Source organism: Mesoplodon mirus (genome assembly GCF_964341445.2).
Source record: "Mesoplodon mirus genome assembly, chromosome: 4".
In the NCBI taxonomy this organism is placed as follows: Eukaryota; Metazoa; Chordata; class Mammalia; order Artiodactyla; family Ziphiidae; genus Mesoplodon; species Mesoplodon mirus.
The window spans coordinates 180,929,064-181,217,421 of record NC_138979.1 but is presented as its reverse complement, the minus strand read 5'-3'; the positions used below and the strand labels follow the sequence as shown (position 1 = coordinate 181,217,421).

The following is a 288,358-nucleotide window of genomic DNA, read 5'->3' as shown; positions in this document are numbered from 1 at the left end:
GTTGTGTGAATGAGTGAGCTACTCAGAGAGCATTTCCTCCATCTCTTTATTAGTGAAAACTGTGGCATCTGAAATTTATTGCCATTGGAGTTTTGATGAAGAATTTTAGCAAGCCAGAGTCTTCTTGATAACATGCAAATCGCAGAGAATCAGCCTGCCCGGCCAACTGCTAGCTCCTTCTGATTCTACAGCAAGACCAACGAGTCTCTGTTTCATTCGTTACATTATTCCTACATAAGACAAAACAGAGTGCAAAAAACTCACCACTCTGGAGAACTAAGGGCCTGGCTTGTGTTTGGAAAATTGTTCTTGGACAATGCTTTAAATATTCTACATCTTAATGTGTGTTAGCTGTGTGTCATGTGAAATCTTCCTAAATCCCTCTATGCTAAAGTAATAAATGGAATTAACTTCATTTTTACAAAGAAAAGCTTCATAGGCTACTTTCTTCAAACAGAAATTCCGACCTCAGAATTAAACCCTCACCCTAGAATCCAAGCTGGTGACACTGATTCTAACTGGACTTGAATGGGTGGGAAAAGAACTCAAATCAGCTTAACTTTGAATGAGATATGTCAGCCATTTTTGGATCCAAACAAGAAATGTTTGAACCTCTTCTAGAACAGCCCACGTTAAAGGCCGTCAGCTGTCTCCAGGGAAGAGCACTTCCGAGCCTTGGTGCTCATTCCATGGTTGACTACCTTCAACTGATAACATCTTGGTCCTAGTGGACCAAAATCTGCCTGTTTGTGTCTTCCATCTTTGGCCCCCATAACCTACAACACAAGCTTAATCATCCTTCTGCTCCACAGCAGTTCAGGTCTTTGACACTAACGCTCTTGCCGCCTCCATCCTACTTTCTTTATCACCTGCTCACACCAGACTAGATATGATTTGTCAATGTCCTTTTTTTTTTTTTTTTTTTTTTTTTTTTGCGGTACGCGGGCCTCTCACTGTTGTGGCCTCTCCCATTGTGGAGCACAGCCTCCAGACGCACAGGCTCAGAGGCCATGGCTCACGGGCCCAGCCGCTCTGCGGCATGCGGAATCTTCCCGGACCGGGGCATGAACCCGTGTCCCCTGCATCAGCAGGCAGACTCTCAACCACTGCACCACCAGGGAAGCCCTCAATGTCCCTTTTAAGAAGTGTAGTGACCACCAGGAATCCCAGTGTGGGCCAATCCACAGAGTGGAGAATGAAACATCCCCCCCTCCTCTTGTTCTGGCTGATATACTATTAAAGCCATTTTAGACACCACTAGTCCAACTAGAAATGGGAATCCCAAAGGTCAATTCAAAGATCTCCTTCCTATGCATTAATTGGTACCTGAAATGCCCAATAAAACATTTAACCTGAATTTGACTACAAAGATGTTGACCCTTACTATAAATGGAGAAAATCCTTCCTAGCCATGAATGGGTAGATTTGACTGAATTAGAAGAAAATGCTAATATGTTTATCTGTCCGTAGAATGGAGACACTGGAGTGAGGTCGAGCAGGGGTCAGCACACTTTTTTCCAAAAAGTGAGTGTTTCAGGCTTTGCAGGCTGAAGAGTTGCCATCACAATCACTCTCCTCTGCTGCTGTAGCATAAAATCAGCCCCAGATATGACACAAACAAAATGGCATGGCTGTGTACCCTTACAACCTTTTTTATGGGCACCAAAATTTGAATTCCATATAATTTTCATGTGTCTTTCTGATTTCTTGTACTATTTAAAAATGTAAAATCTAAACTTGAGGGCCATACGAAAACAGGTGGCAGGTCAGATTTACGCCAAGGGCTGTATTTAGAGGATCCCCTTGGCATCCCCACCGGATCCGCAAAGCCAGTCTTGGAGAAGAGTGACATGATCTGGGTTCTATCCCCAGTTCAATCTCCAACTCGCTGGAGGCCCAGAGCAAACCACCTCCACCCAGGACCCTCCTTCTTCCAACAGTAAGTGAAGGGTTGCAACACCTTGGTCTCATATCACCTTCCCCCCTCAGAAGGCTCTCAGATCTAAGAAGGGAGAAATCACTGGTAATCGAACTTTATCATGAAAAACATTGACCTAGAGCTTCACTGCCTATTCCAAGGGAGGTCGTAGTGGGGGAGGGATCACCCTGGAAACATTCTGACAGAACGGAGGATGGGACGCATTTCTGCATGGACAATGCAAGGGTTCACCTAAAATCAAAATAAAGGCTATCGAGAGCACATGAAAAAAACACAGTATCCCACTTGCCGTTTCAAATAAAGAAAGAAAACCTATGCTTTCTTCAAAGCGAACTAAAAACAGCAGGATTAATATTGATGCAGCGATGAGAAAAAGCAAACAGACAGGCAGGGACAAGACTGCATCCAGCCTCCAAAACACATGTAAAGTTGGAGCTAAAATGTCATATGCATATGTAATTTATATGCAAAACTCTCCTATAACAGGGCCGCTGGCTGCCAAGTCTCCTTTTGCTACTTCCTCGATCCCCGCTGAAACTCTCTAATTTCATATGATCAGTCACCTACCAAGGGCAAGTCTGTCTGAGGAGAAGACTGAAACTTTCTTAAGGCCAGGGTATTAAATTCTTCTCGCACATCGCCTTCCCGGTATCTCAGCAGGTTTCGGCAGGAAGACCTATTTTTGCTCCTGCGCGGGCTCTGTCCCTGGCAGTGAATGACTGGAACAGACTGCAGGCAGCTCTGCCAAGAATCTGAGGCTCTGATGATGTGAGCCAACCTCAGACTAATAATTTTATATCTCAATATAAGCAAAAGAGTTCCACAAAAATAGACCGTTTTTAACAGGATGGTATTCTGCGCTGAGTGAGGGCTGAAGAGAGCGGGTGCCATGCGAATATTCCTCCTATCTGCGGTACCTAAGTTTAGCATCACCCATATGTCTATCTGTCTGATTGCTGAACTTGGGGAAAGAATGTTGAATGAGATATGACTCTTCGGACTCCACCCCCCGGGATCCTTCGGAGGTGAAATACCTATCAGTGTGGGGATAACACTTCCTTCTTTCGAGTTCCCAGGAAATGGAAAACAAACAAACGCAAGGCTCAGACTACTATTCTTCATTAAATGTAGACGCACAGGAGACCACGTGCGCGCGGTTCTGTTTGTAAATTAACAAGAAAAATAGTGATGTGGGGGGCGGGGGGGTAGTGGTGGAATGGCCTGGGAACATTAAAGTATCTCCTTCAATGTTCAAAGCGATGATAAAATTCACCGGAGTCTCTCTGATGGCCAAATCTCACGGCACACACGCCGACTCACGTGGTTTCTCCCTAGTAAGTTTCCCCAGGGGCAGGTGGGAGAGGTCCGTTCTCGGGTGGAGCTCCAAGACTGGAGGATACAGAGGGAGAGGCAGAAACACCAAAGAATGGTCATTCTTTTCTCTTGGTGGAAGAGGAAGCCCAAGAATCAGCCTCTGTAACCAACAAGGACCTACCGTATAGCACAGGCAACTCTACTTAGTATTTTGTAATTAACCTATATGGGAAAAGTATCTGAAAAAGAATGAATATATGTATATGTATAACTGAATCACTTTGCTGTACACCTGATACAAACACGATGTTGTAAATCAACTATACTCCAATAAAATTAAAAAAAAAATTCAGCTTCTAGAGAACAAACCAGCTGCCCTGAAAGGTAGGTGGAGTAAAGGGAGGGTGTAATGTCTCTCAGGGCCTTGTGCATCAGTCAGAGTTCTCCAGAGAAGCAGGACCTTTATATTTATATAAAGAGATTTATTTTAAGGGATTGACTCATGGAACTGTGGGCACTGGCAAGTCCAAAATCCACAAGGCAGGCTGGAAATGCAACAAAAGTTGACCTTGAGGAACTGAGTTTGAAATCTATAGGGCAGGCCAACAGGCTGGAAACTCAACTTGCAGTCTTGAAGCAGAATTTCTTCTTCTTCTGGAAACCTGAGTTTGGGCTCTTAAAGCCTTCCCGCTGCTTGGATGAGATCCTCCCACATGATGGAGGGTAATCTCCTTTACTTAAAGTCCACTGATTATAGATGTCAAGTGCATCTACAAAATACCTTCTCAGCAGCACCTCCATTCGTGTTTGATGAAATAACCCACCAAACCAAGTTGACACATAAAACTCCCCAGCACACCTTGCTTGCAGAAATTAAATTAGGCAAAGCTCAGGGAAAGGATCTGTTCAGCCGGAAGGAAATGGGAGGTGGACCTGGATGCACATCTGAGATATGGGAAGGCACCTGTTCTGAGGCTCCACCGGGCAGAGTGGGCTGAGCCCTTCCTTGAACCAAGCACCATGCTTGACGCGGGGAGTTGGAGATGGAGCGTCTAGTGCCAGCGGAAGAGAGACCAGGAGACCGCCACTGATGATCACTGGATAAGACAACGAATATAATGTTATATCAATCATTATATTTCTTGATAACAAGTCATACCCCTAGGAATGACCTCCCACATTTGCATAACACTTTTCAATTTTAAAGCAGTTTTACAGCCACAGTCTCTCTGAAGTCTCACATCCCTGTCACACTGTACGAGGGTCTTAAAATAGTGTTTTGACAAACTTATGGTTACCAAAGGGGAAAAGGGGGGTGATAAATTAGGAGTTTGGGATGAACAGATACACACTACTATATATAAAATACATGTAAAATAGATAACCAACAAGGACAACTGCACAGGGAACTCTACTCAATATTCTGTAATAACCTAAATGGGAAAAGAATCTGAAAAAGAATAGATATCTGTATATGTATAACTGAATCACTTTGCTGTATACCTGAAACTAAAGCAACAGTGTAAATTAACTATATTCTAATATGAAATTTTAAAAAATTTTTAAATAGTGTTTTGAAATTGAAAAGCATCTCATTGAACATAGTGGAGACCCTCAGGTTCTGTCACCCTGGCAGACATCTGGCCGGGCCAGGGAGTGAGGAACCCACATCGAATGCAAGGAACTCGGGCAGATGCAGGATAGTCACCATCACCTGAACATCTTCCTCCATTTTTATGTATGTGCTTTCTTTGGGTCTAGGTAAAGAAAAGGAAGGAAAGAGCTGATATCTTAGATGTAGGGAGTGATGGTCCCTTTGGGCCTGGGTATCCAAATCTTCCTGGGAACATAAGTCCCTATGTTAAGGGCACCTCTAGAATACAGGCAATACAGAGATCCATAAATATTTGCATAAAATACAAGTGCATTGTGTGATAACTTTGCAAGAGAAGTTAAATGTGATGATTTAAACACCTCATACTAATATAGGAAACCCATGGAAAGAAGTAATAGAAAAGAAGGAAAAAGGCAAACAGTACTGATGCTCATTTCTTTTTTTTTTTCCTTCCTGGGCTGAAGGATGTAATCCTCCCTCGTATTGCCCTCTGTCTTCTGAACTTGGTGATACCTCAAAAATGGATGTTATATGAAATGCGATCTTGACATTTTTCCTGAGATTTCTTCAAATTAGGACTTGTATCTCCCCAAAATACATTAAATAACATAACCAAGAATGGCCATTCCAACTTGACTGTGGAAAGCCCATGGAGTAGGGAGAGGAAAATAGGATTTAGAAGCAGGAGATTTGGATCAGAGTTCCATCCTGGCCAATGATGAGCCATGCCCCCAGGGCAAGGCATTCAGCCCAGAAAGCAGTGGGTGCTGGTGGTTAACATTTGAAGTTCTGGAGCCAACCTGCCTGGGCTCCAACGCCAGCCCAACCACTTGCTGGCTGTGTGATTTCAGGCGAATTGCTCCAACTCTCTGATCCTCAGTTTCTTATCTGTTAAATGGGAAAAAAGATGGTACCTATGTCTGGCATCATAGTGAGGATGAGATGGTCCCTGTAGAGAGCTCAGCACAGAAGCTGACTTGGAGTTAGTGGCTCTTTTTTCACATCTTTAAGTGGAAACAGTTACAACAGTATTTACTGTACCTATTTCCAAAATTTATTGAAGAATCAAAATTAGATGATATGATGCTACAACATGTCTGAACCTTGAAGACATTATACTAAGTGAAAGCAGCCAGACAGAAAAGACCATATATTGTAGGATTCCATTTAGATGAAAGGTCAAGAATAGGCAACTATTTAGAGACAGAGAGAAGACTAAAAGTAGATTCATGATTGCCTAGAGCTGGAAGGCTGGGAAGGAATGGCAGGGAGACGACTGCTAAAGGGTTTGGGGTTTCTTTTTGGGTTGATGAAAACGTTTCAAACTTGACAGTGATGATGGTTGCATTCTGTGACTAATTAGTGACTCTGTGAATGTACTAAAAGCCATTGAATTGTATATCTTAAAGAAATGATCGTGGGATATGAGAATTAAATTTCAAATAAAAATAACAAAGGAAAAAAGTTAGATGATGTGAGTGAAGGCTAAATAAATGCAAGCCAGGCACTATGCAAACAAGTGTCAGCTATGATTCTACGAACAGCTTGTAACTGGATTGAGTCTCTGAGACCAATTCAGACCAGTTTCATTCCGGGTGACGGTGGCTGTTCTCTCCCTCAGTGACCCTTCTGCAAACTCTCTTCTTCCTTTTTCTGCTACTTCTTCCCAGCTGCTGCCAGTGATCTAGGCAGCTGTCCTGTCACCTCTAGCAACTGAGACAGGATGCCCTCAGGGACATCGGCGTGGTTCTGTCTCCCTTAGTCTGCTGCTGCCTGCCCTGCCCGGAGGCTGCCAGGAAAAATTCTCACCCAGCCATTACCAAGCATGACGGGGGTCCTGAGGGGTCATGGGCTAGGAGGCTGGAAACCCCATCTGCTGTCTCCAACGCCAGTGGCACATGGTCTAGAAGCCTGTATTGTATGTCTGTTGTTTGGTTGACTGATTGCTTGACTTTCTGTATATTATAATGTTTTGGCATCTTAAAAAATCTTTCTGGCTGGAGAAAGACTGTCCCTCACCAGGGTAGCCAATTCTTAGGGGTAGCAAAGAATTCAGCCTAGAAGATGCCTTTGATGTGCAAACTGACCAATCCAGAGCCCTACCTTCTCTATCTGGTCTGCACACCCCAGGAGGCAATAGCCGCTGCCTAATTTTCCCAGGGCCTGGTTCCAACTAGAGACCACCCTTATGGCTGAGTCCACTGAAATTATTCACACTAGGTAATCCTAAATTGGTCACCCTGCACCGCCTTGCCTTTCTTACAGAAATGCCAATAAAGGCCTCATCTAAGTGCACCCTTTTCTCCCATCTTCTGCTTCCTAACAACCTTGGTGTTTCTGGATGGTCCTGTGTGCCTCCTGTCTCTAGGATCTATGAGTATAATAAACTTTGGCTTTTTTTTTTTTTCTGAGCTTCTCTTGACCATACCTGATTGACTATCACTTAACAGAATACAAAACAAACCCATCACCCCCACCAGGACCTCTGTTTTTTCCTTTCTGCTGCATGAAGTTTTATCCTAGATAGTCGTTCTCAACCTTTTATATGACAATACACCTGGTGGGGTCTGGGAGATGGTCCAGAGAACAGGAAAAGGTCTTCAGCAGACAAACCTGTGGTCCCAGCCACAGCACTAACCAGGAAACTATTTCCTCATCTGTAAAATGGAGATAATAATAGTGAACTATCTCATAGGATTCTATGTGCTAAGGTTAACAAGTCATTATGTGCAAAGCTCTTAGAATAAAGTCTGGCACATAAGGAACACTTATTAAATGTTAGCTTGCATAACTTAATATTAAAACTATGACATATTATCTCATTTTGTCTCATATCCTAGAGCTCATTTAATTTTCCCAACAACCTTATGAATAGGCTACTATTATTTCACAGATGATAAAACTGAGGCACAGTGAGGTTAAAAGATTTTTCCAAGGCCAGGCAGTCAGTAAGTGATTAAACTAGGAACCAAACCAGATAATCTGGCTCCAGAAGCCATGCTCTCAAGCTCACACTATGTGTCTTTTCATTCTTTGCCATAACTACAAATATATGGGAGACAAACAAAAGGGTAAGAATCATCCATGTAGAGGGCTGGTTCTGAGATCATTCCAACCTAGATCTTAGATTAGATTAGAACTTCTAATTCTAACCTTGATTGAGCTCCTACTGTCTTCCTTCATGTTACTATATAAATTAAGCCATGGAGGAGTAAACCAGGTCCAGATCCCCAAGAGAAGGGCAGGAGGACAGGGTCAAGCTGAACTTCCCCATTTCTGGTCCCAAATTCACCAATCAGGTACACATTCTGCCCACTTAAGAAGAGTTGGGATAAGACGAGAGATCAAGAGTATTACTCTAGGGAACTTCCCTGGTTGCACAGTGGTAAAGAATCCACCTGCCAGTGCAGGGGACACAGGTTCAAGCCCTGGTCCCAGAAGATCCCACATGCCACAGAGCAACTAAGCCCGTGAGCCACAACTACTGAAGTCCATGCATCTAGAGCCCATGTTCCACAACAAGAGAAGCCACCACAATGAGAAGCCCGTGCACCACAACAAAGAGTAGCCCCTGCTCACTGAAACTAGAGAAAGCTTGTGCACAGCAACGAAGACACAACACAGCCAAATAAATAAATAAATTTATTTATTTATTTATTTAAAAAAAGATTATTACTCTAATAGGTATCTGTCTACTGTGAAGGAAACATCAAGAGTGGAGAAAAAGTGCTAACACTTATAACCCATTCCAGCTAACAATCTCTATCATGAAATCTTTCATAATACATATTATAGACCTTCCAACGAATTCATCTTGCCTCATCCCATCCCTCCATCCTCTGCCTAAGCATGACCAGGAGAAGGATGTTGGCCAACTTATTTATTATTTGCAAATAATCACTATTCACTTATGGAAAAAGAATACTGTGTTTTAAGGTGGTTTACAATATTTGGGCACAGTTAAGAGAGGATGTGACAAAACTTCCACTTCTGGCCATGATGGAATAACTGGTACTAGGTTATTTCTCTTGATGAAAACACCTGTAGTACTGGGTAATATATATGAAGCAACTGTCTTCAGATATTGCACAAGAGTCTTCAGAAGATTGTGATCCCTGAAAAAAATAAATACTTGAGGTAAGTGCCACAATTTCTTTGGCTTTCTGCCTGAAGGCACTTTATGTTCCACAGCCCCGGAAGGTGCAGCCCAAGGAAATATGATCATGTTGCTGAATGGAGGAAGCAGAGCTCAGAGTTTAGGGCTGTTGTGGGCACTGGAATTTTGGGGGCAGAATACCAAAGAGGAGGGAGTGTCATGCAAAAAGGAAATTCAGAAATCTGTATAAATGTCCTTCTAAGTCTTTGGCCAGATATTAAGCTGTACATGTGCAGGAAAAAACTCCACTGTGACCTGGCAGGTAAAACTACTGGAAGCTGAAAGCTGAATAGAGATTTTAAAGATTGCACAGTGCTGGTACGTATTAACACTCTGAACAGCCAAGGTAGAAGAACTCAATAAACCCTCCAGGCATTCAGCTGAATCTCCAGAAAGGCCACACCTTAGATATAAAGGTCACACTAGCCCTTAAGTAAAGTCTACACAAGACCCACAATAACAAAGTTTAAAAACAAGCCTCAAAGGGGTAAAGCTGATCCATCAATAAATTCACTGGCAGCTGAAACAAAACCCAACAATCTTTAAAGGGAAAAAACAAAATCCAGACTCTCATCAATGTAACAGCTGCAATATCCAGCATAAAATCAAAATTCACTAGACATGAGAAGCAGAAAAATATAGCCAATAGCCAAGAGAAAAAGTCAGTTGACACAGATCAAAATATGACAGAGATCTTGGAATTAGCAGAAAATAAGAAACATAAAATATATTTAAGGATTTAAACAAAATAATAGACATAATGAGGAAATAAATGGGAAAACTCTGTAGAGAAACAAACTATTTTTAAAAAGAAGTAAATGGAAATTCTTGAACTGAAATATAAAACATCTGAATTGAAAAATTTACTGGATGCTTTTATAGCAAATTGGACAATGCAGGAAAAAACTAGTAAAATTGAAGAAATGGCAATACAAATTATTCAAACTGATAAGAGAAAATGAGGGTGGGAAAAAATGATAAGAGCCTAAGTGACCTGTGAACAGTATCAACTGATCTAACACAAGTATAGGTAGAGTCCCCAAAAGAGAAGAGAGATTGGAGTAGAAGAAAATATTTGAAAGTATAATGACCCAGAGTTTCCAAATTTGATTAAAACTATCAACCCATAATTTAAGAAGTTCAATAAACTCTAAGCAGACTAAACCAAAACAATAACAACAGAAACAAAAATAAATCACACTTCCAGGCACATCATAATCAAATTGCTGAAAATGTAAGATAAAGGGAAAATTTTAAAGTAGCCAAAGGAAAAACTCATTACATAGAGAGGAACCACAAAAGAGTGACTACTGTCCTCACCCAAAATAATGCTAACCAGAATATAATTGAACAACATCTTTAAAATGCTGGGGGAGTGGATGGAATTGATCTATTTGGAATTCTGAATCCAGCTAAAATATCCTTCAAAATGAAGGCAAAATAAAAACATATTCAGATAAACAAAATCCAAGAGAATTCATCACTATCAGACCTGAGGCTCTAAGAAATGTTAACAAGACTTCTTTATGTTAAAGAAAAATTACACTAGATGGAAGCTTGAATCTACCTAAAGGATAGAAGAGCCCCAGAAATGGTAAAAAATTTTACCTTTTTTTTTAAAGTTTTCTTGTTTCTTAATTTCCTTAAAAGATAATCATCTAAAGCAAAATTAACAACACTATATTGTTAATTTGTAATTTGTAGCATATGAGGAAGTACAGTGCATGACAACAATAATGCAAAGTGTTAAAAGGGTAAATGACACTTTACTGTTATAAGGTTCTAACAGTATATTTTAAGTGGCATAATATTAATTCATGACAGATTTTGATAAGTTAAAGATGCATATTACAAATCTTAGAGCAACCATTTTTTAAAATAACATAAAGAGGTATAGATGAAGAGCCAAAGTAGGAGAGAAAATCAAATACTAAAAACATTACTACTCAAACCAAAAAAAAAAAAAAAAGAAACAGATGGAACAAGCAGAAAATGAATAGCAAGATGACAGATTTAAACCCAACCACAACAAAAATTACATTAAATATAAATTGACTATGTATTCCAACTAAAAGGCAGAGATTTTTCAGACTGGATTAAGAAACATTAAGACCCACTTGTATGCTTTTCACAAAAGGTGCACTTTAAATAGAAAAGAAGAATATATCCTAAGCATGGAGTTTCTGGGTGCCTCAGGAAATGCAGAAGGGGAAGGGTAAGCTGTGACAAAGCGAGAGAGAGGCATGGACATATATACACGACCAAATGTAAAATAGATAGCTAGTGGGAAGCAGCCACATAGCACAGGGAGATCAGCTCGGCGCTTTGTGACCAGCTAGAAGGGTGAGATAGGGAGAGTGGGAGGGAGACGCAAGAGGGAAGAGATATGGGGACATATGTATATGTATAACTAATTAACTTTGTTATAAAGCAGAAACTAACAGAACATTGTAAAGCAATTATACTCCAATAAAATTGATTTAAAAAAAAAAGAAAGAAAGACAAGGTGAGGTAACTGGGCAGACAGTAGAGTGGGAATCTGAAAAGGGTCCCCAGGTCAGGATAATTGAGCCATGGTGGAGTGAACTGGGATGTGACTTGGATCCTTTCTGGAACCCAACATATACACCTACTCTATCTGATTCTTAGCATGGCTGGAAACCCAGTTTTTTATTTATTCATTTCCTTTACTATTTCACAATAAATTCGTGGCAATGTATAAAAATATATTCGACACTAAAGAAGACAATATGCTCTTGAGGAGATCAAGCAGAGAGAGGATAGAGAAGTGAAATCATAAAGCTTGGGGTCTGCACACAGAATAGACTCACAGAATTTTTAGAATTGAGCCCAAGAAACTGCTTTTAAGACTCCAAGAGCCAAGGCAAACAAAGAAAAACAGCAGGCCCCTCTAGGCAGCAGGTTGGGGACACAGCTGGACCAGTTCACAAGTCAAACAGAATGAAAACTATGAATGGGGTCCATCTATTATTGTTTATGTATAAGGAGCCTCCCCCAGACGGGACCAGAGAAAAACACCAGGGACTGATATTTTGCAAACTGTGTGAATTCCTTTAAGAAGTCATTATGGAATATATCCTAGATGCCAAGCACTGGGCTAGGCACAGGGGAATTATGATGAACAAAACAAGAGATCCCTGCCCCCATGGACATTAGAGTCTAGCAGAGTGGCATGTTTTTCATTCTTCTTGGGCATCTAGATGCTGATCTAGATGCTGAGTTACAACAATGAACAAATAATCAGAAACATTAATGTCGCAAGGGTCATGAGGGAACAGTGCAGACAAATCAGGGGACCGTGACATGGAATCAGTGACCTGATCAGGCCTTAGAGAAAGCAAGAAGTGATGTTTGATCTGAGCTTTGAGAAATACAGAGGGGATTAACCAGATAGATATAAGGGACTGTTCCAGACAGGGTCAAGTGCACTCAAGAAGGACACAAACAGGAAGATGCATGATGTGTCTGGGGAGCAGAAGGGGCCAGTGGGGCTGGAGCCCAGAGTGTGAAGGCAGAAAGGGGTGTGTTAGGACTCAAGTCTAAGCCATGGGGACTGAAGGATTTTAAGTTGGGGGACAGTGCTATAATCAGATTTGTATTTCTGTAAGACTTTTCTGATCACTGCAAGGGGAAGGGGTTGGAGGAGAGCAGGAGTGGAAGCAAGGAGAACAAATAGAAGGTTCTTTCAGTAAATCCAAGAGAGAGACAAGGCAGCCTGAATCAGGGTGGAGGGGCTAGAGCTGGAGACAAATGGATGGATGCAAGAGGTTTTCAGGAAGCAGAAAAACAGGCTTGGACTTCACATTTTCAACCTCTCTTATAACCTCACATTGACTCAGAGGGTGTCCATGGCACCCAAGGGATCCCTGGGATGGTGGAAGCAGGTGTACAGTGATTAAGAGCTAAAGTCATGGTCAAGATCCTCAACCTCTCCCCAGGCCTCAACCATCTCTGTGACACTGATACAGGCTGGGACCTGGGACCTGGGACACTTTGCTGCAGTGCTTGCCCCAGGACAAACGTTTCCTCAAGCAATAAAATATGAAGAAACTATTAAGGGAGTGAAAATAACTGTGTGCATGCACAGTAGGTGCAAATGACAGAAAACAATGTACGAAAAGACCAAAAACCCAGCTGCCACTTCTGAAGAGCCGGAAGCAAAAGCAGGGTACTGCACGTGCCCCCTGCACTCACACCACAGAAAGGGTGGGCGAAACACCTGAGCCACCCCTCTGGCCCGACCCCTGGACCCCATAGTATAAGGAACCAACCCCCCTCAGTGAGCAAGGGAGCCTGTTGTTTGTTCTCGCTCCCCCCTGCTGCAGCAGGAGCCCAAATAAAGCCTTGCCTGAATTTCTTGTCTGGCTTCTTATCAATTCCTATTGATTAAGGAGGCCAAGGACCCTCGTCGGAAACATACTAACAACATTACCTCGCAGTGGGTCTCTGAGGAATAAATATGATGACCTCCTTTCTGTTCTCCTGACACAAGGACATGCTCGCCTCTGGCCCTTTGCACATACCGTTCTGTCTGCCCTTCCCCCTACAGCCACGAGTCTCACCTCCTCACCTCCTCAAATGCTCATCTCCCACCTCCTCTGATGGTCCTTTGTAAAAATGCAAACTATGCCTCACCAGGTTATCCTACCCCGCTTCCCTCACTTATTTTTCTGCAACAGTCATCACATTCAACAAAATCGACTTATTTGTATATCCTCCACCAAAATAAAAGCTCCATGAAAGCGGGCATGTTTGCCTGATTTGTTCACCATGTCCACAGCAGATGGCATACAGTAGGCATTCAAAACATAGTTGTTGAATGAATAAATAAATCATGTTCAAAAATCATGTCACCATGGGCTTTGCTGGTGGCGCAGTGGTTGAGAATCTGCCTGCTAATGCAGGGGACACGGGTTCGAGCCCTGGTCTGGGAGGATCCCACATGCTGTGGAGGAACTAGGCCCATGTGCCACAACTACTGAGCCTGCGCGTCTGGAGCCTGTGCTCCGCAACAAGAGGGGCCGCTATAGTGAGAGGCCCGTGCACCGCGATGAAGAGTGGCCCCTGCTCGCCACAACTAGAGAAAACCTTTGCACAGAAACGAAGACCCAACACAGCAAAAATAAATAAATTAATTAATAAACTCCTACCCCCAACATCTTCTTTAAAAAAAAAAAAAAAATCATGTCACCCATACACATTGCTCAAGAAATAAAAGCTATGAGTCTTTTGACAACACCAGTAATACTAATTTTAAAATGTATCATATAAGTCCCCCCATCATTCCAGTTTTCTGGTTGGAACCATTTCTTTCATCACAACAACTGCTCTTTCAGCAACTTCCTTTGAAAGAACAGATCTTTCTTGGTGGCCTACGCTTGTTAATTAAAACCATGACCTGACTTTTCTAGTTAAAGAAGCAGAACCCCACAGCATTCTAGGTTTACAGAAGGACCACAGGCCAAGGCTTTGACTTCATTTGTTTGCCTCTCTTAGGAAGACAAGCTCACAGAGGTCTCCGATTTCTGTCAAACTGCCCCAAAGCCCACTTTAGAATCGCAGGGTTTACCTGAGGCTGGGGGTTGCATCTCAGCTGCTAACCAATGCATTATCTATTTATATATGTTGCCATTGAGTGGAAGGAGATGGAGTTAGAAAGAAGGTAAATAGCACATCTTGATTCTGAGTTATATTTTCCCAGAGCACAATTGAAATGCCATGCAATCCATTCTTACTGCATTGATCGGTAAATTTCATTTTCTAATTTCAAATAAAACCTCGCAGTCAAAGCGAGACGCTCCTGCGTGTAACTTCACAGTTCATTTTAGCTTCATAGCTTAAAGACGTTCTGTTACCATCGGTCTTAAGTAGTAATTCCACTTTTCCAATTAGATTGTGGGAACGCACCAGATAAATGGACTCTTATGCCCCGAGCCATAATCTCAGCCTAACCATCAAGTCTGGGACAATGAACAACCCAGAAGCTCTTCCCTTCGTTTTGCTCCACAGCCAAACCCTCCCTCCCTTTAGCCCCTCCCGAATGAGCTACACTTTGAGGTGCAGGAGCGTTTTTGGAAAGCTGACTCAAGTGATTTGAAGAGTTCTCATACCCACCATGACAAAGGCCTGGACCAAGTACACCTGGGCTGTTGGCAGCATCCTCTAAAAAGTCATCTTCTCTACCATTCTTTCTCACCCCCCTCATCAAGACACACCCACCCCATCAACCTCAACTGCAAGTAGGAAGTCAGCGATGTCGTAGTAGAAAAAGGAAGAGGTTGCATGTCATAGACATGAATTTGGGCCTCGGTTCCACCATGGAACTTTGAGCAAGTCACCTCCTTCTTTTATGTGTGGGTTTTCTGTATTCGTAAAATGAACAGACATAAAACATATCTAACACACAGGACTATGGGGAGAGTAAAGTAACAGGATACACACGAAAGCATCATGAAACACGAGATCAAAAGGCAACCTGGTGGGCTTCCCTGGTGGCGCAGTGGTTGAGAGTCCACCTGCCGACGCAGGGGATATGGGTTTGTGCCCCGGTCTGGGAAGATCCCACATGCCGCGGAGCGGCTGGGCCTGTGAGCCATGGCCTCTGAGCCTGCGCGTCTGGAGCCTGTGCTCCGCAACGGGAGAGGCCACGACAGTGAGAGGCCCGCATACCGAAAAAGAAAAAAAGGCAATCTGGTGGGTGGCAAAAGCATGGCCTCGAGAACCCAGTAGGCCTGTGAATGTTCTTTTATTCCGTGTCATTTCTGCAGCCCCACTAGACTCTGGTTCTTCAAGGACAAGATGGAGATGGTCATTCTTGTCCTCAGTATCTCCATAGTCTGCTGTCAAGACTAAGTGACATTTTGTATGTGAAAGAACATTAAAAACAAATGCCATGTGAATACATTATGGTTGTGTCAATATTATTTAATAACATTACTCAAAGATGTATTTGGTGCATTCTACAGTGACCACATGACAAGGATGCCTGATTTGAAGCACGGCGTAGGGACAAAGATAAATGCTCCCCTGAGAATGGACACGATGAAAACACAATCACATCTGGAGGACGGGCTGTAGGACAGAGAGACTCCATCCCCTTTTCCTCCTTGGCTTCTGGCTGATTTCTTTCCTCTGAACGCCCCTGGCCCCTGTATCTGTGGGCTAGACTATGACATCACATCTCTCTCCTTTATGCATGACCACAAATGATTCTCTCTGAGGTCCTAAGTTAGATTTCCTTTCCTCCGTGCTTTATGAATCTAGGGTGCCAACTCTGTTTCTTCAGTGACATTTACCTGGTTTCTCAACGTCCTCCTTACTTTGCCTCGTGAGGGCAAACATGAATTTTTCACACAATACAAAGAGGAAGAAAAAGTCAATGAAGGGATGTCTTGGATAAAGTAGTTTCTCCACCTTTCTGCCCCAGGGAGTCCCTGGCAGATCCTTAGAACCTCCAACTCGGTGTTACAGAGAAGAGGACTTTGGAGCCAGCAGCCCCAATATGAATTCTGGCTCCGCCCATTATACTTTGAATGACCTTGGGCCAGTTATTTCACCCCTTGAGTATCCATTTCCTCCACTCTAAGTGGGAATAACACCAGCCTCAGAAGGCCCTAGTGAGGAACCAATGAAATAATGAATGTGAAATGCCTTTCAGGGTGAAACGAATGCTAATTTCTTTCTTACTCTCCTTCCTTCAGGTACCAGAGGATGGTTCCGGGGAGGGAGAGAGGGAGAGTAAAACCATCAGAAAAGAAGTGAAAGGCCTATAAAAGAGAGATGGAATTCGCTGAAAATCAACTTCAAACCCGACAAGACTCACATTTGGAAGCATGACTCCAAGGGACAGCCATGCACACCTTCCGGGCAGGTGAACAGGCTGAGATCTCCCTGCCTTTGCATGTGCATCACTTCCTTCAGCCAAATCCCATGACCTCTCTGGACCTCAGTTTACTGGACCCTGAAAAGGGATAGTTACTCCATTTCACATCCGTGCTATGAGGACCCAGCAAGGGAGGGAGATGCTGTTCACACCTGGATCTGCAGACACCTTGGTGCACACGGCCAAGAAGTGGTCCATGAATGGATCTTCTTGTTTCGTCTTCTCGTTGGAAAGATCATGCAAAATATTACCATGTAGAGAGTCAAGGTCTCTTTCACAGTACTGATGTGCAATTTTAAAATATATTCAGAGAATAAGACTATAATTTCTTACAGTTTCTCATTGCTTCTTGGGGTCCTTAAGACTGTTTGTGTCATAAAGCACAAAAGGCAGGTCTAGGAAACACCGAAGGAAGATGCAGAGCCTGAGGCCCCCTGACACCCACCCCGATGCCACAGTCCCCCTCCGGTGCACTGGAGGCCACCAGGGCCACTCTGCCCTAGGCACGTTTGATGGCACTACTCAGAGTTTCAATTTTGACAGTGCACTCTGGAATACAAAAGAACTTTCTGGAGAGAGAACTCTTTAAAAGGGTGAGGGTCTCCAGGCTGCTGGGAGGAAAGAGGGGAAGGAGGTGGGTGGGGAGGGGACCCCTCAGAGAAGAGGTATCCCTCCTGCAGGCCACTCTCTGGGAAATGCAGCCCTTTCCCTGGGGCTGAGATGGAAACAGTTTCTGTCTCCAATTGTATCAGGGGGCAGCCCAGCAGGGGCTGGGCCTAGGGACACCACGGCAGCCATCATGCATCTCGGCATTAACACGTATCAGTATGCAAATCAGCATCTTGGATGGACCCTTCTCCATTAACCCCGGGTCAGTGGTCCTCAGTGGCAGAGGGGCATCTGTGCGGAAGAGGCAACTTAAAGACCACCGTTGGCCTCTCCTTCTCTGGGCCCAGGGTGAGTCTCCTTGGCCAGGTCAGGGATGCAGGAGGGAGTCTTTAGGGCTCTGTGTGTTTGGAAGGTAGGGGCCAGGAAGAACTCAGCACAACTCTCAGCCTCTTGAATTTAGCAAGAGCCACAGATACAGAGCCGCGGGCCCAGGACAGAGCTGGCGAGCAGGCGGATGCCCAGGGAAGGGCTGGCAGCTCTTCCTGCCCAGCTCTCATGACTTGATGGTATGATTCCAAAGCAGCAGGGATTGGGCCACACCCTGGGGACCAAGGAGGCCATGTAGATGCCCACCTGGCAGGCAGCCTGCATCACCAGCTACTGTGCCAAGCTACAGGGAGACAGGAAACCTGGATGGAAGGGGAGAGGATGCCCAGGGCTCACCAAGAGCTGGCAACTTTGGCGGGAGTGAGAGTCCACACCCGAGGGGGGCCAGCACGAGGTGGCCCCAAACCTCATTATCCTTCATCTGAAAGGGAAGGGACGCTGGCCGCAGAGAGAAGAGGCGAAGGCGGACACCAGCCCCTCGACACCCAGCAGCTGGGACTCCAGGCTCCGGAGGTTGTCAGGGGCTTTGCTGTGCTCAGAGGAAGGCACCCAGGGAAGAGAGACATTCGGGGCAGCACCTGAGCACCCCCAAACACACAGTGGCCTGAGAGGCAGGGACTGACAGTGGCCTGACAGTCGCGTGGCTAAACGTGGCCCTTCTGAGGCAAAAGGGACTTGTTCCTGGCTTGCTGAGCAGTCACGAGCTGGCATCTGCTGAGGCTGGGCTCCCGCTGGGTGCAAGTGAGGACAGTGGTCCTCGGAGCCCCATCTCAATGCTCTCAGGGTCTCAATCCCAACATCACATTTTCAGGGAGCCTCCTGATGCCCCAGCCAGATCAGATCACTAGCACTGAGCTCACCAGCTCATTGAACTTATGTGTGTATGAGATAATATTCACGTAACATAAAATCCACCCTTTTAACCACTTCACAGCGTCCAGTCCAGTGGTTGTTAGTACATCCACATTGTCATGCACCACCCCCACCATCCAGTTCCAGAACATTCATCACCCCAAGAAGAAACCCCATGCCCACAAGCAGTCTCTCCCTGTTCCCACCTTCCCCAGCCCGGGCAACCACAAATCCACTATCTGTCTCTAGGGGTTCGACTCTCCTGGACATTTCATTTCTATGGAATCATATGACGTGTGACTCTTGCTTCTCTCCCTAAGCTCAATGTGGTCAGGGTTCACCCATGTTGGATCCTGTATCAGTGTTCATTCCCCCCTTTTGGCTGAATAGCATTCCATTGTGTGGATATATGGCTTTTTGTTCATCCATCCATCAGTGATGGACATTTGGGCTGTTACTACCTTTTGGCTGATGTGTCTAGAGCTGCAAGGAGCATTTGAGTGCAAGCCTTCATCTGAGCACCTGTCCTCAGTTCTTTGGGGTGGATCCTCCTGGCGGAATCACTGGGTCACGCAGAAACTCTATGTTTAACTTATGGAAGAACTGCCAAGCTGTTCCACGGTGGCTGAGAACTTATTTTTTAAATAGCACTTGCCATCGTGTGTAACACACATTTGAGTGTGATCAATAGCTGTCTTGCCTCAGTAGGGTGCAAGCTCCAGCGGGCAGGGACCGTCTAAGTCTCCTTGATTTCTGTCCTTCTAGGATCTCACGCAGTGGGCCCAGGATGGGCGCCAATAAATACTCATGGAGAGAGGGAAGGAATAGAAACGCAGGGAGGGAGGGAGGATTGTTTGCAAAAATAGCCACAATTATTCCCTTCCCTCTATCCACTCCACCTTGCGTCTGACTTTGCATCTCTTCCTACCAAGAGGTGGAATCTCTCCCGATCAAGATCACTTGAATTGGGCTTGCCTTATGACTCGTTTTGACCACTAGAATGAGCTGGGGTGACAGTGTACCCATTCTAAGCTTTGGCTTCAAGAGCCTAGGTGTTTCTGTCCTGTCCCCTAGCCAGCTGCAAAGCGGACAGGCCAGGGCCAGCCTGGTGGATGGAGTTATGTGGTCCATTCACCTCCATCACCCTGGCCAGTGGCCAGACATGAGTGAGGCCATCCTGGACCACCAGTCACCTCCCCCCACTGCCGACATACCAGCTGACCACAAAGGAACCCAGCATGTGAGGTGAGCAGAGACTGACCCAAGACAGCAGAACCACCAAGATGACCCATGAACTCCTGAGCCCTAATAAACGCGAATTATTTTGAGTCATTAGGTTTAGGAGTGGCCTGTTACACAATAGATAATGTACACAGAAATTTTTCTTAAAATGTATCCCTGTGTTCATACGTCCCCTCACTTTTTTTTTTTTTTTTTTGCGCTATGTGGGCCTCTCACTGTTGTGGCCTCTCCCGTCACGGAGCACAGGCTCCGGACGCGCAGGCTCAGCGGCCATGGCTCACGGGCCCAGCTGCTCCGCGGCATGTGGGATCTTCCCAGACTGGGGCACGAACCCATGTCCCCTGCATCGGCAGGCGGACTTCATCCACTGCGCCACCAGGGAAGCCCCGTCCCCTCACTTTTAAGACCTCCTCCCAATCCTCCATCTCCTCTGAATCCTGTTTATTGATCAATGTTCCGCCTAGTCCCCCTCCTCCAGGTAGCCTTCCCTGACTTCCCCAGACCACACTGCGCTTTTCTAAACTCCTGCAGCACCCGGCGGCATAGTTCCTTGTTCAAAACTCACTCCCAGACTGTCTGGGTTTGTGCCTTAAGGTGATGGGTAAGCAACTGGTTTTAAACTCTGAGAGGGCCAGGAATTGATTTCTCTCTCATTTGAACAGGCTTTGGAGGAGTCCTAAGGATTGAGTGTGAATGGCCTCCTTCCCTCTCACCTTAAGGACCTTGTCCGTCTGCATTCAGGTACAAAGGGCCCTGGACTGGAAAGCAGAAGCTCTGGGTTTGAATCTGGTTGTGCCCCTTCCTACTCGGGTGACCTCAGTGCAATCACATGATGACTTGGACTTCGGTTCCCTGTCTGCTAAATGGGCACAATAATTCTCCCAGAGTGCCCTGCCATCTAGGTGGGTTTGTATATTAATATTCAGTACGAGTGAAGCCCTAAACAGATGTAAGAATTTATTCGCAGCCTCCCATCACCTCCCTTGCCCCTTTGACCTGACTTCTTGATAAAACTGGCTTGCAAGAGAAAGCAAGGGCCACAGCACCTGACCCTACACGATCCAGTTATCCTGGACACCAAGGCAAGTGCCATGACCCTAGGAGAGGGAAAAGGGTACCAAGAGCTACAGGGGCTACAGCCTCCCGGGTCTCTGCCCTGTAGGCTGGCTGCCCTTCCAACAGGCGCTTTGCCTTCTGCTGCTTCTGTTAGAAGAGTGGTTCTCAGCCTCTCACCCAGAGAGGCCAGTTCGCTTAGCCTGGATAGGCCCCAGGCACAGATATTGTGAGAAGCTCCCTGGGTGATTCTGACATGCAGCCAGAGTTGAGAAGCCCAGCTTCAGAGCAAGCATTGCTTCAATGATGCTTTCATTGTACTGTTTGTCAAATATTTATTGAGCATATGCTATAGGCCGAGTCAAGCATAGGTGCAGGAATCCCAGCGTGTAAAAAAGTGAAAAGTCCATGATGGATGCTCAATAAATGTCCATGAAGGGAGGGAAAGATGGAGGAAGGAAGGAAGGGAAGGAGGGAGGGAGGAAGCCACCATGATCAGAGAGGTTAAATCCCTTGCTGGCAAGGAGCAGCAGTGTCAAGATCTCCTGATGCCAAGTCAACGTTCTTTCCAGGGTGCCTGACGCAAAGTGGGCCACGTGCCTTCACCTCTTCTGTTACGACAGCAACTGCTACCATTTCCGAGCTTCTTCTGTGCCAAGCACTGTGCTCATAAGAGCTTTTCATGCACTAATCCTATTTAATCCTCCCTTCTGTAGACTGAATGTTTGTGTCCCCTCCCAAAGCCATAGTCAAAATCCTAACCCCCCTTTGTTGTTATTAGGAGGTGGGGCCTTTGGGAGGTGATCAGGTCTTGATGGTGGAGCCCTCATGAATGGGATTAGTGCCCTTATAAAAGGGACCCTGGAGGGAGAGCTCCCTCGCCCCTTCGCTTGTGAGGACACAGCGAGAAGACAGCCACCTGTGACCAAGGAAGTGGACACTGAATCTGCTGGTGGCTTGACCTTGGACTTCCAGCCTCCAGAACTGTGAGAAATAAATATCTGTTGTTTATAAGCCCCTCAGTCTCTGGTATTCTTTTATAGCAGCCAGAGTTGACTAAGACATTTACCTAGAGGTGGGTGTTATTATCCCCTTTCAGGGTCAAGGAAATGAGGCTCAGAGCAAACAGTCGTCCTGGACCCCCTTAGAAGCGGGGCTCCTGGAGGAAGAGTGGATGTGCTTTCCTTTACTCCAAGGCTGGACAGTCTCCACTGCACACACATCCCCCTTTGCTGTGGCTCGCTGCCTTTGTTATCTCTGAGATCCCAGCAACTTGCACCCTGTCTGGCCACAGACGCACACTCACTAAGTCTTTGGCTGAACTTGACTAGCACTTATCATGATTGATCATTATATATTCATTGGGTGTTTGTTTCACACTAATCTCTGTCACCAGCCTGTAAATCCCTCATGGACAAGAACCAGCTCTGTTTTCTGCACCTGGCGCATCCAGCATCCCCCCACCAGGCCCCCAGCCAACAGTTGTTGAATGGATGGACGCGTGGCTCCGTAGAGATTGGGGTGAAAAGCTGGAACACAGGCCATATCTGCTGTCTGACCCAATAGCTGCCTTCAGCCACCATAGAAATTGGAGGTCCCCAAAGTAAAGGAACAAGCAGAGACCCCGGAGGGCAGGGAGCTCCTGCACAGCCAGGTAAGAATCATGACTGGAGGAAGAAACAGCTTTCCTGGCTCGACTTCCAGGTGGGGCTTCTTACCCTTCATGCCCCACCCAGCCCAGGTGGTCAACAGGCAGCCAGGTGTCAGGTTCAAAGCACTAGCTGTCACTCGGACACCCAGAATATTGGCAGCAGGTCAGATCACCCCCACCCAGCGAGCAACTGCTCCCTGGCTCTGGATGTAGCCCACACCATGGTTGTGTTAAATGGTTTTTGCCCTTTATTCACCCAGTTTCAAGGTTAAACTCAAATCCATCAAGAGAGACAAAAGCAGTAACCAATGGACACCCTCTCGCTGTCCTTTTCATGGAGATTACAGGTGCGTGACCCTCCCCTGCACAAAAAGCTGTTGCCATGGAAACCACATAGGATGCCAACTTGACAACAAGTGACATTCAAACCAAGAGTGCCATTGACCTGATCCCCACTACACACACACACACACACACACACACACAGAGTCGCCAGGGGGAAAGGTACAAAAGAATGTCCTTTCCTTTACCTAAAGCACTGACCTATTCATATTCATTAAATGAGAATGACAAAGACGTAACTTCCATCACAATTTTCTATGGGGTGGGTTGGGGAAATCAGAGATGGTGGAGGGTGTCATTGTTCTAAGCCTCCTTGGATCCCGGGCAGGTGAGAGAGTGCAGTCATCCTTATCATTAGCCCTGGGCAGGGCAGGCAAAGGAACAGCTCCCTCAAAATCAGGCTGTCCCTAATCAATAAAGGAAAAGCCACACTGTTATTTCTCGAGAGATTTTTCTCCTGTTATCCTGTCCAGCCTCACAGGGCTTTTGCCCAGGAAACCTACATGGCTTGGGCAGGGGGCTGTACTGTTTCCTAGGGCCCTTGATCTGAGACTGGTTTTTACACGGGCGAAAAAGAAACCAAAAGATTTTGTGACACCTGAAAATGATAGGAACTCTCTATTTCCGTGTCCATCAATAAGGTTTCATTGGACACAGTGCGCCCACAACTATGCATGGCCCACAACTGTTTCTGCACTGCGGCAAAGCAGGGAGACCACTCCACGAAGCACAGCAGGCCCAGTGCCTGGGGCCCGAGTGACTTTCAGGTGCCCATGGAAATAGTTCAATTTTAACCTATTTTAAAATCAGAAGAAAAACGTAACTATAAAAATAATGAATCCAGCCTGGGCTATATTCATCTCAATATCCATGCAGTTGTAAAATGTAAGGTTTAATATTTCCTTATGGAGGAGGAGACCCAAGAAGGCAAAAGTGTTCAGGGTCCACGGAAGTCTTAATGAGGCCCTGCTTCATGTTTCACTCTTTGGATCTTTACAGAAAAATGTGCGGGCACCTGGCCCAGCAGATCTCATCCTCAACTGGGACTCCGGAAACCAAGGTGCTGGTCCATCTCTGACATGCTGGATGACTTGAAACAACTGGCTTGCCCTCTCTGGATTTCTGAGAGTCTCGAGCAGTGTCCTGGTGAACTTTGACGTGTGATTGGATGTCTGGGTAAATGTGAATGATGACAGCCCCACCTTATAGGGCTGGGGTAAGGCTGGGTGAGGATGACCCACCCGAACTCAGTGGCGTCCTGGTACTTATATATCAGTTAATTCTGGGTGCCCAAGAAGTGTGACAAGCCCCTGCTCTGTGTTGGACACAGAGCCAGACCTCTTATCCATTTGGAAATCCTGTCTTACAAAGGGATCAGGGCTGGGAAGTCCTTACATGTAGGGAAAGACCCAGGAAGACCTTCAATAGCTCCACAGGTTCAAGGGGACCCCCATAGGTGATGGGACCCCCATGGCCTCACCCCCGTGGGTGCAGCCCCCTGGACTCCGGGGGGCCTTTCTGCATCTGGAAGCCTCCGCCTTGTAATCTCTACATAACCTTTGCAACACGCCGGCATATTTCACCCTTCCTGGAAAGCACTCCCATTTTTTTTGTCATTCCAATTTCATTTCCCGGGCTGTGTGGACTGCGGGCTCAGCAGTCGCTCGGTCTGAAGTGACTCCTGGGACCTCCTCACTGTTCTATATGCAAATGGCCTTGCACCTGGGCAGCCGAGCGGGCGCGCAGACAGTTTAGTTATGCAAATCTGATTGATCGAGAGCATATTGCAGGAGAGCGCGCGCGCAGGCCCGGGACACTGGCAGCTCTATTTCACTGGCTAAATTCCCGAAGAAGGGGGGAATAAATTAAATGCCAGGCATTTTGATGCATATTCCCTCTCAACCCCTGTAGTGCAATAGTGTTTATTTCTGAATGTGTTCAACACTCGGGTTAGACGTTGCTAATGCAATTTTTGCGTGCGGGGTGTGTTACTGCTGAATTAACAGAAGGCTTGTTTTCGGTGTAAAAAAGCCCGTTGCTGTGATGTCACAAGCACAATAGGTCTGTCAGTTGATTTGAAATAATTCCCCAGGCAAATACAGTAAAAGGCGGTGTTAAAAATAATTAGGTCCTTTGGCCTCCAAATGCTCACCCAAGTGGGGGGAGTAGCGAAAGTTACACCCGACTTTATTCTCTTCTACAACAAAAGGTGAAATAAACCACTAGGATGCTGATTACATATTGTCCTGCTAGGTCGAATGGTTTGTCTGTTTCCCAAACCCGGGGGTTTAAAGATGGGAGATAGAGCATAGAGCAGCCGCTGCAACCTTGAACGAAATCTTTTTAAAAAAAATTTTTTTAAACCTCGAATCTACTTGACTCTGCTTAAAATAATAAATTCTGCATCAGACACATTGCATTCATACATGTTGACGTCTGTAACTCTAGCGGCTTGGGAAGCCTGGCTGGCTGGCTTTTCTGCCTTCTCCTTATTGATTTATAATCACTGATAAATAAGATACACCTACATGGCAGACGGTCCTTGCAGAAGGAAAAAGAAAGCTATTTTTGCCAGCGTCTTTCCCAACCACCCCTCCGCCACCCACGGATCAAAATTAAAAATAAATCAGTGTGATGCGGGGGAGAGGAAGGTGATAGGAGAGAAGTAGGAAGAGTCAGTTTCTCCCTGCATCTCCAGCATCATTCATGGGGCTCTGCAAAGCAGGTCTTGAAAACGGCAAACCCTTGAGAGAAGAGAGCGTGGACGGTGCACCTTGATTCAGGAGTTAAACAGGCTGTGCAGAACGGCATTAATGTCAAAGACAGAAATGCAGGCCATCATTCACTCATGCGTTCACATCCATTGCCTTATCCTTCGCAGCGGACTTGGCCCATGTTAATATGCATGTGTATATAGGCATTGAGCTATCCCCAGGTACTCATGTGGACACATCCTGTACACACGGATATTCACATGCAAGATGCTTGTATTTGGCTGCGAAAAAACAAAGGGGGAAAAGAAGATTGAAAGGCATACTTATGGCCGGGTTTTGCCACTGGTGGGGCGGCACAAATCCTTTGTTTGCCCCCCGTCCCTGGTTTCTCACTGCCTGGCATGGACACACACACACACACACACACACACACACATACACACACACACAGACTCTCCCTCTCTCACATGCACACATAGGCATATGCCCACGTGTGTACGCACGCACCCACATACACACGAGTATCACACACATCTGTGTGCACCCTTGCACACCTCACACATACACACGTGCACTCCCATGCTCACAGAGGTGCACACACACACCAGCACACACAAGTACAAGTGCATGCATACATACACACGGGCACACGTGTACCCATGTGTACACACATACATACCTTTTTTAAAAAAACGGCCATCTATCTGACAGGCAAAGCCCATCCAGAGGGTCAAAAGTGAAGAGCCTGGGAAAGGTCAAGTTTAATCTCTCCCCACATTGGCCCTGCCTGCCCCTCCCACCACTGACTAACAAAAGGGCCTCAGCCCTGTGACTGACAGAATTCTTAATTGTATCCACTCACTCATGACAATTTGATTAAAATATTACGCCAAAGTCTCACCCCCTGTTTGCTTCGATCCTCCAAATCTAATTTTGAATTTTCAGAAAGGAGATTACCTCCACAAGCATGACTGGGATGCTATTAACTTCTACTTAATCTTTATTACTGACGTGAATTTAACATATGTACGGCTTCACTCTGCTCCTGTCGTTTGCCTCTCGAAAGTAACGTCTAGGAGATAGCCCAGCGACAGGCGTTCATTTTCACTCCGCTATCCTCTCGGAGTCCAGCTCTCTCCCATCTCCATCGTAGGACCAGATGAGGACAGTAACCTCCACCTTCCCCTCCCTCCCAAAGCCCACCTCGCGGCAGCAGAAGCCAGGACTGGCCGTGCTGTAGAACTCAAGGCTTTGCAAAATCGGAGACGAGAGGCTGGCAGCCTCCCTTCTCTGCGTGGATGAGAATGAACAGATTTTAATCAGCGTTGGAGGGGCTGGAAAGGGCCAGTGGGTCCAGAGCTCTGCACACAATGGGTCTCACAGTCCAGCCCCTTGCTTCTGAGTCCCTCCAGAGCAGAGGTACCCTTGTCTCACTGACCAGGAAAGAAATCAACAAAGAAACAAAATAAAAATTTAAACATTGACAAGGAGGCTTTGTGTTTTAAAGGGTTTCTCTCTTTTTTCCCATGTTTTTAGATGTATCTTTTTTTTTAAATTTTGTCTCTCATAATAGATGAGTATGTGTGGGTATATCGGCAAGGTTTGGAGAAGCATAGAAGAATCTGGCGTTGATAGCAATTGTTTCATACAGGGGTTGGCTAGAAGAAGACAAAGGTCACAAGGGAGCAAAGGAAGCTTCTTCTATTATGCCTCTGACTCTATGTTATGGGTAAAATTGTGTCCCCTACAAATTCAGGCGTTGAAGTCCTAACCCCCAGAACCTCAGAAGTGACATTTGGAAGTAGGGTGGCTGCAAATGTAATTAGTTAGGTTTGGTTGAGCCACTCTGGAGCAGGGTAGGCCCTCATCCGATGTGACTGGTGTCCTTACAAAAGGGAGCAATTTGGACCCAGACAGGGACACAGGGAGGACACCATGTGAAGATCCAAGGTAAACGGACACAAGCCAGGAAACTACCAGAAGCTGGGTGGAGGGGGGAAGCCTGGAGCACGTCCTCCCCTAGAGCCTTCAGACGGACTTGATCTCAGGCTTCTGGCCTCCAGACCTGTGGGACGATACATTGCTGTTGCCTAAGTCACTCAGTTTGTGGCAATTTGTTACGGCAGCCCTAGGAAGCTGATACACTACCCATTCCTATATTTTTTGAATTGGGCTTCCCAGGATTGCTCTTGAAATCTTTAAAGAAGTAAATATATTTATTTTAATCCCCACAAATTACAAACCTGCCTTAGTGTGTATTGCACCCAAGTCGGGAGGCCTCTGCTGGGAGGGATGGAGCCAGATGCTCAGCATTTGTTGTCTCAGGGCCCTGAATTTGTGCCTCTGATATGCCTCTTAACCAGGCAGGTGAACCAGGGGAGTAATTCCCCTGCCCTTGACCGCTGTGTTCCCTCCTAGAAACAAGGGTGGAAGCCTTGCCCTGCCCTCCTCAAGAGGCCACAGTGAGGGTCAGCCAATGCCCTTGATACATTCAGAGAAGTAACATTTCGTTCAACTAATTCCACGAATCTCCACAGAGCATTTGCTAGACGCCGGGCCCTGCAGGCACAGGGTCTCAGAGAAGCCCCAGATGCCTCTTGTTCAGCAGGAGCTCACAGTTTGGGGTCAAAGAGATCCATAAGCCAATTAGCATGCAAGAGAGAGCAAGGGCTCTGAAGCATCAGCACAGGGCTCAGTGGAGCTCCAGGGAGAGAAAGGGGTCCTTCCCCCCAGAGAGCTGGGTGGCTTCGTGGAGGGGGAGAGGGGCTATCATTGGAGGGTCAGAGTGTATCCAGCCAAAGGTGAGATGGTGGAGGGGGGAGGGGAGGCAAGACAGCGCAGCACCTGGAAACATAGATCCGAGTGGTCGGGGGCTGGGATGTGGGACCCCAGAATGCGGAGATCTTGCCTGACTCTGTCACTGTCGGATCCTCGGTCCTAGAACAGTGCCAGGCACACAGTTGGGGTTCACTAAATATTTTCAGGGTGAATGAATGAACGAATGAAGTTATGGGGGCAGGATGACCGGGATGATGCTAGAGGAACAGACAGGGATTAAACCCCTACGAGCCTTGGAGGCTTTAGAAAGGAACTAACACTCTGTCCTGAGCCACTGGAAGGGTTTGGTATCATCCTGGTCGTGGCAGAAAACAGGTGGACACTTAGATGGATTTATCTGAAAAGAATCTGATCCAGAGGCTCCTTAGAAAAGTGTGGGCAGAAAGGACAATAAGTACGTGGCAGCCTCTTGGCTTGGACACGGGGAGCAATTTTTGAAGGCTGGTGGAGGGTGCAGTTCTGGAACTTGAGGCAGAGGCCTCCCATAAGCTGCGACCTGCAGAGGGCACAGCAAGCCCACCACACCCGGGAGGGAGCCAGAGGGGCTCCCACTGGCCAGACCCAACCAAGACCAGAGGGAATGGAAGCCCTTGATGAAATTCTCAACACAGTTCCCACGGGTTGGCTCCCAAGGCTCTGAGCAGGGGGATAAGGGGTGACGGGGGGTCTGAAGAGGCAAAGGGAAGACAGAGAACTTACACTTGGAGGTGCATTTGTCCATTTAGAAAAATCACTTTGGCACTGAGGTAAAAAACACTTCTATTACAGGACTGTGCGTTGAAAATTGAGGAGATGAGCTATAGACAAAGAAATGTATGTTCCAATCAGAAAGAAGGGGAGAGGAAACAGAATCTACCCCAACTGGAAAAGGGGCCATTGGCCACTGGCGAACGTGGGTTCTGAGTTTCTGGCACATAGAAATACCCATTAAATATTTGTTGATCAAAAAATATTTGTCCATCCCAGTGAACATAGGATTTAAGCTGTAGCGCTCTCTGACCATACCATGGGTCCTGTAAGTGAACAGAGAACTACTTCCCAGTCCTCAGCTACACTGTGGCAGATTCATCCCTCAGTGTGACTCTCCTTGCCTTCATGGAGAAGCACATGCTCTCAGTATAAAGACCACACTTCCCAGCTTCCCTTGCAGCAAGGAGTGGCCATGTGACTACATCCAGGACAAATACGAATGAAGTGATACATGCAACCCTAGGTCCTGCCTTGAGAAGAAGGGAGTTTGTCCCCTGCCCTTTCCTACTGGCTGGAGTGTAGGGATGTGAGCAGGCCAATAGAGGGCAGAGCAACAAAACAGAAGGTCCACAGGTCCCTGCACCACACAGCCACCTTGCCAGCCCTGGAATGATGTTGCCCAGCCTGGGAGAGAGATAAATCTCTACATTGGGTATCCACTAACAGACAGTGAGCTTACACCCTAACTGAGATGTGTGTTCTCCTTGTCTGGCCTCCATGCCCTTGCTTGTCCCATTCCCAGTGCCTGGAAAACCATCATCTATCTTTCAGTGCCTGGTTCAGATGCTACCTTATCTGTATTGGTCAGCTTAAGGTACGTATACGCAGTAACAAAGAAACCTAAATCCCGGTGGTTTACAACAACAGAGATTCATTCCAGCCTGAGCTGAAGCAACAGCCACCAGCCGGGATAGGTGGGGCTGTGGCAGAGGGGAAAGAGCACAGGTTGGCTCCTATGGTTCCTTCCTAGCAGTGGCACAGGACACTCCCATTCTCCATGTCAGTGGCCAGCGCAGGCCACGTGGCCACGCATGATGTCAACAAGAAGTGTAATCATATCTCAAGAATAAGGATACAATTTGCCTTGTGGTACATGTCTCTTTCTGAATTATGGTTTTCTCAGGGTATACGCCCAGTAGTGGGATTTCAGCACTATTTCCAATAGCCAGGACATGGAACCAACCTAAGTGTCCATCGACAGATGAATGGATAAAGAAGATGTGGCACATGTATACAATGGAATATTACTCAGCCATAAAAAGAAACAAAATTGAGTTATTTGTAATGAGGTGGGTGGACTAGGGTCTGTCATACAGAATAAAGTAAGTCAGAAAGAGAAAAACAAATACTGTATGCTAACACATATATATGGAATCCAAAAAAAAACAACAAAAAAAGTGGTACTGATAAACCCAGTGGCAGGGCAGCAGGAATAAAGACATAGACGTAGAGAATGGACTTGAGGACATGGAGTGGGAGGGGGAAGCTGAGGCGAAGTGAGAGACTTATATACACTACCGAAAGTAAAATAGATAGCTAGTGGGAAGCAGCAGCATAGCACAGGGAGATCAGCTCTGTGCTTTGTGACCACCTAGAGGGGTGGGATAGGGGGGTGGGAGGGAGGGAGATGCAAGAGGGAGGGGATATGGGGACATATGTATGCATATGGCTGATTCACTCTGGTGTACAACAGAAACTAACACAGTATTGTGAAGCAATTATACTCCAATAAATATCTACAAAAAAAAGAGAAAAGAATAAGGATACAATTTGCCACAAGTTCCTCCAACAGAGACTCTCTGTGTGTTTGTCCGTCCTTGGGCCATCCCTCTGGGCCATCGTCATTTGCACTTCCTAGCCCCAGGAAAACAATCAGTGTTTGGACATTAGGGGGAAATGGAGCACAACTGGAATAAACTAATTAAAGATTCTCTTCCCAAAATCGAGCACAGCCCAGATGCTTCCATGGGCTTCTTAGCTATAAAATGGGGGTGTCAGACATCCCTGACATGTAGCCTAGAGCAAAGTGGACCCTCAGTCAATACTTGTTGAATAAATGGGTGAATGAATGGTTGTGGGAGTTCACTCATTCATTCATCAAACCCATGTGGAGTCCCCACTGTGTGCCAGGCGCTGGGTGCTTAGCCCTCACAGTTCTCCTCCTCAGTGACCAGAGCCCAGGAAGAAATGGGAAACTTCTGGAAGGAGAAACTGAAGACGCCGTTCCCGGGACCAGTCAGAGCCCAGTCCACATCCCAGCAATGAATTCAGCCACAACCCACTCAATGCTGCTGGAAGCAGCAACCCCCCAAAACCAAAAAAGCAAGGATTTGTTTGCTTATTTAAAAGCATTTCTTGTTTCGTTTTCCTGTGATTTGTAGCAAACCCTCCTGATGAGGGCCTTTTTATAGACTTTTTAAAAATCTGTTTATAACATTCAAGACTAAAAGATCACAAAACTTTTCATTGTTTCCTATTTCATGACCTTCTCCTACTTGGCAAACACTGGATTATTCTGGGTCCTGTTTTCAAGGGAGCTGAAACTAACACCATCAGATCAACTCAGGACTCAGGAACCATCTGTAGGGTCAGCAGGCAGTTTGTCCTTTGGCTCAGGGCAGGGCACAGAGCAGCCCGGCCCTGAGGGATCTGGTGGAAACAGACTCTGCCCCTGCTCTGGGCTTGGTGGGAAAAGTAAGAAGCCGAAAATGCCTTACCCCAGGGGTTATATCCAAAACTCCAAAATATTTAGCAACCGGTAGAGCAGGACACAGAACAATCAGAATGAACCCTTGCCACCTGCTACAGCTGGTCTCCAAGCCCCCACTCACCCCCCACCCAATTCCCTCCCCGCTCGCTCAGGCATTAACCCTTTAACGGATGAATTAAGGGCAGTCCTGAGGGAGGTTTGGGGGCAGCCAGAGCAGTGGGGATAGTCACTGCAATAGCGATTTTGCAAACAATGGAGAAGTATCTCAGCAGGTAAACACCTGTAAGTCACACCAGGGCCTCCCAGCTAATGGGAGCCTGCCTTCTCCTCAAGGAAGTCACCAAAGCTGGGACAGGGAGATGAGAACTCAGAATAGTCTATTAAAAACTCTGGGGTTTCCCTGGTGGCGCAGTTGTTGAGAGTCCGCCTGCTGATGCAGGGGATACGGGTTCATGCCCCGGTCTGGGAAGATCCCACATGCCATGGAGCGGCTGGGCCCGTGAGCCATGGCCACTGAGCCTGTGCTCCACAACGGGAGAGGCCACAACAGTGAGAGGCCCGCGTACTGCAAAAACAAAACAAAACAAAAACAAACAAACAAAAAAACTCTGAACATCCCTGTGGTCTTGGGCACATGTATGAGTTTCTTGTGGCTACTGTAACAAATTCCCACATATCTGATGGCTTCGAGGAACACAAATTGATTCTCTTAAAGTTCTGGAGATAAGTTCAAAATCAGTTTCTGGGCGCTAATGTCAAGGTGGCTGGTTCCTTCTGCAGGCTCTTGGGGGAAATAGGTCTCCTTGCCTAGTTTCTAGAAGCTGCCTAAATTTCTCTGATCATGACCCCTTTCCCACATTGTTCCAACCTCTTATTTCTGTCCTCACATCTCCTTCTCCCCTGTGTGTCAAACCTCATTCTGTCGGAGAAAAGGGAACCCTCGTACACTGTTGGTGGGAATGTGCATGGGTGTAGCCACTATGGAGAACAGTATGGAGGTTTCTCAGAAAACTGAAAATAGAACTACCATATGACCCAGCAATTCCACTGCTGCGTATATATCCAAACACAAAAACAAAAACACTAATTCAGAAAGATACATGCACCCTAATATTCATAGGAGTATTATTTGCAATTGCCAAAATATGGAAGCAACTTAAGTGTTCATCAACAGATGAATGGATAATGAAGACGGGGTATATAGATATACAATGGAGTACTACTCAGCCATAATGAAGAATGAAGTTTTGCCATTTGCAGCAACATGGATGGACTTGGAGGGTATTATGCTAAGTGAAATCAATCAGACAGAGAAAGACAAATGATATCTCTTATATGTGGAATCTAAAAAATACAACAAACTAGTGAATACAACAAAAAAGAATCTGACTCACGGATATAGAGAACAAGCTAGCGATTACCAGCGGGAAGTGGGAAGGGGGAGGGGCAACATAGGGGATAGGAGAGTGGGAGTTACAAACTATTAGGTTTAAAATAATCTACAAAGATATATTGTACAATGTGGGGAATATCACACATATTTTATAATAACTACAAATAACCTTTAAAACTTGTGAATCGCTATATTGTACACCTGAAGTTTATACAATATTATACAACAACTGTACTTCCATTTTTTAAAAAAATCTCATTCTGTCTCTCTCTATAAGGACATTTATGATTACATTTAGGGCACAAGTGATAATCCAAGGTCATCTCCCCATCTAGAGAGCCTTAACTTAATCATATCTGCAATGTCCCTTTTAACATATTAAGTAACATTTCCAGTTTCCAGAGATCAGGATGTGACATCTTTGGGGTCATTATTCAGCCTCCCACAGCGAATCACTTAACGTCTCCAAGGTCTCTTCCCTTCTGAGCATGCTCCCACCTCAGGGCCTTTGCACAGCCACTTTGTCAATAAAGGACTTTCTCCAGATATTGACCCCCTTTCCTTCCTCAAGTTTATTCAAGACCCCACTCAAATGAACATCTCCAGAGAGGCCTCCTCTGAGCACCTCTTCCCTGTGCAAAACAAAACAAATAGCTATGCGTGGTGTTTCTGAGTTATAGGCGCCTCATAGTTTTAACCCATGTGAAGAACTTAAGACAGAGCCTGCCTTCTAGTCAATGTACTCAATATGTGTTATCTATTGGTAAAAAGGGTTCCTGGCCCCAATTCTAATGTGTGTGTGCGTGTGTGTGTGTGTGTGTGTGTCCACACCAACAAGCAAGGTGTGTATGAGAATACAACAGGGTGTATGAGAATTCAACTCAACTCTGACGCTACCTAGCTGGAAATAAAATCAGATAGAATCAGATTCCACAGGTAAAGGGCTCAGTCCTACAAGTCTGCCCTCCGCTTCAGACACCAGTTGAAAACATAGATTTTACCTGTACTTCTGTTCTACTGGCTGTAAATCAGAGGTTCCACAATTACCTCTCCTTGGGTTCAGTTAATTCGCTGGAAAGGCTCACAGAACTCAGGAAAACCCATTTACTCACTAGGTTACAGATTTATTATACAGGATGTTAAAGGATACAATCCACAGCCAGATGAAGAGATGCACAGGGCAAGGTATGGGAAAGGGACACGGAACTCCCACGTTCTCTCTATCCCAGACCCCAGTCCCCAAGTCCACATGTTCACCAACTCAGAAGCTCTCTGAGCCCATCCTTTTGGGTTTTTATGGAGTTTTCTTTACATAATCACGATTCATTAAATCATTGGCCTTTGGTGATTGATTCCACCTCCAGCCCCTCTTCTTCTCCCTGGAGGTCAGGGGTAGGGGGGGAAACTGAAATCCCATCCCTCAAATCACCTGGTTGGTTCTCCTGGCAACCAGCTCCCACCCTGGGGTGGGATTCAAAAGCTACCTTCCCTAAAGAGTTCAGGAATGGAGGACAAAAGACCAAATAACCCAGCGCTCAGGAAATTCCAAGGGTTTTAGAAGCTGTGAGTCAGAAACTGTGGCTGAAGATTCAATATATATTTCTCATATACATTTGCTTATCTGAATGACCAAATATGTATTTTTCCTGTAAATCACGATATCACACTGCTGTTATTACCTGGAGGTTTTTAAGATTACTTCTGCTACTACACTGCAGGAAAGGGATTGGAGAGAGTTCTGGTCTGGCACCATAATCCCTGACCCCGCTCTTGGTTCCCACTCTCTGAGCCTCTGCCTGCCTCCCTCAAATTGATGCTCTGGTGGCTCTTTGCCTGGCTTATCACACACCCTGGGGCCAGACACAGAGACATTTCTTTCTTCCTTTTACTGGCACGATCTTTAATCCCCACAGTAGCAGTTTGCGTTGAGGCTTAGGAAGGGTCAGTACCTGTTCAAGGTCACCAAGCGAGTAAACCTGAAACAGCTCTGTCTGGCTTCAGAGTTCCATTCTCTATCCCAATGGGACACAGGACCCTGCCTGGGCTCATTTCTGGTGGCTGGTGTCTGGGCGAATCCCATCTCACCTGAACTCAGCCCTGGCTTCCAGGCCCTCTGCCCAAGTTCAAGGCCTGTCAGGGCAGGGGTTCAGGACACCCAGCGTGTAGAAGTTATCATATCAGCTCTGGAGGAGGGAGGGGATGGGGAGGGACCCATGTGGCAGAAACCCCAGCCATGTCCCCAGGCCTGAAGGAACCTGCAGGCTCCTTGAAGATGCCAAAGGCAGCACCTGAGGAAAAAGCTAAGGCTTAGACAGACAGGTGCCAACACCTGCCAGCCTTGTGCAGCCCCATCTGACATCTCGGGAAATGCAGGAGTGAGAATGGAGACCAGCTACAGGCCTGTAAACCCAGCATCAAGCTCACTATGGCTTTTGCAAAGCAGAGTGAGGGTAGAGATGTTCTCTTCCAACACAAGGCACAAATGCTAGGTAATGTCTACTCAAGCTGCTCTTTCTTGAGAAATGCTCTCTCTTTCTCCCTGTTGCTCTCTTGGGGTATAAATAGGCAGTGGAGACAGATAACTTGGAAGTCTTTGAGCCTCTGACAGCAGATACAGTGAAACACTCAAGTTCTGGGAAATCCGAAGGACCACGCTCAGTGGCCCTCAGCATGACAGTCCACTTCTCTGAGCCTCAGTGTTCTCATCAGGAAAGTGGACATAAAAGCCTTTTGCCTAGTAGGATTGCTGTGAGGTTTAGCAGTAACCTATAGGGCCAGCCCTGAATAAGACATCCATAAACTGTAGCTGTTGTAAATATATTATTATCACTACCCTATAGTCACCTAAAACAATGGATAGCATTTCACGCGTTTTTCTTTGTTTCAATTGTGTCTTTGGACACACACACTTTTGTGACTTTCTTGAATGTTTCACTTGTTCTGACCTGTTTGCATCAGAAGGACCTTTTGCACATCCTTTGTAGACACCCCAGTGTCTGTCACCAGCTCACACATTGCTTTGAGCGAGAAAGACTCAGCAAACACGAACCCAGCGGTTACAATTTATAGACCGACTTTGCCTGCATTTGTCTTTTATGATTCTCCCTCAAAACCCTCAGAGGAATGCAGGGGAAGGGCTCTTAGCCTCATTTTGCAGATGAGAACACAGAGAAGCAAAAAGAGCGAAACAAACATGACCAAGGACACATGGCTAATAAATGGCCAGGATCTGACCATGGATTTTATGACTCCCCGTTGACACACTGGGTGAGTTTGCATAAGAAGCCATGAATTCCACACCTAATGAAAAGCACACATCTTGAGTCATCGGAAGTTTCAGCGAGATGCGCGAGCCCCATGGCTAGTCTGATGGGAAAGTCTCACCAGTCCAGATGTGCAAAATGACCTCCACCAAACCCACCCTGCTCCGAAGTACCCCGATGTCAGGGTTAATCCAGGCACTGTGTTCATTTTGTAAGTCTTCGCAAACAATATATTTTTTAAAATTCATTTTAGACCTTGATACATCATTAAGTGGAAAAATGCAAGTTACAGAATGGTATGCATAGCATCATGATATTTGTTTTAAAGTATAAACATATATATTCCCTGGTGAGTGCTACGTGAGCACTGAACTACCTGGAAGGATACACAGAGTTCACAGGGATTCGTGGTGGGAAAAGTGTAGAAAGGTACAGAGAAAGGGTTCAAGGGAGATGTTTAATTTTTACTTTATATACTTTGGAACTGTGGCTTCAGCTGAGACAGGGAGGGTCTTCACAGAGATGAAAAGTCCCCAAATCAAATTCCAGATCAGCGTTCCTGGTACTGAGGAAGAGCCATGAAAATTAAAATACCAAAACCAGGGGCTTCCCTGGTGGCGCAGTGGTTGAGAGTCTGCCTGCCGATGCAGGGGACACGGGTTCGTGCCCCGGTCCAGGAAGACCTCACATGCTGTGGAGCGGCTGGGCCCGTGAGCCATGGCCGCTGAGCCTGCACGTCCGGAACCTGTGCTCCGCAATGGGAGAGGCCACAGCAGTGAGAGGCCCGCGGACCGCAAAAAAAAAAAACCCAAACCCAGTCAGTGGTGGGTTGAAGATGGCGGCAATGTCTCGGTCATTCCTGCTGTGGACAGGTGGGTTTATGTCCACTACCCTTGAATCAGAGAAAGCTCTTGATGGTTTGGACCAATCAAATATGGCAGAAGTGATGCTGAGCCCAGGCCTTACCAGCCTAGCGGCTTCCACTTTTCCTCCTGGACCCAGAGCTGCCGAGTGACAAGTAAAGACCACGTGGAGAGGGCCAAGGGTCTAGCTGAGCTCAGCCCTCCAGGCCCTCTCATCCAAGTAGCAGATACCTTAAACCCTCCAAACCAGCCTGTCCACCAGCTGAGTACCACCAGGGGACCCCACCAACACCTCATGGAGCAGACCGATTGCCCAGCTGAGTCCTGACCACATTTCTGACCCACAGAATCGTAGGATAAAATCAAGCAGTTGTTGTTGAGTTTTTTATGGAAATAGAGTTAACTTATAATGTTGTGTTAATTTCTGCTATACTGCAAAGTGATTCAGTTATACATGTACATATGCACTCTTTTTTTTAATGTTCTTTTCCATTATGGTTGTGGGGTATTTTATGAGGCAGCCATAGATACCTGGAAAGGAGGGCCTCATACATGAATCCATGGAGGCCAGAAGGAGGGGCTTGAATCTCTACCCCTGCTTCGAAGGGGCTTACACGTCTAGTTGGGAAGAATGGACATTGTTGAGGACAACTGGTTATTTGTTCACTGGATTATAAACACTTCAAAGGCAGAGATCATGGTCTCTTTTGTTCACTTATATATCTCAAGTGCCTAGAACTCTGCCTGACACATAGCAAATGCCCAATGTTCATCAGTGGAACCACTGAATGAAGGCCCAGCCCTCCTGGCTCTGCTGTCTCTGACGCCCGGCTGCACTCCTGTACCCACCCTCTGCAGGGACATTCCAACCAAATGTCAAGTTGGATGGTGGAGACAGACAAGTCTAAAATATTTCCACAGGTGTAGGCACTCAAGACAGACATTCTTTTTTTTTCTATAACATTTTTACCCATAGCTTGATTGAGGTGTAATTTACATACCATAAAATTTACCTGTTGTAAGTCTACAATTCAACAGTTTTTAATTTATTTACAAATTTGTGCCACCACCATCACAATCTAATAGTAGAACATTTCATGATGCTCCATGTGAGTAAGATACGGTAGAGGTAACTGGTGTCAAGGTCAGTTGGAAATGCCCTTTTGGAAGGGAGTTTGGCAAAATGTGGCAAAGCTTAATTCCACCCCTGAAAACATGAAAACCTTTCAAAGTGATAAGCTCTACTACATGTAAAAGCTATAGGCACAAGGCTGTTCATTTTAGATTTGGCTACCGCTGAGAACTGGAAAGATTCTAAATCCTGCCAAATTCAGAAATGCTTGCCTAAATATGTCACTTCCCCATCACAGAATATTATATTGTCACCGATAATAATAATTATCATGTTACCGAGGTCTACGTAAAGACTTCTAGAATGTAAAGTTGGGGAAAAAAGTTTTATGATATAATGTCGAAAGGAAAACAGAATGCAAAATTCAACACAACAGACGAGAAGACTGCATTCCAAATGAGAATAGTCAGTAGAGGGTAGAGAACTTTGAGTATGTATTTTGTCCTCCGTTTTCATTCATTCATTCAGCAGGCTGGTATTCAAAGCCCACTGCATGCCACACACCACAGACAACTGGTCACCCAGGGAGTTCCTGCCCCCATGGGCAACACCCACTCCCACCATAACCTAACCTCATACCTTCCCTTCTTGGGTAATTTAGGGTTTCAATGAATACATCCATATTTTTCTGAGAGAGCTATGAACAGTAACTGGCCAGAAAATTAAAGGAAAAAAAGTAAAAGAGGCATCTGATTGGGTCCAATGCTGCACAAAGAACGGGAGTCAGATGAGTGCACACACATTCACCACCACCACCACCCCACACACACACACGTCTGGTGCCCGCTAAGGATGCTGTTAGTGTGTAACCAACAACGCTTTCAATTCAAGGTATGTCGAATGGTTTGTGCTTATTTTAAGCAGTGACAATCTGGGGGGGGGGGGCAGTTCATCAATTCCTTCTACTGTCAATTGAGTGACGAGCCAGTGTAGATTTCAAGCCACTGGGGTCCACCTGCGTTGTCTCAAGTCTGGGCACAGCAAGTGGAGGCATGGCGGTGTTCTATGTACAGAAGACAGCGCCCCCCAATCTTAATGTCCCTCTGTTCTCTGTCACCCCTGGTCCCGAGATGGGCCTGCCTGGGTGACAGCCATGGTGAACTCAGCCAAAAAGCAAGTTCAACTGTCAGATTCCATAGCAGACACAAAGGCTGGGGAAGCCCCAGCCATATTCCATGAGCAGGCAGCTGAGAAAGGATGGCTTCCAACCTGCCCGGCGAGATTCTCGGCAACACAAGGCCTCCTCCAACACAATTCCCAAGGAGCTGCTTCAAACCCAGGCTTGGAGAAGGAAGATGACAACTTGGAATCAAAATCCCCTCTGTTTTGGAGGAGGGAATGTGCCGTGATGAAAACGAGCCGCTGGCTGTGCTGGAGTTTCCCATGATTCCTGTGATTTCCCAGAAAGTATATATTGAGACCTAATGTGTTCTCAAGCCTCCTGATAGGTTTAAAGACGAGAAGACAGTGCCTCTGCATCTTTCTTCTTTGCCATGGGCCCCCAGCCCTGGCTCTCTCTTCCTCACGCTGGTTCCTTCCCCAGACGTTCCCTGAGTACCTGGGAGGGATGCTAAGTGTACTGGGTACTGGAGACAAAAAGGTGAGGAAGACATGATCTGGGTGTGAACAGAGGGCTGAGTAGTCCTCCTAGGAAAGAGGAAGTCAGGTACGCCAAGGGCATCCGATGATTACAGAGGGGATGGATGAAAACAAGGTGGTGGAAACAGTCAGGAGCGGGTTCTGGTGTCACACAGCTCTTCCCACAGTATTTTAGCCAAAGTCACCAGTTATCTAGACTCACACCAAGCATATGTGTAGATTCCCTGGAGGTAGGAACCATGACTGCTTGTTCATCGCTCTTAGTGTGAAGCACCTGCTGGGCAGAAAGTAGGTGTTCAGTAAAAATTGCAGAGGTCCACTGAGCAGTGAGGTTGTTGCTGGCATCCATCAGACTTCTCAGAAATCCATCCTTGCTTTTTTTTTTTTTTTTTTTTTTGCGGTACGTGGGCCTCTCACTGTTGTGGCCTCTCCCGTTGCGGAGGCTCTGGACACGCAGGCTCAGTGGCCATGGCTCATGGACCCAGCCGCTCCACGGCATGTGGGATCTTCCCAGACCAGGGCACGAACCCGTGTCCCCTGCATCGGAAGGCAGACTCTCAACCACTGCGCCACCAGGGAAGCCCCATCCTTGCTTTCTGAGAGGAGGGAGTGAATGCAAGTTTTGCTTTGTGGCCAGGCCAGTCCACCTTCAAACACAACTTCTTCATTATGAGACAGTGGTTCTTCCACTGGAGAATCATTCTGTTCCGTGTCGTCGGCCTGGTTAGCCTCCAAACCCTTAGCTCACTCCTCACATTGCTTTCCATGGAATGTTGTCTTATGCTTCCCCATCCCCCAATTCAGTATTTGGGAGGCTCAGGGCTGGGTGAGCCCAGGAAGGAAGGCAAACACCCCTTTCAGAACCACATCTGGGAATTTCGTCTTCGGGGGCTTTGTCCTGACTCTGATGAGTGAGCCATGCTGAGGAAAGATTTAAGGGATGAATCTGAGAGCTGGAGAGGCCCCAGAAGGAAGACTAGGATTTTCCATGATGGCTCCAGTGAACCAAACCAGAGGAGAGTCATCATAGGTCCAATCAGAGCTCAAAAAAGGTGAACTCTGTCACATTCAGAACGATCTGCAAAAGAAAAGGGCTATGATCCTGGGGGATGGAATTCCCCAGGAAAGGAGAGAAATCTGCAAGCAGAGCCTGGCTCGCTCTCTACCACAGATGCTTACTCATTCCGCAATCGCTGTGCACCCCACATGCCCAGCACCGTGGTGGGTGCTCTTGATAAAGCAGCAGGAGATCTACCCATTTCAATAAAGCTTATGTGCCGGTGCGTGAGGCAGTCCACCTATCAACAAATGGACAGGTGTTGCCAAAGGCTTCACACTCAGGTGTGTAAACAGCATTTACTTATTTATTTATTTACTTACTTACTTATTTACTTATTTATTTAATTCTGAGCCACGCGGCTCAGAAGCACAAGGTGGGCGCTGCACAACTATGAATCAGTTCTTATAGGTGTAATTTGGCCTCCCTTCCTACTCCTGGCCTCATTCCTCTCCTCCAAATCACATCTGGGGACATGAAGAGGGGCTCAGGCTAGTCCTTGGCAGGTGCATCCCCTGAGGACATTCCATGGAGTTCCATCCCTGGGCCTTTTGCTGGCCGTCACTGCTCACAACTGAAGCTGATGGATCGTGGTCTTTCCTGGCTGGGTCAGAACCTGGTGTCCCCACTCTGCTGCCTTAGTCCCCCTTCACCCTTCCTGGGGCTCTTCTGGAACTACTGGAACCTCCCATGTGGCCTCTGCACGATCACTTCAGCCCCGACACTGCAGCCCCCAAGGTGCATGCACTTATCCCCATCATCTCCCACCCCTTATATGTGGGTGACCCTCATAATCCAGCCTCACCCACTCTGCTCTCATTCTACTCAACACACACTTCCTGGGGACCTACCTGTTTCTACTGGCCATTTATCCCGTAACATCTTCCACACTGAAACCTGAATAAAGACCCCCTGCTGACCTCAAACACAGGTGCCAAATGCCTCTGGTACCCACAGCCCTAAGAGGCAGCTGAAGTGCATCCCTTCCCTCAGGCCTGCTCCCTGCCACCTGACTTCATGAATGGCACCACCTACCTAGTTGTCCAAGGTCTTGTTTTTTTTGGATGCTCTCCATGTCCCACACATCCCAGCAGTCATAGAGCCCTGCAAATCCTGCCTCTTTCATTTTTCTTGAATGTCTCATCTTAGACACTGTGTTCTCCACGAAGTTTCTCTCCCTGCTCCTACGTGGGTGTATCCTGGACTTGCCTGGGAGCCAGGTGAGGGCAGGGACTGGGGTTCACCCCCAGTGCTCACCAATCACACCTAGGGGGGGAACGAAGCTCAAGTGAATGCACACTCATCCAACACAGGAAGAAATGACTAGGCAAATCAGCAGCGTGTACTCTCAGGCTCGGGGGTTTGCTACTCCACCTCAGTGAAGAGCCGGAAATCATGGGTGTTGGTCGCGGTCCATTTGCATCAAAAGTCCTACAAGAACAGTTGGCTTTGTTTCCATCTTCAATGGGGAGACGTGGGGTGGGGACAGAGGGCGCGGGTGGGAATTCTGTACTTCCTGCTCAGTTTGTAAACCTACAACTGCTCCAACAATAAGGTCCATTCATTTTTGTAAGTGTTACTTTGAGAACAAGAACAATTAGGCAGAAAATTCAACCATTCATTCCCTCCCATGCACACTCCCCTCCCCTCCCCAGGTAACACACACAGGCACACACGCTCGCGTGCACACGTGTGCACAAGGGAATGCTTTTTGCTTAAGACATTCCTCTAATGAAGGGAAATCAGCTTCGTGGATTTGAACTTGTTCTCTCGAGGCTTCAGTTCTTCACATGTTGGCCAAGTCAGGGCCAATTTAAGTCTTTCTGTCTTGAATTCTCCAAATGTGTGGGCACTGCCACAGGCAAGAGCAGAAGGGTGTCCCCAAAAAATGCTTTCAGACCATGATGCTCTCTCCTCCCAGGAATTAGGACTCAGCAGCTGGAGTGGGATATTCTTAGATGTGGAACCTTGTACTTCTTGGGTCCAGGGTCAAAGCACTCTCTATCCTGTAATTCCTTAGCAGCTCTCCTGAGCTTCTCCTGCCAGACCATCGTGGGGAGAGATGCTGAGGTGGGAGTGGGTTACGCTTTGTCCCTGCCCTCGCCCGAGTCAGACTAATAATCACCTCCCTTTGTGCACTGGACAGCACAATGCCTGCAGGGAGAAAGGCATTCACTCTGCCCGGGAGGAGACAAAGGCACGACAGTGGGCCCGACATCCCAGCGTGCAGCAGATTTGCAAAGTGCCTGGGCGCCTTGCAAGCACCTCTCAGCCTGACAACAGCGAAGCTTACTCGTTTTCCCTGTGGACCCCGGGTGCCATGCACAGCCCATCTGGATGACCCAGGGCAGCCCTGTCGCTCCTAGCTTCTCACCCGTTTGGTGAGAAGACAGTGACCTTGGCCATTGTTTCCCATCTGCAAAATAAGATTGATCTGGAGTGAACAGAAAGCTTCAGGCATCCTTCACAACTTCACTGCCGAGCATCCCACACTCGATGACTTCAAACCCTTAATAACGCCTGGGTAAAGGCAGCAGAATGCTAGACATCTTATATGGATCCCAAAAGTTTTCTAGAAGTTCTGAGTACAGAAAAACCCCTCTCTTCCATTTCTGGGTATTTGCCCCCAAATTTCTGACCCACCTAACATAGACCCACATAGGGAGCTCTCTCCCTCAGCTGAAGCAGGCTCCGCACTATGGAAACGGGAATATTTCCCATGACTGTGCCATACCATGACTTCTCAGGGGGAAAATATAAGCTCCCTCTTTCTAGAACTGTGTTCCCCAACAGGCAACTAATGTAGGCACTGAGATATCAAGTAAACAGGAGCACCCCCCAAAGTGAGGGAAAATTGTTTAAGAAGAAGTTGATACTTGATATCAGCCTCCAAAATCATCAGAATAAAGCTCTGAGAATAAATGAGGACTTCCTGACATGCCTTACCCTTCTTTTACATATTTATTTTTTGTTTGTAATGAGATCTGGGAGTGTGGGGAGGAGCCATCCTAAGCTTTTTTTTTTTTTTTTTTTTTTTTTTTTGCAGTATGTGGGCCTCTGACTGTTGTGGCTTCTCCCGTTGCGGAGCACAGGCTCTGGACATGCAGGCTCAGTGGCCATGGTTCATGGGCCCAGCCGCTCCACGGCATATGGGATCTTCCCGGAATGGGGCATGAACCCGTGTCCCCTGCATCGGCAGGCGGACTCTCAACCACTGCGCCACCAGGGAAGCCTCCATCTTAACCTTTTTGATGCTTAAGATCTCTAAGATTTTTCTTCAATCTTCCCACTGTCATGTCTCAAAGAAGAGGCAAAGAAGCATTTGAAAGATTCTGGGTGTCCGGGCTGGCGTGGGAGCTGCAAAATGAGCACAGGGAAGAGAAGGGGGCAACTGGAGGGGTGCAGGCAGGGGAGCAGATCTGGGGGCGGTTCCACAGCCAGCCCAGGAGGCACTGCCACTCAGCAGTTAAGCATGTGGACCCCAGCCTCAAAGCCCAGCTCCATCGCTGGCTAGATGGGTGACCACCAGCATGTCACACCTTCCTCTCCCCACCTCGTAAAGCTGTTGGGATGAGTAAATGCAGGTAAAACGCAGAGAACAGAGCCTGACACATAGGCAGGCTGCTTGGATGTGGGGAGAGGAAGGAAGGAGGCCCTGAACAACTCCAGTTCCTGCCTGGGGTGTCTGAGCCGACGTTGGAGCCACCCAAGACCTGGCCGTGACCTTGCTGGAGGGGTGCGCTCTTGACTTTGGGGAGCTATTCAGGGCCCACCATGGCCTTGGAGGGGGGAACCCAATCGGTCACTGTCCCCTCTGTGCTGGCTGTTCTCCCTGTGCTGACCCACACCCACCGCCCCTGTTCTGTGCCTTGGAGCCTCGCCCATATGACCACCCCTTGCCCAGCGGCTTCAGGTGGGGCCTGGCCAACGGGAGGCACCGGTAGGCTGCAGCCAGCAGTGATTCTGTCTTCTCCAGTGGTCTGGAGGACCAGCCATCCCTCCCGGTTCTGGCCATCCCCCCTGTTTGCACTTTCAGGTAAAGGTAAATGCTCCCAGATGCTGCTGGCCCCAGTGTACTCCCTATCCCATGCTGGTTCCCTTAGCCTCTATAAATTGTCCCTTTACAGTCCCCCTGATGACCCTGTGGATTGCAGCATCTTGTCCTGCTGGGACCCCACCACCCACCCTGACACATATTCCTGTCCCCTCCTAGAGCTCCGTGCCATTCAGCGGGAAGAACAGACCGTCAAGATTCCACCAGGGGCTCTACGTCCAAGAGACAAGGGAAAGCTCAAAGCAGCATGGTAAAGGCTCAGAAAGAAACGGAGGCCGTGTGCCAGAGCCCAGGGAGCCCGGCCACAGCTCCGCAGGAGCTAGGACCCAGGTGCTGATGAGAGGAGAGGGGACAGCTTCTCCTGGGGCTGCCGTGGGTCTTGGGGCTGCCATGGCAGTGAGTCGTAAGGGAGACACAAAGGAGCTGGCCTGGGGGAACACCCCCAAAGTCCACAGGAAATCTGAGGGAGAAGGGCCCTAGGGGCGGGTGAAATAAAAGAATTTGGGGAAATGTGACCCTAACTTAGAATGAAGAAGCGTAAGGTGATCTATGGGGTCCAGGCTTGGGGTGGTAGCCCCTAAATATGGGAAACTCTCCATTAAAAGGGGACAGATGTCCTTCTTGGGGCAGGGCACTGCTGGATAAATTACTGAGCGGGGCTTCTAAATCCTAAGGGAGGTATTTGAGCAGGATTATGCAATCTCAGGAAGGATGTCCTGGAGTCAGGAAGGGCGACCATGACCCAGAGCGGAGCTACTGCTGACACATAAGCTCCAGTCCTGGGCTGTTCTCCAGTTCTCCCCAGGCTCCCTCAGCACAGCAGAGGGCGGAACGGCCCCGCCTTCCGCTCGCCCATCTGGCAGCTGCTTCTCCCATTTCCAGTCTCACCTCCTCCCTCCCCTTCAGTGTTCAGCAGTGAGAACTGCATTTCCAGCCGTGACCTTGACCCCTCTCCCTGGCAGATCTCATCTTCAAGCCCAGCCCACGCAGTCTGACTCAGGAGCCTCCACCCACCAGGCTGACCCCAGGCCCCTGAACCAAAAGCCAGACAAACTAGCCCCATCCTGTGTGTCAACTCCACTCCCAAGGAGCTCAAGTGACGAGTTAAAAGCCTGAGCGTGCTCAGCTACCCCCCAAAAATGACTCACTCGCTTCCCTGTCCCTGGAAGGATCAGCCCATTATATTCAATGGACTTTGATACTTCACACTGCAGTACATAAAGGCTATTATTAAAATGAAAGATTGTTACAGTTAAGTACCCCATCCTCGGTACTTCTGTCTTTTTAAGCCATCCAAAGCAATTGGTATCAGGACTCCTAAGTTTTTCTGATTGTCCATTGACATGAGTCTCCTAAGGGGCTGTTTGAAAGATCTTATTGACCGTATTTGTTCCCTGGGCTGGGAAGGTGCATGAGGCCATGTGCCGCAGGCAGAGGAGGGGATGATGGGGCCCATCCCCCTGCTGAGTGATTAGAGAGCATCCTTATAAGCGTATTTATGAAATAAGACCAGTGACTTGGGCTTGGCAGCTTAGAATCTAACACCATGCTGTATCTACCTTATTTGCAGGATTAGAAGCCATTAATTCCCAGAATTGTTCTCTGGAGCATAAGTGACAACAGCTGTAGCTATCTGCTCCCTGTCTTTCCACATGGGCTCCCCTGTACGAGGGACGCATGAACACACACAGTCGAATGGGGTGCTGCTGCTGATTCCATGTGACAGAGCCTGCCACGCCAGACAGACAGTCACCAGAGCCGTCACCTGGAGGTGCTAGAAAAGGGTCTCAATTCCACTCCCTATCCCCCCAGCCCGTCTCCCAGGCAGGCACAGGCTGGGAGGGGACCTTCCCAAGTGGTCTCAACATGCCAGCGTGCTCCCCTCACATCCCTCTGGCCTCACCAGGGCCAAGCATCGCCTAGCTGGTATCTAACCTCTCCCAGCCTCTGTCTCCTCACCTAAAATGAGGGACTGCCTTGACCACCTGAAGGGGTCTTCCAGGCCCTTAAAGCACAAAGCAAACTCACAAACAAAATCTCCTCTATCATCAGGACTAAGCTTTGCCAAAAGTCAGAGGGCCAAGTTGTCAGAGAAGAATTCTAAATTTCTGTTAAAACAGCAATCCTAAATGACTATTGTGTTGACATAACATTGACTCGGCTTCTGATTAGAGAAAGTTAAAGAAGAGAACAAAAATGGTTTATAATCCAACAACCAGATAACTCCTATCAGATACAGATATGGCAATGGATGGATGGATGGATGGATGGAGAGTAAGATGGATGGTAAGTAAGGTACATGTATCTTTAAGTGGTCAAATAGTACAGAAAGGAATTAAATGGATGCAAAAATCTCTCTCTATCCCTCCCCCAACCTGACTCTTCATCTTCCCCTAAAGTTACACTTTGCTAACAGTTCCATGTGTATCTCACCAAGAAAACAAAAATTTTTACACTGTTATCAGCATCTACACTAACATATGCTTACTCAAGAGGGAAACATATTTGGCTTTCTGCAAAATTTTTCAAACATACAGAAAATAATATAACAGACACCCATGTATGTACCATCCAGATTTAAGATATGTTTGCCTTATTTTATCTGCTTCAGATCCAAGGAAGGGTGGAAGGAAGGAAGGAAGGAAGGAAGAGGGAGGGAGGGAGGAAGGAGGGAAAGAAAGAAAGTGGGGAGGGAGGGAGGGGGGAGGGGAGGGAATGGGAGGGAAAATGAACATCAGAGATACAGTTCAAAGCCCTAAGTCCCATCCTGACCCCCTCTGCATGAGTAGCCACTATCCTGAATTTTGGTGTGTATAATTCTCATACATGGTTTTGTCATTTTAAGACATAGTTTTATATCTGCAAAAAATATTGATACATTGTGGTTTTATGTATATGTATTTAATATTGCATGAATAGAATGATACTGAATGTATCTTCCCAGAATTTGCTTTTCTCAATCAACATGTTTATAATCATTCATCAGTGTTGATGCAGACAGATGCAGGATATTCCTTTCAATCGCTTCTCAATGTTCCATCCTATGACTAAACCATGTTCCTTAGTTCATCCATTACTCCACCGATCCTGATAGACAATTAGGATGTTTCCCACCTTGCTCTGGCTTTTGTTTTCTTGCAATCACAAAACAAGTAATAATTGTTAGAACTCTCTCCATATTATCATCTGCATCTTTTTTGATCATCTGGGTGAACATACTGAGTAGATATACCACAATTTATTTAACCAGTCCCCTATTGATGGTCACTGAGGTTATTTTAAGGACTTTGTTCTTATAAAAAATGCCACCAGGAATAACTTTGCATCCATTTCTTGGTGTACTTCTGAGATTACATCTTCAGGGAAATTTTCTAAGCATAGAGGAGCTGGGTCGAGGAACACGAACATTTAAAATTCTGATAGATCTAACAAAAATATCCTCTGAAAAGTTTGCAGCAAATGATATTCCTACCAACAACGTAAGCAAAGGGACTGTTAACCTACAACCTCACCAATACTATACAATTTTGTCAACCTGATAGGTGAAAATGGCATCCCAAATCACATTCTAAATCACATTCAGTTTCTTATTTTCATTCCTCATTCATCAGCTGGAGATGAGTTATGATAGTATGTTGTTATTTCAGACATTTTGTGGGCACATTATTTTGCAGATCTCATATTTTAGGAATACTTCAAGCCAAGCAAGAATTCAGACTGGAAGAGGGGTGTCCTCAGCCCACCCAAATAATATCTTTCAGAAAGCTGGGCCCCTGAAATTGTTGACACCAGTTGTCACCCTGGCACCTAGGGTACGAAGGATGGATGGATGATAAATGATAAGTAAATGTATGAGAAAACATAGCTTCTCAGGGCTAACAAAGCCAGTAGTGCAGCCTTAAAAGACCATTCCCTTAAATCATGTTCAAAACTTTCCAAGGGAGGGTCTAAAAGCTCCACCAAGCCATCCCCTCAAAATTCTTCACCCATGAAATCTGCAGCTTTGTTATGGGTGATCTCTAAGGCACCTCCAGTCTCCAAAGCCTTCAAGCAGCCAAAGAATGAGCTGTGTCTGGGTTCCCCACGGTCTGTGAAGGTGAGACCCAACCACATACTTCTTGGGGAGGCCGTGGCTGAGAGTTGGAACATGGGATGGAGCCCAGAAGGAGCACCAACTGCGCAGGGGTAGAAAAGAGAACTTGGCAACTGAATCTTCCAGTTCTGAACTACGTTGTAAAACATTATTTTGTCAACTAAATGTATTTCTAGAGAAAGGTTCAATTTCCCTATTGTTTTGTTTTTCCAAAGAGAGCTCATCCCCATGGCTCCTCCCCTGCTAGACCCCTGTTGGCCAACTTTCTACTGCAGACCCCACTCTAGGTGGCACTTGTCACCTCTCCACGGGGTGGCGGAGAACAAAATCAAGCCAATGAAGCCTTGCCATGGGGGCATCAGAGTTCTGCCACTGGGCTTCCTTGAGAGATTGGGCCTCATTTACTTTTCTAGGTGAGAGATCATGGGAAGAGCTCTAAAACTTCAAAACATCTCTTCCACTTGTGTTATTCCAATCTGTTTCACTTGCAAGTGACAGACAGAATCTCAACTCAAATTAGCTTAAGGAAAAAGGAGCTGGTTGATTCACATGATGGAGGCTCCCAGGCCTGATTGGATCCAAAGGCTCAAAGAATGTCCTCGGGTCTGTCTTTCTTGTTCTTGATTTCTTCTCTGCTCCCCCCAAGCCAGTCTTGCTCCTTCTTCCTGGAAGGACAGCTGCTGGCTGTCCCAACAGCATTAAAAACTATGCTCCGTGGGAAGAAGGAAGGTTTTCCCATTAGATTCAGCAGAAAAGGCCTGTGAAGGTCTCTAGTTTTCCAGGAAGATCCTTAAACCAGTCACTGTATCTACGTGGACAGGACCTCTTGATTAGTTCCACAAGGATCAGGTTCCATACTCATAGAGAGAAGAGGGTGGGAGCCGGGATTGTCAGGCCCAGGAAGTCCACATAGAGTTAGGATATAATTCTCCAAAAAGGAAGAAGGAGGATGGGAAAATATACTGGGCTGACCAAAAATACAAAAGCAAACCAAAAAAATGCAGCTACACAGTAACCACTCTACCAGTGACAACCAGTTGGAACTGGGGAGGTGAGAAGTCCATCTCGGAAGGGAGAAGAATTTTACCATCAACAGTGTTCAGAAATGCAAGGGTACAGGGATGGTTTTGACTTGGTCTTCTAGATTGTTCTTCAATTCTCTACAGAGACTGCATGTGCTTTGTAATGGTCCATCTATCTGGTCATTGGTCATTTTTTGCATGTTGACTCTGCGATGGGCCCTGAAGATGTGGCTTCCGCCCTCAGAGAATTCATGCTTCTTGGAAGGGAGACAGTGGGAGCACCGCTGTCACTGAGGATGGAGGACTTGGTCTGGCTTGGGAGGAAGTGTCGAGATCCATTCAAAGACTTCCCAGAAAAGAGAGAATTTGAGCCGGACCTACTGTTGAAGCAGACATTTTCTAGGAAGAAGAGAAGGAAGTTTCAGACAAAAAGAAGGCCTCGAGCAAATATTCAAAGACTAGAGGGTAGCTGTGGATCACCACTGGGAAGGAGCTAGTTGTCTCTGTTACCATCAAGTGTAACAGGAGAGACATAGAGATGCTGGGAATGATGAACATCCATAGGTACCTTTCCAAGAAAAGGCCTTCATGACCTCACAAGGAGCCGTGAGGCACTGGCCGAAGGGCCCAGAGGCACGGGAGGCAGGCGGGAAGGGGTACAATGCGGGAGAAGTTAGGCTTTGATGGGCGGGCAAACGCCCAGGGCTGGGAGAAGGTGGCAAGCTAGACACTGGCCATCCTAGAGCTCCCCCTGCTGGCGGATCTCAGCCCGCACAAGGCCCATGATCTGGCCCCCTGGCTCCAACTGCATTAGTCTACTTTCTGCTCCTGGAAACACCACACAGGTTCCAGCCTCAAGCCTTCTGCATTTGCAGTTCCTGTGCCCCAGATGTTCCCTCCCCAAACCTTTGCATGGCTGGCTCTCTCCCATCATTTAGATCTTGCCCCAACTGCCATTTTCTATAGAGGCTTTCCTTGTCAACCTACGTAAAGGGATCCTCTACCCACAGTCACTTTCACATGGTCCTAATTTATCTCGTTGCCAGAAATGATTAGTTCATGTCATCAATTCATTTGACAATGTTAACTGTTCATTAACAAAGTGCCAGGTGCTATTCTGGTGCCATGGGTAAGAGCATAGCCTGACAAATCACTGCCCTCAGAGAGCTTTCATTCCACTGGTGAACATAGATAAATATAAATAATATAATACCTAGTAGTGCTGAGTGCTATAAAGAGTAATTCATAGTAAGGAGATGAGGGCTGATTGGAGGCTGCTGTTTTATTTAGATCAATCAGAGAAAATGTCCTTATGGCAGAGATGTGGATGAGCTGAGGAAGCAAGCCAGGCAAGTGCCTGGGAAGAGCATTCCAGGCAAAGGGCACAGCCAGTGTAAAGGCCCTGAGGCAGGCAAGTCCAAAGAACAGCAAGTACCAGGAGGGTTTGACAGGTGAGAGGGAAAATGGAAGGAACTAGGTGGGGTGGATTTTGGATTGAATTCCAGGTGTGATTGGAAGCTTACCAGGGTTCCATCAGGGATGTCTTCTCCACTGGATGCATGTTCCATGAGATGCAGGGTCATCAGACTCAACCGCCCCGCATCCCTGCTCCAACATGGTGTCTGGCCCATAATAAATATCACACAAATCTCTGTGGAAGGAATCAATTCATTAATACAACATCCCTCCCCTCCCCTGCAAACTCATACTAGTTGAAAGTTGACATTACAATTTGGACATTCAAATTACCTTTTTTTTTTTTCTTTTTTTTTTGCAGTACACGGGCCTCTCACTGTTGTGGCCTCTCCCGTTGCGGAGCACAGGCTCTGGACGCGCAGGCTCAGCGGCCATGGTCCACGGGCCCAGCCGCTCCGCGGCATGTGGGATCTTCCCGGACCGGGGCACAAACCCGTGTCCCCAGCATCAGCAGGCGGACTCTCAACCACTGCGCCACCAGGGAAGCCCCCAAATTACCTTTTGATCTGTCAGACGGAATCCTTCTTTTCTTGCAGCCAACTCAACTGACATCCAAAAAGCCAGTGTCTTCACAGGTCTGGAGCAGTGTAGAGAGGGACTCTGTTGCTTGTTTTTACCAGATCAGATTTTTTCAGGCAAAGGTTGGGGGAGAGAGTGTACACAGGAGATAAATGCAAAATCAAGTTTTAAGATGCAGCTCTGGCACCACCAGCCTGTTTGGCCATCCCCAAAAACTCACTTCCACTTATTTAGCACAGAAAAATCAGCGTTGTTTATGCTGTGAGGACCCCTTAAAGAAGAACGCCCCTGCCAGAAGGCCTCCCACCAGGAAGGAGAAGGGGGGATTATCCAGAGGTTTCTGACTATTAGATTCCATAAATGTCATCCCCACAGTTGGCACCTAAATGCCACTGAGTTCTCAGTAAACATGAGAGAGAATGGTTTTTGCTAAATAAGCCTTGCATCACCACCAGCATTGTAAATGTAGCACTCAACTAGATATTTTAAAAGGGGGAGTAAGAAAAAAAAAAAAAAAGGCAACACAACAGCATTCTTCCAACCAATCAAAATCAAATTATACCTGAGCAACATAATTGGAGTTTAATGAGTAGTTTTATGTTTTGCTAATCAAATGACCGTATTGATGGGGTTTATCAGCAGAAATACAATGTTAATTACTAAGGAATGATAAAAAATTAATGCAACTCTAAACGCAGCATCCCACATTACACACAGAAAGGTCCGCGTGGACGGTCGGGAGGCTGGTCATTTTTCCTTTTAATGAGTCCTATAGCTGCCAGGCACGGGAGCTCTGGCTGGACAATGTTTATTTGCCATTTTCAGTTAAACATGGTTCAAGGGCGGGATGTCATCAGTGGGTGCTAATGGGAAGTGATGCGAAGTGAACAAACTCCATCCCTGGGCTTTCATGGAGGGGAATAACCCCGTAGGTTTAAAAAACATCACCAGGACTTCCGGGTAAGATGGCGGAAGAGTAAGACGCGGAGATCACCTTCCTCCCCACGGATACACCAGAAATACAGCTACACGTGGAACAACTCCTACAGAACACCTACTGAATGCTGGCAGAAGACCCCAGACCTCCCAAAAGGCAAGAAACTCCTCACATACCTGGGTAGGGCAAAGCGGAGAGATTCCGGCACAGAGGATCGGTGCCGAGCGGCATTCACCAGCCCGAGGGGCTTGTCTGCTCGCCCGCCAGGGCGGGCGGCGCTGGAAGCTGAGGCTCGGGCTTCGGTCAGAGCGCAGGGAGAGGACTGGGGCTGGCGGCGAGAACTCAGCGTGAAGGGGGCTAATGTGCCACAGCTAGCCGGCAGGGAGTCCGGGAAAACTCTGGAGCTGCCGAAGAGGCAAGAGACTTTTTCTTCCCTCTTGGTTTCCTGGTGCGCGAGGAGAGGGGATTAAGAGCACTGCTTAAAGGGGCTCGATAGACGGGCGCGAGTCACGACTGAAAGCGCGGAGCCCAGAGACGGGCGTGGGACGCTGGGGCTGCTGCTGCCGCCGCCAAGAAGCCTGTGTGCGAGCGCAGGTCACTGTCCACACCGCCCTTCCGGGAGCCTGTGCAGCCCGCCACTGCCGGGTTCCCGGGATCCAGGGGCGGCTTCCCTGGGAGAACGCACGGCGCGCCTCGGGCTGGTGCAACGTCACGCCGACCTCTGCCGCTGCAGGCTTGCCCCGCACTCCGTGCCCCTCCCTCCCGCCCGGCCTGAGTGAGCCAGAGTCCCCGAAGAGGCTGCTCCTTTAACCCTGTCCTGTCTGAGCGAAGAACAGACGCCCTCCGGCGACCTACATGCAGAGGCGGGGCCAAATCCAAAGCTGAGACCCAGGAGCTGTGAGAACAAAGAAGAGAAAGGGAAACCTCTCCCAGCAGCCTCAGAAGCAGCGGATTAAAGCTCCACAATCAACTTGATGTACCCTGCATCTGTGGAATACATGAATAGACAACAAATCATCCCAAATTGAGGAGCCAGGAGTCAGTGCTGTGCCTCTGAGGTGGGAGAGCCAACTTCAGGACACTGGTCCACAAGAGACCTCCCAGCTCCACATAATATCAAACGGCGAAAATCTTCCAGAGATCTCCATCTCAACACCAGCACCCAGCTTCACTCAACGACCAGCAAGCTACAGTGCTGGACACCCTATGCCAAACAACTAGCAAGACAGGAACACAACGCCACCCATTAGCAGAGAGGTGGCCTAAAATCATAAAAAGTCCGCAGACACCCCAAAACACACCACCAGACGTGGACCTGCCCACCAGAAAGACAAGATCCAGCCTCATCCACCAGAACACAGGCACTAGTCCCCTCCACCAGGAAGCCTACACAACCCACTAAACCAACCTGAGCCACTGGGGACAGACACCAAAAACAACAGGAACTACGAACCTGCAGCCTGCAAAAAGGAGACCCCAAACACAGTAACATAAGCAAAATGAGAAGACAGAAAAACACACAGCAGGAGAAGGAGCAAGATAAAAACCCACCAGACCTAACAAATGAAGAGGTAATAGGCAGTCTACCTGAAAAAGAATTCAGAATAATGATGGTAAAGATGATCCAAGATTCTATTTCCCAGATCCAAAATCTTGGAAATAGAATAGACAAAATGCAAGAAACAGTTAACAAGGACCTAGAAGAACTAAAGATGAATCAAGCATCGATTAAAAACACAATAAATGAAATAAAAAATACTCTAGATGGGATCAATAGCAGAATAACTGAGGCAGAAGAACGGATAAGTGAGGTGGAAGATAAAATAGTGGAAATAACTGCTGCAGAGCAAAATAAAGAAAAAAGAATGAAAAGAACAGAGGACAGTCTCAGAGACCTCTGGGACAACATTAAACGCACCAACATTCGAATTATAGGGGTTCCAGGAGAAGAAGAGAAAAAGAAAGGGACTGAGAAAGTATTTGAAGAGATTATAGTTGAAAACTTCCCTAATATGGGAAAGGAAATAGTTAATCAAGTCCAGGAGGCACAGAGAGTCCCATACAGAATAAATCCAAGGAGAAATACGCCAAGACACATATTAATCAAACTGTCAAAAATTAAACACAAAGAAATCATATTAAAAGCAGCAGGGCAAAAACAACAAATAACACACAAGGGAATCCCCATCAGGATAACAGCTGATCTCTCAGCAGAAACTCTACAAGCCAGAAGGGAGTGGCAGGACATAATTAAAGTGATGAAAGAGAAAAACCTGCAACCAAGATTACTCTACCCAGCAAGGATCTCATTCAGATTTGATGGAGAAATTAAAACGTTTACAGACAAGCAAAAGCTGAGAGAGTTCAGCACCACCAAACCAGCTTTACAACAAATGCTAAAGGAACTTCTCTAGGCAAGAAACACAACAGAAGGAAAAGACCTACAATAACGAACCCAAAACAATTAAGAAAATGGGAATAGGAACATACATATCGATAATTACCTTAAATGTAAATGGACTAAATGCTCCCACCAAAAGACACAGATTGGCTGAATGGATACAAAAACAAGACCCATATATATGCTGTCTACAAGAGACCATTTCAGACCTAGAGACACATACAGACTGAAAGTAAGGGGATGGAAAAAGATACTCCATGCAAATGGAAACCAAAAGAAAGCTGGAGTAGCAATTCTCATATCAGACAAAATAGACTTTAAAATAAAGACTACTAGAAGAGACAAAGAAGGACACTACATAATGATCAAGGGATCGATCCAAGAAGAAGATATAACAATTGTAAATATTTATGCACCAAACATCGGAGCACCTCAATACATAAGGCAAATACTAACAGCCATAAAAGGAGAAATCAACAGTAACACAATCATAGTAGGGGACTTTAACACCCCACTTTCACCAATGGACAGATCATCCAAAATGAAAATAAATAAGGAAACACAAGCTTTAAATGATACATTAAACAAGATGGACTTAATTGATATTTATAGGACATTCAATCCAAAAACAACAGAATACACATTTTTCTCAAGTGCTCATGGAACATTCTCCAGGATAGATCATATCTTGGGTCACAAATCAAGCCTTGGTAAATTTAAGAAAATTGAAACTGTATCAAGTATCTTTTCTGACCACAATGCTATGAGACTAGATATCAATTACAGGAAAAGAGCTGTAAAAAATACAAACACATGGAGGCTAAACAATACACTACTTAATAACGAAGTGATAACTGAAGAAATCAAAGAGGAAATTAAAAAATACCTAGAAACAAATGACAATGAAAACACGACGACCCAAAACCTATAGGATGCAGCAAAAGCAGTTCTAAGAGGGAAGTTTATAGCAATACAATCCCACCTTAAGAAACAGGAAACATCTCGAATAAACAACCTAACCTTGCACCTAAAGCAATTAGAGAAAGAAGAACAAAAACATCCCAAAGTTAGCAGAAGGAAAGAAATCATAAAAATCAGATCAGAAATAAATGAAAAAGAAATGAAGGAAACGATAGCAAAGATCAATAAAACTAAAAGCTGGTTCTTTGAGAAGATAAACAAAATTGATAAACCATTAGCCAGACTCATCAAGAAAAAAAGGGAGAAGAGTCAAATCAATAGAATTAGAAATGAAAAAGGAGAAGTAACAACTGACACTGCAGAAATACAAAAGATAATGAGAGATTACTACAAGCAACTCTATGCCAATAAAATGGACAACCTGGAAGAAATGGACAAATTCTTAGAAATGCACAACCTGCCAAGACTGAATCAGGAAGAAATAGAAAATATGAACAGACCAATCACAAGCACTGAAATTGAAACTGTGATAAAAAATCTTCCAACAAACAAAAGCCCAGGACCAGATGGCTTCACAGGCGAATTCTATCAAGCATTTAGAGAAGAGCTAACACCTATCCTTCTCAAACTCTTCCAAAATATAGCAGAGGGGGGAACACTCCCAAACTCATTCTATGAGGCCACCATCACCTTGATACCAAAACCAGACAAGGATGTCACAAAGAAAGAAAACTACAGGCCAATATCACTGATGAACATAGATGCAAAAATCCTCAACAAAATACTAGCAAACAGAATCCAACAGCACATTAAAAGGATCATACACCATGATCAAGTGGGGTTTATTCCAGGAATGCAAGGATTCTTCAATATACGCAAATCAATCAACATGATACACCATATTAACAAATTGAAGGAGAAAAACCATATGATCATCTCAATAGATGCAGAGAAAGCTTTCGACAAAATTCAACACTCATTTATGATAAAAACCCTGCAGAAAGTAGGCATAGAGGGAACTTTCCTCAACATAATAAAGGCCATATATGACAAACCCACAGCCAGCATCGTCCTCAATGGTGAAAAACTGAAACCATTTCCACTAAGATCAGGAACAAGACAAGGTTGCCCACTCTCACCACTCTTATTCAACATAGTTTTGGAAGTTTTAGCCACAGCAATCAGAGAAGAAAAGGAAATAAAAGGAATCCAAATCGGAAAAGAAGTAAAGCTGTCACTGTTTGCAGATGACATGATACTATACATAGAGAATCCTAAAGATGCTACCAGAAAACTACTAGAGCTAATCAATGAATTTGGTAAAGTTGCAGGATACAAAATTAATGCACAGAAATCTCTGGCATTCCTATATACTAATGATGAAAAATCTGAAAGTGAAATCAAGGAAACACTCCCATTTACCATTGCAACAAAAATAATAAAATATCTAGGAATAAACCTACCTAAGGAGACAAAAGACCTGTATGCAGAAAATTATAAGACACTGATGAAAGACATTAAAGACGATACAAATAGATGGAGAGATGTACCATGTTCTTGGATTGGAAGAATCAACATTGTGAAAATGACTCTACTACCCAAAGCAATCTACAGATTCAATGCAATCCCTATCAAACTACCCCTGGCATTTTTCACAGAACTAGAGCAAAAAATTTCACAATTTGTATGGAAACACAAAAGACCCCGAATAGCCAAAGCAATCTTGAGAATGAAAAATGGAGCTGGAGGAATCAGGTTCCCTGACTTCAGACTCTACTACAAAGCTACAGTAATCAAGACAGTATGGTACTGGCACAAAAACAGAAAGATAGATCAATGGAACAGGATGGAAAGCCCAGAGATAAACCCACGGACATATGGTCACCTTATCTTTGATAAAGGAGGCAGGAATGTACAGTGGAGAAAGGACAGTCTCTTCAGTAAGTGGTGCTGGGAAAACTGGATAGGGACATGTAAAAGTATGAGATTAGATCACTCCCTAACACCATACACAAAAATAAGCTCAAAATGGATTAAAGACCTAAATGTAAGGCCAGACACTATCAAACTCTTAGAGGAAAACATAGGCAGAACACTCTATGACATAAATCACAGCAAGATCCTTTTTGACCCACCTCCTAGAGAAATGGAAATAAAGACAAAAATAAACACATGGGACCTAATGAAACTTCAAAGCTTTTGCACAGCAAAGGAAACCATAAACAAGACCAAAAGACAACCCTCAGAATGGGAGAAAATATTTGCAAATGAAGCAACTGACAAAGGATTAATCTCCAAAATTTATAAGCAGCTCATGCAGCTCAATAACAAAAAAACAAACAACCCAATCCAAAAATGGGCAGAAGACCTAAATAGACATTTCTCCACAGAAGATATACAGACTGCCCACAAACACATGAAAGGATGCTCAACATCTTTACTCATTAGAGAAATGCAAATCAAAACTACAATGAGATTTCATCTCACACCAGTCAGAATGGCCATCATCAAAAAATCTAGAAACAATAAATGCTGGAGAGGGTGTGGAAAAAAAGGGAACACTCTTGCACTGCTGGTGGGAATGTGAATTGGTACAGCCACTATGGAGAACGGTATGGAGGTTCCTTAAAAAACTACAAATAGAACTACCATATGACCCAGCAATCCCACTACTGGGCATATACCCTGAGAAAACCATAATTCAAAAAGAGACATGTACCAAAATGTTCATAGCAGCCCTATTTACAATAGCCCAGAGATGGAAACAACCTAAGTGTCCATCATCGGATGAATGGGTAAAGAAGATGTGGCACATATATACAATGGAATATTACTCAGCCATAAAAAGAAATGAAATTGAGCTATTTGTAATGAGGTGGATAGACCTAGAGTCTGTCATACAGAGTGAAGTAAGTCAGAAAGAGAAAGACAAATACTGTATGCTGACACATATATATGGAATTTAAGAAAAAAAATGTCATGAAGAACATAGGGGTAAGACAGGAATAAAGACACAGACCTACTATAGAATGGACTTGAGGATATGGGGAGGGGGAAGGGTAAGCTGTGACAAAGTGAAAGAGCGGCATGGACATATATACACTACCAAACGTAAGGCAGATAGCTAGTGGGAAGCAGCCGCATAGCACAGGGAGATCAGCTCGGTGCTTTGTGACCACCTGGAGGGGTGGGATAGGGAGGGTGGGAGGGAGACGCAAAAGGGAGGGGATATGGGAACATATGTATATGTATAACTGATTTAATTTGTTATAAAGCAAAAAATAAAAAAAAATAAAAAAAATAAAAAATAAAAAAAAATTAAAAAAAAAAAAAACATCACCAAATCCCTTCTCGTCAGTATTCAGGGTGTTAGGGCATCTGTCCGTTGAAAGCAAGAACAAGCCTAAATCCAAAAAATGAATAAAATAGACACAGATTGGAAAAGTCAACTAGATTTACACTCTCCATCCAGAGAAGATCTAAGAGGTCTCTCATTCCAAAGACTCAATCAATCAGGAATGACTAAATTGGCAGCTTGGTGTGGCTCAGAGATTTTTTTAAGGAATGTGTTTAGGGTTTCACTAAGTTTCACTTACTTCACTAAGAGAGTAAACAGGCCCCCAATCACCCTGCTTCTTCTGGAGTAGCCAAAAACACCCTCCTTGATGCAGAAATGTTCTACAGGAAATGAGGCTCCAGGACCCTCACAAGTGGGCTTTTTTCCTGTTCCCTGCCAAGCCCCCGAGGTCGGGGTTTCTCTTCCCAGGTTTGACGGGGGGAACGGCATTATCAAAGATGAGAAGAAAAGTTAAATAAATAAATAAAGCAAAATGAAGTTAATGGAAACTTCTCAGCCTTCCCCCTCCCCCTCCCCCCGACACTGAGACATTCTCTCATTTTCTGCAAAATACTTTATGGTGTCAGAAACAATATATGACCCCGAAGTCCAGATCTGTATATGGAGCCAAGCTCTTCCTCTCACACTCAGCAACACTCAGAACCTGAGCAGGCCTTGCCCAGCCTTCCGAACACGAGATTTCAGGGACAGTAGAGGCCTCGGGGTCACCCGGTTCACGTCTCCATCACAGGGACCAAGTGGACCTTGTAAGGTCCTGTACCCTTACGCGTTCATTTAGATCTTCAGATAACCTCGTGAGTTGGGTATCTCGTCCCCAGTTTAGTGTTGAGGAAACTGAGGTTCCCAAAGTGAGGTGACCCACCTGAGGTTACACAGCTCGAGAGCAGCAGAGTGAGAATTTCAATCGCAGCTGCCGGCTCCCGAGGAGAGAAAAGATTATTGATGCTGTCCCAGGATTGGGGGTGGAATCCATTAGCTTACAAAATAAAGCCCACACTCAACCCCACACAGAAGACCCTCCACCACTTGGCTGACCAGCCATTCCAGCCCTCCGTTCCTCTGCCCACCCTGATATATCCCCTGCTCCCATCCACAAGTTTCCTCGACAGATATCAAACCTGCCCTTTCTCTCCAACCCCATGGCTCTGTTTGCACTGGTCCGTCTCCTTGGAACACCTTTTTTCAGGGTCTCTGTACCAAGCTCCATTCCTCCTTCCTGGACCAGATCGTGCCACCTCCTCCAAGAAGCCTGCCTAGCTTCCCCTGGCCAAAAATCAGATCTCACCTCTTCCATATTCTCAAAGCTGCCTCATTGTAATTCATTCATTTGTTGTATAATTAGTTGTTTAGTGATTGTGCCTCTTTTGTGATTGCACATTGCAGGAAGCCAGGGATCTAGCACAATGTCTGGCATGTAGTGGGCACTCAAAAAAGATGTGAAGAATGAGTAAATGAATGAATGAATGAATGAAACGCTTGTTGAACCTCTCCCATGTGTCAAGCCCTGTGCCAAGCAAGTTACATACATGGTACATACTTCAGAGGGCTGTGGAGAATGAAATGAGATAAAGCAAGTAAAATGCAGAGCCTGAAGCATGACACAGGACAGATGCCTAATAATGTTTACCTCTTGTGTTTATCACCATCATTTTTATTACCATCATCATCATATTATCTCCATTTAATACTTACAACAATCCTTTTTTACCTCAAATTTCATCTCCACTCTACAGATGAGGACATTGTGGCTCAGAGACGTTAAGCATCTTTTCAAACTTCACATAGCTGGTAAGTGGTGGAGCTGGGATCTGAGCAGGAATTCAAACCCAGATTCGTCTAACAACAACAAAGTCATACCCTTTGCCATCACACTATTTCACTGCCCAGAGTTGCAGTGGGTGTCAAATCACATTGCCGAGGTAGCTCTGAGGCACAAGACCATGCTGTCCCCCACTAGCTTTAGACAAAGTACTCAGTAAGTCATGTTTATGTCAGTACCCCTTGGGATGGAAAAGGGCCTTCTACAGGGACAATTTGGGACAGAGGTGGCTTCTGTAACCACAGAGTGTTTTGCCCTTTGACCTTGCCCACTTGCCCTCATGCAGCTGAGCTCACAGGTGCCCATGATTACTGTGGACACCAATCCAGACACAACGGTTTTGAGGATGATGAGTTCAGAGAGGATGAAAGACCCAGAAGAGATGGTCGGAATGAGTGTCTCTGATTTTACAGGTGGGGAACTTGAGAACCAAAGACAGCTAGCAAATGAGTCAAGGCTCCAGACCAGATCTCAGTCCCCTGCCTGCTAGTTCAGTGCATTTCCTGCTATCCACATAAAAGAAATTTTCTCCAAATACATGGCTCCTTTTTTTTTTTGCCACTAAAATGTAAGTTCCTTGGAGGCAGGGACAAGATTATGGTCTGGTCCAAAGTCAGCATTGTCTTACCATCTGTCCTTCTAGACTCTTCCCAGTGGAGCCCATCCAAACACATGAGGCCACCAGACATGGTAGAAGGAAGCTTAGCAGAGATGTGGCTATTGCCCAGTTCTCAGTATCATTCAGCCACTGAGAGTCTGAGCTGAAAAAATTTCCAGAGATGATCTTGTCCAGTGTTGCTCACTCTTACCTTGACCATGGACCCTCTTCTCCCAAGCAAAATCTGAGGAAGTACAATTTGGAAGCAGGAGCAAGAGCATCCAGACCCTGTCCAGCACCTCCACCTTCATCCCCAAGTAGGGTCTCCGAGTGGGCTCCAAGGGCACAGTGGGGAAACCTGGGATCGCATCCACCCCATCTGTGTTGCCCAGGGAATGTTAGCCACCATGACAAGCCACGCCTACACGGAAAGTTTCTTTGTCATGACACGACTGTCCAATGCATTGGAGGTTCTGCTCCACAGAACCACTCAGGAACCCAGGATTCTCCCATCATATGGCTCCACCAATTCCCCTCCATCCCTCCAGCACAGAGAGAGTGATTGTGGAGGGTGGCACAAGAGGTTCATGCTGCTCCCACCCACATTGCACGAGCAAGAGATCAATTCCACAGCCCCACCAATGTGCATGGGAAGCTGGGAATTGTAGTCTGGGTAGCCAAGAAGAAAAGAAAATGGGGTTGGGTGAACACATAGCACTCTCTGCCACTCCATCGTTGAGAACTTTGAGGTCCAGAGAGGTGAGGTGATCATCCCCAGGTCACAAAGCTTGCCAGCATCCAGGTCTATTGACCTCCCAGTCAGGGCTTATCCACATGGTACAATCTACACCCATAGGAGGCAACACAGTAAAACAAACAACAAAAAAAATGTAAGCCTTTGCAGACAGACAAACATAAGTTCAAATCCCGACTCTACAACCTACCAACTGAGCCAAGTTGGACAAATCCCTGGTTCTCTGTGAATCTCAGTTTCCTAATCTGGAAAATGGAGGTCATAAGACTGACTTCAATGGATCATTAGGAGAATTCATTGCATATTAAACCCCTGCCCAGGGTGGAGAAGTAGCAGAGGAAATAGAATTAATAGCAGTAGTCTTTTATTGACCATTCCCTGTCCCACCCCACCTCCATTTCCCTGCTCTAATTTTCCTCCATAGCATTTATTGCCTCCTAACTAAGTACATAATTTACTGAATTGATATCTTTATTGTTTATGTCTGTCTCTCTCCCTGGAATGTAAGCCCCATGAGGGGAGGGATTTGAAGGTATTTTGTGAGTTGAATGTATGCCAAGAGCCTAGGACAGTGCCTGACACAAAGGAAGCATTCGGGAACATTTGATGAGTGAATGGGTCCCTCACTCAATCAATCAATCAATCTCAGGGTGGCTCTTTATTATGGTCATGGTCATTCATCAGTCTCTCTATGACCTGCCCTCTTAGGGCATCCACCCACTGAGAGTACCTCCCCTCTTTCCAGAAGCCGGATAGAAGAAGTGTGATTTACAATCAAACTCTTTTTTCCATGAGGAATCTGCTAAAGATGACCCTGAGCTGGTCATTCATTTCCCAGTCACACCTCCATGGAGTGTTTGGAAGCTCTTTGGAATCACAGCCCATGGCATCAGAGTGCTCAGCAGAAAAGCCATCAAAACTACGGAGAGAGATGTAAAAGTGCTTTGGATTCTCCCTTCCTCTCTCCGTCCAGTCTTAAACCAATATAAGGCCTATAGTCCCAAGTCATCCTCCACTCACTCTTTCCCCATCCTTGGCTCAATAGAGAGGATGCTGAGCCCCAAGAGGAAGCAGAGCTGAGATGGGAAGAGCCTAAATCTCTGACTTACTGCATGAAAGGCTGCCCAGCGCACATGCCCTAGGACTTTCCTTGAGTCAGAAATAAACTTCTACTGTGTTAAGCCACGAAGATTTTGGAGATTATCTGCTGTAGCTGCTACTGGGCCCTGAAATAATACAATAGGAAGATAAATAATCTATAATGACCACTTCGTTAAAACACTTCATGTATGTTAGCTCATGCGGTCATCTGGTCAACCCTGTAATGCAGGTTTTGTTCTTTCATCTTACAGTTTAGAAAATTGGGGCTCTGGGTGGTTAAATAACCCACCCTCCTATGACTAATAAATGGAGGCAGGATGAGAGGCAGGACTGTCTGACTCCAAAGCCAACGGGATCTCTAAAAAGAACACAATGTGTGCCAAGTAAGAGACAAAGAAAAGGTGCTTTGTGACATCAAAGTAAAAACAACTCACATTTGATCAGGAGGATCAGTAAACGCTCCAGGAGTAGGGAGCCTTTGAGATGGTCTTTGAAGGATGGACAGAATTGAAACTAATTAAAGCAAGCGATGCATTTCCATCAGAGGAAACAACCTGGGTGCACGGATGGAGTCTGAAAAGCATAGGACCCAGATGGAGGAGGGAGATGGAGCCCAGTTTCTCTAGCACGTGGGATGCAATAGGAGATAAAGAGGTGCAAGGCTAGTGGGTTTAAAAATCATAGAGGATCTTGGATGCCAAAAAATAATGACAAGTGAGGGAATTTGTACTTTCAACATGAAAGGTCTTTGAGTAGATTTATATAATCATAGCTGTACATCTGAAGCCTAATTTTGTACAATCTTATGTAAAAACACAAATACTGTCTTCTGATGCTTATACTGGTGAAGATAATAACACCTAGTGTTCTTCCTTATAGGTGGAGAGATTCACCAGCAATGATTTCAATAAGAACAAATGGAGCCCTTTTTTAAAGCACACTGAAGAATTTGTTTCATTCATTGATAGTTGTGTTGTCCCGGAATTTGTTGGTAGCAGAGCCTCACCTGCAACATGTATGTGTGCACATGAGTCTGCATATGTGGCATGGATAGAAACACAGGCACAGCCTGCAGAGGAAAGATGCTTTGTCTCTAGCCAGCACTGCCACCAGCGCAAACAGGATGGATGGTGGCAGCAAGACCTCCGGAAATGCTGGGGAGCTCTTTTCCATGTCACGTGACCAGCAGTCATCTCCTTTGCATTTCAAGTCCCTGTCACCTCTCCAGACATGGAGAAGATTTCCTTTTCATAAACAGAAGACCTGTGAGCCCACCCATGACCGCAAGAGCATCCCGCAATTTCAAGGTCTGAGAAGCAGCGAGACTAGGACCTGAGAGAAACACTGACGGGGAGTGTCGGATGGCTGCTGCTGGCTGAGTTCTGCCCAGTTCCATGGACACGCGGAGGGAGAGATGACCACCCACCATCCCCCACCTAAAGGAGTCAGGAGGAGGAGTAGGGAAACCTGCAGACAGTTACCATAAGGAGTGATCCTGGCTGTGGCAGACCCTGCTTTGGGTCCTGCAGAGGCAATACGGGGGGTTATTAGCCCAGCATCTTCAAGACGCCTACAAAGTCCTTTGACCCAGTCTCTCCACCCTCCCTCTTCTCCTCTCCCAGCTCCTCCACTCAAGTCCAGCCACCAAGCAGGGAGAAGAGGTTGGAGGTGGACTCATGAAGGCTTGTGACCCAGCAAAAGAAGGACAAGATTTGGACCCAGATGCCTGGGTTCAAATATTGGTTTGGCTGCTCCAAAGCTCCCTAGACTTTGAACCGGTGATTTACTCTCTTCAAACACTAGAAAATGTAGGAGAAGTAAAGTGTGAGGAATCATATTTAAGTACTGAGCACATAAAAGGAACTCGGTAAATAATGGCTATTATCAGCCATGGTTCCTTTCCTTAGTGAAAATGTTATGTTTTCATGGTGTTGCTGAGATATGTGGGACCTTGGGCAGGTGTTTCAGGAAACCAGGAGCGTCTGGGCAGTGAGTGATCTGTCTTGAGAATCTGGACCCAAGACTAAGCCACAGGATCCTTTCAAATTCGGAATTGGCAATTCATACATCAGCATTTCCTCCCCGCACTGTACCAGCTGCACATCTGATAAGAAACTTTCTATATCTTCATCTGAGTTGTCAAGAACATGATCAACAGGACAGAAGTTGGGACAGAGCCCTGAGCATAACGCAGAAAACCCCTGGTGCGGTGACATCAGTCTAACCACTGAGTCTCTCCAGGTACAATTGTTGACAACCCCTAACAATCACTGGAATTTTGCCCCCATATCCTCATCTTGTCTGCCAGGATATTCTGAGAGATTTGTTCAGTTCCTTGAGGACTCCCGCATCGGACGTGACTGTGACATTCCCCAGTGAACCAGGCCATGGAGGCCCAAGAGTAAAAGATGAGTTTTTGCTCACCAGGGGCCCATGCAGTGTTATAGTTACAGACCACACACTTGGAACCAGCTTGATGGTGATTTAAATCTTGAGTCCACCATTTACCACTTGGTACAACCTTAGGAACGTTCCAGAAGTTTTCTGAGCCCCCAATGTCTTCTTCAAAGAAATGGGAACAAGCCCAACTCATGGGCTTGAGAGGTGATTAAACAAAATAGAGTATGACTCTCAGGTAACCCCAGGCCTTGCCCTTGTCAAACAGGAGACCCCTTTGTTTCATGCCTGAGAGTCTCTGGCCAAGAACTTGTAAGGGGGGTAACACCTTCACCCTTCTAAACCAACTACACTGGCTTGTCTGATCCAGCACATCTCGGAAGGCAAGCAAAATGGCACTTATCCTAAAGACTTCTCAACATTTCACTTACTAAATCGCCTCCACGTTTTGGCAAGACATTCCAGCTTCTTGCCTACTCCCTTTAGGGTGACATTTGCCAAAGGACATCAGGATATTACCCATTAGTACAGCTGAGACCTGAGATGATTCTGGCCAAGGCCAGAGTCCCCACTTTCTCTCTAGGGGTTCCTTTCTGAATGAACAAAGGGGTGTCAGGGCTTCATTTGAATATTCCAACCATTAATCCTGAGCTCGAGCTGCAGGGCTGTTCCAGCCCTTTGGGTGTTTTGAATACATTTTAAGGATCATTGCAAATTTGATTGCCATCAATAAAATTGCAAACAATATAATTATATTTGTTTGCTTCTGTCTAAATAGATGTCCACATGTGAAATGTGAGAATATTAATATAAGTAAACAGACATGCGTATACATATCCGTGCTTTGGGGTGTATAGAGATTCCTACCCACACAGCACACCAATACACTTATATAACTTGCAAAATAATCTACTTCTTCTTCTATGCTATACCGGAAAAAAAAAATCAAATCTAAGCACGGAGGAACTGAAAAAACTACATGTATCATTCACCTGATTTCAATTGTGCCTCCCTTTGAACCTCAGCCAAATCATTTTGTACATTAAAAATTGGTCAGGGATGATAAGATTCCATTTTCATGGTTGGTAATGCAGAACCAGGGAAAGAATACAATTACAGACCCCTGAGTAAACTCTGCGAATGTCAACTTGATGTAAATGATCAAGTGTCGACAAAGGGGCCAGGGGAGGGAGGGCTCAGAGAGGAAAAGAGAGCGAACTCCGACAGAGTAAGAGACAGACAGACAGAAAGAGCAAGAGATAAGGGTAGCATCATTGTCAGACCTTCGCGGAGCTCCTGGAGCCCAGAGATTGTTTCAGCTTCACTCTAGGACCAGTCTTGAGTGTGCCAAGGTTTATCAGCTAAGTGCATTTATTCATTCCCCAAACGTATACTAAGCACCCACTTGGGCCAGTAAATGCCAAGTAATAGGAGTCAAATAGGATTGACCTCAGGCAGCTCAGATCAGTCCTATAGGATTTCCTACCGGGATGGGAATGGGAGAAGTCCAAACAGAGACACTCCACTGGTACCCGAGGTTTTCCTGCAGGTGGACACACAGACAAAAGTCCTTTTGAGAGAGAAAAATCACAGTCAGCCCATCGACCCTTCCTACAGCCATGTGGGTCAAGGGAAGGACAGTGCAAAGTACACAGGAAGGGATAAGAGAGCCACAACCTGTTGTGAGGCTGCCCCTAGTGAGACATCATAGCAAATGGGAGATAAAGGGTCTCAAGATCACATCACCCAAGAAACTCTGGAAAGAATGGAGACTGTTTGTCTTGAGAAGTGAAGTCTGGTATAAAAGTCTATTATCAAAAACTTGAAGGACTGCTAACTGGGACAGGGTAAAGTAACCTCCTAGAGTGTTTTGAATGTCAGACTCAGGACCAATGGATAGAAATGGCCAGAACAGATGTCTGTGCATCGTAACAGAGGGGCGTCCCAACATGAAACTGAGCTGCTTTGTAAGGTAGTGAGTTCCCTGTCATTCTAAGTATGACAGAAGGCTGGACAAACACTTGTTTAGAACATTGTAGGGAGCATTTCTGCATTGGAAGAGGAGGGGTATTGACAGGATGATAAGGAGAGAGGCATACATGGGGAGACAACTTGTTAGAATCTGGGTCAGTATTAGGTTTAGAGAAGAAGAAGAAGAGAGAGTCTGAAGTCATAACCTGCCTCCCACTTCTCTTACATTTGTTATCCAGGTTGCAATCTCTCCCATCCTATACATCTGTTAAACAGGGTCACACAATGAAACTCTCATGTCTTTTGTCTTAGACTGCTTCTGCATCACATTCCCCTAGTTGGCAAGCGCATTCATTCTCTGATTCAACAAGAACTGGGTACCTAAATGGCAAGCATTTCCTCTAGGCTCTGAACATACAAAGGTGCACAAGATGCTGGCAATCCCTGGTGGGTGCCTGATCTGTTGACACTGGACATAGGGATGGTCGTGCATGAACCCAAGTGTTAGCCATGAAGTCAAGATGGCAGGCATACTCCCCTCCACCTGGAAACTGCATCAGCACTCATGAGGGATATTATATGGCACATGATATCTAGAGCACAGCCAAAGACAAACTTCACTAAACGGAAGGCACAAGTCACACCTCCAAGGCTTCCCTCCACCTCTCTTGTTAGGGGATGCTGTTTGTTCCAGTGAAGGGAAGAAGGGTGGCAGAATGAAGTAGCCAGGGACCGAAATGGCAATAGGTCAATAAGGTCTAACCCCTTGAAAGGCATTGTCCACATGTGTGTTTTGAGCCAGGCTTGGGAAGTCACACTGCTACTCTTATGTGCTAGACCATCAATTCCATGTTCTGAACTTCCAGATGCCATATAGGTTTCTGTCTTCTCTCCATCACCACAGGAAGTCGGGGAGTTGGAGGTGGTTTTCTACTGTAGCTTCTATGTCTCTGGCTGTGCTTTGTATTTCTCTTTTCCTGATTCTGGCAACTTCAACTATGTCTCCTTTGACTCCAGAAATACAAAGAGTACCCAACAGGCCACTTCCCAATTGTGTCTCCCAGAATGGCTCATCAAGACAAATTGAATTACCTTGTGGTTACATGTAGGGACACCCTGGCCATCTCCCACCCACAGTAGACTCGGAAGAGTTTTCTTGTGCTTCTACCTTTCCATGAACTCTGTAGATTGATTGGAAGGAATGTTTGCTCAGCCAGGGGCCCAGTATATGAAGAGTTGGGGGGTGAGCAAGAGTCTGGAAAAGGAAGTGCCCAGACTAAGATATCAGGGGAACTTCAGGATCGAGTTTGGAGAATACGTGTGTTGAACAAAGTCACTTTTGAGGTCCCCCACCTTACTAAAGGGACCACAAATCACATCTGCAGCCTCATTATTTTTCTATCTCCCTACAGTCTCTTGTAATACTTGGGCAGTTGACTTGCTAAATAAGTGTTTGCTGAATGAATTGAAATATGATTCTATGTCTTTCCCACTGTTGCTTCAGGACCACCTCAGTGCTGACTTGGGAGGTGAGGGCAATCTGCAAAATAGAGACTTCCAAACCCACGCTCCCCATAGCCAGTCACCCTCATCCACAGAGGAGGCCCGAGTAGTTCTATGAAATTCAAGCTCAATGAGGCATGGCTGGGAGCTAGACATGCAAACAATGCCCAGAGTGGTGAAGACAGGAGAAAAGCTGACCAGGGTTGGGACCCTTTGGGGGTTGAATAGTGTGTCCTTGAAGGGACCCAAAAGAACAAACATTTTCTGGGAGAAAGAACACACATCCTCCTACCATTCCATCATCATTCAAACTCTGAGAGCAAGACTGATTTTTCCAATTTATTTTAGAATTATCAACTGAACTGATTAAAGCAGCCATCAACTTCTGTTGTTCTTTATATGTCGTCCTCATTTCACATTTCCAATGTTTTCTCGCGTGCAGGCTGCATAAATTATTGAAACATTATTTTATTTATTCATCCCCCTGTGACAGAAATAGGTTTTTCTGAAAGCAGATCTTTCCCTAATCAGTTTTGTTTTTCTTGGTTTTGCTTTCAAATAGCTCCATGAATTTTAGGCTGACAGATGTGTAACACTGGTTTGCATCTTTAGGCTGAACCAAGCCACGGTGGGAAGATAAAGAAAGTGGCTCTGGATTCTAGAGTCCCTGGAAATATATTATTGGTTCCTGGGAAATGAAACTTCCAAAACTTGACCATATAGCCTATAAGAGGGAGAAGGTATCATGAAATGATAATGCTGTGAATGGCGGCCTTGACTGCATCAGGGTTTAACCCTGGGTTAAGGACCTCCACTGAGAAGGCCCACTTTGACAGCAAGACATATTTAAAATTTGAGGTCTGCTGCATCTTCTTAAGAACATGCCTTCGATTTGGAGTATTTGGGAGATGTGGAGTCATATGCTTTGCCAAGAGAAGAAACAAGTTGATGTAAAACCCAGATGTGCCAAAGAACATCTGTAAGGTTCTCTGTGGTTTGCAAGATAAAGGACCCTGGTGGTAGATTGTGTTATTTTACCCACTTTCCCTTAAGAGGATAATTTAAAGCCATTCATTGCCATCAGCCTTCCCGCCTCCAGTGGCATCAGACTTGGCCATATGACTTGCTTTGGCCAATGGAATGTGAGTGAAGTGACAGGGGCTCTGAGAAGAAAGATCCACAGTACCACTAAGGAGTAAAACAGGAAGAACTGACCTAGCCCAGGCGTCAGGGTAGGCACCATTGAGGCCAAGATCTGCAGGCATCAGATCTAACAAAGAGAAAAAGAAATAGGATACCATTGCTTGTGCAAAGGCTCTGTGGTGGAAGGGAGCATGATGTTTTCAAAGATTTAAAACAAGGCCAATGGCTAGTGTTCAGACAACAGAGAAAGAGCAGTGTAAGTAGAGGCTGAACACCTGACTGGTGCCAGAACTGCAAAGCCTTGGAGGACATCTTAAGGATTTGGGTCTTGCTTTTAGTGTAATAGGAATGCATGGAAGTATTTGTTTCTGGGCTCTTCCATTAACAGTTTGGTACATGATTTCTCCAAGTTTCCTTCCTTGTTTGTAAAAGAATAGTGCATGTCAACATGACTTCTCCCATTCTCAAGGTTCCCCTTTTTCTGGCTCTGTTTCATGATTTTAGACCTGGGCAGAGAACAGTCCTGTAGTGAGATGCAAGTGTCCCAACCCACAGAATCTCGTCTTCGACAGTATTCACCTGAAATGTGAGTGATATTCACATTCCCCCAACTCCCAGCCATATTTCCAACCTCGGCCAATAACAAAATAAAAAATCAATTTGGTTAATCTTCTTCAAACAAAAGGAGAACACAGAAATCTCTTACTAAGAAGAAAATAGGCCTGTTTATAATCAAATGGAGAAAACCCTGCCCATAATGTTCTTTGTGCCTCAAAACTAATTTCTTGAAAATTTTTAATTTGGAGCACACAAAATAATGATTTTTTAAAATATGCAATTGCACGACTAATTCCATATTAATGAAACTCAACATCTGTGGCTTTTCACATCCAATAGAGTTAAAAATATTACCAAATTAAAGCAAGGGATTAATTTGTTTTGACTTATTAATATTGGTTAGCCATTAAAGTTTATTTTTTCCCATTTCTGGTGTTTTTTTTGTGGTCATTAAATAGTTCTGTACTGGCCTTCAACGATTTTAGAATTACAGTAATCACCTTAAGCATCTTGCCATTCATGCAAGGTATCATTATTCATAAATATGCACTCTGCTCCTTTGTAGCTGAACAAAGTCAATAGTCATAAAACATCATCATCATTTTTTCATTCAACTCAATTCCCAGCAACTTCATCTCTGAATTTCCCTTTACTTAGAATATCTGATGTCAAATGAAATTGGAGCAATTGCCAACACAAACATACATCCCTGTCCATTACACACGTGTGGCTTTTCTTCTCTGAATTTGCTACAGAACATTCTAGACCTTTTCTGAACCTTCCTCCCCAACCATTCACACTTTCCATCACCCCCACCACAATTGACTGATGCTCAGACATACCCATTGGTTTTACTATCAACTAAACCAGAGTGCTTTTAGCATCTCTTATGCATAAACCTCAGGGCTTAGCCCTACATGGGGCACGTAAAAGAACACACCTCATTGTGTCCTCCTGGTGTTCACAGTCCAAGACAGGACATGATCACAACACACGTGATTCTGAATTGAAGCAGAGGGAAGTTTTCAGCCCCAAAACTTTGCAGCCAAAAGTAAGGGTTAGGTGCTTGTCATCCTGCTACCCTTTGTCTCTCTGGTCCTCAGTTTCCCCAGCTGTAAAACTGAGATAGCAATAGTCTCTACCTCACAGGGTTATTCGACCAGATGAGACTAAGCATTGGGTTGTTGACTGACAAATGAGAGTATGCATTTATAGTATTAAGTCCAATGTTTAGCACCTAGTAAGCACTGTGTAAGTATTTTGGGGATGAATAAATAAATGTTTTCAAGTAAATCCTGTCTGGAAGGAGCTTGTAAAGGACCTTGCAGGACATTTGGTTCTATCCAAAACATCCATAAGACTTTTGATCCATACCAAAAGGTCCTTGAAATTTGGTCCTGTCCAAATGTCCATAAGATATTTGGTCCATGCCAAAAGGTCCTTGATATTTTGGTCCTGTCTAAAACTGTTTGGCGTGGACCAAATATGCTCATAGACATTTTGGACAGGACAAAATATGACCAAATATCAAGGATCTTTGGACATGGGCAAAGTGTCTTATGGATGTTTTGGACAGGACCAATGGTCCTGCAAATATCAAGGACTTTTTAGCATGGACCAAACGTTTTATGGACCATGTGTCTTATGGACCAAAAGTTTGATGGGCGTTTTAGACAGGACCAAATATCAAGGACCTCTGGACATGGATTGAATGTCTCATGGACATTTTGGACAGGACCAAAAGTCTGCTAACCATAAAAGATATCTCAGTCTCCCTTATCAAGGAAACTTACACTCTCTAGATGATGCTGAAATGATCGGTAATTTTATCAAATTCTTATGCCTAGGCTGGGGGTGGAAGAATCATGAGAAAGGGCAGAAATAAGTCTCAGAAACACTGTCATTGACTAAAACAGTCTGCATATTATCACTCTCTCTAATGACTTCCGTAATGATATTAAAACATGAGATAATGCATATGAATGTTCTTTGTAAACTATACAGTGCTTTCCAAGGCTTAGTTGAGACGGGTTACATCATCTAAGCAGATAGATAAAAATTCTATTGCCTCTTGTACCTTATAATTTTTTATTCAAAAAAACCGATTTTTTTATGGACACAAATTTCCCTCCTGATTGCCACAACACGTCTTGGCAAAAGATAGTATTGAGTTCTTTGTCTAAAGTTTGCTTAAAATTTACTTAGTTTGCCTTAGTTTAAAAAAAAAAAATCAAACCAGTTTTGTGGAAAATTCAGTACTAGGATCTGTAGGGAATTTATAATTGGCATTTCTATAACCCAGCTGTCCGGCTGTTGAATGGAACCCTAGAATAAATAAATAAACTAACAAATGAAAAAGCAAACACTCAAATTCTGTGGTATTTACAAAAAGAAAAGGCAGTACAGAATAGAAATAAACTCTCTCATGAATGAGTTTACTTAAGATGGCTTGATTGAAAGCCTCCTAGTGTTTTAAGGATTAAAAGTGACTTTTACCAACTCAAAACTATAGCAAATTGGGAAAGGCACAAGATCTTCCCAGTACCATTATTTTTTAAAAGTCCATTTTTTTCTGCCATGATTTAGGAAATATTCTGTGACTCAAAATTTTCTGGGTTTCTTTTTTTTTTTTAATTTGTCTGGATATTCTAAAATGGGCTGCCTTGGGCTCAGAGTGAAAAGGCCATTTAATAAGAACAATTAACAAGAAACAAAAGTGGGGTTCAATTTGCCATTTTATTCTGCATCACTGGAAAAAAGAGAAAAGAAGGGTTGTGAAGATTTGTGGCAGACACTGCTAATAAATATTCAAAGTCTGTTTTTCTTTTCCTCCTCACTAACAAGACCCCTATATTTTGGCAGGTAGGCAATTTACCAACTTAAAAAAAAAACATATTTCCCATTTTCCCTTGCAATATTGTGGCCCATGATATGTAGATAGAAAATGCTGAGTGGGGTTTTCTGGAAACTTCCTTAAAAGGAGCTGACTCAGCTGAGAGGAATATCCTTTAAACTTTGCCCCAGGTGACATGGACCTCATAGCTGAAGATGCAGCAGCTATTTTGGCACCATGAGGAAAAGATCAAAAAAATGTAAACATAATGACCCTGACTTCCTTAAGCTGCTGAGCCCATGCTAGCAGCTTCCTCCTTCTAAAATTTCTTCTTAAATGAAAAAAAAAAAACTTATTCATTTAAACCACAATGGTCTGTGGTTTGGAATTACTAACTGACACAGGTCCTTAGCTTGCCTTTACAATCAGAGACTATGGATTTCCAAATAAGATTAATCCAGAAAATCACAAAGCAAAGATCAATAAGTATCTAACTGTGGGTTTTTAATGTGTGCTTCTTCTTAGTCTCAGATTCACTTAATTTCAGCCAAACACTCTGAAAGGGAGCTTAGAGTATATAAAAATTTTGTGTGAAACATGAACTTTGGCTATGAAATATTTACATATATGCAAAGTTAGAGGTAGTAAAACAGTCATCTTCAGACCCACCAAACAGTTTAAGAAACAAAACGTCACCAATACAGCTGAAGCCTCCTGTGTGCATCTTCTCATCAAATCCTCTTTCCCCCTTACCCCAAAGAAACCACTTTTCTAAATTGAATGTTCATTTCTTTATGTTTTATACTCTCCGAGCAACATATAATATCTCAGGTGATTGCAAAAAAAAATAGAAGATCTGGACTCAGCTTCCTAGGTTCAAATGCCAGCTCTGACATTTACCAGCTGGGTAACCTTGAGCAAGTTACTTAACCCTCTGTGCCTCAGTTTTCACACTGGAAAATGGGGATATAATATAGTACTTACCTCATAGACATATGATGAGGATTAAATGATCTACTAAATGTAAAATCTGCTATCTACAAGGGCTATATAAGTATTAATTATTATTTTAATGAGAACACATACAACTATGATTTTTATGCATATTTTATTTAGATTCCCACAGGATTTTAAATTATAAACCATGATCTAATACAAGGATTATTGCATTTATAATGAACTATATGCAATCTATAATTTCAATATTTGATATCACATATGATAAAAAATATAATTTTTTTCACAAGTAAATTTAGTTCACCTACTACTCCAGTGTTATGTCATTGAGTAGCACCAGCATCCACTCAGGTGCACAAGCCAGAAATCCAGGTGCCATCCATGTTCATTCAATTCTCCCTCTGAAACGTCTCCATCCTCCTCTCTATCCCTGCTGCCACTCCCCAATCTCAGTCACTCGTCATCTCTTGCCTGGACCAAGCAATAGCCTTGCTTTCAAACTGTCTCCCATACCAGTTCCCAGTTAATTCTCCCCAAAGCAGTCAGAGTGCTCCTTCATGGGGAAAAAACTAACCAATCAGATTGTGTTCCTGGTTACAGACTTCCAGTAGTTCCATATTGTCCAGCAGGGCTTTTGAGACTCCACCCCTACTCAGTCTCATCCCTCACGACCTGGCCCCTCCATTTCACTCCAGCCTTAACAAACTCTATGGCAGTTCTTCCAAGGTTCCTTCTCCCCCTCCCTGGGCCACTTCTCCTTTCCTGCCTGCCACCCTGTACCCCATTTCCTGACTAACTCTTCCCCATTTTGAAGGTTTCAGCTTCCACATGATCCCTTCCCAAAGACCTCACTTACCCCCAAGCCCATGGGGTGCCATGCTGTGAGCACCCAAAGCACTTGGCACTTCCCCATTCTATCCACTCTTGTGTTCCCCCTGTGATCACTTCCTGATCACTTGACTCCCTTTCTAGACCCTGTCTCTGAGGACAGGATGGAGCCTATGCTATTCCCACTGCATGTCCTGCATCATGAGTGGATGAATAATTGAAATGCACATGTTCCTTCCTCATCTACTCTGATTTTCCCTTTTGTTATTGCCCCTTAGAGTCTATCTTTCTTCTGCTTCTTTAACCTAATACATTCACTCTCCCAGAGAGTGATAAGAACAAACATTTCAAAGGTAAATGAGCTCCATTGTTCATGAGGGGAGGGGAAATTAGAACTCAGAGTGTTAATGAAACTCTAAGTATACCTTCCAAGAGGAAGGAAATTCAATCACATCCAAAAGATATTTTTGACCTCAAAATTCCCCTTCTTGAACAATATCCTGCGAAAATATTAGAATATACATTCCTAGGAACATTTATAAGATTATACATGTTAGCATTATCTATGATAGGGAATCTAAGGACCTCCCTAAATATCTTTTAATGTAGAAATAATTAAATGAAATGAGTCATATTTGTGCTATGAAATGTTATGCAGTAGTTATAAAGAATGAGACAGATATATGGGTCTTGTTATAGAAAGACTCCATGCACATATTATTAAGTGGGAATATTTGGAAAGTATTATTATAATTTAACTTATTACAATTATTACAATTGTAAATTGTTATAATTTATGTAAAGAACAATGTAAATATCATCCTGAAAATAAATACAGACAAGTCTAAAAGAGACATTATTGTCAGTGATTGCCTCTGAGCCATTATGAGCTTGCAGAACTATAAGAAGTAAACAAAGATTTTATTTTTTAAATATATTTTTGTATTGTTTAAATCTTACACTGGCATATACATGGATATTACCTGATATTTTACCAAAATATAATAAATTTTAATTTAAAAAAGATAATAAAAGATGCAGAAGTCATGGAACTCTAAAGCTAATGGTCATCAATTCAAAGAATGAAAGGGAGTGAAAGTGACCAAGGTAAATATTTTCTTTTTCATTTTCTTCCTTATTTCAAAGACACCAATATAAACAGTCCTATGATGTAAGAAGGATTGTTTTTATCATTCTCATTTAGTACCTGAGGAAAAATATAAAACAAGCTCAAAGAAGATAAATGACCACACATGACCCCCTAACTGGCTAGCTGTAAGGCCATGCCTTCACTCAGCAAAGGTTTATTGAGCCCTTAGCACATTGCTTGAATTATCTGAGATTCAGTTTCCCCATCTTTAAGATGGAAAAAGTATTCTCTATGCTGCTTTCAGGGGTGAGATAGAATGTTACTCACTTGAAGCTTTCAATTCACTAATTCTCTCTCCAGCTGTCTCTAATCTCTTCTTTTCTCCATTCAATCTTTTTTTTAAATAACTATCTTTTATTTCCAATATTTCCTATAGGTTATTCCTCATATTTAACAACATTTTCTTCACTTTAAGGATGATATTACGACCTTAATCTAGTTGAAAATTTTTAAATCCTTTCAGATTTATCTACAGCAGTATAGGTAACATAGCATAGCAGTTAAGAATAAGGAATTCAGGGCCAGACTGTTTATATCAACTCCAGCTCTGCCACTTATAGTTATGTAATCTTGTGTTAACCTGACTGTACCTCTATTTAAGTTCTGTTTAATAATGATGATAACTACAATGCAAACTGCATAGAGTTTTTATGGAGATTAAATGAGTTGATACATGCAAATCATTTGAAGCAGTATCTAGCACATGCTCAGCCTTCAATATGATAGCTATTATTATTATTTCTATTTCTTATTATTATTTCTATTTCCTCAGATTGAATTCTTCCATGTGAGGGGTATACTGACTGTCTTTTTATTGCATTGAATTTTTTCATGTGCTTTTAAATTTTCGTTTAAGAGCTCAAATTGCATGGAATTTTTTCCATGAGTCTCTCTCTGTCAATTGGTTTCACTGGGTCTGTTTCAGCCTAGACCTCCAATTGCCCAACCTTAAAACAGGTCTCACATTGGGGGTATAGGGTTCTTCAAATTAAGATGCCATTGCTATACCTCAGCAACATGCAGTCCTGTGGAAATGAATTTTAGGCTCAATTCTTCTGATTCCACATCCTAAGTTCCTGTCACTTGTCCATACTCCTTCCCTCGCAAGTATCTCAAGGATGCAAACTAGCACCAGCTTGCAGGGGATTGGAAGGTAATGAATGGAAAGTAACAAGTAAAATGGTCACCAGTTCAGGAAACTCAGCCACCAAAATAAATAAATAAATAAACTGATATGGGCTAAAAACAAAACTGGAAAACAAGGTCAGCAGAGAACTTTTCTAAGACTAGAGAGATCTGCACATAATTAAAGATTAAATAAAAGAAGATGGAATGGTCCTCAAAGGCCTGATTTTTGTCTTAATCATTTCTATATTCCTAACATCCAACAATAAGTTGGATGCACCCAATAGGTGATTGTTGAATAATCACTAAATGAATGAAGAAGGAAAGAAAGAAAAAGAAAGAAAGAAAGAAAGAAAGAAAAGAAAGAAAGAAAGAAGAAAGAAAGTAAGTAAGAAAGAAAAAGAAAGAGAGGAAGAGAGAAAGAAAGAAGGAGAGAAGGAAGGGGAAGGGGAGGGAGGGACGGAGGGAGGAAGAGAAAAGAAAGGAAAAGAAAAGAAATGAAAGAGATAAGGGGAGAAGAAAAAAGAAAGAAAATAAGTTGGCAAGAGGACAATCAAGGTCACAAAAGAGCCTGTAAAAGAATGGCTTTCCTAAGAGTCAGTATAAAACCATGATTAAGATTTGGGGCTTTGGTGATATAGTCCTGGCTCTGCTACTTACTAGCCTATGGGGCTCAAGCAAGTTTCTTACAAGTCTGGACCTCAGTTCCCTCATCGGAGAGAAACTGAGATTGTAGACAGGACAAATTAGACAATACGTAAATTCCTTCCTTCATTCAATAACAGTCTGTTGGATGTATAGATGGCTACAAAGATGAGTAAGAGAAAAAACATGTGTTCTTCTCTTTAGAATATATTTTCCTTAATGCAGAACTTTTGATACAATCTCAATACATGGGAAATCGAACGACTAAACGAACCCATCCACATCAAGATATCGACAAAATGTAAAATCTGGGCAACTATAAGCAAAATCGTACTCTTCTGAGGGTACTGTTATCATTGCTGGGTTTGTTTTTTTTGTTTTTGTTTTTTTTGAGGTACGCGGGCCTCTCACTGTTGTGCCCTCTCCCGTTGCGGAGCACAGGCTCCAGACACGCAGGCCCAGAGGCCATGGCTCACGGGCCCAGCCGCTCTGCGACATGTGGGATCTTCCCAGACCGGGGCACGAACCCGTGTCCCCTGCATCGGCAGGCGGACTGTCAACCACTGCGCCACCAGGGAAGCCCCCATTGCTGTTATTTTAAATTTCATGATTTGTTGGTATATTTAAAGTCAAATTGGATCTGTATGCAAATACCAAGTTTCCTGCAAGGATTAAAGTTGAAGGGAACAAAATGAAAGTGAGACATTGTCTTCTCCTCTAGAAAGGGAGGGAATATAAAGTCTGTTTAGAAGACAAGATAAATTGTAGCCAATGCTGATAATCCCCTAACATCATTTGGGGTCAGATGGCTTACACCTTCCGAATGAAACTAAAACTACTCTTGTTTGGAGCCAAGAAGTGAGACCACTGGCTCCATGATCTGATTTGGTATTGATAGAATTATAAGGCTGAGGTGGGAGGAGGATTTATCGTGAACATACAGTCATTCACCTAAGCGTAAAATCGACCAATTTCAATGACTGTGGTGTTGAGGCTGAGGACCTGATCATGTGGCTTTAATCCAACTAATGATACAAGAGAGCTCAATGTACCCAAAAGAACAGCACCTTTGAAGCTAAAAAACCTAGTGTGAAGATCACCTCTGTTGTTAATTTGCTGTGTTGGCTTGGAAGACCATTTAATTTCTCTATTCCTTAATTTCCTTATTTGAAACAAATATGCAGTGATCCCCGTCATGACTTACTCATAAGAATTAAGGAAACTAACAACAAGAATATTGCTGTGTGAGATTTTCAGCAACCTACCGAGGCAAAAGCTTAGCTTTTGTCAAGGCTGCAGTTGTCCTTAATATTTTGTGAGCATTCATTTTCGTGTCCTTAGACCCTTGGAAGCTAGGGCAGAGGGCAGGAGGAGGGGTTCAATGTTAACTAATGTGTCCCCAAGCAGAATGTGGTATGGAAAGGCCTGCTGGAAATCCTCACAAGTCATTTCAGGGTGCAGGTCAGGATAAGAGAAGTTAAGGGCTTGGAGATAGACCAGGGGAGAATTTGAGGGTCACTGTTGAATCATGACCTACCATTGAAGCCAGGGATTTGGGACCAAGAGACGGAGTTGATGTGGAATTGCCATCCTCAGCGTTATAACTGTAATTGGAATTTGAGGACAACTCTAGGCCTGCCAGTCAGGCTGGCTGTATGGGTGGGACGATCACCTGGTCTAGAATCTCAGAGTCGGAGGGAACCACAATTGCCAAAAGGTGAAGCCCAGCCATTCACTGGATGCATCAACTCCTCCAGGTCCTGGTGGAGTTTGCCAGCTGGAATGTGTCAGATCTGGAGGTGATGCCCACCCTCAGAGTGCAATGACCCTACCTTGTTGGGTCACCAGCTTTCTGAACGAGGAAGTGGCCCCAAACACATTGTTTTTGTAATTGCTTATTGAAAGATCACAGTCCTGGTCATTAATTCAGTATTTCACCGAAAGCAGAGGACATGTCTTTCTGGGGATGGAGCATGAGATGATTTAGGTGGTTTATAGTACAGCATAAAAACATTAACTCACATGCGGATTACCTGTTATCCTTTCTGACACACCCCACAGACAGTTTCTGGTAAGTGCTAGTGTGACTTTAACACCTTTGTGATGTTTGTAAATCTCTCTATTTAACAAAGGGTCTGCTCTAAGCCCAACTCCGACAGTTGGTAAAAATATGTAATGTTGTATTTTCATTGTACATTTTACAGTTACCTTTAATTTATGGCATGGAATCATTCTTATTTTTCCATTTAGGATAGTATAATAAAAGTTCCTTTTTAAGTAAATATATTTAAGTGTAAAATTAAAGAAAAAATTCACTTTGTTAAAATAAATACTTGAATAAATAAAAGTACAGATGACACCTCACTATGGCAATGAACGGTGATAACTTTGGTACAGAGATGATGACAGTCTGGAGAATGAGTTAATCAAACACAGCCCCATGAGGGTAAGGCAGATGGGCAAGAGAGGAGTGAACTAGCATTTATGGAATGCCTACTATGCACCTAGGTATTGAGTGAGGCATTTTTAATACTTTGTTTTGCTCAACTGATAAACCTAGTGAATTTACAGAAGCAACATAGCAGAGATTTAAAAGTGCAGATTCTGAAAACACTCTCTAGCTGTGGGACTTTGGGTAAGTGACCAAACCTCTCTGGGTCTTAATGTAGAGTTACCAGATTTAGCAAATTAAAAATACATGATGCCCAGCTCTATTTAAACTTCAGATAAACAATGGGAAAAAAATTTTAGTCTAAGTATGTCCCATTCAGGGCTTCCCTGGTGGCGCAGTGGTTGAGAGTCTGCCTGCTAATGCAGGGGACATGGGTTCGAGCCCTGGGCTGGGGGGATCCCACATGCCGCGGAGTAACTAGGCCCGTGAGCCACGACTACTGAGCCTGCGCGTCTGGAGCCTGTGCTCCGCAGCGGGAGAGGCCGCGATAGTGGGAGGCCTGCGCACTGCAATGAAGACTGGCCCCCGCTTGCCACAACTGGAGAAAGCCCTCGCACAGAAACAAAGACCCAACACAGCAAAAATAAATAAATAAATTAATTAATTAATTAAAAAAAAAAAAGTATGTCCCATTCAATATTTTGGTCATACTTAGACTTTAAAAAGTATTATTGGGGCTTCCCTGGTGGCACAGTTGTTTAGAGTCTGCCTGCCTAGGCAGGGGACAGGGGTTCGTGCCCTGGTCTGGGAAGATCCCACATGCCGCGGAACGACTGGGCCCGTGAGCCATGGCCGCTGAGCCTGTGCGTCCGGAGCCTGTGCTCCGCAACGGGAGAGGCCAAAACTGTGGGAGGCCCGCGTACCAAAAAAAAAAAAAAAAAAAAAGAAAAAAAGAAAAAAAAGTGTTATTGATCTAAGATTTGGGTTTAACTGGGCGTCCTGTATTCAGTCTGGTAACCCTTCCACAGCTTCCTCCTCTGTAATATGGGGATAATAGCACTTCCACAGTAAGTTAATTTAGTATTTAGAACAGTGCCTGGAACATAGTTAACACTTGATAACTGTTTTATTATTATCTTTTGAATACACTCATGAGGTGGCCATTACAATTCTGTCCCTGAGACACCTCCGTGGAACCCCAGGGCTCTGTGGCCCACAGTATGGGAAACGACTCACCTCAACTCAACTTCTATTTTGAGCAAAACCAGAAGTTCCCTGAGGGCAGGGGCCAGGCCTGCCCTCCTCACCCACAAAGGCATGGATCTACACACAGTTCAAGCTCAGTTAATATTTATTGAGTAAACACTAAGAGACCATCTTGCATATAAAAAAAAAAGACTGAAATAGATGAAGACTGTGTAGCTCGTGGCCGGCCTGATGCTTAACTTTGCCAATAACTGTGTATTGAGGATGGTGTTCGGATCTCAGTGAGCTCATAGTCTGGCTAAAAAGATAAATGCTGCAAACTTCCAGGAAACAAGAGAGGACCGCAGAAAAGAGTTCCCCGATTTAGATTGTCCTTCTGGAGCCTCCAAGAATGGGGCTGTCTGTTCATGGCTCATCGTGGCCCCACTCTGTGAGGCTCTGTCCTAACACTGCCTGTCCCCGCCGTCCTATTGAATTCTCTGGATTGACTTTCGCAACGAATTTATGTAAGTCTTTAACTCATAACCAGAAAATGTTAGCCCCTACTGTGAAATCAGCCCTGCACAAGGCATGGGGCCCTTCAGAAAAGTGTAAGCCATTATGTGACCTCAAGGGCTGCATGGTCTGGTTAAAAAGAAAAGTATATAGACCGCCAGGAAACAAGAGATGAAGCATACTGTTGGATGAGAAGGGAAAAGTTGGCGTGTGCTATGTGGGCCCTGGGAAGGAAAACAGAGCCAGTGAGGAGCAGTTATAAGGAAGCATACTAGAAAGTGATTTTTAACAAGCAGAACAGAGAGGATGGCACAGGAAAGCAGTAAGTCCCCCATCACTGGAGGTGTGCAAGGGAAGTCTGGACATTCCTTCACAGGAATATTGCACAAAGGAATCCAACAGAAGCTGGACAAGTTGGTCTTTGTGTTTCCTGCTAATGCAGAGATTTCAAGAGTCTGTGCCTCTATGGGACTTGATGGAACTAAATTTGCTTCCTCCAGTTTGGGGTGGTCCAATTTGCCCAAGGACCAGGCCTGCATCTGATAATGTACTTGACAGTAAGTGCTGGGCCTGAACACATAGGAGCTGCGAGTCCTGCACCTGCTCTGTGAGGGGGACGTTCCTGCCAGTAGGAAGGCCATAGGTCACCCCTGACATTGCTCCAGCTAAACAGCCCCACGCTAAGGTGTGCTCCTGGCAAAGCTAAGCTGGGGGAAAATCTGGCCACTCACAGGGCTGGTTTTACATCAAAACTGCAACAAGATTGTACAAAAAAAATTGTGCGTGTGTGTGTGTGTGTGTGTGTGTGTCATTAGAAAATATTATCTGCGTTACATCAGAACCATCTGGAAAGGCAAGAAGGCACTCGCCTGCTGCCTGACCCTCTGCTCAGCTCAGCAGGCCTGGAGTGGACGAAGAAACGCCCTCACCAGCAATGGCTGTCCCTCCCTAGAACCTGCACGTCTCTCTAACCTGACCGTGGATACCAGCCCGCCCACGCTTCTGCACGGAAGGTGCCACCCAAATGCAACAGAAACTTGTCCATCGGACCGGACGCCTGTGCCGGCTAGGCAAGCAGAGGAGTGGCCAGGCCTGAATACTTCTTGGAAAAGCCAGTCCTGTGTCACCTTTGAGGCATAGAAAGTTGCCATCATCCAGCAAGGCTTCAAACGCAACCATTGGCGGATGTTTTTTTCTTTTAAGGGAAAAAAAATACATATGCCTTGTTTGTAAACAGCTAAGAAAAAGAGACAAAATACCTGGAAAATATATATTTACCAAAAAAAAAAAAAAAGTGCGGATCCTGGTGATGCTCTTTAATTGGGTTGGAAGGGGTTACTTCATTATGCAGCAAATTAGAAAATTCATAATTTATCATTGCACCCAGTCGAAATGCCACCCAACTGAGTCGCACCCCTGTGAAAACCATCACATAGTAGCAAACTGTCAAGCCTGCTGCAGCCGACGGGCAAAATTAATATGCAAATGTATGCAAGAAATTAAAAAGCAGAATTACCCAGGCAAATGAGGTAGCTATACTTGAATTGTTAGAATTATGAATAATTACTGCGAATTTTCTGCTCCTAATATAACTTGTTTTTTGATAAACAAAGACTTAATTATCGAGATGCGCTGGAGAATTTCCGTGGCGCTCATTAATCTTGCAAAAAAAACAAGTCCCTGGTGCCCAAGCCGTAATGAAGAGCACGTGCCCTGAATCTTCAGAAAGATCACAGGCACCAGGGTGCCAGGGCTGGAGAAAAAAAATGACAGTGCCAATGTCCCCTCCTGTACCCTGGAGTGTCATAACGTCTTCCACTAACTATCAAAGGGACTTATTTATGCCAGCAGCTGAGCTATAAGTCCAATTTACGACGCCTTGAGCAGTGGTGAAATGATCTGTTGATGTGCGGTGGAAATGCCATCTTGCAGTGGCTGCGCGGGTCCCGATGATACCAACATGATGAGGGCCCCGCGCTCGGGCGCTAATGGATGCCGCGCGACAGACCGGAATCCACAAGAGGCCCCATCTTTTAGGACCGGTCTCAGTGGTTCTCCATTAATCTTGGTTGTGCAGTTCGCTGGTGTCCATGGGAACAAGGGCATTACCATAAACACGGGTTTTAAATTTTCCCATTAAGGGTGGCAACTCCCAGAGACAAGACTGGGCAGCGGCCATGTAGCCCTCACCTTCGGCAAGGACCGGGGTCCTCGCCCGAGGATGGGTGGGTCAGGGATGCCGTCCTTTCTGCGGACTGGGGACCAGGAGGCAGAGGCAGCGGGAAGGGGCCTGTGAGGGCTGTTTGCAGCCCAGAAGAGCTGCGGGGACCCAGCAGGAGCTGAGCTCACTTACCAGAAGCTCACAGAGGGCCCATCGCCCCCAGGTCCTCCCAGCGCACAGCCGAGGGGCCTGCTGAGCGCCTATTATTACTTAAAACCTGGCATCTAAGTGGGAATGACTGTGTTCCCGTCATCATTAGGCCGATTAGCGCCATAATAAACCCTCACAGATCATAAGGCAAAATTACAAAACATCACTTTTGGAGCTCTGCGGCGGCCGAGAGGCTCCCGGCTGCCTGCATTTTCAAATACCTCCTCTCTGAATTCAAGTCCCCAAATACCCTGATGTCTTGACAGAGCCACTTCACTGTGTAGGCAAATTGTCACCCTTTACACCAGGGCATCTGTCATTCTTATACTCAATGCCTCTCACCCCCCTCCCTCCCTCCCTCCCTCTCTCTCTCTCTTTCTCCCACCCTCCGTCAAGTTTCTGTGAAAACCTCTTGGGAACACAGCACCCTATCCAGGACAGGCTTGTATATCTCCTGCATTCCACTTAATAGACAAAGAAAACACCTCTGCAACTCGGATAGGAACGGTGTATCTCTGACATCGTTATTCTTATGCAGAACTTGGAGCAGCTCCTCTCGTGGTCCCTCACCTCCCCTGAGATGAATTCCCACCAGAGACCTGTGACGGGGTTGTAGGGGTGAGAAGACAGGAAATCTCCTCCTTCACCGCTCAGCTGACTCCTGAGGGGAAGGCCTGGAATCATCACCCTCCCTCCCAAGTGGAAGGCAGACGGGAACCCTTCATCCCCTACACCTTCATCCTTCCCGTGTCGGACATGTAACCAACAGGTGAGATGGAGCTGCTACTAAGAGCCCGGCTGGCGGGACACAGTGGGATATGAGACACCAGAGAGATAGACCTGAGCTTCTTTTCAAACTCTTCCACTTCCAAAGCTGTGTGACCTGGAGCAAATCGCTTGCTGTCTCTGAGCGCGATATCATCAACGGCAAGGTGGGAGCAGAGTTGTGGCAAGAATAGAAAAACCTCATCACAGTCACAGGCGTGTGACAGATAATTCGTATGTTTGTTATTGGGCTAAAAAAAGTGAATTAGGTCCAGTCCCAGCTTACCCTCAGGAAGGGTAGAGTCCAAGCGGGGTGTGACAGGGGCCAGTACCCAAAAATTAGCCAGTGATGATGAGCCAAGCCAGGCAGCCTGGCCTTGGCAGGGGATCCTGGGGACTGGAGTAGTCGGGGAGGGTTGACAGACATCCCTCACTCCAGCTCCAACCCCTCCTCTCTGCTCCAGGACTTGGGGCCCGAGCCTTGCAAAGGGCAGGGACAGCTCCCCACCAGGCGCAGAGGAGGAAGGAGAGACTGGTGCTCCCTGTCTACTCCCTGGTCCTCCAAGCATCATCCTGGGCTTGCTTCTCCCACCACCAGCCCCACAGCAGAGGTCCTTTCCTTTGGCAGCAGCTGAATCCCATTTGCCCTTTTCTTCAACACTTCTCACACCAGCTCTCCCATGCCCCAGCCTGGGGAGACCAAGTATCAGCCCTGAAAGTCCCAGGAACACCCTATATTCTGGGCAAACCAGGATGCTTGGTCACCCGCCCCACTTCAGAGACCCCAGCACTACAAGAAGCATCCGCTAAGTGCTGGTAATTCCAGCCTCTTCCCTCATCCCCCAGACCTGGGGGCCTGCTTCCCGATCCCAGGATATCTTAATGTGCTCCTTCAATGACCCGAGAAACAATCTCATAGCCAGGTAACGCTTCTTCATTTTTAATTATGCTAAAATATACAGAACGTGGAATTTACCATTTTAACCATTTTAAGTGTACAGTTCAATGGCCTTCTGGTAAATGCACACTGGGTTGCGCAATCATCCACCACCATCCATCTCCAGAACATTCTTCATCTTGCAGAATGAAACTCTGTCACCCTTAAACAATAATTCCCCAGCCCCTGGCAACCACCATTCTGCTTTCTGTCTCTATGAATTTGACTGCTCTGGGTACCTGACAGAAGTGGAATCGTACGGTATTTGTCCTTTGGTGATGGGCTTATTTTTACTTAGCATAATGTCCTCAAGGTTCATCTGTGCTGGAGCACGTGTCAGCATGTCCTTCCTTTCTAAGGCTGAATAATATTCCATTGTATGTGTATACTGCACTGTGTTTATCCCTTGATCTGTTGATGGACACTTGGGTGGCTTCTAACTTTTGGCTATTTTAAATAGTGCTGCTATGAACGTAGGTGCGCAGATATCTGTTCTCGTCTCTGCTTTCTTTGGAGGATACACCCAGAAGGGAAGTTGCTGGACCATATGGTCATTCTATGTTTAATTTTTTGAGGACCATCATAACATTTTCTGTAGCGGCTACACTGTTTACATCCCCACCTGCAACACACAAGGGTTCTGATTTCTCTACATCTTTGCCAACACTTGTTCTCTGTTCTTCTGATCATAGCCATGCTAATAGGTGTGGAGTGGAACACTTCTTTAACTTTGCTCTGCTGGAACAACTCGTGTGGTTCCATGTCCTGTTTGGACCCTGGCCGATACAGCCTTCCTGGGGGAGGTGCAATCTGCCCAAGGCATTGGAGGCTGAGGTCCGTGGAGGGGCGTCGAGATGCAGGCAGCTGGACAGGGGACCACGAGGCAAGACCAAGCATGCAGAGAGGAGGGGGCCGGGAGGGGTGTGATCGGGCAGGGCTGGCAGGGGTTGCAGACGCTGGATTCTGTTCTCTCAGCAACCTGTCCCCATCGCTGGAGGAAGTGTCCTCTGACCGCAAACCCAGCAGTGTGCTGCAGACCAACGTCTCCCTAGGCATCCAAGGAGTCGACCTGGGAAACCTTCCAATGAAGCAAGCTGCCCGCAGAGCAGGTGAGCAGATTGAGGTCTACCGAGGGGCAGTGGGTCAGCAAAACCCAGTGAGAGCTCAGCCTCCTGATACCCTGGCCCCAGCCCCTCTCCTACAAGCCAAGCTCAGTACAGAGAGAATAACCGCCCTCTCCTTCCCAGGCCCTCACTGTGATAACAATAATCACCAGCTTTGCTCGAGCGCTCACAACAGACCAAGCCCTTTACGTGCCGAATGCAGCTGCCCAAGGTCGGCTCCATCACTGCTCCCACTTTGCAAAGGAGGAAACGGAGGCTTAGGGAGCTTGAATGACCTGTCAAGCTGGTAGAGGAAGCAGGGCCAGGATTTGAACCTGGAGGGCTGACACCCAAGCCCCTCCTCGCCACCCCTCCCTCTGCCCTATGACTGGGTGGCGGGCAGAGCAGGGCAGGTTTCCCAAGGAAGAACCGTTCCTGCAGCTGCTTGTTGGTGGGGAGCTGCAGAGGAGCTGAGAGGTGGATGCTGAGAACTTTCCAGCAACAGTTGCAGCCGGTGAGTTGACTTAGGGTTTCTATGGCAACACGTGGAGGCAGAGGCGGTAATTGGGAGAGATGGCGCGAGCCCAGAGCTGGCAGGGCAGGCCTGTCAGAAGTCCTGAACGAGGCAAGCACTTTCTCTATTATGTTTCCTGCCTGTATTTATTATTTATTTAGCAAGGTGTTTTCCCCCTAAGCTCTTTCTGTGGCTGCTGCGAGGTGGGCAGGCAGCGATGGGGGATCTGGGGCATCCCGCACTCACCCTGCACAGCGCCTGGGGTCACAGGGGTCCCGGGAGTGGACCAACGCATGGGTCGGGCCGTGACCCCTGCTCTGTGGCCGAGCAGGTGACAGCGATGAGAGACTGGCCAGCCCACAAGGCCAGGCTCCCGCAGTGCTCAGGGCCCACCATGACCCAGCCAGCTCTCCTCTCTGCCTCGGGCCTCACTGGCTTTTTAGATGAGGGTCTGCCTGAAAATTCAGTGAAAGTTCCAGACCCTCTGCTCAGGATAAGGTACTTACTTACAGGACATCGGGGCTTGTAAACCCCCCTAAAGCCGTGTGGGAAGCATCTGGGTGCACAGACCACAGGTTAAGCCCCCCTGGGCTTGATACCAGACCTCCTAGGGGTGGGCAGGCCCTAGTTCAAGGCCAAATCCGCAACACCCAGCACAGGCTTGTCACGTTGCTGGAATTCCACCTGTCTGTGGAACGATATCAGGAGTGAACTCCAGGCAGAGTCTGATGCCCATTTTGCAGATGAAAAAACTGAGGCTCGGAGAGGGTGAGCAATTGTGCAATGGCAGGTCTGACCCCAAAGCCCGGCCCCATCTTCTCAGCCTGAGAGGTTAGCATGTCTTGAGCACTTAGGCACCCAAGCACGTGGATGCTTTGTCTCCTTCTGTCCCTATAATGACCGTGGCAGCAGGTTCTAGCACTGAACCTACTTTACAGCTGAGGAGACTGAGGCACAGAGAGGTTAGGCAACTCACCCAAGGCTCTCAGCGGGTGAGTGGCAGAGCTGGGATTACAACCAAGCTGGCTGCCTCCAGGGCTCATGGGCCCACTCAGTGGCTACATCACCTTCCCCAGGGGTTTGGCTTGGGTCTTGGAAAGCGGAAACGTCCCGGCCCCCGGGACCTTTGAGAGGCCGAGCACTGAAGCCCGCCCCCCCCCATTCAACCCCCGGTGACTCCTGGCTCTAGCAGTTGCCGGCTCTAAGAGCCTTGGGCCTTAGCTTACTAAGGTGGTGAGGAGGGGTGGTTAACATAAAGACACCTACCTGAGATGTCTACAGAACGTCTGGCACAGAGCTGCACACACAGCTGGGGTGACCTCAGAAAGTGCTGAGCGCCTGGCATAGAGGGAATGGCCCTCAGCGCCGGAGGCTGCTGCCTTGTCAGTGTCATCGATGAAGACAGCCCACACCTCCACATGCATGGTGACCATGGAAAAACGGAAGCATGTGTGTGCTGGGAGGGGGGTGGGCCCACAGAGAAAGCGGTGAGCAGGAGTCTCGGGTGGGGTCTCAGCCTCTCTGTGGCTTGTCCTCTCCTGCACACCCACCCATGAACCAGGGGCGGCAGTAACATCTCCCAGCTCTGGGTGCTTCTGCGAACATTAAAGGAGATAGAACACGTGAAGTATTGAGAGCAGCTCCCGCCCTGGTAGTCCTATTCGCTGCTGGGGCCTGTTCTGTCTCACAGCTTCAGCAGAGGTGCCTTGTCAGGTCATCAGTGCACTTTTGCCAGGCCCCAGCCTGGGCACTAGGGTGGACAATGAGACACAGCCTTCAGGCTCGAGTTCACCACTGCCCGTGGACAGCAACTGCCCTTACTTAGTGCTTCTGTGAGAATGATTGAACTGAGCCCCACGAAGGTCGAGTTCTTACCACAGGACCTGGATGGGTTTAAGGAATTAGAGCTTCAGAGAGGAAAAATGGTAGGGAAAGAGCATCCCGCGCAGAAGGAACAGCACAGGTAAAGGCCCGGAGGCAGGAGGTTTGCAGGTCGCTATTCACACATAGAATGCCTTTATGCAAACTAGACAAAGGCACCCTTAACCCAGGTGCGTGCGTCCTCAGTCTAAGGGGTACAGCTTGGTGAGTGAGCACTGGGCTGGATGTCGTGCTCTACTGGCCCCCTGGCTGGGAGCCCTTGTGCAGTGAGCAACCTGCACAACCGTATGCAGCACCCCTGGGTGTTCAAGAGAATGAAGAATTGTTTGATGCTGCTGGAGTATGAAGCCCATGAGGAGAAGGGAACAATGATGGGTGAAGTTGGAAAGATCGGCTGGGGCATCTCCTAGAGCAGGGGGAGCAAACCGGGTAAGGCTGGGGCTGCCTCCAGTCCACCTGGATCGTCTGCCTAGAGTAGGATGTGGAATGCAGAGAAAGACACAGAGAAGATGCATCCGAAAGAGCGTGGAAATCGATTAGTGATGGCTGCCGGGGCACAGGAAGAGGCGGAGCCGCAGAGGCACCAGGGAACAGGTGTTGTCCTTGCCTTAGAAGGGGCGGCAACCAAAGGAGTCCCATTTCATTCCAGTGGGGCTCCCCAGAGAATTTTCCTCACGTGAGGTTTGTGTGGGGCAGAGAGAGGCCACAGCTGTATGCACCCCCAGTCTCCCTTGCATTTAATTCCCTCCCAGATAAGCAAAGGGAAGGAAAGTGGGAAGAGGGGGAAAAATCCACCAACTTTGGCAGAATGAAGCTGCAGCAGTTTCACTGAGATGGGTCTGCCTCTGCCTTATGCAGACAGATCCTTGGGCACAGACACTTGCCCCCAAGGAGTTTGTGAGATGGGAGCAGCTTTCAAAATTAATTTTTAACTGGCACGCCCTCACAGTGGGGGGGAACAGAGAAGGGAAGGAGCTGGTGGGGAGAAGCCTCTCTTTCTGCTCAGAACCCAACCTGCGTTCTGTTCTGAGACCATCTAAGCTGTGCTGTGCCCTGCAGTAGCAACGGGCTCCTGGATGCTTGAGCCCTTGAAATATGGCCAGTCCAAACCAAGATACAAGTGTTAAATAAACACTCATCAGATTTTGAGGACTTAGTACCCCCCAAAAAATTGTGAAATATCTCATTAATAATTTTTACATCAATTACATATATTGAAATGATAATATTTTGGACAATTGGATTAAATAAAACATATTGCTAAGATTTATTTCTCTTTTTTTATGTGGCTGCTAGGAATTCACAGTTCCTTATGTGGCTTGATCCATGCTTCTACTGGACCACACTGCTCTAAACACCCTGTAGAAGACTCTGGCCAGGGCTGGGACTGGATCCAGAGTTGGCATCTCTGGCCACAGATGTATTGAGAAGGGTATGTCCCCATCCTCCACTGGACCCCTTCCTCTACAGCTCAAGAATTCCAACCCAAAATCCCAAAAGAGGGCCCTTGTGGTCTCATTTCATGAGATTTGTGTTCTTCCAAGGGAATCTCTCTTTTTCTTTTAAAAATTGTATTAATAGACTTTATTTTCTAGAGTAAAAATTGAGGGCAGAGGGTTCCCATGAATCTCTCTCCCTCTTCCACTCAGAATTTCCCCTTTAATTAACATTGTGCATCAATGTTACAAATACACTTGTTACAATTGATGAACCAGTATTGATACATTATTATTAACTAAAGTCCACAGTGGACAATGGGGTTCATGCTTGGTGTTATACATTCTATGGGTTTGGGTAAATGTGTAATGACATATACCCACAATTATAACATGATACAGAATAGGTTTACTCTCCTAAAAATCTCCTGTGCTCTGTCAACTCATCCCACCCTTCCCCCAACTCTAGCAACCACTGATCTTTTTTCTGTCTCCATAATTTTGCCTTTTCCAGAATGTCATATAGTTGGAATCCTACAGTATGTGGCCATTTCAGACTGGTTTCTTTCACTTAGCAATATGCATTTAAAGCTTCTCTATGTCTCTGTGGCTTGATAAGCCTTTTCTTTTTATCACTGTATAGTATTCCATTGTCTGATGAACCCGTTTGTTTAGCCATTCACCTATAAAAAACACCTTGGTGGCTTCTAGTTTGGGGTGTTTTTTTTTTAATTGAAGTGTAGTTGATTTACAATGTTGTGTTAATTTCTGCTGTACAGCAAAGTGATTCAGTTATATATAAATATATATATATATATATTGTTTTTTATATTCTTCTCAATTATGGTTTATCTCAGGATATTGAATATATTTCCCTGTGCTATACAGGAGATCCTTGTTTTCATCTACTACCCCAAACTCCCCCCAAAAAACATAGGTATTTTCTTAATGGATTTCAAAGAACTAGATTCTTCTGTTCTCACCCTATTACTAGTTTAGCAGAATAAAAGCACAGTTTTGGACATAGTGAGAGGAACCAGGCAACCTAGTATGTGGATGGCAGGTGTGCAAACTGCTGCACCGCCCTCAAGGGTGTGACTCAGATCTCCCCCTGGGGGTGGGGGGTGTGGAGGAGAGGTGCAGAAGACGCAGGCCCAGGGGGCTGGGGCTCAGGAATGCCACTCGAGCACCTGTTGCCCCCAAAGCAAACCGGAGATACAGGACTCGAAGAAAACCGAGCTCACCGAGCTCAAAAGGGGGACCGGAGGCAGTGAAGGGTCTTCCATCAGCTGAATACGAGCCAGTGCCAGGTGACCACTGACCTTTTCATCCCCCTGCAACCCTGTGGAGTCCAAATTATTGACCCTGTTTTACAGCTCAGAGAAGCTATGTTACCTGCCTGAGGGCACACAGCAAGTTAAGCATCAGAGCTGATTTTGGATGCCAGGCCACCCGACCCCAAGGCCATGCATATCCATTCCAAAGTGATACATGCTCCTGCCCCGGGAGCCTCTTTGGGATGGAGTATCTATTTCATCTTGGGATCTTGCCCTAAATTTCCATTTCAACATCTTTTACAAGTGTAATTTCCATGAGAGTATGGTCTTGTCTGTTCTTGTCACTACTGTATCTGCAGTGCCCAGTGCAGTGCCTGTCACACAGAAGGTGATCAGTAAATATCTGTTGAGTGAATAGTGAATCAATAAGTAGGACATGATCTACTCCCTCTGGGAACTCACAGTTTAGAAGAGGAGAAAGACGAGGAACACAGCTGGTTGGAGAGCACCCTGATAGAGGGTAGAGGTAATTGGTGCAGCTCAGGTGGGTCCCCTGATCCAACCTGGGGTGTGAGGGAGGGCTTCCTGGAAGAGGTAATGGTAATTACCCGAGTCTCAAGGAGAAACAAGAGTCAGAAGAGGTGAGGGAAGGAAATCCAGAGCAGAAACGCAGGGAATAGGATCAGTAGAGTGGATGGTTGGAGGTGAAAGTTTGGACTGACCATCAGTGGCCTTGTGAGCCACAAGAAGGATGCTGGAGGCTATCCTACAGATCCAGGGCAATGATCCCCAAAGGAATGCAATCTATGTGCAGGCAGGGGGGCAGGCCCCCACATGGAGGGAGACCCAGTGCCCTGGACAGGTGTCGGAGCAGGCGAAAGCATTAGAGAAGCTGAACAGCCCCAGTCAGACCTGGGTCTGGGGCCAGCTGCAGGACATCACCTCCAGCAAGACACATCCTCACCTGTGACGTGGTAGGAATGTAAGGGTTATGGTGAAGGTTAAGCGCATTGATGCAAGCACGGGGCCTGGCACACAGGACGTGCTTGATAAATAGGAATCATTGCTATTGATAAATAGTAGATATTATCATTATTTATCAAACCAGTACATAGGGAATTTTTTTTAAGGTTGAGAAACACCGCCCTAGGGAGCTATTAAAAGGGTTTTAAGAAGGACCCTGATGGGATCTGATTTGCAATTTAGAAAGATCACTCGGGCTGCCTCGTGGAAGATGGATGAGAGGCAGGGAGTCAGACCAGCCAGGAGGCGATTTCAGCCAAGCAGGTGAGAGAGGATGGAGTCAGGTGTTGGGAGGCTGGGGAAGAGGTGCCCAGATGGAGGCAGCTCAGGCAGGGGACTCAGCAGGGCTGGCTGACGGATGGGTCTCAGGCGAGGATGGAGGTAAGCACAAGAAAGACTCATCTGGAATGTCAGTGGAGAAAGCCAGACCAGCACCCGTATTCATGTGAACAGTGAAGCAAGCAGGAGGGCTGGGGCCACCCAAAGCCAGCCCCGTCAAGGAGAGTCTGGTGGCGGCTTATGACCTCTGAGAAGGCTGTGACCATCCAGGAGTCAGAGTGACCATGGTCACATCCCCTATGGCATTCTCTCTGGAGATGAAGTGGATGCCTCTCACCACTGCTTTTTTTTTTTAAGTGAAGTATTTTAATTGATTTACAGTTTTGTGCTAGTTTCTAGTGTACAGGAAAGTGTATATATACACTTTTTTACATTCTTTTCCATTATAAGTTATTACAAGATTATGACTATAGTTCAGTAATGCCATTTGCAGCAACATAGATGGACCTAGATATGATCATACTAAGTCAAGTAAGCCAGACAGAAACAAATATATGATGTCACTTACACATGGATTCTAAACAAGATGATACAAATGAACTTGTTTACAAAACAGAAGCAGACTCACAGACGTAAAAAACAAACTACGGTTACCAAAGGGGAAAGAGAGGGGATACATTAGGAGTCTGGGAATAACAGATATACACTCCTATATGTAAAAGAGATAGACAACGAGGTCCACCATTGGTTAATTTTTGACTGATTGACTCTGCAAAGTCAGTCATAATATCTCCTAGGGTTGGCAACACCGAATGCATATTTTAGGTTTCCACAAAGCATTTGGAGTCCTTTTAGCTTGGGCTTGGGGAAAGCTCATTCAAAACACCCTATGGAACAGTCGTGTCCCAGCATTATTTACAGAACACCATTGTTCCATTCATAGAAAAGGGAACACAATATGCTCTTAGGGAAACACTCGTGTTCATTTCTGGTTCTTTTATAAAGTCATGGTCAACGGCACTTGTCAGGTGGACACGTTGATCCAGACTGACAGCCCATCCCCCCGCCCTGACATTTTTTTGTTGTGTTTTTCATTCGCATCAGTAATTACCCTCTCCTTTTGCCTTGTTCGTTCTCTCCTAGCCCTTTGCATTTAGCCATTCTTCTTAACATTCCCTATAATCATACTTAATACTTTGAAAATTAACAGCTGTTCTTTCATGATTTGTCTCTCTTTTGTGGCATCTCTCATTGCCTCTCCCAGTTCTGTGCCTGCAACATATGAAGTACACTCCCTGAATTTAAGATCCAAGCTCATAAAACTACGATACACGGGAGAAACCATTGGTGACAGCAAAACAAGGTCCCTCAAGCCCCGTTGCTCAAGGCTCAGTAACAGATGAGAGCACAAAATATCTTTGGGATAGAGTATTTACAAACTAAAGGAATTGCATGTCATTAATCACAAGTTCTTAAAAATCAGTCTTCTCTTATTTGTTCTATCTAACTAAATGGCCCTGGAAATATAGTCTGTGGTTGGCTCGATAAATGCAAGTTGAAAATCATAATGTTCTCACCCAGTTTCCAACTCATACATCGTGGTATAGATTTTTTTTTTTCTGCTAGCATTCTCCAGTCCACTAAATATTCCAGACATATGAGAGTCTTCATTTGATTCATTCTAATAACTTTTTTCATCAATATGACTTTTGAGAATGCATTGGAATAGCAAATTAAATATTATTTATGACTTTAATTTGTGTCTTATTTGGATTTTACATTCACAGGGCCAACTTGGCTATCACCATTATCATATTGTTTTAGACTACTCAGAAAATTAAAATCCACTCTCGTCTTTAAATGTTTTATTGTGCTTGTCGTCCCTGTTTTGTGCCGTACCGAGCATGATTAATTCTGTTAGCCAAGTGCATATGGTCTGCCTGGCCACCATCCATTATCTTCCTTGTGGCTGTCTGCGAATGAGCGCTTTATTATTAATTTTTTCATCTTTTCAATTACCAGATGTGCTCCCCCAATCTGGGGGTTTCTGCACTGTCCAAATCCAAATGGCTGCAGTGACCACCTGGGTGATCTGTTCCCATCCCATGTCCCCCTCCCCCTCACTCACCGCACAGGCCATCTCGGCTTCCCGTCAGTTGCTGGAATGCTCGGAGCTCTCTCTTGCCTCTGAGCATCCTCATATGCCATTCCCTCTGCCTGCAATGCTCTTCCCTCACTTTCCCTGTGGCTCCCTCTCAGCTTCCAGGTCTCTGCCTCAGAGAATTCTTCTTGGACCATTTTCTAAATTAAGCTGCACCTCCACCACCACCTCCTCCTCCATATTTCCTGCATCGTGGGGCCCTGTCCTTTCCCCTCCTAGCACACACCTCTTATTTGGAATATTTGTTTACTAATTACTCTGGATTGTCTGTCCCCCAAATGGAATGTCAGCTACTTCAGGGCAAAGATTTTGTCTTCCTTGTTTATTGCTGTGTTTCAGAGACAGTCCAGAAAACTTAGGGCCCATGAGAGAGAGGAGGGGAGTGAGGGAGGGAGCTGACAGCAAAACATCCAATACAGAGGAGGCTCCTGGCTCACATCAAGCCCAGACAATCTTTAGAAATCTCCTCTCCCTGCTTACTCTCTTCTAGAATGTCTGAGGTCTCACAAAGCAGCTCAAAGCAGAGAATGACAAGCATTTGCTCACACCCTCTGGTGAGTCTTGAACACAAAGAAATAAGTATCAAAGGGATTAAAAGGGTCTTTGGATTCCATGGCCACTTCAGGAGATATTTTTCTGATGGTAAAATTAAAATAATTCTCCATTGAATGTTGTCAGCACCAGAAAGGACTGTGGTCTCTGATTTTCCTTGGAGTTTTTAGAAATGGGCTGACAGGGCCTGGAAGCAGTGATGCCCTAGAAGCAATAAGCACACATATGCTCAGATCTTGGCTTCTAAGTACCCTTATCCACTGAAGGGAACCAAGGCTCCATAGCAAAAATGCTGATCTCAGGGCTTAGGCAGGAAATATCTAAGATGAGCCTGGAATATTTTAGCGTGCCAAAAAGTAAGAAAGTAATCAAAGAAAGATGAAAAGATGTCAGAAGGACACAGGAAGCCATTGGAAACAGCTGCCACTGGCCAACTCTGGGATAGTTGAGCAATGAAATACATAGTGATAGTAATGGGTTCTAAACCACCAAATAAAATAATTAGAATGCATGGTCCATTCTGACATTAAAAAATGAACGAATTTTTTAAAAAAGACTCACTGTAAAAGACAAAATCACCTCGTGATCAGAAACCTAGGCACAACTGCATTTAAATACCAGGTCTGCCAAAGAGTCACTGAACGGCTTTATGAAGAGTTACCTAACCTCACAGCATCTCACTTTGCTCATCTGTCAAATGGGAGCAACGTGAGCACCTGCCTCACGGGGCTGGTGTGAGAAGAAGGTGTGTGGGTCAGTGTGTTCGAAGCATTAAGCAGAGTACTTGGCACTTAGCAAGCACGCATGACTATCATTATTATGACCATGATTGTGATCATCTTTATGACTGACCCTGGACACTGACCATAGACAGACATTGACCAAAGTGACTTTGAGGAAGCTCAAGAAGGCTGTGTTCTATATTCTAGGAGAATCTCTCTGCCTGGATGCCTAGGTGTCTCCTTCAGGTAAAAGGCAGTGTCAGCCCAGTGCCAAGAGGACAGTTTTACTGCTCTTGTAAGTTCTTTCCTTCCAAAGTGGACCCTCTCAAGCACTGCAGTAAGGAGGCTCACAATTGATTAAACAAGGCAGAGGCAGTCCCAACTCTGAGGTCTCCAGAGCCCCCAGAATAGCAGTGGTTCCTGGTAGCTGTTTAACTGGCCAGAGGACCAACTACTTCACTAGAGAGCATGCTGGGAACTATGAAGGAGGATGCTATGGCATCTAAGAGTTTGTGACTTTCCCAAAGTCCCACAGCAGATCAAGCTCTGCTGCCTGTTTGGAACTCCTGTCTTGGGTATGATTAAAACTTCACAGCGACCTTCACAGCGACCATAGCAGGGCTTGATGGCGTCATGCAAAGAGTCCGTGGCGGAACCAACTGTCCTGAGCCTGGGGTCCTCCAACATGGGGATGAGCCCAAAGGGGCCTTGACAGAGAAGCAGGTCAGTGGGGGAGGGAAAACTCAGAACGCTGGTTTACAGACACACGTCTCAGGTAGGAAAAGGAGGCAAAGTCACCAAGTCAACTGCCTGAAGACTGATTTGAACTCTGATGGGCTTGGGTTCAAATAATAGCTAAACATTTAGGAATATATGATCTGGGGCAAGTTATTTAAGCTCAGTGAGCCTCTGTTTCCCCATCTGTGAAATGGGATTATATTAGTCCCACCAAGAAGGTCTTAGTGAGTGTCAGTCCTGTTCCTTCTCACACTTTTTTTTTTTTTTCGATACACGGGCTTCTCACTGTTGTGGCCTCTCCTGTTGCAGATCATGGGCTCTGGATGCGCAGGCTCAGCGTCCATGGCTCACGGGCCCAGCCGCTCCGTGGCATGTGGGATCCTCCCGGACCGGGGCATGAACCCGTGTCCCCTGCAATGGCAGGCGGACTCTCAACCACTGTGCCACCAGGGAAGCCCCCTTCTCACACTTTGTATGAAGGAGCATGGTTATAGACAGAGCAATAACTAAGGACTAACAGCTATAAACCACCCACACGAACTATCTCACTTCATTCCAATCAAACTTGCATTAATACGACTTTACATATGATTCAGCAGAGGGCAAAGAGGTTGTGCAGTGCGGTCAGTAAGAATAAGAATGAGATATATTGCATTCTGAGTTGCTTGTTTATTTTAGCATCTTTGGAAATCAGAATACCTCTAACAGTTGGTGTGTTCATACAGTTAAGTAGCAGCGCTTTTTCCTGACTTAGTGGTTCATAAAATAAACACTGTGTCTAACGAAGGAGTGATACCTTAGATATGAGGAAATATGGTTACAATTTTTAAATGTTTTATTTAGTATTTTTTATGTGCCAGGCACTCTGCTGAGTCTTTAATGGGTATGATCTAATTTAATTCTTAAATCCATTATGTGAGATAAATTCTACTAGAGCCACTTCACCAGTGAAGGAACTGAAGCCCAAAATGATCAAGTAGCCTGCACGAAGTCACATACATAATGTATCTGTCAGGGTTCCCCAGAGGAACTGAACCAGTAAGATGATAGACAGATGATAGATAGATACATGGATACATAGATACATAGATAGACAGTAGATAGACAATAGATATAGTTATGGACTGAATGTTTGTGTTCCCCCCCTAAAATTCATATGTTGAGACCTAACACCCAATGTAATGGTATTAGGAAGTGGGCCTTTGGAGATGATCAGGTCATGAGGCTGGCATCTCGTGAATGGGATTAGTGTCCCTATAAGAAAAAGCCAAAGAGCTAGCTACTCTCTCTGCCATGTGAGAATACAAGAAGGCAGCAGTCTGCAGCCCAGAAGACAACTCCCACCAGAACACACATGCTGGCACCCTGATCTTGGACTTCCAGCCTCCATAACAGGGAGAAATACATTTCTGTTGTTTATAAGCTACCCAGTTTATAGTGTTCTCTTATAGCAGCTCAAACTAAGCTAGGTGATAGATGGACACAAGGTGTCTATGTGGCCCCATCCCAGAAAAAGAGAGTTTTTTATATATTAAGATATATGTGTGTATATATATACATATATATATACACACATATATACAGTTGACCCTTGAACAATGAGGGGAGTTAGGGGTGCCAACTCTCCACACAGTCAAAAATCCACAGATAACTTTACAGTTGGCCCTTCCCATAAACAGTTCTGCATCTGCAAATTCAACCAACTGCAGATTGTGTAATATTTACTATTAAAAATAATCCACGTATAAGTGGACCCACGCAGACAAACCCATGTTGCTCAAGGGTCAACTATACAAACACACAGACACACACACATATAGCATATGTTTAGAACCAGAGAGGTAAATATCAGAAGAAACTGTTAAAACAGTTGAAAGTGGTTGCCTCTGGGGAGTAGGGATCAAGCGTGGAAAGGTGGGACCAGGGCTGTTGTTTCTCACTACAAGCTGTGTAGAATGATTTGATTCTAGAATTCATACATGTATGACCAGAATAAAAACTAGAGTATAAACAAGAAAGTTCCAGCAAGATGAACTATCACCAGTTTACATTCTATAAGTCTTACTTCAAATTCTCAGGGCGGAGTCAAGATGGCGGCGTGGGAAGACACAGAGTTCACATCTCCCCACAACTAGGGCACCTGCCAGATGCTGGTGGGAGACCCTGATGCCCAAGGAGACGGGAAGAACCTCCAAGCAAACAGGATCTTGGTTCACAAGCCAGGGGTCAGGCCAAAGTTCCTGCGGTGGGAGCTCTGAGTCCAAACCACTGGACTAACAGAGAACCTCAGTCCCCAGGGAATATTCATCGGAGTGATGTCTCCCAGAGGTCCTCATCTCAGCACCAAGGCCCAGCTCTACCCAATAGCTTACAAACTCCAGTGTTAGAAGCCTCAGGCCAAACAACCAGTAAGACAGGAACATAACCCCATTCATAAAAAAAAAAAGGAAAAAAAAATACGATGGCAAAAATATAGGTCACACGTAGAGAATGGACTTGAGGAAATGGGGAGGGAGAAGGGTAAGCTGGGACAAAGTGAGAGAGTGGCATTGACATATATACACTACCAAATGTAAAACAGATAGCTAGTGGGAAGTAGCCACATAGCACAGGGAGATCAGCTCTGTGCTTTGTGACCACCTAGAGGGGTGGGATAGGGAGGGTGGGAGGGAGGTGCAAGAGGGAGGGGATATGGGGATGTACGTATATGTATGGCTGATTCACTTTGTTACACAGCAGAAACTAACACACCATTGTAAAGCAGTTATACTCCAATAAAGATGTTAAAAAATATATATGTCACAGATAATGGAGCAAGGTAGAAACCTACAAGACCAAATAAATGAAGAGGAGATAGGCAATCTACCTGAAAAAGAATTCAGAGTAATGATAGTAAAGATGACCCAGAATCTCGGAAACAGAATGGAGTCACAGATTGAGAAAATACAAGGAATGTTTAACAAAGATCTAGAAGAACTGAAGAACAAACAGAGATGAACAACACAATAACTGAAATGAAAAATATACTAGAAGGAATCAATAACAGAATAACTGAGGCAGAAGAATGAATAAGTGAGCTGGAAGACAAAATGGTGGAAATAACTGCTGAGGAGCAGAATAAAGAAAAAAGAATGAAAAGAATTGAAGACAATCTCAGAGACCTCTGGGACAGCAATAAATGCACCAACATTCGAATTATAGGGGTCCCAGAAGAAGAGAAAAAAAAAGTGTCTGAGAAAATATGTGAAGAGATTATAGTGGAAAACTTCCCCAAAGTGGGAAAGGAAATAGTCACCCAAGTCACCCATTTTACAGATGCAGACACTGAGACACAGAAAGCCTGAGTATAGGGGCTTTCATTTATTCAGTTGAGGGCCTGCTCTTCACCAGGTTCTATGTGAAAGGAAAACACAGTCCTTTTCCTCATGGAGCTTACGAGCTACTGAGGAATAACCGGGGATAAACAAAAAAAACAGTAAATAGTACATAATTTTTAAATGTTGATAACTGTTATGTTTCGATAAGTGACAGGAGAAAATGGGAGGGGCCTCATTAAATGGGACGGTCAGGGGAAACATAGTGGCCACTGCGTAGGAGCCCTCGGGATGGGCTGGACACAGTCCTGGGAAATTTTCACACTGTTTTCTTCCTCCTCCACCTCATCGTGTCATACTGCCCCTCACACACACACACACACACACACACACACACTCACTACAGTTACCAAAACCCCCAAAGTCCCGCGGCCTTCGAGCTGAGAACTGCCATTTGAACCCAGGGCTCAGGGCCTCAGAAGCCCACGTTCTCTGCTGCTTCTTGTGCTTTTGTCCTGAAAAAAACAGGAGGGCGGGGAGAGGAGGGGAGGGAAAGGAAAAGAGAAATCAGCCAGCGTCTCTGCTAAACCCTCCTAGTGGCGGGCAGCTCGGTGATGAAATAAACTGCCAGCCAAATGACAGCCGTTTCTACTGAGAAGGGGAAAGCCACCTACCCGCTTTTAAGACTAGGCTTCAGCATAATTGAAGTGACAATTCTTATAATCCTTGTGTAATGAAGATTATTTTGAAACAAAAACTTTTTTCTTATTTTTTTCTTTTACCAACTTGCATGGAGATTTTTCTTTTCAGAGGGAGGTGTTTAAGGCTCTGAGCCGGTAACTCAGCCTCAATCCTTTACACTCGGACCCTGTGTTTTGACGGCAGATTCCAGGAGCACGGCGGGAAAGGCAGATGGAGGACCCCTAGCCCTGCTGGACGTGACAAGTTGCCCAGGGATGAGGTGATGCACTAGTGGTCACTCTCCATCCCCTGCAGAACTCACGGGGCTGGGAAGTGGCATGCAAGGCAGTAAGGGAGAAACTCATCTCTGGAAACTGCCCCTCGAGGAGGCCCACCTGAAGTCAAAACAAGAGTGAGATGTGGAATCGACTCTAGCATCATTCTGTGTCCTGGATCTCAGGGCAAGAGCTGCAGCCTCCTGGGCTTACCTTGCGAATCAATTCCATCTTCTATCGATTGTACGGCCTGTATTCACCTTTCTGAACTTTCTTTTCACTCTCCCCATGAGCATTTTCTGCTTCTAGCAATAGCTGAGAACTCCTTTAGGGCAGGGGTCCTATCCTTTTACTTTCTGTTACGGGTTGAATTGGACCACTACTCCCCCCCCAAAAAAAGATATTTAAATCCTAATCCTTCGTACCTGTAGCTGTGACCTTTTTTGGAGATAGGATCTTTGCACATGATCAGGTTAAGATGAGGTGTTAGCATGGGCCCTAATCCAATAGGACTACATCCTTATCCACGGGAGATATTTCTTCTCAGAGAAGCACACAGAGAAAATGCCACGTGAAGATGAAGGCAGAGATCGGGGTGATGCTTCTACAAGCTGAGGGACCAAGGAACACTGAGAATTGCCAGCAACACCAGGAGTCAGGAAAGAGGCAACAGATCCTCCCAAACCACCCTCAGAAAGAACTGAGGTGTCAGCTGGCTGACACCTTGATCATAACTTCTGACCTCCAGAAATGTGAGGCAATACCTTTCTGTCGTTTCAACTGCCCAATTTGAGGTACTTTGTTCCCGCAGCCCAGGGGAAAAATACAATTTCCTATTCAGGGTCCAGCCCAGCACTTGATATACAGCAATTGCCCCCAAAATGCTGGTGATGTAAATGAACATACGCGTGGCTGAGGCACCCGTGCCCGAGTTCCTTGCCGGGGTGCTGGCTATCCTATCCCCACTCACCTGGGTTATCCTTCAAGGTCAAGGTGAGCTGAGCCTCCTCTGGTCACGCGATGACTGAATGATTCCTCGATCCTCAGGTGGTCTTAGGGGACTGTTTTCTTTGACATCCCCTTTGCTCGATGGGTCACACCCCTTCTCTGCCACCTCCCAGCTGCCCTCCCCACTCTGGAGTTCCCTGAGGATTACGGTCTACCCTGGCTTTTCTCTTTGGCCCATCTCACTTCTCAGTTTTCTAGAAACCAGGGGAGGTAGGTGCTACCCAGACCTCCATCACATCCGTCACCTCCACAGAACCCCATTCCTAAGATGTGTTCACTAAGCTTTGAACAAGGTGAGCGATCACTTCTCAAAGCTTATTTGAGAAGGAAACACAAGTCATAAGTCACGTTTGAATGATTCTTTAAAGAAGTGATTTCAATTCAATGACTCTTTAAAGAAGTTAGCAGTGGTAGAATCCCCGGAAAGAAGATGCTGTGGGTTGAATTGTGTCCCCCTCCCCAGCCAGATTCATGTGCTGAAGGCCTAACCCCCAGAACCTCAGAATGTGACTTTATTTGGAGAGAGGGTCATTGCAGATGTAATCAGTCAGGTTAGGATGAAGTCACACTGGAATAGGGTGGGGCCCTGGTCTAATATGATTGGTGTCTTTATGAAAAGGAAAAATTTGGATCAGAGACAGAGAGGCACACAGGGAGGGAGGCTTGGAATACATCCTTCCCCAGCACCTTCAGAGGGAATGTGACCCTTCAGACGCCTTGACCACAGACTCCCAGCCTGCAGAAGTTTGAGACAAGAAATCTCTGCTGTCTTCAGCCACCCAGCTTGTGGCCCCAGGAAATTCATGCAGTAGATAATGTTACTTGTCTCCATTTTACAGTTGAGAAATAGAGGCTCAGGTGAAGAGGGTTGCCCAGGGCTTGGGGCTGGTAGGAGGCAGAGATGGACGGCTTACCCTAGGTCCCCAGCGACCTGAGCTGGTGGGAACCTGGTGATTTTTTTGTGACTTCCTGGGCAAGGACTGAACAAGGGGCCTTAGAGGCACAGAGACTCCCTCCAGTGGAGCCCAGGTTAGGGGGACAGAGGCCTGGAAGCCTCTGGCCTGTGTAATGAGCTGGTACTTAGCCTCCGAGAGAACCTGCGCCTTTCTCAGGCTTTTCTGCCCCCCAGGAAAGTTAAGGCCCATCTTGTGACTCCTTCTCTCATTAGATCTGCTCCTAGCCGATTCCCATGGAAAACATAAACCTAAACGTGGGAAGTTCAGGTCCTTGTGGGATCTTTTCTGCATCTTCTAAGAACCAGTCCCCAAAGGGCTGGCCTCTGAAATTACACAGGCAGGAGAGATGGTAGAAGGACCTGGTGCGGGGAGGTTCTTGCATGTGGTTGTGCAGCCCTGGGTGCGGCTGACTTAGTGACCCTCCTCCAAGACACAGGGAAGGATGGAGAACCAGCTCCAAGGAGCGGGATGTCATCTTTGGGCCCCGGCCCCGCCCTTGGTTGCATCTGAATCGTGCACCAACATCACCGACATGAAAGTACTCCCCCCGCTGCCCCACACACACACCAGCTCGGCACACTGTCTCCCCTGCTTTTCTGAGTCGTCCTGGTAAGGCAGCATGTCAGCCTCTGGCGGCTTCCCACGGCGCCATGTCACAAGCGCATCCAGAAGGGAGTTGTGACCCGGTGAGAAGGAAGGAGACCCTGGGTGGGAGGAAACAAGCAGGGGCTGAGTGGGGAAAGCCTCATTCTCACCCCTGCAGGCCACTCCTGAGCTGTGCTCCTGGCCCTGGATCAACAACAAACCTCCTTCAGGATTTAGTTCAGACAACACCACCACCCTGTCCAAACCTTCCAGGCCCCTGGTCACAGGCACGGCCGGGCTAGGTGCCCACAGGCCCTGCATCCTCTGCCCATCTACCCCTCTGGGTCATAAACATCTTGGTGCTGTTCTCCCAACAGAATGAAAGCTGCTAGGTGGGGGGTACAGCGAGTTGCTTCTTTTTGCAGGTGTGTTGGAAGTGACCCTAGGAACAGTCTCAGGGGCTGGGGGAGGACTTTGCCTGCTGGTGGCCTGAACCTCTTCACTAGTCGCCTGGTGCTTGAGTAGCAGTGGCAGTGAACAGGAAGGTTGCAGAATAATTGGGGCTGTTGGCCACGGGGTCAGGCTGCCTGGGTTCGAATCTTGCTTCTGCTACTTAATAGGGTTCAGAACTTGGGTATGTAGCTTAAAGTCTCTGTGCGTCAGTTTCCTCATCTGTAAAATGGAGAGAATAAGAATAAGTGAGTCACAGGAGCATCATGCGGCTGAAGCCCACAGAAGCCACTAGGAACAAGGTCAGAGGCGTGGCGACTGCTCAGGCAACGGCAGCTGTCCCTGCCGCCATTAACCCATCTCTCCTGTGACTCCCGAGCTCTGAACGCCTGGTGCATTACCCTCAGGCAAAGGATTTTACCTCTCTGGACGATCCCTCTTATTTATAAAACAAGGGGATTAGATGAACTGTCCACCAAGCTCCCGTCCACTCTAAATTTTTCAATTCTGGGGTGCATTTCAGACTGCCGAGTGGACAAAGTCCTTCCCCCATGCACAGGATTGTCCCCTGAGTCACTCTCAGCATTGGGAACGGAACCCACCAGCGTGGAGAGGCAGGGAGACCACAGGGAGGACAACTCTGTACTCAGATTAAAAATTCTTCTTAGAAAACCTTCCAGCCAGGTCTGTTTACCACCCCCAGGTAAGCACTTTATTTATGCCTAGAAAGCTGAGTGGTGACAATTAGGAACCAGCTCTGTAACGATGTCGCCTCCGACCGGTCGAGTCCCATCCCCACTGCTCATTAAGGTGACTCTCTCGTTAGTGGCTTCGCAAGTCGGGGACAGAAAATAATCAGAAGCAGGTGGGTGGGTGCCTGCTTGCTCCCTTGTCTCAGACCTGCGAGTGGAGACGGTTCCCTTTCTCCCAAAGCAGCCCGTGGGCCTCTCCTCTCCACCTCCCTCCTGCCCGTTTTACCTCCTGTCCCTGGGCAGGTGGGGCAAGGGCTTGTCATCCGCCTAATTGTTCAACAGGATAAAATGCTGGATTTCAAAATAATTAGGCTGATGGTAATGAGGGTTTGATGGTTTCTGTGCAATTAGACGGATGGACACAAATACTTTGTTTTTAACCTGTGCTGAGGCTAATGACCTCGGGGGGAAATACGGCAGGACTGCATTTTGAAAGAAAGGGAAAAAAATATCCTGGGAACTTCAGAGAAAACTAAATCACAGGGTGGGCTCCTGCCCACAGGTTTGTTGATCTGGATACCCGACCAGATGTTCCCCAGACATCAGTAATGAGGGATTTCAGACCAAAGGAAACGCAGCATCACAGGAGACAGCTTGTTCCAGGTTTAAATCCATTCTGCAGCTTTTATTGGCTCTGACCTGGAGCAAGTCACTTAACCCAGCTGCACTCAGATCTCCATCTGTGAAATGGGGATAATCATGCTGCCTGCACAGGGCTGTGAGTTCCTGGCACACAGTAAATGTACAAGAAAGATTTTGGTGGGGGCCTTGGGAGAGGGGAAGCTCGGTGTGGAAGTATCTAGAAGTTGAACATGACAGAGACCAGACATGGGCAGTGAGTCCTTTCCAACCAGCAAAGTAGAATGAGCATCTTCAAAGGTCCAGACAACAGCAGCTGCTTAGAACTTCTCACCAAAAGAAAAAAGAAAAGAAAAGAAACCACCGGTTTAATTGAAGCTGACACAATACAACTCACCCTTCCACCACAGCGAAGCGACGGGGCCTTGGGAAACCTCCCGACCCTCCCATGAGCCTGCTGTGCGATTTCCTGGGCAAAGAGTAGCTTCACCCTACCTGACACCACATGGCAACCAAGGTCTGCAAGGTCAGACTAGGCACAGGGATCTAGAAACAAGATGAATGGAGCAGGGTGGTCAGACAAGGTGGTGGCTGCTGGTGGGGTCCCCTGGGCTGCTATCTACAAGGCAGGTGGCAGGGTAGATGGAGAGAGAACGACCCCGGGGCCCCGGGTAGGTGGAAAGTATTGGGGAGAGGTTTACCCACCCAAGACACTTCTTCTGAGCCTTTGGTCTGTTCAGGGCCCCGTGCTCATGCTTGGGGCACAGAGATAAATAACATCCAGCCCCTGCCAGGCGCATTGTCACAATATAAAGTGATGATAGGCAATTTAAGTGAAACTTGCAAGGAGCATAGGACAGAATGATCGGCTCTGCCTGGATGCAGGGAGAGCTTCCCGGGAAGATTCAGGCTGGGCCTTGAAGGAGGAATCGGTGTGGCTGGAGCATGAGGACCCCATTTCAGGCTGGGGGTCAAGATAAACACTCCAGTCTACTCTGTAGAGGATGAGGGTGGTGGGTGCTCCCAGGAAGCACATTTCCCCTTCATTCCCAGACAGAGAGAGAGAGAGAAAAAAACAAACAAACCAAAAATTGTCTTGGCAACTGCAGTTATACGAAAGGCAATTTTCTCCGCCTCACGATTCTTTATGGCTGAGCCACTCCACCAGCCTCTGCCCAGCTGTCTCCCTGTCCTCACCGCTCCTTCACTGCCTCTCCGCCAGGCTAGAATTTCCTGGAAAAGTGAGGTCAGGAGTCACCAGCACCAAGAGAGAAGTAATGGAACCCGAGGCTGGTCAGGACCATGGGCAGAGACATGGCTTCCCTTCCGTGCCCAGAGAGGTAACCCCCAAACGCAGCTTTGTCCTGGCTGCCCACTTGGGCTTCTGTAAACTGTCTTCTTTATCCATGGATAAAGGATGTTCAGAGCCACTCTCTCCTCTTATGACATTTTGCAACACTATTAGCAAACCAGTTGCCAAAGTTTGCTGGAATCCGTTCAGATTTGCCAGACTGCACTTGGAGACTTTTTCCAGGTGCCACTTTGATCCAAACTGGAAGAAGTTCCACAGATGAAAGGGTCCTGTGACATCCTCTGTGAGTGTGGGAGTGGAAGATGGAGCCCACCAGGACTCTGATCCTGGGGCCACGGGAGGAAGAGAGGAGAGGTTTAATTGAAGGCAAGGATCTCAGGGCTCCCTGGGCCACGAGTCCCAGGCTGGTGCTCCACAGAATCCCCCCATCATAGGACAGAAGCCCAGGGGGCCTTGCTCCATGGGCTCTGACTCCCCTCTCTCCCTGGAGAGTTGCCCCTTCCACTGGAGAGCTGAGGCGGCTGCCAAGACAGTCCTGAACAAGGACTGTGCTTGAGGTCAATTCCATGGAAGAATTCAAGTTCACTGCTGAAAACTCAAGGTCAGTCTGAGGAAGTGAGGGCAGGAGGTGACACCCTGACACACCAAATCTGTCTCACCTGAGTCAGACACCTGGGTCACAAGTTCCTCTTAGGATAAGCCGACAGGAAATAGTGGAGCTCTACACTGAAGCCAAGATTTCTTTGGGAACCTTGAGCTCCTGCTTGAGATCAGGGCTTCCTTCAAGAGTCACCAGGCCAGAAGAGACAGCCAGAAAAGCCAGAAAATCTCCTGCTGGAAGTCTAGTGCTGCCAGGACTGAGCTAGGGAAAGGGGGCCCAGAGTCACTCAGCTGAGTCCTCCCAGACACAGAGGCTATGGCCTTATGGAGCAGCTGCTGGCCAAGAAGTCAGAGGCCCTGGTGCCCATGCTGTTGGGGCCACTTTTCTGGTAACCACTGTCACTCCAGAAGCTACCTTGAGGACTTATGCTTATGACACCTGCCTGAATCACAAGATGGTGGGGCAGATTATGAAAACTTACTGACCCTACAGTCGATTTTCCCTAATATCTCTCTTGTCTCTCTGGACAGAGCAGCCCATCATCCCCTCAAGACACTCCTTACACACCCACCTGTCTTTAATTCGGACACGTTGAATACCTTCCAGTAAATAGTGTTTCAATTACAGCACCTGCCAAGTGCCAGGCACCGTGCTGAATGCTGAGGCTATAATGGTGGACATGGGAAACCCATACGGTCATCCATCAAGTGTCCATATTTTATCATAAGTATCTAGTGACCCATCTGTCTCACCCAATAGACGGCGGCCGTTCAGTGTTCTAACTCCAGGGCATACCACCATGGCTAACATAGAGTAGGCTCTCCATCTTAGTTAAATGAGTGAAGACAATTAAAATTATTTTGGAAATATTCTAAAGTACTCTAAGAACGTAAATTGAGATCAACAACAGAAACAACTCTAAACGTCCTAGCCACTCAGCCAGAGGCGAGAAAACCAGAAGAAACCACCGAAGGGAACAATGAAGGACCTGCTTATGGTTCAGGTAACAGAGTGAAAGGACAACGCTGAACAGTCTAATCTGATGAGACTTTAAAGGGCTGTGGGGTGTGGGAAAAGGAAGAGGTTCTTTTCAGCTGGGGGGGTGGGGCAGGGAGCCCCTCACGGGAGGGAGGCATTTCAGCTTGGAGGTGGGGAGATGAGCTCAGGGGTCATGGCACAGGGAGGGGCGCGGGAACAGATGGGGGACAAGCGCTGGCTGGGTTTGAGCAGATCGGCAGGACTATGGCTCCACCACATCACATCACCCCGGTTCACTGTTGTGGCCTCTCCCGTTGCAGGCTCAGCGGCACGGGGCCCAGCCGCTCTGCGGCACGTCGGATCTTCCCAGACCGGGACACGAACCCGCGTCCCCTGCATCGGCAGGCAGACTCTCAACCACTGCACCACCAGGGAAGCCCACCCTGGTTCTTCTTAACGTGCAGTTTCCCAGGCCCCTTCAGAGTCAGGATCTATGAGGAATGGGCTCAGGAATCTCTGACCAAATCACTGCTCAAGACTCAGATGCAGAACCAGACCTTTGGAGAGACTCACAAGTCCATAAGGGGACGGGAGAGGGGGTGACAGGCTAAAGACAGGCCACAGTGGCCCTTGGTCACTGGTCTATAATCCGAAGTCATGAGGGAGCCACAGAGGGCTTTAGAGGGAGGGGTGCTGCCATGGGTGCTGTGAGCACAGGGGAAAGATGGATTTGGGGAAGGGAGAAACTGGAGGCATAAGTCTTCCTGGGGTGCTGTAGTAGTCCACGTATCAAGTAATGACGGCTTAAACCAGGACAAAGGCAGCTGTGATGGAGAGAAGGGAATGGAATCAAGAAATACAGAGTGGAATTGACAGGGCCTGACAACTGATTGGATGGGTGGAGGAGGGAGGCAAAGATGACTTATTCAAGATGCCTTTGGTGCTTTTAATATAAAATATAAATACAAATATGCACTATCTTATATTCTTGAATACTTATTTGAAGAAACAGCCCCCTATCTCTCAGCTCCCAAAGACTTACAATGGCTCAAGACAATATCACTAATGATGTATTTAATAGTATATGAACTTTGCCATCTGTGGTGCAGGCATCAAAAAGTCAATATGAGTAAATTGACAAGCTTGTCAATGAATGAAATTAATTTTCTTTTTCTGCTGCATCACTAAACATAATTTCAGAATGTCATGGTAATATTCACCGTCCATTATCATGGCCGTGCGACGGAGAGACAGTGAAGTTAAAATATGGAAAGAAACGGCTCTCTCATAGCATCTGATGCACGGGGGGCATGCACCCCAACGGAACCAGGCATTTGTTCCAGTGGACACACAGCCCCCAGGATCTTAGAATTTGTCACATTTGCAGCCGAAAGACCTCTGCGCCCTGAGCGTGCGAAAATGGATTTTAACACATTGCCCAGTTTTAACCTAAACCCAGTGTTCTCTGACAGAACAGATGGGCAGGCCTCGGAGGAGGCCATAAAGATCACAAGCTTCCTTTTTCGAAAAACAGGGAGAAAAAGGCTTGCCGAGGATGCCACCCAGCCAAGCCAAGACTGGAACCCAGAGCCTTCCAGCTCTGGAATCAGCCATAGCCAGTGGGCCCTGCTGAGGGTTGGGGGTGGGAGAAGGGAGAAGGGCCTTAGAGCAGCAGCAGACACAGGCCTTGAGGGGGAAGCCACTGTCTGATGGAGAGAAAACAGAGAGGCATGGTCCGTCAGGAACATGCAGAAAGGGCAGCGGTCCATTCATTCATGCAGTCGCTGGACAAGTCATCACTGAGTGGTGACCATTAGCAAACGTCGTTGTCCGCCCTGGGACCCAGCAGAGAATCCAACACACAAAGCCCTACCCTCACAGAGCCCACAGCCCAGGATGGAGAAGCCAAACAGAAATAAACCAGGTGATGAGAGCGGAGGCAGTGGAGGAGGGGGGAGGACCTCCCTAAAGGAGCATCTCCTGGTGTCCGGTCCCCCGAGCCATGCTTTCCAAATCAACGGAGAAAGAACAGCCACCGTTTCCCGAGTTCCCTTTACTAAACATGAGTTTGTTTAGAGCTTACACAACCCAAAGGGGTGGGTCCTGCTGTCCCCACTGTGCTCAGAGGGGAACTGTTTACAGTCCACATGGGTCCAGGGTCCAAACCCAGTCTGCCTGGCCCCAAAGCCTCTGTCTTTAGCCCTGCCTTGCTCAGCCAGTTTTGCTGATAAGTTCACAGCTCTTGGGGCTGTGCTTTCCTCCCAACTCTCGACTTTCCAGAATAAAGGCTTCCTAAAATGCCACGTGGCAGGATTCTCTCCTGAGACTGCGCGGATCATCAGAACCAACGGGTGCTTCAGGACCTGGCCAAAGCCAGCATCACGGCCTCGTGGTGAGAGAGGGTCCAGGATGGACAGTCAAGGCTTCAGTAAACCAGTGGCCCTGGCTGAGCCTCACTTCCTTCACCTCTGAAATGGGAATAATAACTCACCCCGCCCACATCATGGGTTCTTGGGACAGAATAGATGGGAATAGATGGGAAAGTGTACTAAAAATGTCAGCGTACCCATTGCCTTGGCCACAGCATGCTCGTGTGTGTGTGCACGCACACGCGCCAAGTGCCTGCAATGTCCCAGGCACTATAAGCATCCCCATTCTGAAGATGGGCAAGTGGAGACTCAGAATGGTCCACTGACTTGTCTGAGCTACAGAGAAAGCTAAAATCGTGTCTTTGCAAAGTCAAAACCCAGGTTCTACCTCCCTCGGGAGAAATATCCCCTTCTCAGCCAGGCAAGTATTCTCCAGGCCATCCCGGCCAGAGCTGGTGGGAGGAGTCACAGGCTTGTCCCATGTGCCAGCAGGGCTTCCTTGAGGTGTTTGGGCAGGAGGAAGACAGCCACTGACGTGCAGATGACATGCCTCATTCCAAAGCTGGGATCCCCAAGCTTCCCACGCCAGACAAAAAGACACCCAGTGCTGAGCCACGCCCACGGGCTTTCTCTTTCCTTGTTGAGAGAAGAAATTGCCTCATGAAAACCAGTGGCCTTTCTTATTTCCTCTCAGTGTTTGGAAGGGTTTTTTTTTTTTTTTTTTTTTTTGCCTTCCAGTTGACAACTCAGATGACAAAGATGGATTTTTGGAGCAAGTATTTGTGTTGTTTGTGACCACGTCTGCCCAGCAGGAGGAAGGCAGCTGGATAATGGGACCCCTTTGGGAGAGGGGCTGAGGACTGTGTTTTTTGCACCGTGGTCCTTTTGGGCCCTGCCACTAATTGGAACTTACTGTCCCATTAATGAGTTCTCTCTCCAGAGATTCATATGACCATTCCGACTCTAAAGGCCCTGGCTAATGGACTATTGAATGACGGAGAACCCACACAGCTTTGTCTCAGAAGCTCCTTATTAAATATACAGCAGTCCCCAATTAACCCCAGGTTTAAAAAAAACAGAGTGGCAAAGCGACTCTCAGGCCAGCCCTTGGAAGGAGGGCTAAATTGCTATGATGTAATTGCTCTCCCTCCCTGGAAAAGACCAGCACGGCCACCGTCTGAGCAGCGAACACCAGGCCCCTCGGTGGCCAGGAATCAATTTCCACCCTCAAGAGGCCACCTGTCCATTCCGATCATTGGGGTCCTGACGGTGACCCCGGAGGGCGAGGTTCACAGAACCAGGGTCTTCAAACAGTTCCTTGGCTACCTGGAAAATGGGTCCAGGATAAATGTGGAGCCGTCCCTAGGGATGCCCAAGGGGAAATGCAAATAAATGAGCTCCTCCCAGCTGGGTTGGGATAAGGATTTCTGCTCCAGAACCTCCTGTTTGAGTACAGTCCCTAAGCTTCCCAAAACCTCTCAGTCTAATGAAAATGCATATCTGGTCACAGTCCTTCCCTGTTCACAATCCCTCAATGGCTCCCTAATGGCCTTTGCCTAAAATCCAAGCTCCTTAGGGTATAACATAAGGCCTCAGTCTGCAGCTCCTGCCACAGGCATCCCCCGTCTCTATCTCAGGAAATGCCCATGGCTGTGCTCTTCACACGCCCTTTGCCCTTTTCTATGCTCACTCCTTTCCACCCTCCAGGTGTCGCTGCAGATTCAGCCCCTTCAGGAAAACTTCTCCCGTCAAGCCCTCAGCTCCCCCAAACCCAGTGTCAGGCTAGGGTTGAAGTTTCCTTTGCTCTGTCCCCATAACAGCTTTTATTGACCAAGGAAACTCATTCATTGCAGAGACCTGACATCATTTGTCTTGGTGTCTCTCTCCAATGAGAGCAGAGTTTCTCAGCCTCAGCACTATTGACATTTTGGTCCACTTAGTTATTTGTTGTGAGGGGACTTCATGTGCATGATGACAACCAAAATGTCCCCGTACGTGGCCAGATGTCCCCCAATGGCAGAACGGCCCTCGGCTGAGCACCACCGAGCAAGGGTAGACATGTGTGGGTGAGACCCACGCTGCCCTCCTCACCAGCTGAGTGTGACCCCAAGCAAGCTGCTTCCTCTCCTGAGCCTCAGTTTCCCCACCTGTGAAATGGGATAATGGCGCGTAGCTTGTAGGCACCGCTGCTGAGATTTACAGCAATGGTTGATACTGACAGTCAATACCTATTGCTCTGCCATTTGACTGTCTGCCATCCTTTAAATACATAGAAAATTTTGTGTTCGATTCAGAGTCACCTAACAATCACTGAGCCCTGTCAGGCTTCATCCCATTCGATTCTCACCGTTATCATCACCATTCTACAGATAAGGCAACTGAGGTCCCAGCATCAGCTGACTCTCCCAAGATCTCTGAAGTTACCTGTCGGAGCTGGGATTGGAACCCCATTTCTGGCTCCAAGATTATTGGCATCTCTTTCCTCACGCCCCCCGCCTTTACCTGCCCAACTCCCATCAACCCCTTCCATCCTCAGGCCTCAGTTTCGTGGCGATTCCTCCAGGAGTTTGGGCCCACAGCACCTGTATTCTCATTAAGACACTATCACACATCCCCACTAAGCTGTAAATCCAGGTGAGTTAGTGACCAAGCAAACACCACTTTGTTCAGTGCCTGGCAGAGCAGTGGCACTGGCTATATGTTGAATGAATGAATGAATAACACACAATGGGTAACAAAGGTGAGTTGACAGCAGTGAACTCCAACCAGGAACATGGTGGCCAGCAGGCCAGGGAGAGACCCCTCCGCTCTTGAATGGTCTTTGTGCACAGGTGTCTCCAACTTCTAAAGACACAGTCTCTTTATAACAAACACAACATACCACATACAGTGGGGACAGTCATATACAGGTAATGTCAGAGCCTGTGGTTTTTAGAAGTATGGCTCAAGTCCCTTGATATATAGTTAAGCAGATGTCAAGGCCCAGCCAGAGGCCTGCAAATGGTCAGCTCCGTGGACAAACTCACCCTACAGCTCGTCAAGTCAGTGGGTGTGGAGGAATGTCCCCGGTGCCTCTGACTTCTCCCAGCTCCTCCCCTACCCCTGTGTACTCTGAGCACCAAGCCTTGCTTCCTGCTGTTCCGGCTTCCCCCAAACACTGCGAGGTGTTTTCAAACACCTGTGCGCTCCTCCCCGTGCCCTCAGCCTCTTCCTTGATGCAGCTTCCCGGAAAGGCCATCCTTCTCTTCTGCTGTGACCAGGCTCCCGTCATGCCTTGCGTTTCCCTGGCATCAGTCTCCTTCATCTGCACCACTTACCATGGCCCTCAGCTCCTCTCACTTCTCAGCCCTTTCCCTGCAGCATCCCCAGTGCCCCACACGACACAGGTGCTCGGTAAAGATGTGGTTATGATAGTTTGAACTAGTGCATTTTGCACAGGCGCACGCATTGGGCTGCAGTGGCCTGATGCTACTGGACACTGATTTCCTGTAAATCCCTCACTTGGTTGCATGAGCACCAAGCGACCATCTGATGATGACCCCGCAGCTCTGGCGAGCTCTGCCCACGGAGAGAGAAAACCTTGGTCATCATTCAAGAATTCCGATCCACACATTTATAATCCTCACTGCAAACTAGCAACTTGGATTCTGGCCTCATAAAAACTGAAACAAGTACTGAGTGACTCCCTTGCAGAAAACCTACATGTTTGCCTGCTACCATCCTGTCTCCCAGGACCAATACTGAAATGGTTCTCCCTTTGTCTCCTCCCATCCCCCAGAAAGGCAGGCAAGGTGGGAAGGAGAGAAAATCTGCACTAACCTTGCATCTCGTTCTCATCTCTTTGTAAAAGGAAAGCAAGGTTTACTGGAAAATACCGCACAAAAGAATCTCTTCCCACAGGAAAAAAAAGTAATCATCTCTTCGGGGGAAAAAAAAAAAATACAGGTCCTTAAAAACCCAGCCATACCCCACATATGGTCTGTTTAAATGCATTTTATTAAGATTTATACCGTTTGATGATGACTTAAAGAATCGCTACATAAATAATACTATTTTAATGTAAGAGGGTTAGAATATTTCTAATTCAAGCCAGTAAAAACTCACTCCTCAGTGATTTAGGAAACTTGAGTACATTGATGTGGCAGCATTCAATTAATGTCAGGCCGTATGGATTTCAATCTGGCTTGAAATATATTTAAACAAATGAAGTAGATACAAATGTTAGCTCTTTGGCCAGCCAGAGCTGAAAAATCCATTTTCTATCCCATTTATAATAAGAACTAATTTGGATGTCATTTATCTAAAGCACAATGTTTCCTAATTTTTACATGCAACCATTACTTATAGTTTAAGTAATAGTTATATCCATGGATCTTAGTGCACTTAATTGAAAATGCATGTTATTAAAATGCAAGGCTTAATCCTTCAAAAATAAAAGCATGATCCTAAAGAATAATTGAATACTCAGATGCAGAGCCAGAGAGAACAGGGAGGGAAAAGCTTAAAAAAAAAAAAAAAAAAAGCACCTCCCCTTTAAATACAGCACTTCTCTCTTTTTACGTGGTATTAGAATTATGTCAGAGTGAAATTAGCCACCCTCGACCCGTTATTTCAGTTCAGATTACAACTGCCTCTCATCCGGGTGTCAGACTTGGCACTGGAGTCAAATCCGTCTGCCGAGGAGTGACATGTCAAGGGTGACAGTGACAAATTGTCACTAAGTGAGGAATAACACATGACAGGGCATGTGTCCGTAATGAGGCATATGCATGCCAGGACGCCTCGGGACGCGTGGGGCTGAGGACAGAATGCTGGGAGCGCTCCCGATGCCGCGTTCTCATTAGGGCTCCGCACCTCCTTGGATGGGGGTTTCCATCATTACAATAAATAAATAATAAATAAGATCCTAAATGAACAACACATGGACAAGCTCTTTTCTGTTTGTATGGTTTTTTTTTTTTTAAAGGAAATCCAAATGTTTGTAATTTTTTTTGAGGGTTGAAAATAAAATAAGACCTTTCTCTGTGACCTCTTCTTCCACATTAATGATTGGTTTCTTTATTTCTTCCTTTAACTTCACCAAGATCAAGGAAACCCACACTCCGGAATGAAATGTTTCTACCTCTGTGTGTTGGTACAAATATTTCTGTGAGCACGTTGAGAGACAGTCCAATTTCCCAAGCAGAGGCCATCACACAGACGTTTCACAAAAGCACAGAAAGAGGAGATTTCTTATTGGTCTCCAGTGCAAATGACTGTCTTCTGACCTCAAGCAAAATGCAAACTGTGAGAGGGAGAGAGAGAGCAAGCAAGCAAGCAGGTAAGAGGTATCATTATGAAAAATTAGATCAAGAGTCCACAAAAATAGGAGGCATTAAGAAGGGAAGATAGAATCCCCTATCGTTTTGTTTCTTTTTGTTATCTTTAACTTCCCATATGGCATCTCTGGAATTGTTTGTCCTTAGGCACAGTGATGTTTTTATACCCAAGTCACAGGGATGCATAAAGAAGTGCTGTTGGATTTTATTGGGTGGATGGATGGAGGAATGGATGGATAGTTGGAGGATGGATGGATGGATGGATGGTTAGTTGGATGAATGGAAGGATGGATGGATAGTTGGATGGATGGATGGATGGATGGATGGATGGGGGAATGGATGGATGGATGGATGGATGGATGGAAAGTTGGATGGATGGATGGATGGATGGATGGATGGATGGATGGATAGTTGGATGGATGGATGGATGGATGGATGGATGGATGGATGGGGGAATGGATGGATGGGTAGATTGATGGATGGGTGGATGGATGGATGGATGAGGGAATGGATGGATGGGTAGATTGATGAATGGGTGGATAGATGGATAGTGAATGGATGGTTATGTGGATGGTTGGACGGGTGGGCACAGAGGTAAGACAGGAAGTGATGAATCCACAGGTGTGACTGGGGCAGCTCCTTGAGGGAATCAAATGTCATGTAAGAGCGTGGACTGTCCAAGGTGGTGAATAATTATTGGAGGCTTTCAAGTTGGGAGTGACATGGCCAGGTCTGCGTGGTGGAGAGATCACTCTGGCTTCAGTGTGTGCAGTCAATGGGGGTAGATGAGAGCAGAGGCAGGGTGACCAGGGAGGAGGCTGCCGCAGTCTTCCAGGTATGAAATAGTGAACCCCAAGATAAAGTGCTGAAAGAGATTGGAAGAAGTAGACAGATATAAGGGGTGTTAGACAGAAATGATCAACAGAAACATGTTAACTGGTTGGATTTACAAAATGGAGATAGAAATTCTAGATGATTCCAAGGTCTCTGGTAGCACGATGGAACCAGTGACCAAGACAGCAGCACAGAGAAATAGCAAGTTTTAGAAGGAAGGAATAAACTGACCATTTGGTAAATGTTGACATCTTAGCAAAAAAAAAACAACTGGATGTGGGAGCCCTCAGCACATTGGTGGGAATTGAAGTTGCAAGAGTAGAAGAGAGAACTGTAATCAAAGACTGTATTTCCGAAAAATTGGAAAGGACCCAAGGGGCAACATTTGCACATTTCTATAGTACACACTCTATACATACAGACCTACATTTTTTAAGTGGGATCTTACTTTGTAATCTGCTTTATTTTTCTCAACAAAAGCATCATACACATTTTCCTTTATCCTTTTTCTTTGATCTCATTGGTAATGGCTATTTCAACTTATGTCATAAATAACTGAATATAGCCCCTCATGTCGGACATTTAGGTTATTTCTGTGTTTTCATGATTATAGACGGCCTCCTATCAATTTTGACTCTAATATACTGATCTTCTTTGCAAGGGTTCCCCAGAGTTCCACTGTGATAAAAGGAGACAAGAGAGGCGTGGAGAAATGCAGAAAGCCTGGATGCAGAAAGCCTGGTGAGGGTGCCTGGGGACAAGGGGTCTGATGGCGAGAGGTGACTTGGGGATCACACACCATCTGGAGTGAGGGGAAAGATGCAGATACCAGGGAGGGTCTCCTAAGAATTCCTGTCTGCATCTGCAGTTCCACAAGTTCCATGGAGCCTCACCAGGAAATTTTTTGATCAACTATTCATTTAAAAGTCACTTATGAAATTCAGTATCCAAATATCTATACATTGATTCTCACTGTGAATCAGATAGGCCAAAGTAAACAACCTAAGTGCCTCATGACTAAATGCAACCAAGTTGACTTTTTGCTCCTGCAAAATATCACCAAGTCCATCATGGATCTGCAGGAGATTCTGCTCAGGGACCCAGGCTGACAGGAGTTTCACCATCTGGAACATTCTGCCTCTTCAGTCACCACGGTGAAGGGAAAGAGGGGAGAGGATCCCACGTGGGCTTTCCCCTGGCTGGAAGTCACACACACTACTTCTGTTCATGGTCCTTGGGACGGAACGAGTCACATGACCGTGCCTACCCACACGGGGGCTGGGACACGTGGAAAGAGAAATGGAATACCCAAGGCTTTACCATCTCTGCCATAGCCTACCTGTGACAGCAGAATAAGGTCACTCTTCCATTAAATGCCCACCGTGTCATGGCAAAAGATGCAAGACAGCCAAAGTGTCCTTCAGTAGGAAACTGATTAAATGGATCTTACACCCATCAATAGAATATATTTTAATTAGAAAAAAAGAGAAGCACTCTGTGCCAATAGGAAATAATCTCAAATATATTTTGAGGTAAAGAAATTAAAGTGCAGAACAGAATGTATGGAATTGTGCCATTAGGTAGAAGGGGGAGATATACAGCTCCCTGCATGTGGATAAAATGTCTCTGACCCAGGAAGCTGGTAACACTGGCTGCCTTTAGGAAGAGAATGAACGGCTGAGAAGCAGGCAGGCAGGACCATTCTCCCAGCTCCTCTTCCCTGCCTTTTGAATGCTGAGCCATGTAAATGCATGACCTACTCACAAAATTCCTAAATCATTTTGTAAAGACCTTCATTGAAATTGACTTCCAGCATCCCCTACTCCTGCGAGAACTTGGGCACACACACACCCCATGAACACAGCCCGGCACTATGAGAAGCTCCGGGCTGCCATCTCATGCCTCTGTGGGTCGTATGTGATGCCACCACGTTGCAGCTGCCAATGGCCACCCTAAGGAGGTCACTTTCCTCTGAGCCTCTTACTCACGTGGTCACTGCTCACTTGCCCTGCCCTCTGGCCTTGGGGTGGAGCTGTTGCCTGGATTCCATCTGACACTGCTGATTCCAGGCTTTCGGCTATTTCAAGATGTCGGGGAAGGCTTGGGTGTAACAGAGAGAACTGAACATCTGCTTCTAGATTTGGGGGCCTCGGGGACCACAGACGCTGCCGAATGCTGTTCCCACCTCCACACCCAGGAGCCGCTCAGCCCACACCATGGGGATGCACCCCGCACCATTGCACCACCAAGTCTAGGCCTGGCCTCCGAGGAAGCCCAGAGGGGGAACTCCTCAGTGGGAAGCCCACCTCTCCAGCCCTCACTTCCTCCCCAAGGAGGGCCTCTCCACGGGGTAACTGACCATGGGTTTAGCCACTCCCTCTGGTGGCCTTGCCCCCTGGTCCCAGTAGGCCAGGAGCCCTGAAACCATCCAACAGCTGTGTGTCTAGCAGGTGTGCAAATGCACAAAGACTTACCTAGGAGGCTCTCTCTGACTCAGAGGAAGTGCAGCAAGGAGCGGCAGACGCATGGGACAGACCAGGGCAGGGCAGCAGGAGAAACCTTGGGACTCTTGCTGTAGGCTTGCCAGACCCAGCCTTGGCAGGGGTGAGACTCCCACCGAGAGAGAGGCTCTCGAAGGCTCTGGTCCACCAAATTAATTTCAAGTGTTTGGGGAAATCAGAGAAAATTTGCTGAAGACAAATCCCAGACCTCCCATTGGGCAACTGCTCCCCTTACTCATTTCCCCCTTAAGTCTAGTTCTGATGCAGATGCATCCCCTGCCAGCCCCGCTCCTCCTGCCAGCCCCGCCCCCCCAACACCGCGCTCAATCTCCCCTCCCTGCCAGGAGCATCCCCTGGAGGAGGTCTCCCCTGCCAGGCCTCAGACGTGAAAAGCATGGTGGCCCCAGGCTGCCACCCTCCCCACGGGCAACAAGTGAGTTCCCATATTTCCGTGGTGTGACCAGGTGTGGGATGGGTCTCGTTGGTCTGCGTGACTGCAGGGGTCCCAGCTAGGGGAGGCAAATACTGACTGCGTGCTGGGCACTCTTCTGGGCACTGGGAAAAGGGCAGTGAACAGGACAAAACCTTCCCTTGTCATGGGGCTGGAAGAGGAGACACACTACAGAAAACAAGCAAACAAGCAAGACTGACGAAGAGAATAATGACAAACCGTAATTCACTGAACCCTGGAGTTGCTCAAGAGGAGGCAGTGGAGGGGATGGGCCAGAGTCGGGTCAGGTGGTGTGAGCAGAGGGGTGCTCCTGGGAGGAGATGACCTGAGGGCAGAGGGAAGGGAGGGTATACACAGGTCGGAAATGAGAATGAGCTGGAATGTTCCAGAAACTGGAACAACCCAGAGTCCCTGAGGCAGAGTGAGCCAGGAGAGGAGCCCAAGAGGCTGGAGAGGTAGGGAGGGGCCAGGGTGGGATTGCGCTCTGATGGCAATGGGGAGCCTGTGCAGGGGTGTTAGCCCAGGGACAACCTGGCCATCGGGGCAAGTGTGGGTAGAGGGAACCCAAGCGGCATTCAAACTTAAAATTTCCAGTCATCAAAAATGTGAAAAGACAGGGCTTCCCTGGTGGCGCAGTGGTTGAGAGTCTGCCTGCCGATGCAGGGGACACGGGTTCATGCCCCAGTCTGGGACGATCCCACATGCCGTGGAGCGGCTGGGCCCGTGAGCCATGACCACTGAGCCTGCGCGTCCAGAGCCTGTGCTCCGCAACGGGAGAGGCCACAACAGTGAGAGGCCCGTGTATCGCAAAAAAAAAAAAAAAAAAAAAAAAATGTGAAAAGACAGACCACAAATATCTCATGCACATAACCAGCCAAGGCAGGGAATGATATACAAAGAAGGTCTACAAATCAGTCAAAAACAAGAAAAAACAAAACAACAGAAACAATCCAAAGAAAAGACTGTGAACAGGCTTTTCACAAAGGAAGAGACACCAAGAGACCACAAACATATACAAAGATGTTCTGCCTTGCAAATAACTGGGAGATGCAGATTTGATGCCCATGGGTTCCAGAAGTTGTGCAGGGCCTAAAGGAAGCACCCATCCCATTAGCAATCAATTGCAGTTATTTAAGAATAAAATCAGAATATATTTTTTCAATTTGTGTGTATTATTTCTTTCAGATGGCTACTAAGATGTTAGGACATAAATATGCATTAGGTCGTCTGGTCCTAATACTTAGTGAACAGAACTGTGAGGTGTTTCTTCTGGTTGAGAGGTGTGTGAGAAATTCCTGAGACACTAAGGGTGCCCTGAGCTGAGAAAGTACGGGGGGCTCTGGGTTAGAGAAGGTGGACTTTCCTGGAAAAAGGCCACGAGGCTGCCCCCCCAGGTAAAGAGAAGGCAGGACTCTGTGAGTCAGGGAGAGGGTTCTGCTAGGGGGTGTGATGGGAAAATTCCTTGGGGGCCATAATAGTTCCTGTAATGATTCCTGCAAATGGCATCCCAGCCCTTCTTCAGGAGGGTGCAGGCACAGTGTGACTGGAGGTCTGACAGGCTCAGAGGCAATGGTCCAAGTCCTGTGTAGTGAGTTGAACGAAGTCCCCCCAAAAGATAGGTCCCAGTCCTAACTTCCAGAACCTATGAATGGGACCTTACTTAGAATTAGGGGCCTTCACAGATAGAATTAAGTTGAGAATCTCCATATAAGATCATCCAGGTTTAGGGTGGGCCCTAAAAGGCAGAAGCAGATCGAAGGCCCAGAGAGGCCCAGGGGAGACGGATGATGTGCAGACCGAGATTAGAGTGTGGCTGCCACAAGCCAAGGAATGCCACCATTCACTGGGAGAGACAAGGAAGGTCCTCCCCGAGAGCCTTCCGAGGCAACGCAGCCTTGATGACACCTTGATTTAGGACTTCCGGCTCCCCAGAACTGGGAGAAAACAAATTCCCATTGTTTTAAGCCACCCAGCTGGTGGTAATTTATTGTGGCAGCCCTGGGGAAATTAACACACCCTGCTGGGACACTGCAGAGGGTCAGCCAACACAGGACCCACCTACCAGCCAAAACTGGGGAATTCAGGATGGGGTTGTTGCATCATAACTACCAGCAAACCAACCAACCGGGTCCAGCCACGTCTCACATACCATTAGCAACTCCGGCCTTGGCATAGCGGCCTTCCAATGTGGGCTCACATATTATTATGATTATTATTATTATTATTACACACAGCCTTCCTAGGTATAAGGAGAAAAAGAGCAGCAGGAGGGAGCCCTGTGCTGGTTCCCATCCTACCTTCACCATTCTGGGCTGTGTGGTCACGGATCTGTCGTTTCCCTCTCTGGGTACCCATTGGCCCATGTGCCGGTGGCCTTGCAGAGAAATGAGTTAGCAATTAGACCCTTAAAATCCATCTGAGAAGGACCCTTGTATGTGTCTGTTAGCCACAGACCACCCTGAGTCTTGTTGCCATGGTGATGGCATCTCATCCCTGGGGGAGGCAGGGTGGTTCCAGCGTGTATCAGTCAGCTAGGGCCATTGTGTTGGCCAAAAAGTTCGTTTGGATTTTTCCATAAGAGGTTATACCAAAAGCCAAATGAACTTTTTGGCCAACCCAATACCACACATTGAAGTAAACCAAGATGCATTGTCTCACAGCTCTGGAGGCCAGAGTCTTGGTTCCTTCCGAGGTTGTGAGGGAAAATCTGTTTCTGCTTCTCTCCCAGCTTCTGGAAGCTTCAAGTGTTCCTTGGCTTGTAGATGGTTTTCTCCCTGGGTCTTCACATCGTTTTCCTTCTATGGGTGTCTCTGTGTCCAGATTTCCCCCTTTATATCAGGATGAGGGGACCACCCTAAGGACCTCATTTTAACTCAGTTACCTCTGTAATGACTATCTCCAAAGAAGGTCACACTCTGAGATACTGGGGGTTAGGACTTCAACATGTCTTTTTTGGGGTGGGGGGGGACACGAGTCAACCCATAACCCTGGGACGGCAACAACAACGACAAAATGTGTTGATCTAGCTCCTCCTCACATCTAACCAACTCGAGGGTGCGGATCTTTCCAGAGGTCTGTCCACAGTTTACGACGGGAGGTGGGACCGGAGTAAAGAGGAGTCAAGGGTGGTATGTGTCGGATCATCATGATGAGCGGTCAAGTGCACGGCCACACTGCCTGGGTTTGAATTCCAAGCTTTGTCCTTAAAAAGCTCAGCGAACACAGGCAACTTTCCTACACCTTGTGAGCCTCGGTTCCTTCTTCTGCCACGTGAGAATTAGAGTTGTGGTCTCCGTCCTGTAGGGTGACTATGAGAATCTAGAGGATGCTCTAAGCGCTCAGTGCAGTGCCAGTACATGGGGCCCCCTGGATGAACCAGAACTGTTATTACCGTTTGTGTCCCCAGTTTCTGCCATACTGGGGGGTTCCATTCGTGTGTGGGGAGTGTAAGAATCAGAGAATATATAAGTGTAAACCAATACGTGGGTATGATTGTTTAAATTAATTTTTATTGGAGTATAGTTGCTTTACAATGTTGTGTTAGTTTCTGCTGTCCAGCAAAGTGAATCGAATCAGCTATACGTATACATATATCCCCTCTTGCAGAGACATGGATGGACCTAGAGACTGTCATACAGAGTGAAGTCAGAAAGAGAAAAACAAATATCATATAATATTGCTTATATATGGAATCTAGAAAAATGATACAGATGAACTTATTTCCAAAGCAGAAATAGAGACATTGGCATAATTTTTACAGGCTTAGAAATGACCACTCACCTTGCTGATGGAAATAACGAATGTGCCTGGTGAGCTGGAAAGATCGCCAGTTGCCGGTGTGGGTTTCCACCAGGGGCATCTTCCGAGGGAGACGCAGCTCCACGTTTCTTCCACTGTAGAGACTGGTAAATGTTTTATACTTGTTTACAAGGCAGAGCAATTATGTATAATTATTCCATAATGCAAACACATTATGAATACTTACAGCGCCCCTTTTCCCCCTCCTCCTAAGGAATCTGGCTGAACTACGTGTGAAAGATATTTTGTGTAATTGAAATTTGGAGCAGGTGTAGGAAGGAAAAAAAAGAGCCTTCCTGATGGAGGTGAAGGGACCTGCAGTGAGATCTCTCGTTAAAATCAGAAAGCTGTAGTAGGAAGGATTGGGGAGGGGCTCTGTCATGGAGGAATCCCACATATGAGAGCATCAAACACGATGGGCAGAGAAGTCGAGAGCTCCAAGGAAGATGTCCTCATGGCCCCAGGCACAGCATGGTCACTCCTGAGAGTATCTTCATTTGCTCCCTTGTCCGTGGCCCACCTGCCCCACTGGAAGGGGAGAATTAGGGGTCTTGTTCACCAGTGTGTCCCTATAGCCACAGCACCCCAAAGAGGGCCGGGTACATAGTAGGCACTCAATAAATGTCTGTTAAATAAGCAAGGAAGCAATGAATACATCACTGGCTGGAGGGAAGAGGAAGGGGGAAGGAATTAGCATTAAATGAGCACTTACTGTGTGGGGCAGTCGCATGATCGGGTTCGTTCCTCACACACATTCTTAGGGTTTGGGGTTTGACTCCCAGTGCACAGGGGAGGATCCTGGGGCTGGGAAACACTAAGATCACACAGGTACAAAGCCGTGGAGATGAGAGTCTCCCTCAGGCCTGGGCTCCATCCGCTGCACCCCGGACCTGTCTTCTACAGCTAATACCAACACCCTGAATAAAGGGGGCATGATGTCTGGGTGCCCAGAACATCATAAATCCCCCAAATGAACAGCACCGCCGTGATCAAAGGAGCAGTCAGAAACAAAAGCTGTTTTCAAAAAAGAAAAGGGGATCCAAGTAGCCAGGGGAGGCCGTTCATCAGGGGACCTCATTTTCCCGACAGCTGCATGGAAACTTGAACTTTGGCCTCTCAACCTGAACTTCGACTTGGCCTAATTCTATATCAAGCAACAACAGTTTGCCATCTGTCCTGGGTCTGGACGGCAGAGGACCTCAAAGGGCAGATTTCATCTCCCCTCGCTTGGCCTTGACATTCAAATCCTGTCTGTTCTTACTTAAGAAACAATAACGGCATTTATGTCCCAGCCCCTCACAGATGGCTGGACAGCCACCTGCTCCCTCGCCTGCCCCTCCATCTGAGAGAGTCAGGAAGGGACGGTCACTTTCAACTGAGGATGAAGCCGACAAAAGCCCTCGTAGACAGAGACCATTTTAATTAGGATGTGACAGATGAAACTCATGCACCTTTGCCCTAAGCGTCAACTGGAGAAGCCCCATGGAGAGAACATGGACTTGAGAGTCAGACTATTGTTGGACCCTGGCTCCCTCCATACTAGCTGTGTGACCCTGGACAAGATAATTTACTTCTCTGTTCAGCTGTCTTAGCTACAAAAATAACTCCTTCCCTGGAGTTACTGAGGATTTAATTTAATGGGATAATATATGTAAATCATCTCAGATCTGACACAGAAGGAGCTTCTTAAACAGTAGGTATTATTGTTAGTAGATTACTTAGGCTCTCAGCAAATGTGTCTTAAGCCAAGGAAGTCTCCAGGAATACAGCTGCAAATCTTTTTCTTTGTTGAACTAAGCTCTTCTCAGAACTTGTCCAGAAAGTCAGTTCATTACAGGGTTGTGAGAGACCTTAGAAGCCAGTTGATCTGCCCACTTTACAGACAGGGAAACCAAGGACCAGAGAAAAGTGTTGGCCAGGGCCACCCAGTGAGACAATGGCAGAGCCAGGAGTGGAACCCCAGATCCCTGAGTTTTCCATCTTCACTTCCCCAGCTCTTTACATTCTGTATCAGTGACTGTTGCTGCATAACAAATATCCCCCAAATTTAGTGACTTAAAACAACAACAACTGTGTTCTTATCTGTATTCATTTGCTGGGCTGCCAAAGCAAAATGCCACGGACTGGGTGGCTTAAACGACAGAGATTTATTTTCTCATAGTTCTGGAGGTTGGAAGTCCAAGATCAAGGTGTCAACAAGTTTGTTTTCTCCTGAGGCCTCTCTCCTTGTCTTGCAGATGGCCACCTTCTCGCTGTGTCCCCTTGTGTTCTTTCCTCTGTGCACACACAGCCCTGGTGTCTCTTCCTCTTCTTATTAGGACACCAGTCATATTGGAATTAGGGCCCCACCCTTATGACCTCATTTAACCTTAATCACCTCTCTTAAGGCCTGATCTCCAAATACAATCGCATTCTAAGGTACTGGGGGTTAGGACTGTAGCGTATAATGTGGAGGAGGTGGACACGATTTAGCCCATGGCAGTATCTCTCACTGTTTCTGCGGATCAGGAGTTTGGGAGGGCCCAGAGGGCAGTTCTGCTAAGGGTTTCTCATGCTATAGCGGTCAGATGGTGGCTGAGATAGAATGTTGGGGACTGGAGCATGTGGGGACTGGCAGGCACTTCTTTCTCTTCACATAGTCTCAGGGATTCTCCAGGGGGGTCTCTCCAGGGGGACTAGTTTGGGTTTCTCCAGGCGGCAGGATGGTTTACATGGCAGCACAGGGCTCTGACTCAAGTGACCAGCCAACAAGCTGGCAGGTGTGCAGTCAGGCAGGGCATCACTTCCACCCCCTTCTGTGGGTCACACGTCATGAGCTGTACGGGGTTGGAGAGTGTCCCCTCAAATCCATGTATGCCCAGAACCTCAGCATGTCAATTTATTTGGACATAGGGTCTTTGCAGATGGTTAAAATGAGGTCCTACTGGAGTAGGGTGGGCTGTCAGTCCAGTATGATGGGTGTCTTTATAAGGAGAGGGGGATTCAGATCCAGAAACACGGAGGAGACTCAAGGGGAAAAGACCACGTGAAGACAGAGGCAAAGACTGGAAGGATTCAGCCGCAAGGAACGCCAAGGATGGCCGGCCGCCATCAGAAACTAGGAAGAGGCAAAGAAGGAGTCTCCCCTAGAGCCTTCGGAGGGAGTGTGGCCCTGCCAACACCTTGAGCCATTGATGTTCCTGAATAAACAACAGGAGAATAAATTCTTGTTGTTTTAAGTCGCCCAGTTTGGGTAATTTGTTACGGCAGCCCCAGGAAACCAAAGACACAAGCCCACCCAGATTCAAAGGGAAGGGAATCAGACTCCACCTCTGGAGGGAAAGTGGTGAAGTTCTAGAAGATCACAGAACTTGCAGTGATCACCTTTCAACAGTACAATCTGCCCAGACTCTGAGTCGATTAGATGACTGTGACTTAAGTCACAGGCCTCCAGACCCACCTGAGCCAATCCAAGCTCTCTGGGGTGGACCCCCCCCCCCCCGCCCAGCCTAGGGAGCTCCTGAACCATTAACATGGTGGCAAGGATAGAGGCTGGCTCAGGTGGGCAGAGAAGCTGGGGAGGAATGGCCTCTGGACCAGCATGAAACAAGCCAACTCCCCTTGAAGCCTGAAAAGGGACATTTACCAGGCGACGCCAGGAGTCTGTCTGAGCTTAAGGAAGATCTCATCTTTCCAGGGCTGGCTGGGGCTAAAGAGGAGGGTCTTTCTGATTCTAGAGGCGCTCTGCCCACCTGGAGCTGTTCCAGGCTGCCAGCCCAAGCTGCTGTCCTGCCCTCTTACCACCACGCCCTTCACTGGGTCCAGCAGGACCTGCATTTTGATCTCAAATGCCAACCTTTAGGTTTTGGTGGGGGAGGGAGACCTCCAGCTTCCTAGGGCTACGTGCTGAGACCACTGCTCAGAGGTCTCAGCAGTAAATCCTAACCATTCAATCAGCTGGGATGCTGAGGGCTGCAATAAACCAAAGCTCTCCCTTGAGCTGCCTCGATCTCAAAGGAAATGTTTCACTTCCTAAAAGTGTAAGACCAGAAGTGGGGCAAACTTCAGGCATACTGTATTTGTTAAGGAAACCCTAGTGCAAGCAAAAGCAAACTCACAAGTGATTAATGGCTCCAGGTACCATAGAGGTTTATTTCTTATTCATGTAAAGCCCAAAACAGGATTCTGACTGGCAGGTGTCTCTTCTTCAAGGTGTGATTCAGGGACCCAGGGTCCTTCCATCCCCTGGCTTCTGTATCTTTAACATGTGGCCTCCATTATCACCACGCTCGACTGCATCACTCTTGCAGAAAGGGAAAAAGCATAAATGATAAATGATGAGCTCAAGGGTAGGGAGTTGCTTACTTCCTGTCTCCCCAACAAGAATGCAGGCTCCATGAGGGCAGAAAGTTGAGTCCGTTTTATGCTCTAATGTATCTCCAGTGCCATGCATTGCTTGGAACATTGCAGACCATCAGTAAGTCTGTGTTGGACAAATGAATAAAAGGGCTACTAGGGCAATTAGGACTGCAGGTCTCCTGACTCACACCCAGCAGGACAAGGAGAAGGGATTTAAAAATTAATGTTCCTCCAGCCATGAAATATAGGTTTTCCTTTTCTGGCTCTTGAATCTGGCCAGGCCAGTTTAGGAGGCATGCTACCCCAAGACTAGGATCCACCACCCTCAGTGAATTGGCGCTTGTTTTCAAGCTGATCCATCATGGTTGCAAGATGGCTGCCATAGCCCCAAGCATTACAACTTCACACTATAGCATCCAAAGGAAGAAATAAAACGGAGGACTCTAGCAAAAGGAGCTCCCCATATACACCTCTCTCTTCTTGTCAGAGAAGAAAATCTTTCCCAGAAGCTTTCCTGTGCACCTCATAATCCAGAATAGGAAGATATGACCTTCCCTAGCTGCAAGGGAGCTGGGCAAAGGGAATATCAGGGTTTTTGAGCCTCCAGCATGGAATGTGGGCAAGGGTGAGGGGTAGACAGCCAGTAGGGTTTGCCACACAGCCTTACGCAAGATCAGCTTAAAGTGGGGCCCTGTAGAAGCTTCATGGAGGAGGTATCCAGGCTATCCTGGGAGAGGTGTCAGGCAAGGTCAGAACCAGCACAAGCCACACAACATTCCTAGTTAATTAACCGGGGCAGAGAGGGGTCCTGTGCCCGAGTCTCCACCACCCAGCCCAGCATCCTCTCCCTAACTCCAGTAAGCCCCACTCCATGGGAAGTGGGCAGGAAGGTGCTGGGAACAGCCCATGAGCAGGCTCAGAGGTACACCCCTCCCATAAGAAGAAGCACAAGAATGGAGATAAAACACTTTGCTGCTTTTGATCAAACCCTGCACACTGTAATGGCTCCAAGGCAGAAACGCCACTGTTCACACACCTCACGGTATCCCTATGTCCTCCTGAAGCTGTTTTCCTCCTATTTAATTTCTCCCTCTTGGGGCCACTATAATATACAGTACAATATATTTCTTCCTGGAAAGGACAGCTATTCTGTCAGCATTACAAAGGCACCTTCAATTCAAATTCAACTTGTAACCACAGCTGAGGACGATCTCACTTTTAGTCACTATTATGTGGATGTTATTCATTACTTCTTCTTACTTCCAGCAATATATTTTCTATTAATGTATATCTTTTGTGACTCTTTTTCTTTTAACACGATTGAATTCTTCTCTACTGCACTCTTACGTGAGGAGAACACACGTGCTGAACTCCAGAGTGTCTTTGACTTCTTGGGAAAGAAAAAGCAAAACGGAATTGAATTGAGGCTCCTTTCCCCGGGCCCATCCTCAGGACTTGTCGAGACCCTGCTTCCTCCACCCCCTGACCGGCCTAATGAGTGCAGGGCTCTGAGGGGCCACAGGGCAGGGTCGGTCTTCCTGACCGTCCCGAGCTTTGGGGCTCAGTGGGCCATGCAAGTACAAGTCTAAGACAGAGAGGAGTTTGGTGACCCCGGACACACCCCCATGGGAGGGATAGCCTGCTCTGGCCAAGGGAGCAGTTACAAGTGATGACAAGTAGAAGCTGCCTTGGCATGTGGGAGAGTCAGGCTGGGAACAGAGCAGGAAAGCCACGGAGCCCAGGGAGCCCCCATGAGCCTCAGTGCTGGTCTCCTCAACGTGGGCTCATCCCCCAGGGCAGTGGGAAGGTCGCAGTCTCCCCTGGTCACCGTGCATGGCCACCTCTGAAGGGCAGGGCTCTCTACCTGGGAGTCTTGGCTGGTCTTCAGAAGAAGCAGAACCTGCCAACAGGGGACGCTGCTCTCAGGACCTGGTAGCTTGGGAAGGAAGAAAGGTGAGAAATGCCTCCTAACCTCAAGGCCTGGCCAATGCCACCTCCTCCAGGAAGCCTTCCTGATCCCTCCACCCCATCCCTGTTGCTCCTCTCACATTATGCACTGGGGGTCTGTGCGTCTCTGCCACACCCAAGCTTTTCTCATTCATCAGTGAAAGCCCAGAGCCTAATTTCTACTCAGTGCTCAGAAAATACTAGCTGACTTGATTGAGACAGCCAGGGATGCAGACACAGGTAAACGTAAAGTTCAACAGCATTGGCCTTGGCAGCAGCAAGTGGGTCTGGTGAGGGCTCCCTCAATACACAGCTCCTTGAAGAACTGATTTAGTGATTTAGAGGAAGGCAAGGCACATCAAGGGCCAGGTCATGGCCAAGTGGTCATTTGGAAAGCTGAATCCCATCATTTCCGCAGCACGTGGAGAGCCTGTAATTAACCAGCTCCTGGAAGGCACCTTGCCATTTACAAAGAGCTCTGGGGGACAGGCAGGAAAAATACATTTGAAATGCTTATGCTAGCATTGGGTTAATATCTAGAATGGGCACGAAACTCCTGCCAACCAGTAAGAAAAGGAGAGCAGACCTAATAGAAAAATGGACAAAAGAAAAGAACCTGCAACATACAGAGGGAGAAAACGAAAGAACCAAGAAGTAGGTGAAGAGGTGCTCAGGCACGTGAGTTTCAGGGAGATGCTGCTTAAAACAAATCTCGCACTGCACACACAGTAGACTGGAAACGGCCAGAAAGCCGAGTTATGCCAAGTGTCGGCGATGATGTGGGCAATGGCAACAATTATTCACTTTAGATTTCTGAGACTCAAACAATCCCACTTCTGGGTTCACAGCCCCAAGGAATTCTTACCCTGACCCAGAAGGGACCTTGAGGGCATTCACTGCAGCAGTACAATGTTATTACAATGTTTCACTGAAACAAAGGCTCACTGCACTTTGAGAAGCACCAGTGTTTTATGTACATCCAAGAAAGGGAAAAAAATCTGCCAGTTAAAGAAGGACAAAGTGCTTTCTTATCACTTAGATTTTTTTTTTTTTTTTTTTTTTTTTTTTGCGGTCCGCCGGCCTCTCACTGCTGTGGCCTCTCCCATTGCGGAGCACAGGCTCCGGATGCGCAGGCTCAGCGGCCATGGCTCACGGGCCCAGCCGCTCCGCGGCATGTGGGATCTTCCCAGACCGGGGCACGAACCCGTGTCCCCCGCATCGGCAGGCGGACTCTCAACCACTGCGCCACCAGGGAAGCCCCACTTAGAATTTTTATACTCATGAAAAGGGCTCTTTTTAGACTTGTTTAGACATAACTCTTCTTAAAAATTATTTGTCACTCTTAGGCACACGTAAAAAGGAAAATATGCATGAAACTAATTGAATGAAGTTTTCCTAGCCTCCTTCGTGTCCAGAGCTCACCTATGACTCAGAGTTCTCGGTACCCGTCTTTTTCCAAACTGCGTTGCTTTCAGAGAACTGATCACCAAGCGTTTCTGAAAGGACTGCTCTGCTAGTTTCTCCTGACTCTCTTCAGGCTTCAGTCGCCCTTGCACAAGCTCCAGCTCTGGTCCTGAGGATGTTTGTGAGGGGCGAGCAGTGGCAACTACATCACACCCGCCTAAGAGACCACGCGATTTCAGAGACTTTAACTAAACACGTGCATCTGAAAATCCCTGACACTTGGTATCTGTGGACTTGGCAGTCATCTGGGAATGATGGGAGAGATGAGGTGGAGACTAGGCAGTGGCTAGAAGCACTGGGCAGGATGCACACACATGACTGTTTGTGTAAATCCAAACAATAATTCTCACTAGACCTATTGGGATGGTTGTCTACTGGAGGGAAAGATAAAGAAAGAGGGGGCTGGGGAAAAAGTGGAGGAAGTAACTAAGTAAGCAACAACAGGAACAACAGTGACAAAAACAAGAGAGGGGTCTTGAAAATATCAAATATCACATGTTCTGTTCATTTAATCCTCACAACTCTGACCACCTCCAGTTGGTGAAACTGAGGTTCTCAGACAGTGGGATGGAGAAACAGGTCCAGGAAGAGGAAAACTCTCATTTATTGGGCACCTATTGTATGCCAGGTGCTCATTTAGTCTCCTAGCCATCTGCCCATGAACGTCCACACTCTATAGATGCAGAAACCGAGGTTCAGAGAGGGAAGATTTCTTGCTTGGGGACATACAGTTCATAGGGACCAGGCTGAGATTTGAGCCTGGAGATGAGACTCCAAAACTTATGTCTCTCCGCAAGTTGCCTATTTCACTGCATGCCCATTAAAGGCTCAGGGCAGGAGAGGGAGGCAGAAAAACTTCCGAGGACTTGGAGCCCAAGGCCACATCTGCAGAGCGTAGAAGAGCTCTGCACATTGGAAGAGGATGGGGATGGGGAGCTCCAGGCAGCGGAGGAGACCAACCCCACGTCACACTGTGAAACCACGAGGTCAGATGGCTTCACTCACAGGGCGTTAACATGCAGACAAATACGTGTGGCTGTAGCCACAGAGCAGGCTTGGTGGACAGACCACCGTGGGCGTCTCTGCCACATCCACACTCTGCCCGGAGCTCCAGGCAAGTCTCAGAGTATCTGAGCCCCGTGCATCCTTGCTTCCAGCCACCTTACACACACGTTTGTGCCCAGTCTTGGAGGCAGGTGGGGAGACTGGCGCCCAAGGGATGGTTCCGATACAACGGGGTTAGTATTAAATTATGTGCAAGTTGAAAGTCAGGGGGGCTTCTTGGAAGAAGCGATCTTTGAGACAGTGGGAAAGAAGAGTGACAGCGGCTCGCCAAGGGATGTTGACGGAGAGCGAACACCAAACCCAAAGGGCTGTGCCAGCACTGTCCTTGCACAGCCGCCCTGTGCCACAGGGAAGGCGTTGCCTGCATTGCACTGATGAGAGATTTGAGTCTCAGAGACACACAAGGACTCACTCTGTGTACCTCTAAACCCTGCGCCCTTTCTGCTGTATCCCAACGCCCTGCAGATATTCGAGGTAAAATAACCACTGGGGCACAGGTGCCCATCAAAAAGGAAGCAAGCTGGGGGGACCTCAAACAGCTGCCTGTAAGTGGAGCTGAAGGCTCCAACGGAGACAGTGGTCATGAGATGGGTTGGGGGGGCAGGAGGCTTTGTTCAAAGCTCTGACAAGTCCTCCCAGACCCCCGCACATAAAAGGCAGCCCCCACCCCCATCCTAGCATCCTCATTCCATTTCCAGCCAGGGAGGTAGACAAATCCCAGCTCACACCACGTAATCTCATGCCAGTCAGGCAGCTTCACTGGCCCTTGGCCTTTCCTTCCTTCCAACGTACTGGCTATTTTACTTATTTACTTGTACTGTTTCTCTCGCAGGAGAAGGGATTTGGGTCTGCTCTCTTCTTTGCCACATCTCCTGGATCTAGAACAACATTTGCATATAGGCAGCCTCGGTAAAAGCTTTATTGAATGAATGGTATCATGCCCGTCTTACACACATGCTAAGGTATTACATAGTAGCTCTTTTCCTGAGGCCCCAGAGTGGCCAGTGGAGGGTCTGAGCAGGGCTGGGACATGCTCAGATCTGCAGGAGTGGGCAATGGTTAGCAGCCAGGCTGCCAGGGTGTGACTCTTACCCCTGCAACAGGCCAGCCTTGTAATTTTGTGCAGGTCACTGAATCTTAGCTTCCTCATGTGCAAAATGGGGATGAAAATAATACGTCCTTCAGGGTGTTTTGTGAGCAAGAAATGAGTTAATACACGTGATGTTCACAACAGTGCCTGGCACTTAGTAAATGTTATACGAGTGTTAGCTATGTATCAGTTAGTGTTTGCTGTGTAACAAACTACCTAAAGTAGTGACTTAAAACGGCAATCATTTATTTAACGCACGATTCTGTCCTTTGGCAATTTGGATGTTCCTCAACTGCAAGGTCCTTCTGCTGGCCTGACTGGGCTCACTGGTGTGTGTGCTGGCAATCAGTGACCTCACTCACATGTTGTTTAAAGGGTGACCTTGGTGTGTGTCTCATCTTCTGGCAGGCTTTTTCACGTGGTGTCTCACGCTTTTTCATGTGGTGGCAGCCGTGGTGTTTCCAAGCTCCTGTTTGCATCATTTTGCTAATATCCTATTGGCCCAAATAGAGTCACCCCAGCTTCAAGGATTAGAGGAAGAGACTGTACCTCTTGATGGGAGGGCAGGGATTTGTGGCTGTTGTTGAAATCCACCGCTGCCCTTACTTGTTCAGAAAGACCAAAGGCATCTCAAGGGAACTCAGAAAACCTTTGCCAACGGCCAGATTTGATAGAAGACTGGGAGCGCTCTGGGGTGTGAGAAGTGGGAAAGCAGCCTGTCCTACTCCTTAACCTTACCTCCCAGTCCTCCGACATAAAAACCAGTTATTTTTAGTGGTGAGCTAATGCCAGAAATTGATTTCTGCTCTGTCTCAAATGGTCCTTAAACTTTGGGGGATGGCGATGGGGATGGGGACGGAGACGGGGATGGGGATGGAGATGGGAATGGGGATGGGGGTGGAGTGCAGGCTCAGAGCAGACCCTCTTTCAGAGGTTGGTCCGCTTCTGCCTGAGCCATCCTTCTGAGGGCGGCGCTCTCATCCTCAGTCTGCATGATCCAGGCTGTAAAAGCCCAATCTCAGTGCCTTCTCAAACAATAATTTGAAATCAATGAATTCTGCTCTAACGTAATCCTCCCCCATGATTACTGAGCTCTAGACGTGGGGAAACAGACATTTCTCCACTGAGCCCTCGGTCCGTGATTACCATTATTGCATAATTGGGGACATCAGAGGCAACAGAGGGCTGCAAGCTGCCAGGCCCAAGCTCCCGCTCAAATGACACCCTGAGCTCAGCTGCTGGGAGACGGGGAAATGTTGGTAATTGAGACTAAAGACTGTTCTGTGTCGCTTTCTAATTTTCTACAGTTAGTTCTTTTTCATTCTGCAGTTGGATCCTTTTGGTAATTGACTTTCATATACTACTGGTTATGTATTGCACTTAAATGGGAGTGTTACTGGCAGGGCTGAGCTGCATGATGGATCTAGAAGTGAATTTCATTAGGAGAGTCAGCTCTGCAGATCTGGCCACCCCCAACAGTGCCCGCCACATGCCAGTGCTCAAAAAACACGAGCTATACGCACATCATGATGTGCGTATAGCAACCATGCACATGATCACAGAATCCCAACGTCTTTTCTCTCACTTTACAAGACCTGGTGAGCTTAGAAGGACAAGAGATAACTGAGGAAACTGAGGCTCAGTTTCAAAGTTGGATCAGTTCTTCCCAATGCACTTTCTTGCACACTTACTTGTATGTCAAGCAGGAAATACAGACACGAATAAGGAAAGGTGTTCACAGCATGGGGGTGGGGTGGGGAGAGAGAACAAGCAAACAAATTGTAGTAATGCATCGGGAAAGTCTACATGACAGAGATTTATAGAAATGCAAGACGGGGCAGAGAGGAGAGTAACTCTCCATGGGCACTGGGCGGGGGGTAAAAATCAAGTTAAGTCTTGAAGGATATCTAGGAATCAAGCTGGTGGAGAGGGGGTTAAGGCACCCCAGTTAGAGCAGCAAACAAATGTGTGGCCTATTTCAGGGAAGGAAAGAAATTCCCCAGGATGCATGTGCCACGAGCATGGCAGAGTGGACTGATCTCAAGTCCCTGGCCTTGACAACATCCACAGTTTTTGTGGGTGTGTGCTATCCAACTGTTTTGCAAATATGTCACCCACTTCCGTGTTTACATGGAACCTTTCATGACACCCTCTTGGGAAGCCACTACTCATTTCATTGGGGCTGTCATCACTCCAACCTCATCTGGAGTCTTATTTTAGAATTGCCACTGGAGTCCATTTGTAAGCCATATAACGATTTTGTTTATATAGCAATACAATGTTTTTGATCCCAAGTGCTATATTCCTCAGCTCAACTATCCATTTTTTGCTAGATTTGGCTCCAAAGAATTCAGAACTATCTCCAAACATGAAATCCAAAAGTTGAGCATGGCCTCTGAACTGTGCATGCTCAGAGAAATGGGCAGGGGACCTGGTGCCAAAGGCTGATGATTCTGAGTGTCCATAGGTGTCTACATCATTCTGTGGGATTATTAAGCTGGCCCTGTCCCCACTCCCAACTTATTCACCCTTATCTAAACACACCCACTTTCACTTCCCATTCTTGTAGCTCAAGGTCAGCCAGAGGAGCCAAAGACCCCAAGATTTGGATTGGGGGTTAAAGAGCTATAAGAGGTTATGCTTACTTTAGGAGAGAACATACCTATTAAGATACAAATAATACAGAATGTTTGTTTCCAAAAGTCTGATGAGTAATTAAAATCTACACCTTGTACGCAGACAATGCTGGGGAGGGTAGCAAAGCATTTTCCATTAAAAACGTCAGCAAAATCTTTTTCAAGGGCACACAATCCTGAACCCAGATGCATGAACCCAGAGCCGTTTCTAGACCAACGTGAGAGTCACAAGATTCCCCTCCTGTTGTCATGCATGGGGGCGCCTCCCCACACCAGGCTGGTGTGTGGGCCCCCAGCCCAAAACCACCAACCACCCCAGGAGCATACTGCAGTTCTAGGATGCCCACCTTGGCTCTTGGAGTTACATGCTGTGAGCTATTGAATATAAAACTCTGAGACCACACAGAGCATCGGAAAGAAGGACTGGCATTTCCAGGCTGGGAATTCCAGATCAAGGCGCCTGGGTGGGGGGGTCTGTGGTCCCTGCTCCCAAGGGCAACCGGGAGCTGCCCTGCTTTCCAAGGGTGCTGACGAGCAGGATGACACCATCATTCACCAGGAAAAGTTCACTTCCCAAAATACCACACGCTGCAGGTAAACGGAAGAAAGGTCAGAGTGATGTAGGTGTGCATGTTATAAACCATCTCGTACATAAAAATTGCCTAATTACTGGGAAGATATGGAAGAGCACATACTACTCTGAGCAGCGAACCCTCGGGGCTGTGCAGGAGGGGAGAGCATCTCGGGATGTTGAGAACTTTAGACTTCCTCCAGCTGCAGAGAAGATGCCAAAATTCTTTATGCCCCCACCCCACTCCCACATTATTACATATAAGCAACCTCTGTACAAATAGCAGGGAAACGTCATGTATATTTGAATCTTTTGTATTCATTTCATACTTAAGTAATGTGACTAATCATTGCTTCTTACTCTTTGCTCTTGGATTTTCATTATGAAGATTCAATAGGTACAAATTTCATATATTAGGTTTGGAAGCATGTATAGCATGATACTTGAATGAATTACATTTTGTTGAATTCTGTCTATTTCAATCAGATTTGAAATAAAATGGGTGAACACAGTGTTGCCCATCTCCCTTTATTTTGCTGGGTACCCAATCTCTCTGTGACCCAACTCAGAAAATTTGGGTTCTTTACCAAAGATCAAATCCCTTCTGAAGCAATAAAATTCTTCTTTTAAAAATAACTTCATAATTCATTTATCCCACAAAAAAATCATTTATTAAGTGTCTCTTATGTTCTAGACATTGGGCATCATTCCAGTATTTCTGTGAGCTTTTTGGAAAAAGACAACATATAGATATGTAATTATAAAAATAGTTGTTTATAAATGTAAAGCAGGGAGCAAATAGGAGGGACATCTAAGCCAGGTTGATGGGATAAGGGAAGGCTTCCTGGAAGAAGTGAAGACAGACTCTTAAAGAATTAATAGGAATCAGTTAATTGCAAAAGACGAGAAAGGGCTTTGGGGGAAGCAGGAGTGTCCCATGCAAAGACACGGAGGTTAATGGCGGAGTAGAAGGACGTGCGCTCACTGCCTCTTGTGAGAACACCAGAATCACAACTAGCTGCTGGACAATCATCAACAGGAAGACACTGGAACTCACCAAAAAAGATACCCCACATCCAAAGACAAAGGAGAAGCCACAATGAGACGGTAGGAGGGGTGCAATCACAGTAAAATCAAATCCCATAACTGCTGGTTGGATGACTCATAGACTGGAGAACACTTATACCACAGAAGTCCACCCACTGGAGTGAAGGTTCTCAGCCCCACGTCAGGCTTCCCAACCTAGGGGTCCAGCAATGGGAGGAGGAATTCCTAGAGAAACAGACTTTGAAGCCTAGTGGGATTTGATTGCAGGACTTTGACAGGACTGGGGGAAACAGAGACTCCACTCTTGGAGGGCACACACAAAGTAGTGTGTACATTGGGACCCAGGGGAAGGAGCAGTGACCCCAGGGGAGACTGAACCAGACCTACCTGCTAGTGTTGGAGGGTCTCCTGCAGAGGTGAGGGGTGGCTGTGGCTCACTGTGGGGTCAAGGACACTGGCAGCAGAAGTTCTGGGAAGTGCTCCTTGGCATGAGCCCACCCAGAGTCTGTCATTAGCCCCACCAAAGAGCCCAGGTAGGCTCCAGTGTTGGGTCACCTCAGGCCAAACAACCAACAGGGAGGGAACCCAGACCCACTCATCAGCAGTCAAGCGGATTAAAGTTTAACTGAGCTCTGCCCACCAGAGCAACAGTCAGCTCTACCCACCACCAGTCCCTCTCATCAGGAAACTTGCACGAGCCTCTTAGATAGCCTCATCCACCAGAGGGCAGACAGCAGAAGCAAGAAGAACTACAATCCTGCAGCCTGTGGAACAAAAACCACATTCACGGAAAGACAGACAAGATGAAAATGCAGAGGGCTATGTACCAGATGAAGGAACAAGATAAAACCCCAGAGAAACAACTAAATGAAATGGAGATAGGCAACCTTCCAGAAAAAGAATTCACAATAATTATAGTAAAGATGATCCAGGACCTCGGAAAAAGAATGGAGGCAAAGATCGAGAAGATGCAAGTAATCTTTAACAAACACCTAGAAGAATTAAAGAACAAACAGAGATGAACAATACAATAACTGAAATGAAAACTACACTAGAAGGAATCAATAGCAGAATAACTGAGGCAGAAGAACACATAAGTGACCTGGAAGACAGAAAGGTGGAATTCACTGCTGCAGAACAGACTACAGAAAAAAGAACAAAAAGAAATGAAGACAGCCTAAGAGACCTCTGGGACAACATTAAATGCAACAATAGTCACATTATAGGGGTCCCAGAAGGAGAAGAGAGAGAGAAAGGACCCGAGAAAATACTTGAAGAGGTTATAGTCGAAAACTTCCCTAACATGGGAAAGGAAATAGCCACCCAAGTCCAGGAAGCGCAGAGAGTCCCATACAGGATAAACCCAAGGAGAAACATGCCGAGACACATAGTAATCAAACTGGCAAAAATTAAAGACAAAGAAAAATTATTGAAAGCAGCAAGGGAAAAATGACAAGTAATATACAAGGGAACTCCCATAAGGTTAACAGCTGATTTCTCAGCAGAAACTCTACAAGCCAGAAGGGAGTGGCATGATATACTTAAAGTGATGAAAGGGAAGAACCTACAACCAAGATTACTCTGCCCAGCAAGGATCTCATTCAGATTCGATGGAGAAATCAAAAGCTTTACAGACAAGCAAAAGTTAAGAGAATTCAGCACCACCAACCCAGCTCTACAACAAATGCTAAAGGATCTTCTCTAAGTGGGAAACACAAGAGAATAAAAGGACCTACAAAAACAAACCCAAAACAATTAAGAAAATGGTCATAGGAACATACATATCAATAATTACCTGAAATGTGAATGGATTAAATGCTCCAACCAAAAGACACAGGCTTGCTGAATGGATACAAAAACAAGACCCATATATATGCCATCTACAAGACACCCACTTCAGACCTAAGGACACATACAGACTGAAAGTGAGGGGATGGAAAAAGATATTCCATGCAAATGGAAACCAAAAGAAAGCTGGAGTAGCAATTCTCATATCAGACAAAATAGACTTTAAAATAAAGAATGTTACAAGAGACAAAGCAGGACACTACATAATGATCAAGGGATCAATCCAAGAAGAAGATATAACAATTATAAACATATATGCACCCAACATAGGAGCACCTCAATACATAAGGCAACTACTAACAGCTATAAAAGAGGAAATCGACAGTAACACAATAATAGTGGGGGACTTTAACACCTCAATTACACCAATGGACAGATCACAAGTTTTAAATGACACAATAGACCAGATAAATTTAATTGATATTTATAGGACATTGAATCCAAAAACAGCAGATTACACTTTCTTCTCAAGTGCGCATGGAACACTCTCCAGGATAGATCACATCTTGGGTCACAAATCAAGCCACAGTAAATTTAAGAAAATTAAAATCATATCAAGCATCTTTTCTGACCAAAACGCTATGAGATTAGAAATGAATTACAGGGAAAAAAACGTAAAAAACACAGACTCATGAAGGCAAAACAATACATTACTAAATAACCAAGAGATCACTGAAGAAATCAAAGAGGAAATCAAAAAATACCTAGAGACAAATGACAATGAAAACACGACGATCCAAAACCTATGGGATGCAGCAAAAGCAGTTCTAAGAGGGAAGTTTATAGGTATACAAGCCTACCTCAAGAAACAAGAAAAATCTCAAATAAACAGTCTAACCTTACACCTAAAGGAACTAGAGAAAGAAAAACAAACAAAACCCAACGTTAACAGAAGGAAAGAAATCATAAAGAGCAGAGGAGAAATAAGTGACATAGAAACAAAGAAAACAATAACAAAGGTCAATAAAACTAAAAGCTGGTTCTTTGAGAAGATAAACAAAATTGATAAACCATTAGCCAGACTCATCAAGGAAAAGACGGAGAGGACTCAAATCAATAAAATTAGAAATGAAAAAGGAGAAGTAACAACAGACACTGCAGAAATACAAAGCATCCTAAGAGACTACTACAAGCAACTCTATGCCAATAGAATGGACAACCTGGAAGAAATGGACAAATTCTTAGAAAGGCATAACCTTATGAGACTGAACCAGGAAGAAATAGAAGATATGAACAGACTAATCACAAGTAATGAAATTGAAACTGTGATTAAAAATCTTCCAACAAACTAAAGTCCAGGACCAGATAGCTTCACAGGTGAATTCTATCAAACGTTTAGAGAAGAGCTAACACCCATCCTTCTCAAACTCTTCCAAAAAATTGCAGAGGAAGGAACACTCCTAAAGTCATTCTATGAGGCCACCATCACCCTGATACCAAAATCAGACAAAGATACTACAAAACAAGAAAATTACAGACCAATATCACTGATGAATATAGATGCAAAAATCCTCAACAAAATATAGCAAAGAGAATCCAACAACACATTAAAAGGATCATACACCATGATCAAGTGGGATTTATCCCAGGGATGTAAGGATTCTTCAATATACACGAATCAATCAATGTGATACACCATATTAACAAGTTGAAGAATAAAAGCCATATGATCATCTCAATAGATGCAGAAAAAGCTTTTGACAAAATTCAACACCAATTTATGATAAAAACCCTCCAGAAAGTGGGCATAGAGGGAACCTACCTCAACATAATAAAGACCATATACTACAAACCCACAGCAAACATCATTCTCAATGGTGAAAAACTGAAAGCATTTCCTCTAAGATCAGGAAGAAGACAAGGATGTCCACTCTCCCCACTATTATTCAACATAGTTTTGGAAGTCCTAGCCATGGCAAGCAGAGAAGAAAAAGAAATAAAAGGAATAGAAATTGGAAAAGAAGAAGTAAAACTGTAACTGTTTGCAGATGACATGATACCATACATAGAGAATCCTAAAGATGCCACCAGAAAACTACTAGAGCTAATCAATGAATGGTAAAGTATCAGGATACAAAATTAATGCACAGAAGATGGCGGAAGAGTAAGACGCGGAGATCACCTTCCTCCCCACGGATACACCAGAAATACAGCTACACGTGGAACAACTCCTACAGAACACCTACTGAACGCTGGCAGAAGACCCCAGACCTCCCAAAAGGCAAGAAACTCCCCACATACCTGGGTAGGGCAAAGCGGAGAGATTCCCGCACAGAGGATCGGTGCCGAGCGGCACTCACCAGCCCGAGGGGCTTGTCTGCTCGCCCCCCGGGGCGGGCGGCGCTGGAAGCTGAGGCTCGGGCTTCGGTCAGAGCGCAGGGAGAGGACTGGGGCTGGCGGCGAGAACTCAGCCTGAAGGAGGCTAATGCGCCACAGCTAGCCAGCAGGGAGTTCGGGAAAACTCTGGAGCTGCCGAAGAGGCAAGAGACTTTTTCTTCCCTCTTGGTTTCCTGGTGCGCGAGGAGAGGGGATTAAGAGCGCTGCTTAAAGGGGCTCCACAAACGGGCGCGAGTCACAACTGAAAGCGCGGAGCCCAGTGACGGGCGTGGGACGCTGGGGCTGCTGCTGCCGCCGCCAAGAAGCCTGTGCGCGAGCGCAGGTCACTGTCCACACCGCCCTTCCGGGAGCCTGTGCAGCCCGCCACTGCCGGGTTCCCGGGATCCAGGGGCGGCTTCCCTGGGAGAACGCACGGCGCGCCTCGGGCTGGTGCAACGTCACGCCGACCTCTGCCGCTGCAGGCTCGCCCCGCACTCCGTGCCCCTCCCTCCCGCCCGGCCTGAGTGAGCCAGAGTCCCCGAAGAGGCTGCTCCTTTAACCCTGTCCTGTCTGAGCGAAGGACAGACGCCCTCCGGCGACCTACACGCAGAGGCGAGGCCAAATCCAAAGCTGAGACCCAGGAGCTGTGAGAACAAAGAAGAGAAAGGGAAACCTCTCCCAGCAGCCTCAGAAGCAGCGGATTAAAGCTCCACAATCAACTTGATGTACCCTGCATCTGTGGAATACATGAATAGACAACAAATCATCCCAAATTGAGGAGCCAGGAGTCAGTGCTGTGCCTCTGAGGTGGGAGAGCCAACTTCAGGACACTGGTCCACAAGAGACCTCCCAGCTCCACATAATATCAAACGGCGAAAATCTTCCAGAGATCTCCATCTCAACACCAGCACCCAGCTTCACTCAACGACCAGCAAGCTACAGTGCTGGACACCCTATGCCAAACAACTAGCAAGACAGGAACACAACGCCACCCATTAGCAGAGAGGTGGCCTAAAATCATAAAAAGTCCGCAGACACCCCAAAACACACCACCAGACGTGGACCTGCCCACCAGAAAGACAAGATCCAGCCTCATCCACCAGAACACAGGCACTAGTCCCCTCCACCAGGAAGCCTACACAACCCACTAAACCAACCTGAGCCACTGGGGACAGACACCAAAAACAACGGGAACTACGAACCTGCAGCCTGCAAAAAGGAGACCCCAAACACAGTAACATAAGCAAAATGAGAAGACAGAAAAACACACAGCAGGAGAAGGAGCAAGATAAAAACCCACCAGACCTAACAAATGAAGAGGTAATAGGCAGTCTACCTGAAAAAGAATTCAGAATAATGATGGTAAAGATGATCCAAGATTCTATTTCCCAGATCCAAAATCTTGGAAATAGAATAGACAAAATGCAAGAAACAGTTAACAAGGACCTAGAAGAACTAAAGATGAATCAAGCATCGATTAAAAACACAATACATGAAATAAAAAATACTCTAGATGGGATCAATAGCAGAATAACTGAGGCAGAAGAACGGATAAGTGAGGTGGAAGATAAAATAGTGGAAATAACTGCTGCAGAGCAAAATAAAGAAAAAAGAATGAAAAGAACAGAGGACAGTCTCAGAGACCTCTGGGACAACATTAAACGCACCAACATTCGAATTATAGGGGTTCCAGGAGAAGAAGAGAAAAAGAAAGGGACTGAGAAAATATTTGAAGAGATTATAGTTGAAAACTTCCCTAATATGGGAAAGGAAATAGTTAATCAAGTCCAGGAGGCACAGAGAGTCCCATACAGAATAAATCCAAGGAGAAATACGCCAAGACACATATTAATCAAACTGTCAAAAATTAAACACAAAGAAATCATATTAAAAGCAGCAAGGCAAAAACAACAAATAACACACAAGGGAATCCCCATCAGGATAACAGCTGATCTCTCAGCAGAAACTCTACAAGCCAGAAGGGAGTGGCAGGACATACTTAAAGTGATGAAGGAAAAAAACCTGCAACCAAGATTACTCTACCCAGCAAGGATCTCATTCAGATTTGATGGAGAAATTAAAACGTTTACAGACAAGCAAAAGCTGAGAGAGTTCAGCACCACCAAACCAGCTTTACAACAAATGCTAAAGGAACTTCTCTAGGCAAGAAACACAACAGAAGGAAAAGACCTACAATAACGAACCCAAAACAATTAAGAAAATGGGAATAGGAACATACATATCGATAATTACCTTAAATGTAAATGGACTAAATGCTCCCACCAAAAGACACAGATTGGCTGAATGGATACAAAAACAAGACCCATATATATGCTGTCTACAAGAGACCCACTTCAGACCTAGAGACACATACAGACCGAAAGTAAGGGGATGGAAAAAGATATTCCATGCAAATGGAAACCAAAAGAAAGCTGGAGTAGCAATTCTCATATCAGACAAAATAGACTTTAAAGTAAAGACTACTAGAAGAGACAAAGAAGGACACTACATAATGATCAAGGGATCGATCCAAGAAGAAGATATAACAATTGTAAATATTTATGCACCCAACATAGGAGCACCTCAATACATAAGGCAAATACTAACAGCCATAAAAGGAGAAATCGACAGTAACACACTCATAGTAGGGGACTTTAACACCCCACTTTCACCAATGGACAGATCATCCAAAATGAAAATAAATAAGGAAACACAAGCTTTAAATGATACATTAAACAAGATGGACTTAATTGATATTTATAGGACATTCCATCCAAAAACAACAGAATACACATTTTTCTCAAGTGCTCATGGAACATTCTCCAGGATAGATCATATCTTGGGTCACAAATCAAGCCTTGGTAAATTTAAGAAAATTGAAATTGTATCAAGTATCTTTTCCGACCACAATGCTATGAGACTAGATATCAATTACAGGAAAAGAGCTGTAAAAAATACAAACACATGGAGGCTAAACAATACACTACTTAATAACAAAGTGATCACTGAAGAAATCAAAGGGGAAATTAAAAAATACCTAGAAACAAATGACAATGGAGACACGATGACCCAAAACCAATGGGATGCAGCAAAAGCAGTTCTAAGAGGGAAGTTTATAGCAATACAATCCCACCTTAAGGAACAGGAAACATCTCGAATAAACAACCTAACCTTGCACCTAAAGCAATTAGAGAAAGAAGAACAAAAACATCCCAAAGTTAGCAGAAGGAAAGAAATCATAAAAATCAGATCAGAAATAAATGCAAAAGAAATGAAGGAAATGACAGCTAAGATCAATAAAACTAAAAGCTGGTTCTTTGAGAAGATAAACAAAATTGATAAACCATTAGCCAGAATCATCAAGAAAAAAAGGGAGAAGAGTCAAATCAATAGAATTAGAAATGAAAAAGGAGAAGTAACAACTGACACTGCAGAAATACAAAAGATAATGAGAGATTACTACAAGCAACTCTATGCCAATAAAATGGACAACCTGGAAGAAATAGACAAATTCTTAGAAATGCACAACCTGCCAAGACTGAATCAGGAAGAAATAGAAAATATGAACAGACCAATCACAAGCACTGAAATTGAAACTGTGATAAAAAATCTTCCAACAAACAAAAGCCCAGGACCAGATGGCTTCACAGGCGAATTCTATCAAGCATTTAGAGAAGAGCTAACACCTATCCTTCTCAAACTCTTCCAAAATATAGCAGAGGGAGGAACACTCCCAAACTCATTCTATGAGGCCACCATCACCTTGACACCAAAACCAGACAAGGATGTCACAAAGAAAGAAAACTACAGGCCAATATCACTGATGAACATAGATGCAAAAATCCTCAACAAAATACTAGCAAACAGAATCCAACAACACATTAAAAGGATCATACACCATGATCAAGTGGGGTTTATTCCAGGAATGCAAGGATTCTTCAATATACGCAAATCAATCAACATGATACACCATATTAACAAATTGAAGGAGAAAAACCATATGATCATCTCAATAGATGCAGAGAAAGCTTTCGACAAAATTCAACACTCATTTATGATAAAAACCCTGCAGAAAGTAGGCATAGAGGGAACTTTCCTCAACATAATAAAGGCCATATATGACAAACCCACAGCCAGCATCGTCCTCAATGGTGAAAAACTGAAACCATTTCCACTAAGATCAGGAACAAGACAAGGTTGCCCACTCTCACCACTCTTATTCAACATAGTTTTGGAAGTTTTAGCCACAGCAATCAGAGAAGAAAAGGAAATAAAAGGAATCCAAATCGGAAAAGAAGTAAAGCTGTCACTGTTTGCAGATGACATGATACTATACATAGAGAATCCTAAAGATGCTACCAGAAAACTACTAGAGCTAATCAATGAATTTGGTAAAGTTGCAGGATACAAAATTAATGCACAGAAATCTCTGGCATTCCTATATACTAATGATGAAAAATCTGAAAGTGAAATCAAGGAAACACTCCCATTTACCATTGCAACAAAAAGAATAAAATATCTAGGAATAAACCTACCTAAGGAGACAAAAGACCTGTATGCAGAAAATTATAAGACACTGGTGAAAGAAATTAAAGACGATACAAATAGATGGAGAGATGTACCATGTTCTTGGATTGGAAGAATCAACATTGTGAAAATGACTCTACTACCCAAAGCAATCTACAGATTCAATGCAATCCCTATCAAACTACCCCTGGCATTTTTCACAGAACTAGAGCAAAAAATTTCACAATTTGTATGGAAACACAAAAGACCCCGAATAGCCAAAGCAATCTTGAGAACGAAAAATGGAGCTGGAGGAATCAGGCTCCCTGACTTCAGACTCTACTACAAAGCTACAGTAATCAAGACAGTATGGTACTGGCACAAAAACAGAAAGATAGATCAATGGAACAGGATAGAAAGCCCAGAGATAAACCCACGGACATATGGTCACCTTATCTTTGATAAAGGAGGCAGGAATGTACAGTGGAGAAAGGACAGTCTCTTCAATAAGTGGTGCTGGGAAAACTGGATAGGGACATGTAAAAGTATGAGATTAGATCACTCCCTAACACCATACACAAAAATAAGCTCAAAATGGATTAAAGACCTAAATGTAAGGCCAGACACTATCAAACTCTTAGAGGAAAACATAGGCAGAACACTCTATGACATAAATCACAGCAAGATCCTTTTTGACCCACCTCCTAGAGAAATGGAAATAAAGACAAAAATAAACACATGGGACCTAATGAAACTTAAAAGCTTTTGCACAGCAAAGGAAACCATAAACAAGACCAAAAGACAACCCTCAGAATGGGAGAAAATATTTGTAAATTAAGCAACTGACAAAGGATTAATCTCCAAAATTTATAAGCAGCTCATGCAGCTCAATAACAAAAAAACAAACAACCCAATCCAAAAATGGGCAGAAGACCTAAATAGGCATTTCTCCACAGAAGATATACAGACTGCCAACAAACACATGAAAGGATGCTCAACATCTTTACTCATTAGAGAAATGCAAATCAAAACTACAATGAGATATCATCTCACACCAGTCAGAATGGCCATCATCAAAAAAATCTACAAACAGGGGCTTCCCTGGTGGCTCAGTGGTTGAGAGTCCGCCTGCCGATGAAGGGCACACGGATTCGTGCCCCGGTCCGGGAAGATACCACGTGCCGCGGAGCGGCTGAGCCTGTGAGACATGGCCGCTGGGCCTGCGCATCTGGAGCCTGTGCTCCACAACGGGAGAGGCCACAACAGTGAGAGGCCCGCGTACCGCAAAAAAATAAATAAATAAATAAATGAAAGATAAAACTTAAAAAAAAAAAATCTACAAACAATAAATGTTGGAGAGGGTGTGGGAAAAAAGGAACACTCTTGCACTGCTGGTGGGAATGTGAATTGGTACAGCCACTATGGAGAATGGTATGGAGGTTCCTTAAAAAACTACAAATAGAACTACCATATGACCCAGCAATCCCACTACTGGGCATATACCCTGAGAAAACCATAATTCAAAAAGAGACATGTACCAAAATGTTCATAGCAGCCCTATTTACAATAGCCCGGAGATGGAAACAACCTAAGTGTCCATCATCGGATGAATGGGTAAAGAAGATGTGGCACATATGTACAATGGAATATTACTCAGCCATAAAAAGAAATGAAATTGAGCTATTTGTAATGAGGTGGATGGACCTAGAGTCTGTCATACAGAGTGAAGTAAGTCAGAAAGAGAAAGACAAATACTCTATGCTGACACATATATATGGAATTTAAGAAAAAAAAATGTCATGAAGAACCTAGGGTTAAGACAGGAATACAGACACAGACCTACTAGAGAGTGGACTTGAGGATATGGGGAGGGGGAAGGGTAAGCTATGACAAAGTGAAAGAGCGGCATGGACATATATACACTACCAAACGTAAGGTAGATAGCTAGTGGGAAGCAGCCGCGTAGCACAGGGAGATCAGCTCGGTGCTTTGTGACGGCCTGGAGGGGTGGGATAGGGAGGGTGGGAGGGAGACGCAAAAGGGAGGGGATATGGGTACATATGTATATGTATAACTGATTAAATTTGTTATAAAGCAAAAAATTAAAAAAATAAAATAAAATAAATTAATGCACAGAAATCTCTTGCATTCTTATACACTAAGGATGAAAAATCTGAAAGAGAAATTAAGGAAACACTCCCATTTATCATTGCAACAAAACGCATAAAATACCTAGGAATAAACCTACCTAGGGAGACAAAAGACCTGTATGCAGAAAACTATAAGACACTGATGAAAGAAATTAAAGATGATACCAACAGATGGAGAGATATACCATGTTCTTGGATTGGAAGAATCAATACTGTGAAAATGACTCTACTACCCAAAGCAATCTACAGATTCAATGCAATCCCTATCAAATTACCAATGGCATTTTTTACAGAACTAGAACAAAAAATCTTAAAATTTGTATGGAGACACAAAAGACCCCGAATAGCCAAAGCAGTCTTGAGGGAAAAAAACGAAGTGGGAGGAATCAGACTCCCTGACTTCAGACTATACTACAAAGCTACAGTAATCAAGACAATATGGTACTGACACAAAAACAGAAACATAGATCAATGGAACAAGATAGAAAGCCCAGAGATAAACCCATGCACCTATGGTCAACTAATCTATGACAAAGGAGGCAAGGATATACAATGGAGAAAAGACAGTCTCTTCAATAAGTGGTGCTGGGAAAACTGGACAGCTACATGTAAAAGAATGAAATTAGAACACTCCCTAACACCATACACAAAAATAAACTCAAAATGGCTTCAAGACCTAAATTTAAGACCGGACACTGTAAAACTCTTAGAGGAAAACATAGGAAGAACACTCTTTGTCATAAATCACAGCAAGATCTCTTTTGATCCACCTCCTAGAGTAATGGAAATAAAAACAAAAATAAACAAATGGGACCTAATGAAACTTAAAAGCTTTTACACAGCAAAGGAGACCATAAACAAGACGAAAAGAGAACCCTCAGAATGGGAGAAAATATTTGCAAATGAGTCATCGGACAAAGGATTAATCTCCAAAATATATAAACAGCTCATGCAGCTCAATATTAATAAAACAACCCAATCAAAAAATGGGCAGAAGACCTAAATAGACATTTCCCCAAAGAAGACATACAGATGGCCAAGAAGCACATGAAAAACTGCTCAACATCACTAATTATTAGAGAAATGCAAATCAAAACTACAATGAGGTATCACCTCACACGATTTAGAATGGGCATCATCAGAAAATCTACAAACAACAAATGCTGGAGAGGGTGTGGAGAAAAGGGAACCCTCTTGCACTGTTGGTGGGAATGTAAATTGATACAGCCACTATGGAGAACAGTATGGAAGTTCCTTAAAAAACTAAAAATAGAATTACTATATGATCCAGCAATCCCACTACTCGGCATATACCCACAGAAAACCATAATTCAAAAAGACACATGCACCCCAATGTTCATTGCAGCACTATTTACAATAGCCAGGTCATGGAAGCAACCTAAATGCCCATCGACAGATGAATGGATAAAGAAGTTGTGGTACATATATACAATGGAATATTACTCAGCCATAAAAAGGAACGAAATTGGGTCATTTGTTGAGACGTGGATGGATCTAGAGACTGTCATACAGAGTGACGTAAGTCAGAAAGAGAAAAACAAATATCGTATATTAACGCATGTATGTGGAACCTAGAAAAATGGTACAGATGAACCGGTTTGCAGGGCACAAGTTGAACACAGATGTAGAGAACAAACATATGGACGCCAAGGGGGGAAAGCCATGGGGGCGTGGGGACGGTGGTATGATGAATTGGGCGATTGGGATTGACATGTATACACTGATGTGTATAAAACTGATGACTAATAAGAACCTGTTGTATAAAAAAATAAAATTAAAAAATTAAAAAAAAAAAGACATGGAGGTTAGATGGAGCAGCTCATTTGAAGAACTGCCAGCCGTTTAAGACGCATGACATCACCGTGAACTATGAGTGGCAAGCCCTTTCTTTCAGGTTAGTTTTTCCTGTGCAATAAATAGAGCTCCTTCTGGAGTCTTTTTTCTTCTTCCCCTCAGGGTGTGATGATGAATCAGTGTCAAAAGTCTATACCATTTTTTAGGAAATAGCCACGATTAGAGAGAATACATAAGCCAGGGTAACAGAGATTTCTAGGGAGATGGATGGGAGTTAGAGGACAGAGGGAACAGGGAAGCTCTTGGAAGAAGGGCTGGTGAAACGAGAATCCAGAGGCCACAGGAAGCAACCCCCTGACCATCACAGGAAAAATGGCAGATGCAAAGTCAACCATGAAAAGGGGCTGGGTTCTGCAATCCCATCTCCCCAACGTGTGTGAACACACACACACACACACACACACACACACACACACACATCTAGGGGCCACCTGGGATGGCTCTTGGGTCATTTGTTCAGGTAGAGGGTTGATTAGACCAGCAAAAGTGATTGCATGCTTGGAGAAGGAACCCCAGAAATGAGGGCTACTCTGTCAGAAAGGAACACTTGCAGAGCAGAGACTGAGTTGTATACATGCCGGGACTCACAAGGATCCAAGTCACAGTATCAAGGGTATCCCCAGGATCCTATCTGTCCACTCAGGAATGAAAGTATCGTGGCTATGGGTGAAGGGGACGACTTGACCTCTTGAGGACTTCTGGAAATGTTGACTCTGTGTGATGCCCACCCACAGACCATGTTGTGCAAATATAATCCAAGGCTTTCCATTCATTGGAACTTCTTAACTTGGTGGTGACTTTGAGCTGTTTTCTTTTTTTAAAAAATAAATTTATTTATTTTATTTTTATTTATTTTTGGCTGTGTTGGGTCTTCGTTGCTGTGCATGGGCTTTCTCTAGGTGTGGCGAGTGGGGGCTACTCTTCGTTGCAGTGTGCAAACTTCTCATTGCGGTGGCTTCTCTTGTAGTGGAGCACGGGCTCTAGAGCGCAGGCTCAGTAGTTGTGGCGCAGAGGCTTAGTTGCTCTGCGGCATGTGGGATCTTCCCTGACCAGGGTTCGAACCCATGTCCCCTGCATTGGCAGATGGATTCTTAACCACTGCACCACCAGGGAAGCCCTGAACTGTTTTCTTTATTTCTAATATTCCCATTTACCCAAAGCAAAGGGAAGTATCACAACCAGAACTCTTCTGAAAGGTCAATCTAGCCAAGGGAAATTCCTTATCAAATGTTATCAATTATGCCCACACCCGACTCAAACCATCTCTCTCAGTGGTGAGTGCTGCCGATGCTGCCTGCTGTGCGGATCACAGGAGAAACAGAGGGCCTGGGGCTGGTGCAAATGAACTCATCATCCCGGGTGGGGAAATGGGCTTTCCCATAGGAAACAGCAACACACAACACAATGCAGACAAGAGCCTGAGACGTGTGCTGAACTGGAGCCATGGTCATCAGACCTTCACTGAAAGTTCACTTGATCACTGGTTCATTCAACTCTCCATTATCTGACGTTTGCCAAGCATCTTCCAGGTGTCAAGAACCATGGGGGATGCAAGGGTGAAGCAGGGTGAACTGCTTCTTGCTGATGAGGAGCAACAAGTGAGAAGACTTGACCACCCCGTAGGATGGGGGCTTAGGAGGGCTGCACCCCCCATGCTGTGGAAACTTAGAGGAAGGAGGGCACCAGCCCGCCCTCACCCCAGGCAACCCACGTCTAATGACAGGGTGACACGGGGAAGGTCGTACAGGGGAGCACAAAGATTCGGGCCTCACCCCCTGTTTGGGACTACCCTGCAGGGTAGGCCAGCTTCCGCGGGGTTGTTGGAGCCTTTGTGTGACCGCAGCATGGTCTAACCTTACCCTCTGCCTCGCCTGGTTCCTTCACTCCCCACGGGCGCTGATGTGCTGGGGCTGATCCTGGGCACCTCTTCCCAAGTCTGCATCCAGTCACGTCAGGGCGACAGCTGGAAATCGGCCACGGGAAGAAATTTACACCATGGGAATTAGCAAACTGCAGATCAGGATTCCTCCCCACCAGGAAGTTGTGGTTAAACTTATACCTGCACATGTGCCCAACTGTCAGTCCCCACTCAGTGAACTTCCTGCAGCAAGACCCCAGTTCAGCTCAGGATCCCTTCCCCAGAGACCCGGCTTAAGTCACCAGGTGACCTTAGGTGGGGCAGCTGTGCACCCCAAACCTGACTCAACACAGGGACTTCAGGCATTTCACCTAATTGCACTGAGCCTTCTTTCTGCTTCTCCAATGAGAGGCTCGGCCTAGATGGGTGCGTTTTAGGCTGTGTTACACGGAGCACGGGATGCCCAGGGTGTCTGCAAGGCGGTGGAAAGGACACCTAATCCCAGCGAGGCCTGCCCCTAAGCCCCAGCGTCCCCATCTAGTAAATGGGGACGGGTCCCTCGGGTTGTTACAACAAATGGAGAAGACCAGCGCCCAGCCCAGGAGTGTCTCTCTGCACAGGAATGAAAGGCTCCCGGACAGTGCTCCCAAGAGGATGGAATTCGTTATTCTCCCAGAACCCAGTGGCTCAAAAACATGCCAAGTGAGTAGATGAAATAGCCGAGGCCCCTTCTCTGCAATGCAGCCCACAGCATAGAGAGAAACAGTAACCAACCAATCCAAACGCAAGATTTTCACTCCCAACTTTTTCTTCTCTGTTGCCGCTGTAAACAGAAGACAGAATTCTAGGAGAGGCTTTTAATGGCCAAAGAGTCAGTAAAACCATCTCTTTAGAACCACTCTGTTTTGTTTCTCACTGTCAGGCTACTGGCTAGTGCAGTGGAAAGGCCTGCCTTGGGCTTTGGCATCACACGCTTGCTTCAGAGAGGGGATTAGTTTTACCCCCATTTATACGCATCCAGCTACAGTTGAGGGTTCATCGTTACCTTGCAGCATGTTTGCTGCTGTGGTTCTCTCCTTGTGGAGGGTAACCCAGAGGATTTCTAGTAACCCAAGACGCAGTATCAGGCCTTTCTTGGAAGCAGATGAAAGCCATTTGTCTTTGGCATTCCGTCGTGCACCTGATTCCCAAATGATGTGTTTGGGAAGATGGTCTGAGACGTTGCTTCCACGTGGCTATTTGGCAGTGTGCCTTCCCAAGCCCTGTCTCACAGAATTTGAAAATTAGCAGCAGTTGCATTTCAGGTGGGGTGTAGCAGAAACACAAGACACCCAGCTTCATTGGAACTTCAGATAAATAATGAATCATGTTTTTAGGAGAAGCACGTCCCGGGCAGTATTGGGGAGATATGTACACTAAGAAGTTATGTGTTATCTGAAATTCAAATATAACTGGGCATCTTGTATTTTATCTGGAAACCCTCATGTTAGGGAACTTTCAGAAATCAGAAAGAGTAAGAGAAATCTGTGAGGTTCAACGTAACACAGCTGCAGCCAGTTTTCTGATTCCAGGTTATGGAAGATGTGCTTCATGTCCATTGTCTCCCCTGGCCAACACTAACTCCTTGTAGGCAGCAGCTAGAGGAGGGCCATCTATGAGAGAAGGTGGAGCATGGCAACATTCTCATGACCTGAAATGAGAACCTCCTAGCTTAGAAACATCATGAACTTTAGAGGTATTTCTGGAGTAGTAGGGAGAAAGCAGAGGAAAGAGTCCTCCAGACCCCACACACGTTGCACATGGCTTTGGCCATCTGGAATGTCTTCTAAGTGATTTTAATTACTGTCCTGTGAGCAATTCCCGCCACTTTGTCCATCATTGTCATGTTCTGCTGGAAACAGAGGGGAGCTCTGAGTTAAGAACCTCTGCCCTTTTCTAAGTTGGTTTATTTCTGGATTTGGTGCTTGATTTCCAAACAAGGACAGTGTACCACGTTATACCTGAGAAGTCAGCAGTGAGGTAGGGGGCAGGGGGGAAAGGGTAGAGGAGAGTGAGAGCCAGATCTAGAGAGATGGAGAGAGAGGGAAAGAGAGACAGAGGGGGGAGCACAGAGAGAGATCTGAAACTGTGTGTAGCACAGGACTTGCCCTCAGCTACAGACAGAAGATGCTTGATGGATTCCCACCTGTATTCCTGGACCAACTACCAGAAGAGATGGCGGGGGGTCATCCAAAAGCTTCTACACTTCTGTTGACCATAGAAGCAGTGCTATCATGGCTCACTTCTGCCACCAAGCCTTGCACCCAAGGGAGTTAATGGCTGAGGCCGTTCTTGCAGCCCATTGGTAATTATAAAATAACAAGATCACTTTCCATAAGCTACAAGGAAATTCAAGTCTCATTACTTAACATTGTTACCATTTAGGTCATGATCTGACACCAATAATTTATTGTTATTTTCAACTTCCTCCTGCTTAGGTATGAAAGCCATTCATGTTCCTCACCAAGTATTCCCAGTTCTTCCCATTGCAACCTGGGTCATGGAACCTGGAAAAGAACAACAACAACAAAACTGTGGTTTTTAAGCCACTGAGATTTTAGAATTGTTTAGAGTTGTTTGTTACCTGGCCCACACTAACTGATACAATCAGGGTTGAAAATATTTTGGAGGTGTGAGCGCCAGGATGCAATGGCTGAGCACAGCACCAAGTTACCCTCAGAGATCGTGGCCACAGGGGACAGTAGCAAAAAGGGTGGCTCGGGAGGCAGACAAGTTTGGGCTCATATCACGTTGTATAACTCATTAACTGTGTGACTGTAGGCAAGTCATTTGACCTCCTCTAAGCATCAGATTCCTGGAAAATCAGAGCAGCCTGACTTTCACTATGGTCACTTGTCACAAGGTCACTATGAAGATGAAATGAGATAATACATATAAAAGAGCACCATGCCTAGAACATAGTAAACACTCAATAAATTAATAGTAAAATTTTATATTTATTATTACAAGATGGAGGCTCTAGGATAAGAACCCCACAACGATATTACTTAACAATCTCTCTCTCTCTCTCTTTTTGGCTGCAACACACGGCTTGTGGGATCTTAGTTTCCTGACGAGGGATGTAACCCAGGCCCCCTGAAGTGAAAGCGCCAAGTCCTAACCACTGGACCGCCAGGGAAGTCCCATATTTAGCAATCTCTGCTTGAAGCTTCCAGAGGTGAGGCGTTTGCTGCCTCATTAGGGCTGCTCGTTCCCTTTGGATCTGAGAGCTATCAGTCACTTTTCTGTGTGGTCCCGTCTCCCTTTAACTTCCACCTCATCAGGCCTGGTTCTGCCTTCTCCAGGGACTGCAGTGACTCTCATTCTTCTTTCACACGACAGATTTTCAAATATTTTAGACACCAACCTTCTCCACCACACTCCCCACACTCTTCTCCAAAATAAATCATCCCAGTTTTTTTGGTGTTTCCTGGTGTGACATGGTTTCTTAAGCATCCTCCATCCTTCCCACCCTCTTTGGAAGCACCTCACTTTGTCCAGGTCCATGCAAATGGGGCACCAAGATGTGGTCTGTTGTGTGCAGAGTGGATCAGCCAAGCAGCCTCGGTGTGGACATCACCTTCCGTTGACCTGGCCCAGAAGATGGTCATCAGCTCAAGCCTCCTTCCTTTCCCCATGACCTGCTGCTGGGCCATGTCTTCTTCATCCTATTTTTGGGTAACTGATTTTTTTTTTCCTGAATATTAACACTTGGTGGATTAATTTCATTTCCCAGTTTTCCTCATCTTCCAGCCAGTCATTCATTCATTCAGCAAATATTTATCCCACATCAACCATGTGCCAGATGCTGTGCTTATTACTGAGGCTCAAAGACCAAGACGAGAGGTTCACAGGCTGCTAAGGGAGGCTGACGGACAATCAGAAAGACGTCCAGACTCTTCTGACTCTTGATATCATCCAAAGTATAAGCTGCTATGGCTAGTAAACTATTTCATCTGTAGACATGATAAGCAGGTTTCTATGTCTTTATATAGAAGACAATGGAAATGTGGACAAAAGGACTGAGCATGACAGCAGGACAGAACGGACTCCCCTGGGGGACCTCTGCCAGCCAGCTATGACTCCACCTGCTTATACAATGCCCAGCTTTCTTTCTTTTTTTTTTTTTTTTTGTTAACAGGAACATAAACATTTAATCATATATATACTACAGAGCTTTTTAGAATACCCATATATACAAATATTTACTTCAAATGTACCCTTTTCTTTTGGGAGTGTGAATAGGTAACACATTTCTTTTTCTTATATATGACATGTATATATTTTTATGAATAACTAAACATATTCATAATCTGAGACCTAAATTGTATATATATTTTAAAATTTTATTTATTTTTTATACAGCAGGTTCTTCTTAGTCATCCATTTTATACACATCAGTGTATACATGTCAATCCCAATTGCCCAGTTCATCATACCACCATCCCCAACCCCCCACGGCTTACCCCCCTTGGTGTCCATACGTTTGTTTTCTACATCTGTGTCTCAACTTCTGCCCTGCAAACCGGTTCATCTGTACCATTTTTCTAGGTTCCACATATATGCGTTAATATACGATATTTGTTTTTCTCTTTCTGACTTACGTCACTCTGTATGACAGTCTCTAGATCCAACCACGTCTCAACAAATGACCCAATTTTCTTCCTTTTTATGGCTGAGTAATATTCCATTGTATATATGTGCCACATCCCACATCTTCTTTATCCATTCATCTGTCGATGGACATTTAGGTTGCTTCCATGACCTGGCTATTGTAAATGGTGCTACAATGAACATTGGGGTGCATGTGTCTTTTTGAATTATGGTTTTCTCTGGGTATACGCCCAGTAGTGGGATTGCTGGATCATATGGTAACTCTATTTTTAGTTTTTTAAGAAACCTCCATACTGTTCTCCAGAGTGGCTGTATCAATTTACATTCCCACCAACAGTGCAAGAGGGTTCCCTTTTCTCCACACCCTCTCCAGCATTTGTTGTTTGTAGATTATCTGACGATGTGCATTCTAACTGGTGTGAGGTGATACCTTATTGTAGTTTTGATTTGCCGTTCTCTAATAATTAGTGATGTTGAACAGCTTTTCATGTGCTTCTTGAATGCCCACATTTCTGCACATTCTCCAGGACCCTTTGCCTTGCTAAAATAAAGTTTCACTCTTTATTCCTCCTAACTATTGGCAAAGTAAATATACAAGGGAGGAAGGGAGGAAGGGGGAAAGAAGAAAGGAAGGAAGGGGAAGGAAGGAAGGGAGGGAGGGAGGGAGGAGGAAGGAGGAAGGAGGAAGGAAGGAAAAGTCAAAAATTAAAAAAAAAAAGATTTAGGTTAGCATCATTTGTTTAAATAACTAAATCCAGAATATGGTGTGACAATGACATTTGAAGATTTGCCCATTCCCGGTCACTGGCATTTTTTACATTTTCCATGATTACTCAAAAATCACCATGTTTCCACTACCACATGCCAGCACATTCTGGCTGTCCCCTAGGGTGCAGGAGGTCAGTGCTTGGACACCTGGATTCATATGCCGTGTACAACTATTCCTCCCAACTCCACACTTCTCTTGAGCTTTGAGCATCCCTTAGAGAAGTATTTTTCCTTTAATAGTTCTGCTTGTCCTTTCATCTGCCAACATTTACTCAGTGCCTGGCAGACAGTGGGTGCCCACTGACCTAGCAGAGCAGAGGAAGCCCCTGAAGGGCTTCCCTGAGCAGCACAGGACTCCAGGTTCCTCGGGGAACTGGAGAGAGAGCTGCAGGGGCTGAAAACAAGGTAGCCCACTTGGACCCTAGCCTTCCTTCCCCACTCAGCATGGCCTAAAACATTTAAAATCATCTCTAAAAATGTTTAAGGATAAAATGAAGGAAACATCCCCAAAACTGGGATGAAATACATAGAGAAGAAACAGGAGAGGTCCAACAAGTAACTGCTAAGAGGTCCAAAAACATAAAACAGAGAAATTGGAGGGAAGGAAATAATCAAAGAATACTTCTCAGAACTGAGAAAGAAAGTCTTCTGGTAGGAAAGGGGCACAGAATCCAAGCTACATCATGTGAAAATCTGAAACAGCTTGCTCAGTGGTCACCGCTGGTTTCTACTCTTGTGCCTCTGCAGCCTGTTCTCCCAGAACAGCTCAGGTGGTCTTTTAAAAGGGGAAAGTGGAGCCTATCACTCCTCTGTGTGTAACTTTCCAAGTGCTTCTCATTTCGAGTAGAATAAAATCCAGACTCCTTTCCATAGCCCTATGTGATGCGATATGGCTTCTGCTGAACTGTCCAACTTCATTTTTGCCAGTCTTTTGTCCACCACCCCAGCCACACTCTACCCCCTGCACCTCAAACGCACTGAGCTCAGGAACTTCACTCTTCTATTTGCCTCTATCTAGAACCATCTTCTCCAGGTGGCCCCCTCCTTCTTGCCCTCCAGCTCTGACATCATCTTGTCAGAGGGATTTTCCCTGGTCACCCTGACTAACATAGCACCCGCTGTCCAACAGACTTTCTCCAAATTCATTTTTCTCTTTTATATTCTTCACTGTACTGTCATAATCTGAAATTATTGTAGTTATTTGTATATTTCTTATCTTTTTTTCCCTACAAGATTATAAACTCTGGAAAACCTCATCTGTCTTATTCATGCAGAACCTTCAGAGTTTTGAACAGTGCCTGGAACAAAGTGAGTGTTCAATATTTGACAAATAATTGAGCTCCCAGTACAGCAAATGACAAGAAGCCTCGCCAAGGTATGAAATATTATAACAGCAAGAGTAAAGAGAAGATCCTAAGAGTTGGAGAGAGAAAAGGGAATCAGAATTCATTGGAATTCCCCTAAGCAACACTAAATGCCAGGAGACAGTAGTGCAACATTTTAAAATATTGAAGGAAAAGACTGTTCAACCTAGGCTTCTATACCCAGCCAAACTGTCAGATGTGAAGAGACATTAAAGATATAGTTTTTCAGACATGCAAGGATTAAACAAATTAATAATAACCTCCAACACATGTTTTTAAAGAAGCTTCTGGAGGATGTACTAGTGCAAAGTAAGAGAGAAGATCAAGAAAGAAGCTATAGAAACCAGGAACAAGAGATTCAATACAACAAAATGGTAAAGAAGTTCAGTATTACAATGAGCGGGAGCCCTAGGTGAAGAGCTCTGCAGGAACTCGGGGACTAACTGGTATTCAACGGAGCAAGAAGGAAGGCTCCAGGAGGCAGGCCTCTAATTAGAAAAAGAAAGAATTTAATAGATTTTTTGATATGATTGAAATAAACAATATCTACCTAATTGAAATAATATAAACACTGACTACCAATTTATCTAAAAATATATAATTTTATTGAGATGATAGGAAAGAGTAGAAGAAAGCAAAGATCTCTCATTTTTTTAAACCATAACACGAACATAATACTTGAGTTTTAAAATTGATAACTAGTAAGTTCATTGATGTCACAAGATTCAAGATCAACACAAAAAACTTAATTACATTTCTTTATACTAACAATGAACCTGTGGAAACCAAAATTAAAAACACAACACCATTTACAATTGCTCCAGAGGAAATGAAATACTTAGGTATACACTTAGCAAAATATGTAAAGGATCTGCATACTGAAACGTAAATACTGATGAAAGAAATCAAAGACCTAAATAAATGGAGAGACACACTGTGTTCACAGGTAGGACGACTCAACATAGTAAAGATGTTGATCCTCCCAAAATTAATCAAAGTTTTAATGTCACTTCTATTAAAATTCCAGCAAATTTTTTTCGTAGACATGAGTTTATTCTAAAATTTATTATAGAAAGGCAAAGGTTCTAGAATAATTAAAACAATCTTAAAAATGCACAAAGTGGGAGGAATCATTCTACCTAACATTAAGGCTTACTATATCTTACAATAATCAAAACAGCACACTGTATTGACAGAAGGATGACCATAGAGATCAATGGAACAGAAAAGAAAATCCACAGATACACTCACTTACAAATATGTCCAACTAATTTTTGACAAAGGTGAAAAAGTAATTCAACAGAGGAGGGGCAATCTTTTCAAGAAATGGTTCTGGAACAACTGGATATCTATAGGCAAAAAAACTGAATCTTGACTTAAAACTCAGACTTTACACAAAAATTAACTCAAAATGTATGACAGACAAATGTGAAACACAAAAATAAAACTTTGGGGAAAAATAGAAAATCTAGGGCTAGGCTGAGTTCTTAGACTTGATACCAAAAGCACAATCCATACAAGGCAAAATCCACAGTGGATGGGTGTTATAGAATGTTTGTGTTCCCCCAAATTCATTATGTTCAATTCATACCCTCAATATGATGGCATTAGGAGGTGGAACCTTGGGAAGGTAGTTAGGATTAGATGAAGTCATGAGGATGGAGCCCTCATAAATGGGATTAGTGCCCTTATAAGAGTCCAAGAAAACTCACTTCCCCTCTCTGCTCTCCTCAATGTGAGGATAGAAGCAGCTTGTAGTCTGCAACCCAGAAGAGGGCCTTCATCAGAACCCGACCATGCTGGCACTCTGATCTCAGGCTTCTAATCTATTTCTCCAGAACTCTGAGAAATAAGCCACCCAGTCTCTGGTATCTTTGTTATAAGCAGCCCAAGCTAAGACAATGGAGATCTCTTAAGTTTAGCATTCATAATTCAACTCTCTGGGCAAAAGAAACTTCTCTATGGAAATGGACTAGTCCAAGCAGAAAAAACCTTAGGATAATCACATGGTAGTGCATCGCTTCAAATCCTCTCTCATTCCAGCCCAAGCTGCAGTGACAGACTCCACACAGGCTTCCACCAGCTCGTGAGTGGATGGCCCCTGATGGCCCCTCTTATATTTCCTTCTTTGGGATTTGTATGAGATGCCTGCCAGGAATAGTGGACCTTCCACATGTGCAACTCAGAAGTGTGGGAAACTTCACACCCAAAGGAAGAGAGATGGGTTGGAGATTGTGAGATGCATTTCAATGGGCTCTTTGGAAGGTTCTGCAGGATGTGAGGTCAGTCACTCTCAGGCGTAGCCAACTTGATGTTGCATCCCTGTAACTATGCTCCCTCCTTCCCTGTTTCCATTCCCTTGTCCCTCACCTCTGTTCCCTGGGACCACATTCACAAATAAATGACCTGCACATAAGCCTTCATCTCAGGTGCAGTTTCCTGAAGGTCTCAGGGTAAGGATGGGGTTCTTCTAAAAATGGCCGATTCGGCCGAGGCTGCCGCCGGAGTCGCCACCGCCGCGCCCTCGCCCACCCGCCCGCCCGCCGCTCCCGCCGCTCCCGCCGCTCCCGGCCCCGCTCGCCCCCTCCGCCGCCGCCGCCGCCCGCCCCTGCGACGACGCCGCGGCCTCCCGCCCGCGCCCGCTCGCTCCCGCGGCCCTCGCTCGCCTCGCGCCGGCAGTTTTGGGCCTACACCTCCCCGCCCCCAGCCAGCCACCAAAGACTTGACCGCGTAACGAGCCCAACTCCCCCGCACGTCGCCCGCCGCTCGCCATGGATGCCGGGGTGACCGAAAGTGGACTAAATGTGACTCTCACCATTCGGCTGCTTATGCACGGAACGGAAGTAGGAAGCATCATTGGGAAGAAAGCGGAGTCGGTTAAGAGGATCCGCGAGGAGAGTGGAGCACGGATCAACATCTCGGAGGGGAATTGCCCGGAGACAATCATCACTCTGACCGGCCCCACCAATGCCATCTTTAAGGCCTTCGCTATGATCATCGACAAGCTGGAAGAAGGTATCAACAATTCCATGACCAACAGCACGGTGGCCAGCAGGCCCCCGGTCACCCTGAGGCTGGTGGTGCCGGCCACCCAGTGCGGCTCCCTGATTGGGAAAGGCGGGTGTAAGATCAAAGAGATCCGCGAGAGTACTGGGGCCCAGGTCCAGGTGGCGGGGGATATGCTGCCCAACTCCACCGAGCGGACCATCACCGTTGCTGGCATGCCGCAGTCTGTCACCGAGTGTGTCAAGCAGATCTGCCTGGTCATGCTGGAGACGCTCTCCCAGTCTCCGCAAGGGAGAGTCAAGGCCATTCCCTACCAGCCCACGCCGGCCAGCTCTCCAGTGATCTGCGCGGGCGGCCAAGATCGGTGTAGCGACGCTGCTGGCTACCCTCACGCCACCCATGACCTGGAGGGACCACCTCTAGATGCCTGCTCGATTCAAGGACAACACACCATGTCTCCGCTCGATCTGGCCAAGCTGAACCAGGTGGCAAGACAACAGTCTCACTTTGCCATGATGCACGGCGGGACCGGATTCGCCGGAATTGGCTCCAGCTCTCCACAGGTGAAAGGCTATTGGGCAAGTTTGGATGCATCTACTCAAACTACCCATGAACTCACCATTCCAAATAACTTAATTGGCTGCATAATCGGGCGCCAAGGCACCAACATTAATGAGATCCGCCAGAGGTCTGGGGCCCAGATCAAAATTGCTAACCCAGTGGAAGGCTCTTCTGGTAGGCAGGTTACTATCACTGGTTCTGCTGCCAGTATTAGTCTGGCCCAATATCTAATCAATGCCAGGATTTCCTCTGAGAAGGGCATGGGGTTCAGCTAGAACAGTGTAGGTTCCCTCATAACCCCTTTCTGCTGTTTTCCCATGATCCAACTGTGTCATTTCTGGTCAGTGATTCCAGGTTTTAAATAATTTGTAAGTGTTCAGTTTCTACACAACTTTATCATCCGTTAAGAATTTAAAAATCACATTCTCTGTTCAGCTGTTAATGCTGGGATCCATATTTAGTTTTATAAGCTTTTCCCTGTTTTTAGTTTTGGGTTTTGGGGTCATGAATTTTATTTCTGTTTGTCGATAAGAAATGTAAGAGTGGAATGTTAATAAATTTCAGTTTAGTTCTGTAAAAAATAAAAAATAAATAAAAATAAAAATGGCCGATTCAAGTTGCTCTCCATGGAAGCCCCAAAATGCCAGCTCTAAACCCCTCCCCCTCACACACACAGACTCAGAACTCCCATTCACCTTTTAATGGCTTGCACTTATATATAAATAGACAACCAAGGAAGTGCCAGACATTTGAAGAAACCATCTAAAATAAAGTACAGGGACTTCCCTGGTGGCGCAGCGGTTGAGAATCCGCCTGCAAATGCAGGGGACACGGGTTCGAGCCCTGGTCCAGGAAGATCCTACATGCTGCCGAGCAACTAAGCCCATGTGCCACAACTACTGAGCCTGCGCTCTAGAGCCCACGAGCCACAACTACTGAGCCTGAGTGCCACAACTACTGAAGCCTGCATGCCTAGAGCCCGAGCTCTGCAACATGAGAAGCCACCGCAATAAGAAACCCACACACCACAAGAGTAAGTTGCGCTCACTGCAACTAGAGAAAGTCCTTGCACAGCAACAAAGCCCCAACAAGAAAGACCCAATGTAGCCATAAATTAATTAAATAGCTAAAATAAAATAAAGGACAAAGATCCAAACAAGATGGGGGAGTGGGAATGCAATTTGTAGAAACAGAGACTATGAAGGGACAAAAAAGCTTCCAAATACTATAATGAAAATCCTCAGAGACATAAGGAGATCCTGCACGCACAAGAAAGGACATTTGGAGAAAAAGCTCCTGGAAATTAAAAATATGACAGCCGAAATTTTAAAAAGTCCTAAGAGTTAGAAGAAAATATTGAGGAAACCTCCCAGGAAGTAGAGGGAAAAAGACAAAAGAGACAGAAAGTAGGTGGGGGGAAGGAAGAAAGCTTAGAAGATCAGCCTATGATTCCCAATATCTGAACAGAAGCTCCAGAAAGAGAGAACAGAGTAGCTTCAAGTATGCTCAACAGCAACTCTGGAACTAGAAGGTTATCAGAGTAATGCCTTCGAAACGTTGAAGAAAAATTATTTCCAATCCATAATTCTGTACAAGTCAAACTATCAGCCAAGAGGAAAGGTAGAACAAAGACATCCTCAGACATGCAAGAATTCAAAAAACTTACCTCCCACACACCTTTTTCTCAGGGAACTAATGGAGGATGTGCTCCTCCCAGTAAGAGGGGTAAACCAAGGAGAAACACACTGGGCCAGGTAACAGGTGATCCAACACGGAAGGGATGCAGAGGAAACCCGAGGGTCGGGGGGAAGAAGCGACCCAGGAAGACTGCTGCGCAAGTGGGTGAGGCTTTGAAAACCTGGGCCCCAGGCCTGCACTGGGTTCTAGAGCCAGCCACTTGCCTTCAGCATAGACAGGCAAAGCTCAGTCTCTTCTACTGATGGAATCACTATGAGATCTTCCAAGATGATAATATAAAACCGACCGAATGATGAGATGATATACACCCAAACATTGTGAGCAGTTACATTAAAATAGGTGTTTGACCTCATAGCTTGGCTAGAGCCTTTATCCCAAAAAATTGCAATATAGAAAAAATAAGTTTGCATTCTTTCTTTCCCCTTCCCCCTCCTGCCCCACCCCCCCATAAATGGATATGCAGTTTGTGGCTTTGGAAGGCTATCCAAACCTGTAACAGTTTTTATTTCTGGGGAGGGAACCTAGGGCTACGGAAAAGGAAAGGTTCTTAATTTTTTTGTCATGGATTCTTTCAGTTTTTCATGAAACAAAAACAGGATTATCTTCTATCCAGATTCCTTGGTGGTCCATAATCTTAAATTTAAGACTTCACCATTTACCTTTTTTTAATGAAAGTATTTTTATATATTCTTGATGCTGAAAGTTAATTTTTAGCATAAATATTTTATATAATATGTTCCCATATGTGATATGGTATGCTATTTTAAAATTTCTGCCAATTACTATTTTTTTCCCATCATCCTTTCTATAGTTTTTTTTTTTGCAGTTGATGTAAAATACTATATAAGTTACAGGTGTACAATATAATCACTATTTACCTTTGTTCCTACTGATTTTTATATCATGTACCATACATGTATTACCTATGAGTATCTCCTAAAAATTAGTTTAAAATAAAGTATGGGTAGGTGAGGTCTAACATATATTGCAGACATTCACTTAGAGCCCACAAAGGCCATCCATCAACGCTAGAGGGTCCCCTGAAAATCCACGGTAGGGCTGTTCCTGCCTTCAGTCTTCATGGGAGAAACCACCAACCCTGACCTCTTAGAGAGTTTGTGACCCGATTTTCAAAACCAGTTCTATCTTTATCAAAGGTCAATTCGTTACCTATACATTTTTAATAGTATATTAATTTCACTGCATATCATCTAACACTGGATAAAATGATCTTGACCTCTTCCATCAGCTTCCGACAGAGGACAAAAACCGCCAGAGAGGCCCTCCAGCCTGTTAAGACAGGTGAAGCTCTTCACCTCTGTCAAGGAGGCCACGCTCTCACTGATGGCAACCCAGCCATTTAGCCAAAGGCTAGAGAAGCAAATCCAGACAAAAGATCATATGTGAATGTGAGCTACTCAACATACTTAAAATGGAAATATAATTATAACGAACGCTTGGGTTTCACTAGAATTTGTCTGCCAGGTGGCCTTCGGTAGGGAGGGTAGCACCACCAAAGCTACAGCCTGGCAGCCCTTCTGAGTAAGAGAAAAGCTAACCAGGAGAATGGCCAGACACTGGGGAGTGCAAAGTATTCCAACCTGCCGCCTACTGCTTTAAAAATTAAGGTTAAACTACAATTCCTAACATCTTCTGAATGGGGAAATAGAAAAAGCCACCATTTGGAGTTTAAGAAAAAAAAAAAAAAGCCTGTATATTTTTGAGGTGGATAAACTATTCATTTTAAAAGAGGACATCGGCAAATTCGACAGACTGGGGGTGGAGATGTTCTTCAGGGGCACTCAGCTGAGTCAGGGTGACAGGACCTATTTGCCTAGTAGTTTCTCTCCACATCTTCATTCCCAGGGTCCTGACGGTTCAGAGAAAAAAACGTCAACTGAATGTGCCTGCACCAGTCTAGTTTCTTTTGACAGCCTGCTTCACAAATTCTAAAAAATTTTGAAAGTAAGGATCTTTGAAAATGGAAAACAGACCCACTGTCCCAATATGGAGGGAGCGGGCACTCAATGAAGAAAGTAAAGTCTTGGCAAACCAATTTGCAAAGGGTTGGGGTGGGTGTGCGTGTCAGTGTTAGAAATGATCTGAATTAGAAACCACGAACAATGGGGACTATCGGTTAGGCACGAGGGCTCTGAGCCTATGTGCTGGCTCGTCTACAATTTTTTTTTTTTTTTAACGTCTGGCAGAATGTTTTACAGACTTAAACCCAGCAAGACTACAATTCTACCAGAAGGTGCCTCAGATGGTTTTGCTAATAATTTTGATCAGCTGAAATGGAGAAAAACATCATTTCAGTTATTCACTTTTCAAACCCATCAACTTTAAGTTGGAATATTAAATGCCCCTCTTCCGCCCTGTACCGCCATCAACCAAATAAAACCAAACCCCAAAGAACCCTCACGGAGAGGAAAAGGGGGTTGGCAGTGACAGGTCTGGATATGTTCACGTACTAAAAATCTTGTTGGTGTTAATTTCTTGCCCCTCAGGAAGTTGAGTTCAGCTTATGTGTAACTTTGGGGAGAGAAAGTTCCTTTAGAGAACTAGGGGGGAGGCTGGCATTGCTCCTGCCGCAAAGATGCAAGTGCGAACCACCGTATATTGGCTTTTGTTTTAATAGCCTTTTAACCAACTTTGTTAATGGACTGAGTGCAATTTAGATATGGAACTTGGCTAAAACGTAGCTTCAACTGGCTATTAAAATTTAAGAGCCAACTAAGATAGCTAATTACAAAAAAGCTCCAGTGATAATGCTAAGCAGAATTAGTAATAGCAAATGACAGTCTGTCTGGTCTTATTCCCATAGGGAAAGAAACTCTTAACTGAAGTCAACCAGACACTGTGCAGCCAACCTAATTGCATTACTGGTATTATGGGGTACAAATCCGGCAGCTCGCTGGGACAAAACAGGGAGGGAAGTCTGTCAGACTCGAGGCAGAAAGCAACGGACCCTCTTTTCCGTACCAGTTACAGCAGGTTCTGGGAAATTTTATTTTTATTCACAGTTGATGGGGAAGTGTTCTTTCCTGAGGAAACTCCCTGTAAAAACCCTAGGGAGGAGTGAGGACGACAGGAAACAGACTCCAAAAAGCAGTTCAAAAGGAAAAGATCCTTCACCGACACAGGATGAGATTCTCCCGTTAGATACTTAGGTCTGAAAAAGACAACAATAAATATCTGACTGCTAAAAAGTTGAGCTTGTGGGGGGAAAATGTTTCACTTCTTTGCTTCATTACAGATACCCTCGTTAGGGCATCAGTGGAAGTGCAGACTAGCTCTCCCGTGAAGATTTATCATGTGTGGTGGCCACTTTGAATCGGAGGTGCCGGAGTCTTTAACATTCCCTAGTCAAGTGTCTCCCTGCTGTGCCTGTAAATGTCAGTCCAGTTTTTTCACGGCTGTGCGCACAGATTAGAAACAGCAGGAGAGCTGGGGAGTATGACTACAATACCAGTCAGGACACTTGTCTTCGTGGCACTGCTCAAGTGATTCTTGGAATGCAGGACCCTGCTGTTTTCTAATATTTACACACAACTGGAGTCATCAAGAGCAGTAAATGCAGTCCAAAGGCAGCTTGCTTCTTTTGTTAGGGACTTTACATTCAAATAGGGATATCAACAATACTACCAAAAAAAAACAAAGAAACACCCGCGGTTTTAAAAAGTTTCATATTCCTCCCCCCACCCCCAATTTTGCGGCTGAAAGACCGACCAGGTATTATCATGACTGTTCATTTAGCTCGACCCCTCCCTTCTGAACATCTTCTGTGTGCATCACACAGTTCCTTGGGAACAGCAGGGGTTCCGGATTCTTGACCTCCGATTGTGATTCTGCGGGCTGTGGCTCCTCTGACCTCGACAGGAACAGTCAGGGCCTTAGGAACCATTTTGATATAATTTCAGCCACCTTTGCTTTCTGAACACTTTGCATGACAAATCGAAGACTTATTTTGGGCCTGCAGCACCTGGAATACAGATGACTTCTTTTTCAAAAGCATAGTTAGGAAGTTTAACAAAAGGTGCCTTTTGGGGGGAAGCCCACTGTGACTGCATGTATATCTTAAGAAATGTCTAAATGGTCCTTCTTTAAATTATAAATTATAGGGTAAGTTACATATTTGTCTTAAGCTCTTAAACATCTGCCAAGGATTTTTACAGGAGAAATTTGAGGGGTGCTATTCACCTTATTAAACTTATACAGTGATGTTTGTCAATTATTTCTCAATAAAACTGGAAAAAAAAAAGAACTTCAGGGGGCTGGCAGGAGGCGATGGGGTGTTACACGGGGACCACATCACACACCTTTGCAACCAGTGTTAAGCAGGTTAGGATGGGCACTTCTCCGGCTGGACCGACTCATGCGTCAGCCCCAAAATGTTCTACAAGAGTAAGTGAAATAAAGGAAGACAAAAAAACAAAAGCTCTTTTTTGGGGGGTTGGAGGGGAGAACTAAAATGTTTAGAACATGAAAGTCTTCTTAAGGATCTTCAAGGCACATTCCTCTATCTAGAAAAGTTCAAGACGGAAACCATGACTCTCTTGGCCAGGCAATCTAACAGAGTCAACATGTACTTCCAATTGTAACCTTCCCTGGATACATACTGCCCTAGAACTTTCCAGTGTTCAGGCTTAGCAGACCCTTCAGTCACTTTACTCTTTTAAATTCATATCCGACCCTTATAAGGAAAGTTCGAGGTATCTCTCACATCTGAGAATTAGACCGAGAAGGCGCACCATGAACTTCTGTACTGTGCTTTTTATGTCAAGGTCAGAAAAAATACTAAATACAGCCATTTTTTAGTTATTAAACAACCTGTAGTCCAGGTGTTATAAGGTCTTCATTTACATAACGTGTGATCACTTTTCACTGGCTTCTAAAAGATACCAGAAGCAGAAAGACAACCTACAGAAAAATGGAAACAGATTTCAGACTACTGTCCCACTTCCTCCCCAGCCCCCCACCCAAGGCGGGATCCGTGCCTTTAATATTCCTTCCTGCCTCCGTATTCCAGGCACAAAGATTATCTTATAGACCAACTCCACTGATAACTCAGACCCCTAAAAAATGGTTGACTTAACCAAGCCAAAAGAGGAAAGAGTTTTCTGAAGATCCTTTGCAGTGGTTCATAAATAAAACTGTACTTCCTTAATGGAGAAATTTTACAGGTAACTTCATGACGAGCCAAAATTACAAAAATTCAGGAATACTACTCATAAGTTGCAAAATACTACTGCTATAATAAAACTCACCAATATATGAATAACACAGCCTTAGTACAGTGAAAATAGTAAGCATTTTATTTGTAAAGTAACACCCAAGTGATAAAGAGAGCTGCCTAAACCATCTGGTCAGCAGTATACTGCATAGAATCACTTCTTCAGTGTGTCTTGTATTCTTTCTACCAGGAGAGCTTAATGAATCAGGGGTATATATAGAATAAACTGTGGAACTTTAAAAGACACACACACGCAAAACTTCACCAATGCAACTACTACAACTAGGAAAAATTATGTCAGCATGAAACAGGACTGAAAAATAACACAGCCAAAGGACAAGCGTTTGATTTTTGTGGTGGTGGTGAGATCATAAATGAATCTTTTCTTTCATTTTGATTTCTGTTAATGTGGTTTGGGCAGTAAATAAGAATTAATAAGTAAAATGGCACTAATTAAATCAGTGTGGTGCTGGCATAAGAACAGACAGACAGATCAATGAAATTGAACTGACAGTCAGAAAGAGACCCTGGTATAAGAACTTAATCTGTAATAAAACAGGCAACACAAACCAGGATGGAAAGGGGGTGAGGAAGAGAATTTATTTAACAAATGGTAGTGGAGCTACTGGTTAGCTATTTGGAAAAAAATCCATTGTGATCCTTACTTCATGGCATACATACACCACATTAAATTTCATATGGATTAAAAATTCAGAAGCATTAAAACACAAATCCTAGAAAAAGCCCTGGTAAATATTTCTAATATCAGAATGGGAAATATTTTAAAACAGTAGCAGAAATTACAGTGAAAAAGATCAACAGATTAAAGCGATAAAAATTAAATCGTCAACAAAAAATAAACTGGAAAAAGTCAGCAACAAACATGACAGAGGTTAAGATCATTACTATACAAACAGTACAAACACACACATCAAAAAGCAAATAGAATGATTAGTTTAAAAATAAAAAATTGCTCAGGTTCACTAGCAATTAAAAAAATTTACCTTATCAAATTATAAAAATCAGTAGCACTCAAGGTTGACGAAAATGTAAGTTGAGCACTGATTTCTGGGTCAATTGTTAACTGACTGAGTTTTGCAAAGCAAGTTGATAACGTGCACCAATAACCTTCCATTTTCATAGTCTTTCACCCAATGGTTCCCTTTTGAAAATCTAAGGAAATATTTGTACATGTAGGCAAAGACTTATGCCCAATTTTATTCAAGAATATTGTTTATAATATCCCAATACTGAAAACAACTTAAACCTCCAACATTAGGGAAATGGTCATGAAAGTTATCACGAATCCATAAGAAAAAATATTATAGAAACATAAAAACTATATTTATGAAGTAGTTGTAATAACATGGAAAGTATTTAATGTTCACTTTAAAGAGCAGAATATAAACCTTTTATAAAGTATGATATTTAAAGATAAAAATGCATAGAGAAGGCTGGAAAAAAATGTGTCAAAATGTTAACAGTGGTTGTCTGTGGGTGGGAGTAATATGGCTAGTTTGTCTTTTGACACATTTCTGTGTATTCTAAATTTTCTACAATGATCAAGTACTATTAATACACTTTGATGACCAGATGAATATAGTTTTAAAGGATAAACAAGCATACACACACACGCACACAAATACATATAATGTATTTATATTTCCACCACTAATTCATTGCTGTGCAACTTAGCTCTTGATATGCACATTTAAGTTAGTAATTCAAAGAAATAATTGGGGTTTTGTTGCCCTGGCCTGTTAGTGTTTGATTTGTCTTAAAAGATCACTATTGAAGAACACCCAGAAGATATTTTACATCAGGGCTTAGATGGTTATCAAAGATTTACCAGCTGCTGTCTAGAAAATATAGCGCACATGTAGCTCCCGTTGTCTGAAGGACAAGAGCCTGCACAGGTGTGGGTCCTCAACAGACTAGAAACCCTCAGCTCACTAAGGACCTAAGAAAATGGCAGAGAAGGCAGGACACACGGGGCCAGGAGCACGTCCATACGGACGCTGGATTGTGAAGGGAGGATAAAGGAAGGCAAACCCACTGGATGCAGGGATTGGAAAGACAACAGAAACAACACAAGATAAAAAACAGTACGTATGGAACTGAAAAAGGCAAGGGGAAAAGCATAACTCTGACTGACAAGGACGTTATTAAACCACTTCTTTTAAATAAGGGGGGGTAAGAAAAACCAGCGTAAGGTAGGGAACAGAACAGCAGAACAAGGGGATGCAGCCGATGAATCAAACTGGCTACTATGGCTACTAGTTTTTCATTTCTGCAGCCCTGCCAATAGAGCAACATTTGAGAAAATGCCAGCACTTATTAAAAACAATATGTGAGGAAATGTTTGTTTTCTTAATATTTAACCAACAGGTTTTGCTATGTTTTTGTGTTCTGAAAAATAAAAAAGGCTAAGGCACATACACAAAAACACACCACACACATTTTATCCTATTTTAAGCGTAAATGTGTTTGAAACAGAACTTGCGAGTGGATTTAGATGTTACAAATAAACTTGGGACCATAACACTGATGAGGACTAAAATCCAACATTCTACAGAAAACAGGAGGAGGCTCTGCCCAAAATCCAGTTCTCTATTCTGTAAAGTCACAGAGCCCTAGAACTTCAGGAGGCATTTAAAAGGTTAACCTTCAAAGGAAAGTCGGCAGATCTGCTTTGCGTTTTTCAGTATCCGACCACTGCAGTGATAAATGCTTCGTGTGACAACTAAATACCACAACAGAGAGCCAAAAGGTAAAATCTTTGTGTTGGTTCAGAGTTGCTCAAAATTGGTACAACCCTGACAGTTTCTGACATGTCTACATCCACCTGTACTATTATTTACTTAATATTTTCTTCAAATCAACTTGCTTTTCTAAAAACTGAAATACCTACTTTAGGCTTGTCCTAAGCAATAGAGAAATCACCAGTTTAATGTGCTATTTATATTCTAAATACATATTAAATAAATGCTTACATATTTAAATAAGTGTACCTATACACCATCTAAAAACATTGTACAGGCTACAAGTGGTAAGGTGTACCACCCCTAGAAAATCCAATCCAATCCCAATTTCTCTAACAAAGTAAATCTTGAAATTGTTCATGTTGAAATTCCAAGCTTTTGTTCCCAAGGCAACTATATAGTCTATATTTTAAAATTTCTAATCACTGAAACTCTAAAGTGCTTGGTTTACTGTACAAATATTATACCATACAAAACAAAAAAAAACTTGGAAGAAAAATAACCTCCTGTGAATGAACCATAAGCCAAATATATATATATTTGACAGTATTTCCTTAAAGGAAGCCAGTCTAAAAAAATCTGTGATCTGGCCACCACTTGATAATTGCCTGTTTTCTTATCATAAAGCTTGCATACTTACATAATTCTCATGTAATCTTTCAAATACATGTATTTCATCTCTCACAGATATACTTACTATTCCATTTTTTCTTTCATAATCTTTTCTCTTCTTTGTACCTCTCATTTCCTAGAGCCGGTGCTTAATAAATGCTCGTGGAACTGAGCAAAATCAATACAAAACAAATCTTATGCCCACAACAAATTGTGTATTTGTATCAAGCAAAAAGAGACCTTTATTTTAAGTTGTGTATTTCCTTAAAAGTAAGGATTTTGCCAAACATTTTATACACTCTAGGAAATATACAACGATTAGAAAAGTGCATGTCATAGTAATATTTCTTATATGTACCCCAGAACCTCAAACACACAGCATAGGACAGCTTAAAGGGTATAACCTTAATACTGTGAAATTTTATAAATTAGGCTTTAGTAAATTCTACAAAGTATTTAATAAAAAAGAGTCTGCTTTTCAAAGACATAGATACTTCATTGTTTCTCCCACTCCACAAGACTCACATGAAAATAAAACACTTAATACAGAAAAAGAGGAAAAAGTGAAATGAAAGGAAGAAAGAGTCAAATGAAAGGAAGAAAAGAAAAACTGGTTCACAGTATTTGATTTACTTCTGGACTCTCTTCCTGGTTCTCGAACCTTGAAGAGAAAACAAAGAGATTTAAATCACTAGTCATTAACTTACAAAAGCAAAAGAACAGAAATATTTCCATATATGGTTATTAATATTTAAAAGTCTAATTGACTATGATGATTTGTGGAGACGAAATTGATACACAAAGTTATAACTGTTAATACCCTAAAAATCTTAGGAAATTGTGTTAATTTTTTAGTGTGTCAAAAAATATGCTAAAACAAAGCCAACCTTCTAGTTTGAAGTTATACAGAATGCATCCACTGGTAAAAACATACCCCATTTACACTGGTCCTGAACTATTTCTCCCCCAAATTTTTATTGTACAATTAAAAACATTAACTCCTAATGTAAACTATAGCAACAAGATAGGTATTCCATAAGCAACAAGGACCTACTGTATAGCACAGGGAAGTCTGCTCAATATTATGGGAAAAATATTTGAAAAAGAATAGGTATCTGTATATGTATATATACAGATCACTTTTCTGTACACCTGAAACTAACACAACGTTGATAATCAATTACACTCCAATATAAAATAAAAAGTTAAAACAAAAAAAAAATAGGTATTCCTTGGGGGGAAGCACGGAGGATATGCATATTATGAAAAGCAAGGCATTTTTTCTAAATGTGTTGCTTTTTAAAGCCTGATCCTTCTACTCTTTAGGCAGAAGAGCACTGGGCTAATCCAAAATGCAAAGTCTTGTCCACTAGGAATTAAACAGATCCCACTGAGTCACCTTCTAGGAAAGTATCACATCTGATACTGGCCTAAGTGCCTTATGACAGTTCCTCTCCAACTATTCCTGCGCTGGAAGAATGCAGCAGTGCTTCTCTACCGGGGGCATGTGGATCCGCCTCCCCAAAGAGACTCTGTCTCCCACCCCACCCCAGGCCACCTCCACCGCGAGCACAGCAGAGTCAGAAGGACAAGCTTAGGCCCGACCACAACTGCCTGTGCTGGCAAGAGGAGTGCACCTTCCACGGCCTCGGGCTTCCCTCTGCCAGGAGAGAGCGACAGTACCAGGGTGAGGGCAGCGTGGGGCCCACGATCAATCAATAAACACACTGAACAGCAAAGAGATCAGTACTTCTCTTCTGAAACATACAAAACATTCTTTGAATCTAGGACAAAATACCTACCACACATGTCTAATCATAAACAGTTTCTAAAGGCCTTCTGACTACAGGTTTATTTAGGTACTTAATTGGAAGATCAGTTTGTTTGTTATTTTTCCAAGTTCTAGTTTTTATTCAATTGCCATACATTTCAATTCATGCAAACTTCAAAGTTATATGAATATCTTTTTTTCTCTGCCACTCATAGTGCATGGCCTACACTATGGTGGGTTTAAACTTTTGAGTTTTTTCTTCAATTTTTGTGGTACAGACTTCTTTTAAAAATAACCCATGGTAGATTTTTAGGTTTTTACTTCAACAATTTTGAAATTAATTTTCCATAGAAAACTGAGAATGCTGTGATTGTCTGAAGTTGGAATAACAGGCTATCGCAAAATCAAGGTCCATAATCAATACTATAGTACATCTCCCTTTCAATAAAATTTGAATCTATAGTCACATTAAAAAGGACACTAAAGTCAGCGATTATCGCTATATTCTCATTAATGTCCTAATTTGACATTTTACTCTTAGATTAAATTCTGTTGCTGCTTATCCCCATTCAATCTAGATTTAAAGTTTTTCACTGCAACTAAGAATGCCATCACCACCTGCAACTTATTATATCATCATATTATGCAACTTAGAGACTTTATCAGTTCAGTATTTTTCCTAATAATCAATTCTGACTGTTGCAGAAAAAAATCTATTTCTCCTCCCATCCCATATATACTCATTTTCATAATACTTTACTAGTAAATATATACTCATTTTCATAATACTTTACTAGTGGTAAAAGGTCCAACCATAAGACTAATATATAAAACTTAATATTTGAAAAATAAAATATACAAGGTTGGGATACTCTTCTATGATTTTATAATGCAGAAGGAAAAAAACAAGTGGGAAATTTCTTTGTAGGGTGCCTTAAAAATATCTCTTTCTTGACTAGACCGTAACTATTCAAGGGGTAAACGTAAGTCATGCTTTCCTCAAAGACTCCTCAAGAATGGTCCAAAATCCAAGGTACTTCAAAAACAACACCAAGAGTAGGCTGTTGAGTTCTGTCTGTTGTGTGAACGGTAGGGACAAAGTATACTGGCCATAAATATCATGGCTGTATTAACTACTTTTTAGTACAGTTCTGAAATATTGGCATGGTTTTGAAATGCCAGAATATGTGTGGTTTTTAAAGGTTTATCATTTTGTGGGGAAAAAATTACTTGCAGCAAATTACCAAATTTCCTCAATTGGTAAAAATCATGCCTTGCATAAAAACTACAAGGATTAGAGGCCTCTGTTCTTCTTGAAAACAACCCCATCACCCTTCTCTTTCTTTGAGAAAACCTACACAAGACACATTTTGAAAGCTTTCAGAATGTGTTCTTACACAATAGACCCCCAGCTAGTCAAAATGAGTTTAGGTGTATCGAGAAAATTATACACGTTTTTTAAATGGTCTAAATAGATATTAAAGGAAAGTTGCTCCCATTTTGCTAGGCACAGCATTCTGAGAGATCACACAGTGAGAAAAATCTCTTACCATATGTAAACCATAAATCGTGTTTGAAAATAAAATTGTTAATGAAGAAACTGCCATTTCTAAAGCAGCTGTTAGAGGTGACCATTCTTGAAACATGTTTCTGACACAAAATCTAAAGCTCTAAAACACAGAATTCACTGAATTACATATTTCTTTAAAAAATTTCAAATGTAATAATGTGCCTTCTCATTCAGGTTCCTTTAAACTGATGAATACAAATACATACATTTTCATGAACCCTTGGATTGCTTTAATTTTCTTTGCTAGAAGCAATAACATTTTACTATCTCAGGTAATATTTCTCTCATTTATGAATATTTAGGTAATAAAATACCTTAACTAGACTTATACTTTAGGCGGGAAAAAAGAATTACAATTGGAAAATAACAGTATTTAATGAAAGCAATTTAGAGTTTATATGAATAAAAGAGAATTTGATTACTTTTTATCTTCATTCTTTAATATCAAAAAGAAATCTGGATTATTCTCCTTAAATTAGTGATGGGGTCTACTCTCTTCTTTGGTCATTAATAAATAAAACAAAAATACTAATATATTTTCTCACAGTAAAAACCATCAGTATAAGGACCTTAAATTAAAATTTTAGGTATAAGAAACATTTTTCGTAATTACAGTCAAATTTAAAATCATGTATGTATCAAAACAAATACCTCTGATGCTCCTTAAGCAAAGTTCGAATAACAAATGACCTCTAGGCATGAAGAGACGCGTGAGTCTTCCCTATGCACAGCTGGGAACTGGCTTTGGTGTAAATGGGTATCAACCTCACGATAACAATGTAGGCCCTTTCCTAAACTAAAATCTCCCGTTTTAAAATGTAAGGGCTCTTTTTTCAGTAAGAATATTACTCTATCTCCATAAACGCTCCTTAACTTTGCTCCCACTCACTGGCACAGCCACTGCTGCCGCCTCTGGCTGACACATGCTTTGATGTGCTGCTGCTCGGGACTCCTCACCTCCTAGTAACAGAATGAACAAGACAGGGGAGGAAGGGGAAAAAAAAACAAAAACAGGAGGGAATGGAAGATGGCAGCAGAAAAGTAAGAGGGACTACTTCAAAACCTTTAGCTTCCAGAGTGACGTCATACACTCGCTCTTCAGCTATCCCAAGGATTCTCTTGGGTAAATTCAGATAAACCTAAGGATGTACGTACTATCCATAATATATGATGAAGAAAATGTTAATAAAATCAGGGTGAAGATGATTCTCTTTGAAAGTCAATTTTTGCCTTCTGCAAACATGCATGGCTACCACCGTCAAAGGGAAGGTAAAAATACATCCCCGGCCTAACTCTACTGGGCACTTACACTTTGATGAAATTTTTACCAAAAAAAAGCCCTTTCTATTAGAAATCAGAAATATTTCAGGACCAATGAACTAATAAATAAATAAAAGGCAGACAGATAGAAGAGACATCTGGCAGAGGGTGGAAGTGGTACTGTAGCCAGCTCTGAATCTCTCCTCACTGAGGCAAGTAAACCATCTCTCATGAAACCTGGAACACATGTTCCCATCTTCTGAGCCCCACAGGTGTGCCTACACACCACAGACTGGCCATTTATTAACCAGGCCAACGTCTAACCTAGCCTTGCCCTTTGCAGGTGCTGCCTTTGCTAAGGTCACTTCTGGAACTACTCCATACTAGAACTGCCTTCAGCACCAGTACACGAGCCATTGAAGAAATGACTTTATACCTTGCTTTTTGCTTCAAGACCTTTGGGAAGTGATGATTCAAGGCTTTAATTCCTTGCATCCCAACTTGCTGAGAGAAATGAAGAGTTGGCGGACTCTGCAGTAAGCCACGTACTGACCACCTGACTCCTGGCATTCCCTCTCATGCCCAGAGTTCGGTGGTAAGTGTGGGGAACCAGAGACATAGTAGCCTGAGAGGTAAGAGTTCTGGTCTCTACGTCTAACCCTTTCACAACAGTTCTGTCATTTAAATGCTCTGTGTCTTGGGCTCCATATCTGCAAAATGAGAGTAACTCCCAGCCTCAATGATTATTGTCAACATGATTATAGTAAATAACACAATGTGAACAAAGGACATTGTGATACATACTGTATAAATATAAGATCTTCTCCTACATTTTTTAAATTATAAAATGAGAATGTTATGACCCAAATAGTTAACCCCTTATTCAGTGGGAGGAAATGAAATTTGTGTTTATTATATATAAGAAAACAGCTAATAGGTAAGACTGTTCAACTTACGGGTTTGTATGGCCTCTTCTGTCTGTGTATCTGAGCATTCCATATCTTCAACACCAGGTTGTGTGGTCTGCTCTATTTCTTTCTTTCTCTTCTTACATATAAAAATTAAAAAAAAAAAAAAGAAAGAAAGAAAGATGTGGCATGATGGTCAATTAAGAAAATATACAGGGCTTCCCTGGTGGCGCAGTGGTTGAGAGTCCGCCTGCCGATGCAGGGGACACGGGTTCGTGCCCTGGTCCGGGAAGATCCCACAAGCTGCGGAGCAGCTGGGCCCGTGAGCCATGGCCACTGAGCCTGCGCGTCTGGAGCTTGTGCTCCACAACGGGAGAGGCCACAACAGTGAGAGGCCCACCTACCGCAAAAAAAAAAAAAAAAAAAAAAGAAAATATACAAACTTATCAGATATTAGCATATATATATGAATCTATACAGGTGTGGGTGTGTCAAAACATACAGGAAGAATACACACAACTTCATGGTGGGGGTCACCTAAGGAAAGGGGCGGAGGGTGAAAGAAAAGGGGATTAAGGGAAACTTCAACTATACAGTTAGTCTGGAAGTGGGTATATTTCTTATAGCCACCTCTAACTTTTTATGCCTCATATAATTTATTATTGAAAGCCATGTTTTAACCATCAGGACTGATCATACAGAAACTCTCTTTGAAAGCCGATACTTGCTCAGGACAATGATACTTATTTTTCCCCATTTTACGCTGCATGTGTGGGGTGGGGTAAATGTACTTGATAAATAGGAAAATATGTGCCTGGCCCAGGTACTGCATCAGTGGTTATGCCCCCTAAACTGATGGGGAAATTCTGTGGATCAATAATGGCAAACTTCCAATAAATGTTTTATAATTTAAAGTTTAAGAGGGCCATAAACCTTACTGTAAAAGAAGAGTCTTAAAAGTACAAAGCTCTCCTGACATCTCAGAAACAGGCTGGATTTTCCAGCACTCTCTCAGGCCTTTCCTGTTTTCTACATATTGTTCTAGTTGACTGTTGCTTAGGAGTTAATGCCTACGTTCTGTCACCATCCATTCTTCCCAAATGTTCATACAATTTCTTTTTCTTACTTTCTATCACTACAACATTTCCTAACTAGCTCAGTCCTGTGTAAAGTTTTAAAATACTTAACATCTCTATACGTAGGTATAACTATAGAAGGACATTAGTAAGGAACTGAAAACTGCACTTTTCATACAACTTTATCCCATGTAATCTCAAATTTTAATGTGTTAAAATCTACATCAGAATTCATTACTTCTCTAGGTTGCCTAAAATAAGTCTGTAGCACTTAGGAAATCATCTGATACTTCCCAAATTTCACAGATTCACGGCACATCAGAATGTCCTCATTTATATTTTCCTAACAATATTAAGTTACACTTTGCCTAAGAATTTTCCTCACTTCGGGCCATTTTGTGCACAGCTATAAAAGGGTATAATGTCTGCTGACAGGACATTGCTCTTTTGCCTAATGGCAACCATGGGTTCTGTTCCAAAGAGAACTACGTGGGAAAGCACGACTCTACTCAAGCCGTGTTATGTTAAAACCCCCGAATGGTCAGAACTGTTATTATCTATGTATTACAGTTAATCCCACTGTTTCAAAATATTCTTACGGTGGCTGTGGAAAGATTAAACCTCAGAGATTCTCATCATGGTCCTGAAGAAAATGCTTCACACATATAAACATAACATCTTGACTAAACCTTAAAAAACTTTCAAAGGCATTCATTTAGCAGATTTGTACATGGAGGTATTACTTCTCAAAAATAGCTGGAAGAGTGGCTGTAACTTCATATAACTGATGAGAGAAGGGGAGAGTGCCTTACATCTTTCTTTTCCAAAGTGTTGCTTCATGATTACTATCTAAACCCTGCTGGGCTGAACAGATTGGTTCGATAATTACATACAATAACTGCAGTGGGCAGGTAACCCTCAGCTGGCACAGGGCAGCTCCCCTGTGAGAACTTCCATATGCAAACTGCACTGATGGAGTGCATTAGGTACATCTTTCCTGCCGGTGCACAGGCCTGATTAACGCCAGCCAAGACTCCAAGGTTAGCATGTCAGCAGATTTGTGATGCATTAGGCAGGAATAAACACAGACACTTTTGTTCGCTCGGACCAAAATTAAGGAGGAATATTTCAGTACTATATTGCTTTCCATACAGGAGAGAATGCATTTTCCAGCTTTAGGAGGGCAGATTTTTAAATGCTCATTATAAAGGGAGCTATCCAATATGTTCTACCTAAGAACCTAGTGCATTCATCTTGTTTTCAAGCTTATTTAATAAAAAGGAGCTTTCTTAATCTCCGTGCAGGTAAATTACATAGGAATGAAAATCAGACAGTATTCAACCAACAAAAGAAACACCTGTATTTCAGCAGTATGTACTGGGGAAAGCACTGAATTTCATTAATCCACACTTCAGTTGGGTATCTCTTGCCCAACTTTTCTGACAATGTATATATCAATAGTTTGGATAGAAAGGACCAACAGTCTACAGACTAAGACCAATTAACAACAACCTTCAAGTTAAAGAATATCTAAGTCTGTTATTCATTGCATAAGGTGATGAGTAAAATTCCAAACAATTTGCTGCCAGCCTCTTTCTACTAATATCACCAAATGCTTCATTTTGTTATTTGACAACTTTTGGGGCTTCAAATAGTGCATAGTTTGGTTCTCTTTAAACAGAAAATGGCTTCACAAAGTGCATTAATCTCTGATTTTGTCATATGCCATACCAGGTCTCACAGGTGCCTTTATTTACATTTATAAATGAAATCAAAATACTGCATGACACACAAGAATAATTCATAAAGTTAGGATAGAGTTTTCTTTTAATTCAGCATGGCTAAAATATCTTTGAAAACTAGGTTTATTTTAAAGGGCATTAGTGTATATATTACATATTGTATTTTTACAGTGCTCAGATATGCTAGGCTAAAACTTAGTTAATTAGCAGCTTCTCACTTCCAATTTAGAAACAGGAAGACAAATCAGCTAGATGCATCGGACTGATAATTTACTAACAATCTAAACACTGACTGGAGACTAGTTATAGACTTAAAGCTGTTTTAATGGAAAAGAGAATAAAAGTCTCCAGAGACAAAAACCAAAGACAATTCTTCACATCCCAACTCAAACACCCAAAGATACCCTCTAAATGCTTTCAACAGCATCTAAGAGAAGCCAATCAGATTCATGCTTGCATCAAAGGAGATGAGTACTGAAGAACTGTTGTTGGTTTTTTCCCCCTTATTACAAAAGTCATGAATGTTCATTATAGAAACGTAGACAGTACAGCCTAAAATGTTTAAATGGTACTGCACGTGTGTGTGTCAAAGAACAAAGAACTCTAAACACAAACATGAGACTGCAATACGCAGTAGTTAATCTTATTGGACTTATTTGATTAAGGGCACTGAAATCATCATGCAAATGTATACCCTTTAAAAATTACTATTACATTCCTTAATAGTAACCAAAAATAGAATATTTGTTACTCAGTGGTAACTAAAAAGAAAAAGGACATATCTTCTATGAAGGTAAAGAAACGTATGTGCTACACCACAATATTTACAAAACCAGTGGATTTTAGTTAAACTTCCCTATCTAGACAGAAAACACTGAGGCTGGGGACAAAAGAAAGCTGGGAGAAGCTGCTCAGTGTTTCTAGCTGGTGGTGGTGAGAAGACAAGAGCTAAGGGCTCTTGGTTCTTATTAGAACTTCCTTCCACAGAACCACGGGACTTTTCGGTGTGAAGTGGCAGTTTCCAGCGGTGGTACTTTCGTTGTAACGCATCCCTTCCTAGAGAGCTGGCGCACACATACATACATGTGTACTTGGCAAGCCCAGGGCCACACTCTACTTTCCTTCTCTCCCACCCTGGACGCTCCTGCAGGGCAAGGACTGGGGTTTTCCCCACGTGCTACTATGTACCTTACACATACACAAATATCTAGGGGTCTGCACCTGCCGAGCAACTAGTCCACTACGATTGTAGTAATAAAGAGCGGACTACGTGTTGTACCAAAAGCCCCTCAAAAACTGTGTAATGTTTAAATGGACATTAAGTAATTACAGAAAGGTTTTGAGAAAAAGCAGGAAAAGGTCAGACACAACTAAAAAGAGAACAGATGAAAAGATGGGAAGTGGGTCAGGAAATGAGTAAGTGACTTAAATGAGAGATGAATTTGAAGAATGGTCTAGAAAACTGTTACGATACACTGAAGTGATTTATTATTTTAAACAAGTTTCCATGGTAAAGGCTGCGATAAGAATAACGCACACTACAATTTCCTTCCACAGTAGCCCTGATTCTATCGGAACAGAGGTAGGAATCCCATCGTGTATTCTCTAAGCACCTACTGTGTGCTGGGCACTGTTTCAGGCTTCATTCTCATGGAGAAAAACAGACACTAACAAATCGTTAAAGCAAAAGAGTAATTTTAGCTTTTATAAAAACATTAAGCACACACAAGTTAAAATTCTAAAACTGTTTGCATTTATGTAAGCCCTATAAGAAGTCACTTCAGAGTTCCATAAATGAGTCTTTTTGAGTAAGTGACCAATGTAATCCCACACACATGGGATTTCACTCTGTGAAATATCAATCCATCTGTAAATGTAACACAGGCATGACTGCATGGCCAAACCCTGATTTTGTTTTTTGTTTAAATTTAGATATCTCTCCTGTCCACATTTCTAATTATCTATTCTGAAGGTAGTTAATAATTAACATATTACTCGAGTAATTTTATCATTTATTAGCAGGTCTGCGGGTTTAGCAAAATAAAAAAAAAGCATGACTAACAAAATGTGGAATATCTATGTCCTTCACTAGTTCAAGCTATCCCACTCTTATGCCATGAAGAACGAAGAATTTGCTGTCATTATCTGAAAATGGTGCACCAAAGATTATTGCTAACTCATGAGTTAGCAAATGATACCGATGCATTTGTATACTCTGTCAGAATAAATAAACAAATGAAAAAAAACTGCATCTAGGTGGCAAGCAGAATTGACTGCTTGCTCCATGGGCAGCACACTTTTTAGCAAAAGCACTGCTTTCACAAAATAGGCATATTTGTCTACTTGCTTATCTGGAGCGAATGTGTGTCCCTTCTGAAGTCGGGCCTACTGAGGATCTAGAAACAAGCTGCTTTACAGCCCTACCGTCACCCATCCTCCTAGAAAAAAAAACACAGCCACTGAGGAGATAATGGGCTGAAAAAAAAGTTGAACTGATCACATGATCTTCAGGAGTACTACATGACTGAGAACTTACTCTCATCGAATTTTCATATAATAATGGCAATCACAGACTGGAAAGGTCTCCCAACAGCACTTCTGAAAACAGTGAATCCATCTTCCAAAGTTGGCAACAGTGGCCTTTCGTGACTCTAATATCATTCATATCACAAGGACCACGAAACTTCCAATACAATCAAACCTGTAGTCACTTAACAACTGAGAGGTGTTTCCAGAGATTCAATAAACAAAGGTCTAAGGACTAATGTGTCACTGTATTCTCTTGATACTGGAATTAATATGACACTTCTTCACGCTTATTTTCCTCTGAAGGTTCCATGACCTGCACCATTAATGTCAAACTTTTTAGCAAAGTTAAGGTTATTTCAAGGGCAACTTATGGGGAGAGGCAAATGAGTAGCTGGTTATGGTTTAACTGTCTTTAATATTTTATACTTAAAATCACTAGGAGATTTTTAAGTGCCTTGAGCTCCTCTGAGGAAAAAAGCTATGTAAATGCATAATAATAATTAATGGTTGCATGGCCCTGGACAAGTCATCTAACCTCTTCTGAATTTCACTTTCATCATTTGTAAGCAGATGTATCTCGTATCAGTGCTGTAAAGTATATGTAAAATAATTTAATATTGACAGACTACAGAACACTATCAATACATAAATGTTCAATGATAACCTAAAGTTTAAAGGGTTGACATCCTATTACCAGCACCGAGCACCATCAAGTCCCCTGGAGAATTTTCAAACTTAAGGATTAAAAGCACCAAGACTCTGAAGCTATAACACTGCAAAATAAAGAGGCCAATATTTATAAAAATACATATTTCAATGAAAACCAAACCCTATGTATGTACTAGTGGGGAATTAAATGCTCTCAAGCCACACTTGAGCAAGTTTCTTACAAAATAAACCAGGCTACATTAGAGTTCCTATTAAAAACAGACTGCCTGACCTCCCCCCAATAAGGCTATGGCCACAAAATACATACTTCCTAAACACATAGGTAGAAAACAGTGAACACAGAATTCTCTGGCACTCAGAAGTCCTCTGCTTTATGTCAACTACCTATGGTCCTTTAGTACCAATCAACAGCTTCAAGAAAAAATATTAACTTCAAACTCATTAATGTGATTTATCCATTTTTAATATGAGTAAGTTATGGAGCTGCATTTTGGAACCTTTATTTCACAGTAATTACCATCTTGTCTTTGTTGCAAAATCAACTTTTACCAATTCCCCATCATTTACTATTCAAAACAATCAATTTGAACACACATACTCACCAAGTGAATGTAAGCCAGTCTTCATTCACATCTGCCCAATATACTCTATTTCATAAACTGAATTTTTAAGGATGTATGATCTTAGTTCAAAAGATTCAAATGAAAATGTTCTGCTATTTTCTTGACATCAAGAAACCAGAAAGACTTGAGAAAATGTAAAGTCAGTGAAACAACAGCATTAACAATATTGCAGTTAACATTTACTGATGACTTATTATGTGTTCAGCACTGTTCTAAGCACTTTCTAAATCTCATTTAACCCACACAACAATCTTATGAGCAAGATAGATAACATTATTTCCACAGAAAGACAGCTTTAAAGAAATGTATCACTTATTAAACAGAAACTCACACAAATGTTTAACATAATTCCTAAAAACTAGTCATGATATCAAAGAAAAAGGGAATCCTGCTCTAATACTGTCCTTTGTGATCTAAGTTTTGAACATATCTTATAAGCATATCTTTTTGTTATGTCAAAAAATAAATCCCCCTGGGTACCATTCAAGGCATTTATATGATGCCAAATTTCCTTCTATATCTCTTACAATAAAGATCGCAACATGGCATGTGTGAATAATTGCCTACATACATACACTGGTCATGTGGTTGATACGTACTATTATTTAAAGTCTTTTAGACTTAAATGTCCAATATCTGCTTTGCCTATTTGCAAAAGGGTTGTTTTCTACATAGAAGCTAGAATTCCAAGGTAACTCAAATTTTGGTTTGCAGTGGTTCTCAACTATGTCTGCACAATGTAATCACCTAAAAATCCTGAGGCTCAGGTCCACCCCCAAAGCTTTTGATTTAATTGGTCTGGGGTGCAATCCAGACAATGGGATTTATAAAAGCTCCCAGTTGATTTTAATATGCAGCCAAGGATGCCATCCCTGTCTTTCATCTACGTTAGAATCACCTGAGGCACTTGTGGTATGGTGCCCTCCCAGATCATAACATGCAAAAAATAGCTGAAGACTCCACTCTGAAAGAAAACAAAGTCCTCCCCTCAAAAAGAAAATTTTATAAAATGCATTAGGGCTTAAAAAAAAGATTTAAAAAATTGAGGAAATGAGAAATGATAATTTTTAAAAACCCAGAGATAAACAAGGAAATGCATAGCTAATAAATAGAAAAATAATCATTATAGAACTTATAAGTATATTAGAAACATTGAAAAACAGCAGACTGAGCTGACAACTAAATGAAATGAAGGAAAGGTGTGGGATGATTACAGAGAATAAAAAGAAATAGACTAAGAATTAAGCAGTTAGACATGGAAGATGTATATGATCTCTATATAGTGAGAGACAACTACAAACATCACTGAGATAAATGAAAGAACCTAAATAAATATAGGGGTATACCATATTCATGGAACAGAAAAGAATACTGTGAAGATGTCAGTTTTTCCCAAAATGACAGTCAGTGCAATCTCAATCAAAATCCCAGAAGAATTTTTGTGGAAATTAATAAGCTGATTCTAAAATTTATATGTCAAGTCAAAGGGCCAAAAACAGCAAAGACAATCTTAACGAAGAATAAAGTTGGAGAATTTATACTATCAAATATCATTATGAAGCCAGTAGTTCAAACAGTGTGGCATTGACCCAAATACAGATGAGCAGGCCGATGGCACAGAACAGAGGGTCCAGAAACAGACCCAAACACATATGGTTACCTGAACACCAGCTACATGTTGTGGGGACATTATAATCTTTTCAATAAATAGTTCAGATCAACTAGATATCCACAGGGGGTAAATAAACACCGACTCACACCATGCGCAAAATCAATTTCTGTTAAACTGTAGACCTAAATGAAAAAGATAAAATTTCTTGACAAAAGATTGTCTTCATGATCTTGAGGTGGACAAAATTTTCCTAAAATAGAATACACAAAGCACTAGCCATAAACAAACAAAAACCTGATAAATTCTGATTAACTGAAGTGAAGAACTTCTCTTCATCAAAAGATACCATATTAAGAGAGTGAAAAGATAAACCACAGACTGTAAAAAAAATATGTGCAATACATATAATTGTATATATATACAAAGTGCTTAACTCTGCAAATCAAAGGAAAGCAGACAACCCAAATTTTTTTTAATGGACAAAAGACTTGAAATGCACCTCACAAAAAAAGGATAATCAAGACTGACAGGCTATGAAAAGGTGCTCAAAATCAATATTCTCAAGGAGATCAAATTAAAACCATAAAGAAATACTAGTAAACATCTACCAAAATAGATGAAATTAAACATAATGCAATAGCTAGTGTCAGTGAGCAACTGGAACTCTCATAAGCTGCTGTGGGAGAGTAAACTGGGCAAATTGCTTGGCGGTATCTACTAAAGCTACTAAGCATACGTAAACCCTACGCCCCAGGAATTCTACTAGGTATACACCAAACTTGAAATAATTATATATGTTTCCTAAAAGAATTTATAAGAGTGTGCTTAACAGTATTATTGCAATCACCAAAAACTGGAAACAATGCAAACACCTACCAAGAGCAGAAGGGATAAATGAATCATGATATAGTCATATAATGGAGTACTACAGAGGAATAAAGAAACAAAAGACTTTTGTTACTTGTGACAGCAAGAAAATTCAGAAATGCAAGGCAGAAATAGAGACAGAGATGTGGAGAACAAACGTATGGACACCAAGGGGGGAAAGCGGCGTGGGAGGGGGTGGTGGAGTGATGAATTGGGAGATTGGGATTGACACGTATACGTCAATATTTATAAAATAGATAGCTAATAAGAACCTCCTGTATAAAAAAAATAAATAAAATTCAAAAAGAAAAATAAATACAAATGAACGAAAGACAGACACAAAAGCGTACAAAACGTATGGTGCTACTACTGTTTTTCTTTAATAGCAAAACTAATTTATGGTGTTAGAAGTCATAAAATTGGTGACTCTTACTGAAGGGGTAATAGCTGGGAGTAGGGCATGAGAAAGGTTTCTGGGGTTCCTGCAATGATCCATATTTTGATTTGGGTGACGTCTAAAGGCATACGTTCACTTTGTGAAGTTCAAATTCCACAATTAATTTGTGCACTTTTCTGTACATATGTCATAATCTCACTCGAAAATTTAGGGAAGAAATTACTTGACAAAATCCAACCAAATAAGACAAGATTCAAAATAAAGAACTCAATAATGGGGTATCTAAGGAAAGGAATTCTTAGTAAACACTGAATCCACTAGGATACAGAACTAAGGCTAAACTACCATTAAAAAACAGAAGGAGGGCTTCCCTGGTGGCGCAGTGGTTGGGAGCCCGCCTGCCGATGCAGGGGACACGGGTTCGTGCCCCGGTCCAGGAGGATCCCATGTGCCGTGGAGCGGCTGGGCCTGTGGGCCATGGCCGCTGAGCCTGCGCATCCGGAGGCTGTGCTCCGCTGCGGGACAGGCCACAACAGTGAGAGGCCCGCATAGCGCAAAAAAAAAAAAAAAAAAAAAAAAAAAAACCAGAAAGAAATGTATCAACTGCAACAATCTAAATTTACATAATGAAAATAGTTTCTATCATTCTATCACACAAAAACAGCTAGACAGATCTTCACCAAATTTAGATGGTATATTTGGGGCAATCTGACCTTAACTATAGGCTACATGGTATAAATTTAATACTGCATTAGGTGTGATCATCTCAAAGGATAGGAAGTTGTCCACCAGAGGAGCTGCAGGCCACTGATGTGCGTTGGAAGACCTTTCTCTGCTCCTCTTCAACTCTTTGTACCATGTTCCAGGCTGAGTGCCAGCAGGTATTTATTATTTACTTAACAATGATTTTTAAGGGCACGGTGATACTTAGTGTCTTTCTGCTTCAGATTATGTCATCCCCAAATTCTGTGCTTTAAATAATACTCTTAGGTTATTGAGAATAAAAACAGTTCAAAGTGGATACATTCATATTTCATGATAGTTTCCAAATTTACTATACCATAATCAAGCATGGCTGTAAGAAAATGGATAGAAGGCTTGCTTCATTACGTGTCGATCAATTCTTATAGGTTTTTTACCTTATCTCTTAGGAATATAAAGAGAAATATATATTGAATTGGTTAAACTTATCCCTTTCAGAGATATGAGTGTCCTAAATACAAAGAACATACACTTTTTTTTTAAGTTTTAAAAAATTATGACAGAGGAAAAGAAGGAGCAAGTATGCAATTATAAGGATTAATCCAGTTTCTATGATGAAGCATTATATTTAGCTCTGCACTTCCTAGTAACCAGAGCAAAAAAAGAATCTCAACTATATACTCCTTCCTAAAAAAGAGAAGGAATACTAATTTCTCAAAGAAGAGAGCTTTCTCTTGTTGGGAGCCCCCAGACTGAAAAGTTGGATGGAGCTCTGCTCTTATCTGTTTTAGATGTGGCGTATTTACAATTTATTTGAAGAAAATGTTCTGATGCTTTAAAAAGAAAAAGAAAGAAAGCTTAAAAAAAAAAACTGCTCTGGTCCAACTCTTTCACTTTACAAACAAAAAAAAAGGCCAACAAAATTAACAACTCACCTACAGTTACACATGATTATCAAGGAGCTTCATGATCTTACCTAATCTTAACTTTTATTAATTTCTTTTTAATACAAAAACAGTCCTATATCAGCTCTGAGGGGGAAAAAAGCAGCAAACTAATGAAGGAAATCTAACAGTTCAGTTTTTTATTCATTTTCTACCCCTAAATGAAGCTTTATACATGTAGGGGATGATCTAACAAGAAATTTCCAGCTTTCTGAACTACCCAAGGACACAAGAGAATTATAAGGTCACAGATGTTAGCTCCGCAGCAGACTGACCTATTCAGCTGTAAAGTCAGCCAACCCGCAGAGACCAAATTTTCTGTAGCATGTAGGTACAAACAACAGTGACTTGCAAAGGAAAGGGGAATGGTACTGGACAAGTTCTTACCTCAACAGAGATCTTTACTTTTCAATCAGCAAAATTTTAGAGAAAAATACTACAGAAGCCAGCTATAAATATTAACGTACAAAAATCTGTCCTGAGCAAGAAGAGGCATGCTGTATGTTTATATGTGCATGCAAACTGTAAGTTTACCACCTTACTGAAGAATTCCACTCAGCCTTCCATTTATCCTCTTCACTTAAAGCTGGATATGGCTTTCCACACGGTTGTTGACCACAAAAATGGATCAGGTGCAATTAAGACAAAATTTATGAAAGCAGAAAGATGCATATATAGATACATATGTATAATTTCAGATTCTGTGATGAAATTACAAAGAGATCTACTATTAGGCAAAAAAGTCAAATTAATGATCCAATGTCAAAATTCCTATCTCCTTTGTAAGTTCTTTTAATATGCTGCTTCTTACTTTAAAGGGAGAAAATCTGTTTTTAACTCTTTATCTCATAGTTTGGAATATAAGATTTCCAAAGGAATCTACTGGAATTTACAGAGTTAACGACAATTAGAACAGTCAATAATGTAAAAAAATATTTTTCTTCTAAAAGCAGTTTTCCTTTCCCATATAAAAGCAACTGGCACATTTTAGTAAACAATTCCAGATTAAAAAGGAAATTAAGGGCTTCCCTGGTGGTGCAGTGGTTGAGAGTCCGCCTGCCGATGCAGGGGACACGGGTTCGTGCCCCGGTCAGGGAAGATACCACATGCCGTGGAGCGGCTGGGCCCATGAGCCATGGCCACTGAGCCTGCGCATCCGGAGCCTGTGCTCCGCAACGGGAGAGGCCACAACAGTGAGAGGCCCGCGTATCGCAAAAAAAAAAAAAAACAAAAAAAAAACAAAATTAAGTTGATCAATAATTATTAAAAATAACCAATAAGTTGATGTATACCTTCAAAATCTAAATTTTAAAGTGATACCAGGAGTTATTTACATGCCTGTGCAATATTTCTACCATGAAGTTTATTATTTAACATTTCTTTCCAAAAAACTAATTCCCTTATATACAGATACACAGCTTTACATAATGAGATTTCTGTAAAGAGCAAAATAATGTTCCAATGGGAAACACAACACGACAACAAACAAGGAAACTTTCAAATGTAATTTTCAAATGGTAATTTTTCAAAACCGATTTTCAAATAGTAAATACTTGGACCACACCAATGAACAAGGAAAAAGTGAAAGACAAGATCAACCCTAAGGGGTGACGCAGGAGAAAAGAACACACAGACTGTGGATTGAGTGCCCTGCCGAAATCCCTCTGCCAGACATTAGTATCCTGAGTTAGAATCTCTTTAGGAATTTCCTAACTTGCTCCTGGACATAAGAAACACATAAATATTCATTTTTCTACCACCCTCTACAGATTTTTCCATATCATAAAGAGTTTGCTTGTATGTAATGATGATAAATATTTAATTGCGTGGCAATCTGTTATTAGTTTCTTGACTGAGTTACTGGTTCTCTTACCTAAAATTAATACTTGCTGCAATTATAGTCCCAGGACGCCCAAAGGAAAATTCAGTAACAAAGCTCACCTTTGTTATTGTCTTTGCTTTCAAACTTCCATTCTCCACGACACTGAGGTCCAGCTTGCTGTCCTCCTGACTTCCTATAGCTTTCAGTCCTTGCAAAAGAATACCTCGTAACTTTTGATAAAGAGGTTTTTCGGCATAATCCAGTAACTTCACTGTTTCCATGTACTTAGCAATTTCATCTAAAAGAATAACACAATCATTTTGTCATTTTTTGTCCTAAGTACAACGTACCTTTCTAAGAAAATGATACATGGTTATACTAAAATTAGAAGGCAAATGTATAGCTTGTTAAACATGTTTTTTTCAATCACTTCTTCAATGGAAAGTATGCTTCTGAATTCAAGAATTGTCAGATAAGTCAAATAAAAAATGTATTTTGAGAAACAATGTAAAAAACATTTTTTAATTGTGATAGTAAGACAGAAGACATGCTTAACATTTAACTATATACAAAAAAATAATTGCTGTAGTTTTAAAGCTATTTTTTAAAAGGACCTAGAATAAAGATTATAAAGTAAAATGTGCTTAAGTATACAATAAATATCATAGCCAGTATTTTTTTTTCTGCCACAGAAGACAGCTGCATTCTTTGCGTAAATAAGAAATAAAACATATGAAAAACAGCTTGAAAAAAAGAAAAAAGAAGCAAGGCCCGGTTTTCCCATAAGAGAAAAATCGACTTCTGAATGATGAAAGGTTTACTGTACACTGAGGCAGAACCAAACCCATAAAAAGAAATCTTACTAGTCAAGATCAACACTTTTCAACATCCATCTAAAAATCCATCTTTAGGCTAATGACTCATACATGTTATATCCCCAGCCCAGCCTTTCCACTGCTCTCCAGACTTGTATGTCCACTGATTTCCACTGACTCATATCAAATCCCAACAAATGCAAATCCAAACTCCTGACCAACCCCTAAAACCTGTTCTCCCTGTGGTTTTCCCTGTCTTAGTTACTGAAAATTCCATCCTTCCAGCACCTCAAGCCAAGAATCCTTTTCCCACACCCCACATCCAATAAATCAAGAGATCATGTCAGTGCTACACACACACACACACGTATATACACATTCATTCGTTCAGGTACTCATTAAGCACCCACCACATGCCAGGCATGATTCTAAATACCTGGGTAGATGAGAAAAAAGAAACAAAAATCCCTCCCTTCAACTTTCTTAATCTGAAAAAGGGGATCTATAGAAAACCTAAAGCAAATATCACCAACTATGGTAAAATACTGAACACTTCCCTGATGAGAGAAGGAAATGGCAAGGAAGTCCACTTGCACCACTCCCATTCGGCCTGAAAGTCCTGTAGTTTTTAGCCGGTACAGCAAGGCAAGAAAAGAAACAGAAGGCATCACGAGTGGAATGGAAGATGTAAAACAGTTTATTCATGAACATGACAGTGTATGCAGAAAATCCTAAGGAATCTATAAAAAAACTTCTAGAACCAATATGTAAATTTAACAAGGTCACAGGATATAAGGTAAATATTTAGAAATCTATTTTACTTCTATATACTACCAACAAGCAATTAGAAAAATAAATTTTAATAAAAATGTATCACTTAACAATAGCATCAAATACCTAGTAACAATTATAATGAAAGATGGGCAAGATTTTTTCCAGATTAAAACTATAAAACATAGATAACACAGAAACTGAGACCAAATTAAACAGAAGACATAAAGTATCAATAGTATAAAGATGCCAATGCTCCCCAGTTAGCCCACAGAGTCCATGCAATCCCACTCAGAATTCCAGCAAATTGCAGAGGGACAGGATGTGTACAGAACTGACAAGGTGATTCTAAAATGTACACAGATATACAAATGATCAAGCAAAACAGTGAAGTCAAGTATAAAGAAGAAACAGTGTTAGAGGACTTAAACTACCATGTATCAAGACTTAAGATAAAGCTACAGTAATTAAGACAGTGGGGTCCAAGAAGAGAAAAAAAGAACAATGAAAGAGCCCAGAAACAGACTCACAAATCCACACCTGATTTAACACAAAGGCGGCATCACAGGGAAAGGCTGGTCTTTTCAAGAAAGGCTGCTGTTAACTCTGTTAACTATGCAAGGTGATAGATGTATTAAATTATGTCGATCTTGGTAATCATTCTCCAGTGTGTATGTACAGGCAGGCACACCTCACAGACATTGCAGGTTCAGTTCCAGACCACCGCAATAAAGTATCACAATAAAGCAAGTCACTTTAATTTTTTTTTGTTCCCCAGTGGATATAAAAGTTATGTTTACACTATACTGTAGCCTGTTAGGTATGAAATAACATGATGTCTAAAAAAATGTAGGTACCTTAATTAAAAAACACTTTATTGCTAAAAAAAAATGCCAACCATCGTCTGAGCTTCAGTGAGTCAGAATTTTTTTGCAAGAGTAACATCAAAGATCACTGATCACAAATGACCATAATAAATAGAATAATAATGAAACCGTTTGAAATATTGTGAGAATTACCAAAATGTGACACAGACAGGAAGTGAACAAATGCTGTTGGAAAAATGGCACCAACAGACTTGCTTGACTCAGGGTTGCCACAAACCTTCAATGTGTAAAAAACACAGTATCGACAAAGTGCAATAAAGTGAACAGCGATAAAACGAGGTATGCCTGTATATCAAATCATCATGTTATACAATTATATTTTTCAGTTATTCCTCAATAAAGTTAAAAAGTAAATAAAAACATCCAAAAATGCAACAGTGGGAATTAATTTCACAAATGCAATACTGAGTGAAAGACAAAGAACTCCAATAGAAACCAGAACGTTAAAAATCCCTGCCCTCATGAAACTATCTATTTTGTTCACTCTATGATTCCATTTCTATATAGTTCAAAAACAAATCCTTAGTGTTGGAAGTTAGGCTAGTGATTCATTAGGCCAGTGGGAGAGGCTCGTGATTGGCAGGAGGCCCCAGGGGGTGTTTCTGAAAAAGCCTATAACATTCTATTTCTAGATGTGGTTGGTAGGTTGAAAGTTTAAAAGGCATAAGGTCAGGGTAGACCTCCCTGAAAAGGAGATAACTGAGCAAAGGCTTGAAAAGGCTTCGAAATATATCCACACCGACCACTCCTCACTACCTGCACCGCTACTTCCCTTGCCTGGATTATGGCAGTAGCCTCCTACCAGCTCCTGTTTGTACCCGGCCTTGCTTCCCTAGCAGTCGATCTTCAAAACAGCAGTTGGAGAGAGTTCCCTTAAAGACAGACAATTCACGTCCCTCTTCTCCTCCAAACCTCACGTGCTCCTGCTCAAAGTAAAAGCCAAAGCCCTATGATGGCTTAAAAGCAGGCATCCCTCAAGTACACCTGGCACTCACGTTCCTTCTGCCTGGAAACGCTCTTCCCCAGACTGCCCCTGAGCTCGCTCCCTATCTCCTTCCTACAACTATTCAATTGTCATCTCCTCAGTGAGGCCACCCCTGGCCACCCTATTTACAATTCCAGTCCACCTCCTCGCTTCACTCCCCAACCCATCCCCACACCCCCTAACTCTACTCGCTGCTTTCTTCTTTCTGCCACAGTACTAACCATGCAATATACTGTGAATTCACTCATTTGTTTACTGTCTACCTTTCCCCACTAGAGCTTCATGAGGATAGGAAGTTTTATTTATTTTGTTCACTGGTGTATCCCTAGTGCCTAGAATGATCCTTCGCACACAATAAAGCCTCAATAAAAGAAATAGTTGAATTACTGAATGAAATTCGGTTCCATTACTGAAAGCACTGCATAATAACTGAATAAGGCCCACCTGTGGAAAGGGACGTGCCTGTTTCAGGAGTGCAGGCTGCAGTGCAAGATGACACTTAACAATGCCTAAGCTCCTACATTAAGGGATATTCCACAGACCTCAAGACTTTTTTTCTTGCAGAAAACAAGATCCCTACGAACATTCAAGATGTCTTTTCTTACCTGGCTTGTTCTTCTCAGGAAAACATTTGTCCATCAAACCTGCGATATTTTCTCTGTATCTGTTAAAAATTAAAGGCTGAGTCACTGTTTGAAGCTTGATGCCGTGGAAAGTTATTAATATTTAGTAACGGTAAAAAGCACATTAAGCAGCATTGTGCTACATCCTAAATATGCTTATGGACATTCTTCTAAAATAAACTCAAAAGACCAAGGAATCTTACTGTTTAACAAGTACTTTCTTATTTCTACACTAGTATCAGTTAAAACTATAGTCATCAAGAAGTTCTGACTAAACATCTGCCTTATCATGATTTTGCCCAAAATAATTTATTATCAGTTTTCCTTTACCTAATTTTGGAATCTCTAACATAGTTGGGATCTTTCAAATTATCCTCCCAAGGAAGATGGCCACTAAGCCACTGGATCATGCAATAACCAAGGATTTCCAAGTCACCACGTCTTGATGGGGCTGTGAAACAAAAGAAGCAGATTCAGCACACTGAAACAATGTTTAAGGTAGAATTTCAGGTATATCTAAAGGAATAATGTAAAAGGGTCAACTCTACAGTCTTGTTTTTCATCATCAAATCTTGACTCCATTTTGAAAAAAGCATCGAATACTGGGCAGTATAAAAGAAATAATTTACCTCCAACTAATAATTTACTTTAAAACCCAAATTGGCAAACTCTACGGTTTCACACTGAGACTATTAGCCTAGGAAATAAATTATAAAACAATGACACATTAAATAGTGCCCTTGGAAAATGTGAAGATATTAAAAATGCTATAAGCTATTAAGAAGCCCAGAGAACTGGGGATTTTAGCTCCTCCACAGTGTTGGGTACAGAAGAAAAAGAAACGACTGCTGAAGAAACAGGCCAACTTAATAGGTGACAAAATAAGAGTCTACCTGTTACAAAGTTGTAGCTGCATAAGAAACTTACAGACTTTTAGGGGGGAAAAACCTCAACATTCCAATTAAGCTAAATAAAAGCAAAAGAAAGCCTTATTGCAGCTGACTGAACTACCTCTGCTACTGAAACCCTGGTGATCTTTGAAGGGTGGGAGGAAGACAGGCAGGGAACACAGGTGCCCTCACATTGCACAAATGTAGGAGCCTAGGCTCTCCCTTCTTCCCCCATCCTATCCTGCCTCTTCAGTTCTGATTTATTGTCTAAGTGTTTACTGCAGAAGAACTGTGTAGGAATTCAGTTGAAAGCACTGGCAATGTATCTCTTGTTCAGGTGCCACTGACGTACCCACACCGTTGTGCGCATCGATGCTGGTGAATTCAATCGTGCCATCGTGACATTTTTTGGGGTCTTCTTTGTATTCTTTATGAATTCCTTCTGGGCAGTACCGATAAGCAAGGCCATAATCTACCAAGTACACCTATAAATATCCAAACACCAAGACAAATTAAAGGCAAAATGACTACACATATACTCCTTTAAAGCCCAGAAACAGAATACTGTCACTTGAGGGTAGATTCATCCACAAGGCCATACTACAGCACCCCAAACAAGTTAGATCCAAAACGCAAACAACAGTAAGCACTTAATTCTGAAAGACTTTTTAAAGAAAAACGTTAAATGACCATGTAGCTAGCGTGCAGATATCATCTGACTTCTTTAGACAAGTATGTGTTACACCTGTAAATAATCTTGTCTCCTCAATTTGAGCAAGGATTATAAATCTTACACTTTTCCTTACAGTATCTAAAACAAAACTGAGCACAGAGTAAACCATCAATACTTGTTGCAATACAACTGCTACACGCTGACTGTAAGACTCCTAACTTAGTTGATACATGCTATGGTAGTTATTCCCCTCTGTCTTCACTTATAAAATAATCAAATATCAATTCACTTCATAAAAATATTTCACAGAGGGCTTCCCTGGTGGCGCAGTGGTTGAGAGTCCGCCTGCCGATGCAGGGGACACGGGTTCGTGCCCCGGTCTGGGAGGATCCCACATGCTGCAGAGCGGCTGGGCCCGTGAGCCATGGCCGCTGAGCCTGCACGTCTGGAGCCTGTGCTCCACAACGGGAGAGGCCACAACAGTGAGAGGCCCGCGTACCGCAAAAAAAAAAAAAAAAAAAAAAATATTTCACAGATTATAACAATGATCTGAAGAACTTTTAGATGAGGCTCTTAGCTACATTTAAATATTATATATTAAAGTCAAGTCTTCATAATTAGAACCAAATTTTAGTATTATATATACACTTTTCTATGGGCATGTATGTGTATATCTGATTAGCATACAAAGCTAATAAATTTGGCTTTCCTCTATTCCAGAGCCACATATTACATCTCTAATTCTGGGTAACTGTCTCACAGATGTATGTATCTGGTCACAGGAGGGAACTGAAGTAAAAATTTGGGGCTGGATCTAACACATACATCTAATACTAGAAAAATTATCCCATCCAAAACATATGCCCAAAGGATAACCAAGCTGCAAAAATACTTCCATCTAAACAAAAGGCAGCATGTTTTAGTCAACTGCAAATGGAAATAAATTATATTTGTATTTATTATACAAGTCCAGTCTACTTCAACTAATAGAATCCTTACCATTCAGGTTTCTAAGCTATGTTTTGTTCGTTTGTTTGCTTATTTTTAACCTAAACACATCTAATACAAGTTGCCTGGAAATTTTGTGATTGCCTTTAGGATTTCTCCATTAGCCTGCTCTAGACCAGAAACTTTCTTCTGCTCTGCATATACAGATCCCTTACAGCTACTGTAACAGAGATGGGGAAGGGGAGGCAAATATATGAGATGACCGGAAAACAAACGGGAGCCAAAGGAAAAAGGGAAAACTAAGCAAGAGGAAGTCAAAGTTAGGTCTGAGACAAAGAAGAATAAAGTATGGCATATCGACATACACTTTATTTAAGTTAAAATGCTTAAATATTCCTTTCTTATACAAGATCAAGTAAGAAGTGAGAAAACACACATGAAATGGATTAAATACAGTGGCCCAACTATGTCAACGAAAACTTACTTTTACCGAAATCATGGAATCAGCTTCAAGGAAATTACAAATCCTTCTACTCCAACTAAACTGACCCAAATAAAGGTATAATAACATTAGCTTTTCTCCTTTCCTTAAAAAGTGAAAATTACAAAGTGAACGTAATAGGCTTAAAAAATGCACACTTGAATTCCAAACCCTACAAAATTTAGACAGCTAAGATATTTCTGTAAATCAACTGATTTCAATAATCAACACGTTAAAGACCAAATTCTCCAAGTAACAGAACACTTACATTTGATGGATTTCTTGAACAAAGGAAATTTAAAAAATGACAAAGCAGAAAGGCAAACATAATTCATTGGTCCACTATATAATTTTAAGCTTCCACCCTCAAATAGCTATTTGAAATTCATTTTGTATCACAAGTACTTCTTCTGAATATTAATATTTAGGGCAAAATAGCCAACTTGATAAAGTGCCAACAAATCGCATCAAAAATGTAGAATGTTAACTAGATAAAAGTGTCAAGAAGAAATATTATTATTACCATATCTACCTGAAAAAGTAAAACTTCTGCATGGGTTCAAAAGTTCGTAGCAACCATATTTGTTTTCAAACAACAGGTTTTAAACGGTAAAAATTAAAGTTACAAAACTACCTGGTCAGGATTCTTGTAGCTGAGAAGAAGATTTGAGGCCTTGATATCTCCGTGTACGTACTCATGCTCATGAATATATTCCAGAATATCCAGCTATAAAAGCATCATATAGAATAAATTAATGCAGTACCTAACACCAACCAGCAGAGGACCGAACTTCAACACAACTAGCCTTCACTGGATTAAAAACGAGAAGAATGTAGCTCACATACAATTCTTAAGCTTAGTTGCAAGACAGTTTTCCGAGAAAACCTTTTGGCATTTGCTTCATATATTTTCTGAAGGTCACTCCCAAAGCGATCCATTATCATAAACCTGTAACTAAAGACAAACAAGAAAAGTCAATGAACAAAATGTAACTCAGGAAAACCTATTTTGCACTGAGTACTCTCCTTTCAAAGTAATTTTTTTCAAGGCAATGTTTACTAAGAAAGTAGAAAGACAAGACAAGGAAAGAAAGAAGGAAGGAAAGACAAAGATCTGAAACAGGTTCTTCCAACTAGAAATCTCAAGAGCTGGGAGAGCTTTCCTGTCTTGACTTTTACTTTATGGGCCTCATGGTCTCAGCAAGTTACGAGACAATATTCAATGTAAGAAAACACCACAGAGAGAAGACAACAGACACTTCACAGTAAAGATTAAATAAACTGAGCAAGATTGATGTCACTAACTTTTGTCATAGTTAATGTTAATTTATGTTTCTGTATATTAGCTTCCTGCCTGTGACTGTTATTTTTATTTTATTTTTATTTTTTTTGCGGTACGCAGGCCTCACACCTATGGAAATTGGAGCCCAAAGAAGAAACGTGACTTGGCCAAGGTGACAGAGTTGGTCTGTGGCAAAACCAAAAATCTTCATGTTTTTCCAGGACATTTACTGTTCCCCAAATCTTATTTGTTGAGTACTTAGTATGCAATTCTTTTACATCATTTAAGCAGTTTTATTGCATTTAGCTATTGTTACAGCATCTCTTGACAGTCCTGATTTTAACAGAATGTTAATACTGCTAAAATGTGCCTTAAAAATAGAGAACAGGGCTTCCCTGGTGGCGCAGTGGTTGAGAGTCCACCTGCCGATATAGGGGACACGGGTTCGTGCCCTGGTCCAGGAAGATCCCACATGCCGTGGAGCGGCTGGGCCTGTGAGCCATGGCCACTGAGCCTGCGCATCCGGAGCCTGTGCTCTGCAATGGGAGAGGCCACAACAGTGAGAGGCCTGCGTACCGGAAAAAAAAAAAAAAAAAAAAAAAGAAGGAAGAGCTAACATTTAAAAGACAACACACGAAATAAAAAATTCAAGATTCTACCTATTTTTGAAGTGGAAGAGAATTAGAGATCTTTCTATCTTTTAATGAAATAATTAATGTCTATAGCAGTAAATTGATTTGTCCAAAGTCACAGGATTAGTCAGTGGCAAAATGTCTTCATTCTTGTAAGATTTTCAGTACCCTGACCTCTAAAATATTAGAGGGAACAGTGATTTTGACTTCCTGATTTCCTCTGTACAACAGGTTTTGAGAGGTTGAGGGATGAGACCAAGGACAAATGTATACATTTGTTTTTACAAATAAGTGATGTGATTGTGTAATTATTATGAAATAATATGTAGGTAACAAGAATACAATCTCTGCTGTTACTCTGAAAGGGAGCTAAAGCACACTTGGTTAATTCAACCAGAGATCTATTAATATATTACATGAAGTAGACCTTTGTTTTTATTCACAGATCACTCCACCACTGCTCTCAACAATCCCTTAATCGCCTCACCAGGTCTAAATTATACACATCAAGTGAAGCATGATTCTGAATACTGCATATAAATTTTCACCACATTCTTCTGCAAGGATATGTCTACCACTGAGTACTAAAAGGAAAGCTACTTTTTAGTAACTCTTCTAAAGTAAAACCATTGACGTATACTTTCCTGGGGACTTGGAAAAAACAATGCAAATAATGGGAATATATAAATCAGTATAAATGATTTAATAATGATAGCAGCTAACATTTTTATGAGCCTAACATTGTTCTAAGCACTTATATTCATATCACTTCAGATGAGTTACAGGGGAAAGTAAGGATTTCTGGCAGGGGAGGAGGGCTGGAAGGACAACCTTACTTTCTATTTTTTTACTTTTGTAAGCACTTAAATGAGGGAATTCCCTGGCGGTCCAGTGGTCAGGTCTTGGCACCTTCACTCATGGGGCCCCAGGTTCAATCCCTGGTCGGGGAACTAAGATCCCACAAGACGTGCAGCACAGCCAAAAAAAAAGAACTAAGAGAACTAAAATGATTATTTTTAAGAGCTTCAACCTAAGAAGTAAATCAATATCTTATAGGTGATCAATGTTCCCATTTAGGAAATACTTCTAGGCACTCTGTGTTACAGAAGACACAGGCCGAGTTGTAAGGTCACAAGTCAATGGTGAGTCAGCTGTACCTCGAGGGTGTCTGTCCCTTTGTTCAAACACGTGCCACGTGCAGTAGCTTCCAACTACCTACTGCACACAGGCCCCAAACAGCCCTTTCCTCCCCATCTTCATTACCTGCCTCAGCCTCTCTCTCCAAGTTATTTCCTTCTCTTTCTCATGTGTGTGCAAGTCCCCCCTTTCTTTGTTAAAGAAAGATGGCCAATTATGCATAAAATAATGTCATGTCTGAAAAAAAAATTCATTAAAAAAAAAAGAAAGAGGGCCAAGAGGCCAGCCAGCAGGCCAGAAGCCTATTCTGACTGTGTGTTCATGTTACTCCCCACTTGAGATGCTATTCCTTCTCTACAGTGATTTTTTAACCCAGCAGTTCTTAATATTTAAGGGATTAAAGACCTCTTTGAGAGTAAAAGCTAACACACATATTCTAAGAGCTTTACATTTAATACCCCTTATTATGCGGATAGGTGTTACTCTATTTCACAGATGAGGAAATTGAGGCAAAAAGAAGTAACTTACCCAGTCACGCACATTTTAAGGGGCAAAGCACAGATCTGAAGCCAAGTGTCTGCCTCTAGAATCCTGACTCTTAACTTAACCCTTGCTCTATACTAGTTCTCCAGAAAATTTCTAAAAACGGTAGAAACTTGTCCCAGCAAAACCACATGTAACAAAATGTTCTCTCGTCATTCCAGGGAGCTCCCACGCTCCCTCAGAGGTGCCTGGGTTCCAGGACAAGAACTTCCTGGTGGACGACGCCGGCTGCCCCCCACCCCCAGCAGCTCCTCTGTGCTCCCTCTTCTCTGACAGAACGCCACTCTGGTTCAGCCTTTCCCCCCACTCATCACTGTGATCACTCTGACCTTGCCAGTGGCTGGTTTAAGAACGAGCAGCGATAAAACTCTGACCAAGAAGACATGGGGGGAAGTCTGCCACGAGGCCCCTGGGAAAGGTGTCCCTGCCAGGGAAGTGGAACTCACAAGAAGCAATCCCATTTTCTGCTGTTGGGTACTGTGTCTGCAGGCGAAGCCCAGAAATGGGCAGCCACCTTGAGACCATACAATGGAGAATTAATAGAGAACAAAGCCAAGAGGGCAAAAGGGCAAGATAAAGGAAGCTGGGCACTTGACAATTACTTAAGAGAGCTGAGTCAGTTTTATCTTTACCTGCAGCTGAAAGCATCCTAACCAATACACCCCAGTTCCAACTAAATCTACTCTTCAAACCTCAGCTACCAGCATTGGTGAACGATGCTCCATTCATTCATTAAATATTTTTAAAGTGTCAATTATGCATCAAAAGCATTGGAGGTTTTCTCCAACTCAACTCTGCCGGCAATATTCTCTCCATTCTGAACTCCTAAGACATGTTAAGAGTCAGCATCACACAATGTGGCACTTAACTGGCGTCTGGTTGTTTCATACAGCTTTGTTTTTTCTCTTCAGCTAGACTGAAACCTCACAAAGGTGGGCAGATTATGTATCTAACGGGAGATGCCAAATTGAAGCCTGCAGGCTCCCTTTTACATAAATAACATGGAATTTTCTGTGTGTTTGCTTATTCATTTTTAAGGGAAAAAAACAATGCAGGCCAGTTGGCTTTGTTCCTACTTGTCAGCTGGGTTCCAGGCAGCTGCTTCCACTCGGTACAAGTCCCCCAGACGAGAGAGAACACCTTGTTCATCTCTGTTGAATACATTCCACACAGCCCAGGTGAAGGCCACGCAGTACTGTACGTAGGTGCTCAGTACATAATTGTTGATTAAACAACTGAACTGCGCATGATCAAAAAGGAAGGAGAAAAACAAAACATGCATATTTTTACCTTTTTCCATTTTTGTCATGTAGACCAGACCCCCAATACTTAGGGACACCCAAGTACTTCAGGTTATGGGTACGAATCCATTTCTGAACTACAAATTAAAACACATGCTTGTGATTTCAATTTTGTTATATATCAGCAATTTTTCTCAGAAAAATCAAGAACAGAATGCCTAAGATATACATGCAATAAGATTTCACCTTTATTCATAAAAAAAGAAAGTGAACAATACATTGTACCTAACAAATGAACAGTACTTTACAATGAAATCATTTTTATTAACCCACAAAATTGTGTTATGCTGTCCTAAACATTGTCTTTAAAATGAAAAACCTGCAAAAAACATTTTTTAAAAAGTCAAACCACATTCAATTACAATTAATATCTCCAATTATGTAAATGTTTACTTGTTTCCACAGAAAGACTTACTTTTTACACCTATCTAAAAGTTTTTTTACCTCATTCTAAAAGTCCTCAACCAGGAAATCAAGCTCGAGGAGAGACAAGCCCCTCGAGAGATTCCCAAGCCTGATACCATCCTACCAGGAGATTCCGTGGATTTTCAGAGGGGACGGAAGGTGAGAAGGGGATTGGAGGACAGGAGGACAAGGGTAGCTAGAAGAGGTCCTGCTCTCTCCCTTGATAGTCTTCTAGTTCATAAGTGATGGAATCCCTGCAAGTTATGGTCTCCAGAATTTAGAAAAACACTCAAAAACAGATTGGGAGATCCTTGAGGCATACTCATGGATTAGGGTTAATTCTCAACTTTTAACAATATTTCCTAAATCATATATTATTTATAAACTCTATATTATCAATATAAGTGAAATCTTATCATAAGAAACCTGTTAAGAGATCAAAATTCTTTCATACAAATCTCATTTAAATAGAATTTATCTGTGAAGTAAAAAATAACAAAACATCACAATATAAGATCCAATGTTCTAGTCTTGGCTTAAACAAAACAAAACAAAACCAGTGTTCATTTAAAAGCACAAACATATGTGTACTGTATTTCTTACTTTGTTCTGGTTTGGCAGCTCGCTGGTAGAACTTTAATTCAGTAAAAAGAGGTCCATTGTCACTGGGTTCCTTAAAACAAAAGAGTTCATTAGCACAAGCAGTAGTTAAAATTACTGAGTAATTTTCAATGAACCTTCAAAAAAGATTAATAAATCAATTTTCTTTCCAAACAATACGATTTTGATACCTCAGTTTATAAAATATGTTTAAGAGGGGCTTCCCTGGTGGCGCAGTGGTTGAGAGTCCACCTGCCGATGCAGGGGACACGGGTTCGTGCCCCGGTCCGGGAAGATCCCACATACCGTGGAGCGGCTGGGCCCGTGAGCCATGGCCGCTGAGCCTGCGCGTCCGGAGCCTGTGCTCCGCAACGGGAGAGGCCACAACAGTGAGAGGCCCGTGTACCACAAAAAAAAAAAAAAAAAAAAACGTTTAAGATTAAGTAAAACTCTTCAAAAATGTTTCAGAGAGTCTCAGAAGAGTCCGTAAGTCTTTATTTCTCTCAAGTTCCATTTCTACATGTGATAAACTATACAACATCAGACATACAGCTCAGTCTTTGCAGAAGTTTAAGAAAAATTGTTAACCTTATTTCCATCACTATTAAGCTTTCTCTTAAGTAAAGATCAGCAACCATGTTAACTGTTTCACCAAAGGGCTACAAGATATTTCTGAGATTTACTGAATAATAAAATTTCAATACCTGATTTAATCAATTAGTGGCAAAATCCCATTCCTTTCCTGTTTCTCATTACAATTTTATCTATTATCAAAACTGGCAGAAAACCAACCTTATCACAAAGAAGAGTGTTCTGGAACTCCCAGAGCAAACAAGCACTGTCCATGTAACTGTATCCTTTCCTGACACCGATTCTCATGATTTTCAAACTAAGGAGCCCTACAATTTACTTCCCACATGATAATTTAAAGTCAAGAGGAAAATAAGGCTCAGTAAGAATTGTTTTCCATCAACTTTACTAAACTACACTTGTTTCATATTCTTAAGGGATATTAACAGTTAAAATTATTTGCAAAGACTCTTATATTCACAAAAAGCTATTTGACAAATGAGAAATATCAGCCTGTTGGGAGTTCTGCCTTGTTAAATAAATCTGGAGTGGTGAGAAAGATCTTATAATTTTGTGGACTTTTTATACAGTAAACTTTGTCTAAAATTGATTAATACTTGTTTGATATTTTATGTTGATATTATCTTGTTTATTGAGAAGCTGAGAAAAATTTTGAAAAGTAGCAAAAACTTCAAATAAGGAAGCTAACATTTCTAAACTAATTTTGGGGCTGCTTTCCTTTTAGGAAGTACGGGAAGAAAGTTATTTTGGACAGAATATCTGTGTAACTGGAGTTCCAGGGTCAGTGGAGCATTAGAAGTGATAAATGAGGTCTACTACCTTAACTGAGAGAAAATTCGTGAAAATATGTAGGTTTCTGTTACTGGAGATGCCTTCTGCAAATACATAAAATATGTTCACTTTTTTTTATTCAAGATACTCTCACTCTCAGAGAAGTTAATTTTGCTCCTTAAGGTTTAAAGAGAACTACTCTAAACGCACAGTTCTAATATCTCAGATTTCTTACAGTTCAGAAACATAGGAATCCCTAGTTAAAGTACTTATAGGAAGATTGATTAGGCAATATGCAAAGAGTCAGGCCGCAGCCAGTTAAGAATACTGGACAGCAAAAGAGCAACGTATATAGCACTGGGATCAGAACCTGAAAATAAGCTAGCCTTGTTTGTTACAAGTAAGTATACTTTACAGCCCAGCCTTGGAAGAGAATGGTATACAAGGGTTTGGCATGTCATTACCCCTTAAGAAGTAAAACCTAACAATGCACTAAGGTATGCCAAATCTCTAATTTGTGGACTCATTGCCTTGAGTTTCACCATAACCTGTGGTTCCTTTCCTTGCAGCAGTGGGAGCTAGACAGACACTTGTGAATGTTTAGAGCTCATGGCTGAGAACAGGCCTTCAGCAGGAGTAACAAACTCAGTGCAAGAATGAAAAAAGAAATGGAAATTCAGGAAAGGAAGTTTGGTAAAGTTACTCTCCAAAGGCTAACTTTTAGAGTAGCTCATTAACACAATTCAGGTCTGAAAGGGGTTTTCCTAAGACTAATCCTGGCTTATTATCATCAGTATAAAAGTCTGATTGATTCAGTTTCAATCTATGTCATATCAACTTTAATTCTCAAGCTTTCCTTCAGGCAATAACTTATTAAACTTATAGTAATGAGAATCAACCTATATAAATCAGGCTATTATACTGAAAGCCCCATTACAATGAAGGCTCTTTGAGCTCATTTCATACTTTTTCTAATCCAATAAGATTCCATTATAACAAAATAAAGGAGCTACTTCCTTGGCATTGCACTCGAGCCAAAGCTAGCTATTTCTGTTAAAGAAAATACCTTAACTCATAACTAAAATTTTATTAACATATTTCAAATCTAAAATACTTTGCCAACTCTGTAATAGCCAAGATTTAGAAAAGAAATTGGGACTGACATTTTAACTAGAATATCACTAAACGTTTCTTTAAGACTTCTAAGTGTCAAAATGAAGATGACAACAGAAAAAAGATTAAAATGTGATATCTTTCAATGGCACCGTCTAAAAGCAACTGGCTGCCATTTAAAAATGAAGCTGTATAAAGTTTCTCCTTCCCACCAAATTATGAGATATGAATTGAAACTTCAGGTCACTTCTCATAACATCAATGAGGGAAATTAAACATCAGTCTGCAAACGTTTTTCCAGAGAACTGCGGAACACAGATTTCTATCAGTACATGTTGGAACAGGACAATGATAGAAAGAACTGTTAGAATATAAGATCCAAACGGCTGGCCTCCACCTCCAGTTCTGCTATTAACTCACTGGCATGACTGCACAGGGCGGCCGAAAGAACTAAGTTATTATACAATCCATTAACCAGAAATCACAAGAGGAAATTTTTCTCCTTGCATTACCCGATAGTTTAATGATCAATGTACCATTTCTCTCTGCACATTTACTTTCCTGAACTAAAATACAGATAGTGTCTCCCAGTTATCCAGAGGCAGAGAATACACGTCTGCGATCTCTTGTGACCCAGCACCACGACTCCAAGGCTGCTCCCGTAAATCAGTAAGGATTAAGGCCCTAAACAAAACCAGACACAGTCATTCGGGAGGAGAGAAAATGTACTTAGCATGTACCGAAACACCTATCTTAAATATGTTAGTCTTAACTTCATTTCAAGACCAAATGTAAGAAACGTGTGGGTTAATATTTGGAGCTCTTTCACAGAGCAGATATCCGTATTAGAAGCAACCAAATGTTCTAACAAGTCTTCCACATTAACATGGAAGCCCTACCAGAAGCACAGGGTACTTGGTGCCGCTACTGAATAAAAGGATCCCCACACAAAGGTAAACCTGAGCATGCGCACAGGAGTCCACTGAAAATAATTAAGGTGCTCTGTGCAACAGACTCTACCAGTGGTTCTCAACCTTGATGCACAAAAGAATCCCTTGAGGAGACTTTACTAAAAATACCAATAACCAGGCCCTGTACCCAGAGATTCTAATTATCCTGTAGAACCAGAGCTGAGAACCACTGTTTGATTTGATATGCTATTACACTATTAAGTCTAATTTCACATTAAAAATCAATTTGCCGGGGCTTCCCTGGTGGCGCAGTGGTTGAGAGTCCACCTGCCGATGCAGGGGACATGGGTTCGTGCCCCGGTCTGGGAAGATCCCACATGCTGCAGAGCGGCTGGGCCCGTGAGCCGTGGCCGCTGAGCCTGCGCGTCTGGAGCCTGTGCTCCGCAACGGGAGAGGCCACAGCAGTGAGAGGCCCGCGTACCGCAAAAAAAAAAAAAAAAAAATCTATTTGGCTTTGATTATTTCTTAAATAACGTTTGCTGAGTTTTTTTCTTTCTCTAAAGATAAAGTGCTCACTTTAGAAAATCTGAAAATATTTTGATATATTTTCTCCATATATAGCTATTTTATAAAATTACCTCTATACCATAAATAATGTTGTATCTTGCTTTTCTTTGGTAATTAATTATGAAATTTCCCCAAAGAGTAGTACATGTTCTTTGAAAACATGATATTTAATAGCTTCTGAGGTTAAAATGGCAAGTGTTTGTGAAGAACAGTTCTGATTTTAATACTGGAAAGAAGTGATAATCATTTTATATATTTGGTGAAGCATTTTGACTTTTAATACTACAAAGCTCTGAGAATATAAGAACTGCAGAATAGTAATGGACAGAGCTATGGCCACGCCTATCAGAAGTGAAGGTAAATCGTGCATACAGGCCTGCACTAAAAGGCACAGACAAGAGGCAGAAGTAGGCGGCATCAGGAAGCTGCAAGGTGGTAAGCAATTATGCCTAAAAAGTTTTCAAAAGGATAACACAGGCAAGTAAGGGTGGCATAAAAAAAACAAAATTTAAAACAAGGTCCTTATCATCAAAAACTTAAAATCCAGTTAGGGAGGTAAAATAAACACTTAAACTAAAACAAGTAGTGGCCTGAAAGGATATTAGCAAGTGAAATTGTAAAATAAGTGGAAACAGAATGAGTGCTACAGAGGTTTAAATGAGTTCAGAAAAGACAGGTATTAGGGAAGAAACAAGCAAACAGCAGTCACTAAGCGGTCCCTTAGAGAGGAAAGAAAAAGTCAGCATTGTTTTGTTTATGGCATTCTTCCAGGATCACACACAAACCACAACTTTGAAAATGTTACTGAAATATTAAATGCAAAAGAGAAATCAACTGAATATTTATCATTGTCCTAATTGCAAAGAGAAGGAGTAATATAGGCTAATGGAAACAGAACTAAATTAGGAGACAGGAGACAGAGTACTGAACTAGGCTTGGTAACAAATGGTTTTAAACTTAGAAACGTAAAGTAGTTTGCTACATTAAGCAGTTAGTAAATACTGTTTCTACCCATTCTCTTTCATAACTCTGTAAGTGAAAAAGATTGTAGAACTAAAGCTACATACATTGAATAACAAATAAAACACTTAGGATTACTCATAATGAAGAAGAATATTGTCATTCTAAAATAGAACACAATTTAAAGAAGCTCAGGTTATACAGAAGAAAAAAGACATGGTGACACAGCAGCCCCACCTATGAGACACGGCTCAGGCACGCTTTCCTTCCGCGACACAGAAACGACTGTGCAGGGGAAGCAGCTGCCGTGTGGTCATAGGGAACTGTGTTTTCTGAACCTCATGAGGGTGAGAAGTCATAAGGGGACTTGCTTTCTCCTCACAATGGACACTATTTAAAGATCCTAAAAAGAAACTAATCTTACCCATAGATTTTAATATTTTAATCTGTCCTATCAAAGACAAATGCAGATAATATTCCATGCAAATTCCATGCAAATGACCCAATTTAATAGTAAGAACTTTTGTTCCTCTGATATAGCAGCAAACTAAATATTTCAAAAGGAATGCTATTCACTACGTCATGAAAAGGCATGAAGAAAAGTGAAATAGCAGGGGAAACAAACCAATAAACCCCCCCACTAAAGTTACCAGCGTTACTTCTACCTACAGGCATGTGGAATAGCCGGCATCCAATTAGCCCTCCTACTGTAAACAAATACCAAAATTGGACAAAATATAGGAAATTACTATTCTCATACATTAGACAAAATAGGCAGTATAGGATTGTGACTTCTAAAGACAGGAAACAAGCAAAGTGAGCCCCATGACAGGACACTTAGGATGCTGTGTGGCCAGAAGGGGAGACCAAACCCAGTGCACCAAAAACCCTGACACCAACACCAAACGATGAGATGAGAAATGTTTTAATCTTCAGAATATTAGAAAAAAAATGAAAGACCAATATCCCTCATGAACAAAAAATAAAAATCCTTAACAAAATATTAGCAAATCAATTCCGGCATTATGTTAAAAGCATAATACATCATAACTAAGTGGAGTGTATGTTAAGAATACAAAGTTAGTTCACCGCTCAGATATCAATCAATATAACTGCCACATTAACAGAATAAAGGAAGAACATCCTATGATCCACCTCAGTAGATGCAGAAAAAGTATTCAGAAAGTAAACAGGCAAACTACAAACTGGGAGAAAAGATTTACAACATATATATCTAAGAAAGAACTTGTATCCAGAACAACTCTCTTACTACCAAATTATAAAAAGCAAAACAACCTAGTTATTAAAAAAAAGGGGGGGGGGGCGGAGTTTGACCACAAAAGACTGAAGAGGCACTCCACAAAGGAAAATACATGAATGGCCAATAAGCATGATGAAAAAGTGCTCAAAATCAGTCATTAAGTAAATATAAACTAAAACTATGAGACACTACTGTACTCCTGATATCATGGCTAAAACAAACACACCCGACAGCTCCAAGTGTTGTTGAAGGGGAACATGGAGCACCCAGAACTCTCATACGTTACTGGTGGCTATGTAAAATGGTAAAAACCACTTTGGAAATCTGCCTGGTACTTCTTATCAATTTATAAGGTATTGATCCAAGAAAACCAAAAATACTTGTATAAGAATGTTTATAGAAGCTCTATTCATAACAGCCCAAAACTGGAAACAATCCACATGTCTGTCAACAGGAGATGGAAAACAAACTCTAGTATGGCTATGGTATAATATTACTGAGCAGTAGAACTGACCAAGCAATTGAAATGCCAACAATATAAATGAGCCTTCAAAACACTATGTTGAATGTAAGTAATCAGAGACAAAACAGTAATATACTGTATAAATACCATTTATATGACATTCTAGAACAGGAGTAACTAATCCACAGCAAAACAAAAACAAAAACAAAAAAAACATAAAAAACCTCAGCCAAACGGTTTCCTCCAAGGGTGTGGGAAATTAGGGGTTTGACCAGAAAAAGACAAAAGTAGTATTTTGGGGATGATGGAAATGCTCTATATTTTAATAGGGGTTGGGGTATACATGTATATGCATTTGTCAAAAGTATTCAAATTGTGTTTGTCTATTTCCTTGGAAAAACTATGCCTGAATAAAAAGTTGGTGAAAACAATCACTAAAACCAAAAGAGTTATTAACCCACAAGAGATCAAATATATTCTTTTTTAAAAAGAGAGTAAAATAAAACAAATCAAACCAAAAGACCTTGGGGTGATTCTAATTCGAAAATCTGTAGCCTTTAGGAAAATAAAGCAGGGTGAGGGGACTTATGTGGTAATTTGCCCAAATAACAGACCCTGTTACCTCTTCTATTTAACAAAAACATGTTCTTCACATGTATTAAAGAACTTTGAAAGAGGGGCCTTACAAATGCTGGCAAGCAAAAAGATGCATACTACCTTGCATACTAACAAAAAAAAATAGTAGTTAAAATGTCATTTAGCGCACCAATATATAAATTGACCTGGCTATTCAGAGTATGCCGACGTTAGACAGGATACTGTCTACCTTCACTCGTTACAAACTAATTTCAACGTCAGTAAAGCAAAAAGAAGTTTCAAAGTGACCACAAATAAATAATTTCATTTACTAAAATGAAAGGGGAGGAAAGATAATTGGAAATAAAAAGAAAAAATTGACCAAATGTAAGTTCAGAAGCAAATGCAAGATAAAATACAGTAAAATTTCATTAAAGTAGTACAGTCTTGCAGGATATAAACATAAAAAGCATCCCATCTGTTGTAAATATAGCTGAAATAAAAAGAACGAGCTGAATATTTTTATTCCACATCTGCAAAACTCCAGGCTTTCATTCATTTTTTCCACAGATGCTAGTGCCACTCTAACTCAAAAGAGAGGGGAGAGAATTTTTGAACTCAAATTATTTAAAACTATAAAGCTACTTTTGTGTCTCATTTAATATTTATGAAACATTACTAAAAATGTAGTACCTTATGGTTTAATTAATTCTAGTTATCAAAAAGAATGTTTTACAAAATAAATACTACAACTAAATCAACAGCAAAGAAAACAATCAGCTGAAATATTTCCTTACCACTTTTACAACACAGGGTGCATCGCTGCCCACCGATTTTGAAGAATTCACATCAGCTGTTTGAAAAAGTGACATATGTAATATCAGAACAAGAAGTAGCATTATTATCAACAGTCTGTTACTAACCCTTTATTAGTATTTAGATCTGTGTATCTATAACCTCTTAATAAATTTCAGTTCCCAAATATGTGCTTCAGGATATCACTACTGTATATTTCATCAATTTTAAAACTTTTTTTCACGATTTAACATGTCTGAAATTGGAAGGCATCTTACAATTGCTATCTTCAACATGATCATCAATTAAGTATGAAAAACTGAGTTAAAGACTTCTTTAATTCAAAAGTACTCATGGCCTTTGATATGCTAATGTATGCTGTGAATTCCCAAAAGGATGATAACTGATACAATTTCTTAAATTTAACAAACTAGGGAATCCTTTTAAGAAGGAGCATTAGAAAGGTAAGAAAAGAGGGAGCTAAAGCTCTAAAAAACTTTCGTTCGGGAGAAAAAAATTCATCAAGATCAACAGTTCAGGATACTGACACGAGAACTTTGAACTGCCATCCAGAATAATTTTAATGTGGTATCATTTTACTTCATGCAAATAAAGAAGCACAGGTGCCCTGAAATGCTGAGTTAGGAATATAAGGTTGCCCATATTCATTAAACACATATTTTTTACCAGATACCTACTACATGCCAGTTTCTAGGAAATGGATTTAGCAGTAAACAGGAAAAAACAATCTCTACTATTATGAAACTAACATTTCAGTGGTAGGACACAGACAACAATTAAAATGTAAAGTATGTTTGATGGGAGTAAGTGCTAGAGAGGAAAAATTAAGCAGGAAAGGAAGGTAGAGAGTGTTGCAAGTTAGTAAGAGAAACCTCACTGACAGGGTGTCATTGAAGCAGTGGTCTGAAGACTGTGAGGGGATAAGCCACGTAAATATCTGGGAGAACATTCCAGGCAGACCAGTAAAAAGGCCCTGATGTAGCTGGAGAAGAGTAAGTGAGGTGGAAAGTAACAGGGGTCAGATGAGAAAAGCAGCAGAGAACAAATACAGTGAACTGGATAGGTGATCTAAAGCTGTTGCTATGAATGAGACGACGAGTCACTGGAAGGTTTTAAGAGAGGAATGGTAAGCTCAGACTTTGACTTTCTAAAGAATTCTCCAGGCGGCTTTGTGGAGAATGGAGGGTGGAGGGCAAGGGCAGAGGCAGGGAGAGCAGTTAGGCTACTACAATACTCTGGGTGAGAAATGGTGGTGGCCTGAACCAGAGTGGTAGCAGACAAGGCGGTGGTAAGTGGTCACATTGTGGATGTATTTTTAAAGAAGAGCCAACAAGATTTGCTCATGAATTAGTTATAGAGGATTAGAGGGGAAAAAAGAGATAAGGATGACTCCAAGTTTTTGGCCTGAGCAACTGGAAAGAAAACGTTGCTACTTACTAAGACAGAGAAAACTGCAGGAGGAGCTGGTGCTTTGGGGTGTCTTAAGTTTGAGATGCTTATTAAACATCCAAATTCAGGTGTTAAATAGGCAGCTGACATACAAGTCTTGAGTTCAGAAAAGTGGTCCAAGTTGGAGAAAGAAATTTGAGAGTCATCAAGATAGAAATGCTATTCATTTAAAGCCATGAAAATGGAAGAGCCCCTAGGGAATGAGCGCAGACAGAGAAAAGAAGAAATCCTAGGACTGAGCCCTAAGGCATTCTCACATTAGAAGCTGAAGAGATGAAGAGGGACAGGCAAAGGAAACCAAGAAACCACCAATCAGCTGGGAAGCAGCAGTATTGTGAAAAGGCTGAAGCTAAAATACTTCAGACTACAGAAGGAACACCAAGTCATAAAAATGGCTAAATGGGCAAATGAATAAGTCTGAGCTCCTTAACGAACAGCCCCAAGGAACACATCACTTAGATACTGAATTAATAATAAAGCAAGGTTAAATTTTTTAAAATCAGCATTTAGTGCACAAAATATTAAAATAAGTATAGCATCCCAATAATACTGCACAATTCGAATGAGAAAAGGGGGAAAAGGGAAGTTCAATAATTCATTCAAACAACACATACTGCAAAATATGCCAGGCACTAGGAAAACAATAAGAAGAACTGTCTCAGTGCCAAGGAGGACATGTTTATTCTGCAAGAAAGAAAAGTAATTTCAGGGCAGCATGGAAAGTACTACGAAAGGGTTAACAGAGGGGCATTATACACAGATAGCACCTGCCCTAAGCTCAGCTTTGGAAAAATGAAGCAAAAGAAGAATCACACACAAAGATCAAGAGGCAAAGGGCAGCATGATAGTCAAAGAACAGATTTTTGAGGAAATAAAAGGGATGAAGAGAAAAGTTACATAGGGACCAAACTACGTGAAGGGTCTGGTATGCCATTCTCAAAGTTTGATACTTTATCCTAAGGGCACTGGGGAGCCATTAAAGAAGTTTAAATAGACTAGATCACTCAAGTCACAGCGTGAATAATAGGATGCAAGGGGGCAAGGCTGAGCAGAGAAAATTCACAGCCATAGTGAGAATCCAGACAAGACATGAAAATGACCTGCACTAAGGCAGTATCAGCAAAGATAGAGAGATATCAATGGGTCTGAGAAGTCAGACTGTTAAAGCAACAGGACCAGATGAAGTACTAGGAATATGAGTGAAGCAATACTTGAGAATGCCTTCCCAGTCTGGCTTGAGGGGTGTCATTCATTCAGATACTCCTCTCCTGATCATAAGAGGATCACGAGATGAAAGAGGATGATATAAATTTTAGACATGCCTGTGGGTCATCCAAATAGAGATTCCTTATAGGCCACTCACTGGCTATGGGCTTGGACACAGGGGATCACGTCCGTAGTTACAGATAAAAGATCTGGAAATCAGCAGTAAAGAGACAGTAACAGAAGCCAAGAGACTCGATGAGATCACTCGGAGAGACTAAACAGAAGGAAGAGTGAGCCAAGGACGGAAAGCTGGAGAACACAGAAGTACTTACAACGATGACTTAGCCTATCCAGAGAGGTAGGAGAAACACAGAGGTGAAAGTATGTTATCATGAAAGACAATGGAAGCAATTTTTATGGGAAAGAAAGATAAACAGTATCAAATGCTGCAGAAAGTATCTAAACAAAATTCAGAAGCAACCTTTTAGCAGAAAATTATCAGTAGAAATTGCTGATGATCTCGAATATGGCCGTTTTGGCGTCAGTGGGCACAGAGAGAAAGTGAAGGCAGCAGTATTAAAGCAAATCCCTGCTCCAGGTTGATCGATCCAGGTTTTAAAAAGCAAAGTTTTGTCACAGAAATCCGTCAAACCACTAGATTTAAAAAATATCAGGTGGTACTTTCTGATGATAAATACAAACACAAATAAAACAGCCAGCACACATGCAAAGCAAGCTGCAAATTTGCCAAAGGTGACAAAAGCCAACGAATACAAAATGAAGAGTTTACTTGCGTTAAGACAAGTTCCCATCCCTAATACAGGATGTCCTAAGTCCACACATTCTGTGGTAGGGAGAGCTTATATCATCTGCCATCTCTAAATCACAAGGTCAAAAATATAGACCTGGCTAATATAGCCCTAACCTTTCATGATTTATGAGGGCTTTCGGCTTACGTCAGATAGCCTAGTTCACTGGAATGGGTTTGGTTCCAAACAAAACGAAAGAATCAACAACTATTTCCCCAAAGACAGGTGCACTAACCTAGAGAGATTATAAAATACAGGAAAGCGCTGGTTTTTAAACTATGTTTCATGAACATACCTCTAGAGACTGCGGCTGACCAACTACAGCCCATGGGTCCCAGTTGAGTCAGACACCTCTTGAGTAAGAGCTGCTGCTCTTTCATCTATGTCAGTGGTTCTCAAACTTTCCCAGGCATCTGAATCCCCTGGAGGGCTTGTTCAATCACATTTCCTACAGGTGGGGATTTGTAGGTCTGGGGTGGGACCCGAAAATGTACAGTTCTAATAAGTTTTCCCATGACGCGAATCTAGTATTAATATTAGTATTCTGAGTTAAGATGTTGCTTGAAAATAAAAAAGCGTTCACTGCTAAAAATAAAATTTTATAAACCGCATGGCAGAAATCAAATAATGAAATCAAGATTAGAGGTGGAGTGAGAATATATAACGGAAAAGTTAGAAAGAAATAGCAAAAGCAATCACGAAATGCACTGTATCACTACTAATATTCCTGGTGAAGCAGACAGCTTTAGAAGTAATCACGTAAAATATTTTTAAAATCAACCAATTAGTTAACTTACAGAATCCCAGGGTTCCACAATGGGTCCCCCCAGATTTCAGGGTAAGTATGCTAATTAAATAGCACATTTCAGGCCTAATATGCAACTTCTAGGTCATTCTCCTAAATGCCACTATGATGACTATTAGGGCTGTATAAAAAGAAAAGGTAAATCCATACCTATTAAAGATCTGAAAATCTCCAAATTAAACCAAAACAAAGGGAATACATCCTAATTGGGTGGAGGTGGGGAAAGAAAGGTATGGCTTTCTTTGGGTCTCAAAGGAGTTTAATATTATATAGAATATCTTAAAAATCTAAAGCCATATGCTCACTAATGACAATATTACAGATATTTTATCCTGTTTCTACTGTGATTAAATCAACTGTCTTCTTCACTCCCAGGTCACAGATGCATTTTTGCCTAATTATACAATATTATGTTGACTGTAGATTATTAGAAACATCCTGTAAAAGTTTGCAATTAAGAAACTGTCAATATTTTGATAACAAAGCATACACATCTTCGGACTGACAATTAGACGTCGTCATACACTTACCAAGATATATACAACCAAAGCCGCCTTGGCCAATGGGTGATCCCAGTTTCCATTCCTTTCTGTTCATGTCAGTGATTATCTCCCCAGCTGCAAAATGTTCTGCAAGACGTCTCTTTGCAGGGCCCTGTCTTCCAGCTTGAGCTGCTTTTACACGAGGCATTTTCACTATAATACAAAACAAAGAAACATTCAAGATTATAATCCTAGAAGTGCTGAAAACCTTTTCACTACGGAAAGCTTCTGTGCAACAAAGATGCTATTCAAATTCCTACTTACTCCAAAACTTAAATAAAGGACATCTGTTAATTCTAATTTATAAGTGCTCAATCCTTTTGATTATCTCTTAACTTCGGAGAGGAAGCAATAAATAAAATGATCCATGCAATTACTTTCAAGAAAATATTTAAAGTTCCAGTGGTATAATATCATCTATGACTAAAAATGCTATTTAGCAACAACAACAAAAGAATTGCTCTATGAAGCTGAGGGGGAAAGGTACATCCAATTAGAACGCACACTCTATACAAATGAGGAGTTTACAAAGGTCAATGTTGATGGGATAAGAACACAATAGACATTGAAAACACAAGACAGTTAACATGAGAGGAAAGGGAAAGAGTATGGCAAGATAGTAGATGCTTTACACATAGGCTTCCATCCATCCTCTCAACTCCATGAAGATTACATTATCATCCCCATTTTACAGATGACGAAATTAAGGCTCAGCAAAGTTAAGCAACCTGTCCAAGGTCATATACCTACTAAGTGGCCGAACAATAGAAATCTGCACTGAGGATTCCCTGGCTCCAAAGCCTCACCAACATGACCCACAATTACAAAAGTCACCATAATGAAGGAGTGACCAGGAGAAATTACGGCTGTTTAGTCATTTGGGTTCACAGAAAAGGCAAAGCTGGTGATATCCAGCATTTGTAAGTTTCCCTTCTTACCAACTATCCTTTTGGAGATGAATTCCTATTTACTTTACTTACTAACAGACAAGCTTAGCATAGCATTCATGGAGAGCAGTGTTTTACCACGAAAAGAGCACAGGACTATAATGAAAAGACCTAGATTCGAGTGTAGGTATGAGGCCAGTTTTGGGTGATCCTGATCAAGTCACTTCTCTCTGGGCTTTAAGTGCCCTTAGACATAACTTACTTCACTGAGTGAAGGAAGGGTGGGTCAGGAATGGTGACCAGCAAGGCTAGCAAGCTGTAGAGTAAGGGCCAAGTTCTTGGGCAAGGGTAGGAACTCAGTGGCCCAGAAAAAAAGGAAGTAACACACTTAAGACTGAAGAAAAGAAAGCATGAACCAGACTGTGTGTATGTGTGGTGTGTGTGATTTCAAACTCTGAGATTAATCTATTTTAATCTATTAATTGAAAAAGATTTAAAACAAATAGTTTTTAGGATCCTATAGTTCCCTAAAACTGTATTAGAGATACAGTAAAGAGGGTGATAAGAGTTGTAAGGTAGTCTGCAACATTTGAAATGGCTATTCAGCTGAAAGATGTCTGTTAAGATCCGACAATTTACATAAGTAGTTTGGTTTTGAGCCTAGATATTCTAAATACATACATACTACATTAGATTGGAAACTTGTTAGCAAATATCCATCCATATCACTCCACATACACAAACTCCATTTATGCAAATGCTCTTTATTAATTTATTAGGGATTTTTAAATTTAACTTTTTCCTACAGAATACTGATGCATCTTCACTGTCTAAATCTTCTCTAACAAAAGAATCTTCAAAATGCATGTGTCCGTTATTTCTTCATATCAACTAATTCTCTCAATATGTTTATAATCATTATAAAACTTTCCTGAATGGAATTTCAGTTGTAACCATGACAGCCCAGACTCAAAACACCAAAAAAGGTGACTTTTAAAGCTATAGTAGATTGAGTAAAAGAAATAACTAAGCCACACAATACTTCCAAATACTAAAATGAATGCCTTCTAAATTTTATCCAGCTTTATCAAGTCATCAGAGTAATCTCCCATTTGATGATTTCCTTATTGTAAGAAGGAACTGTCTTCCTTATTAAGACAGTTTAAATGCTTTAATTCAAGAAGACTTTCCTGAACTTAAAAAAAAAAAGTGAAACCCCAAAGTGAAAGATCACACCACATACTAATCAACCCAGAATGACCAACACTAAGACACAGCCTAGTCTAGTAAAATTACTGAACTTAATAGTAAAAGAAAATATTCTTTGTGCATGCAGGCCAAAAAAAGATAGTTCGTAAGGAAAGTAAAATCATATTGTCATCACTTTGACAGCAACATTTTATGCCAGGAAAAAAAAAAGGAAGTAACATATTTAAGACTCAAGGAAAGAAAACCTGAACCAAAGAGCCTATACTCAGTTAAATTTCAAATCTAAAGACTTCAAAGTGTTATCAACACGGAAATGGGAAAAGGGAATAAGAATCTACTAGAGAACAAGCCTCAGATATCTAAAATGACTAAAGAAAAGTCACTATAAGAGCTGACAGTGAGCAGTAAATAGATACTTATTTGTAGAACTGAGTTTCAACAAGGGTTATAAAGGAGAGGCTAGAATAGATAATGGGTATATGTTCTGACAATGTGGACATAGTACAATCGCAAAAAATGGGAAAACATGCAAAAAAAAAAATCAACTTTCCAGTAATCATATTGTGGTGATACTTAGTTTTGTTAACTACAGCTATTGTGGTCACAGATGTGGAATAATGCAAATGAATAATTATGTGATGTTTTAATTCTATCATCACTGTGTCCTTAAAAATCAGGATTCAAATATGGAAGAAAAAGGATGCAGCTGAAAGAAGAGGTAGGATTATATTTGGAAGTATTTTTTTAATTCAGAAGGTACTTTATCTTTTACAGAAAGAATATATATACATACACACACACACCTTTGTATTTCCTAGCCCCATTCACAAAAATAGCTTAGAAACAATAAACAACCCAGTAGCAATGAGCATCCCTAGTACACAAACAGTATTCCTGAAATACCATTTCCTGTTAAAAAAAACCAGGTTCCTTGAAGAAATGACTGATTCCAGGTCTGGAGTTGGAAATGTACAAGATAAACCTGGAACACCTAGTCATTTCTAGATGTCAAGGAAGCTATCAAAAACTACTAGAGTTATGTCAAATATGTCTAAGGAGTCAACTTGAAAGACGTTCCCACTACCAAAGATGAGCCAATCTGAGTCAATAAATATAACCATAATGGACTGAAACACACAAAATGGGTCAATCCAAGAGTTCATAATAGTAAGAAAACTTAAGTGGTCATCTCTAGAGGATAACAGGAAACCACTCAGTTTTGAAAACTGGTAAATAAAGGGAAAGAATCCAGCATCTATCCTTTCTTTCTTACGTGAATTGTACCACTAGGTAAGCAAATAGAAGATGAAGAGAAATTTCTTATAGGAAAATTTCAGTTAATAAGTGAACAAGAATGGTTTTAGCTTAACACTAATTCCACCTCCTAATGCATTAATGGATCCAGACATTGAGCAATGATAGCTACTAACATCAAAATGAGATATCCAGACATATGCCTCCTGATAAAAAAAAACACGCCACTACCCATAAAGTAATCCTGCGAAATAAGAAATAAAAAATAAATGGACCCTGAATCTGATTTAGCCTACCAATTCACAGGATATGAAGGGAACAGAAGAATACGATAAATTGTAACACAGGAATGCAATCAGCAAAATCCTAACTGCGGGAAGCCCTACAGTGCATATAACACCATTTCTTCAACAAATAAAGGGGGAAAAAGAAGAGATGAGGGAGAAGAAAACTAGATTTAAAAAGACTTAAAACAACATATCTAACAAAATCTGGCAAATCTAAACCACAGTGTTTAGGGATGCACATCTGAGTGCTAAAACTATAAAGAAAAGAAAACGATTACCATAAAAGCTAGAACTTACTTTGGGGGGGCATAAGAAAGTTGTGATTAGGATGGGGCACATGGTGGGTTCAGTAATATCTCTTGACATAGGTGGTGGTTATAAAAGTACCGTCTAATTCATTCGGTCTATATTTGCTTAATAAGATTTTCTGTATTGTGAAATACTTTATGGTTTTTAAACATTAAAAAATTACTGCTCCTATGATTAACAATCCCCAAAGGATCAAAATTGGAAATCTTTTCATACTCCACGAGCTTGTCCAATCACACACATCCAAAAAAAAAAGAAAGAAAGAAAAGTCTCCAAAGTAAAATCTGCACTTCATTTCCTGTGAACTATTAGTAGCCTTTTGCTTTTTTATTTATAGGCACTTCTTATATATTCTATATATATTAAAGAAATTAGCTCTTTACATTGCAAATACTTCCAATTTATTTATCTTTTAATACTGTTTATTTTTAGGTTTTGGGTTTTATGTCATCCTTAGAAAGACCTCTCCCAGTCAGATTTCTTTTTTCAAACATCTCCATGTTTTCCTTTAGTTATTTTACGGTTTCATAAAATTTCTTGGTAAATTTTTTATCTGTCTACACTTATATTGGTATAAGATATGAGGTCGGAATCCAGCTTTTTTTTTTTCCTTTTAGTCAGCCTTCCATACATATTAGGGAGATCCACAGTGTTTGAGGAACTTAAATATATCAAACCAACCCAAGTAAACTAAGTACATAAAAAATTCATATAAACTTGTACAATGTAGGTCCTAGATTACGTTTCTTTGGAATGGAATGGAATGTTGGTTTACTAATTACTATTTGAAACTAACTTTATGCTTGGGTTAAAACTTCCCTCACACTTCTATCTACTCCACATGAATGTGAAGAAGTCATTTAAATATACTCTGCTGCTCTGGTAGAAAGGGGCCGCTACAACACAAAATTTTCTTTAAAATGCCCCTAAATGAAACTCCCTTCCTCCCTTTGCACAAGTGGCTTCTTGTGGAAAAAAAAGATGCGGAGGCCTCCCTTCTGCCAGCCCTACAATCTTAGGCTGGCCGCAGACAACCGACGGCCATGTCAGTGCTCAGAGGCTGGCTTCGGCTGGAAGCAAGGGGGTGGCAATGGCAGTGGATTAATAAATAAGCATTTGGTCAATAACTCATCTTTTAAAATGTAGACTTGGGGCTTCCCTGGTGGCGCAGTGGTTGAGAGTCTGCCTGCTAATGCAGGGGACATGGGTTCAAGCCCCGGTCTGGGAGGATCCCACATGCCGCGGAGTGGCTGGGCCCGTGAGCCACAGCTACTGAGCCTGCGCGTCCGGAGCCTGTGCTCCGCAACAGGAGAGGCCACAACAGTGAGAGGCCCGCGCACCGCGATGAAGAGTGGCCCCCGCTTGTCACAACTAGAGAAAGCCCTCGCACAGAAACAAAGACCCAACACAGCAAAAATAAATAAATAAATAAACTCCTACCCCAACATCTTCTTAAAAAAAAAAAAAAATGTAGACTTAAACAAATGCAGCTGGAACACCACATAGTTATGCAGGGCAATTTAACATGATAACCACCCTTTAAAAAAACATACTACCTGATTAAGGTTATGATTCTTAGAGTGTGCTGCTGGATTCTATTTACTAATATTTTATTTAGGAACAAAATTGATATTCATAAGTAAGACTGGTCTGTAGTTTTCTTTTTTCTAACATATTTATTTGTTTTGATATCAGTATTATGCTCACTTCATAAAAACCCTTTTTAAGTTTTTCTTCTCTTACCACAATATAAAGAGTTTACACAGCATTGGAATTACCCATCCCTTAAAAGTTGTGAAGATCTCAACCCCGAGAGGCTGACAGCACTGAGCGCTGGTAAGGATGTGGAGCAAGTGGAGTTCTCACGCATGGGCCAGTGCTTCAGCCATTCTGAAATCTGTTCTGCGGTAGCTGCTACCTGACCCAACAATTCCTCTTCTATGTATACATCTGAGGGAAATGAAAACATGTCCACCAAAAGGATAACAGCACCTTTACTCAAAATAGCGAAACACTGGAAACCCACATGTCCATCAACAGGAAAATGGACATAATAAAATAGATGAACCTCCCAATGCTAAGTTGAAAAAAAGAAGCCAGACACAAGACGAGACACTCATGATTCCACTGCACTAATCTGTGACGGCAGAATTCAAATAGCAGAAACCACTGGGGGGAGGAAATGACTATGAGTTGGAAGAGGAAGGTTTCTGGGGATCTGGTCATGTTCTATACCCCAGTCTGGGTGATATCTGAACTGTATGTTCACGTCATTAAAATTAATCAAGTTATACACTTATGATTTATTTCATTCTATTTTTTTCAGTTATGTAAAATTAACACAGTAAATTACACAAACCTTAAGTGTTGTAACAGGGTCCAATCAGGAGAAAAAAATGCACAAGTAACTTAAACAAGAACACTTAATATAAAAAACTATTAATTTCTAAAAGGTGGTTGACTATTAAAAGGGGTAAAAGAGAACTCTAAGGAATAGAAAAGGCAGGGAGCAGATACTATCTACAAGGTTAAGGGAGAGAACACAGAAATGAACTCTTCACTGGAAAGGCTGTGGCTACAGCCCACCGGGTGGCAGAGTTCTCTATGGTGCCAGCTGGTCCACAGGAATCCACCCACCGGGGTCCTGGTGGAAGCAAGATACTGCCCACCAGGGTACTAAAGAAAAGTCACAGAGAGTAAGCATGCTGGCATCCATACCTTAAGAGAGAGAGAGAGAAAAAAAAAAAGCACACTGCAACAGCAAGAGAAGCCCCTTCCCCACTCTGCCTGGCAGTGTCTGTCCCTCCCCCTCTACTGACTAACCTAACCTTGTGCTGGGGAAGAAAACATGTTTACAGGGTCTAGTTCAAGTATCACCAACAGAGCAAAAAAAAAGTGTATTTGGAGTTGAGAAGCAATAAATTGATAACCTGCACAAATGTATACACAGGTTGACAAATGTTTGCACATGCATACACACTTGAGCACCAACCACGCTGATCAAGATACAGAACATTTCATCATGCCATCAAGTGTCCTAGGGCCCTTTTCTGCCAACACCCATTCCTGTTCTTCCCAACAAAGGCCACTGGTTGTGCCCCTCGGGGTGGGCCACTTCCTTTGGAGAACCCTACTCTGCCAGTTTTGCCTGAGATGGGTCCCAGACCTGAGAGGGCCACCTTTCAGCATCCTCCCACAACCCCATCTGACCTTCACTGCACTTGGCAGCCCCTCCTATCTTCTGGTTCAGAGTAAAACAAGTCTCCGAGTTTCAGAGAATATGAAATCGATGTGTCTCAAATCTCCTTGTTCCTTTTCAGAGGATTTCTGAAAAGAAGAAAGGAGAATTACTTAAAACCAGAAGTCCTTGCTCAAAAACTGTAATAAATAACATGAACATAAACATTTACCTCAGTAAAGAACTTAAAATACTCATTGGAATTAAACAATTGCTTTAGTACATTATAGGTTTCTCCTAATAATGAAACCAATACCTACATTAAGGTTTCTATTAAAGGATAAAATGGAGGGCACAAACCTCTACCAAATTAAATCCTTCTGCATAATTTCTGCCCACCTGGAGCAAAGCAGGTTATGATGGCCAATCCAACAGAGAGATTTCAAAGAAAAGAAAGTTTACCGTCACTGACCATTACATAAACTGACCACTTCTTTTCCCACTGATATTAAATGAAATTCAGATGCAAGTGAAAAGCACATGAAAATGCAAATCAACACTGCCCTTTACTGAAATCACTTGCTGGTATATCCCATATTAGCATATTCACCAAAATTTAATTGTAAACAGAGTAATTATGGTACTGAAGTTATTAAATACACAAAGCAAGCTTGGAACTATACATATTCAAATAGAATTTCAGTGGCAGATCAACTTTTATATCTGAAACAATACCCTAATTAATAGTCAGCTCTGGTAATAAAATGGTCCTCTGTTTTTCAGATAACATTCCAAAAAAAGTTCTGCTGTGAATATTAAAAGTTTTGTGAAAAGAGTCTTAAAATTCCAATAGCTATATTTATCACAATATGGTACTGTATTTAGACAACTGGCATTTTCCAAGTCCTGGATTCAAGTTTGGAATATTTTTTTTCATCTTCTGCTGAGGAGAGAAAAAAGCTTGAATGAATCAAATAATGCCACTTACACTTAATGAGCTCTATGAATTTATCATACCCAAACTGGGAAATTACAATGCTGTATAAATTCTGTCACATACTGGATGACTAGTCATAAATTTTCCCTAAAACAGGTATGCACGTAAGTTCCTTTGAGGGGGTCATATATTTTTATGAAATTTTCTTTAAAGTCATAAGCTTCTCTGATGTTTTAAAACTGTATAGAGACACAGTGATTCAAGGATAATTTTCACCATGCCATTAACATGGTACCAGCGTATTCTCAGCTCCACTCTTTGTAGTAGAAAGCACTTTCTCACCCTCTCCTATCTACACTTGTGAAATCTTTTCCATATGCAAAGATCTAGTTCCTTTTTTTTTTTTACATCTTTATTGGAGTATAATTGCTTTACAGTGGTGTGTTAGTTTCTGCTTTATAACAAAGTGAATCAGTTATACATATACATATATCCCCATATCTCTTCCCTCTTGGATCTCCCTCCCTCCCACCCTCCCTATCCCACCCCTCTAGGTGGTCACAAAGCACCGAGCTGATCTCTCTGTGCTATGCGGCTGCTTCCCCCCCAAAAAAAATGGTCATGAAGAACCTAGGGGCAAGACGGGAATAAAGATGTAGACCTACTAGAGAATGAACTTGAGGATACAGGGAGGGGGAAGGGTAAGCTGGGACAAAGTGAGAGAGTGGCACAGACATACATACACTACCAAACGTAAGATCTAGCTCTTCTGCAGTCAGATACGACCTCTGAAGCTTCAGCACTGTTCTTAACTCTTATTGCATTTGATAAATGTTCCCTTAAGTTTATGAACTCACTAGGTAAGAGAGCTGTCTTACAATACACTGCACTTGGTAAGATTTCAATAAATGTGTAAAATTATACAGCAGAAAGGTTAAGTTTCTTTTCCTCAAGTACCTGACATCTAACTTTATCCTTAATATATAATCCCATTCCTTTTAAAAGCCCAGCAATTGAAATCCATGTTGAACCCTATTTATTCTCCTCAAAAGTGTAATTCCCCCTCCTAACTCATAACTCTCAACAGATGACCTCATCTGCTGGTTTAGAGAAAAAAGCCACGAACTTCAAGTGGGAATTCCTTTTATCTTTCCAAGACTCAAACCTACAAACCACCTGCACCCACTTGAGGCCTAACTTTACATCCATCTCATCCTCCTTCTGTGATCACAACTTAGGGAAGCCCTCCTCCTCCATCAAACAGCAGCTCCTTCTTCACCTGCATCCCGTCCCCTCCAACGTCCTGACATAAACCGTTAATTAACCCCTCTGTCAAATGTTCAACATCTCCCTCAACTAGATCCTTCCCATCAGCTTTTAAATATGCTCATGGCTTGCCCATTGGGAAAAAAATAAATGTTTTTTAACCCCCCTGCACTATCAACCTGTCTTCTCCCTTTCAGCACCAAACCTGGACTTATGAACGCGTCCTTTCTCCTCACCCTCCCCACACCTCACTCCATCTGGACTCTCCCTTCACAAGTCCACTCAAACTGCTCTTGCCCAGGGCACTGAACCCCCGCTCATTACCCAGCAGTGCTCGACACTGCTGTTAATTCTTTCTTTCTTGAAACGTTCTTTCCTTTTGCTTTCACAATACAACACTCTACTGGTTTTCACTCTACTGTTTCCAGCCACTCACAGTCTAGGTATTTTGGGAGACACGACGGTGAGTAACAGCTCATTCTTTCAAGGATTTTGTTCCACTTTTTGATGTATAGTTTTCCAGGATTGTATCATGCTAAAAAAGCAGACCATCGTACGTGGTCTTACATCAAATACATCAAAATACAAATTCTATAAGAATAAATTACATAAAAGAAAAACATGCCATTAAATAAAATTAAGACCTCTGGAAATAAAATTAATAGCTTTAAAATTAAGATGGAGGCATATACAAAAATATAATTAATTGATATGAATATTCCTTTAAGCTAACAGATCTGAAAAGAGTTGATAGTGTCGAAGAGATATCTGCACACCCATGTTTAGAGCAGCACTATTCACAACCACCAAAATGTGGAAGCAACCTAGGTGTCCGCCCACAGGTAAATGGATAAACAAAATGTGGTATAGATGTACAACACAGTATTATGCAGCCTTAAAAAGGAAGGGAATTCCGACTCATGTTATAACATGGAGGTACAAATACAAGTGGTATTATTTCAAAGATTGTTCTTATACATGCTAATTACATAAATCTACTTGTTTTCACAGCAATAAATAAAGGTTAACGGTGAATTATGTGAACTTATGAAGAAGAGTAATGATTTGTTCATTTATTCACTCAACAAACACTTATTGATAATCTGCCACAGGCCAAGCACTTGTTCTAGGCACTTGCTATATTTCAAGGAACAAAACAAAGGTCCTACCTTTTGACACTTATATTCGAGAAGAAAGAGACAGATAATAAAAGCTAACATAATGGGTAAGTTTTAGAGAATGGGTAATATTTTGGAGAATATAGATGCTATGTTTCAAAAAAGAAGAAAGTAGAGCAGGTTGGGGGGAGGGGATAGAGGACGGGGAGTGCAAGGGGACCGGGGGCAGCGTGCAGTATTAACGGAGAGGTCATGGTCAGCCCCACTGAGGAGGTGAGATCTGAGCAAAGATGGGACGGAGGCCACGTGAGTATCTGGGGCAGATATCCTAGGCAGAGGGATGAGTGGTGCAAAGACCCTAAGTTAGGAGCATGCCCCGCAACCAGAGAAGAGTAAGGATGCCAGTGTGACTGGTGTGGACTGAGCAAGGGGAAAGATGGAGGAGAAGTCAGAGAGGGAACACGGGAGCAACAGATCAAGTGGAGCCCCGGGAGCCACCATAAGGACTCTGACTTTAGCAAAAGGGTAAACATAATATTTGGAACGGGTTAATACTTGCATTTTAATTCAGTCCTTCAAATGAATCAAAATGAAGTCAAAATGAATCAAAATGAAAATCATACTCTGAACACTCCCACTGACCAATATCTCACCAAAATTTTTACTTTTTTTAATATTTCTGGCTAACGTGTATTATTCCATCCTCAAAATCCATTTCATCTGTAGGCTAAACTTGATATCATGATTACCAAAATCTTAAGTGCCACTGTCACTAAAGTCACCTCAAGGTAGGAATGGTTTTTATAATGGATCAACTTCCATTTCTCAAAAGTACAGGATAGGGCTAGGCCCTATTCTTCCTTTAACTTAAACTAAGTTACTTGGTAGTGCTACTAGAGTAGATGGTTGCAACTTTTTGACAAGAAATATAAAACTTTTACTATTCTATGCCTCCTTTTAAATTTAAAATAAAAATAATACTCAAACCCACAGAATTCTATATTATTACAATTCACAGTGTCTGCTTCATTAATTCATTTACTCAACAAGTATTTATTGAGCACATACTCTGTGCCAGGAATTGTCTAGAAGATGGAAATAAAGTAGTGAACAAATCAGACAAAAATCTCTGCCCTCGTTGAGCTAATATTTTGTTTAGGAGAGACATATTTTTTTTCAAAATTAAAACATGAGCTACGTCCAATGGTAATAGGTGCTAAAGGAAAAAAATAACAAAGCAGGGACATGGGTGGGGGGGCAGAGATGAAACCGAAAAGATGATCTGGTAAAGCCTCACAAGAAAGTGACATTTAAGCAAAGACCTGTAAATAAAGTGAGTGAAGTCAGCCATGCAGTGATCTAGAGGAAGAGCTCCCCACACTGAGGGAGCAGCGAGTGCAAAGGCCTAAGGCCAGGACATGCCCAGCCTGTTCTAGCAGCAGCAAGGTGGCTGGTGCATCTGGCAGAGAATGAGCCCAGGGAGAACACTAGCTGGTGTCAGAGACATAAAAGGGCAAGGTGTGGCCATCACGTCCAACATGCAGGCCCCTGTAAGGACACTGACTTTGAATCTAAGTCAGATGGGAAATCATGGGAAGGTTTGGAGCAGAGAAGTGGCATGCTCTGACTTCGGTTTTCAAAGGGTCACTCTGGTTGATGCGTCAAACAGACTGGAAGGGGCAAGGCAGAAACACCTACCAGTTACTACAATGGTGTTGCTACTGGAATAACTGCTGACTGCATTCATCCTTACTGAATAGTAAGGATGTCAATTTTTTACAAACTGAACTGATTTTAAGCTGCTAAAGAGACGGGTACAGAAGAACATAAGAGGTTTTTTAAACGTTTTTTAACTTTACACAAGCTACCCACCCCCAGAAAAACAAGTCTATAGTGCCAAGTAGAAACAAACAATATTAGTGGCAGATGGTCTAGGAAACATGCTAATCATCTCATATTCTAGATTTTCTAAGTTCTATCTTTATGGCAATTTAGTTCACCAGGAAATTAAACATTTGAACTCATTTATTACAAAGGCATTTATAAAACACCTCCAGAATATGTGCTGGAAACTGTGCTAGGGACTGGAAATATAAACACAAATAAAATGCAACCTTTGGCTTCAAGAAGCTGCACTTAGCTTCATGCAAAAACACCATCACACAGTTAATGATTTAATATTATACCATCAGCTTCAAACAAGGATCAATAAAAAGCCCTCCAGGTAAAGAATGTTTCTGAATCCTTTGATAAAACTATTTATTAAAGACAGTGAGCAGTTGTACACATCAACTCTATTAGTTTCAGGGTGGGAAAAAAGTGCCTTTTCCAGTGATGCAAGTTTTTAAGATATTAAGAGCTATGAAACTCCTGTTTCCCCTTTTTCAGTGAGTGCCTGGAAGTTCAGAGCAAAAGTATAAACTCGATTACATAACTACCCATTGTCAGAGGCAGTAATTCTCAATCCTGGCTATACATCATGGTTACCAGTGGAACTCTGAAACAGTAAAGGCCCTACTCCACAAGAGCCCCAGCATCTTCTATTTTAATCCTGCACAGGGCGGGTTGTGATGCACAGACTGGACCACTGGTCTAGATATAGTCAACCCTCAGTATCCTCAGGGGACTGGTTCCTAGACCCCCTTGAATATCAAAATCCACTCAAGTCCCTTATATAAAATGGCACAGTATTTGCATATATTCTACACACATCCTTCCATATACTTTAAATCCTATCTAGATTACTTACAATACCTAACACAATGTAAATGCTATGTAAATAATTGTCCACGTGGCAAATACAAGTTTTGCTTTTTGGTATTTTCTGGAAATTTTTTCTCAAGTTTTTTTTTTTTTTTTGCGGTACACGGGCCTCTCACTGTTGTGGCCTCTCCCGTTGCGGAGCACAGGCTCTGGATACGCAGGCTCAGCAGCCGTGGCTCATGGGCCCAGCCATTCCGTGGCATGTGGGATCTTCCCGGACCGGGGTATGAACCCGTGTCCCCTGCATCAGCAGGCGGACTCTCAACCACTGCACCACCAGGGAAGCCCTCAAGTATTTCTGATCTGCAGTTAGCTGAATTCACAGTTGACTGAACCTGTGGATGCAGAACCCACAGATATTGAGGCCAACTGTATTCTGGTACATCTTCCTTTCTTCATTAAGTCATTCATTTTCAATGTAAGGGCTCTATTACATACAACTCTATTGTATTAGAGGATTTTAGAAGTTGGGTAAAAAATATAAAATAGTGAATGAACGGTTCAGAAGGAGCCCCCCCAAAAAACACCCTTTTCCCATCCCATCATATCCCAGGCCAAAAACATTTATCCGTATTTCAAACTTATTTGAAATTAAGAAGTAATTACAGGGCTTCCCTGGTGGCACAGTGGTTAAGAATCCACCTGCCAATGCAGGGGACATGGGTTCGAGCCCTGGTCCGGGAAGATCCCACTTGCCGCGGAGCAACTAAGTCCGTGCGCCGCAACTACTGAGCCTGCGCTCTAGAGCCCGCGAGCCACAACTACTGAGCCCACGTACTACAACTACTGAAGCCCGCGTGCCTAGAGCCCGTGCTCTGCAACAAGAGAAGCCACTGCAATGAGAAGCCCACGCACCACAATGAACAGCAGCTCCCGCTCGCCGCAACTAGAGAAAAGCCTGCGCGCAGCAACAAAGACCCAACGCAGCCAAAAACAAATTAAATAAATAAATTTTTAAAAAAGAATTACATATTTTGGTGTAAATGGCTTCCTGCCAATCTACAGTAAGTCAAAGAATAAAATCAAATAGGAGATAATCAGTCAATAAAGAACTTCATCACCTCTTTTTCTAAATTACATTGTGAACAATTTGAAAGCAATACATGTAAGGACAGTCCTCTTACAAATGAGCCAGTTAATCAGAAGTTGATTAATGCATTGGATTAGTGCTAAGAAATCATATGAAAAATAAAACACAGAATCTTGAGTTTATATAGCCACTTTGCAACAATACACAGGGTCTTCTTCATATATTTACTTTTGTCCACAAATCCTACAGTTGAGACAGAACCATAAGGATGACCACAGGAATAAAAGTAGAGTTACTACCAATACCATTTAACACAAACAACTGAGACACAGGAAGGTTAACTCTGAGTTGTTAGAGACACCCAATCAGTCCCCTGGTTTCACTCAGAGAACGAGGCATATCAATAAAAGTATGAAAAACATTCACAGCTGTATGGTACCCTTAGTAACAGTAACAAAGTAAGAGTCAAATGTAACACAATGAGAATTTAGAAGTGAACCTCCAGAGATAATGATCCCATCAATTCATAGATTTATTTCTGAAAAACGTTAAGCTAAACTCAAACTGTGATACAATCTTTAGAAGCAATTGTCACACTAGTCATGTTTTCCCACTTAAGCTGGAAAGAACTAGGTGAAGACTCGAACTTCTAACTTGGAAAAATAAAGTAGATATCTTCACAGGAGAAAAATTTCTTCCTAGTCAGATTTTTTAAACTTGTATTAAAAAAATGATTAACGTTAGATTACAAAAAGTTTTGGTACAGTGAATAAAATGTTTAAAATACAGTATCAAATGTACTTCTTCAACTTTTATTTCCTTTAAATGATTTCCAAAAGTTCTAAAAGAGGAAGACTAACTGCAGAATTAATTTTTAACTGAGAACACGTAGTATGGTACAATTTCAAACACGATCCCAAGATACCTCACTGCCACCACTTCCCCCCAAAAAGGAACAATTTCATGAAGTTTTTGCTGTGCACTTCTTCTGACTTTTGATGCAGTGATTACAAGATCCATCCATGGAGTCCTAAAAGGTCTCCACGAACCAACCATGAAGAAGACACTACAGTAATATTTAGAAAACTTCCTGCTCTGTCCAGGCAAAGGCATCAAATCTAAGACAAGAACAAGCTTGAAGATGCCGACCTCAAAGGGAGGTGGGTGCCTGGCTCCTTGACCCATAAGCCCTACAAAAAGAGCTGAAAGGAACGTTTTTTTTTTTTTAATTAAATTTATTTATTATTTATTTTTGGCTGCGCTGGGTCTTTGTTGCTGCTGTGCGGGCTTTCTCTAGTTGCGGTGAGTGGAGGCTACTCTTCATTGCAGTGCACAGGCTTCTCATTGTGGTGGCTTCTCTTATTGCGGAGCATGGGCTCTAGGTGCGCGGGCTCAATAGTTGTGGCCTGCAGGCTCAGTAGTTGTGGCGCACAGGCTTAAGTTGCTCCCCAGCATGTGGGATCTTCCCGGACCAGGGCTCGAACCCGTGTTCCCTGCACTGGCAGGTGGATTCTTAACGACTGCACCACCAGGGAAGTCCCAGAACACTTCTTTATGTAAAGCAATCACAGGAGCTCTTCTAAAATTAGAAATTTTGAACTATATTGCTAATATTTTTTATAACATTTAGCACACTTTGACAATCTTGTAAATGACACATTTCCCATTAGTTCTCCTATTCTGGGGGGGGGGGGGCGGGTTGCAAAATTAACTACCAAACGTTGCTCGTGGTTAATTCTCCGGGTGTTCAGTATTAAATCTCTGCGAGATAGCTACTGAACAACATCTTTCCTTATATATTCTTGCAGCAGGGCTCAAAGGAAGACTATTTCTAAATACTCTAAAGGAAATTAGGATGACCAAATAATCAAAGTAAATCAGAAGAGTACTACAGACATTAAAAAATTCTGCATGAAAACAAAAGAACTTTGCAGAATCTCAGAAACAAGAAGGGTTTTCTAAGCAACACACAAAATAAAATACATAAGGCCTAAAGAAAACTGATAAATTTGACAAAAATTCTCCACAGGTTAAAAAATACCATAAACAAATTCAAAAGACAAATAAAAAATACCTACAAGACCTATGACAAAAGGCTAATTTTCTCAGTACATATTAAAGAATCCTTTAAATTATAAGAAAAAAAGACAGAAGCCCAACAGAAAAATGGGAAAGTGACACAGAGAGGCAAATTCATGGAAAAAGAAATACAAATGACCTAAAAAAAAAACCCCTTATTAGAGGAATTTTCAAATGCATACAAAGCAGAGATGTGATATAATGAACTACCATGTACACATCGCCAGTTTGTTTCCTCTGTATAAACAATCCACTAGACCCTACCAAGATCTGTTTAAAGCTCACCTCAAACATCATATAATTTCATATGTAAATTTTTCTAACAGGGACTTTTTAAAAATACACTCACCATATATCATTGTCACACCTAATAAAATTAACAATTCCTTAATATCACCTAATAAGTGTTCAAATCTCCCCAACTTTTTTTTTTTTTTTAAGTCTTAGAGTTAATTTTTTAGTCACTGTAACTGGCTGATGTGTCTTTGAATCTCTTTAACGGACAAGTGCCACCTCTCTCTTTAATGTTTTTCCCTTCCCCTTGTCATTTGTCCTGTAAAACTTCCCACACTTTGAATTTTGCTGATTAATTAAAATTGTCACATAAACTTTCCTCCTATATTTTTTGTTATTGCAGTTGCTCAAAGTGTCCTATCTCTGGTGTCTGCCTTTCAGCAATAGACCACCAGGAACAAACCTGTAGTTAAATAAATTGGGAGAACACACACCACAGGAACAGTGGGGCATCTCATAAGAGAATGTTGTAAAGAATCTATGATAGGATTTGGGCTTTGGTTGGGTGATTTGGGGGAGGGCTAGGGAAGCAGGGATCTCTCTAGTTTCTTTTGAATGCGGTTAGAGACTGGGGTAATTCTATGTTGGGTATCTCAATAAATCTTATCTGAGGGGAGACTAGACCCAAGATAAAGTAGTAACTGGTGAAGAAGCTGCGGTCACTCATTCTGGCCAAGTATTGTGTGGGTGCAGCAGCCTTGCTTTTGTTTGTTCTCTGTCTCATTTTTCCGTGCTCTCAGAGAAACTCTGAGGCATTCTGTGAGATTGTTTATGTTTAAATAGAGAACAGCGTAGCCTAGCGGGGACACCAGGCCAGCTTCTGAGTGCCAGGGCTGCTCTTCTTTTTCTTTTGCACTAGACAATGAAGCCCTTCAAGTTGACCACCGTGTCCCTCTTACTCGACCCCAATAGTGCTGGATATTTTCCTTGCCTCACAACCATGGACAGGCAACTTAACAGGGCCAAGATTCAAAAAATATGTAGGGCAAGTGTAATTTTTGCAAAAATGCCTTTTTTGCTAATTAACTTCAAAGTATTGAGAGTGTGCATACTGCAGAATCATTTGCAAAGTGAAACGTCTTAAAGTGGTAAAATATATGCTTTAATGACTAATAATGTAAATGTCATAAAGAGTATAAAAGACAAAACAGAAACATATTCAACGTTACTATAAATACACAGCCTAACTATTAAATAAAAAGAAGGATGACTTCCAATGATCAAAAGGACAAAATAATGAAATAAATAACTGATGTAAAGCTCTTCAGAAAAGTTTTCAGTTGTTGTTTTACTAATACAAAATGTTGACAAAAATTCAGTTGAAAAACCTTGATGTGATAAACTACTGTAGAATATATGAAAAAATAGTGAAGAAAAATAATGTATAAAAATAGTACCATTATGAGACTACAAAAGGATCTATTCCAATAACGAGCAGATGTACATTTTCCCGTCTAAGGTATTCCACAGTTACGTATTTTGCCAATGGAGGCTGTTGCCAAGAAAATGCAAAAGGGCTTGAGAGCACTCTCAACCCTCCTGCTCATTATAGAAAGAATGAATGGTCCCTGAACAAAACAGAAAAAAAAAAAAAAAAGGAAGGAAAAACATGTTTCTAGTTGAAAATAAATCAAAGTGAACATTAAAAGGTTAATGAACTCAATAATAAAAAGGCAACCCAATTTAAAAACGGACAAAGGATCTGAACAGATACTTCTCAAAACAGATAAACAACTGGCCAATAAGCACACAAAAATACGCTCGACCTCACTGGTCATTAAGAGAAATAAAGATCAAAACCGCAAAGAGGTACCACTTCATACACGCTACCATGGGTATAAAAAAAAGACAGAAAATCACAAGTACTGGTGAAGATTTGGAGAGATCTTCACTGCTACTGAAAATGTAAAATGGTGCAGTCACTTTGGAAAACAGTTTGGCAGTTCCTAAAAAAAAGTTAAACACAGAGTTACCACATGACCCAGCAATTCCATTGGTACGTATATACTCAAGAGAAATGAAAACATATGTCCACACAAAAACTTGTGCATAAATGTTCACAGATAGCAGCATTACTCATAATAGTCCAAAAGTGGAAACAACTCAAATGTCCTTCGATGGATGAATGGATAAATAAAATGTGACATACCCATACGCTGGGATTTTATTCAGCAATAAAAAGAAACGAAGCACTGATTCATGCTACAACATGGATGAACCTTAAAAACATACTAAGTGAAAGAAGCTAGTCACAAAAGACCACATATTGTATGACTCCAATTATGTAAAATTTCGAGAATAGGTAAATTTATAGAGACAAAAGCAGATAAGTAGTTTCTTAGGGCTCTGGGGGCCAGGGGGCAGTGGGTGATGGCAGAAAATGGAGAGTGACTGCTACTTTGTAGGGGAATTCTCTTAGGGTTGATGAAAATACTCTAAAATTAGATTATGGTTACAGTCCTGTGAATATACAAACACTGAACAATACCTTTTAAATGAGTGAATTGTATGATAACTGAACTGTATCTCAATGAAGCTTATTTTTTAAAAAAAGATTAATGAGAGGGGAAATGTGCTATCAATGACAAAGGAAGGAACGATAGCTATCCTGGAGTTATGACATTCTGTGTAAAGAAACTATACCTTCTGAAAGAAGGGTAGAAATCACCCCAACGCAGGCTACTCAGAACACAGAGGCACCAGCAAAGGGTACACTTAGTTATGTTACCAGTGTGGCTCACTGACTACTCCACTGAAGAGCACAGGTACAGTATGCAGCTATCTGGAGGATACGCCACCTTCCAGAGCACACATGCAACATGAGAGAGAGAATTCACTGAGACTAGAACTCATGTGATCGTGAATGACTTCTGCTGATTCCTGAAACTCTGCATTGTTATCTGTGATTCTCAGAAGTTCAAGTAGGAAACTGAAGGAAAGGACAAGCGAAATGAATAGTATATGTATATGACATTCAAACATGGAATTGGTGTCCTGAGCCACGGCTTACTAAAACAGAATGATGAGCTCCTGGCAAGGGACAGAGAATAACAACAAGATCAGAAGAACATGTGCGGGGGAGAGGACTTACCACCGTGATCAAGAAAACTCTTTCATCAGTAGCTTAGATGACAATCTAGATGGCATACTCATCGTAACTGGTGATAACATAAAACTGGGAGATATCAAGAACACATCAGATAACAGAAACGAGTTCCAAGAATATTCTGATAGGCCTAAATGAAACTGTAAGCTAGGGAGAATAATCTAACGAACTAGAGCCAGGATGAAAATCAGAAAACATTTCATTCAAATCCTTCATTTTGCAGGTGGAGCTGAGGCCACAAGGGTTTAATAACATGCCCAAGTTCAAAAGGTGCATCAAAGGTAGATTAAGGCTGAGAATACAGGAACCCTAACTCACAGGCTGGTGTTCACCTGACCCAATGCTACCTGCTACTACTCGTATAGATAAGCATATGGGGAAAAAGGGAACCTTGACCCTTACCTCACGACACACAAAAATCAACTCCTGAAAACTAAGACCTAAATGTGAAAGGTAAGATGATAAAACGTCTTGAAGATAACATAAGAAAATATCTTCATGACCACAGAGTAGCAAAAACTTTTTAAACAAGACTCAGAAAACACTAGCCATAAAGGAAAAGATGGATAAACTGAAATTGATTAAAATTTAGAATTTCAGTTCATCAACAAGACACAATCGTGAAATAGCAAGGCATAGATGGAAAGAGATTTTTACAATTCATATTTTCAACAAAGCATTCATACCCAGAATCTACAAAACTCCAACATTTCAATAAGAAAAAAGACAACCCAATTTGTTAAAAATGGGTAAAAGCCTTGAAACAGGCACTTTACAACACAGGATACCTAAATGGCTAATAGCATATGAAAAGGTGCTCAAGTCACTAGTTATCAGGGAAATGCTGATTAAACCACAATGAAATCAACACAACCACAGAATGGTTAAAATAATTTTTTTTAATGTTTAAATGACAGTACCAAGCGGAAGTGAAGTTGCAGAGCAATGGGAACTCTCAGTTTGCTGGTAGGAATATGAATTGGTACAATCATTTTGGACAACTGTTTGGGAGTAACTACCTATTAAAGCTAAAGATACATATGCACTATGACTAGCAACTCTACTCTTAGATCTACACTCAACTAAAATGAATATATATATGAAGCAAGAGATATGAACAAGAATGTTTACAGCAGCATTATTCATCAACTGCTCCAAAGGAGAAACTATTCAAATATCCATCTACAACAGAATGGATCAATTGTGGTCTATAATTTGTGGTAGTTTTTAAAAATGGTCACAAATTTTTTGACACACCTTCCATAAAGATGTGAGGTCTAAGTTCTCTCCCCTTGAATCCAGGCAGGCTTGTGTCTATTTCAACCAAAACAGTATAGTGGAAGTGATGTTATGTGACTTCCGAGGATAAGTCACTCTCGGGAAGCTTTCTCTGGGAACCCAGCCAACGTGTTTGAAAAGCCAAAGCCTCGTGGAGAATCTGCAACCAGGGCACAGCCACCTTTATAGCAACCACTATACTAGTGATAAGGTGATAAAACTTAGTCCCAAAACAGAAGAGGAAGAATATGCACTGAAGAAAATAAATATAACACCAACCTAAGCCCCTACACATGCAATGTCCAATTTAAGCTTGGTTTCTTATTACAAGGGCCCAGAATGTGGATGCAGGAGCTCATCTCCAAATTGTTGTGATTTTATCCAATACCAGAGAGACTGTGCTCACTGGATATTTCCCAAACCTCCTCTCCCTCTCAAAGGAATCTCTGCTTCTGGAAACAAACATTGACCATTATATATGATCATCAACCCCACTACAGCCTTTTCAGCAGCAAAATCTGAACACTATCCAAACAGTCCACCATGGACTCAAAAGTTGCAAAGAAGCAAAGCAAGTTTCAAGTAGAAGTTTCTGACTCTATTCAAACTGTTTTAGATATACCACTGGAAAAATAAAATAGCCACTTTCAAAAAAAAAAAACAAAACAAAACAAATTAGGTGCTCTGATCAACAATCCCAGATGAGGATTTCTCTGGTGGCGCAGTGGTTAAGAGTCCGCCTGCCAATGCAGGGGACACGGGTTTGAGCCCTGGTCCGAGAAGATCCCACATGCCGTGGAGCAACTAAGCCCATGCGCCACAACTACTGAGCCTGTGCTCTAGAGCCCGTGAGCCACAACTACTGAGCCCACGTGCCGCAACTACTGAAGCTTGCGCACCTAGAGTCCATGCTCCACAACAAGAGAAGCCGCCACAATGAGAAGCTCGTGCAGCAATGAAGAGCCAATGCAACCAAAAATAAATAAATAAATTTATAAAAAATAAAAAATTAATATGGTTGTTGTTTAACCCCAACTAAGTTTGGAGTGCTGTGTTATGTAGTAATCAATAACCAAAACTAATGTATTATGCAATAATAGATAACCAGAACTACCGAGCTATTAAAAAATAAACACACAACATACTATATGCAACAACATGGATGAATCTCAGATACAATGTTGAATAAAAGCAGCCTGGTTAAAAGGAGTACATAATATAATTCCATGTACATATAAATTCAAAACCAGGCAAAACTAAGCTATAGTTATAGAAGTCAGAAGAGTGGTTACCAGAGTGGGAATAATTACTAGAAAGGGACACAACAGAGACTTCTGGAGTGCTAGAATAGCAAATGTCTTGATCTTGGTGGTAATTATAGTGTGTTCACTACGTTAAAAAAAAAAGAAAAACAATTATTGAGCTAGCTAAGATTTATGCACTCTTCCCACTATGTATTTTTTTTGAATCAGTAGAACTTGGTAACCTAACAGTTAAGGGTATGAAGGCAAAATAAAGAATGACTCTAAGTTTTCAGGCATAATTGACTAGGTAATGCCATTCACTGAACAGTTAAACCATGGGGCAAATAAAAACAGAAGCAGAAAGCAGAGACAATGTCCTATTCATTTTGTATTCAAGTACCTACCCCAGTACTCAATACACAGTCACTCTGGCTTCCAAGATACTCTTCTCATTTCTATCCTACCTTTCTGCCCACCCCTTCTTGGTCTCCTTTGTTGCCTCCTTTGTGTCCAGCTGCCTCTTAATATTGGGATTCCTCAGGCTTCCGTCCCCAATTCCCCTTTCACAGACGTGCACACGCACAAACACACACACCTTTCTCCTGTATTTTCAATTTCAGTTGACAGCACCATCATCACCTACTTGTTCTTTTGAACTAGAAACTTCAGAGTTGACCGAGAATTGGGATTGCAGTTAGCTAAATTAAAAAAGAAAAGTTTAACAGGATAAATGTAAGTTCTCATGCTTGAGCACCAAAACGAAGGCGTAAAAACAGAATGAAGAAGACACGGCTTAAACAGATCTAGGGGTTTAATTCAACTCTAGGTTCAACTATGATGTGATTATCAAAAGGATATAGCTGATAATAAAAATGTAGTATGTAGAAGAAAGGCAATATTTTTTCCTAGGCTAATAGAAGAAAAGTGTTGTATCTAAAACAAGAGATGCAACTCAAGTTTTTACTAATCAAGCCCTGCCTGGAGTACTGCATTCAATTTTAAGCAGTACAGTTTAAACAGGGGATTAATCAAAGGAAAGTCACCAATGTGGTAAAGTGACATGAAATCATGCCTTGTAAGGAACAGTTAATGAACTAGATGGAGGTGTTTCAACTCAAAAAGACTGAGGAGACTAAATGACGGTCTTTGAGTATTTGAAAAACCATTACGTGGAATAGGAATTCAGCTTGTCCTACATGTCTCCAAAAGACAGAACTGGGTGGGAGAAATAAGAAAGTAGACTTCCACTCAATCTAAGAAAGAACTTACTAACAGTCAAAACTTTATGAAAAACAGGGACAATTTTGCCTCCCTGGCTAGGGATGCTAAACACCCAACAATTCAGAGAACAATCCCCTACAACAAAGAACAACCCATCTAAAATGTCACCAGTCACATGGTTGAAAAACCCTGTTCTAGAAGTAGTGAGCTCCCTGTCATCGGAGGCATTCCATTATAGACCAGACAATGTGATGATATCCAATACATGACTTTCAAGAATGGTGGGAAATGAGTGGAATAAAGATTTTCTGTTTCGATAACTCTCCAGAGAAAAATACCCTCAGGCATGTTACGGTGATGATGATAATGGTGATGATGATAAACACTTACTGAACACGTACAGTGGACCAGACATGATACCAAGTGATTCATTGTACGTATTTCACAGGTCATTCTCAAAACCACCTATGACATAGCTACTATTTCATGATAAAATTAGGTTGCCCTGATATCATACAGCTGTCAATCTTTGAACTCAGATCTACCTGACTCCAATTATGTGCATCCCTGTCCCAACCATAAATACTAATGACTTCAAAGCTTTCGTACTCTAGAAAACAAATGAAACAGCACATATTCTAGAAGTATCAGGACAATGTCTGAACAGGTTTGTACTCACTGCAAACCTAGTTGGCTGGGAGAAAGAGGAAAGGATAATTTGAAGTAGTCCACTGATGAAGGAGAGATCAATTATACTGACTGTCCCCAACTGCCTACTTTTATAAGAGCCAAGAAGCTCTTATATACCCATGGAATCTCAGTCAGAAGCTGAGATTAATGATGACATCCCTTTATCCATAGGCGTGAAAGCTCAGGATGGACAGACGTTTGAACATCCCCGACTGGGAATCCTGCCCTTAACAAATACACTAGATGCAGATACATGGTTTCTTGGCTGCCTCTACGCAAGCCCATCTGTCAGGATGGCAGTGTGCCTGCTCACATGTTGGTCAAACTGTCACTAGGGCATAGGTGCCAAGCAATGATAGTTTTAAATGGGCAGCTTGCATAGCACTGTAAGAGCTTGCTCTTCTGCAGGGGAAAAAAACCCAAAAACAAAAAACTCTGCTTTAATACTGAAGGGTTGCAATCACGAGTAAAACAGTCTTGGTCAATCTGAACATTTCAGTGGAAAAAAGATCTAGACTTATGGAAAAGAGTCAGACTAAGGAAATTAAATCAAACAGAAAAAGTGCTTTGAAGGCAAACAAGTGATTGCACTAAAGCTTTTCACATTGCCTATCTTTCATTAATACACGTCATGGTAATCTCTTATGCAGTAAAATCCTTTGCTCAACAAGTCATCATTGATGTTTTATAAAAATGGAATGATATGGCTTTCCATGTTCTAAATTAAAAAGTAGAAATGCATGGATATTTAGTAGTTTGACATTAAATAAGTTCTATTTGTTAAGTGGCTGTTTTTTAAATGACAGAAGTCTAATCCACATCCAAGATAATCATTTAAATGCACAAAAGAAGGCAGAAACCAAATGAGATTCCCAAAGGTGAACAGAAAAAGAAATATAATTTCTTCGGGGAAAGAAATCAAGAATGGGAAGTGGATGTTAAGAAAACAGAAACTGAGTATTTTGGGTCACAAATTAATAAATTAGGACTCGGGAGCTGTCACGTATCACATCCCCCTGACTATAAGCAAAATGTCCCTAAACTACACCTAGGTTCCTATTCTATCTCTAAAGATCCTTTGGATCACCGGCATGAAGTATCTAACATTCTTACTGCTTGGAAATTCTTCCCTCAGACTAAAACTCTAATGCTACCATTTGAGCTGTGTGTCCTTGCTCAGTCCTCGGTGATTTTGAAGAACAGCTGGTCATCATCATTCTCCATGTGGTTCTTCATATACAAGTATCAGGACATACTGATTAAATAACCCCTAAGTCTCCTCTTAGCCATGATAAATAAAAGTGATTCCATTAACTTTTCCTCACTGGACCAATTTATCAACTCTTTACGTTTTTATCATTTCAGTTGCTCACCCCTTGGACCCTTTTTAGGCCTGATAAGAAATGTCACCCACACCAACAATGAGCCAACATGCACAATTTACTAAAAGAAGCATTAAAATGACGGAGTTTGAAAGTCCAGCAGAGTTCCCAGTATCCATCACTGAGAACAGCAGCAAAAGTCTGAAATCTACCATTATTCTTCTAGGAAATACAAAGGACTTATTGTTCTAAAGTGACACCACTGTTTTGGCTTAGTGGTAGACGTCTGTAACACAAAGTACGAAGTCAAGTTCAGGGTCCTGGATAGAACCTGTTCTTCCTACCAACCTATTACTGCACTGCTATACGTGCCCCTAAAACAACTTCTCTTGAAGACCATCTCTCTCCCCTATGATTTTTCCTGCTCAAGAACCCACAGTACATTCTAGTGGCCAATGAAACTGGCCAGCGGTTTTCTAGACTCACGAACCAACTATCCTCCCCTTCACTCCCATGACTCCCCAGAACAGCCAGTTCTTACTTATTTTCTCTAGGACGTAACTTTGCTCATGCTATTCTCTAAAATGTTTTCCCACTTCCTCTCAAATCTATACATAAATTTTTTTCAAGACTTAAGGCATGAGTCTTCATACCTTCATACACCTTCATAAATCTGTATTAATTTTCATCCTTACTTGCTTACTCATTTCCTCCTATCTTCATTTTGTATGCAGTTTACAGTATACAGCCAGCTGATTTTTGATAAAGGTTAAAAAAAATGATTCAGTGGAGAAAGGGTAGTCTTTGCAACAAATGGTTTGGAACAGTTGGACATCCACAGACAAAAGAAAAAAAAAAAAAAGAACCAAGACCTAAACGTCAAACCCTCTACAAAAATTAACCCAAAATGGATTCATTGATCAAAATGTAAGACATAAAATTGTAAAACAGAAGAAAACTTGGAACATCTACTTGACCTAGGGTTTGGTGAAGAGTTCTGAGACATGCATGACACCAAAAACGATCCATACATTGGCAAGTTGAACTTCATCAAAATTAAAAACTTTTGTGCTGCAGAAGACACTGTAAGAGAATGAAAAAACAAGCCACAGACTGAGAGAATATATATACAAATCACATATCTGGCAAAGGACTTGTATTCAGAATATATAAAGGATACTCTAAACTCAACAATAAGAAAACAAATTAGAAAATGGGCAAAAGATTTGAACAGACAAATCACCAAATGAGATATGAATGTGTGGGAGTGAAAAAAAATTTCCCACTACTCTTCTAGGTTCTTTTGGCTGGTATATTAATTAAATTGATATATGACAGATTAGCAGGAGAAAAACAAATTTAATTACACCTCCATAAAAATATGGGACCAAGGGTAAGTTGGGCAGTTGAGGCTAATATACCATCCTGAGCTAAGGAAGGGGACAGGGGCCTGGGACTTCAAAGGGGAGGAAGGTAATTCAGACAATAAGATCAGATGTTTTGTTATTAGATGCCAAACAGATAGGGCTTTCAGATAAAAGTTATCTCTGGTAATAGCTCTCTCTGAGCCAGGCTCCCTAACTAAATTCATTTGGCAGCTGAGGTGGAGGTAAAAAGCTCTTGAGTCTTTTGGGTCTCCACTGTCTTTGGCTTAAGATAATCTGCATGCCATAACAGCACATTTGGGGGAGGCTTTTTCTGAAACCCTTCAAATGGCAAATAAGCACATGTAAAGATGTTCAACATCATTAGCCATTAGGAAAATGCAAATTAAAGCCATTATGAAATACCAATACACACCTATTAAAATGGCTGACATAAAAAATACTGCTGGGCTTCCCTGGTGGTGCAGTGGTTGAGAGTCCGCCTGCCAATGCAGGGGACATGGGTTCGTGCCCCGGTCTGGGAAGAACCCACATGCCGCGGAGCGGCTGGGCCCGTGAGCCATGGCCGCTGAGCCTGTGCGTCCGGAGCATGTGCTCCGCAACGGGAGAGGCCACAACAGTGAGAGGCCCGCGTACCGCAAAAAAAAAAAAAAAAAAAAAAAAAAAATACTGCTAACACCAAATGCTGGTAAAGATGTGGAGAAACTGATCTCTCATGTAGTGATGGTAAGACTGTAAAATGGTACACCTCTGGGAAAGTTTGCAGTTTCTTAACAGTTTAAACACACACTTACCTCTACAACCCAACAGTTGCACTGGAGTATTTATCCTAGAAAAACGAAAACTTATATTCATACTAAAACCGGTACATGAGTGCTCATAGCAGCTTTATTTGTAATAGCCAAAAACTAGACAAACCACGACCTTCAATGGATGAATATTATGTGGCAAAGCCATACAAAGGATGAGCATAATACAATTGATCAAAACTAGGAAACTGACATTGATAGACTGTTAGTAATAAAAGTACTTACTCAAATTTCAGTTTTTACATTGTGTGTGTGTGTGTGTGTGTGAGTGCACATACACACACGTGTATGGTCCTGTGACATTTCATCACCTATAAAGATTCTTATAACCGTCACAATAAACAGGACATACAACTGTTCAATCACCCCAAAGAAACTCCCTCATGCTCCCCCTCTATAGTCACACCATACCCCCAGCCCTCACCTTAGCAAAACTGATCTCTTCTCCATTTCTATAATTTTATCATTTTGAGAATACTATATAATGGAATTCTAATCACACAACCTTTTCAGGTTGGCTTTTTTCACTCAGTACTATGCCCTTAAGCTCTATCCAAATTGTTGCTTGTGTCAATAGTTTGTTCCTTTTTGTTATGAGTGGTGTTCCATTATATGGCTATACCACATTTTATTTGACCATTTACCCACCGAAGGATGCGCTGGGTTGTCTCTGAGTTTTGGCTATTATAAACAAAGCCGCTAGGAACATTCATATACAGGTCTTTGTATGAACATAAGTTTCTATTTTCCGAGGATAAATGCCCAGGGTGCAATTGCTGGGTCATGTGTTTGGAGTATATTTAACTTTTTAAGAAACTGCCAAACGAATTCCCAGAGTGGCTGTACCATTTTACATGTGCAGCAACACATGAGGTGATGAAAATGTGAAAGTCACAATTTCTACAATGCCTTCTAAAAGCCTGTAAAACAAGTAAGATTAAGCCTCTTAAATGTTATAATCTGACCTTAGTATTTTTTAAATGAATTTTTAAAACTTTTTTCCTGATTCCCAAAAAAAGACTTCTTCTTTATTACCGCTAATGAAGAATGTATAATTAGATATAATCTGTATGTTGATAGCTCTGTTGCTGTATCATATAATAAGCTGCAGTAAGAAGTGGAACAAAAGCAACATTGCCAATAGAAACAGCAAAGTTTGTTTCTCTATGTTCCTGACGCAGTCTATGAAGACTAAAGGCTTAACAGCACTTTCTAACACACAATGTGATCACAATCCATTTATATACAGTATCAACAATGGCAGTTTGTTCAGCTGTTACTTGGTAAGACAATTTGAGGAAAGCAATTAATCTGAAATAAAGCTGTAGTTATCTTAGCTATAAGATTCCTAACTTCATGACTTTTTTTTTTAATTTTGGATATAATTGACAATTAGATAGATAATGGAGTCTCTCTGGGATTCCTGAAACAAGGAGCTAGATCTGAAGCAGACATATCTATCCCAAATGTAAACAGCAATAAGTCTGCCAGTCTGCAGAGAAAACAAAATAAATGCACAAAAAGAAACTATAAAGCCGTGAAAAGGGTGGGATGGTGCTGCCATTGTGCCCACTGACTTTCCAGTTCTCATTCAGTCCCTTTCAGGACCAACTATGTAATTCTGGATATTGAGCTCCATTAAGACAAATGTGTCCTTACAATATGATAGAACATTGCCAAATCTCAAATTAATAACCTTGCAACTTAATTACATGACTTCCATCTAGTGTATCTTCCCACTTAATATATGTGGCTTATTGATAAACATTTTAGTATGTGTATATATTTAATACTCATCCTAAATATTGGCCAGTGTGGACAGCATCTATATAATTTTCAAATCTGAGAGTACCGGTTTCTGTCCCTTGGAGAGAGAGGAGTTATTGCAAAGAATCATCAAAATCCATGTACCTACACTAAGACTAAATAAATAATACAATTCAAACCAAGCTGACAAAAATGTTGTGGCTAATAAAATTCCCTTTTTTTTTTGGCCTCACCGCACAGCATGCAGAACTTCCCTGACCAGGGATCGAACCTGTGCTCCCTGCATTGGAAGCATGGAGTCTTAATCACTGGACCACCAGGGAAGTCCCTAAAATTCTTAATAAATTTACTCACCAATGTTACTAGAAGTAGTTTCTTGTCATTAGTATTTACTGGTGAATATTAAAAATCAAATTCTAATTATGGGGGGGAAGGGCAGACTTCATACCTCTCCAGACTCTCTAGAGAGCTTTTCTTTCATCAAGTGTGGTCCATATGTCATCCAGAAAAGAAGAGCAGAGTGTGCTTGAGTTTGAGTGTAAAGATTTAAGAGGACATTGGGAGAGATGGAGCAGGAATAATTGGGCAAGTGCATGAAATTATTTCCAAACAACCACCTCAGAATGTTAGGTACTTAAATATCATTCAGAAGCTAAGGGGACAAGATATTAAAGGGCACAGCCCTCTTGACATCTTTATCATGGCAAGTACGAACATATTCACAGGAATTCGGGTCAAAAGGCCCAAACATGCCCTAGAGCATAAACACATCTTGGTTACACCACAGAGCTAAATGCTTTGTCAGGATTCTATCACCTTTCTAAATTAACACTACACCCTTATTAAAAATTCCATATTTTCTACAGTTTATCACTAAGAGTCTAGTTTTCCAAATGTGCCATACACATTTGACTCCTTGTGTGGTGGTGGCTAGACAACCGAAGTCAAAAAGAATGACCTCTATTAATTTAAAAGAACACTTGCTTCGACCAAACACTACAGTAGCAAGAACAGACTCTGCACCCGGCACAGTTCCTGACATACAGTAGCCACATGACATCTGGTGAATAAATGAGTCCACCTCTGCTCACTCTGAAAAATAACCTTGGCAAACATGTAAAATGTCCTACCAGTCTGAAAAATATTCTCCAGGCCTATTCAGTTACCCATCATTCTTAAAACCCATCAAGACCAATTTCCACGAAAGCCTCACTCACACACAGAGGCAGCATTTACTTTCCATTAGGTTCAGTGCCTGATACATGGAGATATCAACATTTGCACACTTGCATAAATTCAGGAGTCATCCTTCTTCATTTGATATAAGGTAAATTTTTAAGCTCTGCCTCATTTCCAGTAAGTTTTATTTATCAAATCAAAAATGCTTTCAAAGTTTCATTTTTTAAATCAAAATTCTATTCATAGCACATTATATCTTCTTAGGGATGGTTTTAAGGGGGAAAAAACCATATAGCTGTCAAAATAAAAATCTTGTTTTTCTTTCCTAGACATCTGGGACCTTCACTTATGTATTTATTATTATTTCACATTAGTTCTCAAATTAAAAAAAAAAGCTGGCTTATTTAAGAAATTTAATTTTAGGGTCTGTCAACATTTTGAATGCACTACTGTTATTTTTAAAATATACACTTGCATCCTGGAATAAAACTTAGCATAAGCTTTCCATATAACCATTTCCTGGGCACTAACTAACTTACTATATGCCAGGTTCTGTGCTTGACACATTCCTCCATTTTCTCATTTGTTTAACAAATATCCTCTCGCGTTTTTTGCAGCGCTGAACATTAAGAAGCCATTACACTCTAAACCTGATATTTGCACTAGATACTAGTACTAAACGGACAGTAACGCTTAACACAAGTTTACTGTCATTGGATTCAAGTTGTGTTACCATATTAACTCAGAATCTGATAAGCAATGTTGAGATGCACACAGAATATAGCACCTGTGACGGCTTCGGCATAAGCTAGTGTTAAGTGACAACTTAAGTTGCATCCCCTTCCACAGGTAGCTGATCAACATCACCTTACCTACCCAGAAACATAATTCCAATTGCTACAGGCCATTTTGAATAGCACAAACATAATGTGAATAAGATGATTATATAAAGAACCCCTGCCCCCCTCCTCTGAAACTACTTTAAAACTGTAGATTAAATTCTCCCCAAAAGTATCACATGTCATGGAAAATAAGGGGCCTTTATTCTGAACTCTTAAAAACAAATGCTGCCCTACATTTTTTTTAAACTCTTGCAAATTTCAGACTCCACAGATGGGCAACTGCAGTTTAAAAAAAAGAAAAGAAAAAATAATAATTAATGAGACTCTTTGACAGTTCCCTGAAACCGCCACCCTCCCAATAGCAAAACTGGTATTTCCAAGTTGTTCTAAGAAGGCGAGACGGGGGGAGGGAAAGGAAGAGCCAATACAAAGCAACGGGGGGAAAAATGGGTGACTTGATAGAAAACAAGTTAGAAAAATGAGTGGCCTCAGTAGGAACCTAGTGTCTGCTTCCCCTTCCTCTCTCTCTCAACCCAGCGACGCTGCTGCTGTTCGTCGGATTTAAATAAATCACCTATGAGTTTTAAGACCGGAGCCAAAAATTATTTCGACAGAAGGAAAAACTATTTGCTGCCCTTGAATACAGCTGCATCAGCAAAGGGTGCCACCCTGCAGCTACGGAGAGACAACAAAGGACAACTGTCAGAGGATGGGAAAATCCCTCGTATAACTCCCCACGGAGCTCCACCGCCTTGAACCCTGCGGCTAAGTGCAAGCTCTCACCCGGCCTCAGCCGGACACTGACAGGTTAGAAAGGCCTGGAACGCTATCCTCCGGGGAGCAGGCCCCTTCCCCCAACTCGGATCTCAAGACCAACGTCACCTCTCCTGAGATGCCCTCCCTCACCCCCACCACTCTGGCCCACAGTCGCCTGTCCTCATTTTAAGGGAGCTTTTCAGCATCTGCAAAATGTCATATTTGCTCCCATTCAGTTTCCTCTGAAGAGGGTGAGCTCCAAGACAGCGGAGGGAGCCCGGCGGTCTAGGCTGGCCTACAAAGGTCATCTCCCAGACCCAGCCCGAGCAACCAGGATGCGGTGCAAGTATGACCAACCTACATGCCGTCCAGAACCGGCAACTGAGCCTGGGGAACCGGCCTGGCCGGTGCAGGCAGCCCAGGGCCGCAGCGGGGCCTGAGGGAGCCCCGGCGGGAGAGGACGCCAGCTGCGCGCCGTCCGCAGACCACTGCGCCGCCCAAGGTCACGGCCACCCGGCCGCCCCGCACCGTCCCAGTCCCCGGCCTCCCCCTCCGCGGCGCCCGCTCGGCGCGTGGCCACCCTACCCCTAGCTGCAGACCCGTCGCCTTCCGCTCAATACGAACTTCCCGCCGCTTTCGCCGACTCGCAACTCTTCAGCGGCTCCGGCCCCTTCACACCCCGCAGTATGCGGCCTTCCCATTGGCTCAGGCGAACGTGAGAGGCGGGGCGAGCGGGAACGCGCGGGGCGGGGCGGAGCCCGCGCTAGCCCACGCCACCTCCCCAGAAACGCCTGGAGCCGCGGGCCGGCCCTCCCACTGCATGCTGGGAAATGGAGTCTTTTACTGGCAAAGCGAGATCCCGGTCCCTCTGCCCCATGGACTTCTGGGAAATGTGGTCTACAGCCTCGGAGTCCGTCCTTCTGGTCAGATGCTGTACCCGGCAATGCTGTAGGAACTGAAATAAATGTTGCCAGTGCTCGCAGTAGCTTTATTTATTAAATAAGTGTGTTGACAAAGAGTTGGATGTAAAAGAAGTCCTACGTTCCCTTTTGGCCGAGTGTCTCCTCTGCCTACAGGCGCTTGCGTTTTCCCACCTTCTGGTCCACACCCTGATGCTCATTCCACAGCAGCTTGGTTCAGTATGCTGTGGCCTGGCTCTGGAAGCAAACAGCTCGCGATCAGATCCTAGCTCTTCCACTCTGTAGCTTTGTGACCTAAATGACTTAACCTCTGTGAGTCTCGTTTTCCTGTTTCTGTCGTGATTAAGTGAGTGCTTTGTACGTAGAGACAGTGCTTTGTATGTAGTAGATGCCCAATAAATCGTAGAGTATTAATATTATTCTGTCCATTCACAGCCATGAGTCTAAATCCTACCTGTCTGTCAAAGCCTATGTCAATGCCTACCTAACCTTCTGTGGTATTCCATCTGTAATTCTCTTATGTCACAGTTTGCTTTGTAATTCTAATCAGTTGTCTACGCCTCCACTACCCATGAGACTGTAAGCTTATTGAGTGCTGGGATTCTGTTCTAGGTCAAAATCACCAAAGCCATAGGCAGAGGGAGATTTACAATGAAACTACAGTAATGAAGCTTAAGCACAGGTCTCTTCCAAAGCCTTCTGTTAATAGCTTTGGGGTTTTTTTTAATTTGCCAAGGTAAGATATTTTTGTATGATTTTCTTTGAGTGGACCCCAAAATTGCGTGAACTCTGTCCATTGGACAGTGCAGTATTGTGCCTGATGACCCACCTTTGCCCCTCCAGGTACCCCCACGTGCTGCAGATGCTCCTCCAGCCTGCCCTCAAGCCCAGGAGGCTGAGCTGTACAAACCACTTCCAGGTTCCTGTGCCCCTGGCTTCTGGTGGATTTGGCCAGTAGAGAACCCTACAGAGAAGTGGAAGGGAAGAGAGTTGTTGCTGAAGGTAAGGATTTCCCTGGATCCTTGTTGGCAAGGTCACCTCCAGTTGGCTGGGGCCCTCAGCTGAAGACCACTGCTGCCTGGCCCTCCCCTCCAGCTTGCAGTGACAGCTCCCTCCCTTTGTGCCTCAGACCTGCAACTGATCACACCACAACTGCTCCTGAGACAAGGTTACTGCCCCATCCCCGGGGTTCCCACCCTCACACTTTGGCAATACTCTCATTACAAATAAACTCTCTTCAAATAAACCCTGTTTCAAACATGTCATCTGCTTCTTGTTGAGACCAAGATGGAAACACATGCACAAGGTGAGCACTCGATGATTAATTGTCAGCAAAGAGGTCTCAAGATTCACACATCTCACAGGTGTGGAATTCCCCAGCAAGAATCTGTGGCCAGAATCCATTGAGAGAAAGATATTCTTCACACACACACACACACACACACACACACACACACACACACGCTAAGAAGACTTGGAACAAGACTTATCTGTCACATCATGACCATGTTCCCCTAACTTCACCATACACGTGCAGAAGAAATGTCCCTGATTCCACACTGGGTTGACAATTGGCTGGCCTTGAAAGACACTTAAATCAGCAACAGTGTCTGGAGTTTTCCAAGGTGAGAATGGAATGTATTTATTCTGGAACTCATGGCTCCCTCATCCTAACTCAGATGACTTACTGTTAAACGATGCTTAAATGCAACCATGTCCCGAGGCAATTGCCAACTTCTCTGGCACCATGAACACGTGCTGAGATGTCCTACCAGTGCAGAGCATGGCAGGACATTATTCCAAGCTGCTGTCACAGAGACTGTGTATCTGAGGTGCTGTACGTGGGGATACAGCCCTGGGACACAGGAGGCCCTCGATGAATGTTTATGAGTTGATAGCTTGCTATCAACATCAGGATTCTGCAGAAGATTGACCCATGAGGACTTGCTGGGGCTGGGCTTTAGAATTTAAGAATTGAACTTGGGAGGAAATATTCACGAGTATAGTCCTGCCATATATTCAAAACTATCTATACAGTCCAAACAAATGTTTACTGAGCACTTACTGTGAGCCAGGGATTGGGCTAACCTCTGGGAAATCTGGGGGTTCTGGTTTAACGAATGTTTAAGGAGGCCTTACTATATATTACACACTGTCCTTTTTCACATACGCTATCTCAGTTCTGAAACAGGAAAAAAATTCAAAAAGTTTAAATGATTCCAGGCCCTCAAATCTACTTCCAAATGTTGTTTTTACTGGTTCTTTATGCCCAGCCTCAGTACATGAGGACACTTATAGCGTAATAATGTCAATACTGTGATAGAGATTTGTACAAGATGCTGGCATAGTCAGGTAAAGGGATTCTCTGACAAAGGATTATCATGGATAAAGCAGTGTGGCCCATGACTGGGTTCAGCCCAATTAATAAATATTGTTCCTGCTGCCCGTCAAGGGCAGACCAGCTGAGAATCTATGCATAGGATCTGTATTGATCTGCCACATAGGCCCCGGAGTGTCCTCTTTTATTTCCAAGAACTCTCCAACCCAAGTATAAAGGCACAGAATGGGAACAGTAATACAGGGCACTTTGGAAAAGGGAGAGGAGGTTGGTAGTAGCTAGACCATGGCAGAAACTCAGTCTGTGAAATTCAAACAAGCATGATAGTCACTAGGAAGCAACACTGCCCAGGCGGTCTTCAGCAGACACTGGATCTACCAGTGAGTCAGTTCATAAGTCCTTGTCCTTGTTGTTTTCATCTGTAGAATGGGCACAGTCATCCTGGACCAACAAGTTCTGTGCCTCCCAAGGCTGATGGGAGGTAGATGAGGTTGTGTCTGAGAAGGGCTTTGATCCTCCTGGAACAAAGCTGCTAGCGTGTCGTTGCTCAGTGTAGGCATCCTAACCACCACCCAAGCAATTATTACCTCTTGGGAGGAGGGGAAAGAGAGAGGAATGAGGAACAGACTATGTTCAGAAGTCTTCTGAGTACCCTGGCCCTGGTTCCTACTCGTCCATTCCCTTTTGATGTCTCATCTCATTCCAGGGGCCCAGAGCCCCTATTTCCATTTTAGCAAGGACTTTTGAGCACTTATTGTGGGCCAGTCACAGTGTCCTTACATATTCATAATCCAGTGGGAGAGCCAGACGTGTTCACAAATTCTAGTAACTATGATTTTTATGAGCATTTGTTTATTATGTATTGGGAAAACCATTTCATGTAACCCTGAGAGGTGGGTAATATAATCCCCAGTGTCCAGATGAGGATACAAAATCCCAGAGAAATGAAATGATTTGCTCAAGGACGTACTGCTAGTGATGGCCGATAGAGCTGGCTGACTCCAAATCCATCCTGATATCAGTCACAGCTGCTGACTCTTGGAAAATGTAATGAGATAATATGGTGGCACTTAGACTCCATGCAGTGAGCATGCAGGAAGCAGAACAAATTGTTCTGCCAGGCCTCACAGACAAGGTAACACTGACCTAGTTACTCGGCTGAACTTACCTAGTGTCTTCCACAATAGCAGAGATAGGTTCTTTTGGATTTAATGGTACAATAATTAATGATTATAGATTGTTCTAAGGTCAGAAGTGGATGAATGAGGTTTTAAAGTCCTAGGCAAATGTTTCCTGCTTGTCCTTATCTTCGTCCTGAAAATGATGATGATGGTGGTGATGATGGCAGCTTCCATTTATTAAGTGTTAAGCACTTTTCAGGAATTTACTAATAATTTGCAAACAACATTTCAAGAAATCTTCACAATAACCCTTGGCATTTGATATTATCCCTCTCCTGACTACAGAGAGAAGGAAATTGAAGCTCAGAGAAGGTAAGTAACTGATCCAAGTCACATAGCTAGTAAGTGATACATTTGGGCTTTAAGTCAAGGTTTAGGCTAATTCAGAAGACCAAACACTTAACCACTCTACATGCAGTGCACCAACCACTCATTTCATGTGTTTATATCTCCTGAGCATGTTTTCAGGATGCCATAGTTATGTGTCTTCCCCAAGATTTGAGAGATTAATGGTACAGAAAAATTTAATGTGCGAGCCTCCAAGAATGACTGAAAAGTTTCACAGTGTACTGGTGAAACTCCCTGAGCTGAGGATGATGTGAGCTGCCAGAGGATGGGTTGCTTTCTGCCCACTTGTCGGGAGGAGTGGCGGATACGGTCTACCGACACTCACACACATTTCTACTGCCTTCTGATGTCATTTCCTGCTGCAGAGGCTGCAAAGCTAACACCTGCATTTCCCAGGCACCCTAATGCTTAGGACTCTGGATGCAAATTAGGTTCCACCAGAGAGATTCCTCAAGGAAGATTTGGAGGCAAAGTGAGGTGTCAACACAGTAATGAAGTCTTGGGATTTTTCTGCAGCAGTGTTCCAGTGCCATTTGTCTAATGCCATCAGTGTCAGAAAGCAGTTGTGTTGGTGGCAGTAGGAGCTTCCTGATTCCTGGGTGGCAGGTACAGTTGTGAGTTTGTGTAGTAAAGAATTTAACCTTGCCCAAAAAGGGCTCTGGTCTTTGTCCTCAGCAAGGTGATCTCCAAGACCTTGGAATGTCAGATAGGAGTGTCTTTGTTTCCAACAATATGACACAGGGAGGAGGCTGGCCATGCTAGAAGGACCAACAATGCAATTTACGATGGGTGCTTTGGGTCACACAGTATAAGTCAAACTCCACAGGGACTGGAGACTGAGATCAGCATGTGGGCGATGAATCATACTTTTGCGATGGAGTCCCAGTAAAAACTCTAGACACTGAGGCTTAAGTGACTGGCTGGCAATTACTCCACATGTATTGTCACAGACTGATGCTGGGAAAGTAGCACCATCCTAACTCCATGGGCAGAGGAGCTCCACATTCCAAACCCTCCTGGCCTCTGCTTCTGCCCTTGCAATTGTAATCTGCATCCTTTCCCCATAATAAAACATATCCATGGGTATAACAGCTTTCAGTGAGTTCTGTGAGTTCTTCTAGCAAACTGTCAAAACTGAGGGTGGTTTGGGGAACCCCCTACTAAATTGGAAATTGGTGTCAGAAGTGGGAGTGGTAGTCTGTGTGCCCTCTAACTGTGCAAGTGATGAGAATTCCTAACCTCTCTGCTCCCAACGGCAGTCTCCTCATTCGTCCCCCTTTTGATTGTGGCAGAGCTAGTGGCTTCCTAGTAAGGCAGTTCTGTGTTGCTCTCACTAGTGCCTGCTAGTCTAGCCCTTCAGTGATTTTACAAGTACCTAACTCCCTATATTAAATCCCTTTGTACTTAAAATACCTAGAACGGTCATTATGTCCTGCACTAAACTTCAGCTAATACAGGAGAGGACCTGGCCTTGCTAAATGACATAGCAATTCTAACATGCAAGCTTTTCACATTTTAATGTCTCTGAAATCAGAGTATGTCTTACAACCAATGCCAGCTGTAATTGGTGGTGATTTTATTTTTTCTTTATTTGTAGCACATAAAATAATGGGGCATCTTAGAACTGATGGAGTCTTAGAATTTATTAAATTCTAGGATACCTGGTGCTTGCTTCCTCAGAACTTCTCTCTGGATCATCTCTCCCCTTCATCCCACTCCCCACACTGCATACTGGATCTGACACTCTCAAACACCCAAGGATATGGAGCTTTCCTCCTTTTTCCCACTCCACACTTTTTGAAAGTGAAGACAAGCAACCTTAGAGAAAGAGGGAAGCAGTGTGGTAATGTGATAGGAGGAGAACAGACCTGAGTCTGGAACCTCCCTCTGCCATTTAATTGCTGTGTGACCTTGGATAAATTATTAACCTCACTGAGCTTCCTCCCTCATCAGCAAACGCTAGCAGTTGTTGGGATTGAATGAGAGAGCATGTGTGAAATTCCTGGCCCCTGGTAGGCACTCAGTAAAGGTTTTGCCTCCTCCTTCTGTTCATCCCTCTCTTATTTTCCTCCTTCCAAACACCATGAGGTCCACTTCTCATGTCACTCCGTCTCCAGGAGCCAAGCTACAAGCAGCTGTCATCATGTATTGTCAGTGGTTTGCCATAGACCCAGGTCAAATACACATACGTGTTCACATCCAGCTGCCAAGTTGTAAACTACGAAAAGAAGGGGAGCTTTTCCAAAAACAAAAGCAAATTGTTGCTTTTATCTTTGCAACCATCCAACTCATGTTATGTTTTGATTTCAGGGCTGCTCCAAGATTCTGGGACAAAAGGCACTATATATAAGCATTATTATGAGACTCAAAGGGGCTCTGAGCAAAACAGAATCCTTCTATCACAAGAGAATTGGAGAGAATTGTTGCCAAATATAGTCACTGTGTGGAAATGCATGTTTCCTTTACTCCACGCATCCTCACCATCACTAACTCCTTGCTTTAACTAAACCCATAGCCTATCAATTAGTCTATAGGCAAATATTTTTAAATAATAGCAACCAACATATTTGGGCAGTTACCATGGGCCAGACATGGTCCCAAGTACTTTACATCTAGAATCTCCTTTGGTTTCCCCGGTAGCTCTATGAGGTAGGTACCATTATTAGCTCATTTTACAGGTGAGGAAATTAAGTCTTAGGGGAACTTAGGCAACTTGCCCGAAATCATATAGCCAATGAGTGGTGGAGGCAGGATTTGAACTGAGCTGTATGATGTCAATGATTATGGTCTTCCTTGATGTCAAAAGGAATGTGGGATTACACAATGAAGAATACACATGGCCCCAGATCTTCAGAAATCTGGGATCTGCTCATGAGATAAGTGTCAAGCTCAAGTGTAGATGAACAGAATTCCTAGAAAATAGCAAAAGGGGACTGGAATGAAAAAGCAAATCTGTTATGGGAAGGCTTAAGAGGACGCTGACTTATTTAATCCTCATTATCAACCCTGAAAGGCGGGTCTGATTATCATTACCTAACAGGTGAGAACAGGACATTTAACTGTGGTTGTGACTCGTTAGTGACAGAATGGGGTTTTATACCCAGGACTGTCTGACTCCAAAGCCATGATAACTCCACACTGCCTACTAAAACTAGATCAGTGGACTTTTTTACCCTCTTTTTCTGCCTATTTGTCTCTGGTGAATACCTTGAGAGAGAATGAATAATCAGGCTGTTGATAAATTATATGCACGTCAAGCAAATAAGTCAACTGTTTTGCCTCTAACAGGTGTGTCTTGATTGCAAACCATTAGTGACCATTAATAAAAGAAACCCAGGTTGTAATTTCCCAGGATTTGCATTTCACACCAGGGAGCTGAGCTCAGCCAATATTTTCATAAACTAACACCTGCAGCAGAGGCAGAAAGCATGACCTGACGTAACATTTATCTTTGAGAATTAAAATATGTCAGGCTTCCCTGGTGGCGCAGTGGTTGAGAGTCTGCCTGCCGATGCAGGGGACGCGGGTTCGTGCCCCGGTCCGGGAAGATCCCACATGCCGCGGAGCGGCTGGGCCCGTGAGCCACGGCCGCTGAGCCTGCGCATCCGGAGCCTGTGCTCCGCAACGGGAGAGGCCACAGCAGTGAGAGGCCCGCATAACACACACACACACACACACACAAATATATATATATATATGTGTGTGTGTGTATATATATATATTATATATATATATATATATATATATATATATATATTATATATATATGCCACAGGACAATTTGTGAACTTGATCATTCTTTCTCCTGACTATCACTGGTCTTAGCTTAGCATAGAGATAAGGCCTCGGGTGTTTTAAAAATCTGTTAAGCAGCTTTAAGAGGATTCAGGACATCCTGAACCCTTTAAGAGGATTCAGAGCCCTTCGAGGCATCCGCTAGTTTAAACTGAAGTTTATTCATTTACTGTTTAACAAAGGTTTACTGAACACCTAATAAGGCCCGGGCTCTGTGCTAGGTTCTCAGGATAGGGATAAACAAGACAAGATTTCTGTTCCACCGTTGCCCATTCTCTCTCCTTAAAGCACTTTCTCCTCCTGGCCTCTATAACACTATTCTGCCCAAGGTTCTCTTTCCTTTTCTGAATGCTCCTTTGTGGTGCTTCCTGCTAGCATTTCGTCTTTGGCTGCAACTTCTAGGTCTTCAAGGCCCTTTTCTCTACCTTTATGTTCACATCTACACAGATTTCAGAGGGTGGAGAGACAAGCTCGGGAATCATCAGCATATAGTCAGCTTGTTGTTAGAAATGAGAATGGATTATCCATGAGACAGATGAACTAACCCAAGGAGCAAATGTGGACTAAAAAAAGAAATCAGAGCATTCTGGTGGTAATGGTGGAATTGCTTATTCGTACTCACCTCCCACAGGACAGTAGCCAACAGCAGGCAGAGACTGAAGGGGATCTGACCCTTGAAAAAAGGGAGCCACCCTGCAGGAGATCCATGTTTATCCGACTTTTCCACTGAGGACACTCCACAGTCCACAGTCCACAGGGTGGCTAGAGCTCAAAAAGAAAGCCACAGTCCTTTTAGCCTGAAGAGTCAGAGGGTGGAGTCTGAACAAACTGGAAATTGGGGAGGGGCCGAGGATCTCAGAATGGAGAGAGCCACAGGGCAGCCCTAAAGCCTCTGTATAAACACCCCTAAAATCTTTGGCTGATCAATGGATTGCACCTGCATGAGCAAAACTCCAAGGCTGCCCAAAAGGGAAACAATAATTGGAAGGTTCGAAGAGCAGGCAGAGATTTCAGCTGCTAACCACTGCAAGGGAGTTTGGAGTCTGAGCCCTACCAAGTCAGAGGAGGTTGGTTAATTTCTAGTTAATTTCAGGCTGTTCAATGAAACCCAAAATGTTCCAGGCCTGAAGAAGAAGGGCTATGTCTAAGGATTAGGGAACTAAGAAAGGGAGACCCAACAATGTCAGTAGCTTATTTTAGGCATACAGGTAATGAGTGGCAGTGCTGGGATTCAAATCCAAGGGCTCTGCCTCCAGAGCCCATGCCCTCAACCACTGCATTCAAATTCCCCTCTCTCAGCACCCTGCATCCTTCCTTTAAAGCACTCACCACCAAAGTCAACAACCAACGTCATTGCACCACCAAAGTCAACACCCAACGTCATTGCACATTCAGCTGTTTGTCTCCTGCACTAGAAAGATTCCTAAGAGCAGAGGGCTTGCACAGTGCCTGGTACACAGTCCAATAAAAATGTGTTGAATGAACAGATGAGTCATTTGGGATGGCTGACTCACCAAAGCCTATGCATGTATAATTTATTAATATATTTTCTATTAGTAAACATATATCATTAAAAATGCATTCCTGCCATATAATTTCACCCCCTCTTATGATCCTGGAGGGAATTAAATCACCAATAATCACTCCAGTTTGTAGTTGGGTTTATCTGTACATATCTGTTACTGACTGTTTTTAAGCACGATCAGGAATTTCTAAGTGTAATATGAATGACTCAGTATTTTGATTAATCAGCTCAGTAGGGGAAATTTCCATGGTTAATCAGACTGAACATAAAGATAGGGCACATGCTGAGAATGAATAGAGGGGAGGGGAAAGAGAGAGAGAGAGAAAGACCGAGATGAGAATTTCCTTGTAGTCAGAAAGGCAGTTTGAGTCAACACCACAGAACTTACAAAGTTTCTGTTTTCTCATAAACTTTGGTTGGTAGCTGTATTAGTTTCCTGTGGCTGCCACAACAACTTGCCACAAATTGTGACTTAAAAGAACAGAAATGTATTCGCTTACAGGTTGAAGACCAGAAGTCCAAAATCGAAGTGTCAGCAGGGTCAGAAACTAGGGGAGAATCTTTCCTTGCCTCTTCCAGCTTCTGGTGGCTCCAGGCATTTCTTGGTGCTCCTTGGCTTGTAGCAGCATCACTCTACTCTCTGCCTCTGTCTTCACATGGCCTTCTTCTCTGTGTGCGTCAAGATTCCCTCTCCTTTCTCTTTTAAGGACACCAGTCATTGGATTTAGGGCCCACCCTAAATGATCTCATCTCAAAATCTTCAACTTGATTACAGCTGCAAAGACCCTATTTCCAAGTAATGTTACATTTGCAGGTATGGGGGTTAGGACTTGGACGTATCTTGTTGGGGACAGGATTCAGCCCACAACACCAGAGCTGGCAATGTCACTGTTGTAATTTCCTCTAATGGGATACAGAGAGGGGGCTGTGCCGACAATTTCCCATTGACCCCAGGTGTTGCTGGGCATGTCCCCTGCTGTCACGTGCCCTCCCAGCTTGGAGCCTGCTCTGGCCCAAGCACAACCACTCTGAACGATCCCCACTCTCCAGAGATGGAAACAGAGGCTGAAAACGTTAGACCAGCTGCTCAAGGTCACACACACGGAGGAGTCAAGATCTGAACCCAGGTGTGTCTTCTCCAGAGCCGGACGTGTGGCCATCCCACACTGCCTGAAACACTGCCATTATGAGAGAGGCACCATACTCTTTAAACTCCTTTGTTAAAATACAAACTCTTGGGCTTCCCTGGTGGGGCAGTGGTTGAGAGTCCGCCTGCCGATGCAGGGGACACAGGTTCGTGCCCCGGTCTGGGAAGAACCCACATGCCGCGGAGCAGCTGGGCCCGTGAGCCATGGCCGCTGAGCCTGTGCGTCCGGAGCATGTGCTCCGCAACGGGAGAGGCCACAACAGTGAGAGGCCCGCGTACCGCAAAAAAAAAAAAAAAAAAAAAAAAAATACAAACTCTTCCTGAGAGGGGTTAGCCAAGCCTTCACAGAAACCCTGATTGTGGAGGAATGTATTAGATGACCTTTTAGAACACAAGAGATTCCAAGGGTATCTATGGGGAGAGAAGCAATAAGGAGGAACTTGATATCAGCGTAAATTTACACACTGAGAAATCGGTGCCCAGAGAGGTTAAGTGACCTGACCAAGAGTACACAGCAAATCAGTAGCATAATCAGAAATCACACTTGAGTTTCCTGACTCTGCATAAGGAAACTTGGAAGGCATCAGTCACCCTGAAATATCCTAAATTGGCTGGGCCAAAGGGTTGCTGTCAGCGGAAGCAAGTATAAACAGCAAAGCCCTAACCAGACATTGAGAAGAGGCTCCCTTGGGTCAAGGAGGTAAGATGCTCAACATCGCTACACATCAGGGAAATGCAGATCAAAACCACAATGAGATATCACCTCACACTTGTCAGAATGGCTATCATCAAAGAGGAGAGTTCAAGAGCATGGAGCTGAGGATAAGAGACCTGAATTTTCATGGTAGGCCTGCTAGTGAAGACTCAAGAGACCTTGAGTAAGTCACTTCTCCCCTCTGAACCTCAGTCTCTTTAACTTGAAGGAAAAACATTGGATTTAATCATCACAAAAGTGCCTCTGGCACTAAGCATTTATTATTCATAAGCTTCTAGAGCTTGAGCAAGCCTCAGGGCCAGCTGGAACTGGTTCTAACCCCAAATGGATATCTGTTGTTTCCTCCGGCCGACATCCTCACCCCCTTCCTCTATCAGCAGCTTCCCACAATTCCAAAGGGAACCATCCTCTATAACTATTACTTCACAGTTGGAAGGCGCTGACACCACTCCCTGCTTCTGCTCTAGGTTGTCATGTGACCCAGACCTGGCCAATTAGTGTAACTGTACCTGAAAACTGTGATTGGCTCAGGAATAGACACGTGATCCAATCCTAGCCAATGAGATTCAATCCAGGGGCTTTGGTTGGAAATTTTGGGAGAAAGAAGTTCTCCTCCTACTGACTTGGCCAAGCCGCCAGAATGTGAACCTGGGGCAAAGGGAGGGAGCATGGCTGACCCCAATGTCAAGAGACAGAGGGGAACCAAGTCCTGGTAACATTGCTAGATACACCCATGCCTGAACCTAGAACACTCCTGAGATTTGCAGTGACATGAGCCAAAATAGTTACTTTTTTTTTTTGCTTAAGCCACTTTAAGTTATCACTTGCAACTAAAAGTTTCCTGATTGATTCAAAAGCCCTCATTTTAAGGATGAGGGAATGGAAACCAAGAGTGGGAAAATGGCTTTTCCATGTAATCTGACAGCAGGAAGCACCTCGGAGCCCATCAAGTCCAATTCTTACTATTTACGGGTAAAGAAACTGGTGTCCAAAATGAGATGGAACTTCTTATGTGTATACAACACATACACACACACACAGAGCGGTGTGAGTTGTCTTATTACAGTGCTGAGAAACTCTGTTTATCATCAAACATTTCATACATCCTATTACACGTGAGAGAATAATTATCTAGCCTGGTGCCGTGAAATGCTTTTTCCCATAATGGAATTTTACTCTGGAAGTGTATTTTGGTATTAAAATGTTCCACTTTATAATGTCGATGGTTCAATCTGTGATCTAAAAGGCACTTAAATGCTTTGAACAAGAGGCATAAAAAGCTTTTATTGCAAAAGCCTTGCTGGATCTACAAATTTTGCCATTGATCCTTTTCCCCGGAAGCCTTCTCTGGAAGCAGCCCAGACAACAGCTAATCCCATGGTGGGGCTGGACCTCCAGCTAGTGAGTAAGACATGTTTCAGAGGGCTGCACTTTCCATACACCCATTTGCAGATATTGAAACCACTTCTGGTTGGACTGCAACAAGCCTCTTCAGGCATGTGACTCAAGCAAAGACATCCAAGCCATCCAGAATTTAGAATTAAGCCCAAGGAACTTAATTCTAACTCCCTTTGTTACTCCCAGTGTGTGTCCTTAGTTGTACTTCAACAAAGTACAACCTTGGTTGTACTTCATCTGTGACATAAGTTCCATAATATCAGTTCCCAGTGTTCTTGGGAGGGGCTGATTTATTACAGTTGCTAAGAAGCCTGATACATAGAGGTGCTCGGTGAACATAGGTTCCCTGTCCCTGGTTGACCAGATTCTTCAATAACTGAGGGATTTGGGTCCCACTGAGAGCAGTGGAGCAGTGGACAAAGCCCACACTTAGAGCACAGAGACCACTGATCTCTCAGCTTTACCCTGGGCAAGCCATTCACTTCTTGAAGCCTCCACTTCCTCATTGTAAAGGGACATTTGAATATGTCACAGAACTGTCATGGTAAGATGCTCAACATCGCTACACATCAGGGAAATGCAGATCAAAACCACAATGAGATATCACCTCACACTTGTCAGAATGGCTATCATCAAAAAGAACACAAATAATGAATATTGGTGAGGATGTGGAGAAAGAGGAACCCTCCTACACTGTTGGTGGGAATGTAAGTTGGTGCAGCCACTATGGAAAACAGTATGGAGGTTGCTCAAAAAACTAAAAATAGAATTACCAACTGATCCAGGAATCCCACTCCTGGGCATATATCTGAAAAAACTAATTTGAAAAGATACCTGCACCCCAACATTCATAGCAACATTATTTACAATTGCCAAGATATGGAAGCAGCCTAAGTGTCCATCAACAGATGAATGGACAAAGAAGAAGTGGTCTATATACATAATAGAATACTACTCAGCCATAAAAAGAAGAAAATTTTGCCATTTACAGCAACATGAATGGACTTGAAGGGTATTATGCTAAGGGAAATAAGTCAGACAAGAGAAAGACAAATACTGTATGATATCACTTATATGTGGAATCTAGAAAATACAACAAACTAGTGAACATAACAAAAAAAGAAGAAGACTTACAGATATAGAGAACAAACCAGTGGTTACCAGTGGGGAGGGGGGAGGGACAATATAGAGGTAGGGGGTTAAGAGGTACAAGCTATTGTGTATAAAATAAGCTACAAGGATATATTGAACAGCATGGGGACTATAGTCAATATTCTATAATAACTATACATGAAGTATAACCTTTAAAAATTATGAACCACTATATTGTACACCTGTACTTTATGTAATATAGTTCATCAACTATACTTCAATTTTTTAAAACGGGGAAAAAAAGAACTGTCATGGTCACTTATGTTGTGCTTGAACCCATATGATTGCCTCCATCCCCAATTCCATGTGACCTTACAGCTCAGTCACCTGCCATGGAAAAGAGCATATCATGGGCACCTCTTGGTAACTGACAATTGCCAATAGCTGGGTCCTGGGACATTTGGTCCCCTGCCGGGTGATCAGGAGCTAAGGGCAGGAGTATCCTCTGAAAAGGGCTGTGGGCAGAGCATCAGTGGGAAGCTGGGATAATCAAACAAACTTCCCAGAGTGTGTACCATGGACCAGTAGTCCTAATAGGGTTCCAGAGTAAAGTAAGTTTGGGAAACATGGCATCCTGTACTTTCTGTTAGGAGGTTTTCAATGCCCATCAGTGCATTTTATTCAATCTTGGGCTGCCCAAACTTATTCCACCACAGAACGTCTTTCCCACAAGCAGCATCTATCCTCATTCCATGCCACTAATGGGAGGCAGAACACACTTGGAAAGCAGGGCTCCAAGATTCCAGAGGCTGAAACAGACTTTTCAGCTATTTCTTAGCTCTGATGCTTCATTGCTATCACTCAGAAATTCTAACATGAAGCCATTCCTCAGGCCACACCATCCGCCTGTTCTCAAAGCATTAATTCCTACACCCATTCCACATTCACAAAATGCACACTGCTTCCATGTCCTCTCCCAGGCAAAGACAACCCCCTCAGAAATACGGCTCCTGATTGCAAGGAGCTCATTGTCTACAAGGGAGGAAGGATGCTTGAACAGATGGTTACCATGCAGAGTGACAAGGAGCATAAGATAAAGGTGCACCTTGTAGGGTGGGATGGGGCGGGGCGGATGTCAGAGAAGCTTCTTCTGAAAGATGAGTTGCTGCCAGAAGAAATCGACCGAGGAACAGGCATGGTACGGAGGCAGCACATGCAAAGGCCCTGAAGGAAGACGAGGGGATTTCTGGAATTACAAGTACAGTTGGCCCTTTGTATCTGCAGGTGCCAAGATGATTGAATTCGTGGATCTAGAACCCATGGATATGGAGGGCCAACTGCACTAGGCCATTATATAAAAGGGCCTTGAGCATGTGAGGATTTGGTATTCACAGTGAGGGTGGGGGCCTAGGACCAATTCCCCCTGTGGATATGGAGGGACCAGTGTAATTAAATCAGGATGGAGAACAGGGGTTGAGGGAGAGGAGTAGAAAGGTAAGTAGAAACCAGGTCATGAAGAACTTACTGAGCCATGAATGCCAAGAGCTTAGGTATCCTTCAGAGGCGATTGAAGAGCTCCATATTTGTGAGTGTGTGTGTGCGCATGTGTGCATGTGTGCGTGCACATGAGTGGGTGTGTGCAAGGGGCAGGAGAATGACATGGTTAGATCTGTGGTTAAGAATGGTAGTTTTGAGACCCCGAGGAAAAGGGCCTGGAGAGACCACCTGGAGCATTGGTCAACGGCTGATAGGCAGGATGAGCTTTAAAGCTTAAATGTGGCTGCAAATTCTGTCAATCTTCCGATGGAGAGGTGGAGTTTGTTTCCCTTCCTCTTGAATCAGGACTGACCTTAGTGACTTGCTCGGCCAATACAATGTGGGAGAAGGGACACCGTGAATTCTAAGTCTAGGTAATGAGAACCCTTGGAGTTTCCGCCTAGCCCTGGAATATTCACTCTGGAAGGGGGCCAGCTGTTCAATTCACCTAGGACCAGCATGCTGTAAGGAAGCCCAAGCTAGCCACTTGGAGGTATGTATTGAGAGCAAGATGCCCAGCCAGCCAGCCCCAGCTGTTCTAGTCATCCCAGCCCAGTCATCAGACATGTGAGTGCAAATGCCCTCTTGGATAATACAGTCCTAGCAAACACAAGGTGGAGAAGCATCAAGGAACACAGCCAGCAGCCAGGACCAAACCCCCAGAGATGCAGACTTGGTGGAGCGGCTCAGCAACCTCTGATTGTTCAAGGCATCTGTGCCGAGGCCAACCCATCGTGGAGCAGAGATGTCTCACATTCCTGGCCCCCTTCCTAACTCACAAAATTGTGCATATAATGAAATGGATGTTGTCTTATGCCACTAAATTTTGGGGTGGTTTAGTGCCCAGCAAGAGATACACAGAACACTGGACAAGCTCAGAGCGTCAGATCGAGTAAAAAAATAACCTGTGAAAAGATAGGAAGCAGTGTGTGCGCACACATGTGTATACACACACACACGATTTTCAGGCTCGTCTCCTAATTCACAGTTCATTCTCACCCTGTCTCCTGCCCCAGCAGGTGTCACTTCATTTAGCCACAATTCTGAAGTCACAGGAACAGGGGCCCATTTGAGAAAGAACACAGCATAAATATGAAGAACATCATTGGTAGGTGGGTTTCATTAATTAATGAGAACTTCATGCAACTCCAGCAGCCAAGCAATGACGCCATGTCTGTAGGTCTTTCGTTCCCACGGCAAGATCATCTCTGTGGCAAAGTCTTTATGTTCCTGAGTTAAATCCAAGACCTCACAGCAAAGCCAGCAAAAACAGACCTACTTGAGAATGGACTTGAGGACATGGGGAGGGGGAAGGGTAAGCTGTGACAAAGCGAGAGAGAGGCATGGACATATATACACGACCAAATGTAAAATAGATAGCTAGTGGGAAGCAGCCACATAGCACGGGGAGATCAGCTCGGTGCTTTGTGAACACCTAGAGGGGTGGGATAGGGAGGGTGGGAGGGAGGGAAACACAAGAGGGAAGAGATATGGGGATATATGTATATGTATAACTGATTCACTTTGTTATAAAGCAGAAACTAACACACCATTGTAAAGCAATTATACTCCAATAAAGATGTAAAAAAAAAAAAAAAACCCTCCCTTTGAGGAAGGCATTCAGGGAATTTCAAGCCATTCATCTCCTCCCAGGGCTCCAAGTCTGCCTGGTGCAGCTAAAGGTGAAGCTTGGCCTCCCCTTCACCTTCTGACTGGATGTGCCCAGGCTGAGAGGCCTTGGGGCGGGGAGCCCTTTCCCCTGAAGGAGAAGGAGAGTCCTGGAGGCCTAGTGTGCACATCCTCACCAGGCCACTCCTGGAGAGGCCCGGGGCCCTGCTCAGGGAGGGGAGACTGGCACTCAGATCCTGGTTCTGAATCTAAGAGTCTCTGCAACGTGTGGCTGTCTCGGGGTGGGTGTGGGGTCATAGTGACCTTGTAAACTGTCTGTTAGGTTTGGGAGAAGGAACCTTGAGACCAGCTTTCTAAACAGTTGCTATGGGTTGAATTGGGTCTCCCCCAAATTCATGTTTAAGTCCTAACTCCCCGTACCTGGAAAAATGGCCTTATTTGGAAATGGGCTTATTGTAGATGGAATTTAAGTTAAGATGAGGTCCTACTGGGGTAGGGTGGGCCTCTGCTTCAATGTGACTGGTGTCCTTATAAAAAGGGGAAATTTGGGGCTTCCCTGGTGGCGCAGTGGTTGAGAGTCCGCCTGCCAATGCAGGGGACACGGGTTCGTGCCCCGGTCCGGGAAGATCCCACATGCCGCGGAGCGGCTGGGTCCGTGAGCCATGGCCGCTGGGCCTGCACGTCTGGAGCCTGTGCTCCACAACGGGAGAGGCCACAGCAGTGAGAGGCCTGCGTGCCGCAAAAAAAAAAAAAAAAAAGGGGGGGGGGAAATTTGGACACAAACATGCACACAGGGAGAACATCATGAGAAGAGTGGAGTTCTGTGACCCCAAGCCAAGGAACTACCAGCAGCCTGGAGAGAAGCTTGGAACCTATACTTCCCTAGAGGCTTCAGAGAGAGCACGGCCCTTCTGACACCTTGGCTCCAGACTTCTGGCCTCCAGAACCGTGACAACAACTTTCTGTTGTAAACCACCCAGTTTGTGGTACTCTGTTACCGCAGCCGTAGGAAGCTAAGACAAGAGGTCATTTGTTTAACAAATGTGCATCCATCAAGCTCCTTCTATGTCCTGGGCCTTATGCACAGAGGTGAGTAAGACACAGTCTTTCCTTGCACTCAAGAGCCTTTGTTGACAGAAAAACTGATTACAAAGCAATGTGCTAAGTTCAAAACAATGGCAGTGCAACAGTGCAGAGAAGAGGCTCCTAACCCAGTCCAGGGAATCAAGGAAGGCTTCTGAGAATAAGTGATATCTAAGATTTGGGTGATCCCCAGGGCCGTGAGGGACCAGGTTCCCATTTGATAAGGGCCATGGTTGTGTCTCACCTGGAGGATTTGGGCACCTGACTCCTGTCCTCCACTTAAGATAAAACCCCAAACGGCTGGATGTGGCCAAGATAAGAATCCTTTTTCCACATAGGGGTTCTTGTTAGCATAAGAACAGCTAAAACCATTGGAGAAAGTCAGTGAGGGCTTCCTGTGTCTTCACAGTTCTGTATGAATTCCATGGGGCAAGGAAGGGTTGTAATTTCATGGACTCCAAACCCAGCAGGGTCCAGATAAGAACCCGGCACCTGGTAGGTTCCCTGAAAGTGCTCATTGAATGGAAAGGACACAGGACTATACCCCAGCCCACGCCTGGGGTCACATTGACAGCTGTGACCACCTGCTCCTTCACATCTGGCAGTGGACCTACTCATCAAGTCCACCCATCTGTGGCCAATGCCATGGGTAGGAGGTGAAAGGGAGGAAGTCGCATCATACAAAACAGCAGCCAATTGGGCATCTGATTGGACGTCTGACCCAAGGTGAGCTAATAAATTCCTCCCTCCAAGGGTTTTGAATTGAAAGATGGGGAAAAGAGATGATGAAAGAGAGACAGGTGGACACCAAGAGAGCCTGAGACAGAGAGTGAGACAGAAAGAGAGAGAGAAAGGGAGAGAGAATTTAAATGGTCTCTGTCCTTGGTACTAGCCCCTGAGGCTGGCAAAGTTCACCTGTAAGAGACAGGAGATGGGGATTCCTTTTATCCCTACCTCCAATCCCATTGGTTCCTCTAAGGAAGACTATGAAGGATGCCTACCACCAGGTGCCTCGGTGGGTTATTTGATAATAACACAACGAACACCAAGAGAAATCTTGGCAAACTTTAAAGAAAATACAGTTAATTGCCACTGACATTCTCCCTTTAGTTTCACAAGCAGGCCCTGGGTTTAATCACATGCATTATTTTAATCAGCCTGCCAATCACATTTTGAAATCTTTCATTTTTAACATAATTACAGTAGAATACCCACAACCCATCAATAATATGGATAAGGCAAGACTGATATTGTGTTTCCAAATGGGGCCTGACAAAGCCATCACTGCTTTTGTTCAGAGGAAGAAAGGTAGGCTGGCTAGCATCTCCCTCTCCCATCAGGACTGGGGTGAGTGCGCCTGTCTAGCTCGTCACTCACAAGAGGCTGGAAAATCTCACTTGTCGGAACTGTAATTGGGAATTTTCAGTTATTCAAGCCTCACACGTGTGATTCCCATTGAGTAAAAAATTCAAACGAGTGCTCCAACCATGGGCCTTTTTGCATCAATACAGTCTGGTATTGTGAAATGGAGGCCTACTGTGATTCTGTTTTATGTTAATTTGCCTCATTTTACTTATTAGTTCCTTGCTGTAGATGAGTTTATCCGCCTCTACTACTCTCAACAAATAAAACGTGAGCACTAGAAACTGTAAACTTTGAACCTGCGACTTTTCCAGGTAATTCGGTCATGACCACCTCCTCCCTCGCCCAAGAGCCTTCTTGAGAGAAAAACTCATTACAAAGCAATGTGCTAGCTTCAAAACAATGGCAGTGCAACAGTGCAGAGAAGAGGCTCCTAACCCAGTCCAGGGAATCAAGGAAGGCTTCTGAGAAGAAGTGACATCTAAGATTTGGGTGATCCCCAGGGCTGAGAGGGACCAGGTTCCCACTTGAGAACCTTTTGGGTCTTGTCTTTTCAAGGTAGAGCTTTGCCTTTATTCCCAACAATGAGTGTTAGAAGCTCTGGACAAATTGGCAGACAAATTGTTAAAAGAAGGACTTTTTTTTTTTTTTTTTTTTTGCATACAGAGTTCTGTTCCTTCAGGAGAGGGAACCTGATTCACTTGGCTAAAGCGCTGAAGATGGGAGAAAAGAAGGACATTCAGGTCTTAGGAGAGCGTGTTCTCACTCAGACCTTTTTTTTAGAAGCATCCTTCCTTAAGAATATACATTGGATGTGTTTGACCAACCAAAGGGGGTGTGAAATAGCTTAAAATCAAATCCTGGGGGTCTAGGAGAGAGGTTCAGTGGGTCAGAAGTATGGCTCTGAAGCAAGCAGACCTCAAATATTTTCACACAGCACTGACCACCCACCCTGGGACTTGAACCATTTTCAGCGAGGCCAAGGCAACGGCAAACCTCCCCTCGGGCCCACACCCTGACCTCAGACTTCTAGCCTCTAGAACTGTGGAAGAATACATGTCATTTAAGTCTCTCCATCTGTGATGCTGTGTTACCACAGCAGTCCTAAGGAACCAGTACAATCTTTATGCGATGTGACTTCTCCCTTTCCTGCCTGGGCTCCAGCCACTTGGTTCTCCCAGCTGCATCCACCTCAGGGGCTTAGCACTGGCTGTTCCTTCTGTCTGGGATGTTCTTCCTCCAGGTCTCAGTTTAAGTGTTATCTTAGTGATGAGGGCTTTCCTGACTACTCCTTTTAAAAAATAGCAACACCTGCCCCCCACACTGTCCCCCCTTCTCTTCCCTTCTTGTTTTATTTTTCTCTAGGATAACATTTACCACTCTGACACACTGTATCATTTGCTTATTTATCTGCTCCTTGCCTGTCTAGCCCCTCCTCCCATAAAATGTAATCTCCTTGAGGGCAAGGACTTTGCGTCTTCTATTTACGAGTCTAGCAGTCGTTGACCCGTAGTAGCTACTCAAGTAATATTTGGCAAATAAATGAATATATAAAATACTTACTATGAAAGAAAGAAGAAACCCTGACAGAAAATAGACAAAGTGTGTGAACTGTCAAAGGCAATTCGCCAAAGAAATAGAAATGATCAATACATATATGAAAGATGCACATTACTATTATATAACTAATAAAAAGTAAAACAACAATGAAACATCATTTTTCACCTAAAAGCTTAAACACTTTTTTTTAAGATTAAATTTTTTGTGTGTATTTTGTGTCGATGAGGGAGCAAGAAAAGGCACTCTTGTCTCCTGTTAGCTGGAGCATCAGTGGTAAGACCAATAGAGGACCCCTGTGGACGTATCTACCAAAACTCTCATGTACATAGACTTTAACTAAGCAGTTCCACTTCTAGCTCTCCATCCTAGAGAAATATGTGCCCATGTGCACAGAAACATACTTCATAAGCACGTCCACAGTAGCACTGGAAACAGCCTGCCTGTCTGTCAACCCGGGAGGGTAAATGATTGAACCTCTGTACTATTGGAATAGTATGTAGAGGGTGAAAAGAATAAGATAAACTGGAGTTGCTCACAGAGCAGATTTTCAAGAAAGATGCAAAAATGGGGTCACAGAATCATACACGAATATGGTCCCATTTATGTTTTTAGAAATTTTAAATATTTTCACGTGTGTTGCATAGGTTTATAAATAATTGTAAAAAGGTCCAGAGAGATAAGTGGGAAATTGAACTGATGGTTATCTGGAGAGGGTAGTGGTAGTGAGAGGGCATGGATGGAGATTTAAAAATTGTACTTGCTAGTTTAGCAGCCCTGGACAAATATTTCACTTGTGTGTGATTACACAGCTAATCCATGTGGGATCTGGGACAAAACTCCAGGTCCCTGGATTCTTAGTCCAAGGAGTTTTCCCTGTTCCACAATGCCTCCCCAGGATATCAACTTGAACAGCAGCGTTAATGAAAAAACTAAGTGAGATGCCACACCCTTCCTGCAAAACCTATAATAGGATAGGTAAGAAGCATCAGATGCCAAACACAAACAGTTATATTTTCTGTACACCAAATGAATTCCTTGAAATAACTATTGGGTATCTTCAAGGCTGTCCACGCAACATTCCTGAAGCTGACATCTTAAACACAGGCCCCTTTATCGGCAGTTACTTCTTTCACTGGAGGCCATGTTTCAGTGGACAGGATTGGACATCTGAGCCAGAAAGACATCAGTTTAAGTCTCTGTTCCACCACTTATTAAGGCTTTCTGAGCTTCAACCCCTTGTTTACAAAATGGGGATAATTGTTCCTCATAGGATTATCATGAAGATAAAACAAGAAAATGATTGGAAAATGCATAGCACCGTGCCTGGCATATAGTTGTCATTCAGTAAATACATTTCTTCCCTTCTGCTTCATTCAGCTATAATTGGGAGCTTCATGCATCTATCTATTACAAGAGAAGGAAAGATTTCTTTTATAAGGCACATGGCCTTTCTGTGCTGAGGCAAAGCTTTACAGGAAGATAATGGAATAGGGGCTTTCTGATTGGAAGAAACCTAACAGATTAGTTTGTCCAACAACCTATCTAGGTCCTGAAGTCTCCCTTGAATGCTTCAAATGCCAGAGAAAGCATTATCCTCTAGTAGGATCTGCTCTTCCATCCACCAACCCATGCATCTATCCATCCGTCCATCCACCTCATCCATCCATCCATCCATCCATCCATCCACAGTACATTCCACAAACACTTATTGAGCAAGTATTATGGACCAGGCATGGTGGTAGACACTGGAGATTTTGAATTGAACATACCACAGTTGGGCTGTCAAGGAACTCAAGAGTCTAGCGTGTGTAAACAGATAACAATAACACACTGTGACAAGTGCTATCATAGACTCCTCTTTATTTATTCATTATTATTTTTTAAAAGAATCAATTTTATTTATTTATTTATTTTTGGCTATGTTGGGTCTTCAGTGCTGTGCGCAGGCTTTCTCTAGTTGCAGCGAGTGGGGGGTTACTCTTCATTGCGGTGCGCGGGCTTCTCACAGTGGTGGCTTCTCTTGTTGTGGAGCACAGGTTCTAGGTGCACGGGCTTCAGTAGTTGCAGCACACGGGTTCAGTAGTTGTGACTCGTGGGCTCTAGAATGCAGGCTCAGTAGTTGTGGCACATGGGCTTAGCTGCTCCACGGCATGTGGTATCTTCCCGGACCAGGGCTCAAACCTGTGTCCCCTGCATTGACAGGCGGATCCTTAACTGCTGCACCACCAGGGAAGTCCCTAGACTCCTCTTTAAATTGCTGTGGGAGAATGGAAATAATAACTTCCGGGGGTATCAGAGAAAGTTCCCAGCAGGGATGGCATTTTAGTCAGAAGCTGAAGAATGTCTAAGAGATATTTCCTAAGCAAAGAAGACAGAAAAGACATTACAGACAGAGGGAACAGAAAACTGATTACAGAAAGGTACATACACGATATGCTCAGAAAATTGCAAATAGTGGGGCGTGGGTAGGGTGCATGGGAGGGAGGAGAGTGGGCCAGCGGGGGGGGGAGCGTCAGACAGTGGGCCCAGAAAGGGGACACGAGGCGAAACTCTGCAAAGCTGTGCAATCCCTGCTGAAGTTAAAGTTTTGATAAGTAGAATAGTTATTCTCCAGAATTCTCCTTAAGAAAATATGCAGAGAATCCCCATGATGTTCTTACATTAATCTGTGCTGCCGGCTTGGCTTTAGATGCAGCCCTGCAGAATATATTTTTTAAAGTTTCATTATGCCACTGTACATCAAAATAGACCAATATAAATTATAATATGGTCATGCCAATAGGACTTGCAAACCCAATAGTTTAAGTTTATTTTGCATTCCAAGACCCATAAAAATTATTCCGAATGGCTGTTTGCTTTTTGAAGCCAAATGAAAAGGTATTTGCAATTTGATTATTAACAAATCAAATCACTGATACCATATTGGATTCAGTACATCTCAAACTGACTGAGAGTGAAAAATCCTCAGTGGTCAATTACGTAGCGTGGCTGGTTCATAGTTTCCTGTGAGTCATTGAAAATAAGCACCACAGCCAGCCCCGATTCTATTTTGATTTACTTTAACCATTTCCCTGATCTGAGGATTTCTCTCTAGGCCTCTACCATGCATTGGAGCTTTTCTCTGGCTGAGGCTGATATGGGTATGACCAGATGGATAGTTGACTGAGTAAATAGAGCAATGTGTAGATAGGTAGGTGAAGGAATGAATGAATGAAAGAATGCATCATCGTGTGGATCAATGAATGCATACCTCCTTAATGCACACCAGTCTTTTAAAAATATTATATATATATATTTTTTATTGAAGTATAGTTGATTTACAGTGTTGTGTTAATTTCTGCTGTACAGCAAAGTGATTCAGTTATACATATATTTACATTCTTTTTCATATTCTTTTCTATTATGGCTTATCACTGGATATTGAATCTAGTTCCCTGTGCTCTACAGTAAGACCCTGTTGTTTATCCATTCTATATATAACAGTTTGCATCTGCTGATCCCAAACTCCCAACCCACCCCTCCTTCACCCCCTTCCCCCTTGACAACCACAAGTCTGTTCTCTATATCTGTGAGTCTGTTTCTTTTTCATAGATAAGTTCATTTGAGTAATATTTTACATTCCACAAATAAGTGATATCATATGGTATTTGTCTTGCTCTGTCTGACTTACTTCACTTAGTATGATAACTTCTAGGTCTACCCATGTTGCTGCAAATGGCTTATTTCATTCTTTTTTATGGCTGAGTAGTACTCCACTGTGTATATAAACCACATCTTCTTTAGCCATTCATCTTTTGATGGACATTTAGGTTATTTCCATGTCTTGGCTATTGTGGATAGTGCTGCTATGAGCATAGGGGTGCATGTATCATTTCGAATTATAGTTTTGTCTGGTATATGCCCAGGAGTGGGATTGCTGGATCATATGGTGACTCTATTTTTAGTGTTTTGAGGAACCTCTATACTGTTTTCCATAGCGGCTGTACCAACTTACATTCCCACCAACAGTGTAGGAGGGTTCCCTTTTCTCCACACACTCTCCAGCGTTTATTTGTAGACTTTTTAAAGATGGCCATTCTGACTGCACACCAGACTTCTAAGAAATAGAAGCTCCAGAGCTGAGCTGCTTCCATCATGGTAAGAGTGCTGGTGCTCTCACTTCCAGGATTTTGCCTTTTCAAAATGATATATTGTAAAATATAATATAATTAAAATGTAAAGTACCTTTTCTTTAGGTGTGTTCAGGGCCTTCTGAGAGCAATGGCTAGAGAGAAAACAATATATCTGCCCCCAAGTAAAAGGGATCATCCTAGATTAGGGTCCCCTATGCGGTATCTCTGATCTCTCAGAGGGTTCGGGGGGAAAATCCCCTCCTTCCAGCAAAGACACCTCAGCCTTGCAGCAGCAGGATGCGTTTCTGTCTTTGAGAAAGTCTCTTCCCACTTACTTCAAGCAGAGACCTCGATTTCAGGGACTCCTTAGCTGACCCAAACTCTGCAAATGCACAGAAATACATGACCTGGGAAACGCAGGACAAAGGTCTCTGTGGGTGGAGTGTCTGGGGACATAACCTCCTGCTTCTGGATCTGGAAGACTTGTGTTCGGTTCCTTTCCTCACTGTGGACAGGATTTGGGTTTGGGGAGCCACAGCTTGTCCTGCTTTGCTCAGCTTTGAAGTTGCTTGTAGGTTGCTACCAGTGCTGATGGCCAGCTCTTCAAGGCGGATCCTGGGGACAGCTTTCCCAGGCTTCCTGCCATGCCGTTCTTCATCCTAAGCCTCACAGTAGATTAGACAGGACAAGAACTGTATCTTGAGTTTTTCTAAAATAAGAGGAAACAAAGCTTTAGGAAAGTTAAGTGTCTTACACAAGGTCACAGGAATGAACATCTATTTGTGTCTATTAGGGGTCCATTTTCCCTTCTTTGGCAATAGTCCCTTAAATATCCTCTTAGGAAGTGACATTCCCCGTGCTCAAGCCATGGTTTGGGCAGGGCTGATGCCTAGTCCTGCTTCTAGGGATAAAGAAAGTCCCTTCCGCACCACTTCCCTCCAGCCACATCAGGAAAGGTTTAAGGAAGATCATGTTACTTGGCCAATGGGATGTATTTCCAGGAATTTTGTAAGGGCTGAGAAAGAGCAGGTCTGTCCACTGGTATTCCTGGAAGCAGGGGTGATACAAGTCTGGAAGTTCTGAGGAATATCACTGGAAAGAGGTGGTTTAGGAAAGAAGCAGCACAGAAGAGAGCAAAACATGAGAAAGAGAGAAAAACTAGACCCAGAGAATTATTTGAGCCCCTGGATCCAGCCATGCCTGAAACTAGATCTCCCTGGACTTTTGCATTACGTATGTGTTCTGGTTATCTATTGCTGCACAACAAAACATCTCAAAATTCAGTGGCCTAAAGCAGTCATTTCTTATTATCTTCTTGGTCCTCTGGGTTGATGGGCTCAGTTGGGTGGGTCTCACTTGTATTCAGATGTCAACCAAGCTGGATGTGTAAGGTGGCAATTTCAATAATGTGCCTGTTGGCTGGGTTAGCGTAGCTGGACCACCTGGGAGCTGGCTGGGCATCCCTCTCCATGCAGCTTCTCCATATGACTAGCTTGGTCTCATGACAGCTGGACTTCTTACATAACGTATGGCTTTCTTTACAGTGAATGTCCCAAGAGAAGGTGGAAGTTGCAACACTTCAGCCTCCAAAGTCGGGCAGCATCATTTCTGCCACTTCTGTTGGTTACAGGTGAGTTTCAGGGTCAACCCAGACTCAAAGGGAAGAGCCTCAATAAGGCATGGATACCAGGAGGCCGTCTTAGAGACTAGCTATCATGACAGGTTAGAGTTAGATGCACTGAGATGATGTTTCCTTCACCCACAGCCCCAAAAGCAAGTTTAAGCAGAGCCTGGATTAGGATGTAGGCCTGCTCTCCTCTGCCTGTTGCAATCCTACCAGATAAGCCCAAATCCAACATGCTTCTTGGTGCACCCCTCCCCAACCTCTACCCCCCGCGCCCCTCCAATTTCTCCTCCCCAGTCAGAAGTAATCGCCTCCTCTTGGTTATACTGCATGGTTGGAAATCATTTGGAAGAACTGGACAGAGCCTGAGACACCACTGAGTCTCAGCTCCCTGCTTTAGCAGCTCTGGAAACAGACCCAGAGAGGTCATGAGTAGCTACCAAAGTCACACGGCAGGTTAGGGGACTGATTAGGGAAATGTTTAGAGCCCGTGCTGGTAGAATGGATACTGTGTAGGCATCTTATTCGCTCTCCTGGATGGCAAACACCTTAGAAGCAGAGACCACACCTTCCATCTCCATCGTCCCATGGCTCCTTGGACAGGTCTTGGACAGGGAAGACCTTCAATGCTTAAACAAGCATTGTTGAAAATTTACTGAGGCAACTCTTACACCGGGAATGTCCCTGGCCGACTCTGGTTTAAGCTGCCGTCTGGTCCCTGAGGAGCCACCCCTCTGCTCCTGCCACCTTCCAAGAAAGGAAGGCAAGGAAGGACAAAAGGCAGCTTGAGGATGTAAATGGCAGCCCCTGGGCTTGGCATCCCAGGGCTGGCTTCTAACAGAGGTTCTGCCAATTGCCCGGGGAACCTCTATTTCCTTACCTCTATGGGAGATACACTCCCAGTCCTGTGGCTGTTGGATGCAATCGTGTGTACAAAAGGGCTTTGACAACCCTAACAAGCTACACAAAAGCAAGGGGCTGACACCGTTAATAGATTGGGATGCACAGACTCTAGTGTGCTGGTGGGGCAGGGAGGGGAGGGCGAGAACCCAAGAGGGCCCTGATCCTCGCAAGAGCTGCCAGCCTCCCCCTCGCCTACCCTGCAACCCTCCCCAGGCCCAAAGGATGAGCACCGCCCCCAAAGCTGCCAGTCACAGCCCAGGGCGCAGGGAGAGGCCAAGCCTCATCCGATTTCCTCCCCCGCCCCTCAGACTCCCCACCCATTATTAGCCCCGAGTGGGGAAGGAGACATGACTAATTGTGCCCACAGTTGCCTCCTGGCATGGACAATTAGCCACCTGCATCTAATTCTGAGGGACCCAGAGGCTAATTGCATCTGCCAGACCCCATGGGCTGTGTGTGTGTCTGTGTGTGTGTGTGTGCTCACACGTGTCTCCTTGAGTTACCAGTGGGCACCAAAGCAGAGCCTGCTAAAGTAAGTGGGTATTATTTCATTTAACATCCGCCAAGAGCCTGCTGGTCCCTGAACACAAAGGACCAGACCAGGGCATGGTTCTCCCCCAAGGAGTGGGGACAAAGTAGGCTTTCACTAGTAAATGAGAAAAGCAGAGCCCTATGGCTGGTGAGCACCCTGGGAGTCATCCTGGGGTGCGGCAGGGTCTGATCAGAACCACCCAGCCTCGGGTTTCTGGAAAGATGCCGACGGCACCCTCCTCTACCCCATCTCCTCCCTGTCGGAGCAGTGGGCACGCTCTGCTTTGACATAGATACGCCGGCCTGGGAGCCTCCAGGCTGGGTTGGGAGCATCTCAAAGGCAGAGCCCATGTGTGTCAGGCTCTCTCCCTGGGTCGGGGTCAGGCACACAGGGTGTTGAGGAAAGGCGTGCGGAATGAATGAATGAATGACACATGTTGCCCCCAAAGTGCTTCTCATTCTTTCAATCTTGTGCTGTTAGGACACCTCACACCCACCCTCGGGGACAGTAAGTAGAGACCTCTCGTGGCCCTGCTTTCCATACTCAGCCTTGGCTGGACCTTCTCATGACCCCATCCTGCCCCTGACCCACGCTAAGCTCCTAATCTTTGCTCTCACCCCCGAGGACACTGGACACCATCTAAGGGCTCCTGGCTGGGATCCCCACCCTTCTCTTTCTACTTTACATCTCCTTAGGAAGGGTGCCTGCCCTGGCCAGTTGCTGGGGACTCAACCTTATCAGGCCAGCTCACCTGACCCCAGAGAGGCAGGATTAGGGGTGCTGAAGACCACCTCCTCTGGGCCACTTGAGCCCCTGCCTGGCAAGGCCCGCACCTGCTGTCCTGCCTTCTCTCCTCTCCCCCAAACTCCATTCAGCCTTTAGAGTCACCTCAGAGGCTCCTCCCCGGCAGAGCTCTCACCAGCCCCCACTCCCAGGAGAGACACCAACCCTCTATCTCTGGCATCACATGCCTTGCACCCACCCACACTCACTCTGCTCTCCATTGCCCACCTGGAAATCACTTGTACTGGGTCGAACTGTGCCCCCAGGAAAGATATGCCCAAGTCCTAACCCCCAGGACCTGCAAATGTGACTGTATTTAGAAACAGGGTCTTTGCAGAGGTCATAAGTCGATCTCGAGATGAGATCATCCTGGATTTAGGACTAGTGCCCTTATAAGAGAAAAGAGAGGAAGATTTGACACCCAGACACAGGAAGACGCAGGGAGAAAGCCATGTGAAGGTGGAGGCAGAGACTGCAGTGATGCAGCTGCAGGCCAAGGAACACTAAGGGCTGGGGGCAGCCGCTGGAAGCCAGGAGACAGGCCTGGGACAGATTCTCACTCAGAGCCTTCAACGACAACCAAATGTGCTGACACCTTGATTTCGAACTTCTGGTCTCCAGAACTGGGAGACAGTGAATTTCTGTGATTTTAAGCTACCAAATGGGCTACAATTGCTACAGCAGTCCTAGGAATCTAATGCACCACCCATGAAGGATCGGACGGCTAAAAGCAAGCTGCACGTGTACTTCCAGGAGCCTGATTACATGTGAGACCAAAGAGAGTGCCTGGGCTTGTGTTGTGCATGAGAACATATGCCTCTCTGAAGAACATTCAGATTAATTTTAAAAAGAAAAGAAAGCTGAAATGAAATGCTATGACAGTAAAACAAAACACATCAGCATTAGGGATTTGGTTTGTAGCTAGGGTGACCATATGTCCTGGTTTGCCTGAGACAATCCTAGTTTATCCCTATTGTCCCAGTGTAATGATGAATAGGACCCCTTCACTCTCAGAAGTATTCAGTGTGGATGGCAAATTATACGGCCACCCTACCCGTGGACCATGAGTTTTCTGTTCCCTTCATAATAAGCATTCAGAACCTTACCCTACTTCTAATCATGTCTCCCACCCCATTGATAGATTAGATTACTGTTCAACAAAAGTCACTGCCTCCTCACCCCCACCTCCATGGGAGTATTTTTCTCTGTCCAGTAGGTGTAGGGCTTGGTCATTATGACTCTCCTTAACCTCATGGTACAAACGGGCAGGCTGTACTTCCCTGCTGCTGAATTTTGGTCCTAGCCATGTGGTTTGTTTTGCCTAAGGGGATGTTATTAGACGTGACTGAGCTGAGGGTTATAAATCATTTGCACAAGTGGGGTTTGCCTCTTGCACCTATACTGTCACGTGAGAGTTTTTCCCACGTAGCTGCTGCCCCTTCAGCCTGGGTCCTGGCACGAATGCCCTTGGAGCAGACCTGAGCCCAATCTTCAGGGAGAAGCCAAGCCCAGCCTAGGTCAGCTGCACCCCAGACAGTCTGCAGAGGTGTGAGACAAAAATGTATATGGTTGTATGTCTCTGTGGTTTTGTGATTGTTTGTTACACAGCAAACGCTGACAGATACACCCTGAAACCACCGTTTGATCCCAGTATGTTTGTGCTCACTCTCAGTTCCCTGGATCTAACCCCAGACTCCTGATCCCAACTTCAGAGCCTTTGCTGACCCCTCCATCCTGCCTTTGGGAAGTCCTCTCCAAATCAGGCTCCAGCACTAGGGGGATCTGGAAAATTATAACGCTCCTTTTATTGTGTCATAATTAAACAATTGCATATCTGTGAACCATCTAGACCCCTGCTGCCCAACAAAAATAGAACGTGAGCCTCATATGTAATCTAAAAGTTTCCAGTAGCCACATTGAAACAAAACGTGAAAAAAAGCAGGTGGAATTCACTCTAATCATAAATTTTATTTAAACCAATATATCCAAAACACGATTATTTCAACACATTACCCACATTAACTTTTAACTCTATTTTTATATATTTCTAATGCATAATAAATATATATTATTTAAAAGATATTTTGCTTTCCTTTCCATACTGTCTTTGAAATTTGGTGTAAATTTAGCATGTGCCCCACATCTCACTTCAGATTAGTCCCCATTCAAGTGCTCAATAGCCCCATGTGGCTTGTGGCTACCATACTGGATACCACAGATCTAAAACATGGAACCTAGAACCCAATGCTGCCAATGTTTAGCATGGTACCTGGCACATAGGAAGGACTCAGTAAATTATTATTGAATGAATGAACTCATGATAAACACACAGACATTCTTTTCAAGCTGGTGTTAGTGGGCAGAATGATTACACAGATTAAAAACAGCCACGGCTTATAGAAATCAAATTTTCCTTCTGAAGAGTGGTGCTGTTTCGAAGGACCAAGTTGGCTGGTGCTTCATCTGAGTTTCAACATAATAATCTTGCCCAAAGGGGGCATACTCTACTAAAATATAACCTCAGGCAGTATTTCCCAAACTAGTTTGACCCTGGAATATTATTTAAATTGTACCATTTTGTCAGGGTGCCCAGAGGAGGCTCAAGAGATATTGTTTAAATTAAAGTCGAGAGCAAAGAAAATGGTCTCACAGTTGAATTAATTGTGAAAAGAAATTATCAAAATGTGATCCATATGCTTAATATAAAGTAAACATTGAATAATTGCACCAATAAATGTTAAAATTATGAGATAAAATGCATAACAAAGACAGGCAATTTTCAAATAGAAAACACACAGATTGGCAGTAGGAAGGCAACATGCACAACCCGCTGCTAAACATCATGCTTCCTGTACCAAGCGATCTGTCACATGACTTCCTCCTATTGTCAGGGGCAGGAGAACTTTTCCCAAAGGGAGATGATCACTCTGAAGTGAAAGCTACCACTAGTCAAAGGTTTCCTGAGTCCCAGGCACTGTTCTAAGCTTCCAAGGCAGGTACTACAATTAATCCATTTTACAGATAAAGAAACTGAGTTGCAAAGAGATGGAGTCATTTCCCAGGTCACCTTGTGCCTGGGGACTCAATAATGCCATACAACCTCTCTAGTTTGATGGTTAGAACAGCTTTACTAGAAAGCTTAGCATTTTTCTAACATCTACTTTAAAATGAATTGAAGATGAAAAAAGGCCCCCAGCTGGGACTGATCCTTTGCTTGGTAACATCTCATGGAACCTCTGTGCGCCATGGAACAGAGTTTGGGAAATGGTTTTCAGGAGCCATACGCAAACGCAATACTGCCAGAAGCTATTGTAAGCCGTTTACTGATTGACTTAATCACCAGGCTTCCTCCCCACTCCATTCCCAAAAAGGCAGCTTCCAATAAAACTAGAATCAGATCAAGCAGGAGGGTATAGTAGTCTAGGTAATGCTACAAAAATGAAGCCCACATTTAGCTCTGGGCTTCCCAACACCTGGAGTCCAGAGGGAAGAATGGCAGGCCGTGGGGTTCTTTTTGTCTAGAGGTAGGATCCAGGCTGTATGTCAGGGGAACCAATTTTTCTTGGCCCAGAGCCCTAGAATGCATTTGTCATAGGGACATTTGCATAAGTGGCAATGAGCAGTGTAATGAGTTATGTCCCCAATAGTCATTTTATTTAAAAAATGCAGTGATGTTCCTTGGGTGGCTCTCCTTATATCATTGTGTAACCTTTGCTGAGGGCAAAATATTACAGTGTTGTTCTGCATAGGCAATTCTAAAGAGGAATTTAAGTGACTATAATGCCTTAGTTCATACAAAAATGCACACAGAAATCATTCTGGGATTTCAGTTTAAACTGCTTTCAGATCTCTTCCCTCCCCCTGATCCTTACTGCCAGGGCCCCGAGGCAGCCCCTCCTCATCTCCTTCTAGCCTTTCTCAGGAGTCTCCTCAAGGATCTTCCAACCCCGTCCACCTCCAGCCCCTCCTCCGAATTGTCACCACAGTGATTGTCCTAAAACTCAGATCTGAGCGTGTCCTGTCTTGCTCAAAACCCTGCCACTATTCTGCTAGAGTATAAGATCAACCACCTCGACTGCTTTGCTTATCTCTAACCGCCCCCTCCCCCAGGGTCTGGCACATAATAGGGGCTCCAAAAATGTTTACTGCTGTGTAAAGGTATCGTTCAAAAATAAAAAATAAAAATGAAGTACAAGGCTTCACTGCTGCCAAGGTGTTGGTTCCCAAACTCCGAATGCACCTGCCTTTCTCTGTGTCTTCTCTCTTAACTGGTCAAGCTCCATCTGCGAACATCAAAGTCAAATGCCATCTCTGCTATGACATTTTCCTCCTTGTCCCCAGAAAGGAGGCAGGAACCCCTCCTTGTTAAGGTCTCCACAGCATCCAGCACAACAGGTAAAAAGACATGAGTTTCTTATCTACGAAACAGAAACAGACTCACAGACATAGAGAACAGACTTGTGTTTGCCAAGGGGGAGGCAGTGTCGGGGAGGGATGGAGTGGAGTTTGGGATTAGCAGATGCAAACTATTATACAGAGGATGGTTAAACAACAAGGTCCTACTGTAGAGCACAGGGAACTATATTCAATATCCTGTGATAACCCAGAATGGAAAAGAATATGAAAAAGAACGTATATGTATGTAGAACTGAAACACTCTGCTGTACAGTAGAAACTAACACAACATTGTAAATCAACTATACTTCAATAAAATAACTTAAAAAAAAAAGACATGAGTTCCAAGGTCAGGAAGCCCGGCATTGAGGGACTCAGGGAAGCCGTTTAAGTGATCTGAGCCTCAGTTTCCACATCTAGAAAATGGCAGTGGCGTAGGGAACCGCATCACCAGGCACAAATGAGGAACAAACGGGATAGCTTTTTAAGTTACAAAGAGCTATCTTCTTGTCGGCTAGCTCTTCCAGCCTGTTCCCCTCTCACCCATAGGCTGCTCCAGAGCACATGGTCCAGACTCACCTCGGCATCCACCAGGGTGCCTAGCAAGGGCCCTCCATCAGAAGAATCTAAACACCCACAGATTTCAATGTGAGGGATACGACACATGCATGGACTTTATGGCAGGTGTCCTAGGTCTCGAACCCAAATTTCCTGGGCAATATTCATAAATATCCAGCATAACTCCCAATGCTTCAAATCTCTTTGATTTCATGGTTCTAAGTACAGAAATAGCCTTCTGATTTTAAGTAGAAACTGGGGAGCTGAAGACCAGGGATGATAGCCTTTCAAGACATCCGGGCACAACTGCAGAGTTCAGGCAGGGCACGCAACTCGGAGAGGTAATCTGCCTGACAAATCTCTGAGTGAATCCTGAGCTGGGGAGAGTGTGGTCTGAGCATGTGCTCTACTGGAAACAGGCTCAGCCTGGGCAAGAACGATGATTAGCAATAAATGGAGAGCACCTCAGGGGACCCTCCCACAGACAGTCTGTCACCCAGTGTTTTTACCATTCCATTTCAAAGTTTAATTAGATAATCACTTTCCAATGCTTAGATGCAATTAACCCCTTTGGAGCAGCCCTGGGATGCAGTCAACTTTCACAGGCCACAGAAGCTGAAATGTCCACGATGGTCTTTAGCATGCAGATTTGAGAAAAACATTTCTCAAAGAGAAAAATAACTGACAAATATTTGTGGGCTCTCAGAAGAGAGCTTTCTTCCTAAATGTCAGAAGAAAACAATTTCTCATCCAAGAGTTCAGCCTTCACCACCACGCAACTCCATAAAGAGAAAGAACACTCCTCTGCTGGAGCTATCTTAACTTCCCTATTAAGGGGGATAAAAGGAATTGCAACTTCTCCTTCAAGGCTGCTGCCTGGTTAGCTTCAAAGACACACACCCTCTCGCTCACTCATTGGTTGCTGTGCTGGTCCCATTTCAGTTAAATCAGTGGGAGACTGTAGACCCCCTTTGGTCCCCTCTGATGCCCCAAGCTAAGATGGCAAAGAACCAAAGAGAATTGAAAATGTCCCTGGACTTCTGAACGCAATTTGTTTATATGCATGGCTTTTGACCCTTACAAGGTGGACAGGAAAGGGACTGTTATGTTCATGTAACACACAAGGACACTGACTCGGGGCAGGGGTGGGGGGACATACTCAATGTCACACAACTGGGAAGAAAGAGCCAGAGAAAGACTCAAACCCAGGGCCCCAGACATGCACTCCCAGCCCCAAGTTGTTTCCACCAAGCCTTTCTGTTTATCCAGCAAGTACTTATCAAGCACCTACCATGTGCTAGGCCCTGGGGATTCAGTACCCAGCAGGACACAAGAGCTACCTTCACTCAAGGAACTAGAAATCTAACGGAAGAGGTAAACAGACACAAGCAGTGTGAGAATCGGCTGAGAGATGTAAGCCCTGGAATCCACCGGATCCCAATGGCAGGCCCAATCTGACACTGGGAAGCCAGTGGGAAGTTAGCTCAGCAAAGCCAGGACGAGGGTGAGACAAGGGAGGTGCCCAGGGAGCAAAAGTTAAGGTGACACCTGCTCTTAGGGGCGTGCAAATCACAGCTCTGTTACACAAAGGTGTGCTGGTAAATGTTTAACAACCGGCTCCATGGAGAAAACAGACTTGATTTGCCCATTTCCGTGGTGTAAAGACTTTCATGACAACTGATTTCAAGCTCCCCACGTGAAGTCACTGCAGAGTTAGGAAGAGATATACCCATGCACTCTTGGGGGCGGGGGCGGGCTGGTGCAATCCGGCTCCGACACA

General features: G+C 43.5%; 2 protein-coding genes across 7 annotated transcripts; one reads left to right on the top strand and one right to left on the bottom strand.

The window, feature by feature from the left end:
* Positions 1-157,367: 157,367 nt before the first annotated feature.
* VRK1 (VRK serine/threonine kinase 1) lies at positions 157,368-252,714 on the bottom strand. 6 transcript variants are annotated; one of them, XM_082619723.1, is made up of 13 exons: positions 252,628-252,714; positions 226,989-227,105; positions 219,821-219,985; positions 215,003-215,058; positions 206,996-207,065; positions 205,977-206,064; positions 201,939-202,047; positions 201,727-201,819; positions 199,343-199,475; positions 198,431-198,551; positions 198,083-198,141; positions 194,139-194,317; positions 172,314-176,188 (listed from the first exon to the last, which is right to left on the bottom strand). In XM_082619723.1, exons 3-13 carry the CDS (start codon positions 219,978-219,980, stop codon positions 176,006-176,008), a joined length of 1,251 nt encoding a protein of 416 aa, XP_082475849.1. In that variant the 5' UTR covers positions 219,981-219,985; positions 226,989-227,105; positions 252,628-252,714; the 3' UTR covers positions 172,314-176,005. The 6 variants fall into 6 exon arrangements, with proteins under 6 accessions (XP_082475853.1, XP_082475849.1, XP_082475848.1 ...); XM_082619726.1 differs by lacking the exon at positions 226,989-227,105 and adding an exon at positions 181,085-181,172 and having other exon boundaries at positions 176,034-176,188; XM_082619727.1 differs by lacking the exons at positions 172,314-176,188; positions 226,989-227,105 and adding an exon at positions 157,368-157,416.
* Positions 164,259-166,027, top strand: LOC309803277 (poly(rC)-binding protein 1-like). The gene has a single exon (XM_082619291.1). The coding sequence runs from the start codon at positions 164,427-164,429 to the stop codon at positions 165,495-165,497; it is 1,071 nt and encodes a 356-aa protein (XP_082475417.1). The 5' UTR covers positions 164,259-164,426; the 3' UTR covers positions 165,498-166,027.
* Positions 252,715-288,358: the final 35,644 nt, after the last annotated feature.

Excerpts from the sequence above, each read along its gene's own strand:
- LOC309803277 (XM_082619291.1), top strand. The coding sequence starts at position 164,427 with ATGGATGCCGGGGTGACCGAAAGTGGACTAAATGTGACTCTCACCATT.
- VRK1 (XM_082619723.1), bottom strand. The coding sequence starts at position 219,980 with ATGCCTCGTGTAAAAGCAGCTCAAGCTGGAAGACAGGGCCCTGCAAAG. Across the intron at positions 198,142-198,430 it reads GTTAGAGATTCCAAAATTAG|ATACAGAGAAAATATCGCAG; the intron begins GTAAAGGAAAAC and ends AATTTTTAACAG. Across the intron at positions 176,189-194,138 it reads AAGCAAAGACAATAACAAAG|GTTCGAGAACCAGGAAGAGA; the intron begins GTGAGCTTTGTT and ends TTTCTCTTCAAG.